Source organism: Ursus arctos, unplaced genomic scaffold (assembly GCF_023065955.2).
Source record: "Ursus arctos isolate Adak ecotype North America unplaced genomic scaffold, UrsArc2.0 scaffold_15, whole genome shotgun sequence".
NCBI lineage: Eukaryota > Metazoa > Chordata > Mammalia > Carnivora > Ursidae > Ursus > Ursus arctos.
The window spans coordinates 23,830,033-24,047,045 of record NW_026622819.1 but is presented as its reverse complement, the minus strand read 5'-3'; the positions used below and the strand labels follow the sequence as shown (position 1 = coordinate 24,047,045).

General features: G+C 39.1%; 1 protein-coding gene across 3 annotated transcripts; it reads right to left on the bottom strand.

Moving 5' to 3' along the window:
* Window positions 1–52,221: 52,221 nt before the first annotated feature.
* On the bottom strand, window positions 52,222–176,443 carry CDH6 (cadherin 6). 3 transcript variants are annotated; one of them, XM_026506732.4, is made up of 12 exons: window positions 176,270–176,443; window positions 106,389–106,745; window positions 82,383–82,677; window positions 79,236–79,355; window positions 77,051–77,218; window positions 74,782–74,969; window positions 72,616–72,869; window positions 67,276–67,412; window positions 64,644–64,765; window positions 63,476–63,593; window positions 63,093–63,344; window positions 52,222–58,251 (listed from the first exon to the last, which is right to left on the bottom strand). In XM_026506732.4, exons 2-12 carry the CDS (start codon window positions 106,614–106,616, stop codon window positions 57,761–57,763), a joined length of 2,373 nt encoding a protein of 790 aa, XP_026362517.2. In that variant the 5' UTR covers window positions 106,617–106,745; window positions 176,270–176,443; the 3' UTR covers window positions 52,222–57,760. The 3 variants fall into 3 exon arrangements, with proteins under 3 accessions (XP_026362517.2, XP_048080358.1, XP_057168154.1); XM_048224401.2 differs by lacking the exon at window positions 176,270–176,443 and adding an exon at window positions 176,010–176,244; XM_057312171.1 differs by lacking the exons at window positions 52,222–58,251; window positions 176,270–176,443 and adding an exon at window positions 176,010–176,242 and having other exon boundaries at window positions 61,955–63,344.
* Window positions 176,444–217,013: the final 40,570 nt, after the last annotated feature.

The following is a 217,013-nucleotide window of genomic DNA, read 5'->3' as shown; positions in this document are numbered from 1 at the left end:
GTTAAAGGAAGTCTCAGAACCTCCTGAAATTGTATGTGATTTTATGTGTTTGGGGACGGGAGGGGAAGGTTGGGGGTGGGCGGGGAGCAAGATGAGGAGTCTTCATAGCTTTCATCAGCTTGAAGTGGTCCCTGCAATAAAGGGCTAACATTACACTAAAAAAACATGACATTTTAAAAAAATGTTACTTTAAACTGAATATCATTTGTTTCTTATTAATAAAGGCAAAATCTTTTTAAAAAACAAATGTGTCTTCATTCATTATTTTAGCAAATATATAGTGAGTACCTTCTGTGTATGGCGCATTGTCCTAGGCTCTGGGGCTACAGCAGTGAACAAAATAAAACCTCCTGCCCTCAGGTAGCTAATATGCTAGTAGAGGAAGGCACTCAATAGACAAGGATGTAAAACATATGACACATGGTGGTATAGATGATGGCCAAAAATAAAGCTGGAAGGTGGGATGGGTGCAGTTTTCAGTCAGGTGGTTTGAGAGATCCCCCTGAAAGGGTATCATTTGAGTTTAAGATATGAAGCAGGAGACAAAATGAGCCTTTCAGGTATTTGGAAGGTTTCTTATTTATATGACTATTAAATGCTACAAATGCAAGATTGAAAATTTGTAGACTGTATTACTTTTATTAGTAGGAAAAAGAAACAAATGCTACTTTGGAAATATTGTGGAGAAAGTAGAAAGCATAGGCAGAAAAATAAATCAGCCATGATTCCATCACCCAGAGTTGTCGTATATTGTCAGACCTGTGTACAGACACATGTACACACATGCACTCCAGTGTGCCTTAACAATTAGATACCATAATATGGTTTCCATATCCTTTTTTATTAATACATCATGCATATCTCTCAGTGTTGAATTCATATTTTCGTTTACATTGATGGGTGAATATTAATGCATATCTTAAATACCAGTTAGGGATGCACTATAATTTATTGACTAATGAAAGATGTAATAGGTTGTAAGCAATTTTTTGCTGTCATAAATAATGCTGCACACCTGTGTACACACATATATTAGAGAGAGGAGTGAGAGAAGACCTCTCTAGGGTTCCTTAATTTGTTAATCATAAAATGTAAGATAGTACATGTAAGAAGAGGTTGTCCTGGTGCTCCTCCCTACAGATAGCAAGACTGAAAAGGAAGGACACTGGATTCATCAGTGGCCTTGAAAATGTTACAACAGAAAATATTTGAACTTTTTTTTTTTTTAAGATTTTATGTTTTTCTTTCTTTCTTTGAGAGAGAGAGTGCACAGAGCATGAGTGGAGGAAGGAGTAGAGGGAGAGGGACAAGCAGACTCCATGCTGAGCGCAGAGCACAACGTGGGGCTTGATCTCAGGACCCTGAGATCATGACCTGAGCTGAAATCAAGAGTCGGATGCCCAACCGACTGAGCCACCCAGGTGCCCCTGAACTTTTTTTAAACAAGCACTTCCACTGGTCTTCCATACGCATCAAAATAATGCCAAAGCCGATATTGCTTGGGACTTTTTATTGGACCTTAACTTTTTCTCTTTGTAGTAGTCTGGCCGTTTTCATTTTCTTTCTCCATATTAGTAGCTCTTGATACCTGAAGAAACTAAGTCCATAAGACACTAGAGTACCTCACAGTGAAACACATCAAACCCACCATCAGGGCAGGTTAGCTCCAGGGGCTCTATAGAGCAATAATGAGGCCAGCAGCCAAATTCTGTAACTAGTCTCACAGACCAACTCAATGTAGCAGGCCACAATGACCACAGTGTCCCCCCTGCCTCCTACCCAACCCAGCCCAGCCTTCTTACCTTCTAGTTCTGATCATGAGAAGTGCCAGTGAGAGTGTACATTCTTATGTTACTTCAAATGTGCTGTGTTATTACTCATGGAGGTTGAATATAAAGGTTCCTTCTCACAAGTCACTTGGGTCTACTTTGGGAAACAAGTGATGGTGTGTCTACAGACAGGGTGTCCAACTGAGACTGGAGGGGAAGGAGGGAGAGAAGGTCACACAGAAAGGTTCACATAAGAGTTAATATTTGGGGAGTTAACTGAACCTTAAAGATGAGAGAGAGAGCTTGCAAGATGGGGGAGGACATGTCCTTCCAAAGGAGCAACAGGATTGGGTAGCAAGAAAATGGGTTGGGATCCTTTCGTATTCCATGGGAGATGTGATGAGGGACTGTAACACGGCATTGGGAATGGGGCACTGGGACAGAAGAGATTTGAAAGATACAGAGGCAGTACAACCTACAGGACATGGAGTAGGGCAAGATATCTCTATCTCAGCACTGTTGGCACTATTGACATTTTGAATTAGGTAATTCTTCACTGGGAGCAGGAGGAACTGTCCTGTGCATTGTAAGGTGTTTAGTTACATTCCTAGTCTCTACCCATTAGACACCACTAGCATCCGTTCCCCTGGTTGTGACAACTGAAAATGTCTCTGGACATTGCCAGATACCCGTGGAAGCGAAATCACGCCAGGCTGAGAACCACTGAGGTGGGAGAAATGAAATGAGAGAACACCAGGCTAAACTTCGTGCAATCAAGTTACAAACTATTTATGGAAAAGCAGAATTAGGAAGAAAGATGTTGAGCTTAGTTGGCTGTTGTTTTGTAGCCCAGGATATTTGAGCTGAAGTACAGATTAGACATGGGCTCAGTGGCATTTGTACATCTACAAAGGAGAACACTGGTTTTCCCATGTTGGAGACAGGACACCCTTCCAGTGATGTAGCACTGTGAAACTGTAGGCTTCACACATGAGATAAATGTGTACCAGAGAAGGAATTCAACACTCATTCGAGCTATTTCATCTCTAGATGAGATTTTCTTAAACCAATAAGCTGTTTCAGAATTATTTTTATCATCTTAAGTTTTTATAAAGTTTTTGTGCATTTCTCTACAGTTCCCTTCCACAACGTGAAGAAGGCCCTTTGTGATTTACTCAGGTTTCATGAGATGTTCTGAGCTGGGAGTGAAAAGGTATTTACTAAAGCATTGCAGACAAGTTCCCCATAGCTACTAGCCCCAAATTCTTGCCACCATCATGAGAATGGGAATGGCTGCATGGAACAGAGCCTTTACTCCCACCCCGCCACTTGCCCTCCCTTGAGAGGGGGCTCCTGCTTGGACATTATGTAAGTGAGAAACAGCAATGTGTTAAGCCGCTGAGGTTTGGGGGCTTATCTGTTATAGCTGCTAGCATCACCTCAACGGACACAGCTATTTCTGAGGCAGGCACTGAACAGCCCAAATTCAGTATTTGTGAGCCCAACCACATAAAAAAGGACATGTTCACCAACCTATTGCTGGATGTTACACTGAACCAGTGCTGACATAGTCCTTATTTAATTTTGATAGGTTTCTTTATGGTTCCGAAATGCCCTACTCTTGTATTTTATGATGTTAAAATGTAACAACCATGAAGTAGAGTAAATTCTTACCTTTGACTTAGGGATTTGGAGAACATTCACTATAGGATTTATTAGTGTTTGTAGCATCTATTATATCCTAGGCATGGAAGATTAAAGCAGAGTCCCTGTCCTCAAGGAGTTCACTATTTCGAAAAGGGAACATGTACACCCATATGTGTCAGATAGAGGATCTGAGAGAGGGGTGACTCATTCCTTCTGGAGGAAGGGTGGGAGTCACAGGAGGTCGAACCTCAGTTTAATCTTGGGACATGAAGTTGGCCCCCGTGACTGTTGACTCTCCTCCCCGTGACAAAAAGTCTTTTTTCAGGTCAAACATGATTGTTCTATTTTTCAACCACTGTGACACCTAACAAAATCACCAAAAACTCCTTAAAAATTCCTAGTAACGAGTCTGTATTCAAATGTACAGCTGGTTTGTCCAAGTAATTATTCAAGCAGGATCCATACATTGCCTTTGGTTTTTATGTTTCTTAAGCCACTTTTAATCTAGAACATTCCTCCACTCCTCTTTTCGTAACTACTTGAAGAAGCCCAACCAGTTGTTCTGTAGAATGTCCTACATTCTGGATGTGATGCACTACTTTCTCGTGGTATCGTCTTCTTTTTCACTTTATCCTCCGTATTAGATCTAAAGGCTTGATTTTAGATTTAGGTTCAGAATTTGTGGCAAATGTGGTAATTTTAGCCCTCCCCCAGGAATAATGATTTCAGCAGTTCCGGTTCTCAGATTCTTTGAGGGTAACGGGTAGTTGCGATGGTTAATTTTATGTGTCAGTTTGGCTAAACAAGGGGGGAGGCAGCTAACTTTGTGGTCTTTGTTATATAGCAGTGGAAATCAAATATATTCTCATTTTCTTTCTAAAGGGTTAATCTCTTCATGTTACTGTCCTGTTTAAAATATTTCATGGGTTCCCCATTACCTATAAGATAAAGACCAGATTCCTTACCAGGCTGTTAAATTCCCTCACGACCAGACCTTGGCGTTTCTGCTGCCCCACCCCCCGACTTCATCCTGACTGAACTGGTTGCAGATGTTTAAACACGTTTTACGTTCCCCTCCAGGATTTTGCACTGCCTGAAATAGGCCACCTCCTTGCTGATTATCTCACTTACTTTTTGGGCATCAGCTCAGGAACTATCTCCTGCAAGCCTTTCCTTGGACCTTAAATTTAAGTATATATCCTTGGGCACCTTCCTGAATCACCTTTGTCATGCCATGTTGTTATAATCTCTTGACTCACCCATCTTGCCCCCTGGACCACAAGCTCCTGGCAGGCGGGACCATTGCTAATTACCTTTGAGCCGTGGGCTCTCTGTCACCATTGACGGAATAAAAATAACCAGACTCCTCCTTGCCATTCTTCCACAAGCCTCAGCTACCTGAAAGCAAAACTCCGGCTTGCTCCAAGCACCCTCCTGCAGGAATTCTGAGGCCGAGGCAGGGAGAATGACCCATTGGAGACAGCTTTGGCACCCTCTCTGGACCTCCTACGCTTGAACTTGGTCAGGAGCCCGGGGCTAGAACAGGACAGCACGAGCCCAGGGGGACCCTGCAGGAAGCCGAGGAGCTAGCTCGTCCCCTCTTGTCTTCCTGGAGCTGTTGCTTTCACCCCTCTCCGAGGCGGGGAGCTCACATACATGGACAAGACAAAGAATAGCTCCAGGACGTTTGTTCTAGACGATGAGAGAGAGCCACGGAAGCCCGAGGAGAGGTGTGGTCATCAGTGACGCCACCAAACGGGTGGCTTGGGACAGGCTGCAGTCACCTGACCTTATAATTTCCAGCCGCAACTCCCTCTCCAATATCCCTTGCTATGGACTAATGATCTTACCCAATCTCATATCATTGTACTATGTGAATGCAGCTGCAGTTGGCACCTCCAACTAGACTGCGGCTCCCGTTTGGGAATTTGGGAGCTGCTATAAGCCAATGAGGGCAGAACCCCCAGTTTTCCCTCAATACCACCCCAACTAGATTCTGCCTCTCCATCTTCCACCATCACAGGCCCCAGAGACGTCCCTTTGAAGAGACCCCTGTCAGATCTCTGCCGGTAACCCATTGGTGAATGAACACAGCTGTCCCATCACCCAAATAGCTGCTTCTCGAGGTTTTCCCTCATTCCGACTGAAATATTTGTCTGGTTAAGGAAGAAGCTTTGAATGAAGTTTCAAAAACAGAAAACACAGCTAGCTAATCATTTGTATGCTGAATATTAGCCTATCACAATGGAAAACTCCCGGATAAAACAACTCATAATGAAAATGCAGCAAGACCCTTAACTGTGGCAATGCTAATGCTCACCTCTATTATTATAATAATAGGGGTCTCAGATGGAGCTTTGAGAACAGTGGCTGCCCCTGACTAGAATTCAACCAGAAAGATCAAGAGAGAGCCCTAATTGCCTTTCTTCTCAGATCAAACAATTGACTTAATTCTCCAGGCCTACACACCGAAATGTGTTTGAGGAGATTCAAATAGGTTACTGCAGAGGATTAAGGTTTTCTCTGCAGATTATACTTTTATGCCCTGTAGTTCATTGCTTGAAGTGTTAAGTAGTTTTGTCAAAATAAGCAGGGCTGGAAGGATTTTTAGAATCTTACAAATCACACACTCTTGCTGGGTAACACAAGGGACGTCTGTTTTTCCCCCTCTCTGTCTTTATTATTATTATTATTTTTAATTTAATGGTTGAGGCTTGGGGGCGGGGAGAAATTAAGCACATTAAAGATTAGCTGGAACTTGCAAGAAGCATCACAGATAAGAGCAGTTCAAGTGTGGGGGGTTATTGTGTTTCGTCTTTTAAAAATTGTTTCACAAAGTGATGCGGCTGAAGAAGCCACATAAAGAGAAGGGATTTTCTTGTGAACGCTTAACTGCCTGAAGAGAAAGTCCAGAGGGGCCGTGAAATCAGACCCTCGAGGCTTCTCCGCAGTGCTGTGCTAATCAGGGTTATTTTACTCGCTAAGACTTCATTTCTGCTTAAAGGAGTTGGTGGCAAAATAAGCTTTCATTTTCTTACAATAGACTATTCCCAGGAAAGGGCACTTGTCGGGAAGTCTTCAGTGACATTCTGTCCTTGGTTCCACAGGTGGCTCAGTGGCCCTCGCGCTCCCCCCGGGAGTTTGTTCCTCCCTAATCAAAGGGCTGTTCGGTGCGTTGGCGCAGGTCGTTAGCTGCCAGAGCTTTGGTGCCTTGTGCACTGCCCTCCGCTTTGGGTCGCCTGGGTCCATCACCCTTTGCAAAGCTGCATTCAGTAGCTTTACTGATGTTGCGATGTTGCGCCCCATGCCCAGCAAATGTAAACTGGGGCGAGGTAAAGCCCTGGCGACGACTGGGAGGCCTTGGGGTGAACATCCCCTGGAACCACGGGAAGTCTGTTTTTGTCCGACCTGGCTCAGTGACTGTCACTCCTGGGCCACCTTTTCAGTTTTTGCAAACTCAGCTTCATGCAGTGGGTCTTGCCGGGTGCCAGGGAGATTGTGCCTCTTGGTTTGATCTCTCCTCTCTGACACGGGACTAGCCTCAATTTCCTCAGCCATGTCAGTCTTCCCATGGGTGCGAAATCCATACAGAGACAGCAGTACTTGCCAATACTTCCAGACTGCTGGTGGGGACGCTCATAGCACCACCACGGTCCCCAGGGTTTCGTGAGCCAGGAGAGCTCGGGGTCATTTCTGACCCCATCACTGCCCTCAGTCCCCCCCTGGACTCTTCCTGTCTCCCTGGAGGGAACATCGGGGCCCTCTGTTGCAATAGAGTGAATGGTGTTGGGTCCAGTGCCCAGACTGCCCACGCAGGGCAGTGAGACCCCACACCACCTCCTTTTATCTGGGTTACATCTCCAAGGGGACTGACGAACTGGTTTCTCCCACTGCTAGCTTTTTACTTCTCTCTTCTCCTCTCTGTCACATTTCCTTTTTGTTGGCCATTCCCATCCTGATTGAGTCCTAAATCGACCCATTTGTTCTCTCAGTTGCCGAGCCTCAGTCTTCTCTGTATACAGAACATCTCTCCTGTAGAGTCTTAGCACAAATGAAGTCTCTGGGTGGCATGGCAGCGTTCAAATTGACGGGGTCCTTTGAGTCCCTTGGACTCAAGAGCAGAATGAGTGCTTTAAGACAGTGGTCAGCAAACTTTCTGCATAAAGGGCTGAATAGTATGAATTTTAGGCTTTGCAGACCAACAGGCAAAAATCAAGAAAAAGACGTAGATACTTCTAGAATAAGAAAAAATAAATTTTCACAAAAATTTTTATTGGTAAAATTAAAAACTATAGACACTGAAATTTGAATTCCGTATAATTTTCACATGGTACAAATGTTATTCTTTTGATTTTTTCCCCCCAATTATTTAAAATTGTAAAACCTATTCTTAGCCTGTGATAATGGGGTGGATCTGGCCCACTGGCTATAGTTCACTGACCCCTGTTTTGAGAAGAATGAAAAATGTCACTAAAAAAGGAAGCTGCCCTCACCATGTTACATCTCTACAGACTTGTTTGTGATGATCTGGATAAAAGTGCTGGTCATCAGAACCTCAGTTCCAAAATCAATGCCCGTGATTCATGACAGATAGGCAAACGGACAGTGTTGTAGAATTTCCTACTGTCCTTCCAGATAACTGCCACAGGCCCAAATGCCTTTGTAATGAACTCTGGCATGGTGATCTTACATTTTGGTGTCAATAACACATGGTTTTCAAAGCACCTTACCTTACAAAATCTCATCAGCTCTTAACAACCCAAGAGGTGGAAAGGGTGGTTATTATCCTCATTTTATGATTGAAAAGAACCTAAACAAAATCAGGTCTTCAAGAAGTTGGGGAGCTCCCTAAGATCAGGGGTTCGGTAGAGGGTGGAGATCAGACCTCAGGTGTTGCTAGAAGCAGGGGACAGAGCAACAAAGACAAACTTGGAGCTTCAGCTGAGAGGAGCAACAAGCAGCAGAGAAAATAATCCTCCTAACATTAAAAGCATATATTAAGATGAAAAAAACACTCCCTCTTTGAATATTTCCAGAAATATTTAACCTTGTTTATTGTAACCTAAAAGCATATCTTAAGGCAAGAGCCTCTAAAGCTGAATACATTCAAAAGATAAAAAGAACAGGCTTCAAGGTAATAATTATACTTCCAAAAACAGTCCCAGGATGCTTCGAAGGGCCGGTCCCTAGAACATATGTTTTGTTATTACCATATATGTTAGTCTTAAAGCAGGCAGCAAAGAGAATGGTAAGAAAATCACAGGGCCCGGGTGGACCCTAAAGGAAAGCATGAATTGGTCGACACAAAGGCAGTGATCGTGACCCTTTCTCTCAGAACCGAATGAGATCACAGAGCCTGAGACTTTAATGAGCCGCGGCAGGTTAGTGGTGTAGGCTGTCCGGCTGCCCACTTACAGCCGGCTCCCTTCTAGGGAGAGGTCAAGAAGCAGGGACAGCCTGCTGCTGCTGTCTGCTTTCTATCACAGCCACACGGTGACATCACACAAGTCCAGAGTCCTTTGAACATTGCCCTCAGGAAGTGTCATTCGGTGACAGTTCTGATGCACGTAGAGGGTAGTAGGTAAGAGTGAGAGCTCCTGAGTTGCACTAGCCTGGGTTCAAATCCCAAGGCCTCCCCTTACTGGCCTTGACCTTGGGGAGCTTGCCTTTGTGTTGTTCATAGTTTATAAGGGAGTATAACCCTATGAGCATTGGCTTGTGGGGAGCAGGAAGTGAGATGATGCATATAAAATGCCTGGCATTAGCAGGTGCACAATAAACGTGCACTGTTGTCGTGGATCTTATTTATTGAGGCCCAACAGCAAACCTGAAATGGCTCATCCTCTGCAGACGCAGCTCAGAGGCAGAAGAAAAAAACACTGGGCTGGGATCTCAAAGACTTAGTTTGCATGTCAAATTCTGACCCTTGTGAGAAGTTAAGTAATCTGAGGAAAGCCACTCACAGAGCCCAAGTTGTCTTGTCTCAGAAATGGAGTTACTCATGTCTATTTTACAAGGTCATCAGGAGGATTAAATAAGACAGGGTGTGAGATTGTTTTATATATTACTTTATAGTTCCACAAAAGTGTTCATAGCAGTATCTCTAAACACAGTAATGTATAGGGGTGTGCGTGTGTGTGTGTGTGTGTATCACATCTCATTCCATTAAAGATTTGAGATGTTCTGCAAACCTCAAGCAAAGCTCAAACCCCACATCAATAAAAAGAATCCACACAAAGTAACAAACCATTAACATGACTTAAAAAGGAGGACCCAGGAATAGGTAAAATTGGGAGCAAAAGATCCAGGAGAAATAAGCATTCAAAATTGTAAGTCAGAAGATTCTTATCTACTATTCAAACTGAATATCCAATTTATCTCTTAAGTTTTCTGAGATTCAAAGGGAAAAGAGGGAGATGTGGTTTTCATTCTTAGTGAAAAAAATACATCTCCTTCGTGCCCTCCCCTTTCCTCCTCCTTTTCTCTCCCCTCCCCTTTCCATTCTTCAAGAGAAGCCATAATTTGCCACCTTTACTACAACGTTGTCAAGGTGAGTACTACTTATAAATGAACAAACCAAGGCTCAGAGAAGTTAGCTAGATTGCCCCAGACCACACAGCTAGTAAGAGGCAAGGTCGGGATTCAAATTCAAGTCCAAAGGCACCAAAAGCCTTGCTCCTTCCACTGTACTGTAAGTAAAGTTGTTCAGCCGGAGCCCTCCTGAGCTGTGGCAGCCACAGACGCTGTTTTCTGGAGAGTTAGCTGGAGTCTGTCTTGGTGCCCAGCTTTCTGCTCAATGTGCGACTCAGTAGAAAATTACTTTTGCGAGGCAAAATATGCAAAAGTAAGCCCTCATTGTGTCAGCGCTGGGCAGCAGAACCAGCCTTCGTGGAGGGTGTGGATTGGAGACGCCGAGGAAAGAAAGAGGCAGTTTGCTCTCCTTGGGCTCGTAAATGGACTTGGCAGAGGGCGCTTGCAGCGGTGCCCTCCTCAGCCAGCAAGTGCCAAAGGCTCATGTGACAGAAACATGAGCAACAGCACAGACTCTCACAAGAAAGTGCTCAGAAGCAAAAAGAGAATTCCAGCTCAGGCCTGAGTGGGGCCAGAACGATAGAGAGCACATTCGTCAGCAGGATGGGAACACGGCAAGAGGAGGAGGAGGAAAACAAAGTGATTCTCAAAGTCCCAAGCAGCCGAGCCTTTTATTAAGGTCTGGTAACTGATCCCACAACTCTGTTGTCCAGAATTCCCACTCATTGTAAATAAGGGAAGTTCAAGTTTACTATATAGTATAAAGTATATAGTTCCCACTGGTCGTTTTAATAGATTCATAAAGTCCTGAGTTAAGGAGCTCCTCCAGGTGCCATCATATTGATATCTGGACTGGAGGAACCTACCCATTATTGCAGCCCAGAGTTAGTGAGGACACCTGTGATTTTAACAAGGTTTATATCTCTTCGGGTGGCTATAGATTATGTTAGCATGGATTCCAGAATGCATTTCGTAGTAAGTTCGTTAAAGGGGCACTGAGTGACTGAGAGTGCAGCGTCTTCAAGCAATATTTCTACAGCGAGTATGGCATCTGGTCTTAGAAGCCTTCCCCCTACGGTCTCTCCATCAAAGCCGAGGGCTTGGCACCTACGGTACGGATAGGAAGGCAGTCCTGCAGAAGCCAAGACCACTTGATCCTGTTCTCTGCCTTCTGCTGTCAAGTTGGATCAAAGGATCAGCTTTATGTGCCTTTGGGTCACATATTCTAAATAATTGTCCATGGACATTGCTTTTCTAAACCTGAAGTTTTGATAAGAATTGGACAGTTGACAATTTGGTGTTGTATTTTTGGACACTGTCTTTGAAGAGAAACAGTATGGCAATTGAGGATGGAAGTATGTTCTTTGGAAATAAAAAATAAACAGATGGTCATTTTATACTACTTTACGAAATGCGAGTAGGCAAAATATGCTGTCTACTTGGGTTGATAGCCACTGGACCACTGCACGGAGTCCGAATGCAGGAAACCAGCGTTGTTTTTAGGAACCCGTTCTGGGGATTTTCTGGTACTTGAAGAAAATGATTACTTAAGTCTTGAAAATTTTACACTATAGAGCATGTGAAGAAGCTTTGGGCCTGTAAACGGTTAGAGCAATTGTTACTAGTTCCCCTCAATGACCACATAAAACCAGGATAATGTGCCCACAGATAAACACAGTTTTGATCAAAGCAGTGTTCTGGTGAGCCTGCCAGGATGCATTAATTGAAAGATGTACTCATTTTAGCTTCAAAATAAATGTACCTGTTTTATGAGATAATTGAATATGAACCAATTACATTTTGGACAACATCTGCCAAAAATGATTTTAGTTGGGCCCTATAATTAATTAACTAGAGGTCCTCTGAATCAGAAGGGTTTGTTTGTTATCAAATGTAATTTGGAAGAATTTTGGCCATAAATCCTCGGCCGTGGGGATTATTCAACTTTGGTCATGGTATTTTAGAGTGGGAGTTGTCATATTTCAGAGAGGGCCCTAAAGGGAACCCTTTCCTCTACTTCACATGACAAGCATTCTCAGACAGGACCTGTGAAGAAAGGTATCATGGGTGACCAAGACAAAAAAGAAATGTGAGGAAACATTTTCCAGGCCCAGCATTACCCAAATGAATTGGAATACCACATAGTGAGTCTCGAGGTATCAGGCTTCACAAGTAAGTCAGTCAGTAACCACTCTGCTCACAGGACTGTGGTTTCGACAGTGAGGTTGTAATGATTATATATTATATTTCTGTTCTTTTTGTTCACACATTTTTACCCAGCAAAGATACCACCAGCATAACTAGAAATGAGAGTCTTTTCAGACCAGACTCTTTTCCAGACACTAGAAGAGAGAGCTTATCAAGGAAGGGCCTCAGGTAGATGACGGCCTTCAGGAAGTCCGGTCTATTGTCAATAAACAAATGTTGTCTGTTCTTTGGGATGCCGTGGGGTTACCGAAGGAATGTAATATCCCACTTCTCTGCCTTACATCTTCCACTTGAAAATATCAACTTCAAAAGAGAGATCTGACTCAGAAGTAAGTATTAAAAAGACTCACTTCAGAAACTCTGCCCCAGATGAAACCATGTATTTACTTCCTTACTTCTTCTCTCAGATTTATTGGCTCTTCTGGATGAGGGCTTCTTAACAAACACACGAGGCTGGCTTATCCTGCTCTTCAGATGAGAAGCAGTGTAACTAAGACAGGAATAGAAAGCGAATGTCTCAGTAATAGCTAGAAATGTGGTCAGAGCCAGTGAAATGTTAAGTTCAGAGTAATAACAATAAAAAAAAAACAATTCTAGACATGGAACCATATTTTATATAAGAATAAAATATTGTGTATTCATGATAACAATCCTGAATCAAGATCTGGCCAAAATGCTACTTTCCAGGCATAAAATAATAAATGTTAAAATTGACCATAAAATATATATTTGTAAGCTCAAAATAAAATATTTTATCATGAGGCAGATTTTACCCTATGAAGGAAAACAAGTTCGCAGCAAAGACCAAACAATAAGAGAATAATGAAAAAAAATAAAGAAAAGAAAAACATTGATTTAATAGCAACTGCTTTCCAAAGGACGTTACAGAAAGCAAGCATCAGGCTTCTCACAAAATCCGGATCACAGAAGCTCAACGTGGTTGGCACAACATTACTTAGAAGAGAACACTGGCCATTAGGCTTTCCATCAGGGAAGAACTGCCAGGCCACAAACCAGGAAGCTCAGGGCACAATGCCACTCTTGGGAAGATGTATTTGTACGAAAAGGGGCCTGCGCAATGAAACAGGCATGAAGCCAGCAGCACTACGGAACTGCCTGGGGTGGTACAGGCTATGTTGAGGGTGTGCTGGGTGGAATCCACTTGTATAAATATACAAGTCCAAATATGTGTGGTTGTGAACATGTAGCAGGGGAACCAAGTAAGTGTAAAGAGAGCAGTGTAGGAAGACCAAGGTTCCTCTTCCTCCTCCTCATGTTCACCCATCGGCAAGGGCTAGGGGAGTTCATCTGAAGATGTGTTGAGTTAAATTGGGATCATGCCATGACAGCCACTGTTTTTGTTCAGTGACTAGGGAGTAGAAATGAGTGGCTATGTTTAGTTTTCCCTATTTTTGAATCTGTGGAAATGTATGCTCCATTTCTGAAAGGTTTTCATTAAAATGTATTTAAAACAAAGCGAAACAAAACTTGGACCTTTCCACAGGTAACACTTTGTATGTCTGACAAAACAAGTTCAAGTCCTGGCTTTGCCTCTTACTACTATATGACTCCAGGCAAGTTTTAATTACCTTATTTTTTAAAATTAAGAAATAGACCATCTCAAAATGATAAATCCCATTGGCAGAGGTGTGGTTGAGAATATCTGTGTCCCACCCGAGGGGCATCACCGGCCACCCCATCATTTGCCAATTTCCCTGATTCTGAAGTCTCATGCTTAGTGTGCATCTGATCCCTCTCAGTGCTTATCTAACTTGTGGGCAGAGTTCACAAATGAGATGAGTGACTGGAGGGGGCAACATAGACAAACTGGAATTTGATCTGAATCCTGAAGTAGGGGACAGGCTTTGGAGAGGCAGAGGATAAGTCCCCACCTGGCCAGCTGGAATTTACAGAGGCTGCCAAAGCAGCTCTTCTCCAGTGGGCAGAGAACCCCTCAAAAGGCATTGTTTCCTTCTGCTGTTTCTCAGAAGTCTCATCTTCTCTCAGTCTCAGTTTCCCAGAGAAAAAGGCCAGGAAGTGCAACAGTTATACTCAGAGAGACTGACCTTATGCTGCATGAGAAATAAGGACCATTTCCTGTTGATTTCCTATTGATTCAGCCACACCTAGATTCTCAGAGTAGAGCAGTTTGGAGAGTAGGCTTGACTGAGAGTGTTTCTTGAGGTAGGTAAGGCTGAAGTGAACAACCTCCTACTCTGTTTCTCTTCCTCCATGGTGGCGTCTAGAAAGCCTCCACTTTCCCTTCTGCCTCCATGTTCTTTGAGTTCATTTGTCCTTTCCTTGCCCATAATCTTGAATGCTGCTGCCAGAGTCAACAGAAGCAGGAGACAGTTGGGCCTTTCAGACCTAGTGTGCAGTCTTCAGCTCCTACCAGTGGATGGACATGTGAGAATCAGGGCTACCTACAGCCTCTCCTTGCCCTGCATGACAGAACACCTGTTCCTGGGGAACACCTGGTGGTTTGCCATGACTCTGTTCATACCCTTGAGCTCAGGTCTCATGACTTGGTCATCTCTGGTCTGAACTCCACCCATGGCCTTGGCCTTGGAAAATCCATGTGGTCACATTACTTAGCCAGTGACTCCTTTGTTGCTGGCCAAGGTGCTGATTGTGTGGGGGGGCAGAACTCCAAAGTCTTCTCACAAATGCAACTCCTACAAGAGAATGGAGCTGGACACTTGTCCTGATTGGATTACCCAGTAAGCTCCTGCTATTTGGGAAGGGCAATTATCACTATGTTTCTGGGGCCTCCAGTGGTGATTCTCCCTTCAGGTGGGGTTGGGGAGGGAGGGGGGGATAGGTGCTCTAAGGGCAGCACATTCAGCAAGAGCACGGAGTTTCATTTTGGGTAGAGGCACACATGGGGTGGAGGGTGAGGAGCTTGGGGTTAGGATGCAGGAGACAGTTGGTTGCGAAGGACCATAGAGACTACCAAGACAGCAAGAAAGGTTAAAGAATGGAGGTAAGGCAGAGGTGGAAGACAGGGGGCAAGGGATAGGGCCAATAGGGTTTAATCCTAGACTATGTCAGAAAAACCTATAGTGTCTAGAAGGAATATCAGGACTGGGGGTTGGGTACTTGGCTAGGACGAGTCTTCTAGATGTTGCAATATCATACATGGCAGAGAGTCCCAGGGAGGGCTCCTGGGAAAGACAGTAGCAGAAAGAAGAAAGTGCCTTTTGAGGGAATCTCCTCCCATAGGAGAAGAGCTGTTTTGGCAGGCTCTATAAATTCTAGCTGGCCAGGTGGGACTATAATCTTATGTGGGGACCCATCCTCTACCCTCTCTTTGTAAGTGCATAATAACTATCTGAACTATTACTCTATAAGGCAAAATCCTTGTTTTTAAAGAGTTTACAATTTGGCTGATGATAGATCATGTTCACTCAGTGGAGGGTTAAATGAAAATCTAGCAGCACAGGGTAAAGTGACCAATAAGTGGTATTCAGAATGAATGGGTGTTCTAAAAGGAATAAATGAAAATTGGTCATCCCCATCAAAGTCTGTCAAGAGGAAGGGAGTTTTATCCAAATGATTTCTAGTCTTCTGGTGTTATTGGCAAGGGAACCACAAGGGCAGATGTTGGCTTCAGAAGACATGAGTAACTACTCAGTTAGATGAACAAATAAGTGATTGAATGATCTGAACAAATATTCAATTAATCTGATTCTTCCTTACTTTTTTTCTTCTCTTTTTATACTCACCAAGCATTCTTCTGATTATCACTTAGCATTCCTTGTAGATTTGTCTACAGAGAGACAATGACTGATCATAGATGTCTTAAATATTTTAGTCTCTACCACAAGAATTTCCTACTGTAAAATAATAAACTGGCATTCTGGTTTCCTGCATTATACTTATGTGTTTGGCTAATGGAAAAAATCTGCTTTTGGTTTCTGAGGCTGTCAGACACTGGATGGTGGTCAATTTGCTGGCATAGAAACATCTTTGTGTGAGCTTTCTTGAGGAAAACCTTGCCATGGGTTGAGTAAGTGCAATGTGCAGCATGATTATGAAGGGCGTTAAGTGCCAGTGTGATGAGCACTGAGTTTGTTCTGTAGGCATTTGGATGTGGGTCAAGTCAATGAATACTTACTGAGCACTTGCTGCAGGAGAGGCACTGCTCTGTGGGGAAGGAAAGCATTAATAAACAGTCTCTGTGGAATCTACGATGTAGTAGGGAAGGCAGTGCTTCACAAAACCGTTTATGATGAACACTGAGATAAATGTAGAAAGTGGACTTCAGGGAGGAAGTGGCTTTCAAACTGGGCCTAAAAGAGGAAGGATAATTTTAACTGGCAGGACTAGGGGAAAGGCCATTTTAAGATATGGGAGCAACCTAAGAGATGACAAAAACCCTTTGTGCTTGAAGATGGGTGATGAGTATGGAGAGGAGAAAGGCTAGGTGAATCAGAGATGACCTTGACCAATGGGCTATCCTGTAATGGTGGTTTGTGAACAGGCAAGTGATGCAAATAGATTGTATTTCTTTTAGAAAAAGTTAAGCGGATTATGAATAATGAATTTGAAAAGGACATTTGGGAGGAGAAATATACATTATAAGACCATGTTATGTATCAGATGAAAGATGAAGAAAAGCCTGAACTACAGATATAAAGGGAAGGCAGTGGGAGTGGAAAGAAAAAGGCAGGTTTCAGGGCAGTGTTTAATGGTGGCTGAGGGGCTCTTACAAGTCCCATGGATGACCTAAGTGGGTGCATGAAGCTCTAAAACTGTGTGTCAAGTTTTGTGGGAGAGCAAGTGTGAATTTAACTGGTGAAAGGATTCTGTTAGCACACATCCCCCAACAAGCGGATGACAACAAGCTATTAAACAATTACGAAGTAGGGGAAACGCCTGTGGGAGAAAATGGGGAGGGAACTGGCAGGGGCTGGGAGAGCCCTCACAGAAGGAAAGAAGGAAGGAAGCTTTGGTGGAAGCCTTTTATTTTTTATTTTTTATTTTTTTTAAAGATTTTATTTATTTATTTGACATAGAGACAGCCAGCGAGAGAGGGGACACAAGCAGGGGGAGTGGGAGAGGAGGAAGCAGGCTCCCGGCAGGAGGAGCCTGATGTGGGGCTCGATCCCAGAACGCTGGGATCACGCCCTGAGCCGAAGGCAGACGCTTAACGACTGCGCTACCCAGGCGCCCCTGGTGGAAGCCTTTTAGAACGTGATGCCACCTAGCATAGAAGGTTCAGCAAAGCCATGGGCAAATCCTCCAGCCAAATTACTAGTCGAAGGAGTCCCTACTCTCCCAGGAATGGCCATACCTTAGTATTCCGGCTGTGTTTAGTAATTTTCTGGGAACAGCCTGTCAGAAGCATCGCTGGGGCACAAATGCAGCAGCTTGTGTTTCCAAGCACAGAAGCTGGGGTGGTGGGTCAGTGGCACTTCTGGAGTGGGAGATCTGCGAGGTTCATTCTCAAGACCACCACAAGGGCACACAGCCTTTACTAGATTCCCAAAGAGGTTTATTCCAAAATAGGGTTAAAACATTACCTTTTTAGAAAAGGTTGAGGTAAAGCTAATAATATATGCAAATAATTTTCTGCATACCAGAAGAATGGGGGGGCCATTGCCCGAGGCGTGATATGCAGGATGAGGCACAGGGCAAGAAAATGTGCTGTTTCTGCCATGTTGTGTTTGAGATGCTGGTGAGAGCCCATTAAATATCTGCTGAGCAAGCAGAAAGCTCAGATGGCACAGTCTCAGCTGCAAATCTATGAAAGAGGGTGTTCATACAATAATTGAGGTGACAGTGGAAATAAGAGAAATGAATGGGGTTCCCTCAAGAAGAGTATAGTTTGAGCAGAGCAGAGGGTTAAATGCTTTGTTTTAGATGGAGGTACTGAGCCATAATGGTCCTCACACATGGTTGAGAGAAGCCAGGGTAAGAGTGAGAAGGAGTGGTCCCAAAGGGAAGGAGACAATCACTAAAGCACTTGTATCCTAAAAGCAGTGACGGGAGTCTCTAAAAAATAGTGGGGTTGTCAAAAATGCCACATGCTACCAGGGTGTCAAGTTGGGAGAAGTCCAAGAAACAGTCTTATTTTAAGAAGAAAAATCATGAAACAGAGAGCTCATGTTATCACTGTATTACCTCTGTGCTTGGTATCTCCCTTCATTTTGTGAAGAACTATTCCCTACATTCAGTTCCTTCTCAATCAGGAAAATAGTGGGTGGAGTCAGGAAGGTGGCTGGAAGAATCAGGTCTATTGCAAAGAAATGAATGGTTCTATTTGTGTATGTCTGAGGCATTTTTTTCTCTTTCTGCTTCTTGAGAAGCTGTCACTCAAGCCCCACAAAACAGAAACTAAACAATCAATACCTAATACATCTATTTTATATTAAATATTTTAGACCCACTACTGCATATTTGTTTTTGAATGCTTACATTAGCATTCAAAACAATAAATGATTGGTATCATCTTCCACTGAATTCAGTTTTGAAAAATATATTTTCTAGGGTGAAGATATTTTCCCCCATGTAATGTTGAGACTAGAAACTTTACATTACTATCTGAGAGTTCAGAAATACTTCTTGGTGCTAGTTATTTATCCACATTTTTTGATGACCAAGACTTTAATTTCTATAAAGCAGAAGTGTGTGGAGGATTGATTCAGTGTTGTCCATTTGCACAGTGTGTCTTTTTTCAGCAAGATGATAGTTTTAATTTTCTCCATTGAGTAGACTTTTGCTACATATTTTTGTTCTGGGAATATTTTATTTTTAGTGTGAAATTTATAGTTTTAACTGTTCAGGAAATGCAAACTTTGTAATGTAACGTATTCCCCTTTCCTCTTATTACTAGAGCATTACTCAATACTTAATTGTAATAATGGCTTATTCTTAGTCCTAGTAAGTGCTTGGTAGTATATACTTGGTGAATTACTGGTTAAATGGATTAGTTCCTTCTGATCAACTCAGATCTATTTCTGAAACAAATGTCCTATTTTACATTACACTCCAGCTTGTAAATTACTTCCGGTTATCTCAGAAGTAGACTGAGAATTAATCTTGAATTCAATCTATAAAACAAAGAAGCAAACTGCACCTACACAAAAAAACCGAAAAGCAGACAATGAGTTTCTTTGATGTTTTTTTTCATGACTTCATGTAATATAATGTCATCTATAAGAGTACAACCAATGTTGGTTTCATCTTTAAAGGAAGATCAAGAAGAAAAATCACCATTTCACCATTTTTAGTTAATACTTCAAGTTGGTTCAAAGAAATAAGGTCAAGGGAGGAGCATCGTCTTTGAAGTCAGACAAATTATATAAAACTTGCTAATGTTGTGACCTTGGAAAGCTAAATAGCTTCTCTGAATTTCAGCCTCTTTGTCTGTAAAAGTGAAGCAATAATGCCAGATATCTCCTAGGGTAGCTTATGAGTTAAGTGAGATGAGTTATGGGAAGCCCTGGACATACGATCAGACAGAGTTAAGTGTTCAGAGGACTTCAGATCCCTCCCTCCCTTTCCTGTGAGCATCACCACGAGCACAAATTCAATTATGGGAGAAGAAAGGCAATCAAGAAACATTCCACTTTCCTTGCTCTTATAAATCAAGAACATATTTATGAGTTATATTTTCGTGTGCTTACCAGAGAAAATGAAAACAACAAACAGAAAAAGCAGGTACAAGAATCTCACTGTTCTCTTGTATTATCATGACTGTAAAATGTCTACAGGTATTTTTTGTTTGGCATTTAAAATCTGGTGTGTCTGAGTCCTCTGAGGAAGCCCACAAACCACTCACTCGGCTTCAGGTATTGACATTCCTGTGAAGAACTGATATTTTTTATAGGATTATTACTCATCATGACTGAAGTTCAGTAGATAAATTAAAAACGCAGCCACTCCTCAGCCCTGGAAGTGACTCACTTCTCAAGTAATGCTCTGCGCTCACTTCGAGATGGGCTTAAAGATGCCCTGAATCAGAAATGCTCATTGTCAAAGTGGCCTCTGGACCATTCCCAAACGAATTCGTGGGTTGTCTAATAGAACTGCACAGGCATTTGGCTGAGTGCTTTCTGGAGCTTGTCCTGCAAATTCCTGTAATTTGCACCAGGTCACTTGTTATCCATTTTAGCTGACTGAACAGTTTGAATCATGGGTGTGAAAAGGCAATAGTTAGCAGAGACCTTCCAGGAATGTGCTCTTGCCGTCATGATCATGCGTAAGCAGGGCCATGAACTACAACAAGCTCTTCCCTTTGCAAGGGGCATGCACGCACACATATGCACGCGCGCTTTAGGAATAATTATTGATTGCCGTGAAAACTGGCTTATGATGAGAATCTGCAAAAAAAACAAAAAACAAACAAAAAAAACAAGAAATCTAAGCCTGACTGGAAAATACTTCAACTAACAGAAAGCAAACACTTTTAAACTCTAATGAGTATCCAGCTTTGTTTTGGATATTTTCGGTGTTTTTTTTTTTTAGATTGATGAGAGCTTAAACAGTTCAGTGTTGTTCTCTATCTATGTACATTGTGAATGTGGTGTTCAGGTACTTATTTTCCAGTTTAGCATTTCACTAATAGTCTGTTATTTTCCGCCTAGGTTGCTTTATGACAGTCCCATGCAGAATTTCCTCTTATGTGGTCTTTTCTCTTGTAGATATGTCTTATTATCCATTAAAGAGTAATGAGATAAATAGGTGCCATCAGGTTACTGTAGGGAATAAGTGCCCAGCACAACCTTGCAAATGAGTAGTTGCTCTCTCACCTGGAGAGCTTTAAAATATGTCCACGCTGGAGACGTTTTAAAGGGCTGATTTAAAAAAATCTTTACTTAGTATTGCATCTATACTGTTCTCACAGGAGCTTTGTTACACGTGGGTGTTTGTAGAAGAAAGAAAGTCAATATGAAATGGTTTTCCTGTTGGGCATGTTTCATGCGGGTTGTAAAACAGAAGTGACGAGAAATGCTGGAGTTCTTCTTTTTCTTCCTCTTCTTCTTCTTCTTTTTTTTTTTTTTTAGATTTATTTATTTATTTAGAGCGAACAAGAGCGGGGGGCGGGGGGCAGAGGGGGAGGAAGGGAGAATCTCAAGCAGACTCCGGGCTGAGTGTGGAGCCCCAGGTGGGGCTCCAACTCATGACCCTGAGATCAGCACAGGAGATAAAATCAAGAGTTGGTTGGTTAACTGACTGTGCCACCCAGGAGCCCCAGAAATGCTAGATTTCTGCAGGGGAAGGCAGCCACTCAGCTCAGAGCCCCGAGGAACGAGGAACGGTGCTTGTAGGCAAAGGGGCTATGACTCTAACAGCTGTTGCTGTTGCCGTTAGAGCAGCAGGTATCCTGAAGCCTTTTATTGCGGGGACCTGACCCTCTAGGGTAGAAGGAATCCTCTGTGGCTCACTGTTTAGTATAAGGGATGAGGCAGGCTGCCAGTGGAGCCTTCCACATCCTATGTTGTTGGGAGGTGTTTCATTAGAGCAGGAGGTGAAACGATCCACCTACAATTCCAGACCTTCTCCTTTGCTTCCTGCTGAGTGTCGTACAGAGCTGCCACGTGGTCTGTGGCGTTCTCTGACCTCTGTGCTCCATGGTCAGTGTCCACTCCTCAGATTCCTTCCCAGTTAAATTTGTGAAATGGACTTCTGAAGTTGGAATAACTCTTGGATTACAGTCCCAGAAACTTAAAAATAATTATTCAGAAAATCTCTTAGCATCTCCTCTATCCACCTGAGTATCATGGGAATTCAAATTTAGAGATTAGTTTCTCCTGAAATCAAGCCTAATGTTCATGTTGCTGTAGTAACATTGCTAATGAAAGAGAGTTTCCATGAGACCCATTTGTCAAACTCTGTTCCAGTGACAAGGGCTGGATTTATAAGCTTTGTAGACTACTTCAGCTTTATTCCTTCTCTGCAGATTCATGTATTATGTTAGAGGCAGACAGCAAACTATAAGCTGGATTAAAAATTCATAAAATACTATGACTGGTAGGCTATCTACTTGAGACAAATTAGAAAGATCATGGTCGTCATTGTACATAGCCAGTGTTTTCTTTGTTGAATTCATACAAGCTTTAGGGGCAAAATGTTTCCAAATCCTGCCCTTAGCCATGATATGAAGACAGAGGCCATCAGTTCTCCCCAGTCGAGAAAAAAAGCAATATATTCAAACTTCTGGAGCATTGGTAAATTAAATCCCAATCTCAGATTTTGACTTTGACCCCATTCTCAGTTTGATGTTACTAGTTAGTGTGTGATGCATTCCTTCAGAAATGATATGCCGGGTGTTATAGGATATACTCTGTAACATATGTGCTTCAGTTTGAAGATGGAAGATTGAACACATATTTGCCCTTTGACATTTCCCAAATACCATTGGGGGAGAAAAGGATAGAAGTAGTTAACCCGTAGTGAGAAGACCAGGATAAGGGGAAAGAGAGATGGGTCACCAATGGTTAAGAAAGTTCAGTGAGGAGCGCCTGGGTGGCACAGCGGTTAAGCGTCTGCCTTCGGCGGGCGTGATCCCGGCGTTCTGGGATCGAGCCCCACATCAGGCTCTTCTGCTATGAGCCTGCTTCTTCCCCTCCCACTCCCCCTGCTTGTGTTCCCTCTCTCGCTGGCTGTCTCTATCTCTGTCGAATAAATAAATAAAATCTTTAAAAAAAAAAAAAAGAAAGAAAGTTCAGTGAATTTCTCGGAGATAGAGAATGGAACTATGTGGAAGGAAGGAGGCCCAGAACATGCTATGGAAGGTAGCAGTGCAACTGCGAGCCAAGAACCTTGGAGAGACTCCAGGTTCTGCATCAAATTGTGGGTTAAAACAGGAGTAAAGGCTACAAGTCAAAGATAATATTATGGAACAACTGCACAGGTGGGTCCCACAGTTCTGTATGTAGGCTAGGACTTACCTGTAAGCCAAACTAACCAACCAACCAACCAACCAACCCCCCAACCAATCAGCAATAACAAAGGGCTGTTTTCTAAAACAATAATAAATTCTGAGAAAAAGTCAAGGTCCCAGCTGTATTAGTGCCTAGAGTAGACCCTTCTTCTTTTGGCCCCTGGCTGACCTGCAGCCTGGCAGAGGCTGACCTTTCACTCATTGTAAAGCAAAACTGGCAGTTGACATATCTCATCCATTTGAACAGACTTCCCAGTCAGAATTCCTTCAGAAAAGGAGAGAGCCTTTGAGATCTACTTATACGACACCAGAGGAAAGCCACACCAGCTACTCTGGTTTCCGCTCTCAAATATGAATTTACATTATCAGTCATAGGACAAAATAGGATGAATCATTAGTTCGGGACAAAAATCAGTCACGTGGAAAAGAAAGACCAAGTAACCTGTATTGGCTAGGATGCATTCAACTGTGAGTAATAGAAAACCCTACTAAAATGGACTTGAGCAAGGAATATATTTATTTTCTCATATAAAGAAAAATCTGGAGATGGGAGGGTTCTTAAATGGAGTACCTCCACAATGTCATCAGGGACTTGGGATTTTCATCTTTCTGCTTCACTCTCCTCAGCATGTTAGTGATCTCTTTCCTCATGGTTATGGCTGGTGGGAGGTATTACATGAACAAAATTGCTTTTAATTTATTTTATTTTTTTTTTTTTTACCATGTGTTGCTTATTATTAGTGATAGTACCTTTCCCATAAATGTTGAAGAAGATTTTCTCCTAGGGTCCCATTGTCTCATGAATTGGGTCCCACACCTATGCCTATAAAATCACTATAAATGGGAAGGAGGCTGTTGTGAATGGCTTAGACCAGAGTCTCCCAACCTTGGCACTGTTGACAGTTTGGACTGGATAATTCTTTGCTATGGAGGGTTGTCCTGGACATTAGCAGCATCCCTGGCCTCTACCCACTAGATTCTAGTTGTACCTCTACCCTGTTGTGACAACCAAATATGTCTTCAGACATTGCCAAATGTCCTCTGGGGGGCAAAGCCACTCCCATTTGAGAACCTCTATCTGACAGCAATTCTCAGACCTTCGATTTTGCACCGATAGGAAGTGGACTGCAAAGTCCTGTATCATTCTAGAGGAGTGGAGTCTCGATGAGTCTCAAGTAGGATATGAAAGACAATGGACAACAGTGAGTTTCCTGGAGAGCAGAACCAGGGGTAGGAGAAGGACCATCGGAGCTGCATACAGAAAGCAGAGCTAAAGATAACTTTGGCATACCTCCCATTCTGCCATTTTCCAGATGGGTGGTATTTGTCCTATATTGTCCTGTTTTTTGGTTTGCTGGTTTTGTTTTTGTTTTTCAGTTACTCTGTTTCTTCTCCTCCATTGTATATCAGATGTATTGTCTTTTAGCATAGACTCTCTGACCCCAAGGAGAACCATCTACAAGGAGAACTTCAAGCTTGATGCAGCATCTGAATGAGACTCTGTGTGTGTCTCCCTTGGTGAAGGGATGAGTGTGTTCTGCTAGTGTATGTGGATATTGACAAGCCAAAGGGAGGACTTTGGCAGATGCTGTAAATTGGATTACTCAACATCTATTTCCAACCTCCTTCACTTTATAGACTTTAGATAGAGGTTGTAAATGTACATACTTACCCAGTCACCCACACAACTAGTGGTAGCCACATGACACAGTTCTGATGAGTGAGACATAAACAGAAGTTTATGGAGGGGACTGTTCTGGGGAAGCATTTGCTTTGTTGATAAAGGAAACAGATGCAGATGGTCCCAGCCCCTTCTCTTTTCCACTTCCTCCTGCCTGGATCCCAAATGTGATTCCTGGCTCTGCAATCATGTGCAGCCATAGGACAGCAAGCCAACATGCTTAGAATGGCATGATGGGAAAACAGAGTCTGGATTTTCTGTGATCTCATTACTACGCTATCAGTTCTGGCTTATCTTCTGTGAACTTATTGATAATTGAGTGATTTATAAGTCAGATATTTGAGTCATTATAAGTCAGGTATTCTGTCATTTGAAACTGAACAACAACTGATTAATAACATAAAAGAAAGTCAAGTGAAGGAGAAAGGGTGGAATGAAGGAGACAGATGCTAATAGCTTCATCTTATATATGGTGGAATTGAGATGCTGACTTCTGTCTTTGGAACCTGGTCCATGATAATATTTGGTAATTCCCCATCTACCCTCACCTTTTTTTTTTACTCCTTTGGTTTTTAATCTCAAGATATTTTCCCTATTAAATATGGTATATTTGGCTGAGGCATTCTAGGCTTATTACCTGGAGGAAGGCTGACATAGCCACATGCATCAACCAAGTTCTTGGCTTTTGAGATTCTAAGTATGCTTTTGAAATTCATTTTTTTGAAACCCAAAGATTTTCAATTTGTAAGAGCCAGGCATCTTGAGAAAGAATATGTCATTAAATTGCAGAAGCTAGGTTTTAAGTATCAAAAAAAAAAAGTCCCTGACGGAATCAGGACATAAAGAAATGTGTGCCTGAAGTGAGGGAGAAGGCCAGAGGTTTAGGGAGTTAGGAGGAAATCAAGTACTCAGGAAGTCACCTGTGCTCTGCCCAGCACTCTTCACCCCAGTCCTGGGGCTTGAAAATGTAAGAGTAAAAAGGAGCAAAGCATTCCTTTCTCCATTTAACTCCTGGAAGGCAGCAAGCCCAACAGCAAATCCCACAGAAGTACCCTCAGTGCCTAACTTAAAGATGCCTTCGGCATACAATGGGAATCATAGTGGGGGCAGGCCAAGGCAGAGTGTTACACAACCTCGCTGAGTTTGCTCTGTCCCCATACGTCATAGAGTCAGAAAACTGCTCATGGCCCAAAAGAGGGTCAGAAAAATGTTAGGATGGCTAATGGATCTAAAGGATCTCTTGGGCGCCTGGGTAGCGCAGGGGCGCCTGGGTAGCGCAGTCGTTGGGCGTCTGCCTTCAGCTCAGGGCGTGGTCCCGGCGATCCGGGATCGAGTCCCACATCGGGCTCCTCCGCTGGGAGCCTGCTTCTTCCTCTCCCACTCCCCTGCTGTGTTCCCTCTCTCGCTGGCTGTCTCTCTGTCACATAAATAAATAAAATCTTAAAAAAAAAATAAATAAAGGATCTCTTATCAGAACACAGATATACAATCCGTGTGAACTAGTAATCATAGGTCAGGCTGGTGCCTGGATCAGCTCAATGGATGTCAAAAGAGATGCTGATGACCAAAGATCAGGAGATGCCAAGGAGGACTTACTCCTTGTGTACATGCACCTCCTCCTTGGAGTAAGTCCTCCTTGGTCTTAGGCCTCTTACTTTGTCCTCTGGGAGGACCTACTCCCAGACCTCTGACACCACATAAACACCTCGGAAACAACCTGCACTCCCATGAACGTAGGGTAGGTAGGAATGAGATCTGACAACATAAGAGCTTACATGTAAAATGACCAAGTTTGCTTGGAATTGGTAATGATTAAGGTTTCTGCCAGCTGGTGCAGTGGGATCTTTTAGTTATAGAATGATGCAGTGGGATCTTTTAGTTATAGAATGAAGTTAGTCCTTTTTATGCCCAAGAACATGGCTTGAGAAAATTGCAATTGCTACATAAGAAACTGAGGCATAAGAATATTATTTAAAGTAATTAAAGATAAACAAGTAAATAAAAATGGTGATACATAAAATACTATAAGAAAGAAGTGGGAGAGAAGAGAGAATGGTGTAAAAGTTAATTAAAACCTCATCTTTCATTTCTGGAAGACCATAGGCTACATAAAAATTTGATTCATTCAGAAATCTTATATTCATGTTGTTTAGTATTTTGAAGGTAACAAGTGTAAGAATAAAAAAAAAAAAGAATCAATTTGGAGGTTGTTTCCTGGGAGAGGGACTGGGGTTAGGCAGGAGACTTTTTTTTTTTTTTTTTAAAGATTTTATTTATTTATTTGACATAGAGACAGCCGGCGAGAGAGGGAACACAAGCAGGGGGAGTGGGAGAGGAAGAAGCAGGCTCCCAGCGGAGGAGCCTGATGTGGGGCTCGATCCCAGAATGCTGGGATCACACCCTGCCTGAGCCGAAGGCAGACGCTTAATGACTGCGCTACCCAGGCGCCCCAGGCAGGAGACTTTCTTTTCATCATTAATTGTGCTTTACTTTTTTCATTTTTATTCTTGCAACATACTCATGTTACTTTGATATAAATTAAACTAGATAAAAAATAATCATGAACCTGTGTGTGTTTCTGCTATATGCTGTAATGGTATATGCTAATAGAATATATATACAAAAGATAAAAGCAGCATAAGGAATATAGTCAATGGTATTGTAATAGCATTGTATGGTGACAGATGGTAGCTACACTTATGGTGAGGTTATCATAACGTACAGCGAAGTTGAATCACTATGCTGCACACCTGAAACTAATGTAGCATTGTGTGTAAACTCTACTCAAATAAAAAAATAAATAAAAAATAAAGATAAAAGTACCCTTAAGTTTTCTAAGAATATGGAATATCATGCACTAGAAAATGGCTTTGCAGAGCCCTGTAAGAATTCCTAGACTCTATGGGTAAATATGGCAACCACAGGCCATGAGGAAATGGATACTGTGGGTCAAGAAAGAGAAGAGGACAAATATGTGTGAAGCTTAGATAGGGAGACTCTTCAAAACAGTTATTGTGAGAGAGATTGTATCAAAAGTTGTGTCCTAGCAGTTGGAGCTGTGAGATAACAAATGTGGAATTTGAATGGTCTTGTGTGACATGTACTAGGAGCGGTTTTTAAGGCATAGATATACGCATGTGTGTACATGCACCTGCCCACACACGCACAAACACTCATACTGGGTTTAGCTTGTGCTCTAACCCACAAATCATCTTTTTCTCACTTGGCCTTCAGATCCGTTCCTAGGAGCCCAATTAGAGGCCTTAGAAATAAGTCTGTGACACTCTCTGATCTCCCTCCTTCCTCCATGGCCCCACACAGACAGAGGGCTGACAGACATGGGCTACGGGGTCAGGACTGAGATCAGTGGTCATTTGACCCACGCCGAAATATGCAGTTCCTAGAACAAACGCCTGAGACTTCATGGGGGTCTAGGAAACAGACCAGCAATTCCTTGTACTGTTCAGCACATGACCCCTGTACAATCACATCAAAACCACTCCTTTTTTTTTTTCAGTTTGGGTAACTTCTGTACCAATAACTCTGGTGAATAGCCTTCATTATTATTTTTGGGCTGATGGAGCCATAAAAGTAGAGAAACATTCTGGGTCAGGTGAATTAGTGACATGGATGGCGTCCGCTAATTGCTTCTTCAGGCAATATGCAAAGTAGCATCTTCAGCATGCTACCAAGTTCATTTTCATAGGATCTGAAGAGGCAAGTAAGGGTTATATGTATTTGGATCCCAAATCAATTCAAGTTGATTTATGGCTGGTAACAACAATTAGTGGGACTAATTAAAATTTTCAGCCTGACAAATTTCCTGAAAGTATTTGCAGAAACTCTTGAAAATCAGAGAATGAGCCAAGATTTGTTTTTTTAAAATTGATTTCAACTTGTGACACCAAGGGTATAATCATGCTGTTCACAGCTATATTATGGTCCCACCAAAGAAAAATTCTATCCATGTGGCTACAGAGAGGTGAATGGGAACTTCTGACCTCTAACAGTGCAATTTTGCTTTCCCAATAACAGCATCCTGGAAGCACTGGGGTAGATTGCTTTCGCTAGAATGCAATACCTGAAAACTGGCCTTTGCTTTCTGGCCATTCATTTGACCACCTAGGAGAGGGCTTATTCACAGCTGACAATACAGAAAGATTTAATCAAAATCAAGCTCCATACACATATTTTATACCTACAACAGGGTGCTTTGGTTGAAATTCAACCCTAGGATTTTTGAAGTCTTGATGTGTAGGAGTTCGAAACCTGTCATTTGAAAACCACCAGCAGCTGTCTAGTTCAGTGGAGGTGTCAAAGCTCCTTTCTGAACAAGATGGTTCTTTTGTTCTGGGTGAACCACCTGAATGGGCTGCCTAGTCGACTAAGGGCAAATACACCTAACCCTCTTCTATCAATTTGGATTCTTTCCTGAAACCCCCCTGCCATTATATGAAAACCTGCTACATGGAAAATATTTCCATTAGTTGTAATGAATTCTGTCCTCACCCATGGTTCTCAAACAATTTCATCAGAGAGAGAAATATGTCAATTGGATAATGAAAATAAGATTCAAAAGTTAATGAACAACAATTGTAAAATACATAGAATTTGCACACAAAATGTAATGTAATGGAGGTTTATTGCACTTTTTCTTCCTACGCTATTTTCTTCACCAATTTTTCAACCATTTTAGAGCTCATGGTTATCTGGATCTCAAACCACATTTAAAAATAAATTTAAGTACAGGTGAATATCTTTAGGGGGAAATAAAGGCTAAACATGAGAGCACTTTGAAAGGCATGGAAGTATATAAGACAGACTGAACATGAGCACATGCCACCTTTCCATTTTTCTTGCTCCGTGTAGGCACACAAAGTAAAGGACCCAAATGTGTGTGCAATTCAGAGTTGTTCCGGATAATATTCTCTAACCAGAAGCTATTGGCCTAAGTAAATTAGTGAATGTGTCTTTGCCTGAAAGTATAATTTCAAAATATCACTTCTTAGCACTTATTTATTTAGTGTGTTTTGGGATACAAAGTCGTTATGCTGAAAAAAGAGTGTGGTGGGCAGTATAATAGACCCCCAAAGATATTTAAACGCTAATCCCCCAAATCTGTGAATATATTGCCTTACAAGGCAAGAGATTTGCAGATGTGATGACATTAAGGATCTTGAAATGGGAGGATTGCTCTGGATTATCTCGGTGGGCCAGTTATGATCATGATGGTCCCTACAGGAGGGAGGGCGGGGTAGGAGAAGAAGTGTGATGATGGAAGCAGAGGTCAGAGGGATGCAAGGAAGGAACCACCAGACCAGGTGCACACCAGTGGCCTCTAGAGGCGAAAAGGCAGGGGAACGGAATCTCCCCTAGAGCCTCCAACAGGAGCACAGTACTGCTATTCCATTTTAGATTTCTTGCCTTAAAAGTTGTAAGGTAATGAGCAACCTAAGTGTCCGTCAGTGGATGAATGGAAGAAGAAGATGTGGTATATCTAAACAATTCAGCCAGGAGAAAGGAGGAAATTCTGCCGTTTGCAATAACATGGACCTTGAGGGCATTGCACTGAGTGAAATAAGCCAGAGAAAGGCAAATACTGCACGGTATCACTTATAGGTGGAATCAAAAGAAAAAAAAGTCAAACTCAGAAACAGAGAGTAGAAAAACGGGGGGCTGAAAAAGCCAGGGGCTGGAGGGTGGGGAAAATAGGGAGATATTGGTGAAAGGGTACAAACTTCCAGCTATAGTAGTCAGATTTTAAGAATTGGTTACTGTTGTACACTAGGTCTGAGGATTATCTTTCATTTAAAAAATTTGTAGTTGAACAAACAGGGTCAGGTAGGATGATTACTTTCCTAAACAACCAGAAGTTTTAAAAATGATTTTGAAAGCTATTCTCAATAGCTTTTTCTGGGCTTGATACAACGTAGTCTTGATGAGTATCAGCGTATCCAATCTCGTTCAGCAAACCTTTAGTGAATATTTGCGCTATTTTCTCTTTCAAAATTCTGTCTCAGGAAATTCATGGGAACATTTTTTTCCCATTGCACAAATCGATCTCATTAAAAGATGTCTGTTAAAAAGCTGCTATGTGAGGTACTATGATATGAGATCCACTGCTGCAACTTTAAACCTGGCCCGAGAAGAAGATACCATATGTCTAGTATGAGGGAGAAGAATTTATTGCTGGAGTCAGAAAACCAAACTCAGATAGGCTTAAACAAATTTAGAAATTTATTGACTTAACTGAAAAGTATAAAATTAGGCCTGGCTCCAAGCACTGTCTTCCCAGAGTTTCAAAATATCACATTTTCTTCATGATTCTTTTAGTTGTCCCTCCTCTTTGTGCCAGATTTATCTTCAGGCTGGCTCCCCTCATGTTAGCAAAATGACTTCTACAATTCTAGACCTCACACCCTCAGCACACCATCTGAGAAAAGAGAGAATATGTCTTCTTGGAGTTCCTTTGGAAGATAAGGGAGACTTCTGTTCTCAAAGCCCCAGCAAATAGCTCTTATGCCTTGTGGCCCTTAACGGGATCATATCTTTTTTTCTAAACAAAATAGGAAGACTCGGGGATGGGGGGCAGGGTGGGACTAGTGGATCGTTTATGTTCCACTTGACAACAAAAGAGGAGTAAATTCCACCCAAGTCACATGGCTGAGAATTGAACAGGAGTAATTGTCCAAGGAAAAATGTGGGGGCTGTTGGAGGGAAGAGTCCACAGGGTAGAGTAAACAAAATGCAGTTAGATCAGCACAAAGTGCTATGATGCTATGGTATCAAAAAGAGAAAGGCTCAATCTTTTGTCAGGCTGGGGAGATAAGAAAAGATTTCATTAAATAGTTGTGGTTTGCCTATTGATTCCTACTTATCCTCAAAGGTCCATCTCAGAGAGGGGAAAAAAGACATCCTTTGAAGTAGGAACACAGCAGCAAAAGAAAGGAGGCAGAAAACTGTAGGGTTGTGTTATGGTGACACTAATTAATGCAGCGTGACTACATACAAAACATGGAAAGACAGCTGAAAAGGGAAGCTGGAGCCTTATTGTGTAGGACTTCCCTTGAATTCCAGCAGGAGGAGTCCTATTTAATTTAGAAACCAAAGGGGAGCCATTGACTGGTTTTGAATAGGGGAAAGATAGAACCAAATATGCCTGCTGGAAATATTAATCTGCCAGGAGTGAATTGGATGAACTGCAGCAGAGAGAGACACAATTCATGGAGAGTGTTTGGAGGCTCTTGTAGTATTCTGATGAAAATGAAGTAGGGTGGTATCTAAGGAATGGGAGGAGATGGTGGGCCTGAGAGACTCAAGATGGTGGGCTCTTCATGACTTGCTAATGAATGAGTTGTAAAGGGCTAAAGGAGGAGGACTAGTAGTGACACAGAGCTCTGATGTCACTGTGATAGCAAGACAGTGGTATTGTTTCTGAAAATGGAGACTCAAAACCACGAAACGTTTTGCTGAGCACCAAGCTCCCCAAGGAGGGAGCCACAAGACTGCCTGCTGCCCCGCCCCCAGCAGATCCTTAATTGCTTGAAAAGCAAAGGTCCCCTCTGCTACAATTTACCTCTTTTATGAGCAAAAGTAGTTAACTCTGACCTTTTTTTACTGTGTCGATTCATTAGCTCTTAACATCACAGAGCCATAACCCAGGGGCAGAATCACGAGTCTTCAGAAGTGTTGGGGTTTGAGTGGGTTAGAATGACATCCATTTTTTCCCTAAGAATGTTCAGATTTGCAAGTCTAGACTCAGTAGATGGAGATCAAAATATTATCTCCAGTGCTGAGAAAACTGTATGGGAATGAAGCTCAGTGTGAGGGTCAAATGGACTTGCTTATGTTGCCCGTGAGAATTAAAACTGACTGACTTACCTGTCAGTGCTTGGGATGCACGTTTTCTCCCTCAGGGACGGAGCCTCTGGATAAAGACTTACCCCAGGTCCCAGAGGGAAGAGAGAGACATACTGGCCCATTTCTTTTATTCAACAGTAGGTCCTTCTTCTTCCCCTGGGAGGAATGGGTGAGAGGGGCAGAGGCAGGCCTGGGGTTTTGTTCTCACTAACAGTGGGACTCTCTTGTGACTATGTGCAAAACTTGTCTTCCCTTTCTTCATCATCAAAGCCTGGTGTCCCCGATTCATGATGGGCTCTGGATTCTGACTGCCTCTGGCTCTGGCTTGACAGAGATGTAGAGGAAACCAGATCAGGCAGATTTCCTAGTGACTGCATAAGGAGCTTGAAAGATTTGAATTTATGACCTGTTGTGGTGAGATTGGGGTTTTAGAAGGTTCACTCTGGTGACAATGTAGGAGAATGGCACATGGTGGAGAGGCCAGTTAAAGAGATTAGACTGGGGGGCATCTGGGTGTCTCAGCTGGTTAAGCGTCTGACTCCTGATTTCGGCTCAGGTCATGATCTTAGGGTGGTGAGATCGAGCCCGCCTTTGGGCTCCGCCCTTGGTGGGGAGTCTGCTTCTCTTTTTCTCCACCTCTCCCTCTGCCCCTGCCCTGATTCGTGCTCTCTCTAATAAATACATAAATCTTAAAAAAAAAAAAAAAAGGAGATTGGGCAGGAATCCAGAGGGAAGGTGATGAGATGTACCAAAACATTGACCATGAGGTTGGAGCGGGGGAAACAGATTTAAGCGCTGTTTAAGAAGAGGAATCCACAAGACTACAGGTAGACAGAAAGAAAGAGATAGTGAGATAAACCCAGGTGACTGCCTTGGGCCTGTGGTTGTACAATGATGTCGTTCCTCAAGAAAACTATAGGAAGATGAGCATATTGAAGGGGGGCAAAGTGAGATTTCATTTTGTGGCCTTTTAGTTGCATATGGTATTTCCAAATGAAGATGACCAGAGATGACTTCGCTTCTTTTTGAAGTACAGACGAAATAAAGCTTGAGATCAGCTTGAAGTGGGAGTATGGAGACACTTATTTTTCACTTCTCACATTTCCATAGAGAGGAGGGAGTTGCACTGCCCCATCCAGAGGAAAAAGGAACACCCCCAACCTCTCTCCAATACCTTACTCCTTCACAGGGCATCCTCCTTCTGCCTAACTGGTTCTGTGTCCTCTTTCTTTCAGATCTGTCTGCCCATCCAGACGGTGCTTCGTCAGCTCCTGCATCTGATATGTTTGGTTTCAATGCAGGCTCTCTTGACTACCAATCCAAAGCCACATTCTTAAATCAGTTTTATCAGTAATATAGCTTTCATCCCATCTCTGTTTCCCGTCTCTTGTTGGTAAGTTGGTTCAGAGCTCTGGAGCAGAATGTCTTAGCTTGCTAGGGCTATTCTAACAAAGTATCACAGACTGGGTGTCTTCAACAACAGAAATTTACTCTCTCACATTTCTGGAGGCTGGAAGTTCAAGATCAAGTTGTTGGCAGGTTGAGGCCTTTCTCCTTAGCTTGTAGATGGCTGTTTTCTCTCTGTCTTCTCCTGGTCTTCCCTCTGTAGTTGCTGTGTCTAAATTTCCTCTTCTTATACGAAAACAATCATATTGGATTAGGGCCCACTCTAATGACCTAATTTTAATTTAAATACCCCTTTAAAGGCCCTATCTCCAAATAAAGTCACATACTGAGGTACTGGGGGTTAGGGCTTCAACATAAGAATTTTAGGCATAAGGGGGTTACAATTCAGCCAGAAACAGAGAGAGAATGGTACTTGTTGACCCTCTAAAACTCTATCAACTGCCCTTTTCTTGTCTTCTTTCTTAAATACAGTCTCATACACAATTTTGAGACAGATTCTTTCTATTTTTCCCTCACTCCATTCATTTCAATACTAAGAACTAAGAAAATTTTAATCAGGGCACTGTTTAGTTTCATTAAAGAAAAAGCAGGGCAGTGAAGCTCAACGGCTGGTTCCCAGTAGGGGGAGGGTTGCTAGGTTGTGTATCACCCAGAACTGGTTTAAGATAAGACCTGGTAAGAACCAAGGCATCTGTAAGTCTTCCCTCAGAAATAGTGTGGAGCAATGAGATCATTGTTTGTACAACCCTATGGAATTGACAATTTGCCAATATTCCCAAGGTCAATGTTGTGTGTGTATTTAGGTTCACAAGTAATTATAAGGCTGTAATCCAAGACTATGTTTCTCCATTAATTTTGTTCTTTGATATTTCTCTCACCAAGTTTGAGTTTAAATGGTTTTCCCAAGGGAAATTATGCATCTAGAGTGATGGCTGATTTTATGGAATTCTGTTGATATCCTATGTGACTGAAGACGGTCATTCAGAGCTTTGTTTCAGGGACATAAAACCTTTAGGCATCTTCGCACAATGAAAGGAAGAAATGACAGATCTGTGGCGAGGAAGCGCTTTTTTTGATCAGTGTGATTATATTAGAATGCTCAACTTGGATATATTGATTTGTCTTTGAGAGCGCTTTGTGCCACATAAATCTCATAGAAATATCTTTAAGAAGCTGCCCCAGAAGGCCACTACTTCCCTCCTCAGCAAAGAGAAGCAAAGCCAGGGAGTCATTTGTCAAAGTTTCAAACAGAATGGTCCATTTATGAACTGACACTGCATGGTTTCCTATTCTGACATTCATGGGATCTTAAAACAAAGATGCATTTTATGATTAACCTCGGCACATAGAAGCAAAGAGCTATATTTGTCTCTTTTGACTTCAGCAACCTGAATTTTTAAAAAATCATCTTCAAGGAGAATCATATTTATTATACCTCAGAAATTCAGTTTATATGCACCATTGTTCAGAGCAATTTCTTTCTTCTTGCATTTAATAGCCAAGTGGTCATTTGTTTTGAAGACGCATTCATGCTTTGGAAGATTTGGTCACCAATGGAAAAGAACATTCTTGAGGGTGTTTTTTCCTCCCCCACTGCCTTAGTACAGGGAAAATGGGTCTAAAAATTTTTACATGAATTTGGAGCGCCTGGGTAGCTTAGTTGGTTAAGCATCTGCCTTTGGCTAAGGTCATGATCTCAGTGTCCTGGGATGGAACCCCGTGTAGGGCTCCCTGCCCAGTGGGGAGTCCGTTTCTCCCTCTGTTCCTCCCCCTGCTTGTGCTCTCTCTGTCTCTGTGTCAAATAAATAAAATCTTTAAAAAGAATAAAAAATAAAATATTATACATGAATTTAAAAATATCAATTAAAAGTTTCTCACTCTGTATTCTGGGACACATAACCTCAAATTTCTAATTTTTAAGGGCTGTCGTGAAAAGGTCACCTTTTTTCTCTCTTCCTTTTGAATTAGATGACCTTGAGGAAATTACTGAATTGAAATTTACTTTTTCTCCCTCATAAAATGAGTATTGTGATGTTCATATTACTAATCAGGCAGCACTGGAGAAAGGGGGAGGTAGGTTAGTGCATTAATTATTTAGGAACGTGGATTGTGAGCCAGTGTGGCTTGGTAAATCTGTTACTTACTGGTTGGATGATGCTGGGCATGCGACTTCACCCCCTAAGCCTCAGTTTCCCTATCTGTGAGGTAGGCATAACAATTGCTCCTTCCTCATGTGGTTGTTTGAAAAGAAAATGAAATAATTTACAAACATAGTGCCTAGCACACTATAAATATGAGATCATCATCATCATCATCATCATCATGACAATAACAAATAACCATTAACTGGTTTAATTAACATAATGAGTAGGATACAGACCCCAAAGGAAAGTAAAATCCATAAAATTCAATCTCTGTGCTCGGCAAAATGGATTGAAACAAGATTCATATAATTTGGAATATATCTTTTGAATATCCACATTCATACATACATATACATGTGCACATATATATACACAGACACATACATAGATACTTATTTAGAAATATAAAAAATATATCTATTTATAGTCAGTCGAAATTTCACAGAATTAAATCACATGAAATGTATTTACCAAGATTTTATATTATAAATACATTCCTGTCTCTAATGCAAAACCATTTTCTAAATAAAAAAATATTTAGTCACAAGTACAAAATTGGAATAAGATTTAATAATCTCCCCTAGGAACTGATTTTAAGGTATAAACTGTCCTTTTATGAACACTGAATTAACTCTTAAATCCTTCTTATAATGTCTCCATATTTAAGCTTCAGTGGAGAAAGAGAGGGGTACACCATTCTCTCACTTATTTAAAAATATTTCTGGATTTAAAAATATTAAGAGCGGCTTGGAGATGGCAGCATGAAGATAATTGTATTAAGCTCCACTCTCTAATATCAACTGAAAGCAACACAAATTCTAACAAAAGAGTCCCAACTTTAATGAAACCAGGAGACAGATAAAACCCCAAAGTATGAAGAATTGCTTCTAAATATAGGGCCATTTGGCCCCAATTCCAGGAGGATGCCAGAAGTGAATGCACACTTGACAGTCTATGCACAATCTGTGGAGTGTTCTGATAGCAGGAGCCATAGCCTTGAAGCGATCACCAGTTATCCCTTACTTGAAACCATCAATTCCACATCCCACACGGAGGCACTGCACACCAGATGGGATTGGCAGGAAAGGAAAAAAATCCATTAACTTGCCAGGAATCGTCCTGGAGGCATATAATGGGAATGATAGTACCACAAATAACAATACCAACAATAACAATGGCCAATATTTATTGAGTGCTTACTATGTGATAGGCACTGCTTGAAATGGTTTTCATATACCAACTAGGTAATCCTCAGTAAACTTATGAGGATACTTGTACTGTTTCAATTTTACTCCTAGGTTATAGAGCCTGTACTTTTAACCCTCATACCCTGCTGCATTTCTATGGTGTGCATGGAGTCAGCTCCCATCAGTGGCTCAACATTAGTTGAGGAGAATAAAAATAAATGTCAAGTCCCCACACAGGAACTGGATTCTGCCAGTAACCTGAATGAACTTGGAAGCACATTCTTCCCCAGAGCTTCCGTATAAGAGCCCAGCCCAACTGACACCTGATTTCAGCCTTGTGAGACCCTGAGCTGAGAACCATGCCATGCCAGACTTCTTTTATATATATATTTTATATATTTTTATATATTTTATATATATATAAAATAAATAAAGATTTTATTTATTTATGTGAGAGAGCGTGAAAGAGAGAGAGAGCATGCACAAGTTGGGGGAGGGGCAGAGGCAGAGGAACAAGCAGACACCCTGCTGAGCAGGGAGCTGGGATGACAGATGATGCTGCCTGATCCCAGGACCCTGGGAACAGGACCTGAGCCGAAGGCAGACACCTAATCGACTGAGCCACCCGGGTGCCCTCGCCATGCCAGACTCTGACTTTACAAAACCCTGAGCTAATAAGTGGTGTTTCAAGTCACCTAGCCTGTAATAATTTTTACACAGCAATGGAAAACTAATATATAAACATCATTCACTAGCTTAATATGTTTCAGAGAAAAATATGATGATAAATTCTGTATGGGAAGAGGTAAAGGAATACTGCAGTGCTTTTGCAAAGAGTGACTAAACCAGGATATAACTCTCTTCCTCCCTTCCTGACCATTGTCCTCATGGTCGCCAGACCAGAAAAAGCTGGTAGTCGTCTGAGCCCCCACTTCTTCCTGTTCCTCACTCTTAGGCAACAGGTTCTGTCACGTGTACATCCAAAATATTTCCTCCAGTTTTCATTCTCACTGAGAGTGAACTTTTTAAATTTTAAATTTTTTTAAATTTTATTTTTAAATTTTATTTTTTTATTGAGATATAATTGACATATTACATTATATTAGTTTCAGGCATGCAACATAGTGATTCGGTATTTATATATATTGGCAAATGATCACCACAATAAGTCTGATTAACATCCATCCCCACACATAGTTACACTTCTTTTTTTCTTGTGGTGAGAACTTTTATGATCTATTCTCTTAGCCTTCATTACTTCTTGACTAAATTAGTATAGTAACCTCCTAACTCCGGGCTGTACTCAATTCTCTACCTTGCTCTTATTTTGAGGTTTTTCGAATCCCTAATTTGACTACATAACTTTTCTACTTCAACTCCATTAAGGACCTCTTATAGCTTCCAGATGAAAATTCAAACTCCTTGGCACAGTATTACCAGCTTGAATTTCTCCCACACTTATCATTGGCTGTAGTCATACTAAATTACTCACCTTCGCTACAGTGAGGCATATTTTTGCACCCTCCATGCTTGGAAGACTACTGCCAATTCTTTCTGGAAAATTGCTATTCATCCTTAAAACTCAATTCGAACATCATCCCTTCCAGAAAGTGTTTTATGAGTTAGATATGGACACTCCTTTCACAGAGTCTTCTTCATTAGATAGTTCGATGCCTTCACAGGGACTTTCTGCCCTTCCTCACACACAGATTCTGACAACCACTTTCACAACAGGCAGAGAGACCCTAGATTCAGACCAGGGTCACGCAGATGTGTATCTGACAGGGTCTAGTCCCGGTCTGAGAGCATAACTCGACCTCTGTTGTTGTCTTAGGGGATGACCAGCTTTGGAGCAGAGATGGGGATATTTGTGGACACAACACAGAGGTGTTGGGAAAGATGGCCTAATCACTCCTCCACCTCTTCTCACTGAAATTTGATTTTGTAGACATTGGGGTTTACAGGCTTTACCTGATGAATGTCTAATGATAGGGAAGAACAAGGCTTTTCGCATAATGCTAGTTTGAGTCTAGAGAGAGTTGGGAAAGGTTACCACAAAGGGATGATGGTTCTGATGTATTAGGTGCCGCTGAAATGGCCTTGAACGGGTTTGTGTGGGTTATAAGGGAATGGAGAGGACTGGTAATTCAGGCCCACCAAGGCATGGCCTGCTGTGGTAGGCAAAACGAGTCACCTTCCCTTGAAGAAGGTCCTCACGAGCACCATGGAGCGGGGTACTTAGCATAAGACAGGATGGTCGGCTGCTGTGGCCATCCCTTGTGTTTTCACTCGAGGCTGGTTCTTTAGCCTGAAGGGGTAGCCTTCCACCTGTGTAAGTGGCTAAAGAGCGGAATGAAAAGGGGTGTGATGTGAAGGTCTTGGCTGGTTTCCTTCATGCCGAGGGAACACTGGGGAGTAGGCAGGCCCCCTTGTGGAGCTCTTATTGCTTTGGTAGTTGGTAGTTTGCAGTCTTTGTCCCACCTGTGGTGCTTTGGACGTGATCTGCCCTAGCCAGCTTCTACTCTTCAGCCATGTTGCAGGTGGCAAGACAGGACGGACTTCCCTCTGCTCTCAGTATATTGCTGTTTGAGCAGAGTGCTCTGTGATCTGACCATTACCTACAGTTTGCACCACAAACCACCACTTTTATCAGTTTTCTTAGTAACATTTTGTTTGGTTAACAGAAACAAAAGCAACACTTTTACTTTCCTCACTCTATGCAAAATAATAAAAACAAAACTGTGTAACTCTGTAAGTAACAGAAACAAAGCTGGAGCTACCAAAAGCAAATGTCTAACCAACTGTGGCCAGCAGACCCCAGCCGTGCTGGGGTAGGATTGTCAGTCCTCAGCCAATCAAGGCTGGGCACGCATCTCAACAGGTGTCCACAAGAACACTGCCCTGTCTTCATTGGTTTGCCTGTTTGTTTATCCAGCCGGCTTATTAGCATTTTAAAGTCATTCATTTTTTTTCTATTTCTAGTGAGTATCTAATTCACAATAGACAATTCAAAAAAATTTCAAACCAATTTTAAAAATGCAGCGTTTTATATCATGTATTTTTGTTCATATGTTTTATTATCATAGGTTTTACAGATATAACATGCATTCTCAAAGGATGATGAACTCTGATAATTAAGTATGCTCCTTAATTACAAGTTATTTTGATACTTGAGAAAAATATTTGATGCAGATTTGTTGGTAACATAATTTTGTTTAATCAAATGAATACTATGAAAGTTATAATAAAAACACTGCTCTATTAACACACTTACGGTGTACTGTTTTCCTCCCAAATTTGAAAAGTATCTAAAAAAAAAAAATACAAAGCTTTCCTCCAAAGAAAATATAGAAAAAGTTAGCAATAAAAAATACATATCAAATGATTGTACTCCCAAATGATAGTTACATCAAATGCTACTTTACACCAATAAGAAATGCTTAAATATTTATTTTTTTGTCATAATTTTTCCTCTAATTCTGTGAGAGGAATTAGTAATTCAAATGATAAAGGAGGGACACTAGTGGTTTGGACTATTAGCCTCTTAAAAATTTTACTACAGATGGGAAGAATACTTTTTGTCAACCTTTTTGTTTCCTCCCTCTAAGCAAAATAATGCAAAGTAAAAGACTTTGAAATACTTAGAAGCATGATTCAATGTATCCAATTCTACAAATGGAAAGATAGCCTATTAATTTCTCCTTGGGAGTTTATTAACTCAAGCCACCTAACAGACTAGTTAGAAAAGCATCCATTATAGGTAAAATAGCTAGAGGTATCAAGTAATTTTTTCTTCTAACTGGTGAGAGTATATACAACCATTTTTAATGAACAATGCTGAGCCATTCCCAGCATGAAAATATTTAACATCAGGATAAACAAGAATCCTACTCTCTTTGTATTTCTGACCTGGCTTTCTAAAGAACTTTGCATGGAGCAGGTGCATGACAAATGCTTTTAGAAACAATTGAATAAATGGATGCAGAAACAAAGAGAAGTTAGTAGGAGAGTTTGCTGAAAGCAAAACCCACATTAAATGTCTTGGATGTTTGGAATGTTGAGAGTAAACTTAGAACAAAGTACTTTTGCATGTAAAAAGTTATCCATTTCATTAATGCTCCTTTGGAAAACCATTATTTTTATCTAAACCAGTGATTTAAAACATCTTTTTTCCTGACCTGAATTTTCTGGCATAGTGCCTCAGTTGTTTCTCCTTGTCACACTCCAATAGACCAACAGACACAAGTAGCAAAATTCAGAAAACAATGTTTTCTTTTCACAAAGGGCCTCAAATTCAGAAACAATTTTCATCCCAAATCTTTTAAAAAAATAACCTATTTTTGAAATTTCAAAAAAGTATTTTCAAAGCTGCTAGATGAGACTTTTTTCCATCAGCATTGATTGTGCAGCATTTTCCCATGGTCCACACTAATATCCTGAACATTCTGCTTGCTCAGCACCATTCTCCTCGCCATTATCATGTATTCAGAAGAGATGAGCGTTGCCTTTCAGTGTATGTATAACTCTTGTCCCCCAGGTATTCAACCTCTTTTCTCTTTATTAAGAGGACCAGCTGCAATATTCAACATTTTAAAAAATCTAATGTCTTTTCCTGAGTCACCGTCCAACATTGTATCCAGGGATTTCAAGGTCAATGTGTGTGATAGCCCAACTCTGAGAATCTTGACGATGTGGGATCATTGCAAACATGAAAAAGATGCTTTATGCACTTGCTATCTGAAAGTGAATGTGAAAGCATGTAAAATTTAAGGTACAAAAGTTTAGGAAAATATTACAGTTGTCATACTTGATTACTTTTAGACACGGCTTGATATTCCTGAAGAATAGATATTAAAGAGTAACTCTTCTTGAAAGATATAAAAATTCACTCACTCAGGTATTCAGTAAATATTCATTGGGAGCCTACTGTGTACATAACGCAGCAGGTACACTGATGTGGTAACAAAGACATATAACGTATCGTATTGACCGTGCATATCATTTCCTAGAGGGCTTTACCAATGAGGCAGAAACTAAGAGGACTGATTACGTATTGTAAATGATGTTGAAAATTATTCTTTATGTACCGTAATAACATGACCAGGCATACCTTTAATAACCTTGCCCCCCCAAAGATACATTATATATTACTCACCAACAACAAAGGAGAATCTTAAAAAGTCTCTTTTATGATGGAAGTAAACCTAAACCAAATTTGATTGAGAATAATCTGAGCACCAATGCTTTAAAAAATTTCCAAGTGAAATGAGATAAGCCTTACTTGATTATAGAGGTCATCTGTTTTCCGAGATAATCATACAGATTTAAAACAAAAGCTGTCAGTGTGGTGCAACATTGGGATCCCAAGATTAGAAGGGGGATTTTGCCATTTATAGGAAGCTGCTCATTCTCTAAGGACCTATTGAATAGCCTTTGAAACTAAGGGAGCAAGAATAATCAAAAAGATTGTTTAAGAGAATCATTTAAAGGTTTTTTCTCTGAAAAAACATGGTCTTCCAAACTCTGAAGTAGATTGTCAAGAGACTGAAATTTTAACACTGTTGAATATGTCACTGAATTGTTCTGTAAAATACAGTATTACTATTTCCCTAAATTTTCTATGTAGCTTACAAGTTTGATGGAAAGGTGAATGGCTTTATATCACATCTTTTAGGCTTTTGGAAAAAAGGAGATGGTTCAAATTTTAATCGCATCAGGCTAGAGACTGGAGCAACTACAAATTCATGGTCTTGAACAACTTGGTCCTTAATGCTACCTGGAAAGCTTTCTCTTTTTAGTCATCTCTTTCCCCTATTCTCTGCAGAAACTCTAGAAGCTCCTGACCCCAAATCTGTCATCTTACCGGTACCTCACATCCTTACCATTATACTCTCTCATTACTTCTTAATTTCTGGAGTGAGTTGGTAAAGTTTGGGACTTCACAGCCTTACCCAACAACCTGGCTAATGTCCCATCTCCACTGCAACTGCTGTATCCAAGGTCGTCTACTCCTTCTTTTTCTCTATGTCCATTGGAAACTTGTCAGTTCTTATCTAGTTAATCCCTGGGTAACATTTTATATATATATATATAAACATTTTATTATAATCCTTCCCTAAATTGGATATACCAACTCCCCTAATTTTCTCCTACTACTTGAGAAAATATTTCTCAGCCTACATAGCAGGTTCTTTTATTTTTGTTTATCCCTTAATTGCTGGTGTTCTGATAGATTTTGTCTTGTCTGTCTTTCCTTCACAGTCAGCAGACTTTCCCTGCACAATCTCATCCACTTCTACCTTGAAATTTTTACTTATATACAGCTGGCTCTCAAAGTGACATCCGTATCTCAAATTGCTTTTCTTAAACTTCAGATTTATATATTCAACTGCTGCTTGACTTCTCTCGAATGTCACATGAATACCTTAAACTTAGCATGCTTATATTGAACAGATTGTCTTCCTTCAAATCCTTTTTGTTTATGGGACCTTGTCAGTGATGGTATCACAAGCCACATACATGCACAGTCTGGAAACATGTAGGGATGGCCCGCAATCCAGTCAGGCAGCAAAATCATTCTAAATCTCTCAAGAGTCCATGGATGTAAACATAAAATCACTATTATCCCAGTGCCAACACCAGCTGTTTCCACCTCCTGTCGGAAGGACCACACTAATCTTCTATTGTGTCTGCTTGCTCATAGCTCCATCTGCCTTTCAAGGCTTTCTCCACACTAGAGCTGGAGGTAGCTTTCAAAAGAAAAGCTTATCGCTCCCCTTTTCTAAGTCTTATCATGGCTTCCATTACAGAATAAAGTCCAAACTCTTCACAATGTCTTGTTCTGCTCTTCATGACCTGGCCTCCGCTCTCCTTGCCTTTCTTGTCTCAGTGTGCTTCTCCTTCGCATGGAGCTCCAACCATACCAACATTTAAAAGTTACCTAAATGTACCATGGCCTCTGTCCATTTTGAGTCCTCTCATGCGCTGTCCATTTTGTGTGGTTGTTTCATCTCATAACTGACTCTTTTTCCCTGTTTAGCATCATCATTCATTCCTCTCAGAAGCCATGGTTTATAGTATCCCTACCCCTCCATACTTGTATCATTGCATTTTATTACAACTGCTTATTTATCCCTTTTCTGCTATACTATAAACCCCAAATTGTTCATGTTCAAAGTTGTGGTCCCAAATATTTATCACAATAAATATTTATTCATATTCACTGATTGAATGAATATAGGAAAAACACTAAAAAAAAAACCTTCAAAAAGATGAAAGGAAGATAAATGAGTGGCAACTTACCTGGCAGAATGGAGAGAAATTGAAGCCTAATTTCTAGCACAGGGTGGAAATCCGATAAGAAGCAAGCTGATTCATAATGACCTCAGGAAGGTCAGGAATCAGAGGTGCTGGGGACCTCTGATTGCCAGGGTGTGGGTGTGGCTGAAAACAGACTGACTGTAAATCTGGATCGGGAGCAGGTGGACCCCAGATCCTCTTCCTACCCTGCATATCCAGGTGACTTTTCTTCACTATTTTTTCCCCATCCCAGAAGAAGGCAGCAGGAAATTTACTCTCTAGAAAAGATGAATCAAAGAGATTATGCACTCAGGAACAGCGACAACCAGTTGAGAGCTGGGGGAAGAACTGTCCCTCAAGATGGATTAAGTGAAAATCTAGATTATAAACATTTTGATCCTCCCAATTCCTTCCCCATGTAAATCTCTCTGAATAGTGGCAGCCAGGATTGGACCTCCAGGGAGGAGATCGAGTATCCTTTCAGTGGAAACTGATCCAAGACAAAAGATTTACAAACGCTGACATCTGGGTGCTCTGGTGAAACCATCAGTGTCCTTCAATGACCCTGTGGTAAGGCCTACCAGCCGACACACAGAGCTTCTAATTAGCTTTTCAGGACCTCCCCATTAAGTATGAACAGACAGCTAACAATCACTAGACATTTGAGGAAGACTTTTAATGTGGAAGAAAAGATCAAAGCAAACATTGAAATGAAATTCAGAAAAATAGAGATAAGCAGCAGACAGCAGAAGAAAGTGTTTTAAGAAATTATTCATGACATCAGAGAGATGGAGAATTTCTGGAGTGATATTGCAAGCAACAGAAAAGTACTGGAGATTACAGGGTTGAGAGGAATTTTAGAATCATGTCAGGAAATTTGTGACTGAATTATGACAAGTATGTAGAACATCAAGCAAGTTTTAAAAAAAAGAGGGAATTATGAATTTCAGGAAAAAATTGAATGAGAAAGAAAGTTAAGTTATAGTACAGTATAGGCTCATCTGTGAGCAATATTTACGTGGGGTAAATGTACACTCTTAATTGCTAATTGTACTGTAACTATATTGGAAGGACGGGGAAGAAGTGAGCATAAGTGTGTGAGCATGTGTACGTCTACACACACAGGCTGTTGTAAATCTAAATTTTTATTCTCCATAGCAGGGAGTCAGTAGACAATGTTCAAAACTGTAAACCCAAGAAATAGTAGCATTAGTTTGAACCCTCTGAGGTTGTTATTACCACTTTTTACCCACAAAAATGACCATTTCTTATGATTTAACTTAATGTGAGCATTATTTAGAAATGAGGGAGTAAATACTAGAAGAACTATCTGAGAAAGTTGAAGGGGATTACCTCTGGGTAAGGGAATGGGATCGAGTGGTAAGTTTATGCTGTAACCTTTCTAGAACTGTTTGGCATTTTGGACAACATACATAAATTAATTTAATAATAATTAAAATTAATAAAAGAATGAACAGGTGGCTTATTTCCAAATTGCCTAAGTGAAAAGACCCAACTTTACTTCCAGAAATGATTAGCGGTGGTAATTGATCTGATTATGCTCACCTTTTCTCCTTTAAGGATTTTTACCTTTTAAAAAATGACTATTAGGAGAGCTTTCTCTGAAAAGACAAAAATAGCTGTTCTAATAGCTCCTTTAGAACTTTAATTGGAAATTTGGTTGTATCTTCTTCCAATTAAGCTAATTGAAGTGGAACTCTGATTGGGCCCTGGGAGAGGAGGTGCTCCCCAGCTGAGGCTCATAGAATAACAGCTGACTTTAAGAAGAGAGAAATAGAAGCAAATGCTTGGGAAGACTGGTGAATCAACTCTAGAGGGATTTCAGTTATTTACTTATTGACTGACATATGCAGGGAAAGTAGCCAGAAAAGTTCTGGAAAAAAAGGTGGGGGGAGTAGAGAGGGTCACCTGAGGTTTTAAATAGGTATATATGAACCACTTCTGGTATTTTAACTGGAAACTTGCAAACTTTTCTGGGGAGGGCACCTGTGTTAATTCCTTTATCATTTGCTAGACAAGTACACGCTTGACATCCAGTAGGTAAAGGAAAATTGAAAGGGATGTGCAAGAATATTAGAACTTACATCTCTCTTCATCCCTTCCAGAGCCTTCTGTGCTAGTCAAACTGATCTACCTGCAGTTCCTTGAGTTTGCCTTTGCCTTTGTTACTGCGGTAGCTTCACGTCTGTCTCGAATTTGGGTGTGTATAAAAATCGCTGGGGAACTTGCTGTAAATGCTGATTCCCAAATCCCATCTCCACTTTAGGATGTCTTTGAATACATTAGGCACAATACACAGAGGACCTATTTGATCTCAGATGAGCTATAGCCCCCAAAAACGCAAATTTTAAAAAGGGAGACTTCAAAATACAGAAGAAAATTTCAAACAAAAAAACAACCCCCCCAAACAATAAAAGTCTAATGGTGTATATAACAATATTTTGTAAACTAGTAAACTGAAATTGGATTCCTTTTACCCCATAAAATGTGGGTACATTATAATATGTTTCCTATAATGAAGATGGAGCCTCCAAAGTTTGGAATGGCCTGCGGCCAGGGGAGTACATAAAATAGCCCTCATTGTTCCTGGAGTGGGAAGGGGAATTTGCATTTTAGAGAAGCAGCCCATGACTTTGCTGTAGGTTCCCGTACTCCTTTGGAGGCCCAGCTCAAGTCTTAATGCAAGAATCAATCAGCCGCTCAACCTTTCTCACCCGAGAGCTATCATTTGAATTTTGATGTCATTTTGTCAAATTCTTTTAAGGTAGATATATTTCTTTGGATCCAAAGGGAACCAAACAGTCTGGATTTAACACGTTTATAGTTTTCAATATAAATTATTTGTTAAATATATATTCAACAGTGGTTTAATTTTTGTAACTTTGCGAGATTTTTCATGTAATTGTTTCACAAATCAAAAAACACTTTGTCATGATCTTCTTGATTTATGATAAAGAAAAAACATTTTACATATAAAGTAGGTAGGAAAGTTCTCATCATGTAGATATTCAGAAATCACTGAAGACTGGCTCAGTCTTAACATATTATTTAATGTAGTTTAATAGTATCAGTGACTACTTTTTGTAATGCTTGAGACAGTAAAGCCAAAGAAAACAGTGTTATAAACACGCATTAAATTTGAAATAGTGACATTCTGAGGTAACGTTCAGCTCTTTCTGAATCTCTGCTGCAGCCATAAGTCAGGAGAGAATCAGGTGTCTTTCTTAAGCTTTTGATACTGACCTTCTGAGAATGAGAAATAATGACAATAACAAAGAAACATTTCTGATCCATAAACTTCAGCTTCCCCATTTTGTGATGGGTGGGAGGACCAACTGGGAGGGCTAAGAGAATTCCCCTGTTTTTTTCTGGATTCCATCCACTCTCCCCAGCTCCCTGAGCAACTTGGCTTTAAGCTCTGACTGCCTCCTATTCCTGCTACCCCAACTCTTTATGTCACCTCAGCCTCTTAGAATTAGCTGTAATATCAGGCAGGAGGGCTTGTGGAAAGAAACCTTAAATGACTAAGGTTGACTTTCTGTTGCTCGCAGGAATCCAGGTTCAAAACAGAAATTAAGCTCCGTTATAGAAAAATATGGAACATACATAACTTGTAGTTTACAAGCAAAGATTTGTAGCTTCTGCTCTGCCACATAAACACCACTTTACTGGGCAGCTGGATTTTCTGGGGATATCACAAACACCATGTTGCTGAGGAGGGTACCAGGATTTAATGAGTGCCAGTGGCCAGAAGTTCCCCTCCTTCCTCCTCAGGTCCTGCTTCAGTTATGGAACATGAATTGCTTAAGGAGCAACAGGAAGTCCTCATTCCTTGCCTTCTCCCTGTCCTGTTATAGGGTATTGCTACCCTACAGAGGGCTTAGCACAATTTGATGTCCGAAATGTCAGATGTTGTCAAGATTATTATCACATAAGCACCTACATCTCTTGCTGTCTTGAGTGGAATTTTCTATTTCTTGGGAATACTTTTCTTTGGGAATACTGTTCTAATTTTACAATTGAAATCAGTTGGATAAATTGGGGTAAATAGGCACAAGTTTTGCTTTTCAGGCTTTTTTTTTCCTTCACAGAGCATTTGGACTGATCTTATAGATAGGAAGGCCTTTGAGGCTACAGCCATCAGCAGAATCCAACCTCATCTAAATTTGTATAAAGGGAAAAAGAATCCTTTTTCCCTCCCAATAAATATTTCTCTCAAATGGATGAGATCGGACTATGTATACAAAGAGGAAAATGTAGGGTTCAGTGGTGGGCTTGCAGCGCCTGGGTTAAAAAAGTGATTTTAATTCTAATTCCTGTGATGGGACCTCAGGACAAATGACCCCACTTTGTTTGTTTGTGTAATGGGAATGATCTAGCCTATTGTGCAGGGCTTTTGTGAGAGTTATATTAAGTCATATATGTAACAGTTATTTCTAAAGTGCTATATAAAAGTAAGGCATTATTATCAGGCAGCTAAGCAAAGTTAAAAGCTTTAATAAAACCTATCCTTTACTGACTATAAGGAGACATTTTCTTACCAATGTGCAAACAAGACATATTTGCCATTAAAAGTTTAATTTTTGAGACTAAATGGCCCAGGAAGCAATAAAGATGATCTAATATGTCGAGAGACATTTAAAAAAAGGAATAAGTATATTATAGACAGAAGTAGGAGACAATCTACTTCTTTTAAAGAGCCATATCTATTCATAGCATATTTAGAAAAGTATTGAATTCAGAAATATGAGACCTAGAAAAGCGATCTAAAGAATCAGGGTGTCATTCAGTACAAAATGTTTAGTCAGGCAAACTAAGATTAATAATGGGAGATTAATTCGTGGCAGTCCTTGAGAGAAGGGTATGTATAGAGCAGGGAGTATATCTGTCTTTTTGCTCCTATATCCCTATCACCTCTGTTCATGCCTGGACCATCAGAGGTTCTCAAATGATTTTTGCAGAATGAATGCAGAAGCTCAGGAGTGGGGGCGCCTGGGTGGCACAGTGGTTAAGCATCTGCCTTCGGCTCAGGGCGTGATCCCGGAGTTCTGGGATCGAGCCCCACATCAGGCTCCTCCGCTATGAGCCTGCTTCTTCCTCTCCCACTCCCCCTGCTTGTGTTCCCTCTCTCGCTGGCTGTCTCTATCTCTGTCGAATAAATAAATAAAATCTTTAAAAAAAAAAAAAAAAAAAAGAAGCTCAGGAGTGTTACTGAGGGGAGATGCATCCCCCAAGCTGAAATTAGTATCTGAACTGTTCCAACAAAGAGACACATGCTTGTTGTTTCGGATTTATGAAATAAAGATGTGGGCTAATTATAATGGCAGACTGAGCCTTTTAGCTTCCTAAATTATTCCAAATTTTGGACAACCTCAGGATCGGCATGCTCTTCCCAAGTATCAATGGTGGGTAGTCAACAAAACTGAGAATGAAAGAAAACTAGTCTTTCACTGGCGAACTTAATCTCTTAGGTTTGGAATAGCAGGTGGGCCAAATTCTATCGTTCTGCTGTGGCATTCATGTTAGGGGTTCTAAGGCTATATCTGGGAGATCTATGAGTCAGTTGATTAGAAATATCTACCATGGGCCTTGAGATGAGGGATGGTAGCAAATCGCTTTTTTAAAGGGGTTTTCCAGTTGAAGGTTGAATTTGTGGATGATTTCCGACTTGCTCTTTCGATAACAACCTCACGATTGTTATGAGATGTGGCTTATTAAGATGACTGAAATTGGAGGGATTTGGGAATGATATTGCAAGATTGACAGAGATGAACCTGTAAGTGGTAGATAACATATTAAGTGTATCTTCCATGTAAGTGACACTCACCAGAGAGTATCACCAGATACACATGTTTGTGTCTGTCTACATCTCCTGGCCCCTGTCCAGTTAGTGTGGAGCCATACGACTGAGTTCTGGCCAATGAGATGTGAGCGGAAGCGGTATAAGCAATGAGTAGGCCCTGCCCCCTTAGAAACATCTCGTATGATCACCCAGCAAACTCTTCTCCCCTGCCGTGTTAAACCTTGGAAGCAGTGTGCTCCAAAAGGCATAGCTACAAGGAGAAAGGCTCACAACCACTCTGAACACCGTAAGAGTGAGACAAACTTTATGGAGATTTTGGGTTTTCTCTGTTGCAGCAGCTAGAGTGAATTACTCTAATATATACTAATAACTGTTATGGGAAGTGGTGTGTCTTGGTGATGGGAAATGGCTTAGCCTGTCTAAACGTTTGAAGGAAACTTCTTCCTGAACTGGGTCCTTGAGACAGCACATTGCCCTTCCTGCCTACGCTACCATTAGTTCAGGGAAGTTTCCTAGATCCTGCTGACTCTGCTTGCCTAGGGGTCACGAAGAGCTGGGGACACAGGACAAGGGTTAGCTCTAGCACATGGTGAATACTACCTGGCAACGGACATATCCTTCAAAAACGTCTATTTCCAATACCATCATTCCTTCCCATGGGTTTCTGGTTCCCACCAAGTTAACTTTAAACCCAATGGCAAAAACCCCACAAGAAACAACGACAAAAATCAGCTGCTATGGTATTACCGAGCCTCAGTGTTCTTATGCCGTGTGACTTTTCCAAGCGTAGTCTACTTCAGGGAATCTCAGCTGAGATGAGGGGCATTGCTTAAACATCTCTCTCTCTTCTTTTTTTCCCCTGCTATTCTTTTTGATTTCTCATCTCCCTTTATCTCAATCCTATGAATTTCTAAACCTCCCACGCCCTCCTCCACCTGGGCAGAAACAGTTTCTCCTTCTTATGAACACTTGCATCTCTGTCTCTCTGAAGGCATCTTCCCACCACCCTCTGTTGGATGCTATAGCTAGGAGTTTATGGCAGCCCTTCCTCCTGGACCATGAGCTTCTGGAGAGGAGGGAAAATATATCTATTTGACTTACTGTCAAATATTTCATGGCACACATTGGATTGCCCGCTACTGAACAAATGAATGAATAAATGAAAAATCTCCTCTGCAAAGCTATGAATTCTCTCAGTTAAAAAATTATGAAACAGCCTCTGTGGAAATAGGAGGCAGCTTAAAAGAGAACAAGCATATGAAATATTATAGCTCTGAATATGCTAAAAGCATTTTATTTACTCATAGTATCAGAATGCTGGAAGGATTTTATCCTTATTTCCCTCTGGTCTGGCTCTTGCTTTTTCTTTTTCTTTTTTAAATCAGAGATCCATAGGCATTTTTTTCTATGGGAGCAAAATAAAGGATGGAGATTTGGGATGGGCAAAAATACAGAACTGTCTTTTTTTATCTAAAGCAATTACCATGAGGAAAAACAGCTTTCTTCTTAATACAGCAATTCCATAAATAACAGTAAAATTCTTGATGCCCCAGCAGTAAGAAGTCTGCAGGGCAGCACCAATGATGTATATCGCTGGCTGGGAGAAACTATTGTTTACAAGCTAATTATTGTATAACAAGCTGGCTTTAGTTAGCTATTTGAGAGGTTCAAACAGCAGATTTGGAAAGATAAAGGGTGTTATCAGCATGTACATTTTTTTTGAAATCTCTGATTAAAAACAATAGTTTGAGAGAATTGAAAAAACCGAGTTAGAAAAAAACAGTTTATTAAGTAATATCATATAAATAACTTGTTACAAAAATTGATTTGCAAAAGGCATATTTACTCTTTGTGAGAAATCACTTTTTAAATTGCATTCTTTTCAAATGTATACATCTAAGAAAACAAAGGAAAGTAAAAGAAGCCATTTCAAGGAGCACGCCTTTGCCATTTGACTACCACAAAAGGCCTGGCCACACTGAGCTGTAAGGTAATCGTCTTATCTCTCCTTCGAATACAGGAAACTTTCTCATGTAAACTGTGAAGTTATGAAAATCTCCCCAACTAGAAATGTTGATGAGAGCTGAGCAGTGGTGGTTTCTGTCAGGTGTTTTCATCGCCAGGGATACAGGCGATGCTGAGAAAAACCTTAAGACTGAGCAGTACAGCCAGGAAATCTTCAAGGGTGGAATCAGCTTCAATTTATACTTGGGAGTATTTTTAATTAAAAACAATCAATACCAAAAAGCTTTTATTTTCTGGGTTTAAAATCACAAATCACAGTAGGAGAATGCCAAATTGCCTTAGCTTGGTACTACTGAAGACGCACGTAGCATTTATTATAAGGCCTATTCTTACGCAGTTTACTTTCAAAGCAATGAAAAGAATCACAAACAAAACAATACGATGGTTTTGAAGCGTTCCTACGTTTCTTCTGAGCAGATTGGCTGCTTTGCTACGCAGCATTCTGCCTGAATGCCTTAGCAATTCTATACATTTGATTCCTTAATAAACACTAAACTAATAGATCATAGAAAACTAAAAGCTTATAGAAGGTGCCTCTAGACATATTTACATAAATAACATAGTCTCGCAAGAAAGACCAAGATCTCATTATAGCGGAATGCTTTTTCCACAACGCTGGGTCCATGCCTCATTTATCAAATTAACCCCATTTGAAGAGAAATTTGAGTTTGTGGTTCATGGGTTTAAAAAAAAAAAAATGGAATTAAGCAACTTGTAAAAGCTCTTTTGAAATTAATCTAATAACCCAGTGGCTCTCAGGCTAAGTGCCTCAGTCCTGTCTGAAATACAGTGGGTAATAGGCTTTGTTTCCATTTGGCCTCCTTTTGGCACTTTCATCTGCTGGCTCTGTTGGGCTAACGTTCCCCCCAAATTAAAAAATGAAAATGCATCATAAATAAGGTATTACAAAATGGGGAGTAGATTAAAGATTGTCTCAGCAATGCTTAAATTAAATTGACGATGCAGAGGCCATAAACTTCTGGCTTTAAAAATGAGCTATCTCTTTATTAACTTTTAACAAGTATGTGAGTCACTGTATTTCCTTTCTAAGAAGGTATTCCTCTGCCCACTGAATATGATCAGGGTCTGATGTTTTTTAGTAGAGAATTGCCCCTTTAGAAAACTATTCCATAAAGATGCCAAAGGGAGATTAAAAATGCTGCAAACGTAATAGTCACTGAACTTTTAAGGAGACCATGCTGTAATTCTGTATTCTCTGGAAAAGAAAGCTGCTTGTCAGACTTTGGAAAATAGTTCATTTTCCTGAAGATCCATACACTAAGTCTTGATCTCTCCACTCTTATAATCTGATAGAGGGGGCTGAATTTTAGTGTTAACATATAAATGTTTGACTGTTTAATCCTCTGTGACAATTCAAAAAAGATTTCATCTAGAGGAAATCATAAAAAATAAAATTACACAAAAATGACCCTTTTTAGAGGATACCTTTCAAAATAGTGCGAAGGGGGGAGATCATGACTTTCTAGAGAGTTCTTCCAAAGTAATTATATTGCTTTAAAACGGGTGACTGGGGTAAGAAAATTGATTTGGTGGTTTGGTTCCTGGGGAAAATGAATTTAGGTGTGCCTGATTTAAATACTTAGTTTGTGCCCAAGAATCAACTCTGTTCTTCCCTTTCAGCTGCATTCTTCTGTGGTCCTCAAGTATGTAGAATTGAGGAATTCTTAATTCATAGTTTATACATTATTATCTCCAATGAAATACCCATTTCAAGGCAAAGCATTTGATGGAAGGTATTGCTCAGCAAATCAGGACATCTAACATTTATACACTCAGAAATGGAAGTAATAGAAACTTTCTAAAGTTAATTTGGATTCATAAAATTTGGATGTTTCTAAGATAGAGATTCAACTTTTAAGAAATTTTTGTACAACTTTTTTGGAGCTCAAAATGAACACTAAGCCAGAATTTTTTTTTTTAATGAGTTAAAATTGAATTGCCAGGTTTTGTTTCATTTGAAAATGAAGTCAATTTGTATCTGAAACTCCCTTTATACAACTAAGCTGTAAAGCTAAGAAAGCTCTGTAAAAAACATTTATTTATTGTGCCCAGAGCCCCTGTCTTATGGTTCCATGGAATCATCTTTTCTTTTCTCCCATTTGATTTCATTTTTTATTTGGGGACAAATGTTTATGCCTTTCAGCAGAAAGTGGCTGTGAAGTGAAGGGGTTGTAAACTTATGCATGATAGTTTAACATTTTAAAAAATCCCAGCTTATTTTAGGGAATATCTCAGTGGTTTGAAGAAACTCTCCCCTTTGAATGGAGGGGAAAAAATTTTTAGAAGGGCTTCAAAGTCCTTGAAGAAATCCACAAAAGTGATCTGCTTATAATTAAGGAATTTTAGTTTCATAATGACTAAAGCAAGTATTAAATTTTACCTCTTCCCACTTTCCTTCCATCCTTCTTGTCACTAACATCTAATATCAGGACAGAGACTTTGTGAAAACTGAGCTGAAGACTGGTTTTTTTCTCTAGTAATCATTCATATTGACCGGGGTCCTTGATGCAATATCTTGGTGGGAAGGAAGGGAGACCCATACGGAATCATGGAAGTATGGCTCTCATTATTTCCATGACATCAGACAGTATTAATTATAGTAAAATACTTACAGGACCGTGGTACTAAATATTCAGCTCTAGTCTTAAATTATCCAATTTCTTAGAGATTCATCATCAGGTTTTGTGGTAAGAGATTAAGCAGTTATTTCAATATTTAGTCATATTAACTTGTTCTTGGCCCACCATACCATCTTCAAGGTGGGATAATATACCCTGCCAATTATATCTCAAATATTCCAGTACAGAACTACTTACTTTCACTTATGAGGAGAGAATAAACCTCACCCTTAAACATTGGAAGTTGCTAGTGTCGACCCTCAGACATTCCAATTAACCCAAAAGTTCAAAAGGAAGACTTTTGATGATATCTTTCTTTTTATAGGCTATCTTTCTTGATAGAATTTATTACATGACATGAAATGTAAGGACAGAGAGCTCTTTAATTTTACAGTAAGTCATGTGATTAAGGTGGTGTTCTATTGCTATAAATAACTAGTTCTTACTAATTAACTTTACTAAGCTATCTTTTTTCAACACTTAACTGTGACTATGATATTCATTATACTGAAACCCTCCTGTGGTATTTTGTTTGCATTCCTGTGTGTGTGTGTGTGTGTGTGTGTGTGTGTGTATGTATGAAGAACTAACAAAAAAAAACCCTGAAAACATGAAATACTTGTTAGTACACAGGGAAGTCCATTACAAAATAGGAAACCATTCAGGAAACACAAGGAAGAATATGGTTGTAAAACTTTTTCACTCTAACTGGGTAACCCAAAAGACTACATTTCTCTTATTTTAAAGGTGCCGTCTTTACTTCCTGGGTAATACACCTATTTAAACTTAACAACTGTATGTTTCCAAATAGAAAGTATGTACTATATGACAGTATCCCCAAATGGAAATAACATTATCTGTAGAAAATTAACATTAATTGAAAATAAATCCCTAAGACTAATAATTGAAGTCAGCATATTCTTAAGTACATAATATATATTTTTATATATATATATATATATACACACACAGAGCCTGGGTTTGCTTTTTTTTTTTTTTAAGTTTTCAAAACAACGATGTTTTCGTTACAGTACTTTGGAAATTTCTGATGACTGCACAACATAAGATTCTAATGATACAAATCATTAGAACAGCCATATGAAATAAATGATTTGAACCTGCCAAAAGGATTAGTTCAGTTCAGTTGGGTCCTCTGGATAATAACTATGATGCTAATTGCATAATTAGAGAAATAATAGATTGGATGGATTGTACATTACTTTTCTGTTGTAGTTTGAAACCATTACTTTATCATTAGTTCAAAGACAAGGATGGCAAGGTTGCCGTAGCAACAAAGTTAAAAACAATGAAAAAATATTAATGCTTTTGAAAGTCAACTATCATTTTGATACAATCTTAAACACTCTTATTAAAGGGAATCAAATTTTTCCTTTCGTAAGCGTCTTCCAAACATGTACTATGTAGTTTTTCACTATGATCTCAATAATATATCTATATCTATCATGTCATATAAATATATAAATGTTTCCAGATGTGAAGGACAGGGTTTCAAGTTCAAGTGTGGCTGGCTCTCTTTCCCCATTAAACTCTGAGGGCGGGATTTGAGTTTTATTTAATCTATCTTTACTAATGCAACTTAATTGTGTACGAAGTATCTGAAGAATATGAATTATTGTACTTCACGCTGCTACTTTCAAGTATATTGGAATAATACTGACAACAACTACAGACAAGGAGTTAAAATTTGTCTCAGAAAAGTTCCTTCAAGAATTTTAAACAATTAGACTTATTTGTAATTAGCCTACTGATGGTTGAAATAATTTTAAGTGATCTGTGGTACATTTGGTGGCCCGAACTTTAAAATATGCTAAATATTTCCTTTGTTTAACATCATTAGCTGTTTTCCCTTTCTCTTTGTATGGTACAAGGGCAAACTTTTGCAAGCTTAATATATAACAAATTATGAGTTAGTGTCAAGGAATGAGGTATTACATTTTGTTTGTTGTTTTTGAATGTTACCATTTAGTTTGCTTCTAGTCCAAAAGAGGAACAAGAATCATAAAATGTTGGTGGATTTGATGTTTTGAATAGTCATTGGTGCCAGATAAAGTTCTCGAAGAAAAAACAGGGCTGGCAAATGCCATTTTGAATTCGTTAGGACACACCCATAATACACACCCATATATATAGTTCATTATCTCCTTGTGAGCTGATATACCAGGACCAACTTCACAGTTGTTTCTCCCTCATTTCTCTTACTAAAACTATATTTTTTATCATTAAAGCACAGTCCCTCATCCCATTAGCATGTGAAATGTACAGCCAGAGCAGCCCGCTGACCTGAATCAATGGAGTGTAGCAGGGAGGCCAGGGGATACTGAGCATGTTTCGAACTTGCCCTAAGAGAACAAGGGAAAATACCACTCCTGGTGCTCTCCTCCAGCAGGGGCCCTGTTGGGCTGACTGACATGGTTAACTGGATGCGCTAAAAAATAAACATTTGCCTTTTGGAAGCTCATAAAAGTGTACTAGAAAAAAGTCTCTAACATTGGATCCACACGGACTGCAGCCATTGACGTTTGGAACGGGTAGAACAGAGAACCCTTCACGGAGCGGTGGATAAAGTAGAGAGAAAGAGCCACTTCACCTATTTCGGTGTGGTACTGGAAAATGAAAAAGGCAACGCATTAGGAGTCTTTGTCACTGTCCACGCCTCCGTACATGTCTGCGAGCTTTTTGAACCGAGGGCCCCAGTCACTAAGGTAGTCGTAGTCCTGGTCTCCATCCGTGGTCACTGACTCCAGCGAGCTCAGCGAATCGGCCACTGAACCGGTGCCCTCGTAGGCGTAGGTGGCCAAGGAGTCATAGGGCGGGGCGGTGGGGTCCGTGTCATTCTCCTTTAACCTTTGGTTAATGAAATCCCGAACGTCCGTGTTGTCACGAGCTGCTGGAGTCCGTCGGGGGAGAAAAAGGGCCTCAGGCACGATGTCCCTGCGTAATTTGCTGTCCTCTATGGCTTCAGGATTCCTCAGGGTGCCGATATCAAAGGCCTGGGTGTCCTCCTCTCCACCACCTTCGTCGTTGTAACTGACAATGTTGTCTCTGATGTCCTCTTTGGATATGATCAAAGGTTCTTTTTTCCGCTGCCGTCTCAAAGCTGCAAACAACACCACTGTCACTGCAAGCAGAAACAAAGCAGAAGGGGAAGAGAAAGTTAATTCGCCGCCCAATTAATGTCAGCAAGAAACACTGTGCTCCAATGTGAAGTTTTAAAACTTCTCTAGGAAACTGCAGACTCAACTTTTATTTCTTTGAGGTTGTGCTTGCCTCCACGCGTGATCAAACTAGGACCCTCCCCAAAAAACAGAGTAAATATTTGAAAGAGAGTTACGATTTAAGTAGAGGATAAAACACCTTCATATTTTGTCAGTAGTTCCCTTTTGCTTTGAAATGGCAAACTAGTTTTCAGGGTAAGGAAAAAATAAAATAATAATAAAAAAAGCTCAAACAGCGAGAGCGCGGCAATAAGAGTGCAAATTATGCTGAACACATAAAATGCTCTGAAACTGCTTATAAGCACAAGGCTGGCACCTTCGGGATGTGTTGAAGGTTTGCATAACTCCGCAGCTAAAATAACTTTTGCACTATGCCTCCTTTTTTTTTCCTGGGAGAAGTGCAAAATTAGTTTAAAACCCAAAGTAGAGATGTGAATGTCTGCATACCTTTCTACATAGAAGAAATATGATTACAGATAATATCTGGAGAGACCCAGATACAATTCAGAAAGCCGTTCTGGACTTCAAGTTCAGCCCATTTGAAAGGGGGCAGGTTATAAGACATGCACCAGGTTATTTCTGTTTGAGCTAAACAAAATAAACACATTTAAGAGGGAACTTGGAAAAAAAAATCTTTCAAAGGTTCATCTTCTCTAACTTTGTTGCCTGGAATGTTGGTTCTTTGAATTTTTCCTCCTAACTCAAATTAGAGGCAAAGCAAGAATTGTGTTTAAATAGCTCCTCCTGTTTCTCCACAGCTGGCTGGGTCGAACACAGCTGGCTACCTGTAGAGAGACACATCTATGAATGGACATATGGGTGGGAAAATAAAAACACAGCGACAGCCTTAGAGAGGTCAGAAAATGCATTGTTAAACTGGGTTAGTCCAGGGGTGTTTCCTCAGAAAGTACTAGTAACGTGTTTTTATTTTCTCATCCATAACATGGTCCAGATTTTATGAGCCATAAAGAATTGAAATATTGTAGTAAGAATTACAGAATAATTGCTTTTGGTGGCTGTGTATATCTACCTATATAATGATGGCTATATGCATACCCAGATATCTATATATTAAAATTTCAGGTGTTAATAGTATTAATAATAATTGGTTATCTATTGAGAAATTCTATATGCCAAGCACTGTGCTAAGTGCTTTACATGCTGAATCTCATTTAATTACCACAGCAGTCCTACAAAGTAGGTACCGTTATTATATGTATTATATGTACTATATAATATAGTAACCATTTTTCATAGAGGAAATTGAGGTTTAGAGATGTCACATATACAAACAATTGTAATCCAGGTCAGACTAAAAAGCCAACACTCTGAAAGCACGTTGGGATTATCAAGTGCATGGTTGTATAATGGTACACATTCTATCTTGCTGCCAAAGAGCATCCTCATGCCTCATTTGTCAGCCATGAGTTTATGTATTTCTTCATTCACTAAGTACTTATGTAGTGCCCACTCTGTCTGTGCCAGGTACCGTTCTAGGTACTATCCATTGAAAATATTAATCAGGAGATGGGCAGGAGTGGTGGTGGTGGTGGATGGAGATGGAAAACAAACAATGTGTATCATAAATAAGGAAATTATTAGAAGGTGATATGTACAGTGTAAACAGAAAGAACAGAGGAAGGAGGATGAAGAGCACTCCCTTGTGTGATTGAGAGGCTGTGTATGCTTTTTAGGCGGAGATTGCTTCATTGAGGAAGTGACATTTGAGCAAAGGTGTGGGGAGTTAGCCAAGGAGCTGTCTGGTGGAGCACAGCTAGAAGGAGAGTGCCTGGAGTGTTTGACAAACAGCCAGGAAACCCTACGGCTGGCCCTGAGGCAGCCCCAGACAGGAAGGGAGTAGGGAAAGGCCTTGTCATATGGGGCCTGGAGGCTTCTGTATGTCCTCACTTAACCCTGCGGTGCGGGTGGGTAGAAAATTTCAGGGCTTTGGGCAGAGGGATGCTCATAATCTACCGTTTATGCCGGATTCCAGTGTGACCAATGACAAGGATGTGCAAAACAGAGGATTGTACCTCAGGATGGCCTCTGGGGATAGTGAATAGAATCAAGATGAATGTCCCCCAAAGCATTAAAACCTTATGTACAACAGTTCATGCCATCGTTTAAGGCTAGATAGCAGGCATTTATCACTACCTAATTCCGCCCCAGTTTAAGTGATCTGTATCTATCGTTTTGGTCCTTTGCACACCTGAAAGTGCAATACCTAGAAGAGAGGGCACATCGGGTAATTGAAAAATTCACCACCTACTTCTCCTACAGCTACAACTGCCTGCATCTTTTCTTTTTAGCCCAATGTACATCTGAACAGAAATTCTAGAAGGGAGATCTTTCTCAAAGCTAACTTTTATCGACTGGAGATGTGAGTTCAAAGCACGTTGAACAAAACAAAACAAAAAATTCTGAGAAAGTAATAGCTTTCTTCCCAGTAACTGACCTCTTTTCTTTTCTCTACCCCCTGAGGCCAGAGGACAGCAGTGAGATTTGGGGTGGGGGAATGCTTGGACAATTTGTGCTCAAATCCCATCGTAAAGCTAGAAGGTAGCAAGGCATTTGAAATCAGTCTGCCTAGGCTCGCTTAAAGGATTTGACCCTTTTAAGTCTGTTTCTTTCTGTGAAAGAGAGGCAATAACACAGTGCCCAGTGTTGTCATCAGGAATGAGTTAGTAAATGAGAAGTTCTGTAGACTCTAAAGCACCATAGAGACACGAGATATAGTAGTTGTTTTCACTGTGGTTTTATTTTTGTAAATAAAACAAGAGATGCCACAGGATCCACTTTATTGACTGCAGATTTCCTCCCATATCGATGTGGCTTTTCTGTCTCTTACAAAATCTCAGGTTTGCTTCCACCTTCTTCGATTGTCTCATTTTCAGTTCGGGCTCTCTTTCAGCCTGAAAATTGCCCTGCCTTCTATGAGCTCCCAAAGAAAGTAGAGTGCAGTGTGGAAGCACCAAGGCTCAGGGGGAGAAGACCTGGGTTTGGAACTTTGTTCTACTGCCTGTTAGCTGGGTGATGGGGCTACAGGACTGCACACCTTAGAGCCTTGGTTTTCTTATTTGAGATGCAGATAAATATATACCAGATGGTTCTGAGGGTTAAAGGAGAAGAACAGTTGTGAAGCGTCTTGGCCAGTGTGTAGCCCACGGTGTTAGCCTAGTAAAGGGTCAGTCCCATTGAGGTCCTTTTTTTTTACTAGGTACAGAATTCCAAAGAGACTAGACCAGATGCAGGGAGCATGGAGACAAGTTAGGAGTACCGAGGAAATGGTGAATTTTTTGGAGGAAGGAAATGATGAAGAGAGGATAAAGGGAGTTGGTGAGGAGGAAAAAAGCCGGGGCAGGGGGTGGGTGGTGGCGGGGAGAGAATAACTGGGTAGATGATGAAGGAAAGGAAGAATCACCTCTTTGAGATGACAGTCAGCTCTCCTTCTATAGACCACAGAAAAGTCCATGGAATTCTCCCTGACTACAGGCCTGCCAATTCAGCCCTTCTAAAAATAACCTTTCCCCCCCCCAATCAAAAAGAATATTCATATCCTTCTCTTCTAAAACAATTTTTACAGACTCACACCATTAGAAACACTGATTTGTCTTTGCATACTGTCAGCTTTTATTTATCCTCATATCTTAAAATACTTTCCCCAAATCTTCGTTGACAAAGAGAATCACAGTTCTGTAGTTAAGTTTCAAGACTTCTGTTATAATTAGCAAAATTGATATGGAATGTGAAGCTCTTAAGCAGGGTTCCCTAGGCATTCTCTTCTTGGAAAAATGTAGGTCTTTTATTCTTTATTCTTCTCAACGCTATATTGTCGTTTTTAAAAAGAGTTTCCCCCCCCTGTGCAATCCAGGTTGATGCTTCTTACTTTTCTTCCCCTTGGGTAGCAAGCTTACTTTGCCTTCTGGAAGGTCTGAATTAACTAACATTTGATTTCTTAGTTCACAACAGTCAACAGTCTGTTGAGCATTTTGAGCTCAACCTGTGTGCTTAATTCATGGTTTGGCGATAAAAATTTCATTTGAATCATTGCTGGACCTCGATTTTCACCTTGATTGCATTCATTTCTTTTAGGTCCCAGATTTATTTCCTCAGTCACAGAAGTTGTTTATTATTGAGAGCCTGAGAAATAATAGACATTGTGTATGTGGCAGCTGGGGAGCAGTGCTCAGAAGGTAGTGATTCAAATGGGTAGACCAAAGCAAGTTGGCTGGGCGGAAGAAAATTTCATCGCTTTTTATTTCCCCGTATGAGAGAGAAAAAGTCATCACGTTTCTCTTTCCACTTTCCCATTGATCTTTAAGCTTTACCTTCATAGAAAGGGTCATCAGCACACCAGCCATGCCAGATGACTTTCTCACTTTAAAATTTAACAATGTTTGCCAGGTTAAACAGGAAACAACAAATGAAATGAAAAGGGCATATTGAGAGTGCCCTCCAGTCCCCCTGGGATTCATTCCCTGTCTGAGAGACAAGAGATTCTTTGGGTGGAATGATTCCCTGGGTAGGTGAAGACATGGGCAAGTTTCACATCTGTTCATTTTCCAAAGCTATTTTCAAGCAACAACTAGTTCATGGTTGAGCAACACAGATTCTCAGCATGTAACTCTACTCACCTAGATCGGGCTGTATGCCTTACTGGGGGAGGTGGGTAAATCTAGGGTGTCACTGTAACAGTGTGTGCCCCTCAGCATGGGGAGATAGGATGCAGGGAGAAGCAGTTTACCTAGTAGGGTCACGATGCACAGAAGGATGGCGATCAGGGCCCCCGTGCTCAGTCCCGTGGGGTGCACGAGGGCCTCCGCGTGGCAGGACTGCATGTTCCCATGGTGGTCACATGCACAGACCCGAACAGTCACTGTCCCAGTGCTGCTTTGGACTGGGTAGTCGTTGTCTGAAATCACCACAGGCAGGAAATAGGTGCTCATCTCGTGTCTGTTATAGCCATTTTTCCGAGTTAAGATTCCTGCCGTGTTATCTGCAACCAGAAAGCAAAGTGGTGAATGTCACATGCCTACCACATCATGGATTGGAACAATTGTGACGCTAATAGAGAGAAAGAGAAAGATATCAGTATACCGACAGAGAAGGTACCTTGGGTCCATTTACCTTTGTTGTCTTGAATGGTAAAGTTTGAGCCACTGGCTGCTTCGGGGGCCAAAGAGAATGAGAATTGGTGCCCGCTGTAAGGGTCATCTTTGTCAACGGCTCGTAGGGTCTGAATCAACTAAAATCAAAGCCATAAAGCTGCTATGAAGTTTGGCTAACTCAAAAGTGTTCCTTACAGTTTTACAGTAAATTGCTTGACTACATGATTTCTAATTTTAGTTTAAGAACAATAGCCTCTAGAACATTTACAGTGAATCCACTTTATGCAGTGAACTGATGGGTTGGAAATAGAGCCAGGAATGACCAGGAATAAGACTTTGTTGTGGGGCTGTCCTGGGCACTGAAGGATGGTTAGCAGCAAGCTTAGCCTCCTCCCACTACACACCAGTAGCATCCTACTCTTTGTGACAATCAAAAATGTCCCCAAACATTGCCACATGTACGCCGGGGGCAAAATCGCATGGGTTGGGAAACACTGCCCTAGAGTGATATAATACCACAATGATCTAAGACAACATTTCAACTAAAAAAATTCAGGCAGTCTTTGGACACAGCCTGTTTAGAAAGGCAGTCTTGACATACACATAAGCCATCGGCTTGCATAAAATCTAAAAAGAAAGTTTGTACATAAAACACAACTTCAGCTTCCCACTTTAACATGTATTTTAACAGTGCACTTCTATTTCGACAAACTGTAACATAATTTTTATATCACTGGCTGAAAAGACCTATTTCGGGTAGGGGCAAATGTGTAAAACAGGAAAACATTCACAAATTTGTATTATTTGTACAGGTGGGCAATATAAATAGGTGAAACTATGAATTATGGGCAATTGTAAAATATGTTCTGGTTATTGCTTTCCAGTATATACAGTAATTAAAAGTATGCTCACCAATTAAGATTTTTCCAATAAAGCCGTGACTAATCTATTTTAATGAAAACTTAAGACTGATTTGAATCAGCATCAGTCTCTGAGAATGATGAACTTCCAGTTCTTAAAAACTGTCTGTTCTCTTATGCAAGTTAAACATTCATTCTGGTTCTTATTTATAGTATTAATTTTGTTAGCATTTACTTCATAGATAATTCAAAACTCGCCCTCAGCTTTGTGTATTAGAAGATCTAAATTAATCTGACTGAATTAATTTGCTTTCTTATGAAACTCACCTGATCTGCTTTTGCTTTTTCACAGACAAAGGTTTCATAAAATTCAGCAAATTCTGGGGCATTGTCATTGACATCTAGAACTTTAATATATAGAGGGACTCGGCTGCTTTGCTTTGGATTATCTGCAATACGCCAAAAAAGAAAGAAATAGGCATTTATATATTGATTGCCAATTCCCTTTAGACAACTGTCACTCACTCCTTTCTCATTCATACACAGATTTCCCCAAGGCTGCTCTGAGTACCACAGGGCGTTATGTACTGAGTTAGTCACCAAAAAGAATTAGATTGGTACTTCTGGAGTTGGATACACCTGCTGGAGATACCTATGGGACAAAGCTACTTGTGTCAATAGAGTGAAACTGGATAGCAAACCGCAGAGTCACATAAAATAAAGAAAAGCTATCTAGGAAGGCGTTTATAGAGGCAGATTTTAAGGGAAGCCAAAGAAGCAGGGAGATGGGGAAAATGTGTACAAAAGAAAGAGCAGGGGGAAATGAAGGAAACCAATGGTTGCTTTGGTCTTAGTTCTTTAGTTTTTGTGCTGAATACAGGCTAGATGTAGTGCCCAGCACTTTGCTATGTTATCTTATTTAATCCTTACAAACTTCTGAGGTAAATACAGTTATCGCCCCTACTGTAGAGATGAGGAAACCAAGGTACACACAGGTTAGGTAATTTGAACATCTTCACAGAGATGATAAGTAAGAAGTAGAGCCTAGATTTCAACTTGGGTCTGTCTGACTCCAAAGCCCAGGCTGTTCATCCAGGATAATGAGAGAGCAGCATCCACGTTGGAAGACTGGAGGTGAATGAGTATTTTGGGTTGTGTGGAAGACAGATTCCTGGTGTAGGAATCAGGAGCTGGAATCTCCGAGCTCAGCACTCCTCATTCACTTCACTCACACATCTGTTTGTTCACATCATAAATATTTAGTGAGCATCTCATTTCTAATACATGCCAGCCACTCTTTGGGGTGTTGGGACACATAGGGAACATGACACAAATCCTGCATCCTGGAGCTTTATTCTAATGGGGGCAGATAAACTGTAAACACATGAATAGATAAGGCGTCAGATGCTAAGTGCTGTGGAGAAATTAAAGAGGGAAAGGGATGGGAGAGAGGTGGAGGCGCTACTTTGAGTGGGATGACCGCTCAGTCTCATCTGATGAGATGCCATTTGGACAGAGACACGAATAAAGAGGATTAAGCCATGTGAATATTTCCGGCTCTCCAGATAAAGGGAACAGCAAGTGCCAAGGCCCTGGGATGGGAGTGGGCTGGTTTTATGTAAGCTCTGGGCTTCTGTTGCATCAAAGATAGTTAAGAAGTTTAGACAATAAGATTCTTAAGCTCCTTTGCATCTAAAATATTGCTCACATTATTCTTCCAAAGTTGGAGCTGCCAAAGATGAAGTTTTAAAAGGTCTTTATCACTAGTACTTTCAAATATATCACAGAAACATTAAATCTTTAAAAAAAATTTTAGGCACAAAGCTTAAAATACACATGAAATGACTACTTCAGTAAAACATAAAATTTCATGATGTTATAAAAATGGTCCTTTTCAGTGTGAAAAATAATTTTGTAATTTTAAAGCTTTAAGTATGCTCTGTCATCAGTATCCACATTAGTCCCTCTGTATAAATTCTGGAGAGCAAATTCCTACCTAACACATTTGTAATTAGGAGTTCTTAATGCTATCACAAAACAATGCTTCATTTTGCCCAAATTGGTAATTTATTATTCTACTCAGTATTTTTCGGCCGTTTCAAATCTCATGAGTTATGTTGACAAAGAATACTACTGTAATATACCATTAGGTATGGAATATTGCACACTAGATACCCAACTGAGCTAAAAATATTTGAACTTTTAAAATAAAAAACACTAAAAAATGAGCTATAATTTGGAAGCCTATTTTTAAACATTCAAATGTTATTTTAAAAATACTTTTTCTTTCATGTACTTAGGCCTACACATTGTGTTTACATTACACAATTTTCACTGTGTATAATCATTTTATTTGAAGCATTCATTTGGCACTATTTTTCTTTGCCTTCAATTTCATGGGGACTTCCATAAAATCCACTCTAAACATTTTATTGATTACTTGATGGTTTGGATTGCTCACTTTGGTGTACAGTGGAAAAGCTAAAATTTATATCTCTTACTTCTGTAATGATTTTGAAATAGAAATTCTTTAGAAAGCTGGAGGATAGATATCTGAAAGATTTCTAAGTAATGCCTGCATTTTTTAATACACTTGATTTCCCTTCCCTCCCAATTCCAGCCACAAGCCCATGTTTTTCAGCTGCTTCTGTAATGTTCTGATTGATAAAGCTTTTTGGAATCAAATCTACTATGTACCAACTCAACCTCATTTGAGAGATGCATTCTCATTTTATTATTTCTGAACTACAGATCGTCCGCAGGTGCCTCTGCATTTGTGAATGAATTAACACATGCCTAGAAGAAACATTACTGCAAATCATTATAGGGCTCTTTCCCTCAATATGTATTCGAGTAGGATATCAGTACATGGTGACGAATTTCAGCCTTGCTTCACCAGCCCTTGCTGGGACACTCACTCCGTCAAGCAGGGACAGCTGAGGGGTGAGGTTAGACTTACTGATCTCTGTTGCTATCACTGTAATGTTGTGCCACAGCAATGTTTCTCGGTCAAGAAGTTTCGATGTAAAAATTGAACCATTTCCAGAATCAATGTTGAATATTCTGTCCATATCTGTGTGTCGATCAACAGAATACCTAAAAAGGCAGAGTAGAATTTAGAATAGTTTTCTTTTCTTTTTAAAATGAAATACAGTTGACACACAGTTAGCTTAGTTTCAGGTGTCCAGCATAAGGATTTGACAAGTCTACATGTATGCTATGCTCACCACAAGTGTAGCTACCATCCATCCCCATACAGTGCTAGAAAGGTTTTCTTTGTGTTTGTTATTCTCACATCCTAAAACTATTCCCAGAAAGTCTGTCACATGGATTTTTTTCTACTTGTAGCACATATTTGCGTATCTATAACTCAATACTAAGCAAAATATTCTGGGAAATTAATTCTTTACAACTGAGATCCTAATGGTAAACCCATTAGACAAGTTGCATGAGTTTGAGAATCACCAATAAAGTTTCTTTTATATGTAATTTGTATCAAGTTTGTATAGTAATTGTCACATTTTAACTCAAATTTATAGAACCTTAGAACTTTAATGTGTACCCAGGTATTCGTGTGCATAAGTAGGTTGTTGTCTAGTTTTCTGTTATCTACTTTGTTTTAAAAATGATTACGTGAAAAGAAGCAGAAACTGGCTAGTGTGGCTGCAGTTAGTGAGGTGGGAAAAGGGAGATAGAAAATGAGGTTGGACTGTCGATGGTTGGGGGGCCATGGCATGGAGTTGGGATTTGTTCTAAGAGCAATGCAAATCTACCAGTGGATTTTAAGCAGGGAAATGTTCCAATCTAAGTCACGTTTAACAAAGATCACTGGTTGAATTGAGGAGAATGGTTGGCAGGTGTGGTCACAAACTGATAGACGGGAAGAACAGGATTTGGGGAAGATCCTAAGTTCCTGTTTGGTATATTGAAGCTGAGGTGCTCAGGGGAAGTCTGGGAAAGGAAAGATCTGGATTGACAACTTAGATTTCTGGTTCAATTGTCCAGGAAGAGGAGGTCCAGTGAAGGGAGAAAAACATTAAAGACAGAATCACTGAAAAGATGATGGGAAAATGGAGACCCACGGTGCCCAGAGCAGAGTAGGAGCTAGACAACTATCTAAGGAGTTCAGAGAATTCGAAGAAAACCAAGAGGTGTCTTAGAAATCAAAGGAGGACTGAGTTTTCGATGCTGAAATTGATGAAAGACTAGTAGATTTTGAGAAATGTTATCTTCTTTATCAATTTATTACCAGTTTTTGGAATAGCTATATGTGGGGAAAATATGTATGCACTGTTTTATGTAGGGGACATTAAAGAGAAAATTCGGGAGACAGTTGATATGTTAAGGTCATTAGGGGGAAAAATTGCCCATTTCAGCTAGAGTCTCAAAATTTATGTCATGATGGGAGATTTTAAAATGTTGGCTTGGTAGAAATACAATTAAGTAAATGACCAACTAGTCATACACATGTAGACTTATTATGAATACTCTAAGGAAAATAAGCTCTTGTTACTAACTTGTAATAGTGTACCATGTTCAAGATTCTATTTCAGTCGATTATTTTGCTTCAAATGTAACTGGTGAATTATAATAAATATATTTTAATAAAATATATTTTGTCATCTATCAAGGGTCTAAATAAAATGGATATTTGATTATTGGAGTCTATTTAAACCTGATATTAAAGAGAATCAAGAAGTTCAAAAAGGATATGTATATATCTCAAGTCAGGTTAGAATTTTAATTTTAGTTTATATAAACCTAATATTTTGTTATTAAAGGTTCATCTCCTACAGATAAAACAGCTATTATTTTTGCCATTTATGTCATGAATCAATGTTTATTAAGAATTTAGGCAACAGGGGCGCCTGGGTGGCACAGCGGTTAAGCGTCTGCCTTCGGCTCAGGGCGTGATCCCGGCGTTATGGGATCGAGCCCCACATCAGGCTCCTCCGCTATGAGCCTGCTTCTTCCTCTCCCACTCTCCCTGCTTGTGTTCCCTCTCTTGCTGGCTGTCTCTATCTCTGTCAAATAAATAAATAAAATCTTTAAAAAAAAAATTTAGGCAACAGCATTGAACTTGATCACCTGCCTTCATTTTAAATTTGAGAATGATAAATATTTATAGCACATGACTAATTACCCAAAAAGGAAATCTCAATATTCATAGACTTTGTAAGACATTAAATGATTGCCTACAAATATTTTTTCCCTCATGAAAAATGTCAAGCTTAAGATATGCTGCTTATTGCCTTTATAAGCTGTTACAATTATATACAGCTGTAATCTTTTCTTGTTCTTTTCTTCCTGCTATAGTTTTAAGTTTTACAAGTAATTGTATTTTCCTGTCAAGCCTTTGAAATAAAGAATATGAGGTGAGGAATTTTTAGTTGAAGGTGGCTTTTGATTTTAAAGAGGAACTACTTGGGAAATACCCAAATTATACATGAGTTTTTCCCTTAATTAGGAAATTTAAAATTAATAGGAAATTTCAAATGTCTACACTGTTTAGGAAAGATGTATGCACATGAAGCCTTATCTGTTTGTTGTTTTTCTTTCCAAAGTAATTTCAATTCCTATCCAGTATATTTACTGCCCAGTCACATTAATTGTAGTCATAACAGATAAGGAACAAGGTAATCAATCTTAACATGATTATAGCAGATTATTTTGCTAGGTAGCTCTTCCCCCCCCCCCCGAAATTTATTATATTCTGTGATTCAATAATTTGTCTTCTAATGTATCCTCCCAAGTCAGGGAGATTTGTGGGTCAGGACAGGAAGTATGTTTGCATGTAAATTTTTCATAATATTTATTCAGAGTGACATTTTATAAGACTCTTCCATGAAGTCAAAGGGCATTTGTGATAAAGTTACTGGAAGAAAATTATTTTATGTAATTAAAGATTTGTACCTGTATAAAGATAGATTGATGTTTGGGGGAAGAATTCTCTAGTATTAAGTGTGTACCTAACATATTGTCTAGCACCTAGTTCAGTATTTACATCTTGGATAACCAAAAACTATGTGTGGATGTACTTTCCCAGTATGAGAATCACTTTTGTCCTATAAAAGGACTCACTGGAATATACATTTATATACCATATATCCTTATTGGTATTTTTATCCTTAAATCTATATCTATATATGAAATCCGTATGTACCAAGAAAAGGCTGGCATAAAAAACTTCAAAATTAGCTGACAGCAAACCCAGTCTGACAAACTAACTACTTCCTTTAATACACGTAAAATAATGCAATGGGTTAAAATGGTATTCATTATAAAAAGTAAAATAGACATAAAAATGCAGCCAAAATTCCCAGGAGACATTATCTCTTTCAATTAAAAACATGTTGATTGATCAAAGAGGTAACAAAGCTCATATTTATATAAACTAGCAGCATTAACACTTTCAAATTTGTCTTCACATTGACTTGCTAAGATTTTTTTCCTTTACACACTTAGGACAAACTCCAAGTGAGAGAATCATTGTGAAGTACTTAAGATTATTTGTGTTGTACAAGCAAAGGCTGCCATTCATTTTTCTTATTAGTAATATTAAATGTATATGGAAGAACACTTGATCCGTGGAGCTTATATGTGGCTACTTTGGGTTGACCGTAGTCCAGTTGAAGGAGTCTATGGATATTCCAGCAGAATGATAAAACAACAGTGTCTGTTTTCCCAATGATTTAAAACTATTCTTTGAGAATAAACCAGGCATTTTTGTGTTTTAGGTGTGGGACTTGCCATCAGGTTTCATTCGAACAAAGAGCTCATGGCTGAAAAGTTAGAAAATGATTGCCTTAGAACCTCAGATTCTTTCATCTGCAGTATTATTCTTCATGGGGCAGCCAGTGTGATCCTCTTAAAAAGCAGTTTTAGATTAGGTAACACTCCTATTCAAAGCTTTGCAGTGGCTTCCTACCTCAATCAAAATAGAACCCAGTCTTTACCAAGGCCTACAAATGCCCCAGAGGACCTGCCACACTCACCACTTACCATACCTCCCTGTTGCCTCCTACCTTACCAACCACTCCCCACCGTGCTCACTCTCTTCTAGCTCATGAACCTCCTTGGTACTCCTTCCTCATGCCAAGCAAGCTCTGGTATCAGACCTTACCCTCATTTTTCCCTCTTCTTGGAATGTTCTTCTCTCAGATACCATCATGGTTCATCCCTTCATTTCAATCAAATCTTTATTCAAATGATTTCCTACCAAGGGCAAGCCTGACCGCACTATGTAAAATGGTACCCCAGATACCCTTTGTTCCCATACTCTGTCTTATTTTACCGCTTACAGTGTATTTTACCTGAAATCCTGCATATTTGTTGTTTGCCTATTTCTGTCTGTCCCAATTAGAATGTAAGCTTCATGAGATCAGGACTTGATATTGTTCTCTGTCGTATCTCTAAAGCCTGGAACGTACCTGGCATATGGCAGGTGCCTGGATCAGAATTTATCTGTGGGTTCACTGGCAAGAGTTCCTCTAGCCTGTCAGTCTGCTTACTTTTTTTCTTTTTCTTTTTTTTTTAATGGGGGATAATTGATAGAATGATACTCTGATTTAGCAATTTTCTCATCTAGTCAACTAAGCTACTAAGACTGCAAGTTGTTGACTCCAGTGCTCTCATGATAAAATTCTAGAATTCTAAAGCATCTGTGATTTCAAAGAGCAATGAGGCTTTCTTGCAGCGTGACTTACAGGTAAGGTATAAGGAATGTATAGGGAAAATAGAGCTTGCTTACATAGTATAAATTAGGATTCAGCTCTATTAATTTCCCCAGGATTTTGCAGACATATATCATGAAATGGTTCTTACTTTTATCCACGTCTGAAAAAGAAAAAAAATCATGCATCCAAATGGAGCATAATTCTGCCTCTGAGTGTTACATGATAGGTTCCTGCACACTTGAGAAACAGACTCAGCCTGGTGTCTTGTTTATTAAAAGTCACAGAGCTCTCTCCATGCTACTATTTGACAAATCTAAGGCCTTAAAGAAATATTCTAGGCCATTCTGTTGTATTTCCTTATACCATTTTCAGGTAGGTAGTCAACTCCTATAAATCATTTTGTGTTCCCCCCCGCCCCCAAATTTTGTGTTTTTTAGATTTACACTGCTGCTGAAATCATGTTCATGTTGACAAAGGAGAGTAAAGATGCTGTTTAGAGTAGTTTTTCAGGAAGACACAAGTGTCTCATTGGAAAAAAGGATTAATTTTCTAACTTGCAGGTGATCCTTGCAGAGCCATCGGCTAAAGCTTCCAAAAGAGACGGGTTGTAGGAGTGTGCTTACTTGACAGGATTCCTGGCAGCGTCTGGATCTTGCGCTGTGACTGAGCCTATTGTCGTGTTTATCTGAGCATCTTCTCTTATCTGTAGGATGTAGGCCAGTTTGCTGAAGACGGGGGGCTCATCCACATCTTCCACCATAATTCTGACTGTGGCTGCATCTTTGAACGGACCCAGGTAGAGAAAGCGGGGTTCAACATGAGGATTGGAGGCTTCCACCTTGAGGGTGTACACTTTCTTCTTTTCAAAGTCCAAGAGCTTGGGGAGGATAGGGGGGAGACATATTGGAAGCAGCCAAGACACACAGAAAGACATGAGCCATTTTTAGTGCAAATCTCGGGTAAATGAATATAACCATATTGCTTAGGGACCTCACCACGCACCATGAAATTGGGCAAAGGCATGGGAGTTGAGATGCCACACCGTCCTGGTGAAAAGTATGGGCTGAAACCATGCCCGCTGTTGCCTTGCAAGTGGGTGCAGGGGGTGCAAGGTGTGACAGGGAAGGGAACCCGGAAGCAGGAGTTTTAAAAAACTAAAACTGCTTAAAAAAAAATTCTTGTATTTGACTAGAGGGAGTCATGTCAGGGGTGCGTTGGCAAATACGTAGTAGATTATTCTGTGTCAGATGTTGTCACATCTGGCTGTACTTGAACACTGAAGGACCGTTTTAAAATTTGCCAGTATCTAGACCCCACCCTGGATCATTAAACCAAAATATCTGTGGTGAGGGTGGGAATCTATATTTTTAAATACCGCCCCCAGTGATGCTGATGTGCAGCCAGAATTGAGAACCACATGATTGCATCCTGACTCCCTTTTCCAAATTTATTCAGATTAAATAGATTTAATATGGTTTTGTTTTTTTGTGGGTTTGTGTGTGTGTGTGTGTGTGTGTGTGTGTGTGCATGTGCATGAGTTGATAAAATATTCCAAGTGATATCCTGATAAGGGCATTGGGCTAATTACTTGCCAACGAAAGTAATGATCATTGCTGTCAGAGGTCTTCAGGAAAAGTATCTCTACTTCTGGAGACACAGTGAACCCAAATGCTTATTGCTGACTTTTAGTTTTATATGATGATATGACAAGGCTCACTAGAAACACAATTAATCAAGACATTAGTGAATGTGATTTAGTCGGCTAGGCAAAATTTCAGTTTGAATCTGATAAGGCACTAAGAAAATGAAAAAGGTTAATGTACAGTAATGGGCTTCCTAATTATATTATAGTATAAAACATTGGTCTGAGTGTCGCTTAAGCATGTTTTATTGTGTTTCCAGGTATTAAGACATGTAATCCAAAGCTTTAGAGGAAAGAATTTTCTTGTTATTTACATCCACCGATGCTTATATTTACCAGCAGATACAACAGTGTGCTAAAGGAGAGAGAAAATATTATACCATACATGAGGGGAAGTGCAATCATTAAAAAAGTAACCAAAATTAATGTATTTTTAGCTTTGAAGCACACGGTTTATTGGTTTTAAATTTTCCCACACTTCTGTGTGTGGCTCTGTGGTGCTAGACAATTTTGGGGGGTAAACAGTGAATACATAGGGCAGAAATTGGAATTCAGAAATATAAAAAATTTATTATCGTGTTCCAAAGAGTAGCTAAAGAGCTCATAGGAAATTTGTGTTAATTTATTTCTGTGGTCTTTTTATATCCTCTCTCTCTCTAATTCAGGCCATCTTTATCACTGCTTGTTACTCTCTTCCTTCAAAGCATGTATCAGAATTTAGAACTATACACTTGTTTGTTTGCTTATTTGCTTTCTTGTCTCTTTTCTGCCTTAGATTGGCAGTTCTGTAGAAGCAGAGACCATTCTGTTGAATTGCACCTCCAGAATCTAGAACAGTGTCTGGCACTGTTTGTTTATTATTCATTGACGATATTTATTTTGTGTGTTTTAATGTATATTATTTATTTGTGTCATTTATTTACATCAGGAGGTTCTTAATAAGAATTTATTACAAGTATGAAATTAATGAATGCATCAGATTATTGAGGACCTCTAAAAGCCAACCATTAGACGTGGTGTTTAAAAAAAATAATTAGTAAAATAAGAATCTAGAGCAACGTTCATGTGAGCCGTAATTACCCAGGTTACTCAGGGACTGGAGAAAAGTGAATGTCTCATTTGCATAGTAGTTAACAAACGGCATTACCTTTTTGACAGTAATAACCCCTTCCTGGGTTTCCTGGTCGGTGACGACATCAAACATGTCCAGCCCCTCTCCCTCTGTAATGCTGTACTCAATTTCAGCATTTTCTCCCATGTCAGCATCGCTGGCTTTGATCCTGCCAATTGGTGTACCCGGTGGTGAAGATTCAGGGGTTTTAAACTGGTATGTACCTATTAATCACCAGACAGATATAAGTCAAGCACAGATGAAGGATACTCTATCATAATAAAGACAAAACCTATTTTCTAACAGTTCTTTCAGACATTACTACGGATGCAGGCAGATTTGTACTTTCCTCAGGATAATTAATGGTGTTCTATCCTCCTTACATCCTTACTTTCATGATCGTTAAGAATATTTCTTCTGTCATGACCTGTCTCTTTGCAAATGGAGAATACTTTTCTTGTCCTGTAAATAGGCCTCGGGGTTCACGGGTATGATGGCAAGAAAGACTAAACTGCTGGGGGGAGGTGCACAAGGTTTCGAAGCCCCTGTTAATTAATCTTAGCAGAAGGAATGGGAAAGAATTTAACCTGACCTGTGACTTTAAGCCAATTGTGAGGTAGTTCTTAAAAGGGTTCTCTGTGTCATCGCTAATAACAACTGGAGGTGAAAATAAATGACAGCGATCTGGAGGATGTATCCAAGTAGACACTCTTTCACTCGCACAGGGAGCTGGTCTGGGATACAGCTAGACACATGGAGAGAGAAAGCTCCTAACTGTGTCTTTGACTACTCCTTTTAAATTTCATGATAGTATTTTTTCTGTGCATAGGTTTCTCCCATTCATGTATTTGTATTGCTGATTTAAAACCTGTATTTCATAGATGTACACTTTTCTTATGTCCTCATGTTGCAAAATTAGTTTAAGGAGACTGCATGTGAGTTTCAATTTAGATCCGCCAGACCAGCATGTACTTAGGACAAAAAAAAAAAAAAAAAAGGAATAAGAACAAAACTTATTTTACTCTCACCCATTGCATTTTGCCAACCATCCATGCAAATTACTTTGGAAAATACATAGACTATAACACCACTAGAATATAGTCATGCAATAATATTCATCCATTCAGTAAGTGTTGGGCTCATCCTTGGCAAAATGATAACACAAGCCAAGGTTTTCCTCTGGAGTTATTCTCCCCTCCTGTGCTTTGATACATTATTCAGTAATGATCACAGGCTATCCAAGGAGAGAGCAAAGCAAAGTAAGGTCTCTGTGGTATTCCAGGTACTGGGAATTCTTTTGTTATCCTTCCCTGGGGCATTCCCCTATTGAAAAGGAGGTTTTTGGGCAACGTACTGATGATTCTGATATTGTCATTTCAGGCCTCTGGGGGGGAGGGGGAGAATTTAGGGCCCTTAAAACTTTTCTTCTACCCATTAAATCAGAAATTAGTTTGATACTCTGTTTTTTGCATTTAGCTGTGATTAAATACTTGAAAAAAACTAAAGAAAATTTAATGATTTCCTGTTGATCCATGTGTATCTCCATTATAAAAGAAGGCCCAATTAGCTGACCCTATTAACTGATCAACTTTAATGAAATGCCATGATTGGGTAAGTGGGCTTTCCTTTTAATGGTGGGTAGCTATCTTCTCTTGGAAGACAGGATTCAGGTAGTTTACTTAGCATGGTCAGAAGTGAATTTTGTTCCCGGAAGAAATATTACACTAAAACCAGTACCCACTTGAGGTGCTCTATATGCAGGGCTCTAGTGTACTGCTTGATACAAAGTGGGCATTTAAGAATGTTGTTTTTCCTTCTTTTTTTCCTATCTAGTCATGAGAGTTAATGATTTTAGAGATGACTTTTCGTATCTCAATTAACCATAATATAGAAAACTATGATTACAAATGGATTAAGTACATGGTTATTTCCCCAGTTGTATTTTTAGAAACAGTAAAATGATAAATCCTCCCCTTATAAAGCTTTGTGAGGATTTAAAAGAGATTACATGACTGATTGAATTCACAAAACATAAAGGTAATTTTTTTTAACAAATAGCAGCATGCTTGTGTATATATGTTCTGCACAAGCAAATTTATGTCTGCGGTAGTCTTTTTAATAAGGAAAAATAAAACAATGGTGTTAGCTTTATAACAATAACCATATCAGAAATTGCTCAGCTAATAAAAGTATGGTTCTTACTGAGGTCACTAATATTGATAATTAATAACAAAGGAAAATAAACATCATTCTTAGAGTTTTACAAAAGCGCACTGAAGAAATTCATTCAATCAAATGTTCCTACTCTGGGGAAACCGGGGAGGGTTGTCGTTGACATCAGTCAGCGTGATGTTCACTGTGGTGGTCCCAGATAATCCCCCCATCTGGCCACCCATATCCTTGGCTTGAATCACCACTTGGTACTGCTCCCTGTTTTCTCGATCCATGTTGAGCAAAGCTGTCTTGATGATACCTATGGATGTGAAATTCAGAAGTGGAAAGGAATGTATTAAAAATACTTCATCAAATCATTTATTTTTACAAACATGGATTCTTATCCACAATATGCAAAATACTATACAGATGTCATGGGTGACATAAAGATGATGGTAGACAGCCCTTATGCTGAAGGAAATTATAACCACGTAGGGGAGATAGAGCCATTAAAAAACAAACAAACACCTATCATACAAGGAGAGTCAAGTACAAGTCAATTCTGCAATAGTATGGATTGTAGGAAGTATAAATATCATGTGTTATGAGATAACACAGCAAAATATAACTTGGCATGTGGTACAGTGTTATCCTACTATAGCTGCTTGGTAAAAGACATTTAAGTGTACTATGAGGAAATTGTTAAACCATTTCCTTGAACTGACTCTTGAGTTTCACTTTACTGAATCAGCTAATTGCTCATCCAATATACCTACCATAATGAACGTCCGGAGGATTTTCTAAACCACAAAACTATGGTCTTAAGAAAACACAACATCAGTTCTCCCATAATTAGCATGCTGTAGGATCCTAGAGAACTGAAGTTTTCCTAAAGCTGATGTGAGCATGAGAGCAACTGGTCCCAGCAGTGACCAGCATTCTTATGTTAGGTTAAATTGATCTCTTTTGTCAGGTAGTTATAAAATAAGTAGTTGAAAGAACTAAAAGTTTGCCTAATCTCTATGTAGGCTTTATGCTTAAATTAACAACATTCTTTCAAAAATCTTTATAGGCTTTAAAGGCTTTGAAGGCTTTAAAGTCTTTATAACCTTCTCTGGTAGCACATTCCAGTGCTTAACAGCTAATGAAGCTGAAAATATCTTTTTTTTTTTTCATTTTTAACATGAATACCTCAGGCAACAGGTCAATTTTATTCCTCTAGTCCTGACTTCAGTAAAAGTGCAGTTGCATCCTGTTCGCCAATCACAGTACTTCTCCATTTAAATACAGGACATCCCCTTAGCCTTTTGTCCTTTACGTTGGATATTTCTAATTTTTCATCCTTACTGTTTTTCAACTCAACATTTTCTTTCTCCTTGGGATTCTGTCCAAGTTCATTGCACCTCCTAACACATCGATTTCCAACTGGATGTAGTAATCTCGAAAGGTTTTGATTTCTACTAACAATAATGGATGCTTGAAAAATGTACAAAAGAAACTCGACTCCTATGACGTTAACAAAAATATGGGTAGAGTTTACTGTACAGCACAGGCAAAAATTCCTAAGAAACAATTCAGCCTAAGATAATATGCTACTCTGTGGAGAAAATGCAGAAAAACGAGATGATAAAAAAAGGATTCCATTAAGGAATCCACTTGTTTTATTAGGATGGTATCAGTTAGGATGGGCTAGATGATGTCATAACAAACAATGCAAAATCGTACTGGCTTAACACAGCTAACGTCAGTGTTTTGTTCATGCTCTGAGTAGGCCAGCAAGGAGCTCTGCTGAGGATAACAGACACAGACATCCAGGCTGGAGACCAGTGTCAACAGTGGTTTCCATCCGTGATCTCTGTGGCAGAAGGAGAGGAATGTGGATCGTGCACCAGGTCTAAAAGTTCTGCTTGGAGGTGACTTGAATCACTGCCACATTTACTGGCCCAAACAAATCTCCTGGCTATATCTAGCTTCAAAGCAGGGGAAAGAGATACCAAATAACTAGAAAAAGAAGAATTGGCATATTTGTAAATAGCCCTAATGGCTATCAGGAGGTATTGGTCTTTAACTTCACCCCAAACTGGAAGAAAAAATAACATTGTAGAAGTTTTTCTGAATCTACCCTATATAAGCATAATGGACAAAACATCCGTTGTCAGACTTCTTGATTGAAATGATATGGATCTCGTGTTTACAAGTATATTGCTGGTATTTGGCAGGTGAATCTAAGAAAATTCAATTACACTGATTGTTTTTATTAAAAAATATGCCAGCTCAGGTGAACATGTCAATTAAAATTACAGATTGTAAAAAGAAGATCAAAAAGGAATTCTAACCTGTTTCTGATTCAACTGAAAAATAGGGCTGCCCCTGTAGGATACTATACACAACTTTAGCACTGTTCCCATAAGTTGGATCATCAGCATCAGTTGCAGTGACTTGGACAACAAATGTGCCTGTAATGACAGAAACATGAATTGAAAATAAATTGAAGATCCGTATGGATCCTTGACCCACACACAGAAAGAGAAAGCATGATCTTACTTTTGTACAGAACTATCATGGCAAGGGAGTGGAGAACTTCAGGACAGTAGTAGGTTAAATAGCCTTGGATTTCTCACTCTGAAGGAGTGTGATCAACATTTTAAAATGTTGTAAGGGTTAGGTTAAAGAGAAGCATGGGGATGGTCATGACCTTGGGTGGAGCCAATTCCAGTCACTCTCCAAAGGATGAGATTTGATTGGATTTTTGGTAGGGTCATCCTTGGAAGTTATCTGGACCTAACTCAGTCAGCATCTTGCATTACTTTGTCTATAGGGATTAGTTTTGGGGTTCTCCAATCAGGAAGCTACTTGTGATTTTGTTGGGAATTCTGTGTCATAGGTGCTCTTTCTCCTGGATTGTAATGTGCTGATCTAGGGCCTGTCAATAGCAGCAGCTGTTTTATGACCTCAGAGATGCCAGCCTGAGGACAAAGCTGAATAGGACAGAAAATTTCAGAGAAATAATTGAACCCAAATCAAACCATGTCTAAAGCCCACTTTACTTTTGACTTAAGTATGACTTAAGTCAATACATACTTTTATCTGTTTAAACTAGTTTGAATTGGGTTTTGTGTTACTTGCAATTAAAGCACCCTAAATAATAAATCTACCTGATAATTCTAAGAGGTTGAAAGACCTTGAACATTAAAAGAGGTAGTGTTGGATTAAAGAATTAATTAAAACACCAAAGCATTCACATCTGGAACCTGTAATTAAAAAAAATAATAATTAAATGCACAAAGAAAGCTATGATATTTTAGATCAGCATTCTTGTTTTAAGGACCACAATCACCTAATAACCTTCAAAGTATTCCTAACCCCCATGAAATTCCACACAAATTTTAATGTATATGCTTACATGTCTATTTCATTGAAGAGAAGATCCATAGATTTTTATCTGATTCTCAAAGGGATCTGTGACTTCTGAAAAGTGTAAGACCCTCTGATGAAGATTATCTCATGGCTGACTTTTGATATTCATATCAGATAAACAGTAAGCATAATTGTTAGAGGTCTCTGGTCCATAGAAAGGACAGGGAAGTTACATTCAGGGAATATTAGAAGTTTTACATTGCTTTTGTAATAACTAACGATCTTGTTTGTTGAACAAATACATTGTACTGTGTTAGGGTTAGATGCTCTGGATGTAGCATGTTGATGCATGAGATAGAGCGCCCATCCTTGTACTATGGGAAGGAAGGTGGGGAGAATGAGAGCATTATATGATTTTAGAGCAAGAGCTAATAGCAGAAGTCAACAAACACCCACATTCTTATTTGACACCAATACACAATTCGAATGCGTTTAGAATGTGAGTATCTGGATGTTTTGCGCACCTGTTAGTTGCCAGATATTATACTGGGGGCTCTACACTTGTTTTCTCATTTCATCCTCATGATAATCCTTAGGTGTTGACCTTTATTATTTTTGTATGGAACTGAAAGATCAGAGACATCAAGTTGCTGCTTATTAGTAGAGTTTCAAACTCAGGTCTGTTTGATACCAAAGCCCTTTTATACCACCCTGCTGCTGTCTCACAATCATGATGTAATTTCTTTCAGATGCCTATTTGTGTCATCATAATGACATGTTAATTTATGATAATGGTTAATATGAACATAATTGTGCCTGTGTGCAAATGGGAAAGCCATCCCTTCCTCAAGACATGTTACTTCTAGGTACCGCCAAATATTTGTAATACATATTAATTCTATAATGGCTTCGAAAGTGAATGGCACCCCCTATAGTTGTGCAGTGACACCTTGCACATCAAGTTTTGTTTTCTGGAAACTGTTTTACTGGGTGGTGCTGACGATGAGAGGTGCTTCATTAATTCTTCCTGCCTTTTACCACATAGAGGAAAAATACTTTTTTCCTAACAAATCTTCCTTTTAAAAGAATTCTAATCCCTCTCTTTTGCTTTGCTGATGGTTTGTGTTTTTTCTACAAAACAGAGTGGCTTTAAGTAATGAGATGAGCAACTTCTTGATGGAAAGATTTAGAGGGTTTACAATGGATTAGGTTTTTCCAAGTGTTGGAACTGTGACCTAAAATGCCTCTGATATCTGACTCACAGGATTATAGAAAAGTTATTATGATGTAATTTAGCCCTTCTGAAGTTGACACTGAATGAAAATAAAAATAACCCTTTATACAAGTAGCTTAAAATTTGTCACTGTCTCCCATGAAGTAACTTTAATGTGGCTGAGAGAGATGTCAGTAGGATTTTTTAAAATTTAAATTCTGTTAACCTTCTTCCAATTTAAGCAAATTAAAGCCATAGTTATTAACTTTAAAATCGGTAGTAGAATTATGCACAAAACCTTAATTCACCACATTAATGTCATGAAAATTGTTTAATTTCCATCACTTAGGAAAGGATATATCCCCCAGACATCATCATCTGCACATTGTTTATGGATTTTTTTTTTTAAGTTTTCTTTGGGTCTCTTTCCCAAATACATAGTTAATTAAAGCAAATGCCATTACTCTTCAGTCCGGATTGTAGATTCAGGCTTTTGTTTTACACTGGGGAGATCCTCACCTCAGGCCCAGTACCAATATATGCTAAAAGAGGAGGAGAGGGCTGCTGTCTCTCAGCCAGAGGACCAGAGTGAGCACCTGGGGGGGGGGGGGTGGGGAGGAAGTAGATGAAGTTATGTCTCTTTCTTCTTCCTGTTCTTGTCTGCCATTTTCCATCCCTTCATCATTAGAGGAATTGCTGTTTTCTTAAAGATAGTGATAAAATGAGACTAGAGTAATATTAGGAAACGCAGGTTCACTTACAAAAAGGTCATAAAGGGAGTATTTGAAATAGGATAGTTTTAGAAGTTAGCATCTAAATTCACTCAACTCAGTAAATTTCACTCATAGGATCCTTTATTCAGTTGATGTATTAGAGGAGAAACATTGTGTGGTTGAAATCACATCTCACTCACCAACATCAGACATTTCGGGAACAGTGGCTGTGTAAACATCCTTGGTAAATATTGGTTCATTGTCATTGATGTCATGGATCTTGATGATGAATTCGGATTCGGGCTCCACGGGCCTCCCTGTCCTTCTATTTATAGCTTGAGCTCGAAGGATGTAAACAGGTTTTTCTTCCCTGTCCAGCCTCTTGGTGGCTTGTATATCCCCTGTGTTTTCATTGATAATGAAGAGATCTCCTGCTCCATCTCCTGAAAGGATATATTTAAGTGATCCATCTCCTCTATCCTGGTCTGAATGTAACTAGTGTAGAAAAAAAAAATTAAAGAAAGTAAAAGTCAAGCATGTGATTCTAAACTGTTTGTCTTTATGATGCTTGCTATGTCAACTTTCATTCAATCCTTTCTGAGGGATGCAGGTTTAGGGTTTTTATTTTTGTTTTTTTGTTTTTTTCTCACTGTTTACTTAAATACTCAATAGTAATGCCATTCATTAATGAGTATGTTTCCTTACAATCACAGAAATTTCCAAAATGAACAGAGCTTATAGAAAATGCAGTAATCGTTGTTTTGGAGAAGGGAATTCTAAAGGCCAGAGTAATAGCAAGATGCCCAAGGACATTTTAGCCTTGTTGGAATGAAACTATTTTCACTATTTTCCTGTTTTCATGACAGCATTCAGATTTTACAAATACACTCTCCTCCTCAATTTTATGTATCTGGACATAAAAGAGAAGCAATATGCTATTGAGAAAAGGAGTTTGGGTTTTGAAACAGAGACCTGAGTATATTCTACCTCTATATGTTCCTATCTTTGGTGAATTTAGGGAACCACCCAGTTTCCCTGAATCTTATATGATGGAGTTTATAATCACTTTACTGGAAAGATGTGATATTTATTTAATTACTTATGAAATTCAACTCAAAGCATTTGAGAAACTCATAAGTGTTGTCATGAACAGTGCCTTGAAAATCCCTTGACTAGGCAATTTACAAGGTCATTTAGAACAAGAATATTTACTACTCAGAATTTCATTTAATATAGGTGAGGGTCTTCTAAAAAGTGGAGCCAGACTAAAATGGAATAGTCTGCATTATGAAGTAGTGGGTTCCCTGCTCCTGAAGGTAATCAAGCAGAGACTCTGATAAGATTGTCAGTGAAATGTGTCTGGGTTAAAGGTTGAATTAAGAGAACACTAATATACCATTGAGGTGAAAGATAATGATTCTAACTTTGATGACTTGCCCACGTTGCCTATCTCAGAGATGATTTCTAGAGCATTGAGTTCCTGTTGTGTCCTTGGTTCCCTTTTTCCCACCTCAGAAAAAGTTTAGAAAGTATTTTTTCTAGGTCTTCAGATAAGCTAATCCTACTCACAAATTTGCAGAAATGAAAATTGAGGAGAACTATTTTAAAATCCTAGTTATAAGTATCAGCTACATACAGAGGAGATAGTTTATTGGGAAGGTAGCTAGTCCTTAAACCTTATTTCAGCTCTGTCTAAACAGAGTATGGGCCACGTTACAACAAGAATGGCAACAATAGCAACGGGTAAGCCAGCTCCGTGTCCTGTTGATTAATACTACATGAAATGCTTGAAGTAGCCTTCAAGCACATCTGAAAACAGACTCTCAAGCCAAAAAGGGACTTTTAAAATAAGCGAATCCAGCCTTTCTGAAAGTGTATCTCATGTACCATCATTTATACAAAATGCTGAGGAAAGGGGTTGTCTGCTCCCATAAGTTTGGTAAATACTTCACCTTCTGTCTTTTTCTTGGGCATCAGCCAGTGTACATTAACATATTAAAGGCAGTGAATGCCTACAGTTCAAAACTGTTCTTGATTTTATTTAATCTAGCTTTTCTGAGCATTCTTGTGTGAAGAATCCTTTTTGGATGTTGGCATTCCCCAGGACAGTTTTCCAAGAAACACACTTTAGGGACCATGAGCTAACTGAATCCATCATCACAGAGTCAAGAAAACCAAGGCTCCGGTTTATGTGGTATTTTCGAAATCATACATCTTTTGTGAAAGTCAGAAGATGAGAACTTGAGCACAAGAAGAGGCCCTATAGATTCTTGGTGCAACCTCCCTGTTTTTAGAGATCGGGAAACTGTGTCCAACACCACAGAGCTAATGCTAGTTAATAGCAGAGTTTGAGGAAGAGAATATTATTCATACAATTAGTAGCCTTGAAAGCAATTTGGCAGAAATAATGGAAGATAAATGGGAACAGGGAGGGAATTGCTTAGAAGTGAGACAAACGCAATAAGAAATGTAAAACAAAAGAGGACTCCATGATTTGTGTAATGTGATATGCTAAGGAAATGTTGAAACCGTGATTACATGGAAAGAGCCACTGGGGAAAGTTTAACTCTCCATCGTCAAATTCTAATGACTGAAGAGAGCTCTTAAAAAGCTATTTCATTAACTCATGAGTAATGAAATCAACATCACTGCCCATTGGATCCGGCTTCCGGGCAGCCATGGTTAGCAAACCTGGCAGAGTGTGGGGGGCACCGCACCAGAGTCCCAAATAGGAGCTGTGTTCATTCTCTCTCACTCACCCTGTGTAAGATCATAGCAGAGTCAATTAACCTCCCTGAGCCAAGATCCTTATCGATAAAATGAGGATAATAGAACCACGGGACAAGGCGCTCAGGAAGATTTAATTAGAGACTATGTACAAATACTATATTAACTCCTGTGTAAACATGCAGTAAAAGCACATTTTAAGAATATCATTCCTGTTAGCTCCTCATTCATAATAAGCATGTTTTGGCTCTTATTTTGACTTTGAGAACTTTGTGGTAAGGACTTTGAAAACCCAATTTTACGAACACATGGCATCTCTAAGGCAAAATCTGTCATCAAAAGCTAGTATTCTAGGGGCGCCTGGGTGGCACAGCGGTTAAGCGTCTGCCTTCGGCTCAGGGCGTGATCCCGGCATTATGGGATCGAGCCCCACATCAGGCTCCTCTGCTGGGAGCCTGCCTTCTTCCTCTCCCACTCCCCCTGCTTGTGTTCCCTCTCTCGCTGGCTGTCTCTATCTCTGTCGAATAAATAAATAAAATCTTAAAAAAAAAAAAAAAAAAAAAGCTAGTATTCTTGTACTGGGTGGCAATTGCTGTCTTGCCATGTGATGTATGATATTCTGCCTTCTACTAGATTGTAGACTTCCCTTGGCTGGTTCTCTCATCACTCTCAATGTGTAATTGTTGCACACTTCGTAGGTGAATACCACATCTGGTCACAAGATTTATTCAAGTGAGAGTAATCAGAAACTTATTTTTCGCTGTCAGGAGAGACCATTTGGATGACTTATAGAACAAACACCCGAGACGGTATGAAAGGGCAGTGGAGACACCAACTAAGAGTATGAACAGAATTGCTCTCCAGATCCCAATTCTGATTTATCAATATTTGAAAACTGGTGGGAAAATGCATCTCTTTACCCAGGCGCTGTCTGATAATAAAACAATTTAACCTCATCCCCCTTGCAGTGCAGTGCCTGTGTCTGAGTGCAGAGAGTAGAAACCTCCAGGAGCCTTTGTGTTTTCTTTCTCCTTCCGCTGAACACCCCTGGGGCCAGTTCTTTTCTCTCTTCTTGGGGAAAAGAGGAAACAGAAGACATCAGCGCTAGAGAAAGTGGCGGTGGCAGCCAGACATTAGGGGTTTATTGAGCACTTAGATTTTAATTGGATTTTTTCTTTTGTGATGTCATTCATCATGGCCACTGTAAAAGGCAGAAGTTAAACAACAACAAATAAAAGGTTGTAGGCTGCCCGAGGCATGTTTTTACTAATTTCAGTTTAATGTGGCTGTTCCATTAAGTTTAATCATCTGGCTCACTTTTAACGATTCAACATCAAGTAAAAATTATCCACTTTCCTCAGAAAGTCACATCTCATCTGGGGCTGGCAGGACTTTTTACTACTGTACCTGTAGCATTTTGTTCCAGAAGGAGCTTGTGGTCTTTGTTTTCTGTTGATTTATTGCTATTTTCAAGTGCAGCACGTTGACAAATAAAGACGGGGATTCGGGGTTGTAGACACGGCCCCGCGGAGGGTCACACCAGAACAGTGCCAGGCTGTTTTTACCGGCTCTATGTCCCAGCTCTCAACTGGGTTTTGACTCCAGTTCAAAGGTATAACACTAATTGTGCCGATTTTTAGTGGTTTATGAAACGAGCTAATGCTGCCCTACGCCTCCCATTCATTACCTGTGTGTCACTGAGTCACTATCTGAGTCAGTAATCAAACTGAGTCTTCTAAGCATATGCATCCCTGAGACAGAAAAGAGAGTCTAAACCAAAGCTTACCTCCATGACACACCTGGGGAACGACCCATAACAGCCTGAAAGGGGTTATGGGATTTTTTGCTGAGGTAAAAAAAATAGATTATGGCGAGTATGCTTATAGAATGTAGTGCAAATGGTATGTGGCCATTTGCAAAAAGTAAAGGTTGACAAGCAGATATGTCATAGGGCAGTCAGAGAACAGCTGTGAAAAGGTGTCTGAATGGGACTGAGGTGGAGAAACATTAGTGATAGCAGAGAGAAAGAGACAACACCTTTTTTGCTAATGAGATTGACTGTTAATTTAAGAAAAGTCTACAATCAAGTTAGGACAAACTGAGGCTTCACTGAATTCAGTATATACGTAAGTATATCTGTATATATACATACATCTCTCTACACAATGCATGGTACATAGTGCTAGTGAATATTCTTAGTATTGTGAAGGCTGTTAAGAGTTTGTTGGGTAGAGTTTATACCAGGAAGATATTCAACCTTGCTTGAAGTACGTGGCAGAAATTAGAAGTAGATTCTGTTTTAGAGATTATAGGTCTAGGTAAATAAAAATATCTTTCAATAAAATTTTATGTTACATGTTTTAATATGCTGTATTTTAATGCTAATGATTTAGTATAAGTTAACTAATTTATATCCGATCATTGCTTTACAAATGAAAACGCTGATGGCAGCATGTTATTGTGGCAGTGTGTTGAACTAGTTAGAAATGGGGCAAATTCTCAGGCCCCACCCACCTCCAAAATCAAAACCTCAAGGGGTGTTGTCCAGCAATCTGTATGTGTGTTTTAAAGATTTTATTTATTTACCTGAGAGAGAGAGAGAGAGAGAATGAGCAGGGAGAGGGGCACAGGGAGATGGAGAAGCAGACTCCCCGCTGAGCAGGGAGCCCAATGCGGGCTCAGTCCCAGGGCGCTGGGATCATGACCTGAGCTGAAGGCAGACACTTAACAGACCGAGCCACCCAGGCGCCCCCAGCAATCTGTGTTTTAAGAAGCCCTCCAGGTAATTCTGATGAGTTTTGAAGTTTGGGAACCACTGCCTTAATTAGTACAATCACAATAGTTAAAGCATAGACTTGGGTAAGGGAAAGAAATGGGCATAGGGGTGCCTGGCTGGCTCAGTTGGTGGAGCATGCGACTCTTGATCTCGGAGTTGTAAGTTTGAGCCCCATATTGGGTGTAGAGATCACTTAAAAAACATAAGATCTTAAAAAAAAAGAGAGAGATGGGTAGAAATGCATGCTAGGTACTAGCTGTGTAACTTTAGGGAACTTAGTTAATCTCTCCAAGTCTCAGTTTTCTGATCTCTATGATAGAAATAATAACATTACTGAGTTTTTGAGGACGTTGCTCTGAAAATTAATAAAATAACATATATAAAATGCCTCACAGGAGGCCTAACTCAGAGAAAGGCTTCAATAAATCATTCTTGCATCATAAACTTGGAGTATTCAGAAAGTGGAAAGATTTGGGTCTGAATTCTGACTTTCCTGCTAATTAGCTAAATTAATTAGATTAGCTTAGTTTCATTCTGTCATGTCTAAGATAGAACTCAGAATAATGAACTTTGCCAGCTATTCATCCTCTACTTGTTCCTTAGAAGTTGGTCACCCTTATGCCGATGTCTTAGGTCCTTGTCTTTCCTCATTTCACATGTTCTCCTCCGATGAATTCATCTCTCTATTTTCCTGTATTCAAATATTATCTGTGTTGCTTTGATGCCCAAATCTATAGATGACCCCAGGGCAGACCATTTTCTCGAGATCCAGAGTCAAAGATGCATTTGATTTCCAGGTGAGTCTCTTGGACAGCTTACACTCAGGACTTCTCAACTGACTTCATCACCTTCTCTTCAAACCTGCTCCTCCTCTGTATGTCCCATCTCTGTGAAGGCCACCAGAATCATCATAGACCCTCCCATCTGCCTCCATCATCCACTTCATTAAGCCACCAAACTCCTGTCAATTCTACCTCTTACATCTATCTTGACTCACCTACTTATCTTCATTTCCACCGCCCTGGTCCAAGTCACCGCCATTTCTCCCTGATCTGTTGCAATGAGGCCCTCCTAACACACAGTCTGTCTTGCTTCCTCTCAGTCTATTTTAACTTAAACAGTAACAACACTAACCCTGAGGATGCCATTCTCTTCTAATTAAATCCTCCAGGGTTTTCTCTTTACTCTTAGGATAAAAGTGCCCATCTTCACTCCTTAACACAGCCTCCAAAGTCCACCATAGTCTCTGCCCCTTTGCTAGCCTCCTCAGCCACCGCTCTCTCCCTGACACTCCTCATTTCAGCATACTCTGCTTATTGTAGTTTCTAAAGGATGTGTTAGTCTCTTTCATATCTAGGTCTCCCTGCATATGGTACCCTTGGCATAAAGTCACCCTTGGATCACCCGGGTGATCCCACTCATATGTCAGGTCTGCGTAATCTCTATCTCCTTAGGAAAGTCTTCCCTAAGCTACTAGTCTAAGTTAGATTCCTCTGCTAGACATTCTCAATTTATTCCCAACTTAGCCATCAACGGATTCTATCTTTTTGATGACTTGTTTTCATGTTTCAATCAGCAAATAGCTACATTGGAAGTTTCATGATGAAAGGCACCCAAAATGTCTGGTTCATTTCTATATTCTCAGCACCCGACATACTGGCCCATTATAGGTCCTCAATAATGAATGATTTTAAAGAATGAATGAATGAATGTTGTAAAGATAAAATTGGACAAAATATCAATAATCAGTGAAGGTTTCTGACACATAGAAAGCAGTCAATACATCTTAGTGTTCTCCATCTCCTGTCTTGTTTGACTTTAGTATAACTCTATGTACCAAGATTCTACATTCCTGAAGTTGCCAGATCATTTAACAATCACTACCAAACACTAGGCACATGATCTAATCTAAGCAATCTGAGGGAGGAATCCAAGTTATTGCCTCAGATCTAAAAATGCTTCTTTAAAAACTAATGAAGTCTTAATACAATAATAAAGGCAACTTGTACTGGGTTTGTTGAAGAGAGTAGACAAGTTATAAACACAGCAAATACACTAACCATTATAAGTCCACTGAGTCTTGGAACAGGAGTCACCTGTCAAGGGTGAAGAAGCTTCAAGAGTTATTGTGCTATATTTCTGCAACCCTTCTGTTGCAGAAACCAAGAGATAATGAATGGAAAATGCTCCATTTCACAGAAACATTGCTCCATAATAAAACTAATTTAACTTTACGAACCAAGACCATTTAAAAACATGTATGGGCCTGCAGAGCTGCATGAGATGGTGAATAAAAAAAAAATCACACTTGCCTTCTGCAAACTTGCATTTTAGGCTGGAAGTACTGACTCAGAATAAAAGCAGAAATTAGAAACTTGAGTACTCTTATTAAGTATTAGGAATAATAAGGTAAGTAAAAAGCTGGAGAATGGCATAGAAGCCACTTGTAAATTGGACAAGGGGAAATCAGGGAACACGCAGCCCTTTGAGAGTTTCTGAAGACTTCTTGGAGAAGGTAACATTACTGATGGGAGCAAAGTGACTGAGCATCCAGCATGAGCACATGGCATGGTTTCCAGGGTCAGTGTGGGAGAAAATCAGAGGAGGCTTTGAGAATGTGCCTGGGGTAATAAAAGCAATAAAGTCAGCTAAAATAGAAACACATCTCCCCTTGAGTTGCCGGCCACATATTTGTGCACACTGCTCTCAGATGTGCAAGGGAAGATGCAGCTTCCTTTTTTTTTTTTTTTTTATAGTTTATCCCTTAAGCTCTAATCCCATTGAGTATTAGGAACTCAATATTAGGTTGCACATCGAGTCAATAATTTAGTGCAATCCAATAACGTCTACCTGATTCAATAATAGAGTCCTTTTAGATAACTCTTTTAGATAAATCTCAGTCTTTCTGGCTTTTGCTTTCTCCCTTTGTCCCTGATCCAGTCCAAGGTACCATTTGGGTATATAAAGAAAAGAGATTCACATTGCCTGTGTCAGAAGGAAATTTGGGGGCTTTTGGAGCCAAGAGTAGTCCTTATATTGCCCTCTGGCCCACTGGTTTCTAGACAACATCTCTCTCCTTTACTTTCCTCAGTGGCATCTGTGCTTTTTGGCAGGTGGAAACATGATCTCCGTTCTCCAAGGTCAAAGCTGGGTAGCTCCATCCTGCCTGCCTCATTGTCATCAGAAACCGCCCCCCCTGATGTCTGACTATGACTCTTCCATTGCCCTTGGCTCCTGTGGTCCTGGCTACAGGGTTGCTTTGTCTTTGACAGGTACCGTCTATGGGATCATCCACCCCTTTCTTGCCCTGGCAAAGCCTGGGAAGTCTCCTGGGAACTAAAAGGGGCTTCCCCTTCATCACACTATTGCCTCAAAAGGAAATGGACAAAAACCAGTCTGCTTTTACCTTTAACCCACAAACTTGCCACTGTTCCCCCAGGATTTCAGATGTGTAATCTCAAGGCTGTAGAAAGGACTTCAGATACACACAGGACTCTGTTTCTGTGTTTAATAGCCAGGACTGTGAAATCTCTCCCTTGGTTTTAGGAATACCCCACCAAGTAGGTTTCGGTGGGAGGAAGAGCCAATTTCTACTGTAAAATCAAGAAGACAATGGGAGTGGGAGCATGACCTGCAGCCCAGAGTCTGGCACCAATAATTTTTGGTGACTGTATTTATAAATGGAATTCGTGAATTTTGTTCTAGTTGGTTAGGCCCTTCTCTTAGTACATTAAATGGCCTCGAAAAGAACCTAGAAAATCTCTTTCTCTTTAACAAAACTTAGGATCAAACTGACTCCATATCCCATGTTCTTTTTCAAGTATACTATGTTGCCCTCTGTAATGACCTGAAAAATTATATTCTTCTATACAATGTAAATAATTTGATTTTTATAACAGTGGAAACACTTTATCTTTAAAGCATTCTCTTATATGATTCATCAACTTGGCAACCAGTCTGGCTGGGATTTGGGGAAAAAATAATAGCAGACATCTATTAAGCCTATTCTATGGGCCAGGAAATGTGCTAAACTCATTACATAGATTATATAAATTGTTACTCATCATGACACTCTTCATATTTCCTCTTAACTGATGAGGAAACTGAGTCAAGGTAAGAGTTAAGTAATTTCTTAGCATGATTCAACCAACAGAAGTAGCATTTGAATCCAGATGATCTGCTCCACAGTGTATTCTGTTAACCACAACACACATATTATCTCTGAATATTTCCCTTCGGGTCTATGAACATTCACTTAAGGATTACTCTGTACCAAACAATATTTCAATTAATTCAATTATTTATTTTCTAGGGGGGAGGGGCAGAGAGAGAGAGAGGGAGAGTGCGAGAGACGCAGACTCCTCACTGAGTGCGGAGCCTGACTCAGGGCTCGATCTCATGACCCTGAGATCATGACCTGAGCCAAAACCAACAGTCGGATGCTTAACTGACTGAGCCACCCAGGCGCCCCCCAAACAATATTTTAAGTGCTGAATTACAAAGATCTATCTAATTCAGGATTTTCAACCTCGGCACTATTGACATTTTGGGCTGAGTAACTCTTTGTAGTGGGACTTATCCTATGCATTATAGGATGTTTAGCAGCATTCCTGGCCCCTCCCCACTAAATACCTACAGGATTTTTCAAGTTGTGACAACCAAAAATGTCTCCAGATGTTGTCAAATGTCCACTGGGGGACAAATTGCCTCCACTGAGAACCACTGATTGAATTCTGTCTATCTATGTGTCTGTCTATCTATCTGTAGTCTATCATCTTTCTCTCCTTCCATTCTTTTTTCTCATTTGCGTACCTTGTAACTTTTAAAATACATTCAAATAATACCATACAGATTCTGCATTTGCAGAGATTCCACATGACCCCACTCAATTCAATCTTTTATCTTTTGTTAGACTTAATAACCATTAAAACAGACCTTGTGTTATGTGGAGGAGAATTTCTGACAAAGTGATAAAAGCAAAAGAATTTTAAATCTAAACTCAGGAGAAATTTATTAATTCCCTTGACATTTATCTTTTACACTCAATGCCTTGAATTTAATGTCAAAAGTACCAGAGTAACTATAAAATGAACAAAATTTCAGTGCTATAATAGTTGTGGTAGGCAGAATAATAGCTCTCCCAAAGATGTCTATGTCCTAATTTCTGGAACTAGCGAGTAAGTTACCTTACCTGGCAAAAAGGACTTTACGGATGTGATGAAGATAAAGGTTTTTAGACAGAAAGATGACCCTAGATTCGCCAGGCGAGCCTAATGTAATCACCAGGGTCCTTATAAGGGAAAGAGGTAGGGGAAAGTTGGAGTCAGATGGAAATGTGATGATGGAGCAGAGGTCAGAGTATGTGTGTGTGTGTGTGTGTGTGTTTGTGTATGAGTGAGAGACAGAGAGAGACAGAGACAGAGACAGAGATTTGAAAATGGTAGGCTGTGAACCAAGGAACACAGGCAGACTCTAGAAGCCAAGAAAGTCAAGGAAACGGATCCTTTCCTAGAGCCCCCAGAAGGACATCTTGCAGACACTTTGATTTTAGCCCAGTGAAATCCATTTCAGACTTCTGACCTTCAGAATGGTAAGATAATAAGTTTGTACTGTTTTAAGCCACTAAGTGCATGGTAATTTGTTTCAGCAAATTCAGCAGCCATGGGAAACTAAGGCAGTAGTTCCTTATCTTTGGAATTCAAGGTGGACTGAAACTGAACGTGGTCCTTCAAGAATCCCAGGGAACAGTGGAGAACACTCACCTTTGGTGAGCACTTACTATGTGTCATGTACTGCAAGAAAGTGCTGTGTGTTAGGTCAGTTAATCCTCATGACTCTAAGAGCTAACCTTTATTTCCTCCATTTTTTTTTTCCCGGAGAAACTGAGGTCTGGGAGGTTAGGTAACTTATCTAAATTTCCGGGCATGGCCAGGAAGGATACTAAGATCTGCCTGACCCCAATGTCTATGCTAATTCACACCAGAGCATAGTGCCAAACAGGACTCCCCACGATGATTAGAAACGTTTCTGGATCCATTGTATTTATTATATTAGACCCAGGTTAAGTTATTTGTAAATTCTATTGGCACAAATGATACAAACTGTAATAGATGTTATTGTTCATTTGGGATTTATCAATTAAACAACTGCCTTTTGGTTTATTCACTGCATGAAGTTATTTCCCCAAAAAGGCATTGTTTACTGCCTTTAGCTTGACTCTGGAAGTCCAAGGTCTTTGGCAGACTACGACATTAGTCTCAGCTCCTGCTTAGTCTAACATTTTCATTTTCAAAAAGCCAGTGGTAAATCAAGCTGAGAGCCAGATACCCAGTCAAAAGTTGATTTAGTAAGGCACTATAACTCACCGGTAACAATCCTACCTTTTTGCCTTACGGTGTCATCTCTTTAGTAATTGCCATATCTAAGGACACATGCCCACACATACCTACACATATGCTCCCTGTGCCCCTCCCCTTATTTCGACTTTCACTCTAACACACACTCTTTGGAAGAAAATATTAACAGATAAATGTAGACATTTGAGACATGATGACTCAAATGGCAGAAATTTTTAAAAAAGTGTTTCACTAGCTAAAATGGACTTTTCCCAAAATGTGTTTTTCTTCAGAAGTAAAAAATATATTGGATAAAATATTCTTATATTGACTCTTAGGATCTAAAAAGTTAAAGTTATATCTTTATAAAACAAGTAGTTTGCTTGAGAGAGGGACTATTTCTTGTTCAAATTCTTAAATCTCAGTCATCCTGTATGTACTCAATAAATGATGACTACGGGGAATTCTGTAACCTACTCATGAAGTTCTGATGAGTGATCCTAGGAGGGAAAATTATGAGCTCATTCATTTATTAGTTTTTTTTGCTTGGGATGAGTTTATAAATTTATGATTTGAACAGTTTTTCTTTTTCTTTTCTTCTTCCCTTCCTTTCTTCCTCCCTCCCTTCCCTCTTTCCTTCCTTCCTCCCTCCCTTCCTTCCTTCCTTCCTTCCTTCCTTCCTTCCTGCCTGCCTGCCTGCCTGCAAGGGACCCATGAAACAATTTCGGTGAAGAGAAATGTGTACGATCTGGATGGCTAGGCTGGGGAAAGTATTCTCATAGTGAGTTAGTGCCATGAATTTGAGGACTCTTCTCATAGAGCTCCAACTCCTAAGCATTTATGCTATTATTTCACTTGCGCACCATGTCTAAAATACCTTCTGCTACTCTAATATCTTAATAATGTGGTGTAAGGCAAGAATATTAGACTCAAGCACATCAAAAAAGCTAGACTCCAGCCCCAGCTTTGCCACTCTGGTGGTAGTGACACTGGTCTCTTAACCCCTCTGGGACTGTTTTCTCACACCCAAAAGGATTTAGTCCTGCTCAACTGGAAGTGTGCTTGTGCGGTCATTTGTAAGCAAGTGCGCTTCATAAATCGTAGCACTTGATAGAAGTGTAAGAAAACATTATCGTTGCTCTTTATCTCATTACAAATTTTCTGAATACCCTTTGCCAACCAGGGAGTGATTTCTTTTGTGTTGTATTTTCTATTCTGTCTCTCCCCATCCTGCACTCCCCCTTTCCTTAGAAATTACCTGATGGTTTGCCATTATTGTAAAGTTCTGAGTCAAGCATTATCATTTTAAAACTCTAGTAAGTGACGTCTGGACTGTTGAAAGGGAGATAAAATGGAATAAAATACTGCCATTCAAGTTTGACCAAGTCACTTAATTTTCTTGATTTGTTTTTAAAAGCATTTTCCTTGGGGTGACTGGGTGGTTCAGTCCTTAAGCCTCTGCCTTCGGCTCAGGGCATGATCCCAGGGTCCTGGAATCCAGCCCCTCGTCAGGCTCCCTGCTCTGCTGGGAGCCTGCTTCTTCCTCTCCCATTCCCCCTGCTTGTGTTCCCTCTCTTGCTGGCTGTCTCACTCTCTGTCAAATAAATAAATAAAATCTTTAAAAAAAAAAGCATTTTCCTTTAAGAGGCAGGTGAATGGGTGATCACCAAGATCAGAGCTTTTGCACAAGGTAAAGAGCCCCCTCCCTTTTTATTATTTTTACATAATACCCATAGTTGGGAAGATGGATAGAACACTCAAGATATAAATCGTCTCATTACAAAGAGAATTTTTTCCTTTTTATTGTATCTATATGAGAAGATGGATGCTAGCCGAACCTAATGTCGCAATAATCATTTCACAATATATGTAAATCAAGCCATCACACCTTACATCTTAAACTTACATAGTGATGTATGTCAATTATTTCTCAATAAAAGTGGAGAAAAAAAACAATAGAATAAGAAGGTAATTTTTATAGTCCATTCTGCTTTGCTTGATTTTTAAAGGGGAAGTTTGCTTTCCAAGTGGTATTTGCCCTCATTGGGGGTGGGAGTGGGGGTGGGGGTTGGGGGAAGTAGCTCTAGGCTACAGATTAAGTAAGGAAATGAGCCAGAATCTTATGCTTTAGAATTTGTGGAAAGAAAACAATAAAGCATGTAAAATTTTGCATAACTGTATGTTAAAGCAGAATTTTTTGGCATCTTCTCTTTCCTGTTTCTCTTCTGAATTGTACTTGTATATAAATAAATGGTAGAAAGAGTTAAGATGAGATTATTTTCCAGAAATGATTATTTTCCCTCTGAGAACTCAAAATATGTTGATTGGGAGAATATATAGTTGGTAAAGGAAAGAATTAGTCATTATATAGAATTTTTCTCTCCCTGTATTATCACATTTTTCTCCATAGTTGATTTTTTGTGTGTGAATCATTGCAATCAACATTTTCAGGTCTTAAATGACTTCTTTTTTACCACACACTTGAATCGTCTATACAACGTAGCTTCCTAGGAATTTTAAGAAAAATGTGCTTTCTATTGGCCAACTCTCACTTTTTCCCATTTTGCTTCAAACTTCCTTAAACTGAGACCCTAAATGTTGTATGGTTTTCTTTTGTAAAAGTCTTAAAGGACGAACCTTTATGATATGACATTATTTGCTGTATATTCTCTTTTTATCTTTCTTGTTTATGCACATACAACTGTGTTGTCTTCAGTTTCTCTGGTTTGCACTAAGGTAGCTTGAGCTTTTTCCTATTGTATCATAAAATATTTGTGTCATTTTGATGTAAAATTTCCAGAGGTAGCTTCCATGGAAAGACATAATAAATTTGGTTTATATGTTTACTACCTAATATATCCTTGAACTTTAAAGACTTCAGATTTTCACTTGTCAACCTAATGACACTAAACACTATCAGTGATATCCATATCAAACTATGCACAACAATAAACTGGGGAACACTTCTAGATGACAGGGCAGGTTTTTATCTCTTTAGTCACTGGAGCTTAATTCAAGTAATATTTGGCTGTTTCCAAGGTGCAGATCTGTGCCAAGTACTTTTAAGGATACGAAGATGGATCAAACATGTCGTCTAGCATCCTGCAGAGTTTACATAGATATAAGTATGTGAAGATTCAAATTCGGTATCTAAAGTACTAATTGAAAAAGGAGCCCTGGGACCCAATATAAAACACTATTCGATATATGGAAGGTCAAAGTTGAACTTTAAACAAAGAATTAATTATTTCACTCTTAAAAAGGTGAAGCATTCAGGGTAAGAAATTAAGTCAAGAATGATTTTTCCCTCAGTAAAACTTTGGTTCAATAATATAAGGAGATTATGATATTAATTCCAACCTAACAGCTTAATTGTGATTATTCCAACTTAAAACATGAGCATACCCTAAGTGCAATAGTCATTTTTTGCATTGTTGGATGCATTCAAGTTTGTATTGAAGTAAAAAAATAATGAGACCTAATTAGACTCTTAGCATTTCACAGCCATTTAAATAATACTAACTCCAAACTGTGGTGTAATGTGATGATGTTTTAAAATGAGATAATAAATTGCCTTAATAGGAGGATCTACAAAAGTTACCAGGACCATCCAACAACGTGAAGTGTAGTGCACATTTTATTTTTAGTTTGGTTGGGATAATAAGGAAGACTTCGTATTTTTATATACGCGTCGTTCTCTGAATTGCCGTTATGAGTCACATCTGCAGCTGCCTTAGCTACTTGGCACCGCCTTCTGGTCCCTCACACTTGACTTCATGGAAGGAGACTGAACATTAGGGGAATAATCCCCTGGGCACCTTTGGCTCCTCCTTCTCTTCACTGTTCACGTTCTTTGAGGGCACACCTCATTGCAGGGAGCCTCCCCTGCTTAGGTGGTCTTCCCTTTGTGAGTATGATATGCCAGACCCCATTCTAAGCCCTTTCTGTGTATTAACTTATTAAATCCTCACCTCAATAACTTTCTTACTCCCTCAGGTAATAGTTGAAGAAATGGGGGGCAGGGAGGTTAAATAACTTGCCCAATATTACCCGGGTGGTCACAGTGTAGTTGGGGCGCAGACACAGGCAGCCTCCTTGGCTATTAACTTAGCACTCTCTAGTGCATAATTGTCGAATGAATGTAAAGCATTTTCTCTCCAAACCTATTCGAAAACGTCCGAGCTGAGATAACTTCTTCAATTGCCTTCTTAACTTCAATCTCAGTGTCCTCTAGTCACCATTAAATCCCACATCCAGAGTGATATTTCAGGCTTTTTTGTTGTGTCCCTATTACTGCCCTCGGGTCTTCTGAAACATACCAATTCACCTCAAATATTTATTCATATATTTCACACATCTATACATTTTAATCTTTTAAGATGTCCCTTTTTTCTTGTGTGTACGTGTTCTCCGTGAATGGAAAACTGGAAGAAACTGTAACTCTTTTCCTGGTGAAATATTTTGGCATGCTTGCTGCTTTTCTTTTTTATTCCAGATCACGTAATTTCAAATTTGGTTCCTCACATTGACCTTTGAGAATATCTATTCCTTCTACTTATTTATCAAAATAGGAATAAAAGGGGCGCCTGGGTGGCACAGCGGTTAAGCGTCTGCCTTCGGCTCAGGGTGTGATCCGGGCGTTATGGGATCAAGCCCCACATCAGGCTCCTCTGCTATGAGCCTGCTTCTTCCTCTCCCACTCCCCCTGCTTGTGTTCCCTCTCTCGTTGGCTGTCTCTATCTCTGTCAAATAAATAAATAAAATCTAAAAAAAAAAAATAGGAATAAGAAAAAAATCTTTTTGTCTTTAGGGGAGTTCTGTACTTTCTTTCAACCTCTTCTTTAATTCCAGATGGAAAGATAGGTTTGCAAAGAATATTGATATATTTAGCATGCTCATGAGGATTATATTACATGGTCATTTTAATAATTGACAACATAAAAGCTTATAGGAAGGTGGAATTTGCTACTAGCAGTCTACATCTACACAACAAAAGATGCTTTCTTTAGATTCCAATGACACATTAACATCTAGACATAATGTCTAAATTTGATGAAGGCTATCAAAGGCAGATTCCCTACCAAAAAAACTTGTTTATTTTTGATAAAAGAGGGTAGAGCATAAGGAAGACATCTTTTCATTTTGATAGGAGAGATAAGGCCTTCGAAAAGTTAAACTTATTATTCTGGTCACAATATATTCTTGGCTTCTCATATTTAAATTAAGGTCATTCAAATCGGTGGAGTTGGAAAAAAATCAGTGGTTTAAGTATCTGTTGACCGTTGATTACCAATAAGTCAGGGCTATTTATCTGATTTTTAGAATAAAGTTTAGTCAAAACGATAATTAAGGATTTTGATTTGAAAAGAAACGTCAACTGAGATGTTGGCATTTTGCATATTTATACTGCCATCTCCTATGGTGGACCCACAATACGACAAAAACCAAAAAATTCTGGTGCAGACCAAGTATTTGTATTGTTTGATAATAGTACAAACAAGTTAAGGTAAACAGTAAATAAATACTTGGCAATGTCTATAGTATAGATTGGAGGGGATTTGTTATAATGAGCATGTAGAGTGTGTATAACTTTCCAGCAACCTCTAGAACTGTTCAGTTTGTGAAGTATGGAGGTAATATAGCTCAGTGGGAACAAAAAGGATCTGAATCCTTAACTCTCTTTTATTCACCTTGATCCCTCCATTTTGTTCAACAAATTGAATTACAAGCAGGAGGATATAGAATCCCACAGACATAATGACTTGGAAGTTGGAGGATTTGGGATTGGGTCCTTCTTTGCCTCTCTATATTTTACTCTGCTTGTGTGACCAGGCAATCGAACAGTTGCCTTTGGGTTTATGACCAAGGTCAGACATTCTAACGGTTCTTTCTGCTCTCCACATGAGCAACTGTGCAGAGAGGGAACGTTTAAGACTCAGGGAACTGCTGTCACACAGAACATCTTCTTAGCATCAAATAGCAAATTGAAGCCTTTGTCATTAAGAAAGGGAAATCAGTTGGCGACAGTGCAAACACAATGAGGATTACTGCCAATATTGGCAGTTGGGAAGTTACTTTTTGAAACATTTTTAAAAAGTACATTCAACCAGTCATGCACGGTCTCTTAAATACACTAACCAATTGAAATATAAAAATGTTAAATGGCTGAGCATTAAATTTAAATGATGAAGAAGAAAGATGTGCCCAAGGCACTTGTCCTGACTCAGGGAGAAAAGATTATTGCAGGTCATTGAACCAGAATAGAAGTTTAGAGGTTATCAAGGGAAATAAAAGGAAAAGACACATTTTCATCACGATGACCAAAAAGACTGCTAATTGCATATCTAATTTTAAAATGCGCATATGTAACTATTTTAAATATCACTGATGTATTCCAGAAAAAGTAAAAGGAATGTGCATAATAATAATGCAAACATATTTGTGTAGCTCTTTAACACCAGTCTTACTTTTTTTTTTTTTCCCTATCTACCCTTGGGTTTCACACAGCAGGTTCCCAGCTGATACTTGTGGCATCGAGACACATGCAATCTCTGAATGCCAAAGCATGTTCTGGGAATGTTTTTTCATTTGTGCCTTGCAATGGCTCTGTGAAGTAGTGGACATGCCGGAGAAGGAACACAACAGAGCAGTTATGAGATCAGACAGAAGCTGACTGCCAAGTTTAGCAGGCTGGGCACTTGGGCTGAAATACTTGAGTGCTCTGAGCCTTGGTTTACTCCTCTGTAAAACGGGGCTATAAATCATATTTCAGCATTAGTATTGCTGTGAGGATCCAATGAGATAAGGCGCCTGAAGCACTGAGCAGAGTGTCTGGAACGGAGTAGGGCTCAGGACATGCTAGCTGTGATGATGTTTTAATCTGTTGCTGCAGTTTGAAGTGACAGTGGCAAAATGAATCTCTGAATCATCCTTCAAATTAGCACCAGGAGGTTTCTACTCTTAAACTTGTCCTCTTTTCAGAAAAAAAAATTGGAATGCAAGAAAGCAATATTTAATGATGGCATCTTTTAAATGGTCTTTCAAGATGAATATAATATTGTTTCATGTGTACTGAACTCAGATCATGTGATTATAGGAAAAAATAATTGTTCATTCCTAATTTTAAAGGTGTGTGTGGCTGACAACTTTCATTTTTATGGGCCGTTAAAACATTACTGGCTAATTATACTGAGACGAGTGGCTTTGCTGAATTGGGTAGACATTAATTTTAAAGACTCAAGAGAAAGGCATGTTAGGAAGACCTGTACGTTAGAGCCTCAAATAGAATCCAGACTTTCGTGATGTTTAAAAAAGCACAGCATTATCTGTTTTTTTTGGGAAAACACAAGAGAAAACCATCATCAACTTCCAAAAAGGTAACTTCCAGAAAATATCTATGAAAATACAGTTTGTCAAATTTCATAAAAACGATCTCTTGGTATGTTACTAAAAATAGAAGTATCTCAAAGCCTTCTAACGCAGACTCATCTTATGTATACATTGTGTGGAAGGAGAGCACAGAGGACATTGTAAAGGACAAAATGCAGGAGACAAGGGATTTCAACATTGTTATGGGCTGTTTAATGATCATGTGCAAATCTTTTGCCTGAAACTGTGCAAAAGGTCTGAGGTTTTAAATATATTCATCTTTGTATTAATGAGTGCCCACATCTTCAAAATCTAATCTACATCTACCTCTTTTCTTCCTCTTGAACTTAATCTTAGACTATATATGAATCATCATCAAGGAATTGCTACGTTATGTAAAGCTGGCAGGGGTTCTCTGCAAATGTGAGATGATGATGCTTCCCCCTTACTTTTCTATTAAGTTTACATAAGCCAAAATAACCTAAGTGGATTTCAAATAAAATCAAATACTCTTCCTGTCCCCTCTTGACAAGCAAACATGTATCTTTCCGTTTTCTGTGCCAACATTAGTGACGTCTTCACTCTGCTGACTGTCCGATCTTGAAATCTCTTGACTCTTTGAACTTCTGCCTTCCTCCTTGGGCTTCCACATCTAATTAATTGGGAAGTCCTGCTAATTCTCCCTCTGCAGTGTGAGCTCACACCTGCTGCTCCTTTAAGAGTGCCTCCAACATTATCACCTCCCCTAGGAAGCTCCGCTGAGCCCCAAGCCCAGCTGGCCCCTCTCCTTCCTGTTTCCAACAGTACTTCCTGGACGCCCATTTTATCACTGAACTTGCCATGTTTTGTTCTAATCACTACCGGTCATATGCTGCCAGGGCTGTGGTTCTCAAATTCCGTCACATATTAGAATCATAAACAATTAAAAACCAACTAAGTCAGAATCTCTGGGGAGGCGAGGTCAGGGCCAAGGCATTTTTGAAAGCCACGTTCTTAAGGTGTTAATATGCATACAATTCACTGGGGTATCTTGTTGAAATGCAGAGTGTGAGTCGGTAGATCTCAGGTGGGGCCCAAGATTCTGCATTGCTAACAAGTTCCCAGGTGACACAGATGCCGTTTATGCTAAATCAGCTAAAAGTTGCCCCGGAAGGTCAGGTATTCTAGAGAAAAATCATATTCCTTATCTGTATCTGTATATATATCTGTCTTAAGCCCACAAACTCTTACCCAATACAAGACAACTCCTTCCTTCCCTGTTACCTGTACCTCTCACCACTGTCATTTTTAGGTGAGTAGAGGTGTTGAGACTTTGCTCATAAATCAGAATCTGGATTGTCAATATTTCAATAGAATTGTCCTTCCCCACTCTTATTCACAGTAAGTGTATCCCTCCATCCCTCCCTCGCCCTGGGGTGTCCACGTTTCTGCGTTCATGTTACTGCCACAGGACACAGTGAAATGCTGGGGAGCATTCAGAAGGCTGGAGGAGACAGGTCTCGTCGCCCTGGCTTGTGTTCCAAGTTTTAAGGGTGATCTTGTCTTTTCACTTCATTGTGAGCCCAGCCTCAGGAGCTACTTCTCAGTGCTCATGTGACCCTCCCTCTTTTCTCCTTCCACACCCGACAGCCCTTTGCTCCCACCCGTTCTTGCATTTTTCTCACTCCACCGTCATCACTGTCATCCCTAGAGACTTACACAAATAATGGAAACCAATGAACACAAATACAAACAGATGCTTATAATGTGAAAACCTTTTTCTTCCACTTTAAGTGCTACCTGCTCAGACGCAGGACTTTTTTCCGCGCTAATCTTCTGTCCCTTACAAGTACAGATCAATCTTTTTCTTTTCAGGCCCCAAGGACAGACTCTAAGTAATTGTTATTTAATTAGGCTAATAGCACGATTTAAGGTTCTGTTGGCCTTTGTACACCTGTAAGTGCCGACCTAGCTACAGTCCAGTGCTTTCCAGAGTGCATACTGAGGCATCCTGGGGAACCCATCCTGGTGCCAGGAAGTATTTTTAAATTTTGAGGGAAATACACAACACTTGGGCTCTGTCAGACTCCTTGTGAATTACTAGTTCAGTGTAGTTCACAGTTTCAACAGTAGGTGGTGCTACACTCCTTTTGACGATGTCACATGTCAGTAAAGCTGGATTCCCCATAGTACTTGTGACTAAGTGAGTACAGTGCAAAATCGATGTGGAAAGGGAATGAGGGGCAGCGTCTACTCTTAGAAGTTGTGCAGTGCCCGTAGATGCCCACATTCTGTAAGTAAGAAACTGTGGTTATTTAAGAATAAAATTAAAATATTATTTTTTCTGTTAATTGCTGTGTATTTTTTTCAAAGAGCTACTTATTTGTTAGAACATAAATGGCTATTAAGGTGTTTGGATCTGTTTCTTGTGTCCTAAGAGCACCATGAAAACAATTCTTGAGATAATAAGGGCACTGTGTACCAAAAATGTTTTGGAACCTCTGCTATAGTCTAATCTTGTTTTTTCTCGTTCTTTTCCAAAAGTTTCTTAACTTCGTGGGTCCACATCACCATATCAGGTGTATATTTTGTTCCAGATCTACCTAAAAGGGGACCAACTTGTTGCCACATGAGGAACAAACTTTTTTTTTCCTTAAACATTTTTTGGGTCTATTTTTAATTGTGGTAAAAACACATTATACTCAAGTCCTTTTGCATGTTGGTAAAACATAACCCTAAAGATAGATTCGGGGAAATGCCCTATTAAGAGAGCAAGAACACCTCTTAAACACATCTGTCAGAGCAATGCAGGGACCACGACAACTTCAAAGATTGCCCTTGCCTTTTTTTTTTCTCCTAACAGATAATCTCTTATGTGTCACAACTTCAAGGAGGTGGGGGTGAGGTAGGGAAATATGTGTAGCTGCCAATAAAATATTCACCTCCAACTGGTTAAATTGAAGCTGTGATTGGGAAGGGATTTTGCCACCATCCTCTACATTTTCTACTCACTGAGAGATCCCGTAATTACCTCATTTTACTTCTGCAATGATACAAAAATCAATACTCTGCTTCAGTGCATTACAGACAGATTATTTTTAATAGAGTGTGTACAGTGGATTTTCTCACCAATAATAAGAACATCTTTATGCACCTACTATGTGCCAGCTCCTGTTCTTGTCTCACTTTAACTACGCTGCCACTCTATGAGGTAGGCATTGCTGCCTGCATTTTCTAGATGAAGAAACGAAAACCTGGGAAGGTTAGCAACCTGCCTTGGGCCACACCAATGGCAGGGCAGCGATGCGGCCTCAGATCTGCTTGAGTCCGCAGCCCGAAACTTTTCCCTATGGCAATATTACCTTTCACAATTATCACGGTAAAACTGATTCCTATGCGGTCTTATCCATTCTTGCTTCTAGCATCCTGAAATATCCTAGCCTTTCTTTAAGAACACGTGGTAGTTTTGATATAAAATGGCATCAGAATTTTAGAAGAAAAAGCAGAAAGGAAAAAAAAAAAGGGAATCAATTATTTAGACAAAGCATTTAAAACAATTTAATCTTCTATGACAATGGTGTTATTTGTATTATAGAAAGTGCTTTAAAGAGTGTAAGATGATTATTATTATTTACAACCATTATTCTATTAATGTAGAGCTTGCCAGTCACATTTCACAAGGAAATGCAGTGAAGTACAAGTAAGTGGACTGTCTTTCTTCACCAGTCACACAGCGTGTGAATTTCACATCAAATACAAGGCTAAACCCTTGGGGATCTGTGTTGATGTTCACCCCTTCACTGAATACTTCCTCTCCTACTTTATTCCACATTAATAATTCATTCATTGGAACAATGCCTGGTTACCTCAGCCCAAGCCATGGATGGCTTTCCTTCTTTTATAGTAGTAAATACTTGAAGAGACTATTCCGCACCTTCTTATTTAGGGATATTTGATAACAGATTGAAATGTGAACATACAGCCCTTGGCATCTGCAAAATTTATGCTATTTGCGTGATATCCTGATACAGTCGTTTCAAAATCATAAACAAAGACATTTTATCATTTCTATTATGTTCATTCTCTACGTAGTAAAGGGTATGTGACAATTACTATTCTTATCAATATCATATTATGAAACACAGAACCTACAAAGTACAAATCTGTGTCTCAATTTTTTCCCCCTTGTTGCAGTATGCAGATATTCTGCAACAAGAATGTAGCTGATGATAAAATTTCAGTGAAACGCACGATGACAGTATAACTGAGCTGTTTCCCTGACTCAGCTCCAGTAATCTCTAAGGGCTATAATAAGTGATGTCTCCTCATTCAACTTTCTAGAGTCAATAAAATGGTCAGATGATATTTGGAAATAGCACCTCTACATAACCATTTTTCTCTCTTGTGAACCTTGCCACAATTAAATCACAAGCTTTGGAAATGCCTGGCTCTTACCAATTATTTGGGATAAGACAAACCCAATAGCAGCAGCACAGTAACAGCAACCAAATCTGAGGCAGTGGTGGGTTTTGAGGACAAAGGGCTCCATTTGGTAACAGAACGGATGGCACGGGAGGGGAGCAGTGTTCAGAAGTATTTAATTTGAACCTGGCCAGGGAACTGACGCTCAGAATGTTTGCTTTCAGAATGAGAGAAAGGAACCTTCCTTCCCTTACAGCTTAATCGCTCTATTCCTATTTTTAATACATCCTACTTTATAGAATAGCCAGACCACATTTTTCAAGCTAAAGTAAAAATTAAAGGATTTATGATAATCCTATGTGGATGGTTGTAGGCGTTTCTTTTTCAACGGAAGCATTTCTTTCTTTTTGCATTGCTAACATTTCTCAGCTTCTTGCTACAGTCTTCTTCCCGAAACTACTCAAGTGAAGAAAAAAAAAAGTCTTACCAGATAAGCAACAATTCTTACTGTATTGGGGGAATAGTTCACATCCACCCCGTCTATTTAAATTTCTTCAGGCTTTAAAACCAGAATGTCAAAGCACCCAATGGAATCCTACCTTGCCCACATACTGATAATCAGATCCCGTATATTCCTCCAGGAGAAAGAACTGATTCCACATCCAGCTCCTTTTTGAACGGTTCAGCTCATTTTTGCTGTTTCCAGAGAGCTCCAGGGCCCTTTTCTTTGCCGGGAAACCACTAGTCCTCTTAGATAACGGGGTTGAGAAAGTTGGGTAGGGCTGACCAACCCAAAAGAGTAGCAAGAAGTACCGGTAAGTTCTCATTCTGATGCCACAGTCCAGTCTCTGGATAGTGGGTACCCTGCTCCTTGAAATGTCTTTTTTCACTGCACGGTTTCCAGCATCGTTCCTCCTCTCTTCCTTAGTGTTCTTTGCTTGGCTTTCAGAGGGTATCTGGAAAGAATAATAACATATCAAACATTTTTAGAGATGCTTAAAATTCAGTGTTAGTGCAAATAAGCTCTGGAAAAAGAGGACAGAAATTTGAATAGCAGAACAACAAAAATAAGTTGGCTATCAATTTTGAAATGAGGAAAGCGTTCTTTCAGATATGCTAAATGGAAGGCATGTGCCGAATCGGAAGCTGCTGTTTTCCCTTCTCCTTTTCTATCACTTAAAAGTCCTATTTTAAGTCATTGCGTTGCTGTAGGTCAACATGCCAGAGTGGATTATTTCACTACTCTTTTTTCCTCTCGAGTATGTGGGCTGAGATCTGGTTGGAAGGAACGAGTCTGTGTTTTGGATTTCATTTGCATATTTATCCTCATGAACAAGTCTGAGGCAAAGAATATCACACACAATTTCAGTTCGATTGAAAGTGGATAATGTTGAAGTTTCACTAGAATGTACTGAGTACCTGTGATGTGTCAGCGTAAGCCAACGCAGAGCCTGTTCTGCAGACTCTTGGCTTGAGAGATGTGTTGGGACAGACGGGTCTGGGTCAAGTACCTGGAAAAGACCACACGTCTCCTTCTCTTCCGAATGCATGCTTGCGTACTGATTTTTCTGAAGTGAAATTTTGTAACAGTGATGCCAGCCTACATTTAATAAAGGGTTTCTCAAACTTGGCCGGGAAGGTTTTTCCCCTCATACAACCTAATAACACTATGGTGAATGAGCAACCTACAGAATTTATATATAACAGAATATAGGAGTTAAATGAGCAATTTTATTTAAATTTCTTTAGGAAATCCTGGGCTTTCATCTCTAAATTTTAGTTGTATCGTAAGCAAGCATATGTATAAAAATTGGTCAAACGGTTTCTATGTAATTTTCACAGGTGCATCAAATATATCTCAGTATCACAGTAAGCGCAGTCGATGACAGGATCTCCAGAAAAGTCAGCTCTTATACTTATGTGTAATAATTTTCCAGGACAAATACTAATTTTCAAGAACAGAACCTCGCATTAAAAAAATCCTTGGGCCAGATTGTCTAGCAAAGATGTTACAATGTGGCTTACTATTTCATGTAATTAGAGTCATACATACCTATATCTCCGTCCTAAACTTTTCCACATTTCTTGAAAAAAAAAATCCAACAAATTACTCTTTCGGCGTACCATTCAATATGGGAAAAATATTTTCTTAAATAATACTAACACAAAAATGAAGTGCTTTGTGATATAGAACACACTAGTAATTAACTTTGATATGTGCATTAAATAAATGCAGACAAAAGAAACATGTTTTAGGTAATCTGATCAGAATTATTTTTTCCTCTATGTCAGAAAAATTTGTTCACTTGTCTCCTATTATTCTACCAGGTAAATGTACATATGACCAGTGTTTTGATTTTTTTTTTCTTACCCCAGCAATGAGTAATCATAGCCACCGAACACATGGGTTAGTGAAAGCTTTCTACTGCAATATCAGTGAAATATTTCATAGTGTTCAGCATTTTTAAACCTTTATTCCATTACTATGCATCTCCCTGACAGCAGGCTGGGGAAGTTGAAAATTCCACAGGTGAGTAAATTAGTACTGTGACAATTAGTCATGCTGGAAAAATGCCAGGCAACCGTAACTTGTCATTAGGTGGCCTTGGTACAGGTCTGGAATAACTGATGATCAATTAGGCCACGACGAGTCTTCTCTTCTTGTGAATAGTATATAAAGGGGATTGAGGGAGCATATGGAGAAAAGCCCTCTAAAGACATCTATTCATTTTTAGTAGTAGAGATTACACTGAGGTTGATTCATTGGAAATTACATTTTTCTTAATTTCTCATATTCTCCATTATTTGCATAGACAAATCCTGCAGTGAAGAATTACATGTCTGCTGCTGCACTCAGTGTGTGCCCCATGGTGCTGGCAGGAAAGAGGGATTCAGAGAATGGAGGTGTCAGCTGTTTAAAAGGCAGACTCCTAAAGGCCATTTTAAAGAAAAATCGATCCCTGTGGGCGTTGTGTGGAAACTCTACAAGCTGTTGCCACTTGAATATTAAATATTAGTTCTTTTTAATATCACAGATACCAAAATGTCAAGTATTTCTTTTCTTTCTTTTTTTTTTTTTGCTTAGTTGGTAATGAGCTTTTAAAGTGATGCAAATTTAAGCATCGTTTCCAAGTATGCTAGAACATCTAGATTTGCTATAACCCAGCTCATTTGTATCAGCTTGGCAGGGTGTGTCCTTGTTAAAAACTCAATATGCAAAATTACTAAAATTACTATGATCCATTCACATTTAGTGTTAGCTTTTTAGAGGGATAGACTTCGGTGTGAAATTCATAGTTTAAAAACTCCAAATGAACTCTGAACTGTTGAGTATATAACTTAGCAATTCTCATTTAATACTTCATAATAGGGAGGATTGCATAGTGGTGAAGATTATCAGTGCCGGAGACAGACTGCCTGCATTTAAATCCAGGCTCTGTCTGTTAGTTGCTGTGAATTTGGGAAAATGCTTAATCTCACCATGCCTTAGTTTCTTCCTCTGTAAATGGGGATAATGACAGTAACTACCTCATAGGGTGTTATAAGGATTAAGCCATTACATGCAAAGCACTTATAACAGCTCCTGGCACCTTAGTAAGGTATTAATAAGTATCAGCTGCTATTATTATTATTATAATCAGCAGTTATTACTACTGTTATTGTTACTGTGATGTATTGCATGTGAAGAATCCATCTATAGCACACTACAAAAGTCTGCAAAAGATAGTGTAGTTTTCCCTCTTATGCTTGAATACTTTTTTATTTTTCTAGAAGCATTTTTGAGCGAGTCAGATTCTTTTAAAATTAAAAACTAGAAACACTTTAAAAATCAGAATTATGTCATTTGCTAATCGTTTTCCTCTGTGTAGACTACAATTCAGGATTTCACAGTAACAGTGTAAAAACAGAAGAGGCAGAAGCTTTATGCCCACTGACTGCATGAAGAATGTGGGCAAAAAGGAAAGTTCACTGGAGGATGGACTCATTCATAAAATCTGTGTTTTTTTTCCCCTTTCCCTTTTGTTATGTTAAGGTTTTAAAAATCATCTTTACTTTATTCACATGAAAAAAAAAAACAGAACTAGCTTCAACATAGTAATTTTGACCTTGTAAAAATGGTACTGGACAAACATTTCTTCTTGTAATTAACATACTGTTATTATACTACTGTTATATGGGATAAGAATTTGATGAAGTTTAAATGAGGGATGTATATATATTTTAGATTTTACTTAATCTAAAAAATATGAAATGAAAAAAAATATTCTGTACATAACCTTAGGTGCAAAAAATAGGATTCTTAGGATGCTCAATGGCCACCGGTCAAGGAGGGAAAGAGCCCATTCTAGCACCACTTTGACAAATATGGGAAAGCTGCTGACTTCTGAGCAGTCAAAATACAGGGGAACCACATGGCAAGTAGTAATCAGTTATGCTGGCTCATTTTGTGGATGTCAAGAAGTAAACCAAAAGGACAAAGAAATATGGCATGCATAGACACTGAATTTTAAAATAGCAGGCATGGTATTCAATCAGGAAAGAACCAGAAGATTAGAGAGTGGGAGGGGAAAGAATGCTAAACAAAGTAGATATTGCACCTTCTGCCCCCATCCCCTCATGGCACTAAGAGCAAATCAGTTAGAAATATCAAAAACTATAAAAATAAAACTTGAGCTGCCTAATTGCAGCCTAATGACAGCTTAGCAACGGATTTAAAAGATTACTTAATAGACCACGTCTCTACTTTTTATTTTCTTTTTTTGCTGGCATCTGGCTTTTTGGAGGGAATTTCTGTTTCTTATAGGCAATCATTTGTATGCTCTGAAATTTGATATGCAAAAGTGGTTGATCCAGAAAAATAGTTTGAATCTTTACAGAAGCCCCTTTGTAGTGATGTGTAGAAGGTAATTAAGATGTTTATGGATAGTGGAGCAAGCCCACATCGCATTGATAATTGCATACTTTGTAACTTTATTTCCCTGGCAGCCAATATGCATATATACTTCCAACTTCACAAGAACACATAGTCAAGTCCAGCTCTTATGTAATGCATGCCATTCAGGAGGAGCCTAGGCCTCATTAATTCATGATCTACCAGTTTAGAATATGTGATAATTAATGCAGAAGCTGGGCTAAAGTTTTCCTTTGATTAGCAAAACCTTTTCCCTTAGATTATTGAAAATTAACAGTGTAAAAATATTTCATAGGGATATATAGAATGATAAGACAAACTACAATGTCTCCAAGTTCCCTAGAGTACTTTGGAATCACCTTTTATTTGCAAATAATTAATATGCTAATTAGGAAACTTCTCTATTGATTGAATTGCTTCTCTAGTGACTTATGTTTGATAACAGTCTGAATGACTCAACTGTGTTATCTGGTTTTGAGATACTGATTTTATTATACTATTTACAGACAAACAAGTAAATATTAGGCAGATTTAAAAGCAATATAATTACTTTAAAGTTTTAGAATTCAGACTCAGCACACATTTGTTCTGGTATTCTTGATTAATTCTAATCAGTGCAATGATACTATAATGCTATCTAGGCTTACAAATTAAACCAAGTGCATTCATTTTTTGATATGCAGAGCCTTAACTTGGGCATTGAAAGCACAGTAAGCATTCAATAAGGCAACATTATTAATATAGTTTAACCATTTATCATAGTAAGAGAATGTTTTAAAATGTGGTAGGAAATTGTTTCTTCAAATAAATGGTGTTGCATATAAACGTTGTAACATGGTATTTTGCGTCATGCTGCTCACAAAAAACATTTCTGAAAATATCATCTACACAGAAGCCATCCTAACCCTTTGGCATACCCCATTAACGATGCTTTAGAATATGTACTATAAATCCCTTATAAAGTTTTGGGACATTTTCTCACATTATATCATTAATGAAGTAGAAAACAACTGGTTATTTACAACTATTGAACATTTCTCTTGACTCTATTGTATTCCAACTCTAAGCCTGAAATTGCTCTAGTCCCACAGTTTTTGGGTGCCATGGGAATGAAGATGGTATTTACTCCATTAAAACCTAGCAAATTCAAGAAGCAGAACTGTGAAATCAGAATGAACTAAACAGAGCGAAGCCAAAGGTATACATGCCTTTTTACAAGTAAATATTTAAAAATACAGATGTTCTTTATTTTGAGAGAAGAGTTTTACAACCAATTAAGTTTATTCAAGATCAATTATCCGATCTCCCAAGAAACTTTGTTATGAATAAACTGACACCTGCTGTGAATAAAGTCTATAGAACATGGCTGGTCTTCTAGAAGTGGTGGCATAAGGACAGAACCAATTTAAAATTTTTGGTAGAGATTTCACATGAAGTCTTCATTTCTAAACCTCCATTTCATTTTTCTGTAAATGTCAAAGTCACTGTTGAGTAAAATTGGGTCTGTTTCATGTGTGTAATGAACTCCATTGAAATGTGTCAAACAGCTTTGGCATCTCTCATCACGTAGCATTTCTCTTGTGCCAATGAATCATTACGGCAACAGTCATCAAATGATGCCTGATTTTTTTTTTTGTAAATGTTTATATTTGTGGATAATATGCCAATCTGTTTGCAAACTGATGTATTTCCAGATGAAGCTATTTTAACAGTATTACCCTCATTCTAAAATCATATTCCACACATTGCATTAATGAAGATAAAATCAAATGTGTTACAGCACATAAAATGGTGTTTTATGTGTAGTTGAGGCTCAAGGAATAGTTGTTAATTTGAAATACCCCTTTGGGACAAAAAGACAAAAAAAACCCACAAAAAACAAAACAAAACAAAAAACCTAAAAAAAGCAAAAACCCAAATCTTGAATCAGAGGAAAAAGGTCTTTTTTCACATGGGGAAAAAGTTCCAACCTGTTTCATTCTGCGAGGAAGTATCAGAGTATGGTCAAGAACAGACTCTGGACACCACGTGTCTGGATTAGAAGCTCAACCCTACTGGCTGGGGATCAAGGCGGGTCTCAGTTTGTTTGTCTATAAAATGGAATGATATTAATAGCATCTACTCCATAGGATGGCCGTGAGGATAAAATGAATGAGTTCATCTGAGGTCTTAACATTAAGATGGCCACAATGACCTCAACTGTAAAAAAAAAAAAAAAAAAAAAAAAATGTCTTAGCAGAGGACACACCCTGGCCATCCTAGGGGCAGAGTTTGCATCTTAGCATTTCTTGTTTTGCCTTTTACCATTAAACTGAAATCAGCCACCCATCTTTCAAGATCTGGGCTTGCTCATTTCTTTTTTTTTTTTTAAAGATTTTATTTATTCGACAGAGATAGAGACAGCCAGCGAGAGAGGGAACACAAGCAGGGGGAGTGGGAGAGGAAGAAGTAGGCTCACAGCGGAGGAGCCTGATGTGGGGCTCGATTCCATAATGCCGGGATCACGCCCTGAGCCGAAGGCAGACGCTTAACTGCTGTGCCACCCAGGCGCCCCTGGGCTTGCTCATTTCTGCATTAACTTGAAACAGCAGAAGTTCTGCCGACTTTTTAAAAATTTCTGGAGTGGAGGGAGCTCCCTCCCAAAGCTCTGGGGGTACATCCCCGCCAATCCTTAATGATGCCATTCAAGTGCTTGCTTCATTCCTTTATGCGTATTGCCTGGCTCCTGAGGGTGTCTGGGCTTGTGGAGGCTGTGTTTTCCCAAAAGATTTACGCAGGGAAACAAAGGAGAAGAGAATGCACTTTACACCTTTAATTAGATATTCATAGCAAGAATTGTAAACAATTTCTGTAGCAAACTATATGTCTAGGTTGCAGAAATGTATGAAAGACTTGGTTTCATATTACACCCTGCTTGTAAGTTAGGCTCTTTGGCAGCTCCATTAATTCTTTTGGGTGCAGAGCCATTTAAGACAATGAAGCTTCAAGAAGACTGCAAGATGTCAAAACCTACTTGCCCATTAGTGTGAGGATTTTCAGTGAGTTTGTTCTTCTTTCAATAGCTCAATGAAAGGGCAGCCTGAGTGTATTGGCTGGGAGCTACTGGCCGGCAGGAGGCAAGGGTTCCTTAGTGGGTGTGAGGAGTTCAAAACAGATTTAACTTTGTTAAATTGTAAAAGGAGTCATGTGGTTGGGTTTATCAATATATCACTGTGAAACTTGGAGTATTGCAGATGATTTTTAAAGACTCCTACTGGTGCAAAGTGTTAATGACGAGTGGAGATGTTGTATTTATTTTTCCTGATACAATGTCTAAGCCTTTTATCGATGACATGAAGTCTCACTCATAAATAATAACACGAGTGAATTTGCCGTGTTCCATCCCTGACCTTGCTCTGTGCTAGCCCTGTGCTAAGTACACCACAAACATGTCATAATCTAATTCTCATGCCCATCTTGTGAGGTGCAGAATCTTCTCATAATTTCTGCAAATGAGAACCTAAAGCTTGGAGAGGTGGAGTAACTCATTCAAGGTCACACCACGACTGTGTAATAAAGCCAGATCGGAGCCTCAGCACACGTTCTGCAGTCTTTGCTCTGACCATACCCTGAGGAATCACAGCCCATGATCAGTGCTCAGTACAGCTGTGACCTTAGAATGGAGTCTTCGTGACTTCACTAATATTGTCACAGCAATACAGGTTTCTGGAGGTAAAAATAGTTGTGACAGAGTGTGTAAGCTAAATAAGAACAGCAAGCAGAGGTTTGCTCTGTGCCACGTAATGGGATAAATGCTTTATCAACTTGTAAGTCTTAAACGACAATCCTCTGAGATGGAGACTGTCATCCTTATCCTCTGCTTTAGAGATGAGAAACACAGGTTTTGAGGGACTGGATCCTTTGCCCAAGGGTGCACAGCTAGTGGTTGGCGGAAGCTGGATAAAGCCCCGCTAATCTAGAGGCTCCTTCTTAACTATAACGTTCACTATCTCACTTGTATTTTGCTCATGGAAACAGCATCTAGGTTTTATTTACTCTCATTTCAGACAAAATTTGAACAAATTTATCACCAGGTTTCTAAATCCTCAGCAAATTAAAGGATGGTGTAAGGAGAGCTGGAGGCTGGAGTACCCATATTAGTAGGAGGGGGTGGCGGAAAGGGGCAGAGAGAGCGGCTACAAACAGCCAGCAGAAGAACTAAAGACAGAAAGGATGGAGTCAGGGGCTGGCCTGGGGGAGTAGAGATGCTCTGTGTTCTTCCGCCGAGAGCGCTGCCTGGGCATAATGACGGTAGATAAGCATTTGTAACAGAAGTGCACGTATGGATGGGTGCACAGGCGCCTGAGTGTGAGAATGACTAAGTGCCTGAATTAATGACAGTAGGACTCCTGACTGTCAGGATGAGCATAGGAATTCTGTGCAGCACTTGTGGGTATTACTGTGTTGCAAATCCGGCAACGAGTATTTACGATGGTGATCCGGAATGTTTAAGAAAGTTCTGAATGTTTAAGAAAGTTCTGAATGTTTGAGAAGGCATGGATCTGTAGGATAAATCTGAGCACCGTGACTGTGAAAAGTTGCTCTGGTTGTCTTTAGAAGGGCTGGGTTTGGGGTCCCGTTGTGTTTCTTTCTCTTCCCATTTTATCTCAGGCAAGCTTCTCCGTCTCTCTGAGCTTCTGTATGAAATTAGGACGGGTGTGCTAATACCGGGGATGGAACGGCATTGTGGTCGGAAGCACCCTCGAGCCCGTGCACCCGTTTGGATCCCTGCGTCAATACTCGTTAGTCAAGTGACTTGACAGGGTGTGCTTCAATTTTCTCATCTTCAAATTGGGAAGAGTAAATTTCGGGGTCTCAGTGGAGGCAATTGATAAATAGCACCCCGTTTCTCTTTCAAGTTCCAAAGAAATTCAGAAATAAAACAAAGCAGTGTTAGATGGAGACTCAACTATCACATTTACGACTAAAATAATAAAAGGCAGATTGTAAAGGTAGCTTAGTGTGAGAGCCCAGCCGACTGGCTAAGTAACGCCCCCCCCCCCCCCCCCGCCCGCTTTAGTCAGCCGCCCCCGGAGTCAGGGTTACATTTCATTTCGCTTTTACTTTTCCAGAAGCTGCAGAGTGGCTCGGTTCTAAGGTGCAGAGTCAGAGGGGATGACTATCTGCTCCCAGCTCCGGACAGCTAAGGTACAGAACCCAGGGGTCTGAAGAAATGACCCCGAGGAATCTGTTTTAATCCTTGCTAATTAAAAAAGATCATTAGAGACATCGGTGATCTTGGGAGCCTGTAAGTCACTTATTAATTACCAACAATTCTTGTATTTATAGCTTTGCTTTTTGGAGTTGTTTACAGCATCACTAAAAGGAAATTGTATGAATAATTTACAGATGGGGAGTTTGAAGCTTTCCTTAAAATATCTTTCACTTCAGGTCAATCAATGCATTCCAGGCAAAATGAATTCTTTTTCCATCTCTCTTCACCTTTCCCACTACACACACACACACACACACACACACACACACACGGTGGGGAAGGGAGAGAGAGAAAGAAAGAGAGCGGGAGCAAGCAAAAAGGGATAATGATCTAGATGTTTTTATGTGCTTTGGACATTGGCCTGTTAGCGCTGAAAACTACATGCTATTCTCACCCGAAAGGGTAGCATTGTTTACAGAGGTGTAACCCTTTATATCAAGTGATAATGGGAAAAAGTAATCGAACCTGGACTTGATGTTTGGATAGCTTCATTCATTCAGCGTGTTTCACGTAACACTTTATTTGCAGAGGATTCATAACCTAAATTAGATGCTTCTCATAATATCCTGGTGTAATAACTTAGAAGACATTTAATTGAATAAATACTGTATAACAACTTAAAGGGGCACTGCAACGTTTAAAGATTTATTCCCTGAGACTGACTGAAGTCGAAGGAGGTCTGTGCCGGTAGTGGCATCTTAACTAATCCGGGCTAATGTTAACTGACCATCAAATTAAACTTGCACAGACAGGAAGACAATGTGCTTGAATGGGTTGCTGGATGTTTTATCAATTTTGATTGCCTTCATTTAAAAACTTTAATTAGAACCTCTGTTTACTTGAGTCAAATTGCGCATAAAATAACATGCAAAACATTTTAAAAGGGAATTTTAATTATACCACTAAAGAAATGCCCTTGTTCAATGTTTACTAAACACTTGCCAGAACAAGTTAATTAATACATGTTTAAATAAGTGAAAGAAGAAGGGAAACAAAAAAAAATCACATTCATCTTTTGTCAAGTTTTACTGCAGTTGTCAAAGAAGTTCAATTTCTGATTTAACGACTGTGCTGTTACAGTGTGCATGTGTAATTATAAACAATGGGGCACCGGAACACAATGAAGGCCAGTGGAAAGCTAATTCCCACTGGAAGTTGTTGTTCAAAATAATTGTGCATTGTTGCCTGATGTTCTCCAGTCATCAAATCAAGCACTTTTCAATTTGGTGCATCTATTTGTTTATTCCATGGTAGATGATCAAAATGTTCAGATGGTACTAATATGGCCTTTTAATATTTCAAGCTACAGATAAATACTTTTTAATAGAAAAAGTGTAAAGTGTAGACAAAGAAAATTTTCATGATATTGAGTTCTTGGTTCCAATTTTAATATACCATCAACTTTTGGACTTTATTTTTTTAGAATCCCAGTTTTTCCTGTCTACTAATATAAACCATGACTGCTTGTGTTAGTAAAGATTGATATTGGAAGGCATTTGATAATTTACTAGAAAAACAAGATGAAATCAGTCTTTCTGGGATATGCCCTATCTCAGGAGCTTTATGAAAAATCAGAAGGAGCAGTACCCGAAAGAATTTTGAAATCTTTTGGAGAAAGAAAATGCACATATCCCATTAACGATCACTACCATAATTAAGAATATTTTTCTCTTAAATAGCATAACCCACACTCTTATCCTTTATTCGCATATTACTGAAACTGATCACCAAATTTCTCCAGTCCTGTAAGAAGCCACAACCTGTGCTGGTGTGGGAAAACGACAGTGACTGAGGATCAGGACTCCCTTGGGTCTCTCACTTGAAGTTCAGGCCTGCAGAGACAGTTTGTTATAAAAATTAAATATGATACAGTATCTAAAACACTCACCATGTTGCCATGTTAACAGGCATTGACTATGAGCTAGTATCCCTTTTGGTAAGTTCATTCATGGCTTACAGAGAGCTGATCTTAGGCAGTGCAAGAAGAGCACGTATTCTTTTTTTTTTTTTTTTTTTTTAAGATTTTATTTATTTATTCGACAGAGATAGAGACAGCCAGCGAGAGAGGGAACACAAGCAGGGGGAATGGGAGAGGAAGAAGCAGGCTCATAGCGGAGGAGCCTGATGTGGGGCTTGATCCCGTAACGCCGGGATCACGCCCTGAGCCGAAGGCAGACGCTTAACCGCTGTGCCACCCAGGCGCCCCAGAAGAGCACGTATTCTAATCCACAGTCTTTGGACAATTAATATCAGTAAAAAGCATGAAGTCAAAATATGGTAAAAGGCAGCCCACATAAAAAGCAAAACCAAAAACTTTTTCTTATATTTATTATTTTTCTTTTAAAGAAGAAAACCTTATATCTAGAAAAAGGTGTGTTTGATACTTAAGCATGCCACTGACTTGCTCTGCAATTTCAGCTGGCGGGGGAAAGAGAATTTTCTAATGAATTTTTCCTAATAAAATAAGAACCTGAAGTGCCAGCATGTTTGCACACCTACCAATTATGAAATGAGTTTCCCTGTATATTAAAACTAAGCCAAAATATAATTTAGTCCTATAAAGTACTGTCAAACTCAGCTATAGTTCCATTTGAAGGATTTGGAATTATTTGATTAGCAACTGATTAATGGGCTTTAATGTGACTGATTATTTTTTTCCAAAACACAGTAGAATTTTTTTTGTAAAATGAGCATTTTTTTTTCTTAGGAAGAAAAAATAAAGGTACATCATATATATGTATAGATATATATTTAAACACTTTAAAGGAATCTTTGAGAGTCAAGTGCTTCTGACATCCCGACCTTAGAAGATGTTGCAACTCTGTCATGGATCTGTAATTTATTTCAGATGACTGTAAATAAACATCAGGTATCCAGGGTTATAAATACTGTTTCACGTTTTCTTTAGCAACAGCAAAAAATTTCAATTAATTGAATCTCAGCCAACTACAAATAATGCCAGATGTGCAATATTTGGTGCATCAGGTCATGGGCAACCATTAATTAAGATGCAAAGGATCAGCATTAAAGGTCCCCAATACAGGGATTTTGTCCCAGAATTTTTGATGGATATGGACTGAAATATCTATAAAATGCAGTTTCAGCTATATGGGAAAAGAGGGAATTGGGTATAATCTCTATGTTGCTTGCTCTGGAATTTTTGATAAAGTTCTGAAGTGTCATTTTTGAAAATGAAGATGAAAATAATCTTACTTAAGGATTTGTATTTATAGAAAAGAAAAGCCCTTTGCATTCCGTGTTATCTTTACTTTAAAGGAACACCAATCAATGATTTCCCATTGGAGAGATGGAGGGGAAGATGAAGATCTTTTTGAAATGGTTAAAGCCACCAAATGTGCAATTTGTAAACTATGACATGTCTTATTTAGAAATTTTTCCCAAAATCACCTGTCAAGAGCCAATAGAAATTAATTATTTTCAAGAGACAATCCACAATGTTTTATAATATTTAGATTTGGGGGGGCAGTATAATTATGTGTATGTGCATGCACGTGTGTGTGTGTGTGTGTGTGTGTGTGTTACTTTCCAGAATGTAGAGATTTCTTCATGTTGCTTTATGGTGATTGAGTTCAAACAAGATGAATTCTCGGAATAAGATCAGTACAACTTGTTAGCCTCCAATTTATCATCCACCTATCCAAGATTTAATGGTTGTGTTAACCCGGAGTCTCAAGAATAATTATAGTCTAAAGAAAACCCTTAAAGTAAGGAGATGAAAAGAACTGTATAAAGTGAAGGCTGTCATGAAATAGAAATTGCACAAGCAAGGGAACTTTCATCGTGTTGAGTAAGTACTTTACTATAGGATTCTTTTTTAAATTAAGGTGCCTGGTAAGTTGGATGAAAATAAAATATGTATGATTAGCAGGGAATACCTTGGCCCAGAGTAGTTGGATAGGAGTGGAAAAAGGACAGAGAGGTGGTTTTTCTCCCCCAAGTCATTACCAGCTTAGTTCATAGAAAAGTTATTTCAAATACTTTCTTTGAAAGACTGCTTTGAGGTCTGCTTTTAATTTGAACAGTTAAATATCATATTCATGCCAATGAATCTTTTTCCTCGTTTTAATATCATTAGGAAGAAAGCCTCCCAGGCCAGAGTGAATAGTGTAATTGCTTAAAAGAAGAAATATATAGCATGCATATTTAATTCAAACCTTTAAAACAATTTCCTTGTGTTGGCTAGGCACCTTTGTTTATGTAAGACAGCCTTTTAGTTTTTTAAAAAACTAAACTGCATCTAATCATATGGAAAAAATCTCTAAAATAAGATTTTAGCAAAATAAATAATCTTTCACGACTCTTTCTCTGGTTGTATCTGTCATCCCTGGTTTTATCTGTTTAGGCTGCAGGTCAGTTTTATAGGATCTTCGATTCTTCTAATACAATTAGAGTAAGCCACACTCTACAAATTTGAAAAACTCCTAAGAACAAGATAGGAGGCATCACGAAACTTAGGTCATAAATTCTATAAGCAAGTGCTTTGAAATTTTCCATGTCTTGAAATGCTCCCACCAACTGAGGAATATTTGTTTTTGTGGAAACTTTCTAAAAAATAGAATGAACCGCCACTTTTCATAGCTCAACAGATTGCTGTCTGCACGCACGACATTTCCCACTGCTTATAACTAAAGAGAAATGACTTTGGCACTTTATCTGTTTGATGAAAGACTGTTATTGCAATTGCCCTGCGAGACACCAAGCCACCTGCCACCGCATCCCTGGCTGTCTGAGGCAGTCCTCTCCAGTTGGTGTGGGAATAGCAAACCAATATGCCACCAGATAGAAGTAGCCAGAGCGTTCTAGCTAAGAGAATGGGCTTTGCAATCAGCCAGGTGTAGTTTGAAATTTTTACTTACTCATATGGCTTTGGACCTGTTAGATAACCTTTTAAAGTTTTAGCCTTTTCACTTTTAAACTGAGGATGATTGTGTTCAGGTCCTAGGGTATTAATGTGGAGGTGGAATGACAGGGTATACAGAGGGAGTAGATACATGGTAGTTATTATGAGGTTACATTTTGGTGAAGGTCTGAGGGACTGATAGCTTTTGAGATGCTTTTCTTTTCCGTCATAAACTTTCACATATGGTAGCAACTTGCCCCTCAAACTTTTCTGCAGAAATGTACTGAATAAAGATCCCTTGGAGTTATGCAGGCAGGACCCAATGTGTGAAATTTCTTCAAGTCTTCAGTTTTATTTTAAACATTAAGCATATTTTATTTTAAACATTAAGCATATTTAAACATTAAGCATGTTTTTACCCCGTTTTGTTTCCTAAATTCCACATATGAGTGAAATAATAGACCTACATTGTTTTATTACCAAAATCATTTTTGATCTGGTAAACCTGACACTCAGGTGTTACCTTCACACGGTGGCTTTGCTTGATCTGGGACCTGGGAGGGCATGAGAATGGCCGGCCTGGGGCACACAGGATCAACACCAGACAACTTGGACGTCTATAAACTCTGCTTTCTAGTGCCCTGGTACCGATGGTAGGCAGAGCTCCCTCTTTCTGGCCACACCATCTTATTCTAAAGTGAAACATAGGCAGGGTAGCTTCTCTCTTATGGTATCTCCTTACCATTTTAATTTAAAATTTTGGCTGATTTGGCTGAGAAATAGGGTGCAATGGGGTGGGGGAAGGGGATGGAGAGAACAACTTTTCATTCCTTTGTGAGAAAAATTAAAGATATTAAGTGGCAAAACATATGCCATTCTACTTTGGCCCCTACCCATCACTATTTTGGTGTCCTTTAAGAAAATATTAAGATAGTCTTAGAGTCAAGAGGGTTGCTCTAGAAATTATGGCATATGCTGAATCTCATCTTCTGAGTCTCGGAAAAACTTGTGGGTAATTTTGCAGATTAAATGGGAAGGAAGATGAAAACATGCTTTGAGTGGCTGGGTATGTAGACAGCCAGATCTTTGCTGAGGCTAAATGACATTTCTTATAAATAAAAATCCAAGATGATAATAAATCATTGTTTTATAAATAAATAAATAATTCCATTTATTAATAATAAAATCATTGTTTATAGTAGTTCTCAACCTTCTGTCATTCTGACAGGTTAAACAGCTATCCAAATTCTTTTTCTTTCTCAAGTTTTTATTTAAATTCCAGTTAGTTAACATATAGTGTAAAATTAGTTCAGGTGTAGAATTTAGTGATTCATCTCTTACATGTAACACACAGTGCTCATCACAAGTGCCCTCCTTAATATTCATCACCCATTTAACCCATCACCCCACCAACCTCCCCTCCAGTAATGCTCAGTTTGTTCTCTTTAAGAGTCAGTTTCCTAGTTTGCCTCTCTGTTTTTACCCCGTTTTGTTTCCTAAATTCCACATATGAGTGAAATCATGTGGTTTGTCTTTCTCTGACTGGGTGATTTCGCTTGGCATAAGACTCTCTTACTCCATCCATGTCATTGCAAATGGCAAGATTTCGTTCTTTTTTATGGCTGAGTAATATTCCATCACACACACACACACACACACACACACACACACACGCCACATTTTCTTTATCCATTCATCAACTGATGGACATTTGGGCTCTTTCCATAAATTGGCTATTGTCAACAAAACTAAAAAGCAACCTATGGAATGGGAGAAGATATTTGCAAATGACATATCTGACAAAGGGTTAGTATCCAAAATATATAAAGAACTTATAAAACTGAATACCCAAAAAACAAATAATCCAGTTAAAAAATGGGCAGAAGACATGAGCGGATATTTCTCCAAAAAAGATATACAGATGGTCAACAGACACATCAAAAGGTGCTCAACATCACTCATCATCAGGGAAATACAAATCAAACTATAATACTACATATCAACTCACATCGGTCAGAATGGCTAATATTAACAGCAGAGCAAACAACAGGTGTTGGCAAGGATGCAGAGAAAGGGGAACCTCTTGCGCGGATGTTGGGAATGCCAACTGGTGTAGCCACTGGGGAAGATAGTATGGAAGTTCCTCAAAAAGTTAAAATAGAACTTCCCTATTATCCAGCAATTGTACTACTAGGTATTTACCCAAAACATACAAGACTGTACATTTGAAGGGGTACATGTACCCTGATGTTTAAAACAACTATCCAACTTAAAAATAAAACCCCATAGTGTCCTCTGTTCACCATCATCCTTTTTAACCTTGTGCGCTGGACCACACAGGTTGAAGAATTACAGAGATAATAATGGTACTTGTTAACATTTCATCCTGGATAAACGCCCATAAGGTAGTTAGAGGGAAGAAGAGGGAGAGAGAGAGGGAAAGAGAGGAAGAATAAGGGTAACCTCTGTGATGGCTAAACTTACCGCCTGCTGTTTGTTTACATTTTATGCAGTGAAAGTAATATTGACTTATTCTTGGGGGCCCATGACATATTTGGCCTTTCTTACTTCATAGATGGGATATTGTCTCAATTCAGTGATGAGACTGCCATACACATGTGATGATCAAACCAAACTCAGTGTAAATCTTCCCTTCTCAGCTCGGGCTTGCTTCCTGCCGGAAATAGTATGTGGTGGAGGAAGGGACATGGCTCTTCTGCTCCCAGTCTCCCAGCCCTGAGCCCCCAATTCATTAGCTTCAGTGTCTGCCTCCTGTCAATGTCGAAGTTGTTAGTAGGGAGGAAGTGTAAGGTAATGAATGGGGCAGTACTTTATGCTTTCTGGGCCTGTCAAATTGTTCAAGCTGATGTTTCTGAGTAGCTCAGGTATATGATTAAAATGGACTTTCCTTTCCTGGGGGACTTTGATGGGCTCCCCAGAGGTCCCTTACTTCTGGCCCCTCTTCTATGGATCCCTTGCTCCAGGCATATATGGTCTATTCAGGATGGCCTAAGAGGACCATTCACAGCCTCTGAACACTTTTACACTCTTCCTGCTGAGGTCACCTTGCTCCTCCAGGCAGCTCTGTTGTATGAAGCCCAATGACAACCCCCCTACCAGTTCTTTTCCCTTTGGCCCACATGTATCCCCAGGAAGCCCTCACATCCATATCCTGACAAACTCCTTGGAATGCCCCAGCTCTGTCACCTAAATAGTGAGGCAGCCCCTGTCTCAGACCTCAGCTGATGGCCTGCTTTCCCTTCCTCTAGCATGAGTCAGGTACTAGCCCCCCTTGTGTCTCCCAGCTGCAGGGGCACCTCTCACAACAATCTGGGTGGTCCCATGGATGTCTCTTTTAATACTCAAGTCTCTCTTGATTAGGTTTAGGACTGGAAGGTGGCAGCCTCTCTTACAAAGGAGGGTGGGGACTCGGCAATAACAGCCTGCCGGTCATCTCCTCTCCAAATCCTCACTCTGAGCCCCTTGTATCTTCTCCACCTGGTGAAGTGGGCCTTCAAGCCATTTATGAGTTCAGCACCTGATGGGAGTTGAACCCACATCCTTGTTGCCCATGTAATCTTGGTAACTGAGTTTGAACTGGGTTAGGAAGAGTCTTCTTCCTTATTAGACACAAATCTGGCTTAGTTCAGTTAGGAAAAATAAGCAAACTCTCCATGATAACTAAAATTTAAAAATATATAAATATGTCATCAAAATTAAGTCACCACAACACGTTTATCTTCTCTGGCAGGTAATCCAGCACTTAGAGTTTGATTTGACCATAAAAACAAGTCTGCACAAGATCAGTCTGAAACTGTCATAAAAAGAAATGAACTTTAAAACTGTATCAAATTCACATAGTGAACTTTTCCTTTAAAAAGTGGTATTTATAGGCTTGGTGCCAACCCTGTAAGTGCAGTCTGAAACAAACATTTCCTTTGCACATTTTCACGAGATGCCTTTGATTATGTTGACCAGAGAGTGGATAAGATACTGGTTTGTTTTAAAGTTTTGTAGCAGAGGTCCAGGTTTGAGCATGAGCTGTGGTTACCTCTGGGATTCTAACTGGTCTAGATGTGCCTGGCAGATTCTTGGGGTCAGCCTGCCCAGAGTCTGTGGGCATGAGACACCGTGATGCCTCCCAGGAGAGAAATTGTCTTCAGGGAAGGAAGTGTCAAGCAGACAAGCTTGAACCTGTAATGAAGCCTCAGCCATCATATGAGAAGGACGATTCTGAGCACAGCATGATGCTGCCATTTGGATTTGTCCCATTAGGGACTCAGGTCTGGATCCTCGGGAGGAGGGGGCTGCAAAGAAACTGAAAGAGCTATTTTCAAGAAAATCTTCTGAGACACTGAAGATTCAGATGACCTGAATATCCCCAAACCTCAATTGCTCTCTGTGTCTCCCTGGCTGGAAAAAAGCAGCACCTCCTCTGTCAGTTGAGACTGAAACAATCTTGCTTGAAGACACCCTAGTAACCCCAAATTGGGAGAGTTACCCTGCAAGGGGATGACAATTCTCTTCATGTCCTCACCTTACCAAGCATCATTGCCTCTAGACCTGTATCCAGTGCTGAACCTCAGTGGCCTCCATGGGGCCAATTACAAAATCAGATCCAGCATAAGAAGTCTCTCACAGAAAAGAAGTGCACGATTTTGAGGAATATGAGCTTGAATGGATCCTAAGGGGATTATAGCAGGTAAGGAGGAACACAAGTGTAGCCTGGGCCTGTGTGCATTGACCGGATATTCTTGGTTCTGTTTGCTTGGTCAGTTGACTCAAAACTGGCTTCAGAGTCGCCAGTGTTGAAAGAAGTTGAGAGACCAGAGAGTCACAGTAGAAGGAACCCAAAAATTTAGGGAGTAGGAAGTCGAAGTGGATTCATATTTTGTTACTGTTCATCCACCTTAACTAGACAGCTTCCCAGCCACCCCTAGGTGTCCCAGAGAATATTCCTTTCCTTAGCATATTGAGAAATATACCAGCATTCTTGCTAAGTGCCAAGGAGTTGTTCTCTGTAGGCTGGTGATGAATATGGTGATGCTACTCTTGAAATGGACTTCTTAATTGTCACAGTGGTTATATGCTGCCAGGATGGCAGAGGTAATGTGCAATATATGACTTCAAGAGACAAGGTGGGCATGGCATCATAACAGACACCTTGGCCAGAGTGGTGATCAAAGAGGGGTGACCTGCAGAAAGCTTTGGTGGTAGCTAATGGATCACGGAGCTCTTAGGACTGAAATAGATAGTTTACTAATTTTTCCATGATCTGTGGAGCTGAAAAACTCAACAGATTTGGCAATAGACTTACCCCATATAGAGATCAAGCCACTAACAAATTCTAAGACTTGAGGCAATTCCTACGCCTAGTAACTGTGAAAGAGGAAGAGGTTTGAAATCTTTGAGATTAGACCTTCTATTGACCCCAGCCATTCTGCAAGGGTCTTGTAGCCATTTACTAGAGTTACTTCGTACAAAGAGAGAGATTCCAAAATCTCCACACTTGATGGTGGCCTCTCTCTGAAACTTCACTGGTATGGTATTACCTTTGGTTTATTTTGTTAGAGAGAGGGGATCCATTAACTTCCACTTGACTCCTTCTATTACAATGCTCCCATTCTAGGAATCAGGGAGCTAAGTAGAGATTCAGTTCTTGGGTTTATCTCTTCCCACCATATACTCAGTAACTGAGTTGTGATGGGCATGTGGTCACTGGCTCTGAGCTGAAGTTAACCCTGGGCTCAGACACCACTGTGGTACACTGGTCACAAGGGGGGTTTAATGGAAGTCAATGGGAAAATGGAATTTGGGGTTGAGCCCACTTTCAGTGGGCCCAATGAGTCCATAGGTCTGGTAACACACACTGTGGTTATTTTCTCAGTGGGGGTGGTAAAATTGAATCATCCTGAAAACTGATAGGAGTAGAGAGATTTTGCTTGCCTGGGACTTCTTCAAAGCTTTATAGCTTCAGCAGTGAATGAAATGGAGCATGATGTTGAAATATGTTATATATTGTCAACAAAATCCAAAAAAAATTCTTCCCATTCTGTAAGGAGGACCAGGAAGCAACTTGGTTGCAGTTCAATTCTATTAGATCTCTTTCCTCCTGAAATAGACATTTATCCTGGGTGTAGATTTGCTTTCCCTGCACACCATGATCCTGCCATGACTACCACCCATGGACTTACTTTGCCATATTTGCTGCCATCGTAGTAAGCCACCCAATATTGCTCTGAATAAGAAACTTCTTTTATAGGGAAAAAAAAAAAGGCCAACCAGTGGGTGAATACCCACGGGATTCTCTGATGTTACCATATACCTCATTATCCTGAAGCAACTGGCCTTCTAGAAGGGTGGATCGGCCATTTGAAAACTCAGTTACAAATGCAATTGGGAGACATCATTGTGAGATTGGGTTAATGTCCTACAGGGTGCTCTGATCTAGTGAATAACATGTGGTGGTTTCTCCATAAAGAGAATTCCTGGAGTAGAATGGCAGCTCTCATTATTATGTCTAAATCTCACTTACAAACATTTTATTTCCCAGTCTCACAGACTTGAGCTTTGCTTGTTCAAAGATCTCAGGATGAAAAAAAATTGCCTCCACTCAGGAACATAACAATAGGTCCATTTAATTGAATGTTGAGACTGCCACCTGTTTTCTGGGCTCCACATGCCACTGGGCCACCCGGGGAAAAAGGTGTCTCTGTGTGGTGGGGATTCTGTCTGATTCTCCAGGGGGAAATAGGTTGGTGCTCTATGATAGGGGCTAAGAGGATCCCAGGGATTCTCTTAAATGACACCCGTCCTGCCATGGAAGGTGGTAAAAGAAGAGGAGAACAACCCTATAGCAGAGACTGTGATATCACCAAAGCATTTCCTTTTTCGTCCTAGGCACATGGCTAGCTTATAGTGTCCAGCCTTTCTTACAGCTAGACGTGAGCATGTGACTGTGATCTTTTAGTGGATTGTGAAGAAAGCGTTAATACACTGCTTGCAGGCCTAGCCAGTATAAACATCCTGTGCCCTCTTTCCTCCAAAGCTGAATGCTGAGAATTCCAGGGCTTTAGAGGAGGGCAGAGCTGTAAGACAGAAGGAGCCAGGGTATCAGAAGACATCATCATCAATCCAAGGACATTCTCTTTGGGCTTTATTTTAAAAAGGAATAAATGTCTTCTGGGTTAAACCACTGAAAATTTCAAATTTTTCTCTTAGAGCAACTAATTACAAACCCCTTAAAAGCATGATTGTTCCATGAGTTAATGGCACACTTCAGAAGAAAGCCTGACCATAGGCCTTTCTGCCTGTATTCTATTCAAGAGGAATGCTTTCTGGATGAGGGGATCCAAATAGCAAGAGACCACAAGGAGATCTAAACACAAAGGTTGGAAGAGGTTGAGCCAGAGTGGATCTCTCACCCCAGGAAGCTGCAACTGGAGGACCCTTGTTGGATGCCTGAAACACTCCCACTTGACTAGCCTGGGCTATAAAATAGCAAAGTGACCAGAAAGTTACAGAAGTTGCCCAAGATAAATAGTGTGGGGAAGAAAGACTCAAGAGAGCATGAAAGAATGTAGCAATTGAAGAAAAAGAAAACCATTTCATACTGTTTGACTCTATTAAACACAAGTTAGAGTGACACTATAGTCACACACTCTCTACTTTTCACTGTGTGTTGCCAGATGAGCATGGAGACTAATCAGAATGAATCCTAGCATTATGCTTTCTTTAAAAAAAAATTTAAATTTATTATTTTATTTTATTTTATTTTATTTTATTTTATTTTATTATGTTCAGTTAGCGAACATCTAGTACATCATTAGTTTTTGATGTAGTGTTCAACGATTCATTAGTTGCGTGTAACACCCAGTTGCATTATGCTTTCTAATTGTGGAAGAAACTAGCTCATATTAGTAAACAAAAACTGCTGTGTTTTTTTCTTGGCAGTTGGGCTGAGAAGATTGAGGTTTTCGTAAGGGAAAGAGGGAGGGAGGAGTTCTTGCTGGAACTTCATGCGATGTAAGGTGAAGGTGTCATTCACTCAGCATCGTATTTTGTGCTCTCGGAATGACCTAAATGATCTGGCTGTGTCCTACCACACTTTGTCTCTAAGTGAAGGTCAAGATGCCTCAGGCGCGATGTTGGTGAAAATATTCCCTCCCTGCCCTCCAAGAATCAATGTTTCTGGTCTGGCATGCTGTGTTTGCTTTTCCCCTTTTCCCCAGATTGAAGAAAGAATACACAAAGCTGGCATTTCCTAAAAGTGTGTTCCACAGGAATCTAGTTCCATGGGATCTTTATAGATGCTGCAGAGGAAGAAATTTCTGATCAAATCACTTGGGTAAATCCAGATTAAACAAAGGGGAAGAGGTTTTTTTCTTTCTTTTTAACCACAGAGCTTCTCTTAGCCTTTATGATGCTAAAGTGTGTGGTGGAGCCTCGGACAGAGATCCCAAAAGCACCATTTCACAGACTGCTACACTCGCGGACCTTTTTTTTACCCCAGAGGACCGGTGTTCATCAGCCCGTACTTTGAGACCCGCTGCTCCAATTCATTTCCCCTTTTGCAGGAAAATTCACAAGTAACGAATTGATGTGAATAAAAAGAGAAAGACAGTGAAATTCTATTCATTTATCTAAAAGACCATTTGAAGAATTATCTGTGTTAAAACCATGTACTTTTTTTCCCCGGACTAGAGAGAGAGGGCAGACCAACCCTTGATAAAGTGATTTCCAGTGAAACAGGAATGCATGTTTCATCCCAATGCCAAAGAGCTATGGATTCCTCTGTGACTCTTCTAATATATATCTTTTGTGCAAGTGAGTTTTAAAATGAATACTGTGCATTTGCCTTGTCAGATTTTTCACTTTTCATCACATGCACCACCTTTAACTGTCCATGTGGATAAGAGAAGCAGCATCTGCAAGTCACACATTCTGTTATAATCAGAGCAGACCCTAAATTCACCTTACTTTTATTTTATTATTTTTAGTTTTTAGTTTTTTAAAGATTTATTTATTTATTTGAGAGAGAGAGAGGAGGGGAGGGGCAGAGGGAGGGGGAGAGAGAGTCTCCAGCAGACTCTTCACTGAGCATAGGTCAGTCCAACATGGGGCTCGATCTCCAGACTCTGAGATCACAACCTCAGCAGAAACCAGGAGTTGGATGCTTAACTGACTGTGTCACCCACATGCCCCTCACCTTGCTTTTAAAGGTGAGTTTATTAACCATTCATTTATAAATATTTGTTTCCATATACTTCAGGGGCTACTCCTCTATACCATTTCACGTCTTTATATCAATGATTTCGGATGAGCTAAATTTTATTTAAAAATTCTGAATATAATTGGAGAAATAATCCTCTTCCAAAATAGTAGGGGGATTAGAAATATGGATTTGGTAATCACCTAAAGTATGGGAGCAGTAACTAAATCAATTCGCATTCGAAAAATAAAATAACTCAAAACTTGGAGTCAGGAAATCTAGTGTCTATTTCTTCTGTGTTTCTATTAAGTTCTGTGGCCGTTGGCATGTTTCTTTCCTTTTCTAGGCCTCAGTTTCTTCAACCGTAAAATATGAGGGCTGGAGATGATATCCTCTAGGGATCTTTCAAGCTACAAAATTCTATGATTCTGATACTACTTTTTCCCCCAAATTTTCACATTTAGCAGATTTCAATATGTATCTGTCATTGTGATGCCCTGCAGAGGAATGATTACGATTTCTAGAACCACACATCCATGGTATGTTGAAATAGATGACCTAACTAGAAATATCATACCCCATTATTTTATAAAGGATGGAACCAGCATGGTTCTTCTAACCGTCGTTCAAAAGTGCGTTTGTGTGTTTGGCTGTTGAAGTGTGCCAATTTTTTTCCTAAGTGTATAGATAGAGAAATAAATTGATGACTCAAAATTCAGACCAACAACTTTTGAATATGCTGCAGTGCAATTAAGACCAAAATTAGGGAAAAACTGATATATTCATAGCACAGAGAAGAGGCAAACATTTCTGGAGCTGTGCTATCCAATACAAGAGTCACAGTTACATGTGTCCACTGAGCACTTGAGATGTCGCTAGTCTGAACTGAGATGTGGATAAAATACATACCAGATTTTGAACACTTAGTAGAAAAAAAGAGTTAAAGACATCACAGGTAACTTTAAAAATATTGATTTCATGGGGCACCTGGATGGCTCAGTCATTAAGCGTCTGCCTTCGGCTCAGGACGTGATCCCGGCGTTCTGGGATCGAGCTCCACATCAGGCTCCTCCGCTGTGAGCCTGCTTCTTCCTCTCCCACTCCCCCTGCTTGTGTTCCCTCTCTCGCTGGCTGTCTCTCTCTCTGTCAAATAAATAAAATCTTAAAAAAAATATTGATTTCATGTTAAATGATAATACTTTGGATTAAATAAGTAATCCAACTAAATAAAATATATTATTAAAATTAATCTTATTGGTTTCCTTTTACTTTTTAAAATATGGCTATTGGAAAATGTAAAATTACACATGTGTCTCTTACTACATTTCTAGTGGACAGCAGTGTTCTAAGGGATTCTGTCGTGCTAATGAAGGGAAAGATGCTTTAGATACCAACAGTGATTTCTAATTTATCCCCATAGAAACATGACTCAATATAAGTAGCTCCAAACTTTTAAGTAGGCTCTGTTTCAAATTTTTGTCACTTTTCTCTCAATTAGAGGATTTTTTTTTTTTTACATTGAAACAGTATTATGAAAGACTGGTTAGTTTCCCAACTCAGTTCTATAGCTTATTTTACCTTCAATGCAACTAAAATATTACAGATAATTGATGAAAGTATTAGGATAGTAATTAAATAAATGAATAAAACAAGAAATCTTTTTGTTTGTTTGGTTTGACTATTAATGCTGGAGTCAATTCTGTTCAGCTGAGAGAGAAATACAAGGAGATGGAAAATGTCATCGTGGACCTTCAGAGGATTGTGGGGCATTTTCAAAAGATTTAAATCTTTTGTGTCTCTCTTTACTTCAAAAGTCACTGTTCTCATTCTCTTTAAGACCTATGTAATTCTTTCACTTCCTTCTTTCTTCTTTCCAATAAACAATTACAGCAATTGTTCTGATATGCAGGAGTAAAAACAAAAGAGGAATAGAGGCAGAATTTAGAAGGACGTCTTTCCACTTTTGAAAGGACGACTGAGCCACGAAGTTTGCTCTGAGGTTGGATGTAAGTAGAACAGCTTTGGAGTGGGAGGGTGTGGGGACAGACAGGGATCGAAGGCCACTCTCTCTATGGCCTTTCTTTCTTATTTTTATTTCCTTTTTCAAGTTTTTATTAAAGTCCAGTTAGTTAACACACAGTATAATATTGGTTTCAGGAGTAGAATTTAGTGGATTCATCACTTACGTACAAGACCCAGTGCTCATCACAAGCGTGTATGGCCTTTTCTAAAATGGTACTTCGCAATGAGTTCATTTCAATTCTCAGCCTGAAAGCACAGTGTTCTATGATAGCAAGATAATTTCCCCTTTTTAAAAAAGATTTATTTATTTATTTATTTGAGAGAGAGAGAGAGTGCGCACCTGCGGAGGGAGGGGCAGAGGCAGGAGAGAATGAATCCACAAGCAGACGCCCTGCTGAGCACCCAGCCCAACATGACACGGGGCTCCATCCCAGGACCCTGAGATCATGACCTGAGCCGAAACCAAGAGTCAGACACAACCAACTGAGCCACCTGGTGCCCTGAAAATCTTCCCTTTTCATGTTTTGTTTTTTTGTTTTAATTCTTAAAGTGCACAACGGAACTTGACTACCTTAAAGCCGGCTACCGCTACCTGGCAGTTATATCCCAGACCGAAACATCTCCAAAATTAAAGTTTAAGAGAATTTAAAAAATCTCCAATGGCCAGTGACTTAATCAATTATGCCTATGTTAATGAAGTGTCTATTAAAAAAAATGTGTTACTTATTTAAAAAATCAAACAGAGGAATATTTGAATAAAGATTTAGGTGGCCCTACGTTCAGAGTGTATCCTTCTCTCCCCCTTCAAGTTTTCAGGGAGGGGAAGAGCCTCGAGAAAAGGAAGAAGTAGCACCTATGGTGAGCATCTTCTCCATACCAGGCATTGTGAAAGGAGATTGAAAATCTTCCGAAGTTTTAACTACTGCAGCAATCCTATAGGGCAGACGTTCTCGCTGCTGAGGAAACGAAGAGTCGGGGGTTTCCCGGAAGTTGCATAAGCTGCTTGTGTTTGCACAGTGAGCAATCTGAGGGTCAGAAATGGTTTTTGGTCTTGTGACTTAAGAGCCCATTTAACTTTGTTGCTGCTTCTGCAGAAGAGAAAATATGAGAGGAAGAACGTTGTATGGAGGAGAAGAATTGCAGGTGTGGAACGTATTTCACATCCAAAGAAATATTGGGAAAAAAAGGGTCGAATCCATTCTTGTACCTCTGTCTCAAGAATGAAAAGTCAATTTTTAATTATATGGGTAAGGTTGACCAGGGGCCAACTTACCAAAAATGCTGAGTTCAGGGTTGGAGATTAAATATAAAAAGAGGTTCAACGTATTACTATCTGGCAGAAATAAACATCCGTATGTAAGAAAGAGACTGGAATCTGTCTGCCTCCAGCCTGCCCTTGACCCTGACGGGAACAGTGTGGCATATGATCTCTTGGGACAATAAATGAATGGCGAGCGAAGAGCATGATCCAGGGTTTATGCCATATATTTTGAGGCGATGATTGAGTGTGGGAAATCATGGGGCTATCACCATCTGCTGACATCATCCTTTTTGGGGACATAGATTTGCTTAGGTCATATAACATCCTTGGGAGACTATGGAGGGGTCCTTTTTGCCTTGTGGTAACATAGACCCAAAACCCTGTGCCTGATTCATTCCTTTCCAATATGTTTCTGATTGCTAACCATTTATTAAACGTTATTCGATATGCTTACCTACCTTGTTCAGCTGCCTTAAATCCTCTCTGGAACAAGACAAGATTTAAATAAACAAACTGGGTTCATTTATTCTTCAACATGCTACCTTGCCAAACAGCTATTTTTCTGCGTGTTTAAGAATATTAGATGGCTAAATGGCAATGTATTCTTAAACTTACAAATCTAAGTGGATTTCCATCGAAAGATGAGATAAATTTTGCTCTTTATCATCTTATCAGCATGATTCCACAGTACTCCCCATGCATCTGAAATCACATTGAATAAGGTACTAACTATGATGAAAGACAGTTAGGGGAGAGAACAGTGCACTGGGACCCTCTTCTCCATTCAGATGTTGGGCACAAATACTGATGTGAAATCTCAGCCCAAGAGGCCAGATTTGCAAATTCTGCTTATCAAAACAGGTTTATTGCTGGCACACTCAAGTGTAGATAGAGGACAAAATGACACTAGGAGACAGGAGAGAGGGGAGGGGATTCTTTCCAAGCAGAGCCTTCCTCTTTATCCGCAAGGTGTCCCTGTAGATTAAAAGCAACAAGGCTGGCCAGAGAAGTTGGGAGGGGATCTAATGGGGTTTGCGGTTGGATAGAACATGTGGCAATGAGTTCACCACATGGCTGAGCCCGGGAAGGGTTGCGTGCCCCTGAATACTAAATAGATCAGATAGAAATTCCTCTTTCCCCCCCGGCTTCACATCAGCCTCATTCACACTGTGTTCATATCACTTCTTAATTAGGGGAGTATATTATCCTTCAATGGGTCATTACAAACTATAACCGAAATAAAGATGAGTGATTTGTTTCAGTGAAAGACACCTTGATTGAGGTGGTTATTAGTAAACTATAAAGTACAGTGAGGATAATTGGTGTGAGCACGATCATTATTTAGCGGTGTCTCAAATTTTCCCATTAATTTTCCCGTGATTAAAGAAATTACTTACATTTAGCCAATTGAATAGGGAAAAGAAAAATCATTTGCCAAAATATAAACTTGCTATTTATACTTAAGCCATTAATAAAATTTATACTTCATAATAAATTGTTACATATTTTTAGACACGTGCTTCTTATGCATAAAACCTGGCAAATGTTTTCTATTGTTCAAAACACAAATGGCAAAAAAAAAAAAAATTCTTAGCAATTAGAAGCAAATAAAACTGCAAATATCAATCCTGTTAGTACAAACAACAGGCATAAATTAATACAAATAAGGTGGACTAGTGTCCCAAAATGTCCACAGACCCCTTATTCTGATCAAAGGAGTACAAAACTGTAAAACAGGTTTTATAATAAATTTAACATGTAATTTTCTTAATTTTTTAGAATGTCACTAAAGTATAACTTCTTACATATGTTACAGTATCTTTTTGGATTTTAAAAAAGAAAAATATGTTTGGATATGAGATTGTCTTTCATTTGTTCCTTGAAAACAAGAAATTATTTATTTGGTTTTCATTTCTATAAATAAATTACTCATTTGAGGCTTGTTTCTCTAAAATGAAGGGTTTATGCAATCAGTCATGCATAAAATGTGTTATTTTCCCCCATTCGGTCTAGTAGCTGCTTGCAGAGAAATTGTATGAGTAGTTAGTTCTTACTGTCATTACAGCAAACCAGAGACAGAAGAAGAAGGGAGAATAGTAGAAATCAAATACAGGAAAACTCTAAATGTACCATGATGGCAGATAGCAATAAAACTGTTGACTTTGAAATGAAACCACAGGACAATATTTCCTTATAAATATATGGGCACAGAGAAGCCACTCAAATCACAAAATTATTCTTTTGTTGTTGTTGTCTCTGATATAATATATTGGCTGAAAAAGTGGAATTTTTCTAACTTTCCAATAGAACCAGAATATGATTGTCATGTAACTTCAAAACTATAAAGAGTATATATAACTGTCAGTATATATGTAGTTATACATAAAGAGAATGTATGTGTGTATGCAGGTCTATATATATGTGTGTGTGTGTATGCATTATGTGTGTGTCTGTATGTATGTATTACAGATTGTGTGTGTGTGTGTATGAAATATGAGTTAATCATCATTCTAATAATGGAGGCCTAAGACAGAAGTCCTGGAGCCTAGAAAAGAAGATATGTTTATATCTACAAACTCTGACTAAATACATGGGTGGTGTTGGGGGGAGGGTTGTCACAGAGGAAGTGAAGCAAAAAAGTAGAAATGAAGGAATGCCAACGTTCAGTGATTTACAGTGAGATCCCCAAGCAGACAGGGAACGCAGTGCGGGATTGGAATGTGATTCCCCATCCACTTTCCCTTTCCTTCCAGATAAGATTCCGAATGGGAAACATTAGGAGAATAGCATCTTAGTTCCTATTATTTGGTGTCATTACTCTGTCGATACTTTCCCATTCTCAACCTGTAATAGTTTGCTAAGTTTAAAGATATGACTTAATTAGCAGACACATATACATTCAATATATGTGATAAGACTCTGAAGTCATTACACAATCCATTAAAAATATAGAAATAGCCCTTGAATTTTATCCCAGTGTATAGAAACATACAAATTCACGTATTTCCCTTTCTGGTATTATTTTAGTATAATCTTTGTGTGTATTTAGGAACTTAATGTGTCATAAGTTTTTGTTACAACATCAGACAAGGTAACATATTAACAAAGAACAAAAATATACTCTTAAATACAATTATTATTAGGTTGGAGGTTTATACATTTCTAGACTTTAAAATATAGTATTCTGTCAAAATATTTATTAAGAACACACTAAAAAGAATAGCATTACGAAAAAGAGATTTTGAAATATTGACTATCACCATAATTTTCCATTTACTTAAAAGTCATCAGAATTGAAAATTTAGTAATCCAATCATTTGCTGAGAATTATTTTTGAATTTCTATTATGCCCCAGACACAGAGTCCTGCCTTGTGGGGTTTACATTCTGGTGGAGGAGACGGACTATGAACAAATGGATGGATAGGTAAGTAATGCATTATTTTTTTAAAGATTTTATTTATTTATTTGACAGAGAGAGACAGCGCGAGGGAGAACACAAGCAGGGGAAGCGGGGGAGGGAGCAGCAGGCTCCCTGCTGAGCAGGGAGCCCAACTTGGGGCTTGATCCCAGGACCCTGGGATCATGACCTGAGTTGAAGGCAGATGCTTAATGACTGAGCACCCCAGGCGCCCCAGGTAAGTAATACATTTTGGATCATGGATAAGACCCATAGAGACCAAATGGACTGGGCAAAGGGATACTGAGTTACAGACAGTGAGGGGTGGCTCCTTCATACAAGGTCAAGGAGGGCCTCTTTGTGAAGAAACTGGAATCATGGTGAGCCACTCATGGGAAAAACTGGTGGAAGTTTCTTGTAGAAGAAACAGCAAGTACCATGGCCAGAAGCAAACTTCCAACATCTTAATAAAGCAAGGCCACTAGATGGTGAGATGACCAGAAACTGTAATGAGTAACAATAAGTAATAAGGAAATAAGATAAGTGAAGTTTGATAATTTTACAACACGTTTCTCCTCTCTTAGCTTTTATACTTTAAAAGATTACTTTTTGATTTAACTATACTCCTTAAAATATACAGTCTCTCGGGGCACCTGAGTGGCTCAGGTCATGATCCCAGGGTTCTAAGATGGAGCCCCATGTTGGGCCCCTTGCTCAGCGGGGAGTCTGCTTCTCCCTCTCCCTCTGGCCGTCCCCCCTGCTCATGTCTCACTTGCCCTCTCCCTTTCTCTCAAATGAATAAATAAAAAAAATCTTAAAAAAAATATACAGTCTCTCTGTATGTTTGTGTATATGTATTTGTCTATATGTGTGTGCATGTGTATGTATATAACATATCTACATATGCATGTATATGTATGTGTATATTTTTCTGTTTATTTCATGTTAAGAGTATGGCATAGTGGATTTTAGATTGCCTGGGTTTACAACTTGTCTCTTCTGTGTTCTAGCTCTGTGAACTTTGAAAGGTTATTTAGCCTCTTTGTGCCTCTGTTTCCACATCTGTACCATGGAGATGATTAAAGTACCTACTTCAGAGGGATGCTGTGAGAATGAAATGAACAAATACATGTAAAGCTCTTAGAACAGTGCCTGGCACAGAGTGCATGTGGCGTGAGTGCTATATAAGTGTTACTTTGATAATTTCCTCGACAGCTGACATTTTATCCCAGTGAGTAGAATATATTGTAATTATTAATTCCAATTTACACTCCCACAGGCAAAATCAACAGTCAAAGAGCTTTACTTGACATTTCTTCATCGGCCTCCCATGTCCATATAGTTGCCAAACGAGTTCAAAGTTTCGTTTATTTTTGGAATATTTCAAGCTTAAAGAGGAAACCTCTTCTGCTTCTAAATTGGGGCGGTCAGAAGTTTCTGTCTTGGAATTGAAGGTGCAGCCAAAAATGTTTTCTAGAGGATAAGGGTGCGTTAAACATGTGTCCACTTGAGGGAGCTCCGAGATTTCTCCGAAGCCCTAATTTTAGTTTCTTCAGCCCTGGGACCTGGTGCCCATGACACTGGGCTTGGGTTATATTCATAGTGGAAGGAAAAATGTATACATCCAGAGTTAAAATGTGTGTGTGTGTGGGGGAAGTGCCAGGTAATAAAACTGATAATTATTTTACTGTTTTCCAGTTATGTATTTAATTGAGGGGAACAGAAACACTTTTTTGAGAACTTCAAACAGCTTAGCTGGAAGCACAGGAATTAGCATAAAGTGAAATATTTATGGGAGCTTAATACTGTTTAAGACTAATTTTCTCCTTGCCTTAAGACACGAAGTCAAATTAACCATTTCTAATTAAAGAGTTGGAAACAAAGTAGTGGGAGACCAGAAGTAGAAGCTAAATGGTAATGTCTAAGTTGTGAAGTGTAAAAAAGTCATTTGACATAGAGGTCAAGAATGGGAGGATACAAAGGAATTCCTGCGGAACAAGAGAAACAAATCAGAGCGATTTAAAAAAATATATAATTATGGCAGACTTCCTACAACTCCTTCCTGCATGAATATCTTTCCTTTTAGGGCAGAGTTCTAAAACTGGACACGATAATGCCCCTTTGTCTCTCTGTCCTAGTAGTTCGGCTACAAAGGAAGCACACATGCAATATTCAAAATGAACTGGGGATTGCTTTAAATATGATTCATGGGAATTCTGGCCCAAAGGAACAGCCAACTGCTAAGGATATTGAAAAGGAAAAAAATTCCCCAAACCCAGTGAAGACTCAGTCTGGCAGGCTCCAGGCCACTCTCTTTTTCTTTATTTCTAAACCACATAGATATACAATGATTTGCTTAAAATATCAATTTTATGCATGCATTTTAATTTTAATTGCATCATGAGTAAACTATTAAAAATTTTTGAACATTTGGCCCTTATATTACTATAGGCTGAGTCATCTAAAGATGGAAATAAGACAATAGAGACTATTACCCAGAAGAAAAGGAAAATATTCATTAGAATATACTTTCAACAAATGAAAACTATAATTAAAATATAATCATGTGATTAGAAGTAAATTACAAAGAGCATATCATGCTTCCAGCATATTCTCTATATGCTTAGATGTTAAATTTTGAAGTTTGTTTGTCTTAAGGTGGCTTTAAGCATTTTGTATAAAGAGTCACATCAATCTTTTCATTCACAATTCCTGGAATCTCCAACGGTTGTTTCTTTATTAATTAACATGTAACATTTTTACCTGAATGGTATGCTAACTATATTGTTAAGCTACTTCTGTATGCATTTCAAATATCCTTGATTTTGACTAAACTGAATGGATTTGTTGTGCTACTTGGGAACAGAATCAGGACTATCTTGCAGATGGTTTTTTAAATTTTTTTTTAAAATAATTTCCATTTCTCATGGAGCATTTGTTTCTTTTTGCTTTGCCTCTAAGTTTCTCCTCTTGTTTCCATAAGTATATTACCTCACGGTCTTAACCACCTTGTGTTGCCTACTTGAAACGAGAAAACATGCCTGTCAAGGAAGCCTAATGCTTCTGTAGGCTTTCTTAAAAAATAAATTGGAAGTGTATTGTAACGGTGTTTAACGTAAAGAGTTTAATACATACTCACAGAGAATGTTTCTCTGGCAAGTGCATGGAAATGAGCCAGGCTTTTTGGAGCTTCTCTCTGTCTGTGATGGCTACACAGACAAGCCTGTGAACAATCTGTTTAGACAATATCCGCCATCCCTTAGCCCATTCTCTAAGTCTTCTTGGAGAAGTTATCAAATGGTCAGACAGGACTTTCTCCCTCTGTATGTTGAGTTGATCTTTTAATTTGCAATGTAGACTCTGAATGTTACCCTGAATGAGGACTGGGAGGAATACAGAGGCCCTAGGCTTCTTAACTACTGCTTCTAAATTGGGACTTCTGCTTTCTGTGTGAAAGAAAAAGCAAATTCTTTTCAACTGGGGTATTCTGTGATGAGTAGGATCATTGTTATCTTGACTTTGTTGTGGAGACAAGCCACGGTGGCAGCAGAGATAGCATCAGTCAGTTAAACTCCAATACAGTGTTCAAAGGATATGGAAGATAGAATTTAATTATGAAACAGATGACACCAGTCAATCCTAATTGTCATACCAGGATCCAAGTCAAGGGCCTGTTAATCACCAGTCAGGAGAATGGATAGCAAAGCATCTTACATCACCAAGGGTGAAAAGCATCAGGCCATAGCTACATTGCACCTTAATAATTCCAAGTAGGAACAAAAACAACAAAAGCAAATAAAAAAAACTTCTCTTTATTTTCTGTAACATTAAGTCCTGGGAAATAATTATTCAGTTACTAAGATGGTAGGCGATTAAGTTTCTTCCTCATAGTTAATTCTTTCACTAAGAAATCCTTAGGTGAAACTCTGGAGTTTCTTTAATTCTCACAAGTATTTTCAGAGTTATGATTTCTTTTTACATCAAAAATTAACCACACTTATTGGTTTAGCCAATAATATCAGGGGAACTAGAGACCTATAAAATCTTCCAAACTGGCACCAGCCATACCCTCATAAGAGCCAAGCTGCCTTAACAACTTGTTACAAATGCCTAACAGCTCCAGAGAGAAAATATTTTCCTGAGCCTACAGTTTCTCGTCTGTTTTGCTTTTCTACAAACTTCACAAAGAGAGTGGGCAATATGCCTCGCTTCCTGTACACCAATCTATTTTGGCCAAATATCTAATTTCTAACCAGTATGGTGACCAGAAGTAGAGAACAAGACAAATGCTATATAGAAGAGAAAAACACAGGACTTGGAGTCAAATGGTTGGTTTGCAGTCCCTGCTTTGCCACTTCTTCCTTTTTCACTAAGTAAGTCCCTGAACCTTCCTTAGATTCCAGTTTTGAAGAAGAGGTGGAGGTCATGGGGTGTTGTGTAGGTTAAGGAAGATGATTTGGAAATTCCATACAATTGCTAGTTAGTATGACATGAGATTGGAGCTGTAGCACCAGAATGGGTAAACTAACCTTAACTGAACACCTATTAAAGGTCTATCATTAGGTACTTTTGCATTTTTATGCCCTATTTGAGGTATGATTTTCTCCATGACACAAGCAAAGAAACAATTATGAGGAGATTAAATAACATGCCTAAGGTCATACGGCTTTGTTATTGGCAAAACTGGGATGAGAATCTAGTTTTCTCTGACTCTGGGATTATACTTTTTTTTCCATTCCTCCCAGTTTGGAATCAGGCTGAATGCAGCTTCCTTCTTCAGCTGATTTAACTCATGAGTCCTGGCAGAGAGAGTATGTGTGTTGGCAGAATAATGGCCCCAAAAGATTTCACTTTCCAATCCTAAGCACCTGTGAATATGTTACTTACGTGGTAAAGAGACTTTGCAGATGTGATTAAGTTTAGGATCCTGAGACAGGGAGATTATCTGGGTGGGTCCGATATAATCACAAGGATCCTTATAAGAGGGAGGCAGGAGGGCAGGGGAGATATTACAGGGAGACAAAAGTCAGAAAGAGAGTTTTGAAGGTGCCACACTGAAGGCTTTCAAGCTGGAGGAAGGGGCTATGAGCCAAGGATTGCAGGTGACCTCTAGAAGTTGGGAAGAAGTGAGGAAACAAATCTTCCCCTAGAGTCTCCAAAAGAAACCCAGTCTCACATGATTTCAGTTCAGTGAAACTTCTGACCTATGAAACTGTAATATAATAAACTTGTGCTGTTTTAAGCCACTGAGTTGTGATAATAATTAGCAGCAATAGGCAACTAATACAGGCTTCTTATCTTTTCTGGGGCTCTCAATCTTTCCTTATCCAGATGGAGGGTGGCTCAGCTCGAGTCCCTTAACTCAGGCGGTGGGTTGATCATGGAGGCAGTGCAGTTGATAGGAGGGAGTGTCTGAGAAGTACAATCACATCTTGTGGCTGGGATGGAATCTATACTTGCTTTTTTAGAAAAATAAAGTTGGGGTTGGAGGCCACAGAGATATAAATTCTAGAGGAAGCCTTGACCTTTGAGATGAGGTCTAGCAGGAGGTGAAAGAACTCTGATGTTTTGTCAGGGCGGAGAGGAGGTATACATTCTAGAACCTTGGGGAAGAGTCAGAAAATGCTCCTGTTCCACAACATATAGAACAGTGACTTCCAAAAATTGTAAAGCATATAACCCCCAAACACACACACACACACACACACACACACACACACACAATCTATGTACTTCTGTACGAACATGCAGTACCTGGTATTGAGCAAACGAAAGATGTAAATTGAAACTATACATGTGACAAAAACTATACAGAAGTTCAGATATCTTCTTCCCAAACCCCAGTAGATCATCTTCTACAGTCACCATGGAATGACGCAGAGCATGAGGGAGGTTTGGGAAACGTGATTTGATGGGTGGTGGGTGTCCCCCTTCATATTTCTCTTTCCTTGTGTCTTGTTCAATTTAGTTTAAGAAAGGGGCCGAGGATGGAAAGGGCTGGAAGAAACCTCCACTCTTCTCTGAGTTAGCACACCACCTACATAGAAAGATTGTGAACTTTGAGGTCTGGGGAGCCCTGCTTTAGGGGAAATTATTCTGCAGGTAACATGCTCTGCTGGGAGAAAGGGCGCAGTTTCCAGGGAGGAGGACTTTTTAGGCTTTGAGATTATGTAGTTTGAACAGACTCACCATTTTCTTATGAAAGTCATGAGATCATATTTCTTCACATTTGATTCCAAGGAGCATAAAGTACTGCAAAATCCTTAATTAGTTTTACGGAGTGATTTGACTGCATAATAATGAGGATTGTGGGATTTTACTGTTCTCGTCTTTCTTCTTCAAAGGACTAATTACCCACAACATATTTGTGGTCCTAAACAACTTATGAAAATAATGAAGACAATGAGTTTGTGTCCTTAGTTTGTAAAAGCATTTCACCAGTTCAAGAGGAGGACTAACTGACAGCTTTCCTACCATCAGCCCCGCTGCAGGGGGAAGCAGGTCAAGGAGGTGGGCATACTGCAGGAAAAAGGAAAAAGGGACTAGAAGTAGGTGAACTGGGCCCTGGTCACAGACTTCCCCTAACTTGCTGTATGAACACAATCAAATTGTGCAAACTCTCTGTTGCCTTGGTTTCTTTTTCCAGGGAGGGAAGCATCTGATTAGAAGACATGATCACTCATACTCCATTCTAAATAAATAGTCTATTTTTAGATACTGCTTTTGAGATAGCAGAGTGTATTTTTTTTGTGAAATGAGAATATTTCTTCTCAAAGTCTCGTATCCAGTGAGCTACTCAAAAATCTCTAAGCTGAAAAGTGTTAGACTTTATTTGAGGAAAAACCCCACCTTAGTACAGTAAAGCATTAGGGCAGAACTTGGAGCTTGGCATTTTTCTTGCTAATATATCTGGGGTATGGTGAACGGAGTTAGTCTGAGATGTGAATCATGGCCCATCTACTTATGAGCTATACAAATGTAGGAAACTTATTTAATCTCTGTTCAGGTTCCTTATGCACAATATTGAGAAAATCATACCTACCATGAAATATAGTCATGAGCATCTGAATACATAACATTGTTGGGACAGTATATGTCTGGAATGGTCTCTCATGTGTGTCTATAGCAGTAACAGTATCAAGCCCAAAGGATCCATTACTTCTACTCTCCATGACTCTAAAGGATGATGTAAGCCTTCTACATTTGTGTTATCAGTCTCTCCTATAACTACAAGATCCAGAGTCATTGACGCATTAAGACAGAGCAGTTAGAACAGAAATCAAGCCATATAAAGACATGATTACCAGAAAACCCTTCGCTGGGCAGCTCCTTGAAACAGGGTTTCACAACCTCAGCACTACTGACTTCTGGGGCAGACAGTTCTTTGCTGTGGGGGCTGCCCTGTGAAAGGCAGGATGTTTAACAGCATCCCTGGCTTCTCACGAGGTGCCAGCAGTACCTCCCAGATGTTACAGCCCAAATGCCGCCAGATACTGCCAAATGTTCTCTGGAGGGCAAAACCCACCGCCTCCGCCCCCCTTGGGAACCACTGCCTAAAATTACGAGCTAAACAATGCAGAGAACTACACCGAAATATAAATATCATGAGATTATTTTTTATATTCATAGAGACTGAAAATACTAGTGAAATTGGTTAAAAGTTCGCCTCTGGAAACTTTCACTCTGCCTCTAGCTATCTCTGTGACTTCCGAGAATTTACTGAGCCTCTCAAAGTTTAAGTTCTCTCATTTGTGAAATGGAGACAATGATCCGACATGTCTGACAGGTCACTGTGAGGATTAAATGAGATAATGGGGTGATGTCCGGCCCACAGAAGCAATTAGTAAATGTTGGCATGTGTTCTTTCATTAGTATTCATCACCACTGCCGTCACCACCATTACATTATGGGTAGATCCCTCTCCACCCTGCCCTGAAGTATTTCTCAACAACAGACTATATACAGCTTTAAAAAATAATTATTTTAGAAAATAAAATTTAACTCCTTTATAGGGTCTCAAATGTCAGCCTTGTAAATGAAAGGCTCATCAAAATATCTACCCTTTTTCCTTTTGACTCATTCATTCATTAGTATCATTATATTGGACACAGTTAAATATGCATTTCATCCAGTGATACCCACAGGGAACCCAATGCAACATACACCACCAAAACCAAAATGTAATGTTAATGGAAATTAACAAAAGACAAATCATTCCATAGCACACTAATTAGTTTTTTAAGAATTAAATCACTGAGAGCTGTACATTCTACAAATAATTACAAAAAAGAATAAAATAAGAATCTCATTAAACTATTTAAACAAAGTACTGGATTTATAAAACTCCTAAGTTCCACATTAGAGAGCACAAGTATGTTTCCCAGAAGGAGGGATAATGTTACAAAGCTTCCGTTTTTCTGAAATCCTAATTTTATTAGCAGCAAAGTAATTAATTTCTGTGACAACAAATTCTTCAAGGAGAAATAAATACTAAGTTAGAGCAATGCGAGCAAAGCAGTTAAAGAAAGGGAGATGAAAATACATCAAGGAAGCCTTAAGAGCAACTTTTATCCCCTACCATGAAACTATGTCCTTAAAATCTGGTTCATTTTCAAAGGGCTTCTAAACAAATCTCCACTACTCAAAAGATAAAGGTGGTATCAATGAGCTTGCAGAAAAATCAACTGGGAAAGAAAATGGGGGATATTTTTTCTCAGGTACTGAAAGACACTATAGAGTGAAGGAGTGAAGAGATTGGTAAAAAGAAAGGGGTGTGTGTGTGTGAGAGAGAGAGAGAGGGAGAGAAAGAGAGAGTTGGAGGTGTTGCAGGACAAAGGATTTCATCTCAAAAAATGAGGGTGCCTGGGTGTCTTAGTCAGTTAAGTGTCCAACTCTTGATTTCGGCTCAGGTCACAATCTCAGGGTTGTGGGATCGAGCCCCACATCAGGCTCTGTGCTGGGCATGGAGTCTGCCTGGGATTCTCTCTGCCCCCCGCCCCCCACTCTCTCTCTCTCAAAAAAAAAAAAAGGACTTTGCAAGACAGTATAGTCTCTCAAGTACGTAATGATCATGGCATTAATCAGGATAATGCAGAAAATACTAAAAACAGAAGATGATGCAATTTATATTAGATTGGCTTAATTTTATTTTTGCCTTGTGCAATTAATGTTTAGAGGTTATGTGGAATTAAGTAGACTTTAACACTGTCATTAACTAATTGTTCTACCTTAAGTAAGTTTCTTAACTTCTTTGCATCTCAATTTTCTCATCTGTACAATGAATCTAAATATTTATATATTTATACCTTATAAATATTGAGAGGATTAAGTGATACTAATCTAGTATCTAATGATACTAAAGAGGATAAAGTGTACTAAAGTCTTAGTCGAACTTGGCACCCAAGAGGTGATTCTTATTGTACTGATGTCTGAGTCATCAGAAGAAAACACCTCTGTGTTAAGCTCAACCTAATGCACTCTTTTGGAAATTTTTTTAATTAAAAGAATTTCTGTAGTATTATCCTAGGCAAAATAAAAATGCATAGTTTTATATGTATGACAAATGGAAAAATAAGGGACTTAACATACTTACATCTAATTTGGTCTGTCTGATTTATGTGCGGGGCTAACTTTTATATCTGTATCAATCACTTTTACAAGATGGCGGGATTACATTCTCAGAGTACGGAAAATTGGTTTTATTTATTTTTATTTTTATTTTTTTTAAAGATTTTATTTATTTATTCAACAGAGATGGAGACAGCCAGCGAGAGAGGGAACACAAGCAGGGGGACTGGGAGAGGAAGAAGCAGGCTCATAGCGGAGGAGCCTGATGTGGGGCTCGATCCCACAACGCCGGGATCATGCCCCGAGCCGAAGGCAGACGCCCAACCACTGTGCCACCCAGGCGCCCCCGGAAAATTGTTTTTAAAGAATGTTCACGTGGTATCAGAGTTTGGTCATTGTATTTCATATATCAGAAGCTATATATTTCAAATATTGAAACAACCCTGAAAGCAGTGGATATTTCTTTTTTTTAAGATTTTTATTTATTTATGTGACAGAGAGACAGCCAGCGAGAGAGGGAACACAGCAGGGGAGAGGGAGAGGAAGAAGCAGGCTCCCAGCCGAGGAGCCCGATGTGGGACTCGATCCCGGAACGCCAGGATCACGCCCTGAGCCGAAGGCAGACGCTTAACGACTGCGCTACCCAGGCGCCCCAGCAGTGGATAGGATATTTCTATCCAAAAAAAAGTTATATGGGTCATTTTAAGATTTATTTCTCTTATAAGGAGTGTTATAGAAAATTGGGTTTGGGAAGTTTTCTCTATTCCTAAAAATACAATGAAAAAAGTATTTCATAGTTTAACTGAAAACGTTAATAGGTAAAAGAAAGGCCAAGTAACATACACAGAGAGCTTACTTGTTGAGAGCAAGCATCCCTGATGGGCTTGCATATGGTTTCTCATGGAATCCTACAACAAATAAAGCAGTTTTGGTCCCTATTTTTATGCATGGAAAAAAAATGAAGTTAAAGAACTTGAGCTATTTGTCTCAAAGACTCAAATGAGTAATGGCCAAGTTGGAGGTTTAACTGTTTGTTGTATAATCCTCTACAACCCAAGCTTTTCCTACTACCTCATTCTGCCTTTCCTTAACAACCCTCTGCCCAAACACCTCAAACAACATTCATGTTGATTAACAAGCCTGAGTCTGTTAACTCATACTTTTCATAAGAGATAGGCACTTATTCTATTTTACAGATGAACAAATGAGGAATAAAAGAAATTGAGCGCAAGATGGCACACGGTCATTACGTTCTGTTACTACACTAGATTGGGTCTTCTGATTTCTTCCAGTTCCTTCCATGAGTCATCAGTCTTTGATGGTAGCCGTCTCTCAAGTGTGTTTAATAAAATGTTCAATAAAGGTCAATAAAAACATATTCAAAAAGGTAAAGTATTCATCAGTGAAATGAATTTTCTAAAAAATCTGGAAGACTGTTCTCACTGAATTCTATGACTTCGAGATATGATACATTAATTCTTTCTGACTAGAATTGATGTTGACTTCAGACAATCTGAAATGTAAGTGAGCTGAGTGCAAGACCAATAGGTTTCTGACTTTGGCTTCCACAATCAACACTATTGTTATGTAAGGAAGAGAACTATTGATTCAACCCATCCAATTGGAAGTGTTTACTTTCTAAAGGGCTCTGGCAGTGAGCTGGAGTGCCTGACTAGTGAGTGAGGAGTGGCTGGGGACAAACTGAATTGTTGCCATTGACTAAGGGCTTCGTCAAAGCACAGCCAGGCTGTGCTTGCGGAATGAACCGCCAAGACATCTAGTAAATCGAATTTTGTTGAAGAGATTCAATTTGCATGACAAACTGCATGGTTTTCATTTCAAAGTCCCCCACACCAGCTCTGTACACCTTGTGTCCAAGATAGGGTGAGATAGGCAAAGATCTTAGCCGAAGACTAAAGGAAAGAAAAAAATCTTGAAGATATTAAGGATGATGTCCCATGGAAAAAGATCCCTTCAGTTCTTAAACTGGATCAAACATGTTCCTCCCTTTAGTCCTTATGCACACTGCCTCCTCTTCCTAGTACCCTCTCTCCATCTCCATCTGTCCACCCTGTTTTCTCTTGGCTTCCTTCTCTTCATTCTCCAGGTTGGTGAATAAACTATCAAAGGGACTTTCAAAGAAGACTTTCATGACTTTCCTATCAGATTGTATGTTACCCCAGTTATTCTCTATCATTCCACCCAAATCTCTCTCCTTCATGGCACATATTAAAGTTCTTAAATAACATGTCTATTTATTAAATTATTTATTCGTTTATACTTTCTTCTTTCCTGTATCACAGTGTAAGTTTCTCAAGGTCAGGGACTATGTTTATTTTATTCACCAAGGTATACTTATCACCTAGCTCAGTACCTGGTACTTAGCAGTGCTTTAGAATGAAATGAATGAACAGATGAATGAGTATGATTAGAGAATTTGGCCACCCCCACATTAGTCAACTACATTAACTCCAATAAGATACGAGATCCAAGGAGTGTGGTGGAATATATTTATAAAGTAAAAATATTCTAAACACTTGTAAAATGATTTAGCATATCTGCTGGAGTTGGTCCTGCTTCCTGAATTCTTGTGTTTAAAAAAATCAGTTATTTGCTTTCATTTTGGCAATATAAGAAATACTATCTCACTAATTCAAAAAAGTTAAGAAAGAAACTGGTTAGTAGTTTCAGCCTTTGGTACTAGGTTCACACTCTGACCAAAGACCCTCTGGTGCCGTCCAATAGGGATGATTTGCCATAGGAAATGAACTACTTTTAGTTGTGGAAATTTACAAAGGAAGAAAATGTCATTGCCTTGATTTAATCAGATTTGTTAGACTACACTATGCCAGAAAAGAAAGATAGATTTAGGACAATTTTGGCATATGTTTGAGTTTTCCCATTTAAGATTTAAGTACTCCAATTATGTGTGGAAATTAACAGAGGAACTACAACTTTTTCATGAGATATTTAACTAGCTTTCTACTTCATTATGTGGACTCTAGATTCAGAATGACCTCCTGGACTAAACAGAACACGATGCTTGATAAACAGTGCCAAGAAAGCAATTTGAACTTTAACAAAAATGCTTTCTTTATTAATTTGTTCACAAATTTTCTCAATGAATACTGCATGTTTACTATGTTCCAGGCATTGTTCTAGGTGCAGGGGACCCAACAGGGAACAAAATATAATAGGTGTTTTCCTTGATGCAACTTAGACTCAGTCACGGGGAAATAGAAGAGCTACAAGCAAACAAATGAGTAAGGATCATTTCAGGTCAAGTACCATAAAGGAAATGAAATGAGGTGATACAGTGGAATCTCTCGGAGAGCTACTTTAAGCTGAGAGCTGAGACATGAATGATATGAAGGAGGCAGTTATGTGTTGAGCCTGGGAAGGGAGTTCCAGAGACAGAGAACAGCAAGAGCAAAGGTGTTCTATAGAGAAAAGGTGTTCTAGTTATTATAGGTGTTGAAGGTTTTATAGTGAGAAAAGGTTTGATGTTTGATGTATTAGTCAGGGTTCTCCAGAAGAAAAGAACCAACAGGATATCTATCATCTATCTATCTATCTATCTATCTATCTATCTATCTATCTATCATCTATCTATCTATCTATCTATCTATCATCTATCTATCATCTATCTATCTATCATCTATCTATCTATCATCTATCTATCTATCTATCTATCTATCTATCATCTCTCTATCTATCTATCTATCATCTATCTATCTATCTATCTATCTATCTATCATCTATCTATCTATCTATCTATCATCTATCTATCATCTATCATCTATCTATCTATCTATCTATCTATCTATCTATCTATCTATCATCTATCTATCTATCTATCTATCATCTATCATCATCATCTCTAGATTTATTTTAAGGAACTGGTTCATGCAATTGTGGGGACCTAGTGAATCCAAAATCTGATGGGGTAGGTGGGCAGGCTGGAGACTCAGGGAAGAGCTGCTGTGCATGTCCAGAGGCCTTCTGCTGGCAAGTTACCTTTTGCTGGTAGCAGGTGTGTCTTAGTTTTTGTTCTCTTAAGGCCTTCAACTGATTGGATGAGGGCCACCCACCTGGTGGAGGGTAATCTGTTTCACTCAAAGTCCACCAACTTAAAAGTTAATCTCAGCTAAAAATCACTTTCACAGAACATGCAGAGTAATATTTGGCCAACTATCTGGGCACTGTGGCCCAGCCAAGTTGACACATAAAATTAACCATCACATTGGGAAAGAAGAAGTTAAATGCGAGTGAAGTGCAAAGTACAAGGAAAGGGATGGTAGAAAATGAGAGCAGGTGAGTGCAGTGGGAACCGCTGGAGCTTTTGAGGCAGCATGTTTAACATGTTCTGATTTAAATTTTACAGATGACTCTTTCTGTGTGGAGAGCCTGATTTCACAGAAGCAGAGGAGACAAATCAGGAGGACAAGTTTGGTGGTCTCTGTGGTAGTTTGGGCAAGAGGAAAGGGTGATTTGGATTTGGGTTCTGGTAGTGGAGAGAGAGGAAAGGAGAAGGATTCTGGGCCCATCTGGGAAGCAGATACGACTGGACTCTGACAGACCGGATGTGGGGCTGGGACCTGAGGAAGATGGGGACGAGGGGGAAGCACATATTTAGGAATTTTCTGTCAAATAAATGAGAGTGGGTGTAGTGTCTTTAAACAAACAAACAAACAAACAAAAAACAAAAAAACTCCTCTGTTTTCTCATATCTACAATTTATATCAGTAAAATAGGTTCTTTGTTAGATAGATGAAGCTGCAGTGCATTTGGAATTACCTACCCATGTTTTTCTTTAATTAACTATAAATCTTTAAGACAAGTGAGATAAACCTCTTTCAGGTATAGTTTTCTTTCTTTTCTTTCAAGTATCATTAGAATTTCAAATGCAACAATTGGGTATTGTGTAGCTTTTGTGTGTGTGTGTGTGAATTTTTCTGCTTATAAAACATTTAATTGCATCATTGGATAATATATTATAATTAAACTTAAAATAGTAATGGTTACAAAAAGATATTGCAGGTATATTTGAAGTTAGTATTTCCACAATTATAAATGTTCTGCAGTTTCAAATGTATTATAATAATATTATTATTTTTCATAATTTGGTTGTAAAAATGAACTTAAAAGACTTTAATGATGATGGGAAAAACAAATGCCTTCTCTACTGATGCAAACAAACTTCTAAATGCCTATTCCAGTATCATCTATACTTACACTCAAATTATGTCTATATTTAAGCTAAATATATCTTAAAGTTTTTTCTGCTCTCAAAAGCTGGTTTAAATTTTGGGGGAGTGATTAGATCTATCTAAATAGCAGAACAGGAAGCCATGTCCTAAATCCAGTTAATTAAAATATTAGCAAAATAGAAGCAAAGCTGGGCCTGGGAGTTGGATTTACTTGCTGCCGGGAACTTGGTGCTGTAATCTGGATATATCCTGGTTGAACTGAGCAGTGTTTAGCCTCCAAATCATTTACTCTTTACTAGTTACTTTCCCAACCAAACATTCTGCCCTTTGAGGTGAGGAAGGAGGTCTTGTTGATCATAACCTCCCCATGTCTGGCATGTGTCTGGGCCAGACACTTATTATGGGGCTCAATTAACAGTCCTGAAAGAACTGATTCATTCACTTGTGAGTTTTCAGCTATTTATTTTGAAATACTGTAGAGTCAGCTTTTCAAACTGTGGATTCTGACCCACTAGTTAGTCATGAAACCAATTTAGTACGTCTGATGAGAATTTAAAAATAATTAAATGGAGTAGAATATAATAGAACAGACAACGTTGCATGCAGAAATCTTTTCTTTTAAGTTATATATATGAATATGTGCATTAGATTGTGATATAAAATGTATTTCTTACTGTGGTTTGAAATAAAAACATTGAAAAGTTGCTCTAAAGCTAAAGTTAAATGACCATGCTTTCAAAAAAAAAAAAAATCCAAATTTATGAAAATTCGGCCTAATAATAAGAGACAAAGAGGGGACTATATGGGAAATTGAGGTCATACTGACTATTTAACATACATTAACATAGAGTTAATGGATCTCATCTCATTTAACAAGTATATAGTATGCACTTACACATGCTCTTGGCTAAATACTGTGAGGAATAAAAAAATACCTCTCAGGTCCCTCTGCTTAAAGAGTGTGAGAGCATCCAGCAAGAAAAGCTATATGTATCTAGCCATAGCCCTTCAATCAGGAAAAGATCCTCTTCTTCTCTGCAACGTATGGCCACCTATTTCCAAACTTCATAACTCAGGATCTTAAATAAAGTTAAAATAAATTTTAAGTTAATTAGCATTTGTGGGCTAGCCCAGGAATCAAATTGCCATTTATTATTTAATTCTCAGAGACAAGTGAATGGACAGCTGACTTCCAAATGAATTTATGGTCTAAAACCTGTTCCTGGGGCACTTGGTTGGCTCAGTAGGTTGAGTGTCAGATTCTTAGTTTTGGCTCAAGTCAAGGTCCCAGGGTCCTGGGATGGAGCCCTGCCTTGGGCTCCTTACTCAACGGGGAGTCTGCTTCCCCCTTCCCCCTTCTTTGGCCCTTCCCCCTGCCCATGCACACACACACACACACACACACACACACACTCTCTCTCTCTCTCTCTCTCTCTCCCCCTCCCTCTCAAGTAAATACATCTTAAAAAAAATAATAAAACCTATTCCTAAGTTGCATGTGGTTTGAAATTTTTCTTTCTTTCTTTCTTTTTTTTTTTTTAAGCAGGGCTTGCTATATTAGAGTAGGAGTTGGCAGACTTTTTCTCTAAAGGGCCAGATAGTAAAGATTTTAGGCTTTGTGGGCCATACATGGCCTCTGCTGTAACTACTAAACTCTGCTATTGTAGTGTGAAAGCAGCCACAGATAATACAGAAGGGATTTGTTCCATTAAAATTTTACTTATGGGCACTGAAATTTGAATTTTATGTTTTTGTCATGAAATACTATTCTATAGATTTTTTTTCAACCACTGAAAATTGTGAAAAACATTCTTAGCTTGCAAGCTATACACAAACTGGCAGTGGCTGGATTCGAACCGAGCCACAGATTGTGAACCCTGGATTAGAGCAACAACATATTTTTTTCCCCAAGAGATTTACTGTAATGGTTTTGTGTAACAGAATCAACAAAATAAAGCATTAGAAACGGTCTTAAGCCCAGAAACTGTCTCATTTATTTTTTAAAAAACCTTAAGTTAAAAAAAAAATGCCAGATGATATATTTTAAGTTCTAAAATTGTACTGAATGGTTGCATAAATAAGTGATTTAAATAATATAGTAGACTATCTGGCACAATTCGCAACCGTGTAAAATTCTTACACCCCTGGTGTAGGAAGGCAGAGATTTTGAAAAAGCAAAAGCCTACTTCCTGTTTTATAGTATAGTCATTGTCGGGAAAAACAGGTCTTAGGTCATCTGTCTCCTGGTTCTCATGTGGAGCTTCTTCCTCCAGCATCAAACTGGATGACCCACGTTTGATTGTATGAAGGGAGCTGACTGGTTTCTGTGTGTGTGTGTGTGTGTGTGTGTGTGTGTGCGCGCGCGCGCGCAGGTGCATGTGACTAGGAGGATTCAGAAATCACAATTTTACTTGCATAGAATAATATTCAATAATAGTAAAAATGATAAATAATATTAATCAAAATGGCCAAGATTTATTGAGTACCTACTGTGAGTCAAGAATTGTGCGATGGCTTTATAATACATCTCGTTTAATCCTCAAAATAATATAAAGAGGTAGAATATAGACAGAAAATGATCTTGATTGCTTTAGCCAAGGTCGTAAGGCTGGTGAGAATCCAGATAAGATTCTGACTTGATCCCCACCCTGTATCTGCTTAAAATGGCAATGCTCTTCACTTCAGACATGAAACATTAAAATCTCTGTTTTGGAATGAGGAACATGTCTTCTACACACCATACATAGAATCCCAATTTACCTAACTTTATTAGAGTTAAATTATATTAGACTACGTCTTCAAAGCATTGATTTGCTCCAATCAGCGTTATTTTACATGGTACAACTGAATTGTCCCCAAGCTATTTGGTTTTACATTTTCTATTACCTAAATATTGATGGTTTCCCCCCAAATCTATCACTTTCACTACCTTCTTAAAAGCGTGTTTTTACTAACAGAAAATGTTTTACATTATTTCAGGGATTCAGTGTAGGAAGTATATTGAAGCATGGGCTGAATAATATTCATATCCACAACAGTTATTATAATTCAATAACTGTAGTATCTAATTCTGTCTGATATTTTATTTAAAGGATTTAAAAATTCAGGGGCATCTGGGTGGCACAGTTGGTTAAGCATCTGACTCTTCGTTTTGACTCAGGTTGTTTCAGGGTCATGAGATCAAGCCCTGAGTTGGGCTCCACGCTCAGCACAGAGTCTGCTTAAAATTCTCTCTCCCTCTACCCCTCCCCCCAACTCTCTCTCTCTCTCTAGTTCTCTCTAATAAATAAGTCTTTAAAAAATAAAATAATTCATTAAATATTTTCAGTAAAAAAGCAAAGTATTATATAAAGAATGCATCACTAAGTAGTTGATTTGTGGTTACTGAAGAACTTTTCTTGTAATTATAGTTAAAATATATTAAAGTTAATGATAGACATCATTCAAAAGAGTATTCTGAGAGAACTGTAGTAGAAAGGAGTTTACAGTTCTCCTTTTTGCCAATTTATCCCAAATTGGGTAAGATTTCTCTTCAGCAGTGGGACTATAATTTCAATTGTAGCAACTAGATAAACAACAATTAAATCTAATAATTCACAAGTGTGACTGGATTCATTTCTATTAGATTTCATGAATGAGTTAATATGAATTATAATGCTTTTTACATTAAAATTTCAAACTTTTTATTTTTTTTAAGTAGGCTCCATGCCCAATGTGGAGCCCAATGAGGGGCACGAATTCACAACCTTAAGATCATGACCTGAGTTGAGATCAAGGGTCAGATGCTTAACTGACTGAGCCACCTGGGTGGCCCCAAATTTCAAACTTTTTGAAGCTAGACATTCTGAAACTAGCAAGAGGAAAGTCATAATATAAAACCATTTAAAGTTGGTAGTTCATAGGAGTCCCCAAAACTTAACTAGGCCATGCTGACATTTATCATTAATTTCAGGTCAAGATTTATCTGCAATCAGTAAATAAAGGCTTGCAGAAATGTAGTTCCATTGCCAAACACTTTAGCTTCAAATGTGATTTTTGTCCAATGTGATTTCTTTGAGATACAACACAATTTCTTTCTGATCCTGAGCATATGGGCCTATGCTAATATGAAATGGTGTCTTAGAAAGGTTATTTTTGTTTTCTGCAGGGAGTAGTCATCCTTTGACCTATATTCAATACGTGACACGGATCTGATTGTGCGACAACCATTAGCCTCATCTGAAATCCCTAGTTGGAGGTCAGGGCTCAGATCAGGGACCATTACTCTTGGGTGTCAGAGCTAAACTTAATTAATGCCTTTAAAAAATATATGGATGATATTTTGCTCCTCTTAGGATGTATGAAAATGGCCTGCAGAATTTAATCCTGAGAAACGTTAAAAACAAGAATGGTTTAGTTGTTTGACAGGCCCCCATGACCTCTTTCTCAAATCATCAGCATTGCCCAGTGCATATGGCTTTTTACATGCCTCCTGTCCAGTTCTTTTCTTTTTTTTTTTTAATTAAAAAAGTTTTTTTATTTTTAAGGCACAGATTCCTTCTGTGCACCTTTTTGGTCCTCAAGGCACCCTGTGGTAAGCCATGGTTCATTAAAGATTGGCCCTTCCCCCTCGTGCTGTTCCAGAACCCAGAGATGTTTAGCAATCATTTTCCAGTGCGACCTGGCAGTTGCTGGCCAGAACAGGATGTTAGGTCAGCACAAGTGTCAGAGAACGAGGGAGATTTCAGAGGGAGTAATGGGCATGTCAGTTAGGGCCAGGGAAAATGAAAGGTTCTGGGGCAGGCAAGAGGAAGAGGGCAAGGGGCTCTCCAGCAGATAGCTTTAAAAGTAATTTTTAACCAACATTCTTTAAGAGCCTTTTGGAAGCAGATCCCCCTTTCCCAGAGGCATCTGCCAACTGACAGTACAACAGGAAAAGAGGAAACTACTTCCGAAAAGGCTTTAAAAAGAGACTTTTAGAGGCTGTTAAAAAGACATACAATCGCATTCTGCGTCAGCCTGTTGAAGCAGCAGCTTACTCTGAGCAGGCTGGGCTGCTTTCACTTTACAGCCTGCTGTTTTCCCTTTACCCCCCAACCCACCACCCACTCTTTGGGGCCTTTCAACCAAGAGCTAAGAGCTAAGCAGCACCTCTATTTTCTGCCTAAGCTCCACACAGGACAGGGACGGCAACAGTTATTCCCTCGTGTGTGGCCTGGAGATGTGGTCTCAAATTTTACTCTTTCATTCTTGCAGTAAAGTGTATCTGTCCCACTTCTGAGTGTCTGCGACATGTGCTGCTTGGAAGATTTTCCGATGGTGTGTTGCTGCCTTCGTTCTGTGCTTTCACTGTTTGCATTCTAATGACCTTTCCCAACATCCGTTGTTCAGTCAGCGAAGTAGCTTGCATCTGTGTTTTTAGACTTAAGGAAGATGCATTCAAAGTGCACCCTATCAGTCCTTTTTGAGGCAAAGTTCTCAGCGAAGGAAACAGGAATTATGTTCATCATTGTATCTGCTGTAATTAGCATATAGTAAGCAAGCAATCAATACTTGCTGAAAATAAGAATGAATACATGAATGAGTGAATATGAATGAATATCAGAAGAAGACGAGCTGGGAATAGCAAAGGGAGGTGCTCAGGGCACATACTTGGGCTAGAAAAATAGCTCCAACCAAGGTAGCTTGATTTTTAGAATTGTAACTCATCTCCCTCATTTATTTTTCATATGCAAATACCTTAATGGGGAGTGTTTTCCAAGAGAATTTTGAGGCAGCAAAGCAAGAAAGTAGGAGAAGCAGTACAAGAAAGTGTTATCAAGTTGGCTACCACTTCATGAGGTCATCCTAGAAACCCTATGAAATGCATCTCTGGACCCTCTCCCCTGGACAAAAAAGGGAGAAACACTTATCCATAGGCTCCCATCCCCATATGTTAAAGTTTCTCCTTATGGGACAGATTGCCAGTACGTCCGGATTGTAAATGGTTTTAGCATGAAACAGGTTCCTGTGGTGTCTCACTCTGTGCCATCAACAGAGAAGCCCCAGGGTGGAAGGCAAGGTGTGCATGGCACAGGACTGACTCAAAGCACCGTCAAGTTGCACCTGCAAGAAGTGGGTCAGAACCTGTGAAGAACTGGTCGTCCTGGCAGTGGCTGGAATGAAAGACAGGTGAAGCCAAGGAAATGTGAAATGGTACTTGAGTGACACCTGATACAGTCCCCCAAATACGAATATGTTACATGGAGCCGCTCATTTTTAGGGAAAAAATGTAAAAATCACTTAAATTTGAATTCATAAGTTGAAAACTAGAATTTTAAGTATTGTGTTTAGTAATGTAAATTGAGGGTACTCTTAGTAAAACCATATCATTATAGAGTTAGAGAAATAGAGAATTAGACTCATCTGGCTCTCTGTGTGTCTGGTCTTATTTTTGAGTGGTATATTTTCAGGAGACCCTACAACTGGAAACCTGCCAGGAGGGACCTGTGGGTCTAATGTTTTCCCCACTCATGTTAGGGAAATGACTGCAAAGGAATTAGCCTGGGCTGGTGCAGAGTTACCTAGACTCTATTTCTGGGAAATCTAATGTCGGCCACTGAGGTGTCCCAACTGATGAATGTAGGGATGAACCAGAGCCTCAGAGCAAAAGCATGTCAGTTAAGCTGCTACCATGAGTGGTGAAGTACCTACACATTAGTCTTCCATGATCTACCACAGGGTACTTCAGACTTTTTGCTTGCAAGTCAATGAATATAATACTGAAAAATTTATTTATTTCTTCCATTAACAGCTAAAATATTGTACTCTAAGTTGTTAAAAAGAATGCAATTTCTGGCCATTTGTAAATATCAACATAAAAACAAACGATTAAATTACTTAAAAAAGATTCCAATGGAATCTTGATACAGTTGCAATTCAATAGCCACAGTCTCATTAAAAAAATACATGAATAAGATCATTTTAATAGTCAGAAATTTTATACCAGTCCTCTTCTTGAATTCATTTCCATTCAACTTCCCCCACATATTTTAATGCTGGAACGTCTTATATTGATCACATATGCCTTGAGAAAGTTATGTATATGAATTAAAATTTGAAATTAGTATTTTTTCTGTAAGTCTAATAATTTTGTTCTGAACAGATTTAACTTTAAAATGACCCAAAGCAACTTTGCAAATTTTTGTAGTTATATAATTAAATTTATACACATAAAAGTAACTTTCTATGACAAAGGCTCATGCAAATGTATACTGTCTCAAGGGAATGCAAGCCTAAGTCCCGCCAGGCACCACGGCCAGGTGCAAAAAGCCGGCTCCAGATGAGCGTCCAAGTTCCGCTGCTGTAGCAGCGTGCGCAAGCAGGGCGGTGAGCCGCGCGAGGACTGCAAGCTCCGCCTCCGGTCCCTGAGAGCACGTTCTAGGCCCCTAGCTCTGTGCCAGACCTTAACCTGCTCCCTGGGCCGGAGCTCCAGGCCATGCACACACGGCTTTTTCACAGCAAGATCGGACGTGCGCTTCAGGCGAAGGTCTCTGCAGCGCCCTGGGGGTGGAGGCCTGCCAAGAACTCTTGTCTCGCGAGTGTTGGGACCCAGGAACGCAAACCCCTCGGGCTATCGGAGTCAGGCAATCAAGGGTGGTGGCCACCAACACCTGGGCACCAGGTGTGTGTAAAAGCTCCCTTCCGGAAGACCCTGGAGCCCCAGAGCCCCGCAGCGGGGCAGAAGGAGGGCGTGAAGATGGCGCCCACGGGCGGGCGTCGCAGAGGGAGCTTAGAGATGGCGCCCGCCAGCACCGTCTGTGGAGGACTCTAAGAGCTCGCAGGTCCATCTGAGCAGACGCCTGCTCCTCTGGCTGCAGCTCCAGGACAAGCAAAGGGGCCTGTCCACACCGCCACAGACCCGGCCCGTGCATCGGCTGCTTCCCGTCTGGGCCCTGGGGCTGGTGAGTCTGAGCGCGGGAGTCCTGTCAGAGTCGCGGTTTCTCACATCCTTTCCGCCTCGTGCCTCTCGGGGTCGGGAACCCGGCTGGTTGTCCAAGCTACCGGGCTTGGGGCTTGTCTCTCTAATGCAGGTCTTAAGAACGAGGGATGAGCAGTGGGAGGCTCCAACCTCTTGCTGCTTAGGGAGAGGCTCCTCGTTTTGAGTTGTCTCCTGACTGATGCCTTGGCTGCGTCGGGGTTGGGGCTAACGGGAGGATGTGCCCGGCCTTCCATGTGGCCTGTGCTGGTAGGAGTCACTCAGCCGGTTTTTAAGGTGTTTCTCAGCGGAAGCCGTTCCATATGTAGCTGTAGATTTGGTGTGTTTGTGGGAGGAGGCAAATTTAGGACCCACTTAGACCGCCATCTTGAACTGGAACCACCATTGTATTTGTGGTGTTCTCGGGGGTGGGGTGGGGTGGTGTGTTTGTGTGTGTGTGTGTGTGTGTGTGTGCGTGCGCACGAGCCGGCGACGTAGGCGCCGTGTGTTGCTGGTGCCCTTGCTTTGCCTCAGTCACTACCACATGGACAAGGGCAGGCTGGCAAACACGGTTAATGGAACATTCACAGGCCGGGGCCAACAAAGTGCTCGAGAAAATTCGCATCTATGGTTTTTTACTTCATTTTGGCCACAGTTAGTTCACACCTTTGCGAACCGCAAATGAGGAGCCCAGCTCAGGTTGCAGATTTTCTGGGGAACAATGCTGAAGAGGCTCTGAGGAAATTCTGAATTTAAGCCACATTTGGCACATTCACTGTGTCAGCCAAAACACGGCTCAGTGAGTAGAATTATGGGCATATTGCCCCCAGTGGCACATTACATTTGTGACATAAAAAATGTGCTTCATTCCAATCAGTGAAATTAAAAAAAAAAATAGCTTGCAGCATATTAAAAATACCCCCAAAACCTTGATTTGATTGAAAATTTGGAAGAAATAATGATAACGACAATAGTAACAGCAGCAGAAACACCTAACATATGTCGGGGTGCTTTCTACACGCTGGGCACTCTGCTAAAGGTCTTCTCAGCCTTATCTTGGTAACTCCTCAAAACACCGTTATGAAGTTGAAACTACCATTATTGTCATTTTATTGGAGGAAATCGCACTAAGAGCAATGTCCAACAGGGTCATTTGCCGCTTGTACCAATACAGTGAACTTGGGACTCCCTTTGTTATGCAAAAGTAGGACAGTTTAGGAGTTCAATGATAAAGATGCCCCCTTTCCTCAAAATTTCCTACATTACTCATCTCCATTAAATACAGAACTTTTGTGGTCTTGGTTTTTTAATTCTGCCCCCAAATTGCTAGGGGAAAAAAAAACAGAGGGAGTGAGACATCTTTGTTATAGTTAAACATTTGCAGATAGGTGAACTCACAGTGTGGCAAGGTCAGCTCTAACGGAATACAAATAAGATTAGGAAAAGAAATATAAGATTTTAGACTTTATTACAGGATGTTTTAGGAACATCCTGTGTGTGGCATACATCACATCCACATTAATGCATTTGTAAAAAAAAATCTCAAAACCTTACTTTTGCCTAAAATTACCTGAACAACAGGGGCAGAACTCTCTTGGGTTCTCATTTTATGTTTTGTAATTATTTCTTACTGTTTTGAGTTGGATTTAGATAAACATCTGCATTTCAGCTTGCTTGCCTTTCAAATAAAACCTAAAAAAAAGGTTCTTAAGGAAAGATTCAGGTTATTTTTAGCAATAAAGAGAAAAGAAAATTGTTTTGTGATGCTATTTTTAAGCAACACTTTTTAAAGTTTTCTTAAAGCTCCAGTGGTTAGGACAGTGCTAAAGGCAAAAATGTTGCTTTAGGAATCAATTCAGAACATGCTAGAAAAGTTAAAGTCCGGGCCAAGCCCCGGAGAGCAAGGAAAGTGCTCACATGGCATGGTGTCCTTTGAATCTCTTAAGATTATTTTCTAAATGAGACTATGGGAACAAAATGAAATTATATTTTTCTTCCAGCTAGTTAAGCCTCAAATGGCTAGATGAAAAAAATGTTTTCTTTTTGGACAGTGATGAATTTCTAGTCAGTCTATTCCCAAAACAAATACACCCGAAACCTGCTTCACATGCAGAGTAAAATGAGATAGGAATAGAGGTCATTCAGATGGTTTAAGTATCGCTTTAAAAATGCCATTTTTCAGGTGACCCTCACTTGATGGAATAGGTGGGTTTTGGTCTTATTTATTACCCCTAAAGCTATAGTTTATGAAACTGAATCCCACTGAAGCCCTCATTTATATAATACAGTACGCGAATCAAGGGAAACTGATCCCAAGAATGGATCTTTAGTCAAAAAGCCAATTAGCACATGAGATTTCCAAGCAATTAATAATGTATTGAGAGTGGTTGCATGACCTAAATTGGCTTAATCGGACTGTCAGACTGAAGGGCATTGCCCTTAATTCTTGATTGTGAGAGAGGTTTCTCTGTCTTCTGCTACACAATAAGGAAGTATGTGGCCCCACTTGTCACTGGTAGCTGTGTGAAAATCTGAGAGAAATCCGTGGTTGAGTGAATTTGATGCCAAGGTGGGGGGGGGGGTTGGAGAGACAGAAAGATTCTGAGTTTTTGAACACACTGCTTAGGTGTGTGAGTCACTTGAAGCCTTCTTTCTTATGGACTGTCATGTAAAATATAATTTTATTTATTTCTTAATGCAGTTTGAAATGGGATTTACTCTTACCCATAAACCAAAGCATCCTAACACAGGCTGAAAACACTTAGAGTACGAAGTAATCAGATCTTTAGGATGCTGAACATGAATTACTGTATCTTGCTTTTCTGATCGCCTTTCCTCTGTTAATAGGCTTACTTATTGGCTTCCCCTTTACTCCCACTAGCTTAATCACTCCTGAAAATCCTTTAATTCTCTACTTAACCATTCTCAAGTTGGGGATGTGAGTATGGGGAGAGGACTGGCCCTAAGCGGTTTAGATTACTTGTGTTAATGAGTGATGTTACTGATTGGAAAGTACTAATGAAGAGAATGGTTGAGAGGCAGAGAAGAATCTTGGGAACCACTGTTCTAATTTTTCTGAACCCTTAGTTTCTACTCCTTTTCCTCAGAAGTTACAATGTCCCATAGTGGTGAGATGTAATAGAAAAATTTGATAAGGATATACCGCCATACATATTCTCATCTAGAAAATCCACTTACATAAAACAAACTATTGTATTGATTAGTAAGTTTAAAATTCTCTATGTACCTTTGACTTCAGGCTGATGGATATCACATTAAAACGGGAAGTATAAAGAACATCATCCAAACCTCTCCCACTTCATCTCACAACTTTACAAAACATTTGGCATGCTCAGATAGAGCTGGGCTGAGTGCGTATTCCATTGCCAAGCAATATTCATGAAGATTCTATTCCATGCATTGACTGCCACTTAAGGAATGAAACAGGACTACATAATCAGTTGAATTTAATTCAATCTATTTTGTACAGCCATGTTCAAGGTTATAACAAGGTATGTAGAATCTTGTATTAAACTTCCTTATAGAACCTCAAGACACATTTTCAGGGTAGAAATTTAAGGGAAAAATTATTTTGCTCACAAAACATGTACACAAGAACGTTCCACAGATTGTTTGGTAGATTCAGTTTGATGTACTACTGTGGGTGGATTATAAGCCAAAAGATAATCAAGGTTTATCAGACTAGCCTACACAAAAGAGAGAAAATACATGGCCACAGTTTTCAACTGGAACACATAAATAAAAACTGTAAACAATTCTATGCCTTGGTGTAGAGTGACCAAAAAAATGTCAACTTTTAGATAAGAAAAAATCCTAAATAAAAAAACTCAAGTGTTGTATTAGGAGACCCACCAGTTACAGGGTCTGTAACTGTTTCAGATATTTGGCCAAAGTCACCAAGGTTGTCGTAGAGATATCACCCTTCCATTTGGTGTACCCTTTTGCTTGGACAGTCTGGAAGGCTGGCACTGACTTTTTGCTTCTTAAGTGTATTCCCACAATGTGTCCAAAGGAAATCTGAATGTAAGTAAAGAAAACGAACATCCAACATGAATAATATAAAAACACGTAAATGTAGTCTAGAAAAATGTGTTCCTGCCATATGTCAAAAACAGCGGTAGGCCTCAGTGGTAAAAGTAACACCTACAGGCCTCGTTCTCCACATGCTCACAGGTGATGCTTACAGGTGAGACCTAGATGATCATGCAGAGACTTTTGGAAAGATGTGTTTACTGTTGCATTTAGGTTAAGTAAGGGCTAGTAGGGAAGCATACAGCGAGAATGTAAGCCAAAAGCAGGACAGGTGAGTAAAGGTCAGAGAAAACTTGGAGAAATAGACTTTTGCCATTTTTCCCGAAGACCCAATAAGGTTTGGCCAGGTGAAGATGAGTGGGGCTGCCAGAGGGAAGCACCCAGAACATCTCTTCTGGTGCACAGCAGCTGAATATTAGTACAAGCGTTTAGCAAAGGGAAATCCTAATCTGGTCATGACTAAAAGACTCAATCCTGACAGAACACCTATCTGTTCATTAAATAAGTTTCTAAAATGGCAGTTTTGAGGCGTCATATAATGTTTAATGCATATTGGAACCAACCTGACATCAGAGCATGGTGTTACCCATGGCACTTGACACAATGCCTTGTACAAAATTGTTCGTTAAATGCTTATTGAGTTGAATTGAAATTCTATCGCCGGAACCTTAATTTCAACTAGTCTTGTTGTGTAAAGTGATTTCTTGCCGAATGAATTTCTACTGGTTAGTATATGTAAGGCTTTTATGCTGTACAGCAAACTCACCAGTGAAATTGTTAGGGATTGGTGGTAGAAACACCGTGAGTATTCTGAGGCACACTATCAAGAATAAAACTCTGATAAGCTTTTGGTATGAGTGGTTTTGGATGCGTGGTTGTTTCTGAGCTGGGGTGGAAGGTCAAAAGCCAAACCTAAAAAAGGAATAGAGACCCTACAGATCATAATGTAACCTGAAATTAAAGGCTAATTTCTATATTCATATAAGATGTAACTGGGGAGAAGACAAAACATAATCAGCTCTGAGTGTCATAGTCGTTACCTACCCAGCTGGTACTACTGGCCTACCGGTGATAGAGCATGCGTTCTAATGATGCCGTCTTCCTTCACTTTGTTTTTAAGTTCTGGCTTCACGTTTAGCAGTTCTGTTACTTTCTCAACATTGTAAATAGAGATGTACCTAATTGTTGGTTAATAAAGTTGCAGTTTTGTTTTATAATCCTAAATCTTTAGTCCACATAGGGTTTATCTGGTATAGAGTATGAAGAAAGCATCTGTTTCCTCCAAATTGCTAGTGCATGTTTGTCTTGCCGTCCACTGTCTATCCTTCCTGCATTGGACACAGGAGGCCTTCAGTAAATATTACAGAACGAATAAATTAATGAATGATGAATCTGAACCTCCCAAATACTCTTGCTGCGTTCCCTCTGGGACCAGCATTAAGTGGTTGCAAGACTGATTCAAATTAAAGTGAATAGCCAGGCCTAAAACTAAAAGACTTCATGGGGCTTGATGATATCTGCTGTTTTGGGCTATGATTAATTGATCATTAATTGTTATGCAAATATACTGATATATCCATTGAGGGATGAAAAGGAAAGATGTGTTTTCTTGTTTTCTTTCTACTTATATTTCTGAATCCTGAGAAATGGTGGACATGTTACATATATACATTGTATATCCCCATACTTTTGACATTATTTTGGATTTCAGATACTTACATTTCAATCTGTCTACCTACCTACCTATCTATGTCTGTCTCTCTGTCATCTATTTGAGTATATATATATATATATATATATGTATATACATATGTACATATTAAGCATAAAAGGCACAAGAGTTCAGTAGTTAAGAGTATGGCCATCAAAGCTGGATTTAACTTTAGCCCTGACAGGTACAGCTGACCATTGCACAACATGAGTTTGAATTGTGTGGGTCTACTTATGTGTGGTTTAAAAAAATTTTTTTTTATAAATAGTGTATAGCACTGTGAATGTATTATCTCTTCCTTATAATTTTCCTAATAACATTTGTTCCTCTAGCTTACATTATTATAAGAATACAGTATATAATACATATAACATACAAAATACGTGCTTATCGACTCTTTATGCTATTAGTAGGTCAATAGTAGGCTGTTAGTATTTAAGTTTTGGGGGACTTGAAAGTTATACACAGATTTTCAACTCTGGGTGGGATGGTGCCCTTTACCTTTGTGTTATTCAAGGGTCAAGTATACTAGCTGTGTGACCCTGGGCAAGTTGCTTAACCACTCTGTTTTCCAGTCTTTAAAATCAGGAGGATTGACAGAATTTACATCAGACCATTCCTGTAAGACACTTAGAACAGTGCCTGGAATATTGTAAGTGCTAAGTGTTAGCTTTTATTCTTACCCTACTCAGTTTTCCCAATTATCTTTCGTATTTTCTTATTTCACAGTATTTTTAAAAGAACATATATGATTATTTGAATGAGAGGTGAAAAAAATCATTTAGCAAAAAAGCAATTGCTTTATTTATCATAGAAAACATATAGTAACATGCATGGATGCTAAAACTGTAAAAGAAAAAATCTCAGAAGAACAATGTTTATTTTATGCTTGAATTCTTAAAAAAATATATTGAGAGTGTAAACTCAGAGGAACTTCCTGTTTCCAAACAGAAATTAAGAATTAAAAAATCAAAATGACAGACTTCTTGCTAATCTGTTTAGGAAGGCATAAATTGTTAATCAGGCTCCAGGCAACATTGTTTCATACCAAGTTTAATAAAAAGTCAGCCTGAGGGAAGAAGAGGTCTGGTGGCCCGATTTTGAAGCTGGGCAAGCTCTGTTTACATGCTTAGTCCCTCTAGCTCTTGGGACACCATGGATAGGGTTTCCTTTGAAATCGGCTCCTTGTGTAGGAGTCAGAATTATTAAAAATGATTAGTATGGGATAGAAAAATTATTTTTTTTTCACTAGTGTGAATGAGCTTGAAAAGGAAATAAATTGGGAAAATATTTATTTAAGAGAATCTTTGGCAGCTTGTATGAGAATTTCACCCAGTAAGTATTTATTGAGCCCTCACTGTGTGATTGTAGTTGCTAGTTATGCTTTCATTTTAAAACTGCGATCTGGAGATGGAGAAGTGATATTTTAAAACCATTTCTTCTTTCTCCCCAACCTGAATTTATTCCATAAGGCATCTTATATGTGGATCAGGTGGTCTTTTGCTGTGCAGGGAATCAAGTAAAGAATTTTCTAAAAGTCTTGGCGTTGTTTTTAGGAGTACTTGTCAATCAGGTAAAACCTAAATTGGGAAGTATTTGACAAGCACAGTATCTTTTGAGCGGTTGGAGTCGCATGGCTGTTTTTTTGGATTGTTGAGTTTAACAGACAGCCTAAATTTCACTCCTTGCTTTAAAGTCTTTCTTAATAACATTATGAGATTAGTGTATATTTCTCAATTACAAAGCAGGGCAAGTTTGGCTCTTGTTTTCTGTGATTAGTTTCTCTAACCAGCCATGGTGAAAAGATTGTCATAGAGAGAAAAAAAGAAAAAAAAAAGCCTTTTAAAAATCCATTTTAGTTTAGTGACAAATTGGGAAGCAAACATATGCTCTATAAATGTTTAGAACATTCAGGGTGCAAAGCAAACTTCTTGCTCTTCAGAGCCCAATTAATCCTGCATAGGGTTTCAATTATTTCTCCCCTCTCTGTCCACTATATAAAAATCTTTCATTACATCACATTAAACTCCGTCGCTTGAGAGCATTTTACTCTTCGTAGCTTTTACCTTCATATCTTAAATTAACAGTCCTATTTAGTGTTCTGTTTGGTGAGAAAGCGGTTATTCACCAGACATCTTGCAGTGTCCTTCCCTCTATCATGGTGATCTCTTCAATTTAATTCCATTGTTTTTTAGAACACAAAGTACACACACATTTAAATTCAGTGGGGAGAGTTTTTAAGAAAAACCGTGGTGCTATTTAGAAAGATATTTTGGAATGTGGCATCTGAGAATTACAAGCAAACTTGGGGAAGAAAAGCAGGTATCGTGAGACAAATTTTTAAAATACGAAATCTGTATCTGGCAGGTAGTTGACCTGCAGGTAAATATACTTTCTTTGAATGCAAAACTTACTGCAGAGTTAGTACCTTCTGGATCTGGAGGCTTGGGATCACCTCCTCTTGATGACACTAATCAGTAACTGATCCTTGATTCTGCTGTCTTAATTAGGACCTGCCCAAATATTTTTTTTGATAAAAAGGCAGATAAGAGTCAGAAAGAGAGTGAAACTGTGGCACTGAAATTTATCATAAGGCCTCCATCATAGAATTAATTCTTTATGAAACACTGACAAAATCCCAACTAGATACTTTTAAACAAGTAGTTTAATATGAGAATAATTGTTGGGAGATACAGTAGCTCAACTTTGTTCAAATTAGGATTCTGCAGTCATATTCCAGTCTTGGTGGATTTTATCATTTTGCATTGGTGATTACTTAGTCTGACCACACCATTTTGATCTGTGTTAAATTAGAACCTGTTGCTAAGGAGAGCTTAGAATATTTTAGTTGAATGTGAAATTGAGCAGTTTCAAACATTTTATAAAATGGATGATAGTAGATTAATGAAACTCTCTTTTTTTTAATCCTGCAAAAGAGGTTTAAGCTTTGCAGCTAAAAATATGATAAGCTCATTTTCATGACTGAAATCTACACTATAAGCTAGAAGGCAATTGCTTTTTGAAGTAAAAATGCAAACCTTAAAATACAGTGCAACACTGTAGAAAATTTGTCCACAATTATGTAAAGTTCACTTTTATGAAAAAAAAAAAAAGATACCTCTGTTATAATGTGGATGGTTAAATTGAGCTGGGTTTTAAGTTATCAAATTATATATAAATTTAAAACTTTTTGTCTTCCACTGAATAATCCACTATGTAATCCAGTAGGCAGATTCATTGTTGATGACACATTCTGGCCATGAGGTCCGCAAAGCACACTTTTGGAGGACTTGTTAATATAGTCAAAGACTGTATTAGTATTGCAAACATTAGTGTTAATCTCCATAAGGTTTAATTAAGGGATCCAAGGTTACCTTTTGATTGAATGACTTTAGTTTGTCTTTTTGGCTATTTGGGTTTTAAATATCATTATAATTCCCCTTTACTTTTTATTCATCCAAATAAGGAAGAGGAGTAGGTCAATCATTTTTCAACATGATGTTATTCATTATCTAACCCAGTGGTCCTCAGACTTTTGGATTTCATGGAACATTAACAGTTTCTTTCTTTCTTTTTCTTTCTTTCTTTTTTTAAAGGGATAGAGTTGACATTGGATTGCTCATCAGATTTTAATTTGTTAAGGGAAAAAAACCACAACATAATCTATCTATACACTTTCATGAAAGAATTGACATTTTAACTCCAAAGAAGTGGGAAGGTCACTGGGTACTTAAATAAATTGAGATTTATAAAAAACACAACAGGTTGTCATAATTTTTCATATCCCATCACTGACCAATAAACTATTTTTTTCAAAGATGGACACTTTGGATAGTCTGGAGAATCACTGACTTAGATAAAGTTCACTCAAAATAACCATCAAGCCATTAAAAATAAAATATAAATTTTGTAATGTGCCCTTCAAATAGTGGTCAAAATTTTGAAGGAAAATTTTAATTTTTCTTTACAATAGGAACTTTACAAAATGGTGCGAACACATGAAATTTCTCAAGAAGTTTAAATCCTTATTTTCTCCGTAAGTTTCTATGTCAGCTCCTTCACAGCAAAGTCATAAGTAATAATATTATAGATTTAAAGTTCCTCTTTAATTTTTAATGCCGTAATTAAGTGGAGATGATAAAAAGCAATATTGCCCAACAACTAGAAGTTATAAAAGAGAGAGAGAAAGACAACTCATTAACCTCTCTGGTCATCAGGTATCTCAAATGTAAATGATGGGTGTTGGGTAAAGCCATTTCTGAGCTCCTGTCCATGTCTCACATTGTCTGATTTTATTTGTAATTATCACACTGTCCATGAAAGCTGGATTAAATACATGACTTTCTGCGTATTGGCAATAGAAAGAACAGAGAATGGCTCATCAATGTCAATCATATATACTCCTACTATATTGTTAATAGTGTATCTTCTGCCCCCACCCCAACTTTTTTTTTTTTTTAGATTTATTTATTTTGGGGAGAGAGAGAGAGATGGTGAGAGAGAGCACAAGTGGGAGGGGCAGAGGGAGAGGGAGAGAGAATCTCTAGCTGACTCCGTGCTGAGCGTGGACCTAGACAGGGGGCTTGAACTTATAACCCTGAGATCACGACCTGAGCCAAAACCAAGAGTCGGGTGCCCAACCACCTATGCCCCCCCAGCCGTCCCCCACTTTTTTTGGTGTGAAATTTTACTGGGTAAAGAAATCATTCAGAACAAATATTGAACTGTGATGGTTATAAAATAACAAAATTGTGGTCATAAATAGGAGAAAATAATTATTTTTACTCATCAGATAAGGAGGGGTAATAAATATGACTTTACCCAACTCTACCCACAGTCCTAAATGTTGCGTACAGAGCAAGCATATCAAATGCACTGAGAAAGGACGCTTGCCTTCAGAGGGTGCTGTGCAGGTGGGCTGCCCCATCAATGAAATGAATAGTTGTCATTTTTAGTTACCTTCCTCAAATACTCCTCTAAGATGAGGCTATCTTTGAAGGCAGGAGAAGATCATTTATTCTCTTGTAAAAAGAGAATAAATTATGCTCAAATGGCTCAAACAATACTCTTTACTACAATTAGAAACTGTAATGGCACGCTTGCAAGTAGTTTTTCAAAAATGAGTAACCTACAAACATTTTCCTCAGCCTTAAAATCTGTATTGCTTTGGTCAAAATAATCAAGTCATTCCCATGCCCTCTTCTGCTATGTATTTCTCAGAGTGTCACACTTTAAATTCTAAGATATCACAAGTGTTTGTAAACAGCACATTCATTAAGTGCTTAGCTCAAGCAGGAATTCCCTGGAAATTCTAACCAAAAAAGGGCTAAATAAAAAGGATTTAGGTATAGCATTTTCCTTTTGACTTAGTGTATAATTATTACTGTACGGAATTCATGTAAAATACTTAGAACAGCGTGAACATGTAGAAAAGCTCATTAAAGGTTTATTATCATTTACTTTATAATTATCATTATTTTTTGAATATATAAAAATTCTGAGCCTAATGGTCAGAATTATTTATCTTGGCTGTCATAGACATACGTGTATATAAATTATATATATATATGTGTATATATATATATATATATATATATATATATATATATATGACATACTTGTTAACAGGCAGTATGGGCTGGGGGTGGACTGTCTTGCTAGTCAGTCTTTCATCATGCTATACCACATATAGAATCCAAATGGGTGACTTATATTTGATGTGTATCACTGTTACATACTTTGGTTTGCAGGTGCCAGAAGATCACACAGTGATCTATTTAATCAGGTAATCTGATTAATAGAGGACCTAAGTACCCAACAGTGTTAGTATAAAATCTACTTAGCTTGCAGGACAATAAAGAGAAGGAAAAGAGTCAATATTCTTCAAAGCACTAAGAAAACCTCTTTCTTTGATTCTTATGAGATTTCAGATCACTTTTTAAAAAAACCTACTTCTTTGGTTATTGTATGATCCATGCAGGATCATTTCCTTTAGGTGGTGATTTTTTTTAAGGATAATTTTCAAATTTGCATTCCATGATAGAGAAGTATAGTGTTTATAAATATGTTAATGACGTTGTTTATAAAGTTGTATTTAATAGTAGCAGTATTTATAAAGTGGAAAATGCACACTGTGTGAAATGAGCAACTCTGATTCTATTTCTATTCTTATGTTTCCTTTTTATGTAAAAATTCACCTCCTCATCTCTTTTCATTTTACTTGTACACCTCTTCAATTTATTTTTGCTTGCTGTTTTCTATTCCGATAGCTTGTTACGTCTCCTAAACATCTTTTGGGTAGATCTACCAATTTGGAAATTATAGAAAGAGAAAAAATACACTGTTCTTTCAAGTGATGAACCATGAAGACAGATCATACTTGGTGGTGGCTAGCTTTCTACTCCCCATCTTCCTCAGATGCTCCTTCCACAAGATGACACTGTGTATGGTAGGAGAAGCTTGGAACCCATGCTGCCCATTTATACTGCACATCATATTTAATAGTAACATTCTGGCTTTAACTAAACTCTTCCTCTTATAAATCTCAGCAAGGTGATCTGATTAATAGAGGAAATAAGCACCCAACAGTGTTAGCACAGAGATATTAAATGGATGAAATAAGGTAAAATAATCTGGACTCTGTGAGGACGGGGGACACGGCGCCCTCTACAGATGCGTCTAGTTTACATTTATGCACCTGTGCTCAGAGTATTCTTTCTTCAGTGAGTTTTCTTTGTTGGAAGAGTTAAAAATTTCCTGATTAGTACAGTCTTGAACAACTAGATCCTGGCTGTTCCTGGTCCCATCTGACCCAGCCATTTTGGCTTAAAGAGCTTTAGTCCATTTTACTTTTGTAGTAATGAAGGTGCACCAGCTTTTTGAATGGTTATTTGCATGAATTTTCCCTTCTTATCTTCCTACTTTGTGAATGGTGGGTTGCAAAGACTGTATATATTTGGCTCTACAGTTAATTAGGGAGAACCTGAAGTTTCTCATATGACTGCTTTGAAAAAGGGAACATTCCTTAGGAATAGGACTTTTAAAATGTAGGCCAGTTAGTCTTCATAAGAGGAAAGCTCAAACAAAAATATTACTGTTGAAATCCAGGGAAGTGCCTCAACCTCATCTGTCTTCAAAGTAAAATAAAAATCCCACTGGAGAACAAAAAGAGAAATAAAGGAGTGAAGAGGGAAAAAAAACCAACCCAAGCCCTACATTTCTATATTTTTACTCTACTTTTATTGGAGCAGTGTCACAACTGGGTGCTTGTGCTCTCTCTCTCTCTCGCTCGCTTGCTCTGTGTGTGTGTGTGTGTGTGTGTGTGTGTGAGTTTTACTTTTTTCTTTCAGCAGTTTCCCTATTAGCATGATGTTCTTGAGTCTTTGTATTTAGAACTATTATTCAGAAAAAAATTTATACCAGACAAGGTTTGATTATCTACATTCTCACCTTTTTGTGAAGCAAATAAGGTAAGCTCAGTAGACACTAGCTAGGCTGAAACACTATTAAAAAATGCAATTCAGACTGAGTCACTATTCGTTATTTTTATAAGCGAGACCCTAATTCTGATCAACCCCAAAGAATGGGCTGCCGTGACTAAGCAAGCAGCACAAGGCAACTGGCTTCTGCCGGATGTTATCTCATTTGGAACACATTTCAAACTTTAGAACAGATTTTTAAATTGGAAGTTGAAACCTGCAGACTGTCAGCAAAAGAAGCTGATTCACCCCTAGAGAACTTACGTTAAGTCCCAGGCAGAGTTTTTTAAGGAGTAGGTTACCTAAAATCTGTTGTGATACATCAAAGAGAGAAATAAAAACACCTCACAGAGTTAGGGTGATACATGCATCCAAACAACATTTGGACATTTAATATATGCTTATTTGAATGGGGGATTTCTTTAATTTAGAAGCCTTTAGTTCAGTATGTTTGTGAATGTTTATGGATCTCTGAAAGGCTAATTAAATTTTTTTCAGCAAGTATTTCTTTAGTGGGGAGGGTTTCTTTGCATAGAACTTTTTGAGTCATAATTATAATACCATTCTTATTATTGGCTAAATTTGAAGGAAAGAAGTACAGTCCTGGCAAGGTCAGAAATAAGGAAAATCTAATATTGATGGTAGTGAATTCTTTCTTAATTGGCTGATGCTTTCATTTGGTATCATAGAAAAGTTACCAAAAGTCTAGGTACCGAGAAAACTGTGCAAATACTCCCAAGTTCCTTAAATTAGAGGAACCATACACATGATAGCAAAAATAATGATTTTAATCTGGCAGAAATGTCAAGCTAGTACTTGGATGACATTAACTCATCTATGAAGAAAAAGCTGTTATGCACGTATTATCTTAGCTAACAAACCCATGATGCAATTGAACTACAGGGAGAAATGCATGGAGTGACCCACTAGAGGTCCCTTCCAACTAAAAAAAAGTTTCCATAGTTCAAAGGATGCAGCCTTAGTAAGTTGGCATTCATGACTGCAAAGCAAGTAAGGGCCAGAAGGGGGGACCACACGTTTCACTTCCTTAGGAAGAGACATGGTTTTATTCAGAATATTTGTCACATTTTATTTCTTTTTAATGTCCCTATGTGGGACACCCCCTCAGTTAGCTTTAATTAGATATTCAGAACTTGTCGTTCCAACTTACTGATATATTTGCCATACGGAAGTATCTTTTGATGTCCTGGAACTGTAGTTGTGCTTTCTAGAAATTTTCGCTATCTCAAGTTTCTCAGAGCAGTATTTTGCAAGATAGACTTTTTTCTTAAAAAATGACGAGTGCCTTAAAGTGAGTTTTAACTTGCAAAGCTGATGGAAGTGGTGGGTGGAGGAGGTGAGGTGCATGTTTTCTGATAGTAGGCAATTTGGTAGAAAATGATTTTGTTTCTATACATTATCTTTGCAAAGTTAGCATTAAGAAATGTAATTGCAATAAATTTATGTAAAAGCCAGATAATAAAGGGACTAAAAGTCCCTATAGAGAATCCAGTCTGTCACTTATAATGGCAGTAAAAGATAATTTTAGTCAAGTACAGTAGAACTAAACCATTGCCATTTTCCTTCAAAAATGTGCTGCTGCCTCTCATGTTTTTCTGAAGAAATTGGTTACTTCCTGTGCTTCAAAAGTATGCCATGAACCATCAGAATAGGTAGAAAAAGATATGCCTTTTATTTCCCCCCAGAACCTTTTTAATTAGAACATAACCAAAGAACAAAAGGGGGAGAGAAACAGTCCTGTGCAATTGTATTTTCCAGTAAACTGTTGGATTTCTTTTAAGTTTCTGAGCTCTGCATTGAAAATCTGGCCTCTGGCGTAAACTTTGCCCTCTTCCTTTCGACATAATGAAGACATTTGCTTGATCATATTCCCTTTCTTCACACAACTTATTTTCCGGATCTCTAAAATAGCAAACACAGAGCCATGCAAGTGCTATTACACAAAGGATGACGCTCAAGCTAAACTGGAAGAATTTTTTTCCTCCTAAAGTAGAATCCTAAAGGTTTTCCTTTTCAGGTAAAGGTGTCAGCAAGGAAAAAAAGGAGATAAGCAATCCTTGGCTACATTTGTATGAACATATTTGTTATTCATTCTTAGAAGAGTTGTACATTTTCTAGGTATGTCTCTGTGTTCCTCGTCCAACACAGAGAAGAGTTTATTATCCCCCTGGATAATAAACAATCAGAAAGCCCATATTTTGTGTGCACCCCTCCAGAGCAGCCATACGTGTACACACCAGCCAGTCCAGTAATATTCTTGAAGGAAAAATCTCTTATTTCCCACATTATGTGCTTCAGTGAGTGAAAGTGAAGATTGGTGGGGAGACATGGGATGATATATGTCTATAGTGTGAGTATTATAATTAAAATGGCTTTACGAAAAAAAAAAGGGAGAGAGAAATGTGTGGCTATTTCAGATGATTAAACTTCTTGGTACTTGAATTTTCTCAGTAGTTAACTCAGGTGAACAGCCCTTTGCACTAACAAGGACCTGCATATAACTCCCCATAAAATATGGATTTTATTGCAGCAGCGAAAACACTTCTCAGCACCATGCTGACCTCTCCAGCATCCTCCATCTCGAGATCTCCGATAACTCTTGGCAGAAGAATATCTAACTACAGAAGAAGTAATCCCAGCTCTGCAACGGCTGCAGTACACAACACAGCAACGTCCCTTCTTACTAAATTCTGGGATTAACGCATTGGGGGGTTCCACTTTTCCTGCATCGGAGACCTACAACCAGGCACACTTGGTCTGCTCTCCAACCAGTCTGGGGGAGGCATTATCCCCCAGATTTGTGCCTGGCCAGCCATGGAAGAGCACCAGCGAGCTGCGTCTTCCACATGACTTTTCCCTGGACAGTATGCTCCATTTTCGGAGTCCAGTGTTGGACTTCCCTTGCAACCCAAGCATTTCTTTCCCTCTGTGAGCCGGCAGGCATTTCCCCGAACGTGCAAGCAAACAGTTTTCTTTGGCTCCTTCTCTGAGCCAAATCATCTATTTAGCTTAAGTTTTCCTTACTGGGAGCATTCAGGAGTTCTCAAGCTACCTGATTTTCTGCTTTACCCCCAAAGGCAAGAAATGTAACTCAGCCAAAGCAGTCCCCGCACAGACCCTTGTGATGTGGGCAGGTGGAAATAAATCAAGCCCCAAAAGGCTCCGCGGGTCCTGCACGCACCAGCGCCCTTGGTAATTGACCAGCCAACTTTGCAAATGCCGGAGCTCCCCTGGCAGCCTCTGCCGGCGGAGAGAAAGGCAGTGAGTTCTTCCCGGCGGCCCGTTACTTAAGCTCCCACCCAGCCCCACAGCGGATCGGTCTTACCAGAAGGCGGAGGAGCGGCGCCCAGGATCCCCGGGAACCGGCACCCGTCCTGGGCAGCGGCAGCAGCGCCGCCTGCGCAGCCGGACTCGCGCGCCTGCCCCGACCCGGGCTCGCAGGCTGAGCATCCCTCCCAACTCCGGCGTGCGGCACCCATCGGGCAGAGAGGGCTCTCTCTCTGATTGGCTTCCATCAACGCTACAGAATTAAAAAAAAGAAAGGCATGCACAACCACCACCATCGCCAACAGAGACGGAACCCACCTCTGCTTGCCTTCCTGCTCCCGGGGAGACCCTGCGACCCGCCCAGGCTGCTCCAGCCTCCGCTGCTTCTGCAGTCGCGGGCTCTGCTGTTCTTGCTGCCGCGGCTGAAACTGCAGCTCTCGGGATGGGAAGGTTACGGGCTCGGGAGAGCTGGCTCTTGTGGGCACACACTGATTTGCAAGTGAATGAAGTGGGAGGGAGCAAAGAGAGGAGGACTTTGTTAGAGAGGCCCAGTGCCTGCCCCCGCCCGCCCCCTCCCCTTGACAGAATGACTCCCTGTGTTTGAAGTCCTGAGCGATTCGCTCCTGGTAACACTCCCTCAGCCCCAGGCTTTCCTTTCCTTTCTTATTTTTGGGGGTTAAAACGTACTCAGAACTTGTGTGACTCCGTCTGTTTCCTCCTTTATACTGTCAAAATGCACCTTGTGCTATTATCAGCAACAGTCGATGTTCTTTTTTTCTTTTTTACCGACCGAGCAATTACAATTCCCAGGGACACAGTACCTCGTCGCGCTCTCAGTTGGCCAGCTTCGTGTTATAGCAGGCATAACATGCACACATATAAAACAAACCGGGTCTCCTGAGATAACAATACCGGTGGCTTTTCTACAAAACATAAACAGGCGTTCTCCAGACTCGAGCAGACTACTCATTCAGACGTGTCTTTTCTTCTCTCCTACCAGGAAGACAGGTTTTTACATAGCCCTGTGATCTCGGTTACTCTGTCGGAGTGAGTAACCCCAAGATGTTGTAGCATGAAGCTTGCAGAAACACTCCAAACCCAATCCCTCAGGCTTGCCGATGACTTATGACTGATTCCATCTTTCTAAATGAGTTAATACAAGGATACAAAAGACTTGCAGAAGAGGGGTGTGTAATGCTATCCGAGGTCTGCCTAAGGGCTTAAGATCTTTCAGGAAAGTTCCTGAAGTAGGATAACCTCTAAATTAAACTCTTTGGTACACATAGCAGTCGGAAGAGCTATATTTACAGTTCCAAAAACTAATTTCTAATATTAGCTGCAAAAATCTTAAGCATGCCAAAGTATTATTAAGTGAGAGTTATGGTTTTCTACATAGGAGATGTAGACATGACGGAGCCAGGCACTGTTGGATTAGGAAAATTAAATCTAATTACCACGGTGAGTGCACCCAGGGTCAGTAGCATCCCAAACCAGCTGTTTGTGTAAGCTGCATGTGCATGGGGAGATTTCTATTGCCCAGTGCTCTAAAAACAAAATCGGGGCCACTTTGGCCTCTGAGTGGTTAAACTGGTTGGAGGCCGGTCTCCTTCCCAACTGAGCTCTTACTAGAAAATCTTTTGTTTCACTAATAGAAGTTCAGGCATTTAAATAAAGCCAAAATCAAAGTAGTTCCTCTAGGCAGTCAGTGCTTCAAAGAAGTGTGCATGGAATGGTTTTAGCACAGATGTTCCACACATGGAAGATGGAAAGACTCTGAATTTCTTTCTTGAAAAGATCTTCCCCTAACGAAGAATTGCCACCAATTTACAAAGAAAGACTGAACATTTTCTCTTCGTGCAGCTATTTAAACTCTTGTGGAAAAAGGATAGGCAAGAAGAAATCTGCTTCTGATTCATAGTTCATTCCTCAGATTATGAATTTCTTATACAATTAATTAGAAATACTAGCTCTTTATGTTTGTATAGTCCTTTGCTGATTACAAAGTACTTTCATAGACTATTTTATTTAATTCTTCTTTCAACAAGTGGTATGATCTTTCGTTATCAGGATAGAGGAAATAGATTGATGAAGAGATTGTATAGGTTAAGTAACATGTCCAAGGCAATAAAACTGGTAAGCAGAAGAGGCAGACACATTCCTGATAAAATTGTGTGCATATGTATATATAAAATATATATACTAATTTATGTGTAATATATATAATTCTGTACTTATAAGTATGCCAATAAAAATAAGTCATATTTTAAGACTATCTTTCACAGAAAGATATGCAAATTAACTGATTTTTATGGTAAAAGTGGGATACTAGTGGATTTGATGTTCTACCCATTGAACAAGTTAATATCTCACAAAGGACATCTCTAATTGTTTGCAATATACTATTCTTCAAACCCCGTTAAGCCACATTTCAAAAGTGGTTAAAACAACTACTTTTTATTAGGGATAGATAAACAATCAATTTGCTTCTGAACAGTGGCAGCTTTGAATCACATAAAGGATGGCACTTTTATACTAAAAAAGGTTTTTGTGTGATTTTTGAGGATCTCTAGTAACATTTACCACAATCATTATTAATTTTCAATTACTAATATTGATATGGATGTAAATATCCATCATTACTTTTTCCCAACTTCAGAGATGAAAGAACTGAGAGTTACTAAGTTTGAGTGATTACCTGATGTCCTCTAAGTCCTGTTTCCAGTTCATTCTCTGGCTCACCAAAGCATGGTGACAAGTCACAGAAGCTAATTAGAGATAGTTAAACAAATGTGTGTGGGGGGGCTTCTTTGCTATCATCATGGGCTTTTTTATGAAATGTGAGTGGAAATTCTGCAGGGCCTCCAGAAAGACCGGACGCAGACACCCCAGGAGCTACCAGCACTCTGCCTGTACTGCTACTTTTTTCTCCTCAGGGTGCTTCTACTTGGGTTTTCTCTCCCATCACAGTCCTTCCTCTTGTCAGTCAGACCTTCATAGCAGCACCACTGACAGTTCCAGAGCTTACCTGGTGGAAAGGGAGCATCTCCCTCTTTTTGCTCCATTTCCAGTTTTATGATTGATCTGGCGTTCTGGACACATCAGCTGGAGCTGGGGCAGGGGGAGGCAGCAGGGTTACCTACACACTGGGTCCCCTAGCAGCGCGGAAGTGTCGTTGTGAACTGGAAGACCTCCCTAAAAGTGTCCTATCTCACATAGTCTCTTGTTAGTAATTCGGAACAGCTGAAGTACCTCATCAGCTTTTAGGTTAGTTCATTATTTTATATGCTTCAGTCAAAATTACTTGTACTTCTCTCCTTTACAGCTTGCAAAGTTTCAATTAAAAAAAAAAAACCTCCTTCATAGACCATTACTAGGGATATTAATTTTGATGAGGGATTTTTCAACTTCCACTAAATCTCTCTTCAGATGATTAAGAGGCCATCTTATCCTTATAATGGGGATGCATATAAATAAATAATTACAAGTTCTCTGACTTTCTTTTCAATAATATACATCTGTATGCAGTGATTATCTGGTAAAAACATTTTCATGATCATCAACAATTATTCTTGATTAGAAGAAAAAGTTCACTTTTAAAACCATGCGCCTAATTAAGAACCTTGGCATGAGTGGATGTGCTTCATCCAATCCAAATCTTCCATCTAAAATTTACCTTAAGTGTGTTGCTACCAGAAAAAGTACACACATTATAATGCTTATTACTTAATATCATGGTGTGCACAAGTGAACAGATTTCACTGAGCAATGAATGCCTTATTCCCCTCACTTTGCCCTTTGTGTATACGTGCACGTGAGTGTGCCCATACCCCTCCCCCCCCAACCCCTTGCAGTGTTTAAGGGGAAAAAAGGTTTAAACTCTCTGGGTATTATTGACCTGAAACAAGGAGACAGGAAATCTCAATGGAATTCCCCTTTTGCAAGAGCCATAGACATCTCAATACAGGCTAAAATAAATTCACACACATTTCATGTGCTTATCCAGGTTTTCTACTCCTGGGAGAGTTTCCAATACTGTATTTAAAGTGGGTTGGATCGCAGGATGCATTAAGACATTTCCCTCTTGATCATTATATTTGACTCATCACTATAGGTAGATTATAGTAGCCAGGAGATTTCCAAATGCAATAAATGCACAGCAGCACAGTGTTATTGACCTACGGAGGGCATTTTAGTACTCTGGGAATTTCAGGGTTGGTAGAGTGGACTTCAACTTTTTGCCAAATTCCTTTTACATTTTATGCATGGCTTTGTGGTAGAATCTAAATTTGCCTGATCAGTTACGTATAATTCAAGTTTGGTGGACTGTATTACGTCAATGAAGGGACATGTCCTTGTTCCAAAGAAACAACCCATTATGAGAGTAAGTATCAGTATGTTTTCTTAAATAACTGGTATAGTCCAGAATAAATTGAAAATCCTACACTTGCATAAAATAATTTCTTTCTTTTGCTAATCCCTCTCCCAATTATAGAAGCACTTGAATGGGAGTAGTGGCGGGCCGGAGTATGAAAAACAATATAATAACATATATTCAAAAATGTTTTGGGACTTTACAGATTTTTGAGAGCATTGAAATTTTACGAATTTTGTCAAAAAGAAGACAAGGACAAAGACAAGAAGATGATTATCCTCTGTATTGGTATAAATGTTCTTTTTAGAATAGGGCAGACCTCACCTAGAGCCTCCTTTTCTCTTTAGGTACCACACTTAAATACTCTTTTTCTCTTTTTGCCCCCCTCTCTTGGGTTTCCCTTGTACTTTGTAAAATACCTGTAGTACTGTAGCTAGACCTCATTGTTTACATATTCTTTTCATCTACTAGACTGTATGTCATTGAATTGTTAAAGGTAGAGCATTTGTTTGTTTTGGTCATCATTTTATCTCCTGGTGCTTGAAAGAGTGCTTGGTGTGTCCATGTATAAATAAGTAGAGATCCAGATAAAGTAGAATGGATTTAGTAGACAGAACCTGGAGATGGTACAGTGACTTAACGACCATGTTTATGAACTAAAGGTAATAAGATTGGAAAAGGGAAGGTTCAAGTAGGCCGTGAGCAGTCTTCAAGTACTCGAACAGCGCTACGGAACAAAATTAGACTGGCTTTTACTGTGATGGAAGCTTCAATTAATATCAGCTGGTGAAGCCACTGGGAGATACTGCATTTTACTGATTATAAGACACCCATATTCTCATATGGTAACATCTCTGAAATTATGATGTTCTTACAGTTGACACGATAAGAAAGCATCATGTCATGGTATAATTGGCAGTGTCTTTTCTTTCTTAATGACACATAAAATAACGGTGCAACTTACTACCATTGGCATCTTAGATCTGATGACATGCAGATGGTAGATTTCAGCTTAACATATGGAAGAATTTTCAAACTATTAGTGCTGTTCAAGATGAAAGGTACTGGCAGCTTCAGGATAGAGATGAAGGCATTCAATCACAGACTAGACAAACACTTGTTGTAAATGAGCTCAAGCATCAAATTTGGGATTGAATGATCTTTTTACATCTTTGTTAAATTTGAGTTGCTTGAATTTTGACCCAGCCTCCCTATTTTTGTAGATGAGAAAACAAGGATCACATGCTTTGTCCAAAAGTCACACATCTCTTTAGAGGCCAAGACTGGACTATCCATGCCTTCCATTTTCTAATATGAATATCCTTTCATTTAATGCTTATCCTTGTTTTCTCTTCAGTCTTACTGTATAGAAAATGGAATATAATATTTTGATAAAAACCGTTATTAACATTTACTGCAGGTATATGATGTGGCATTTTCTTGTTCTTTACATGTATTATTTCATTTTTACCCATCTGACAGCCTATATGCTAGTTATTACTATTGTTCTTTTTTTAAGATGAGGAAATTGAGCAATGGGAGGTAGAATAATTAGTTCAAGTTCACATAACTAATATGAGTCAGGTTTAGATTCGAACAAGTGAGTTCCTATACTCTTTTTTTTTTTTTTAAAGATTTTATTTATTCATTCAACAGAGATAGAGACAGCCAGTGAGAGAGGGAACACAAGCAGGGGGAGTGGGAGAGGAAGAAGCAGGCTCCTAGCGGAGGAGCCTGATGTGGAGCTCGATCCCATAACGCCGGGATCACGCCCTGAGCTGAAGGCAGACGCTTAACCGCTGTGCCACCCAGGCGCCCCGAGTTCCTATACTCGTAATCACTATATAGGGACTTAACAGATTCACAGAATTTCCTGTGTAATCTATATGCAGTGATGAGCAAATCAAAACCTGCCATAGTCCAAAATTTTTTATTTTAAGATAAACATGCTTTGGATGTTACATTACTGTCTTCTTTATTATTTGCCTGAAGATATCTGGATAATAGTTTCAGTTCTCTACTGCATTTATGTCCAAACAAAACCTGAAGTGCTTTTGTTAAATTTTAGGGCCAGCGGGAAGCAAAGACAATTTGGTTTTATTCTTTGCCATGTGTGTTCCCAACCCATGCCTACTTCCACTCTCTTCCTATCTGGAAGTACCTGGAAGTTGAGAAAAATCAGTATTTGACTTATTTCTTGACTTCAATTTCTTATTCATTGTGGGCCCTTGGCCATCTGTAAAGATATGTTGACTCTTACTGGTCTTTTCTGAGGAGAGCTCTCTTTGTGTGTCTCAGGGTCAGTCTTTATTTTCAAAAATAAATTTTTCGTAGAGATGCAGGCAGAATTATTGGTCACAGCTGAGGTCTTCTCATTGCCCCCTGGGAAACGATGCTTACAAGGAAAAATAAAACTGGAGAAAAAGCTGCCCAGTGCCAATTGATGAGGAACATTTTAAAGGACCTTGGTTAAGTTTATTTTGAGGGTAACTTTTCAGACATCATAATATTCAAAATCTTAAAAAAAATTCTTATATACTGGTGATTTACTGAAAAATTGTGTAATCTTGACCAACCCTTGTCTCTTGGCCTTATCTGTAAAATGAAGGCGTTGAAATAGTTTTTTTATTCCAGTGGTTTCTGCGTCTTTTCTCTACATGTTGCTGTTTTGTTCGTGGCCACTAGGGGGACAAAGACCGGACCTTTCTGTTGAAACTTGCTTTTACTAATTTGGAATAATGGCCATGCAGAACAACCGTAGGAAAAACTGATTTTTCTTAGTGAGACATCGGATACTTAAAAATGACTTTTACTAATTGTTATTAAACTATGTTATGAACTAGTTTTTCTTTGTAAAATTTGAGAATTTATAGAAAACCATTATAGTAGTCCTCCTTTATCTGTCGGAAATGTGTTCCAAGATCCTCAGTAGATGTCTAAAACCACAGATAATACTGAACCCTAAATATGCTAGGTCTTTCCTATACATATATACCTATGATAAAGTTTAATTTATAAATTAGCCACAGTAAGAGAATAGTAACTAATAATACTAATAACAATAGTAACTAGTAATAAAATACAACAATTATTACAGTATGCTATAATAAAAGTTATGTGAATGTGGTCTTTTCTCAGCGTGTCTTATTGTACTGTATCCATCCTTCTTGTGATGATATGAAATGATAAAATGCCTATGTTATGAGATGAAGTGAGGTGACTGATGTAGGCAATGTGATGTAGTGTTAGGCTACTATTGACTTTTGTCAGAAGAAGGATCATCTGCTTCAGGACTGCAGCTGACTGTGGGTAACTGAAACCATAGAAAGCAAAACCTCTGATAAGGGAGAAACTACTGTATTACTATTTCTGTAACCAGTAAATTCTCTTAGGCATAATTATGTATCTCCATGAACATTACCATGTAGGAGATTTCACTAAGTGCATCAAGAATTTGAGCCTTTTGAAAAGTGTCACAAGCCACAATATTTTAGGAATGCAGATATAGACATTTAAAGGATATTTTGAAAAATTTTAGTGGTTATCCAAGTTGGTAGTAATTAGTTAATATTTTCAGAAACTAAAGCAACACAAATAAGAAATTTCTAATTGCAAAGTTGAGAGGAAACTCAATGTTTTATACCTGAAAGAGGTCCATGATATATAATAATCATTAAAAGCAATTCAGTAGCTGATATTTATTGAACACGGACTACATATCAGGCAATGCATTAAAAGCTTTTATTTTTTATTTTTTTTAGATTCCACATGTAAGTGAAATCATATGACATTTGTCTTTCTCTATTTGACTTAGCATAATACCTTCTAGATACATCCATGTTGTCACAAATGGCAAGATTTCATTATTTTTATGGCTAATATTCCTTTGTATATATACTGCATCTTCTTTATCCATTCATCTATTGATGAGTATGTGGGTTGCTTCCATATCTTGGCTATCCGGAGAACAAATGTGGTTGCCAGAGGGGAGGTGAGTTGGAGAGATGGGTGAAATAGGTGAAGAGGATTAAGAAGTACAAACTTCCATTTATAAAATAAATAAGTCAGAGTGGTGAAAAGTACACATAGGGAATATAGTCAATGATATTTTGTATGGTGACAGATGGTGACTACACTTATTGTGGTGCATGTTGAGTAATGTTTGGATTAACGAATCACTGTGTCGTACACCTGAAACTAAGATAACGTTGCATGTCAACTATACCTCAATAATTTAAAAAAAACCCTTTTGTTCATATTCTTTTGATCCTCTCATCAGGTCTGTGAAGTAGTTACTTGATCATGCCCATGAGTAAATGGAGATTTAGGGTTTCATTACCAGGCCTGTTACATGGCTGGCTTGTCCTCTTATACTCCTGTATGTGCTCTTACCAACCATCTATATCGCTGCCCATTGGTGATAGCCTATGCAAATTGTCCTTTCTTAGTTATAAAATGCTTCATTTAATTACTGCTTTGCATGTTTACTATAATTCTTTTTAGTAGAGGGTGCATATGTTGGTAGCCTTTGTATTTTCAGGCAGAGCAGGCAAACTCAGAAAGGTTATGAGTCCTGAATAAGACTACAGTTTGACTTCAACAGAATGCATTTAGAAACAAAAGTATTTTATCTTCAACTACTAGAACCAGAATCTGGAATGGAATGAAATTTCTACTTTCTGAGCTCTTGATTTTGAAAAGCTTATGCTTATAGTCTGGTTGTTGTTACCTTAAAGGCAAGACCCTAAAATTCTCAGAAAGCTTGAAATTCCTATTTTTGAGCATCAGTAACCACCCCATTTATCAAATGCCTATTATGCCAGTATTTTTTAAGTTGCCTTGTTTGATTCCTTATGATAACTTTCTAAGGTCAATATTCATCCCATTTTACAGATGAGGAATGTGAATCTCAGAGAGATTAAATAAGTTATCTGAGGCCGCACAGCCAGCAAATGGTTGAATTTGAACCCAGACCTTAAGTATGACTTGAACTTAACATATGTAGCGAGGTTCAAGGTATCATATTTGTTTGAAATGGTTGTGGTCACACTTTCTATTCTTAACTGTAAAAGTTGCAGCTGGTAAGCCAGGAAGCCTGTGGCTTTATGTCAATGTGAAGAAGTATATGCAATAGAAGAGGAGGATAAAGTTTCTGTCAGTTTATTTTGCAAAATGTGATCATTTTTTTTAGTGAAAAATAAGACGGAGCTATCCTATTCCTGGAGTGATTGGCTCTGAGCAGTGAATCATGGTCATTGGAATGCAAGCACTGTCCCACTGGTGTGATAATATCTAGTTAGTCTGTTAATGTTCCCACCATCCCCAGTACTAGATGGTAGAGTCTTCCTGTCTCCTGCCTGATCCCCACAGCCCTTTATTTTTAAAAGTTCATTTTAGTTTTCGTTCATTTGAATATAATGATTGTTTAAAGTGGGAGGAAGGAAGCACAAAGCCGGCCTTCCTCAGTCCCCTCAGCCTCTTTGAGATGCCTCTGGAAGATGGGAGGGGAGTAGTTCTCATAAGATTATGTAGCAGTTTAAAATTAAATTGATGATCCTTCTTCAGAGGGTTTCATTTTAAATAACTAATGATACACATAAAGTTAGACTAAGAAATAGTACCATGTTATAATGCCCCTGTACTATTTTTAATTTTTTCTTGTTATTTTTCGTCTGTGACAATTTGTCCATGAGGGTTTTGGATAAGTGCATGCAAGTTATATTGTGAGCTTAAATTTTTAGTAACATTGGTTATTTTTATTTGTGCATTTATTTACACATGTATGTAGCTTTTATCTAAGTTTTATGGAAACTCACTTGAAACAACATTTTGCACTGAAAACTTGTAGGTTTTTTTTTTTTTTTTTTTAAATTAGAGAGGGAGGTGAGGGGCAGAGGGAGAGGGAGAGAGAGAATCTCAAGGAGGCTCCACACCTGGTGAGGGGTTCATTCTCACAACCCTGAGATCATGACCTGAGCCAAAATCAAGAGTTGCACACTTAACTGACTGAGCCACCCAGGTGCTCTGAAAACTTGTAGATTCTTGAAATGTGACTTGTTTCATGGATATGTGTAGTCGGACTCTACCCCCACTGCATGTCACTCCCCTGCTTCTGCACTTGGGACTTTCCCATAAAATTCTAAATATGGCAAAATGATTGGGGGAACTTGAAATATCTGCATAAGTATTGCAAGACTACATTTAACTGTGATGTTCTAGTTTGACTCCTTACTACCTCTTCCTCCCTTTCCCTCCCTCTGCTCGGAGAATCTAGGCTACCCAAAAAGAAAATGATGATGTGATTATGATACCAGAGAAAAGTAGTTATGGTGTGTCTTACAAGAACATTTTTGGGTGCATATCTTATTCCCTTAGCATTCATATGGCCCGTGATTACAAACATACAGAGTTCTTGAAGATTGATTAAACATTAAAAATACAACATCCTTTTGCATTTCTAAATGAAAATGATTAGAACAGGCTATTAAAAATGGCAGGAAAGTACATAGCCTATCGGATGAAACATTTACATTCAGATTTTTCTGGTGCAAGTTTTTATGGTCGAAACCGTGTGAGAAATATGACTTAGTTCACACCTCCTTTGAATCCCTCTGCATGTTGCTGCCTCTGCAGCGTTTTACTAAAAAGTTACAGTGACTTCAGTGAGATTCTGTGATAAGCTGAACTCCTCACAGCTTGATCCTTTTCTGACTTTGTAGTGAAAACCACTGTTGTTGAGTGGAACACAGGTTGCTGGTCGCTCTGCTGGACCTGGCATTCGACCCAAATGCCTCATGTTTATTCCTTGCTGCCTTGTGTCTCCATTTGACTGCCCTTCTGCTGCATGCCTCTGAATATATACTTGGGTGGGATAATATTTTGGGGTTCAGTATCTAAAAACAAAGCTTAGTGGTCTGGATCTTCCCAAGGAACAGATTTCCTGGTTTGTGGTTCACCCTCTCAGAGTTGAGACTGATGCAAAGATGCTGATGGGTTTTAGAGGCTGGCCTCTTGGGATGTGGCAGCTTGCCACGATGCCATCAGTTGAGACTAATGATTGTACAGAATTCTCATGAAGCAGATGGCTACTAACCACAATATTAATATTATTTTGCTTTGTACATTTAGAAAAAAATCATTTCCACAGTTGCAAAGGAAAACCTCGTTTGGATTTTATAAAGAATGATCTGCAACAGAAATAACATGCTGTCAGGACCTGTTTTATATGCTTTCATTATCAGTGACAAATTGTGATATTAATTCTATAGCAAATTTGTGCTTGGGATTTTAGCATTTCTCTCAGCCATTTCCTTCCTCTGCATAGCTAGCTGTAGAATAAAATGCTGTGAATTTTACCTTGGAGGGATCGACAGCTGGATTTAAATGTTACCTTCATAATTTGCTTAGAGATACTATTGTTTATAAATTTGAAGAGTGGATATTCTTTGACAGGATTCAAAATGAAGTCTGGGTTTGAGGTAATTGCTTAGATAATCCAGGTAGCAGAGATTCTTCTGCCTGGATTCCCCCAATAATGTAGCCAAAACAAAAGAAATTTATTTCTGTTTGAATTAGTCAGGTAATTACTTCTGTGCTGTGCTCTGCTTTGCTGATGACATTTTGGTTTGTACGTGTTGGGAGAGATGATGGTACAGTTGAATTCATTTTGGTGGAATGGCTGTCCTGTGACCTGTGTATGTCAGCCATGGGGTGCCGATCATGATTTTATTTTGATCAGTAGTCTGGACCTTCTATAGTACTATTTTTAGGATAACTCACAAACAAAGGTACCTCAGGAATGCCTAATATTAGGGCATTAGGGAATGTAGCATGACTTTGCCTCAAGCACAAGAATTTTAAAATTTGGAACACAAGAGTGAAATGCGACACTTGGCAGTAATATGCACCAGTTTCCTGCTCATCTCTCAAACAGTTGTAAAGCCCGGCATAGGCAGACACAGTTCATTGTGTGAGGTTTTTTTTTTTTTTTTTTTTTTTTTTAAATACACCAGGTGTTTGGAAATGGCTTTTTACCTGTTTGGTTTTTTTGACTTTCTTATTCTTGTGAAGTTCCTAAAACATGATGTAAAAAAGGAAGAGGAAAACTCCTATTTTTTGGATAAGAGAAGAAGAAAATCACATCTTTCTTCTTCTTCTTCTTTTTTTTTTCTTTTTGCAGGAAGAGTTGGAAAGCAGACATAGTAAGGGATGAGAGTCACATTCCACTTAGAAGGTCTATTTTGAACTCTTGGTAATTTGTTCCAAATCCAAAACAAGAAAAGTAAAGGCTTACTCAGTATCCAAGTTACTGTTTCTTAACAAACCATCCTTAATTATACTCGACATCTAGTTTTTGATCACTTAGCAGTTTTGCAGCAATAAATTAAAAGGACAGAAGGTGACATGATGTTAGATGGAAGTTTAATGGCAGTGGAAATGACAGCTGACCTTGAGTGGAAAGATAACAACCAGCACCGTAAAAAAGCAGACATTGAGGGTATTATAGCAGAAATACAATGACACATCCTCAGGAAGATGGCTCTGCAGTTCAAGAAAAGTTAAATTATAGTCACTTTCCTTTAGAAAGCCAGGAATGGTTTCTTTTAGAAGCTGATGAATGAGTTGATGATGACATTTAGCATATGAATAGGTGTGCTTCAATAATTTGGAAAATTCATTTATGTGGAATAGTGGATTCCCAATGATGCAGTTCATTAGGTGTCTTTGCATTTGAGTTGGGTCATATCACATCAAATACTCTCTCCGTCCCTGGGTAGTAATGATTCAAGGAATACTGGTGTGGGTCAAATATCTGAAATTATTCACTTGGTGATTCATTCCTTTGGGCCTTGAAGGCATTTTCATTTCCATTAACCTCCTTATTTAAATTAAAATGCCTATAGGTCAAATAACTGTACCTGGTAATCCATGGGAATTACATTTATTAGACTACTCTGGCAGCTGGATACTGTGAGAATTTTACACAGGATGGGCACCTACTCATTTCTTGAACTAAAACTATCTCCGTATTTTGGATACTGAGGAAAACACTTGGAAAGCAGACTCAGCTTCTTTCAGTTCTGGAACACAGCTGCCCAACTTTCCTTGTCACTTTCCTGGGGGATAGACATTGAGGCCTGGTGCCCTGGAAACTCCATCCATGGTGCTCACTGTAGCTGATGAATTCCTTGGTCACTCATTTGACAACACGACAAGCTTGCTGAGTTAATGATAACTACAACTGCAAAAATAAGCTTCGCAATTAAATGGCATTTAGTTATATGCGGGGAAAGCTCAAGGAGTATTGGCAATGTTGCATACGTTAGGTGGGGAGATAATAAACACATGCAGTCCCAGCTAATTCATACCTATCTGGGCCCTGATGCTTCTGGTGAGAAATAACGAGGGAGAAGAGATGGAGGCTGCAGAAGGGGTTGAGGAGAAGCTGTGGCTGTAGCAAGTGTGGAAATCAAGCAAACTACTGGCCAGGTGGCCCACCTTGGTTAGAGGGAGCGCTGGTGGTCAGCACTACCAACCTCCCTTCCAAGTAGAAAAACATTTTGTAGGAGGATTGCTTAGCTTTAGGGTATCATCCATCCTAGTTCGCCTTGGATAGTTCCAGCATATGCCTGTTGTACTGGTTTAATTATTGATAGGGCCTTATTTTACTGTCAGAATGTTCTAGATGGGATGTTAAATAATTACCTGGTTACTCTACTTAATTTTGAGTAAAACAGAAGAGAAAATATGAAGCCTGTTTTGGAACTGATCATTTACAGATAACCTTACTCACAACCTCTTACTTCCTTACAAGCGAAATAAAAATGCACCTGACAGTCGTAAGTCTGGTTTCCTACCTAGTAAAGAAATGACATCAAACTCTACAGCGCCTTCAGCCTTCTCCCCCTACTGTCTTTATGTTTTATGGAGCCCCCTATGTTCACTGTGAAATCGAGAATAACTAGGCAAAGACGAACGTTTCAGGTGAGAAATGTGGAAATAAACAATGCTGCACTTCTTTGTTTTTTTCCAAAGTGTATTCCAAGTTTATTCCAAAAGGAATAGGAGGGGAACAAGTGAAGTCCTTAGAGTCTGTGCGGAGGAATGTTACTATTCCCAAACCATCAGCCTGCTGTTTCTGCCTGAGTAGTTCTCCCCCCCGGAAGCCCATGCCGCACCACCAGCCGGGGAGGTTATTAGAATGAATTTATCATCTTTTGGTAGTCATTAACACCAACTGCAGTGGATGGTAAATTTTTTACACTCTTATGAATGGGTCTGGAAAACCGTTTCAGAATTTTTCGAAGTGATTTTTGGGGGCAGTCTTCATTATACCAGGGATTTTCTTACAAAGAAGAACATGAAGGTCTATCTCCGCAGTCACAGAATTACTTTTAGGGTGTTTCTGGTGTAAAAAACCCCTATTTACTAATTTTATTTTCACTCTCCTGTGTAACATTAGTATTCTTTTACCTTTCGCTCTTGGAATATGCTGGTTACATACCTTACCCTTGGAGAAGGCCATTAAGAAATTTCTGAGTATCATACTTGCCTAATTGGACCAAATCTTGCATTTTTGGTATTTGTTCATTACCTTCTTTCTTTATGCTTTCTTTTTTGACCCGACCATGAAAACACTCTTGGGGCACCTGGGTGGCTCAGTTGGTTAAGCATCTGCCTTTGACTCAGGTTGTGGTCCCAGGGTCCTGAGATTGAGCCCTGCATCTGGCTCCGTGCTCAGTGGGGAGTTTGCTTGTCCCTCTCTCTCTGCCTCTCCTACGGCTTGTGTGCGTTCTCTCTCTCTCTCTCTCTCTTGCTTGCTCACTTTCTCAAATAAATAAAATCTTAAAAAAAAAAAAGAAAACACTTAAAAAATAAAAAAAAATTATTTGAGTGAGAGAGCGAGAGAGCACAAGCAGGGGTAGCTACAGAGGGAGAGGGAGAAGCAGGCTCCCAGCTGAGCAGGGAGCCTATGTGGGGCTCAATCCCAGGACCCTGGGATCATGACCTGAGCTGAAGGCAACGGCTTAACCCACTGAGCCACCCAGGCACCTGTAAAGAAATCACTTTTTTTAAAAGATTTTATTTATTTATTTGACAGAGAGAGATAGCCAGCGAGAGAGGGAACATGCAGGAGGAGTGGGAGAGGAAGAAGCAGGCTCCTAGCGAGGAGCCTGATGTGGGGCTTGATCCCAGAGCACCGGGATCACGCTTTGAGTTGAAGGCAGATGCTTAACACCTGTGCCACCCAGGCGCCCCTAAAGAAACACTCTTGAGGAAAAGTTTGGGGATCAAACAGGAGGATTCCACAGGCCATAGTACAAACAGCTGGGGAAGTATGGCAGGTGTGAGGAGGGCACACCTGAGGTGAAATGAAAGGAAGAACTTAAGGTAGTGGAATGAAGAAATGCTGTTTTTGGGACCCTAATCCTGGGAAGTAGGCAGGAAGAGAGCTGTGGGTTCGTGGAATATTCCAGTAAGCAAGAGGTGAGCATGAGCCCTCATCAGAAGCAGTATGTGGCCAGGATCTGAAGACTGACACCGTATAGAACCCTGGATTTAAATTGTAGCATCTCTTCCTAATAGGTGTGTGACTTTAAGCAAGTTTCTTAATGTCTCTCTGCTTTAGTTCCATCTTAAACTGGAGATGGGTATACTGTTTAATAGGGTTGACTTAAGGATCGTGTGAATCAGTCTATGTAAAGAGTTTGGAAAGGTCACAGGCACGTTATGAGCACTCATAATGTTAGTAAACATTAATTCCCTAAAGAGACCCTTGGCTGTTGGTTTCTGTCATGATTCTCTCTCTACACCTGTATATAGTGTAACCAAACATGGCTGAGCCAGAAAGGGCTAAGCTAACAGGACTGGAAGCAACATAGCCATGTAACACCAGCAGCATTTCTCTGTAGCAGTGTGGATTCTCAACCAATTGGCTTGAACTCACCGTTTCCCTTCTGGGCCAAAGAAGAAAAGAATGCTGAATGATTACCACATAAAATGGGACAATTATGACCAAAAGTGTACATGTCCATTGGTGAGTATTCATTGATCCTAAAACAATAATCTCCCTTTGGTGATAAGAGCTAGAAAAACAGAAAGTAGCTCATCTCTTCTTGTTTTCTTATAACTGTGTCCTTAAGATGGTGTTTAGCACTGGGAAGAGTGTATTACCTCTTTGAAGTCAGGGATAAATCATGCCCTATAACTGAGGTGTCTAAAAATCCCATTTGGTCATCTTCTTAAATTTAAAACATCTTGAGTATTGGTTATCCAAGTATTCCAGACTCTCCTGTTTCTAATATCAATACTCAATAAACTGGCCTTTACTGAGTGTATCTATGACTGTGCTGGGGTAATGGACTTTTTTTTTTTTTTAAAGACTTTATTTATTTATTTGAGAGAGTGAGTATGAGAGGGAGGAGGGTCAGACGGGGAAGTCGACTCCCCGCTGAGCAGGGAGCCCGATGCGGGACTCGGTCCTGGGACTCCAGGATCATGACCTGAGCCGAAAGCAGTTGCCCAGCCAACTGAGCCACCCAGGTGCCTGGGGGGGTAATGGACTTTTAAGACATGGTCTTGCCTTCGAAGAACTTATGATCCAGTTGAGAAATAAACTACAGTTTGTAAAAACCAAACCAAACCAAACCAAACCACTCAATGCGTTCTCCATATGTGTTCTGACAGGGCAACCCTTCCTTTCTTGTCTTAACTTACTGTTGTTGGAACACAACACCTAACTCTGCCCTTTGGCTCTGTTCTCAGTGCAGTAGGTTATCAATAAATGTAAACTGATCACTCCTAGCTTAGTCTTGCCTGAAGAAAAGACCTTGTTTCTAGTGTATGTGTGATTTGGCCTGCCCTTACATACTACTTTTGTATCTAAAATCTTTGCTGAAGCACTTTTTTCATCCCCTTGATTTAGTTGTAATTTTTAAAGCCTTTAAAAAAAAAAAGTGGAGGTCATCTATGTCAGATGCCTATTGTAGTATGTAGGGCATAGGAAGTGGTCAATGAATGTTAATTCAACCTGTTAAGACATTTTTGTTCTGCATTTCCAAATCATTCCTTTCAATCCTGTAACATAGTCAAGTCCATTTCCATTTTATGCGTTTATTCTTCCATTATGGAAGATAAAAACAAAAACGTAAAGCACAAGGAGGAGGGTCATCTCTCTCTACTGGGACAGGAGCATGGACTCGAGTAATATATTCTGTGGAGCAGGAGTAAAAACAATAAATGTCCCGAATAGACTTCCCATTAAGCGGGTAAAATTATTTTCCTATTTTCATAGCTTTGTATTTGAAACTTTGTATTTTATTTATAGTATAAATCCTGTGCTCTTTTCAGTAGATGCTGCTTCTTGTACTGAGCAATGGTTACTAAAGACTATTTTTTACCCACCCCCATGTAATGTGCTCCTGATACACAACCAAAGCTTTCTTTCAGTTAACCTGCTTTCTCCTTTCACAGCAGCATGGAGCAGTATTTTAAAACCTTGAAAACCTCAGGTTTATACATGGTATCATTTATTTGTATAGTCTTTAAAAATATTCTTCCTGTACAAAGTAACTTTTGGTTGTTTCTTTGAACTTAATTTTATAAAACTACAACATGGCTGACTTTGGATTTTCATGATTCTTTCTCAAATTTGGGCTTTCTTATCACTGGCAGATTTTTTTTTTCTCTTGGAAGATTAATTGCGTTGTATCAGTAATCTCAGAAGGCTCCTTGGAGATGAGCTAAGGAAATAATAAACATTTTTCTGCTTTTTTTTTTTGAGCGAGAGAAAGAGAGAGCAAGTGTGATCAGAGGGTAGGGGAGGAGCAGAGGGAGAGGGAGAGAGACAATCCTAGGCAGACTTGGTGCTGAGTGAGGAGCCTTTATTTCAGGACCCCGAGATCATGATCTGAGCAGAAATCAAGAGTCGGATGCTTAACCGACTGAGCCACCTGCGCGCCCTCATGGTTCTGCATTTTTAAATGGGTGATTTGTTTTAAGCCTATGACCATAATGGAGAAAATACCAACCATTCCTTGGAGGTTTCTGGCACTAATTCAGTTCTATACACTGAATTTCATCAGGGTGCTCCTGGCTGTTAGAAGCTGAGGGCCACCTTCCCTCTCTACCATGGTCTTTACCAGTTTTCATCTCTTGGTGCATCTACTTGGCTGCTTTGGGTGGTACATTGACGACTGATAGACAGGTGCTTTGGCCTCTTCTGTTGGAGCATCCACTGGGGAGACCAGACACCACTACTTATGATTTCATTGAAAGCTTGTACAAATATTACAATACCTTTTAATTTCATCAGAAAATGAAATTAATTCATATTTTAAAGATATAATTAATCTGAAGAAGAGATGATGAAGATAGATGATAAATATTTTCTCTGCACTTCAAAACTTGCTCTCCATTTAAGATTAAAGATTAACTCTGGCTGCCAACAAACAAACAAACCAAAAACCCAGAAGATTTTGTTCTTTCCTTTTACCTAGAGGACTGGTTTATCTTCATTTGTGTTGGTTGGCAGTAAAACCCAATGCCCAGCAAGATGAAACACTGGTAGATATTCCTCAGGAGTGGTTCAGAAAATTTATCCTATTCAGACCTCGTATCTTATTTAGAAGTATAGCCAGTATCCCAAATATATACTCTTTCAGCACTGCACAGTGTCTGAGACTCTTCGGGCTTCTATTATTTTATACAACCACCATTTTTTACTGTCCATTCTGGATGGACAATTAACCACTCACTGAACTTTTATCTAGGTCTGAAGAAGAGAAAAAAGGCCAGTTATAAAAACTTTTGTACCTTGGACCTCTGGTTATTATAACCCTCTGTCTTCTGAAAGGCAGTCATGGTAGGCTTTTTAACTCTGAATCCTTCTTTTTTTTTTTTTCCTATGCCTTATTTATGTGAAGTAAGCAATGTAAGGTCCAAGAGAAACTGAGGCAGTGGTTAAGGATTATCTGTGATTTGAGCTTTATACCTGAATACATTAAATAATGATATATTCAATAAGAGAGATTAGAATAAGGCAGGAGACATAAAAAATATCTATGTATCTGTTCTGTGCAATTTTTTCCATATCCAAGACATAGACTTATATTTAGAGGAGAACTTATAAATCATCTTGGAGGATATTGCATTTAATGCAATGTCTGTATGGGTGACCAGTTGGCTTGGCAATGATAGATGGACTCACACAAGTGGGTCCAGTGGTTCAAATGTAGTTCACTTTGGCAGTGACTAAAAGTCTTTATGATCCAGTGATTGTTCAGCGACCTGAATGAAATGAATTGGTCTCTTTCCTAGTGAATAGCTGTCCATGTCACAAGACTAGAATGTAACCGGTACTAATTGTCTCCCTGGTTGATACTTTCAGAAACAGGGTTAAAGAGGTCATAAGGAAGGGTGACAAAAATGCTCTGTCTTTTCACACCATCGCTCATTTACTGAGCTCATTGTACCCAGTCATCCCATCGGCTAGGCAGAGAGGAGGAAACCATTCATTGTTGCAACCTGAGTTACACTGAGCCTGTATTAAATGACATATCTTCAATTCTCTTGATTATCTCTGTGACAAAATCTTTATATATGCCAAATTTAGTCCAACACCTTCACCCCTGGTGGGGGGACAAAAGCAAAAGCAGTGTTAGAAAAAGAAAAATAGTCTTTAAAATGACAGATGCTTCTGATCATTTAGAGCAAAGTCCAGATTTGAAAGAGTCATGGAATTAGCTTCATAGTTTCTTTATAATTATATCCTACTGTGTTGGAGAGTTGATTTAAAATTTACTCTCATCAGTGCTTGTCCTTCAGGACCCATTAGAGTATTTTTTAACATTTTTGTTCTACATAAGATGAAGTCTAGAAGAATTTTCCCTGGATGGGAAGAATTAATAATGTGAAGATGTCAGTCTTTACTAAATGAGTATAAAAATATAATTCAATCTGAATCAGCATCCAAAAAGTTGATATTAAAATCCGTAGGGAAAAATTCTAAGAGAATTAATAATAACGGGGTACACACAATAATATTGAAAGAGACAAAAGAGTTACTGCAGTAAAATAATACGAGCCTGGAAGTTAAATAGACAAGCAGATCAATGGAACCCAATGGGACTGTGGACACATCCCCACATCCCCACATATGGAAACTTGGTATTTGTTAGGCATGGTATTTCAAATCCATGAGATGTTTGGACAATTAAGTATTCAAAAGCAAAACACAAAATTGGATTCCCTCCTCACGCTATACACAAAAGATAAACTACAGATGGATCAGAAATCTAAATGTAAAAATCATAAAAGTATTCGAAGAAAATGTAAGTTTGGAGTAGTATTCTTAAGTAAGATTTGGAAACCAGAACCCATAAAGAGAGCACCATGGGCAGATTTGAGTACATTAAAATTCTAATTTCTGTAAAGGATGACAAATCCAAAGTTAAAATATGAACAGGTAATGTGAAAATATTTGTACCATATTGTAACAGGTGTGGGTAACAAATACTCTTAATATTTGTAGAGTTCTCCCAGTAAGTGGAGGAGAAATATTAACCTCTTAATAGAAAAATGAACTAAGAATATGAACAGACAACTCAGAGATGAAGAGCTGGAAAGGACTGATAAACATATAAAAAGTCATTCAACGTAAGTTCTATTTAGAGGAATGAAAATTAAAACAGGATACCCTTTTTTGGCTATTAGATTTGGACAATGTAAAGAAAATTGAAAACATTTGTGCTGTGCTATGCTAAGCAACGCTATGGCATGAAAATGACCTTTTCTTATATTATTGTGTTAAAGGGAATTTTTTAACTTTTGGAGATTAGTTTGGTAATAGCTATTAAAAATGCAAATGCACATTTCCTAACCCAGAAATACCATTCTGAGGAATCTCACCTATAGCTGTGGGTTCAAAAGCATACATTTGTGCCCATCACAAACATAAATGTCCATTTAATAAGAAAATGGTAAAATAAATTATGTCATATCTTTACAATGGATACTGTGTAATCATTGAAAAGAACAGGGTAGAATGAAAATATTTGTACCATATATAACAGGTGCTTGCTTTTTTTCATGCTAACATGAAAAAAATGTTCGCGCTATAATGTCAAGTGAAAAAATGTGCAATATGACAGTTTTTGTTTATGTGTCTGTGTACAGATTTGTATTTCTGCATAATCTTAGGAAAATACTGAGAAGTGTGTGTCCCCAGTTGTTGAAAGTAGCTAAAATTCTAAGCAGTTGGAAGGGTAAGTGAGATCAAAGGAGCCAAGGTGGGACTTTTAAAAAACTTTAAAAGGATGGGAACATGGGTGATTGGGCATGAAATTTTGGACTTTTCAGTGAGGTAGGTTTGTGCCTGCGTAGCCATATTGCACGCATACCATGTCAACTCCCGTTGCTCCTGTAAGGCCAAAGCAAGAATGATCATGAGCCTGCTTATCAAAGAAGCAATTCAGACATGGCGAAGAAGGCTGTCGTGAGTGTACAAAGCACCAACGTGGCTTTGAGGGGTGCTCCTTACTGGGATCTAGGCAAAAGGAACATGACTCTTAAGTGTCTGTGGGGAGAATGTTTGACTTCCTGTCACTGATGCTTAATTTCGGAGTTACTTGCCTTTGGTTTCTTTTTTGTTGTTGGTGGTGATATATAATACCATACAATAACTCTCAGTAAGTATCAACTTTGTGAAGTGATTGTCAGTTGGAAAAAATATTTTTAAAATGTTTGTGTTTTTAGTTCAGTGTGTTAATAAGAAGATTGTGAAGATTGTTTTAAATGGGAGCGTCATTTCTCTTTCTGTCTTTTTTTGTACTTTCTTCTACAAATAGTTTTAGTAGTTCATGTTGTCAAATTGGCATTTGAATCAAGAAGAGAATCAGTGGCCCCCTCAAAGAAATATGGCGAAGATTTCAATTACGAAAATGCAAAACTTGTTCTCCCTACTCATGTTTTTATAAACAGCATGAAAATATGTCTTCTGATGTCTTAGAGTAAGGAATTAGTTTCTAAAGTTCCAAATTATTTTTAAAGTCACTTCTTTCTCATTCATACTCCTTTTTCTTTTATATAACATCTCAGCTATTAGGTCTGGAACAGGTTTGTTCTTTACTTTTATGCAGCACACATCAAAATAGACATTTATATTTTCATATTTAAATGAATTTTTTTAACCATGATTACTATTCTAATTTATAGTTATAATGTCAAGGTGATATCCCCTAGGTGGGAGATATTTTATTGCTAGATTGGATGTGAGCTTTTCTTCCATTTATATCACAACTTTTCTATTATCCTTTTTTCTAAGAAGTGTTCTTATATAGAAAAATAAGAAGTAAGTCCTAATTTAAACAATCAGTGTTGGGGGTGATTATGGCATTTGCCCAATACTAGGCTAGAAATAAAAGCTAGAGAGAAGAGATTACGGAGATCAATTTTTCTGATGTGTGGCTTTTGCCTTGTCAATCCATTATTCAAGATTCTTTAGTATTCTCTTGGCTTTCATAAAGTAAAATAAAACATTTGCCTGGACCTTCTCTACTATCTGTTACCACTCCCTTAATACCTGAAAGGGGCAGAGAATAATGAAGAGTAGGTCCCATCTGGTGCAGGACAGGCCTTGAAAGAGCTCACTTTTGCTCAAGGAGAAATTGCAAGGAAAAATGATCCTTATATCAGTGATATTCTTGATATTTCCTCTAAAAAAAAAGAAGGAGAAAAGATAAAAACAGACATTAAAAAGCTAACAAAAATGAAGTAAAAACCGAGGCAAATTTCAGAACACATTGACCCATATGTGGATATTTGTATACAAATTTTATACATGAGAGTAAAAATTAGTCATTTTAAAAGTACTTTGGGGATCAGATTTAGTAGTGGTAATTCACATTCTAGGCAGGAAGGTCCCTGATGTCAGCTTTGGAAGTAGGACAGTTTTTTTTGGCCAGAAATCCAGAGATGGGGAAAAAGGCTCAAAATTGTTGGAATAACATTGAAGTGATACCACTGAATGGACTTGAGATAAAAATAATTTATATGTTGTTCAGTAATGAAATGCTGCAGACATTATTTTAAGTGAAAAGCAATATGATATAATAAAGTTTATGGAAACATTTAGATCCAGGCTAAGGGGATGTATGTGCAGAACAGCCTAGTGACAAATGGTGGCATAGCTAAATCACTCATTGTGTAGGGACTGAGGGTGACAGCCCCTAATGCAAAGGAACAGCTCTGTGTCTGCTTACCAGGGTTTACACTGCACTAAGCAAGCTTAAATGACTAAGGTATTCAGAGGAGTAACACAATCATGAGCAAAGAAGCTGTTGTGTACCTGGTTTAGTTAGATGAGAAAGGGCACACACCACCCACATTCCTGTGCGTGCTCAGGAATCAGGCTTCTCTTGTCTGGTTTGCATGTTTATTGGGCAGGAAATGATCTGTCAGCTTAATTTAGAGCTTGTATTTTCAATGGAGCTGACATTGGGTTAAAAAAATCAATACAAGACTTACAAGATAAAATAATGTTATCTTATTGACACCTATCAATAATGGATAATGAGGCCTTAGCTTGAACCTTCTTGAACAAACAAGGACTTGAGGCCATTAATAGGTTATAAATGAAATTCTAATTATGTAGAATAGTTAGCTTGAATTCTAGTCCAAGACATTAATGTGTAATTAATTTATAGAAAAGTGGCAGTTTGAGTGTGAGAATTCAAGTGCATGTTTTATTAATTTTTTTAAATAAATAGGTAGACTTTTAGAGAAAAATACCTTTTTTCTTTGCAAACAGAACCATTGCAGATGTATATATGACACATGTGCATATGAAAGAGATTTTTTCAGTTTATGGGATATCATTATAAATTTCCTAAGTAGACAGGAAATATGAATTGCTTGGCAATCTAATAAAATTCAGATAGAAATAATTGATTTCAAGATACTCAAGTTCCTCAGTATCAGTCCAAGATTAAAATAAATTTTTGTGTTCTGTGAAAGTAAGGTTACTGTTAAAAGTTCCTGTTTTTTCTTTACCATGGTTTAAAATACCAGAACAAAAGCACAACTCCAGAGGGCTTTCCATTAGGTTGGTTTTTCTAGAAAGGTAGTATCCTTAGAAAGGGAGAGATAGAGATAGATTTTTAAAAATCTCTCTTCTGCAGTTTTATCCATAATGGCCAAAGCTTGTAAGCAGCCAAGATACCTTCAGTAGGTGAATGGATAAACAAACTGGTGCATCCATGCAATGAAATATTATTCAGTGATAAAAAGAAATGAGTTATAAAGCTATGAAAAGACATGGAGAACATCTAAGGATGCATGTTGCTATGTAAGAGAAGTTAGTCTGAAAAGGTTACACACTGTACAATTCCAAATATTTGACATTCCAAGAAAGGCTTAACTATAGAGACAGGAAAAGATCAGTGGTGTCCAGGGACTAGGGCAGTGATGGGTGTGAGTTAAAGGTGGGAATTTAATAGATCAGGCATAGGAGATTTTTAGGGCAGTGACACTGTTCTGTATAATACCATAATAATGGTGGATACGTGACATTATATATTTGGCAAAATCCATAAAATGTACAGCACCAAGAGTGAAGCCTAATGTAAACTATGGACTTTGGGTGATAATGACTTGTCAGTGTAGGTTCATCGATTGTAGCAAATGTACCACACTAATACAAGATGTTAATAATAAGGGAAACTGTGTGTGTGGGGGGGTGGTGGGCAGAGAGGTAGGTAGGTATATGGGAACTCCTATTCATCTGTTCATTTTTTCTGTAAACCTAAAAACTAGTCTAACAAGTAAGGTCTATTAATTTTTAAAAAATTCTCTTCAAAATTAGAGTTTGAAATAGAAACTTTCATCTTACAAAATTAAGGCTGATCTGGGTGAACATAGCCCATAAATCATCAAGGTCTATCTTAGAAAGCCAGGTGGCTTTCTCCTTATATTGACTTTGCATTTGGCTCAAAGCATTAATCCAGATACAGCAGGATAAATTAGTGATTACATAGACTTTGCCTTGGCCCACAAGGACAATGTCTAGGCTAAGTCTGTCATTTGTCACAGCCCTGGCCAGTGAGTTGAGGCTGATCCGAATGCAATCAGGTTGAGATGGTGACATTGACCATTTAAGTCAAGGACAGGTTTTGTGCAAAGTTTTCTGGTTAGATGGCTCCAGTTGTAGGGGTAACTGCCCATAGGGTGTATAAATGGTAAGTTGGTTATTCTTCCAGGAAACTCCCTTGAGTAACCAAGACCCTGCTCATTTTGGAAAGATCTTCACAGTCCCCTTTGGCTTTATAGTCCACCGGTGGTGTTTTCCTGACATTTGTAAGTCTTTTGTACTCACTCCCAAGGTGCAAGTCAAGGTATTTTGGGGATGGAGGTAAGTAAATGTTTGACTTCCCCACAAGCAGTATAGTCCTGGGGGCACAAGTGGTGTCTTTGGAAAGAAAATACCATTTCTACTTGTTGTGCTTTTCCAGGTGAGACTTAACATCAGTTACAGAGACCAGGATGACATTGCTGCCAACGTGGTCTTGTGGCTGGCTGCTAAGCCTTAGGGCTCCTAGTTTTGTTTGAATGACTGAGTCTAGACCTTGATTTCAAAAGGGATAACTGAGGACAGTCAGTTTAATCTTTTCCATTTGTTTACACCACTAGCCAGGTGGCATTTTTCTGCTGTATGGAATGAATGACTTAGACTGGGAAGTGGGGAGGTGAAAACATCAAGACATATTAATAGATATTTTGCATGGGGAGTTCGGGAACTGAAGCCATCTTGCTGTTTCTCTTGGACTTATCAGTAAGGGGAATGGTGAGCAAATTGTAGTCAGAGTCATCTAGTAGGGGATGGAAGACCCTGCCAGTCAGCTAAATTTAGAGCGCTTACAATAGTTTGAAGAGTTGTACTGCATTTCCCTTTCATAAGGAAGGTTCTGTGTGTGAAACTCCTCTTTCCTCCGAACCTCTCAGGACCTAAGATGCTCCCTCTCCAGGTATCTGAGTTGTTCTGTGCTCTTTTTCTCTCTACTGTCACACAGTTGTTGTCTTCTTTAAGTAGCTTTACCTTTTTCCAGTCATCCCCTACTTACTTTCAAAATTTTCTTCTAGAACATCATTATAAAACTTATAGAGACCCCAAATGTGCCATCCTCAGCTCACTGAGCCCCCTGTATGGGTTCTTATGGGGATCATTATCATAATGGTCTAAGGTCATGTGACCATAGTGGTCGTTATTCTTATGGCCTAAAACCATGTCATTCTAACAAAAGAATCCAGGTTAGCTGAACCAGAATCAAGTTTGAATCTCCTAGTGTCCCTTTTGGTTGGGCTGTCACCCAGAGAGTGTGAACCAGATTGGCCTGGGGTCACTGTCAGGGGAAAAGTGATGTATCATGCCCAGGACTGGTCAAGGTAGGAGTCTGAATTTTCAAAATTAGGTCTATATAAATCCCATTACCCCTTTGTCCTGATCACTTAATTATTCCTTGTTTTGTATTATTCCAGTATTACTTGTACTTTTTCATAAGTCATATTGGATAGTTACTATCTTTCTATATGTCTGTTTTTCCTACAAAGTAGTAAAGACTTTAAGGCAAGGAATTTTGACCTTTATCTTTGTATTCCTAGGGCTTAGGAGGGTACTTGGTACTGTAGAAGGCTTTTAAAAAGTATTTCTTGGGGTGCCTGGGTGGCTCAGTCTTGATCTCAGGGTCATGAGTTGGAAGCCCTACATTGGACTCCATGCCAGGCTTGGAGCCTACTTCAAAAAAGAAAAAAAATACACACTCACACACACACACACACGTATAAAGTGTTTCTGAACTAGACTCGATGGTGAAAGATGGACTAGGATAATATTATTCAAATTAACTGTGAATTGTGTAAAATACACAGAATCTGATTAAAAGGAAATGATTATTGATTATTTATGTTTAGAGGAAACAATACGTTTGAGGATAAATATTACATATTTCTTTAAAAATTCTATAATTGCATATCACTTCAGGAAAAAGTCAATAAAAGTTTAGGAGATTAGTGTATGTTTCTTGTGTTTTTTTCCTCCCATTTCATTAAACTAGTTAGTAATGTTTTGATGTTTAATAGCTATCTATAGAATTATTTGATTGGATTATATTAATTTTTTGGTCTTAATGATGCTTATCAAATTAGTTCATTAAAGTAAAAAAAAAATCAGACTACATTTCATAGTGCCTGCCAGAGATCAGTGCCAACTTCATGACACTGAAGAAAAAAGTCAAGCACTTAAATTAGATTTCCTCAAGTTTTGTTCAGGTATCTTGTGCTGAGTTTGGGCAACAGTGGGGAAAGGGCTCTGGTTTTCTGGTTTATGTGCTGATGTGCTTATAGTTGGAGCAGTTCAGCCACCTGTTTTATAAAGGCAACAACATGAGAAGAGAAATTGAGAAATTGCTGCAGGTAAGTGAATGGTCTATGAATGGCATGGGTAATAAATAACAGGCTTTTCTCTGAGTCCTTGGTGACCCAATGGCATGCTTTCCTTGCTGGCTTTCAAGTCTGAGTGACTGCTTTAGTGCTGGCCTACAAGGCTAACCGTCCCTTGTTTTTCTTATTTCTTCTGAATGCACTCCCCAGGAAGTGAATGTTACAGCTTGCCTTGATAGACATTCCAGAGCCTTTACACTTTATGGACATAGAGAATGTATTCAGAAGCTTCCTGCTTGGTGATCACACCCTTTGTTCTTTTGTGCAGGTCCTAAGTGAACTTTGCTCCAGACAAATTAGCCTAGGGCAAGGCGTTAAAAAGAGGGGATTCCAAGAAAGACAGAAAACATAGGAAAAGGGAGTCCTCATTCATTTCCATTTAGGGTCCTATTTTTAGCCAAACATTTATCATTTTCAACTTTAATTCCTCCTAAGAATGTTAGTAATTCATGGTTTCATTTTGTTGTGAGCATAGAATTGCTTCTGACCCTTAAAGTTTTTAAGTCAATTTAAGGGGCAAGAAATTCTCACATTTAATGAGGGAACAACTTGATTAACGTGTATGCTTGAGGTTTTTAGTATCTGGAATTTGAGGTAACACTAAGATGTTATAGATCTGTTGAATAATGCTCAATCATAATACCCCACCGTGTGAAAATCTTAATTTTGTTAAGCAAAATCTTACCCTTTTAGTGTTTGATTCAGTACAATATCGATGCCATTTTTTTTTTTTCCCCTGGGAAGTATTCCCTGACTGCTGGTACATTATTAGAATAACCTATCACACATGTTACAGTTGATTGTGTATATGTTGTGTATGTGTCTGGCTTATTAGTAACTTGAGGGGGAAAGAAGAAAGTTCTGTTTGTACCTCAGTTTGCCTGTTATCTAACCGTGGACTTTGGAGAGAGGAAACACATTGTCCATTGCTTGTTGAATTGAAGTAAATTCTAGTCTCATCTAAAAACTTAGTATGGTTGCTTAATTTTAATAGGGGCCTGAAGACGAATTGTTATACTCTCATTCATGAACAAGAATTTCTCTTCTTTAATAAAGATTGTAGTACAGGCTTTTCCTTTTCTTATTTGGTAATATTATAACAGTGTTCTAAGTTACCAATTCTGGTACTTCAGTTCTTACTGGATTCCATAGTCAGACTTGTCTTTCAGAACTGCTTCTTCTGTTATATCGGCTCAGAATCCTCGGCAACGACCCGATTAGGAAGTGGTAAAGTGGACTGCTTGCATCGCTTGCAGTGGCTGGCATGGCACGTTGTGCAGTTATTCAGTGGATGCTGATTAACTGGGAGATGTCAGCCCGAAGGTGGTTCTGACACTGGGCTGCTGAGCTCTGCTTTTAGCCACATCTTGTTAAATTCATGTATCAATGATGTGTATGAATACATAGAATGTATGCTTATCAGATTTGCAAATGACCCGAGGCTGAGATGGATAGCAAATATATTAGATGACAGAATCAGAATCTGAAAACATTTTGACAAGCTTCCTTTAACAGGATGAAATTTAATAGGGATAAAGGTAAAAGCTTACCTTAAAAGAAAAACAAAAAACAAAAAACTTTTCCTGCTGAGCAACTGCATGTAGAAATGTGGAAGATTCTCAGAAAGGACCATTAGTGGTACAGCAGGCACACAGGCCGATGGAGTCATAGGCTTATTTGGAGAATAGAAAGAAGGAGGTGAAGGTTGCCCCATTGGCACTGGTTAGACCCCCTTGGAAGTCTTGCGTGCAATTCTGGATTCCACATTTTCATGGAGATATAGACAAATTAGACTCTAGGTAGAGGATGTCAGAGGGTCTCAAAACTATGTTGTGAAATGAATATTTTTCTATGATAAGAGAAAATTCATAGAAAATATGCTGATTTTTTTTTTTTTTAAACAGTGGAAGTACCATCACGGGGGAAAGAGGTTTGTCTGGTATTGCATGTTCTCAGAGGTTTGACTAGCATTAGCTATCTGGAAGTTACAGGGAAAACAACTTTGGCTAACTCTCTGGAAAAACTTTTGAGTAGCCAGCTTTTAATTAAATCACAAATTGCCCAGGAAAACATCGAGTTGTCCAATTTCTTTCCAAGAGAGGGAAAAATCCAATAGGAAAAGGCTGCATGAAAACAGCAGATACCACTACATACTTATTAGAATGGCTAAAAGCCAAAACTCTGACAACACCAAATGCTGGCAAGGATGTAGAACAACGAGAACTCCTACTCAGTTCTGGTGGGGATGCAAAATGGTATAACCACTTTGGAAGACAGCTTGGCAGTTTCTTGCAAAACTAAATATACTCTTATCATACCACCCGGCAACCATGTTCTTTGGTATTTATCCACATGAGTTGAACACGTCCACACAAAAACATGCACTCAGATGTTTATAGCAGCTCTATTCAAAATTGCCAAAACTCAGATGCAACCAAGATGTACTTCTGAAGGTGAATGGATAAACAAACTGTGGTACATCCAGTTTTTATTATTCAGTAATAAAAAGGAATAAGTTAATCAAGCTATGAAAAGACATGGAAGAACCTTAAATGCATTTTGCTAAGTGAAAAAAATCAATCTGAAAGGGCCACATACTGTATGTTTCCAACTATATCACGTTTTGGAAAAGACAAAACCACGAGACGCTTAAAATTTTGAGCAGTGGTTGCAGAGGTTGAATGGGAGGTGGGGAGGGGTGACTACGTGGGATACAGGGGACTTTCAGAACAGTGGTTTCTGCATATTGTTATTTTGCTTATTCTGCATGATATTATAATGGTGTATACGTGTAGTTATATTTGTCAAAACCCACAGAATATATAACACTGAGAGTAAACCCCAATGTAGACTGTGGACTTTGGGTGACAATGATGTGTCAGTGTAGGTTCATGGATTGTAACAAATGTACCATGCTAATGCAAGATATTAATAATAGGGGAACCTGTGTATGGGGTTGATGGAGGGTATATGGGAGCTCTCTGTACTTTCTAGAAACCTAAAACTGCTCTTTAAAAAAAGGATACATGAGCTAGTGATGGGGTAGGGCATAGTGACTGGGATCTACTAGGCTGAGGCTTTTCCTGTGGCATCTAATAAGGGTCCATAGAGATTGCACTGGAGGAAGAGAGCTGACCTCAGTAGCAGAGGAGCAGTACCCAGTGTCAGGTCCAAAGGACACTTGGAGATCGTGGATGGGAACTGCAAGTAAAGAGGAGTTTATAAGGAGGAGTATCAGGCCACAGGAGAGAAAGCCTCCAAAATAGAAAACAAAAGCATAGCAAGTCGTCAAGTTGTCATGGCTTCAGGACTCTGGTGTGGAACCGCTGGTTCAAAGGTATGAAGAGTGGCCTTGAACTTCCTGTCTCTGGACAATACACAGTAAACTGGGGAACTACTTTCTGGAAATGCTACACACACATAGACACATGTATACACACAGATAAATACATACATACACACATATATACACATATGTAGCCACATGTATACACAGGTGTAAACAGACACATAAGGCATATATACACACATACAGATATGTTTATGTGTAAATGCACATGCACATGAATAAATAGGATAATTTTAGGTACTGATAAGCACTATTAAGAAAATAAAATAGATCCATGTGATGGAAATGACACTAGCAGGGTGGAGGGATATTAGCTTTATCAAGGGTGGTCAGGCAAGGTCTCTATGGAGTAGACAGACATTGGAGCTGATACTGGAAAGATGGAAAGAAAGCAGACATGAGAAGAGCTGAAGAAGTAACATGGCAGCCAAACTACATATTTTTATATTTAATTGTTAATATTCTATTAGGTTCCTTTGGAGTGTGTGTGTGTTATGCAGGTAGTAAGGGGGAAGGGAAATTATTTAGAAAGCAAAGGAAGACAAGACAAAAATAGAAACCTAGCCATTTCAAGTATTGAACTCAAGAATTTTGCCAAAAGTGTTTAGAAAGACATGGGACTCTAGTATTTACCAAGAATGACATTAGATCATTTTTAGTTCATTTTTTTTGTTAATGGATCTTAAGAATAGTTTCCTGTCAAGCCTGGGAAAATTTGATTATTTTCTCAAGTTAAAAAAGATAAGCAAGAGTTGTGATGATAGTTTCGGATAAACATTTCTAGAATTAAAAAAAATTTTTGGATGAATTCTCTAGCACAAACTGTGTAGCTCTCAGAATAGAATATTTATTTGTTAGCATGGCATTCTTTTTTTCTTTTAAAAGAGGTGACAGGAAAAGGGCATAGTAAGAAGGACTGTGAAATGACCAAGCTGTGTGCACAGTGGAGCACATGTCTTCTGCTTCGTATGGTCCTGGGCGGAGATATGAAGAGATGAAACATGTTCAGTTGTGCATGCACGCTTTGCAAATGTACACAGAGAGCTAGAACCGTGAAGAGGGGAGAACACAGGGAGAATAGGGAGTGTCAGGAGAGAAGTAGGGGTGATGGAGAGTATGAGAGAAGAACAGTGAAGGACCGAAGAGAAAAAGGGGAGTGAGGGGAGAGGCATGTGACTCCCTGTAGTATGACCTGGGAAAGAATATTTAAGCCGTGAACTTAAAGAGATTTATGAATGGGTCACACATGATCTTGTAATGACCAGTGCAAAGTTGAAGTTGTCTTAAGTAATGTTACCTGTAAGAAATCAAAAGTGTCATGTTCTCACCTCTTTCAAGTAGACGCGTCTTCTCCCCACATTCCTTTCTTGTGAAAAGGCAGATACCCCTCAGGCTTGTGATGTGCTCTCACACCTCTTTAAAGGTCTAGTCATGTTTTTGGTTGGTGGCCTTCAAACTGCTTGCCCCCTCCTGTTGGGATGTCTGAGGCTGCGGTTGAGAATTGTTGAAGAGCTGTTGTATGTGGTATACCGGGGGGCTCTCGTGTTGCTCTCAGGGGTCCACCACCGCAACTTCCGTCAAATGGTTTCTCTCTGTGTCACACATCTGCAAATTCAAATTCAAGGAAACTCATTCAACACGGTGAAATTAAGTAATAATTTAAGTGGGTATACTTCAGCACAAAAAGATTTATTTTGGTGTGTTTTTAGGGTACAACACACTGATACAAAAATACTAAATCACCAGGAAAAAAAAAAGTAGTATTGTAAAGGATGTGAGAAGGGAAAAAAAGAACAAAGGACTTTTCTCCAATCAAATGCAAATGAAAATGACCCGCAAGATTCTGAAAACACTCTTTCTCCTGACAATGAACATTTTCATGCAGTGAAATCCATTTTTGAGACTCATTAGCAAACGCTGTGATCTTGCTTATTTTGTATAGCAGCGTCTGGTTATTTCAAATTGATTAGGAGACCTCTGATGTGGGAGAGCGAATCACTGAACTACCCCAGGTATTTCTGTAATTGGTTATCATGCTTAATTACAAATGTTTCAGCACAGCCAATTTATTCTGGAGCAGATTTTCCTTGCCTTTCCGCTGCCGCTCCTGCCAGTGCTGTTTTCTGTTTGAGGGAGAGAAAGGAGAGAGCGAGCGAGCGTGTGCACGCAAATTAACCTTCTCCTGGGCATGTTTTGGTTCTAAAAAAAGCAGATTAATGGATTGATAGATTCATTCAAGGTATTCTATCAATAGCAGTAGTTGAAAAGGAAAGAAATGGAAACATGTATGTATTGGTTTGTAGTGGGAGGTCACTCATCACAAACTGTTACCAATCTTCCCTGGTTCTATTATTTCCATTAACTAGTGCTGAGAGTTGGAAGTTCAGTGCTCTCATCTCTCTCACCCTGCCACGGTGCTGGCTGACCTTCATGTATTCAATCCACTTGCTCCTGAGCTCATCAGAAATAAATGGACTAGAATAGAACAGAATATGGCTCCACATTGCGCTATTCATCGTCTGGCAATCCTGAAGACCTGAGTAACTGGCTAGTTGTGCTGGTGTCCTGGGCTGCAGACAGGGCACACATTACATTCTCCACAGTCTCTCATTCGCAGCCCGGGGCATTCCAGAGACCAATAATGGGAGGTGGGATTCTGGCCAGCGTCCTGGCATTGTGCCTCCTGCCTCAGCCCTTCTGTGAGGATCTGCATGAACTTTGCAACACCAAAGAGAGCTGGCAAGACCCCGAGTTCAACATCTTACGATTAGAATGAGACTTAAGGAAATGTGGACATTTATTTCCCAGGCCATCGCTGCTGGAGACTAAACTAATCACCTATTAAGATGTGTCTTCTTACCTGTGATACGACAGATACTTTGGTACAAAAGCAGAACATGCATTATTTCATGTCCACTTTGATTTCTGTCTAGGACTTTCAGATTTAAAGAGTGGTTGTCATTGTCATCTTAAGAATTGAAGTAAACTTTCAAAAAAAAGTAGGTTCTACAAAAGATCTGATTGCTGAAGAATGGGAGGAGTTAGATTTAATCCAGTTTTATTCCCCATTGGTGAAATTTACTGGATATTTGTGGGAAATGATTAAAAAAATGGTGCTGGGAGGGCTCCTTGAAATAAATTAGGCTCATATACTTCCAGATGACAGAGATCAAGAGAAGTCAAGTGACTTTTCAGGGTAAGTAGTGGTGGAGCTAAGACCAGAATCTGGCTTTACTTCAGGTGATGGGAAGCAAAAAAAAAGTTTTCTGTTTTCTCTGATTAATGCCCCAAACTAGCATCCTCCTTATGTCAGGAATTTTTCTGTCCTTATAGAGTGACTTCATTTTGCTTTTGTTGTGACAATATACAGAAATTATTGACGATAGTAGTACAGAGTATAATTAATGATAAGGAATGATATTTCAATTGAAAATTTCATTTTTCAGTATTTATTTCAGAATCTAGTGAAATTGTGTTTGATTTTTTAGCATTTGAATACATAGAGAAAGCACTTTTCTTGTGGCAAAGATATCTATTTTATAGTTTCTGGTATTTACTATCAGCATTTTAGTAAACTTATGTAAATCATTATTGAGGGTGAGAATTAATTTTAAGAAAAGTAGCCATTGGCAACATTCACATAAATGTGTGAGAAAAACATTCCAAATGGGGATTTTATAGTCACTGAAGGAAAAGCTCTTCTGTTATATTAGAGCTGCCAAAAGAATTCAGAACTCGAAAGATCCAAATGACAGCAAAGCAGATTGAAGCCGCTCTTCCCTCTACATTCTCCTTTCTTTATGCATTCAGGGCTCTGCATCAAGAAAACTTATATGCAAGGGGTGCAGAACAGATCCAATTATACAGAAGCTCTAGCTAATGTCTGATGCTTTAAGTACTTTTCAAAATTTCTGTGGATCACTATAGAGCCACCTCTCAATTTCTCAAAGTAATGAGGAAATCTTTGGAATATATTACCCCAAAACCCACAGAAGGAAGTAATTAGCATTCATTACCAATTTTATTTCAATGGCTAATTGCACTTCATACCCATATATTGATACAAAAAACTGGACAGTCAAGGAGCATTTACTATCATTTATTATATGGGTATGGAGAGAACAGTTGAAAGGAAGTTTTTGCTGCTCCAAAAATTGTGCAAAAATTTGCACTCAGTTTGACAGAGTGTTCTGATTCATTGAAAACCAGACCTGACACTAGTGAGTGCAATGAGCTGGGGGGAGGTTCTTGATCAGTAGGAAGGATACCATTGCATTTGAGGAGTAGGAAAGGGGTGGCCTTGAGTGAAGGTGGTGATGTGGCATTTATATGTATGTATGTGGATTCTGACACCTATGATGGGCCTAAATGAGCGTGGACAAAAGTTTGAGAGACTTTAGCATGAGTGTCCACTGAGAATGATGAGCTAGGCAAATTTCTGTTTGAGGGGCATACTTCTAGATTTTGTGCTCTCACTCAAGAAGGAGAAGACCCCACTAATCTTTGTTCGAAAACACCAGAGGGCTGCAGATGTACATAAAATTAGCTCATCTCATTCTGGCCTCCTTTGCATTACCACATTAACAGAATAGAAAAAATATATACATTTGATATCTTCACTCATGGGAAATTTCTGGAGCCCTCTTTTAAGTCAAGCACTGTACCAGGAGCTTTTGCTTGCATATGGGGGCCCAAGCAACAGAAAACACACTAAAAATAGGAAATTTGGGAAGGATAATAATAGGAAAATTAAAAGATGTGTGGGTTTTGTGTAGAAGAACCTTAAGAGCTTGTGAGTTACCTCGGGGCTGGTGAGTGTAGAATTAGAATGTCTTCATGACCCTCAGGCCCGAATGGCAGTTGGAACTCAGAGGAAGGACTGACTGTCAGGAGTTCTCACTCACAGGAGGGATACTGAACAATAAATGCCTTTAGAGTAGGAGCCTGAGGAGTAAGTACTTTCTCCCAACTCTCCCTCCTCTATCAGATTTCATGCTGGGGCTTTCTATTGGCTGAACTCAATCAGAAATGGGAGGAAAAGAGAGCTCATTGATGCAGTCTGTTATGGGTCTACATTTTGGTGGACAGATCAGGGTGTAGAGGGAGGTCAGTAGAAAGGGAATGTCCCTAGAATGCTAAGGGTGCATGCTTTCTCTCATTTCATTGCCCAAACAGCCCAGGGTGGGTAGTGTAGGGCACAGTTTTTAGTTGCAAACAACAGAATCAACTTTGGCTGGCTTAAAGCAGGAAAGGATTTAGAGAATCTTCTGGAATCCCTGGGAAACCTGGAAAACCAGGTTCCGGGAGGACACCACTGCTTCTTACCCTGGATTTTCATGAGACACTATTGCTTCTGCTACTCCAGTAACTGATAATTTTGCCTTCACAGCCAGAGATTTTTCCTCATGGACTCTTTTCCTTTGTTTCACCAGCTGCTGATTTAAAACTGGGATGTGTGCCTGAGACTGGCAGATTCTAGGTCTCTTGATCGAGCTTTGCTTCAAAAGGTGGGAGAGTGAGTACTTGGCATCATTAGCTTTCCATAGAGGGGCAGTAGTACCTCTTACAAGAATTTTCAGGTAAAGAATTCTCCACATTTAGGAATGAAGGTCCAATGATGGGTGTCCAAAGAGCGTGTCAGATGTCACTACATGTGGGTTTTATTAATTCCATTTTGCAGATGAAGATCAGGTTCAGAGAGGCTAAAAACTTGCCAAATTTATAGCTTTAGTTGAGAGTCAAACCTTAAGAGCAGGTTTTGGCTCTTTCTACTATGTCAAAATTTCTCTCAACTCTTTCAGATAATTCAATCTGATTTCTACTTTAGTGAATTCGTTTTCTTTTTAAGACAGCACTGGATGTTTTTTTGAAAGTGCAAATGATTCTCAAGTTAACTTGGATGAAGAAATGTATGAGAAAAACATAAAAAGGAAAGGAATAGTGAGAGGAGATATGTTTTCTGAGTATTAAAATATAATAGAATGCTGTAGTAATAAGAATAGTGTGGTATAAACTAGGGATGTACTGTATGGTGACTAACATAATATAATAAAAAATATTATTAAAAAGAAAGAATAGTGTGGTATAGGTACAGAGATACACAGATTAACAGTAAACTGAAGTTCCAAAAATAGGTCCACATAAGTGTAATACTGAAGTGTATGATAAAAGTGGAATTTGAATACAGCGGAGCAAAGGGTAGATGTTACTAATTTGTTGGGACGACCTGCTGACCATTTGATTAAAAAAATTACATCTTACACTAATTGAATTCCAAAGGCATTAAATGTTTTATTTTTTAATTTTTATTTTAGAAAGTATTTTATTTATGTGAGAGAGAGTGAGACAGAGAGAGAGAGAGAAAGAGCACGCACAAGCCGGGAGGAGAGGCAGAGGGAGAGGGAGAGGGAGAAGCAGGCTCCCTGGCAAGCCGGAAGCCCCAAGCAGGGCTCCATCCCAGGACCTTCAGATCACGTCCCCAGCTGAAGGCAGACGCTTAACCGACTGAGCCACCCGGGTGCCCTGCATTAAATGTTTTAATATGAAAAATGGAAAGAACAGAAGAAAGTGCAAGTGAATAGTTATGTTATCTTTATCTCTATAAAGTGTTTTAAGTATGGCACCAAGGTGAAGAAGACAGGAAACTTACTAGGCTGGAGTATGTGAAAAGTAAACATTTCTCTGTAACAATCACAATATAATACATAGCCCCCTGGAAAAACACCTGCAAAATATATGAAATAAAAGAGCTAATATGCTTAGTACGTATAGAGAAAAATTCACAGAGGAAGACGTGAAATGGCCAATTAACATATGGAAGGATGTTAATCTCATTTGTAAAGTAATCAAATGAGTTCGTATTTCAACAAAATTAGCAGAAATTAAAGCAATTGACCATATTCAAGTAGGCAAGAATGTGTATGTATATGATTTTGATTTTATACTGTTTCTTACTGGGGTCAAAATTGGATTAGTTTTTTTAGAGAGTTATTTGACATTATAAATCAAAACTCTTTAAAATACAAATTACTTCGTTCAAAAAATTTCACTTACAGGAATTTTTCATCTCAGAATAGTTCAAGAAACACAAATTATATAGAAATGAACATTACAGTGTAATTTTTAATAGAAAAAATTAGGAAAAGAACTAATAATTCGTGAACTGGGGATGCCAAATGATTCATGTACATTTATAAAGTGGAATAAATAGTATTTAGTCACAAGAAGGCACATATCTATCTATGGATATCAAGAGATCCATGATATATTTTTACTTGAAAAAAATAGGGTATAAAGTACTGTGAATAGCATATATAATATTTGTAATAAAAAAGCATTATATTTAGAAATAACTGGGAAGATTATGCTCTAAATTGTAAGCAGTGACTTTATCTCACTAATAACCTTTGAAATAACGTTTAGTTTTCCTTTACCCATTTTGACATTTTCTAATTATCTTATGATTAAACATTGATAAGCATGATAAAAAACAAAAAAGCTGTTTCTGTTTTGAAAAAATGAAGTAAAAGATATGTATCATCATTAAGCAACATATAAAGATTAATCTCCATGTTCTCATTTTACATGATTTTTCTAGCATAATTGCGTTTGTGTGTGTATTTGTGTGTGTGTGTGAGAGATAGAGATTGAGAGAGAGTAAGAAAAAGGTAGAAAGAAGCAAGGAGGGGGAGAAAGATGGGAAGACAGAGTGATTTGTCCTAATTTTCAATCATCAGATGATGTGGAGGGAAAGAGCTGATGCCTGTAACCTGCACCTAAATCCTACTTCTATCACGAGACCTTTCTCAATTCTAAAGGACCACTCTGTGGGTGAGGTTAAATTTGATAATCAGTCCTGTAGGGAGCCAAGAGGGCCTCAAATCTGAGAACTAAGAGACTTCCATTTTCAGGGCTGTTGTGAAACTTAACTCCTAAGGCGTGGGCTTTTCTATGGATGGGCTGTGGGTAGAGAGAAGGAAGACAATGGCTTACAAGGAAGAAATGAAAGAGAAAAAAGGGAAAAGAAAGACCATGTATAGAGAAGAACAGGAAATGGAATCCATAAGGAAAAGGACAGAGTCAGACAATTAAAAAAAGAAGCTAGTTTAAATTTCTTCATAAAGTACCAGTCCTAGAATGGATCACAGTGATCTCCTCCAACCTGTTCTTAGTACAGGTGGGGAAGCCGAGGCCCCAGGAATTTAGGTGACACGCTGAAAGCTAGTCGATTAATCAACAGAGGTCTGAGACAGGAAATCAGGTCTTCTAGTCCCCACCCCAGTGATGTTTCCAGTAGCGCCTGGTTCTTTCAGGAGGTGTTACAGCAGCAGGATCATCACTAATTAATTAAATTAGTGTGGAGCAGATACGGATGTTAGTATAGCAAGATGACTAATAATCTCAAGGATTTGAGAGTGCTTCTTTTTGGGGATTTTGCTACTTTGTATTTTGTCTAGTTCATGAAATTTAGTAGTTTTTTTTCTAAAACAGAATATTGTATTTAGGAAAGTGCCTTTCAACATGAGAGGGCTCTAATGAGACAAATAGAGCTAATTTTCCAAATAGGTGAATAATAATCTATGAGGGTCCCCAAGAATAGAGACGTGATGATAATAACACTTATTTTTCTTGAGCAAGTGTGTTCACGTTTTCCGTTGGAAAAGATCAAAGGACCAATACTCAGGAGACAACTTCAAAAGGCAAGTCAGCATTTTTGACCAAGTTTTATCTCTTTGCATATAGGCAGTACACAGCAAGAACAGCAGCAAAGGGATTTGCCCAGTGAAAGGAAAGAACATTTGAAGCAAGAGAGAAATAATTTCCTAGCAAGAAGGGCTGTGTGATGATGGTTCAGCTGGTGATCCATTATGCCTGTTAAGAGGCCAAAGAGAACTGTAGATCTCTTAGGTCCGTGGGGGCAGAGGCAAGGGAATAAGTTGAAGGGAACACTGGAATAAATGAAGTGCCTTAACAGCTGAAAAAGGCTGATGGATGTGCTCTGCACCTCAGAAGACAGAGCTCCCAGCAGGAGAATAAAGAGTGCAACAGAGCAGAGCCTGCTAGAACCACACAGTTAGGGAACTGATCCTCTAATAACCTCCCGTTTCAGGAGTTTATAATGTGCTGTAAAAACCCCCTGTCTCTAGACTAAAACCTGGCACGACCACACTTAACTGCATTTTACTGCCATCACACAAATCCCCGATTTGCTGTTACTTTCTCTTAAATAGAGCTGGATCTATTTTCAGCATTGCAGGTGCCAAGATGTTTTGTAAAAATTCTCCGTGGAGAATGGATTTGATTTTTAAAATGCAGAAACTGGATTTCAATTCTTAAATTGAAATGCTGGACTAGGCACCAAGGACATTTTGATTAAATCATGCCTATGTTCAGGCTATTAATTCCGACGCGGATGGTGTCTGTAGATACAGAAAACTACTTGAAAAGCAGAGATATTGAGTCTCCAATGGGCGAAGGTCATCCAATAGCTAACTCTCCTCAGTGGCCTTCATAACAAAATTTTGAGAAGCTTTTACTTCTCACACATATTGGCAGTTCCATTTACTATCAGTGAAGAGGAAATGAAATATTTTATTTTGTAGAAGAGTCTGTTGATACTTTAAATAATAGACCCAATAATAGACCTAATGCTTACATGTGTATTTCAAATACTGCAATCACCAGTAGTGAGTGTTCTTATGCCTTCATCCGACAGAGTTTTATTTCAGTGGTTGGCTATGGGTCATGATCTATCCATTCTATGCTAACTAGAATGTTCTATGCTAACTAAAAAGGCTAACTAGAATTCTAGTTAAATTAAATGCCTGCATGTCAAATTCAGAATCAGAAAT

Coding starts and splice junctions, on each gene's coding strand:
- CDH6 (XM_026506732.4), bottom strand. CDS start 106,616: ATGAGAACTTACCGGTACTTCTTGCTACTCTTTTGGGTTGGTCAGCCC. Junction 72,870..74,781: donor GGGTTATTACTGTCAAAAAG/GTAATGCCGTTT, acceptor ATCCTCCCCAAG/CTCTTGGACTTTGAAAAGAA. Junction 64,766..67,275: donor AGTGATAGCAACAGAGATCA/GTAAGTCTAACC, acceptor GGCGTATTGCAG/ATAATCCAAAGCAAAGCAGC.